The sequence below is a fragment of the Lutzomyia longipalpis genome, chromosome 1 (genome assembly GCF_024334085.1).
Source record: "Lutzomyia longipalpis isolate SR_M1_2022 chromosome 1, ASM2433408v1".
Lineage (NCBI taxonomy): Eukaryota > Metazoa > Arthropoda > Insecta > Diptera > Psychodidae > Lutzomyia > Lutzomyia longipalpis.
This window is the reverse complement of record NC_074707.1, coordinates 37,864,423-38,151,519: the sequence shown is the minus strand read 5'-3', so window position 1 is coordinate 38,151,519 and position 287,097 is coordinate 37,864,423. Positions and strand designations below refer to the sequence as shown.

The following is a 287,097-nucleotide window of genomic DNA, read 5'->3' as shown; positions in this document are numbered from 1 at the left end:
CACTTTTAATTATAATCCGACTTACTTCTCTCGCTTATTAGCGCTTAATCAATCTTATATGGATGTATGTTACACACTCTGCACACCCATTATGCAATGTGCGTTCCCACATAAATTTTTCCAAATGGAAAATTCAATTGAGTCGCTTTGTGGTTGAAAGGAAAAAAAAAAACATAACAGTTCAGTGCAAATTTATGCATGTAGAGAGATTCTTTATAGATTCTTGTGGAGGATTATCTGTGAGGGTTCTGTGGAGTTCCCTCTAAATATATTGTACTCAATATAAAGTACAATACTTCAAAAAATAACAAGAAAAAAAATCATGTAAACGGTTTGAATTTATTTTGTTGCTTTTTGTAAAATTTATATTTCTTATTAAATCATCTTAAGTGTGAACCCGCCACCACCAATACATATCTTTATTTATTTTTTCTCTGTTACTTTTTTTTATTCTTTAAGTGGAAACGATATAATATCCATACGCTCTGAGATTTCCCGCTGGGAAATGCCAATAAAAATGATAAAAGACCCCAAATATTTCAAAAAGCCACCCCAAGACGGAAGCTACCCCCTCGCGCTTTAACATGCGGTGTATTTTGCTGTATGTTTGCGATAGCCCAATAATAGCATGAAAAAGAGAGTATAAAACAACCCCCAACCCCGTACCCCCTCTGGAATTTCATTCCATGTAGAAAAAAAAAAACGATCTAAAAATGTGTGGGAGCTTTAGGAATTAAAATTATTCTCACGCACCGAGAGAGATTATTTTTATTGGCCAATCATTTGTGATTTCGCGTGAAAGCTCACGGTGCTTTTGAGCTTTATACATGTACATTGGAAAGAGATACACAAAATGCCAAAGAAAAATTCTTTATTTTTTATGAGAAAAAAATCCATCTGACATAAATGTAATTCATGTGGTGTGGTGTGGATTTAAAGCGGAGGAATTTTCCAACACAAATTGGGTGGCTTTATCAAAGAGACCTCTTGCACACATTTCGTACCATCATACGCCATAAAATTTTTTTCATCTCCAATTCAATTTACTTTCGCACTCACAAAGTGAAATTGAAGTGCTTATACACATCTCTGATGATTGTGTGTGTGGAAAAAGCCCTCAATGTCATTAATGGTTTTGGATATGTATGTATGTGGGAAAGGAAAAGTCACACATTATTGCTATCCCCAAAAAGGGGTGGCAAACTACCCATACAAAGGGATGAGAAATAGACACAAAAATCACCTATTAAATTTAATTAAGGCACACACAACAAGAGAGGGTTGATTGGACTCTTTGGTTTTTGTATCATGCCACCCATTTCCACACGCTTGTTTTTCCTATTTTAGCACACACACACACAAAGTGGAGCTTTTGTGGTTCCCTCCTCATTTCCCAAAGTTGATATTATGATCTTTACGTGCGACTATCACCATGAATTTTACCTAAAATGAGGGGAGAGTGTGGCGGGCGATGAGGGAAACATTAGGACTCTCTGAAATGGCAGGTAGGGCGCCCATTGATTGTTAATTTGCTTGAGTGATTTGGATGCTACGAATATACCTACGTCTAATCATTGAGCTTTTGGGGTGAAATTGAATTTTTGTTTTATTTCTTTATTACTGAAAAAAAAAAACAAAAAAGAATTTTATTTACGAAAAACAACAAAATTCCATTGAAAATTTGCTAAAAAAAAATCTTAAATGACCGTGAAAATGTTAACTGGAAATTCACTCGAAAAATTCGTTTGGAAGAAACAGTGAAAATGCAACATTTTAGCAATCAGCGACGTTTCGAACAATTTTTATTTATCTTGAGGTTTTAGGAATGTTTAAATACAAAGTTGGATTAACGAGATATTTTATTTTACATAAAAAGAAAGAATATTTCTGCAGTTATTACAAAAAAATAACTTGTAAAGAACATCATAGGGCTTAAAACGTCGCTAATTGCAAAAATGTTGCGTCTTTATTGCCCTTTACTGACAGCCATTCAGAGGGATTTTCTATGCAAGACAACATTTTCCATTAAAGAAAATTTACATTAATAATTTTTAATTATTGTTTTACTCAATTTCACATAACCATTTCTTAATCCTTTTATTCCTGCACCATTACACCAGTTTTGATGGAAAATTCAGTATGTAGACAACACTAAATACTCATAGAGGAGAGAAGGATGTAATTTTGTGGGATATCGCCATGAGAGGAAATGATGGAGAATTTTCCAAAAAGCTTATTGTCTGTGGAATCTATAGCGATTGTCGATTGTTGCCAAGTTTAAACAAATACCAGAGAAAGTTAATTCAATTGTATAGTCGAAAACTACCCTTACCACACCCCAAATGGGTTTGCAGTTCAAACCGAACTTTCTCTCAACACGGAATATAGAAGGAAAGTTTTGCGGGTGCAACAAAGTCATTCAGTTTCCCGCTATTTTCTTAACCTATTGTTTGGTTTAAATTCCAAATGAATCGACTTTTGTATATGAGTGTGCAATCAATTGATTAGAGTTGTAGAATTTCTCAAGCATGCTACACATTTTATGAGGTTCTATCGGAGTGAGTTCCATTTGCAATTCAATACCGAAACATGGCAATTTAATTGACTTTGGTTTGGGAGGGAGGTTAAATTGCAAAACTGATATTGGCTAAAGTTTATATCTCCGCTACAACTGGTCACTAAATAAGAATATTTGCGGAGAATTCTAATTGGTAAAGTTCTGTAAATTCTACTCTTGATTTTTTTTTAAATAAAATTAGAAGAATAAAATACCGAAGAAAAAAATTAAGAAACAACATTAATTAGTTTAGAAGTGCCAAAGGCAATTATGTATTTAAGATCTTAAGCACTTGTATTGCTCTCATATATTACTGAGCTTTTTATGTGGAAGCAGAGAAGCTTTCTCCCTTAGGGAGCTTTTTCTCCATTTCCATTAATTTGTCCAAGTCATTCATTACACACTTAACGACCGAATAGGAGAAATACATATAACGTTCCTCCATATGTTTGATTTAAAGTAGATCCATGCAAGGAGGAGGGTGAAAAGCAATGAGAAACTTTGTGTGAAAGTTCCCCCATATCCCCAATTGAATTCAATATACCAAACGTACCCCAAATACAACGAGTAATTATTTCACTCCATGTATTTCATTAGATGGTCTATCTATGAAAACTGAAAACTCTACTTGTGATAATTAACCCGTATTATACATTATCACATTGGCAGTAGTCATAAATTTTCCAACAATCCAACTGTCTGCTGCTATACTTCAATATTTACATTGTGATTTTTATCCTGCTGAACGCTTCCTCCCCCTATTCAACCCCACACCCCACCCGTCTTGTGGATTTCGTGTTATGGTTTTTTGGGGGTAAAAATAAGGAGGTATGGGAATGACAAATGGCACGTTTCGTGTGATGGAGTTGCCTGCTTCTTGATGAACTTTCGCTTAGTCAGACGACAAGTATATGGGGGGTGCAAACCAAGAGAGGGAGAGCATAAATCTCATCAACAAATTATTAACGGAAATATGCTACGATGGGATGAGCCAGAGCATAGAAATTTATTCATCATTCTTCTTGTCCATTTCATATCATCACTCCTCCCTTGTGGGCTATTTATATTCCAATAAAATCGCTGTGAAAAACATGATAAAGTGCTGTGCGAATTGCGGTGGAAAATTCCTCCAAAGTACTTTCTATTGTTGAGTCCCTATGCGATTTGAGCTTGTCGAAGTTATTGGCCTCAGGTTAAAAATAAAATTTCCATATGTATGGTTTATGGAAAACAAGGCGCCAATAACAAAACTGAGCTTTTCAGGATCTCATCTCCGAATTTACAGACAAAATGTGAATGGCAAAAGGTATTAAATCAAATATAAAATCGAAGCATTATTTGATATGATTGATTGATTTAGCATAGCCTTTGTTGTGCCTGCATTCGATAGATGATCATACAAAAAATAATAATTCCCAATAAAGTCTGTTTTATAATGTCATACGATAAACAAGATTATTGGTCTTTAATTTAATAGTATTATTTAATGATTAATATTTAATCCAAGCTAAATATTTTGGGGAATTATCGTTTTATTTATGGGAATTATTTGTGTGATTACTCAAATTCCCCAAAACACCTAATAAATTACAAAATTTCAAAACTAATAATACTAGGAATTATCAAGTATTTATGAAAATGATAAAAGTCGTTTCGAAAAGCTCATTTAATCAATACAAACTTCAGAGCTTTTGGGATGAATTTCAAAGCTTTTCCATCACTTCGTTATGCGCTAAAATTAACGAGTTTTCTTACAAATTTTAGCCTGATACAGATGTCCTGCTATACGATTCGAATCTACTGGCTATGGGCATCGTATTATGTATATTTATAAAAGAGTAACAAGAGGGTCATTACATAGGGGGCAAGGGTTGAATGAAATGGTTCACTTGTCGCATATGCGATATAGGTATTATTTGGAGCCACAGAAACGAAGCTTATTTGCATAGAAATTCCTCCCATGTACGCCAATCTATTTTCTCATACTATACTTCCATAAGAGCTACCGAGCCGGGCGAGTGAACATAATTTCCCCAAAATTTCGCCATTTGAACTCACGTAGAAATGAGAAATCACTTTTGGATGGCACATCCAACTATCATCTGCAAATTGTGTGCCTATGGAAATCACTTCAAATTGCCATCCGGGACTGTGCTGTGTATTGTGTCAAAGACCAACGGAGTGTCCTTCGTCCTCAGTAGGAGAAACTTATCGTGATACATATAGGTATAGTGGCCTAAATATATATAGAGGGAATCTTTCACCCAATTTGACTCCCATTCCCTCATGCAAGGACACCGTGTCAATTTGATTCAGAACAGTGTACATTTCTGCCCATTTTCTGCAAAGCTATTTGACGAGTCCTCATGTCTTCAGCCTGCACCAATCTGGTGGCCACATTCAATGAATCCTATTTGCAAAATTTCAAACCACCACCCGCGTGCATTGAGCCCCTCAGTTCCCAAATGAAGAACACACAAATAGATGAAATGTGTCATCAGCTGCGTATAGTGCATCCTTAACCCCACCGCAAAACACCCAACTCCCTCAAAAGCTTCCTTTAAAGTTCAATATCCCATCCTCTTGTATTCAACCCGTAAAAGCTCAATCCCACACACGCATTGCATTAGGCCAGATGAAAGAGGTTTGTGGTACGATGATCCTTGCTGTGGGAAATGGACTCACATTACATATAGTTCTATATGTATATATGTATGTATATATGCAATATGGTTCCATTCGTCATTCAAGGGAATTGATGCAGAGTGCATAATGAATTTAGCTGGATGGTCATTTAGCTGAAATATGAATTATTCCCAGCTGAAAGTGCAAATACCCATTTGGTTCAACGGCTTTTTGATGGTTTAGCTATGCCAATTTATTTAAATTCAATGCTCACTTCAACTATTGACATCTACAGCATAAAAATCCATTACATTTGCTTTGCCAATTTCAATTTTCTGCGTTTCTTGTTTAATTAATTTAATTAAAAGGGGCACAAGATGAGAAAAAAATTATTCACGAAAAACCTTTGAAAAAATGTTGTTTTTAAATAAATTCACTTTAAGGTCAGTTAATAAAATAAATTAGTATGACTAGCATACTAGAATGAAAAGGATCCACTCATCTATGAGAAAATATATACATTCTGAAGGGCTATGATGAAAATTTGAGGAAAATTGTTAAGTTTAATTAATTTGAATATTCAAACATTATATTCTCAGTGGGATTGCTTTATCACAATTTATGGTTTTCAGAGGATTAACACAACAAAGTTTTTGGCTGAAATGTTAGACCATTTACACACTTGTACGTGGACATTGGGACTCTTGTCCACTTTGATTTATCTAACCATGAAACACACATACGCCAAAAAAGGGTTATCAGAGCCACAGATACACTACATACATGGTGCCCAATTGTGTTTGAGATTTAGTGAGGGGGCGGAGAGCAAACTGGGCAACAGGAGAGATCAGCCATGAGTGATTTCCCAGGTGAGAAGTGGCACTATTCTCCATTAGGGCGTTTATTGATTGATTGACGGGACGACTGGGTAAACAACTCTCGGTCGTGTTGACTCCCACCGGGACCCCGCACCACCTCCCACTGTACCCCGGGACTAGGGGAATATTGTTGAGCAGTCCTTCAATCAATCCGGAGCTGCCATTCTTCGTTCCTGCCCGAGAAATGAGATTACACCATTTCGAGCGTCAGAAATTAATGTTCAATATCAAAATAATCTCACCGTCATCAATTCGCTGTTTTAATTTATTTCTTTATGGCGCGAAGCCTCCCTCCACCTCCAAATGGCCACCCAACGCACTGTTCTACCTCGTTGAGTTCATCAATCATTTGTGCTTTTTTTCTGCTGACTCTTTATTGGAAGATTCCTCAAACATTTGTGCGTCAATGTGCGAGAGGAATAAAATGCGATAAAAGGGGATGCAGAAAATGAATTTAAGAATGGAATTTTCATTTCTATGTGTCTCAAGCATTGAAAAATTGACGCAAGAAAAAAAACTATTTTATTGAATTATTATAAAATGCAAATTCTTTATTGAAAAAACTTTTTGCATTTTTTATGAACACATTAATTTAGGTTAAGAGGAGTTGCTAAACATTAGGAACAGAATATACATTATAATTTCTATTATTTGTACGTACAGTTTTCTCACAAAAAGCATGAAAACACTTTACTTGCTACATTTTTATAAAAGTTCTAAAACACAAAAAAAAGAATTCCTCAGAAGTTATAAAATCTACTTAACCCTTTAACGTTTTTTGGGTCATACCCTGACCCAAAACGGAAATGATTTTTTAAGGATACTTCTAGTTAATATTTTTGGATGCTTTCTTCGCCAGTATAAAGCTAAAGGATCAACCTTTCAAGACATATTTTTTTGATTCGTCCAATAAATTCCTTTATAGTCGATTTTTTGCACCAAACTTGGGAAAAATTGGTCGATTTTCATCACTTTGAAAATCAGTATTTTTTTCTATTTTATAATTTTCCGATAGTCTAAATCGACTTGAATCTTATAGATAGACTAAATAACAAGAAAAAATTGCTTTATGAGAACCTTGAAAGTTGAACCAATTTTCCAAATAGCTTTTCCAAACTTTTTGGGTCAGCATATGACCCAATGGACGGGAAGGGATACAAAACGCGGAATTTTTGACAACTCATTTCCCATACATAAACAGTGCGGTGAAGTGGCTAGATGAGCCACGATTTTCAGTGATTTGAGTGATTTCCTGGCCAGAATCTCTGGCCAGGATGTGTTCTGATGGAGGGATGTGTATCCTCCTTTAGTGTTGTGTTAAGTTTAATGCAATTTTGTGGTAAATAAGTGGTAAAATTAACGCAAAACCGTGACAAGGTACGTGTTTTCAGTGTGGAGAAGCGGCTGGATGAGCCACGAATTTCGGTGATTTGAGCGATTTCCTGGCCAGAATCTCTAGCTGGGATGTGTTCTGATGGAGGAATGTGTATCCCCCTTTAGTGTTCCGTTAAGTTTTATCCAAATATGTGGCAAATAAGTGGTAAATTGACCGTAAAACTTTGGCAAGGTGTGTGTTTAGAGGAACCTTCACCTGGGATGACACTGAAAATCCTGACCAAACCACTTCTGGTCGGTCTGATTCTCATTGTAGTTCATCCCAGGGTGCTTCCGAGGCATCTTGGGGGTAACATTACCGGCCACGGACACAGAGTGCTTCTTAATTGTGAATATCAAAAATCCGTGTTTTGTATCCCTTGCGGTCCATTGGGTCATATGCTGACCCAAAGCTTTTCCGGAAAATCCGTAAGTTGGAAATTTTTTTTTTCGACTGAAATTCATATAATTAGGCCTAAAGAGTTGGAAAATAGCAAAATTTCCAAAATCGGCCCAGCAGTTCTAGGCGCGGACCTTAAAGGGTTAAAATATGGAATTTATTCACAATGCAACTCGTAAAACCATTGAAAATTCAGTGACTTTAATAATGCATAATTTTTAAAAAGAAAAGCTTCACTTTTTTATGCAGCAAAGTCCTCAAGTGAAGGTAAAGTGAATAAATTCTCTCGTACTAAAAGTTCTCATAGCTTTTTTCTGTATATTCACCTCATTCCATGTACGTTAAGGGGGTGGTAGTACATGGATGGACCTCAATATAGGAGTGGCAATGACTTTTACTTTTTGTGCAAATGTGAAGGAATTTTAACCTTTCTGTGAAGCACACTATGTACCTGTGGATGGAATGAGCACTTGAGGAAATTTAAGGGAAGCACCCTCTGCAGCATGAATAAATGAACAGATGTCCCTCCATGGGTAGAGGGACGAAATACAATCACGTGAACGTGCCGTTGATGCGGATGATAATTTCAATTTCAAACTCCGTGGAATAATTCAACAGGTGTAGGATGGAAATTGAAAGACAATCCTGTGTATGCTGCGAGGGTGTGAATGCGTAAAATTTCAAAATTTAACTTTTCTCGCTGTGGTGCTATGCTCTGCGCAAAAGATGCTTTAATTAAATTTCCCCCACATAAGCAGGAAGTCGCGAGAACTTAGAGAGACACAGACTACGCAAGGACGTTGGTTCATTTTATCATGGCTCAAAATATTATTTCATTAGCTTTATGTATCAGTAAATAGATTATGTATGCAACGATGTACATAAGTATGCGAAAATTCCGTCTCTAACCATCAAGTCTATTTGCATTTTCGGCGAAGGCTTCTTTCGGCACTCAAATTTCTCCCAAGAATGAATAATTCATGGCATTTTATTAATTTTTTATGATGTCATCATCAGCAGCGCATTTTATTTACGTAAAATAATCGCAATATATATGGCTATGTGAGGAAGTTGAGGAAAAAGGATTCGCTGCTATACCCCCGCACCGCATCGTTATATATCCTTTTTTTAGAACAAGGAGCAATGTCACATTAGATTCATGAAATCAGCATTTTCTTTTTTTCCGTTGTGTGCTTTTTTCAAGGAAAAAGTTGAAGGAAATAAAAGTTTGACGGTTGATGAGAAAAGGGAGGAAAAATTAACAAAACGTGCCGACATTTCGTCTCTCATTGTTAAATTTCAAATTCACTGAGCATTGTTGAGTCACTTCCACCCCCCTCTGGAGAATTTAATCTGCGCCAGGGGAAATGAATAAAAAATTGAGTAGATAGCGTATAATAAATAATAGAATGGTGTAACACGAATTTTTTTTATTTGCAATCACCCCAAACTTTGTGATTGTTGATAGCAAAATGGAACATGATGGAGCTTTTGAGCTTTTTTTTTCAAGCCCCCCTCTTGGCGGAAGTCAGCGCATAATACAAGTTGTGAAAATTTATCGTAATGCTCGGGTCGGTGGGTAATTTATTCACACAGTTCTGTGTATAATCAAGTTTTTTTCTGCCAAATTACCCAAGCAATGCTGGAGCAAATTACCCAAATTATGTGTATGTGAGCTGCTTGCATTCTTCACTTCCTAAAATGAACCCCAAGTGTGCCAGAGGGGTGGTTAAATTTCTAATTTTATTGCACACATTCTAATGCTATTAAAAAGTTCCAAATTTGCATAAATTGTTCAATTTAATTTTCTCAATAGATGGTGCTTGTTGTCCGTTCAAATGTATTGAAAAAATTAAATTGTAATAGAATGTTAACTTTTTATCATTCCGATAATTAATTTATACCTTAAATAGAAAAAAATTATTTAAATAGATTTCTTAATCAATAAAACCATAAATTTTGTGATTTATCAGCCTCCTGCTAATCCCATCCATTCCACCAAAGGTATAATAACAAGGAGCGAAATGTTATACGCAAATGTAACTCTTCACCGTGATTTTTGCAAGATTAATTCGCTGCTTGCGGAAAATGCTAGTATGTTTAAGCGTCCGGAACTGATTCCATTTCCCCCATCGCGCAATCCCACGAATGCGAATGTCTAGCAGCATCCTCATCACCAGGCGATCCTCTTTCGCATGGACTGACAAGAGTGAAGAGGAAATGTACTTGAGGGGGCACAACAGCAATCCCGGCATCAAATCCCCGCACTCTAGCCGCGATTGTGTCTCTCGATAAAATAATGATAAATGGGGTTGTTCTGCTAGAATGGGGATGAGGGGCCAAAGCTCTCCACGGTGGCTGTAGCACAGTTCATTTACCATCGGCTCTACTCCGCTGTACACCGTTCGATCTGTCACGCTAAAATATTAATCGCCTTCCGTCTTTCGTGCTCTCGTGTACTCCGTGATCCATAAGACTTTCTCTGCACAGGTGAGTTCCAATTTGTTCCGTGGTATATACAACACACACGCTGACATACTTAGGGTATTCTACATAACCGATTTTTATTACATCCACCCACCTTCCAACCTATTTTCCCGAAGAAACTTTCTTCTTGTGCTCTGAACAAGAATCCCGTCACTTTCCACGCTCTAGCTGTACACGCTCTGCTTCAATTAGTCCTTGTGACAGGTACGATTTGAAGATGAAAAATTACACAAGAAAGGAAGTTTGATTTAGCGCAGTCTCCCAGTGTGGTCTGTGTGGTCTGAGAGCGCGAAAAATGAGACAATTTTTCTTACTTTGTACATGAAATGAAATAAAAATTTGGTCGTCTTGGTCTAGGATGGTGCACTCACCTTAATTGAAAGAAATTCTTCAAAAAAAAAAAACTTTAATTAACTTGATGAAAATGAAACATTTATTAAGAGGAAAATTTAGTTTTTCCTTTAGAAATATTCTCTTGAGACTGTCGGTTTAGATATTAAAGAAAAATTAAAAATACATTTCTTGGAAGTGAATATAATGTATATACTGTACGTGTTTCACCAAAGAACATAGCAAAAAATTCTAAAGACTTTACATTCAATCCCATTATTCTCATGTAAATCTACAAGACATCCCAACATTGTAGTAATTGGGCCACCTTGTGCAATTCGTCATTATGCTTTAAACAGACGAGAACATTAGCATATTTTTCCATTATCAACCAATTACATTTGAAATCTCCTTGTTTAAGCGCAGAATATTAAAGTTCAAGGATAGCGAGAAAATGGCCAACGAGACGAATCTTCCGTGTTGGAAGGGAAAAGCTGGATGAATGGCACTCATTAAATTTAATATAATGAAATCAAATTCATGGCAACGGATGTTCATAATTGCTGAAACATTCTTTAGCATTAAACTGTGAGGCGCTATAGCCGGGAGTCTTTCGTATAAAATCAACTTGCACCAGAAATGTTGGCAAACATTTATGGTTAAACTCAATTTAACTAATGCAAGTGAAGGCAAAGATAAGCAAAGAAATAAAAAGTGTTTAACTCAATTATATCAAAATGCAATGAGAGAGTTTTTTTTTAATTAAAGTTTATTTTAGCACAGAGAAGAGAGGCTAAATAAATAAACTTCAAGAAATATAAAAGATAATAAAAAAATCCAAATTAAGATAAAACAGATAAAATACGAATTCTCATATCAGCTTTTCTGCTTCTTTTTTGTGAAAGTATAGAAATGAATAGATAAAAGATTTCTAATGAAATTTAATGACGGTTTTTCCAAAATAAAATCCCCCGATTGCAAAAAAAAGCTTGAAGAAAAACGAAAATTCCAGTTTGAGAAATCTCTCACACACGTACTCACAGCATTGTTATCTCTATTAGACGACTTTTAATTGCTCATGCAGCCTTTAAAAATAGAACGAATAAAAAAGAATGGAGAGACTATCACGAAATGACTACAATTAGCTTCTTAATTGCTAGACTAAATCATCTTTATTGGCATATCTTTTGAAATTCTATTTATAAACTGCATATTTGTAAATTTCATTGTGTTTTGATATAATAATTTCCCACACCCCCTCATTGAACTTCCCAGCATCATTAAAACTTTAACATCTTCCCATTTGGGACTCACAGTTAATGGACTCGCATACCGTATTCAAAGTTTGTCGAAGATGGGTATCTTTTATATATATTGGAACATAATTTCAGCACAACATATGGTTGCCAAAGAAGAGCTTTCATGTAGTATCAGTAAGTGGGGTTATTTATTAGGGGTGAGCAATTTGTCTCTGTAAAGTCTACATCGAGAAAGCTTACAAGAGCTTTTTCGTTAAAAGTTTATTTTACTTCTATCTGCGCAGCTCTTTTCATGAGTTGAATTTTCTGTTTAAAATTAAATAAAATAAAAAAGAAATAGGGGAGAGCGGGGTTAAAAAAGTCACTTAAGGGTTTAGAAAAAGCTCAAAATATCATATTTCCCAAACAGATAAAGCGAAATACATAACTCATTTCTTTAGGATATTTCTTGCTCTACAACTCTTTCTCAGATCAATTTGTTCTATCTAGCTAGGAAATATGATATTTTAAGCTTTTTCCAAACCCTTAAGTGACTTTATTAGCCCCGCCCTCCCCTACTTTGAATTATTTATGATTAATTTAATTTTCATTAAGCTAAATGAAATAATCACTACATAAGGTTAATGATAAATTTTTAAAGTACATTCTGCTGTAGTTTAATCAACGAAACAAATTGTAGAAAAAAAGAAGAAGCTCTACGTTTTAAATGTGAATTAGCAAGAGGGAGCTTTTGCAGTCAAAGCTCAAGGGAGATATATATTTTCAGCATTAGCTTTGTTTGTTCTCAGTTTTCCCTAATTTCTCACCCCTTGGTGTGTAGGACAGGAGCCGATATATTGATGAAGGCATATTTAACACCTGAATTCCGACACGTAATTAAAGTTTCAGGTAGATTTTCAAAGTGTAATTGAGCACTTTGTAAACTCGAGGATCTCTCTGTGTGTGCCTTTTTCGTATATATAGTACATACAACAACTCGAGATTGCTTAATTATCCATTTATCAGCGGTGGATGTTGTATTTGTATGGTGTGGGTCTAGCTGTGGGGTGTTAAGTCGATGTGGTTCGAATGGAGGAAATTAAAAGACAGACGATGGATACCAAACCATATAGTCATTAGTACTCTTCGCCTTATGGTGTGCCATTACTTTATTCAAATAGCGCACAATTTTATTCGCCCCGATAATAGACTTGATGAAAAATTATAATTTAATGGACGTTGGGGGGACTAATTTATAATAATCTTGACGGGAAATTGAATCGTGCTTCATAGAGTTACCGCATGATGGAGAAAAAATAAGTATCGGAGATTGTGGAGCTTCAGCAAAAAATTCACCGCAGTTTTTTTTTCTGAATGCTTATGGCGAGGAAGAAAAAAGTATATGGAGTGACTCAATGTTTACCCGTTCGTCTGGTTGAATGTTTGAAAATATATATTTTTAAGTAACGATCTGTTTGGATGATAATTACCACATTTAACGATTAATTATTCAAGCGGTATAAGCGAAACAAAATCGCACTGCTGGTATATTTTAGTCTTGTGGCTTAACATTGAGATAAAATTTGCAGAGAGATGCTCAACATAGCGTACATTTTATTGTGCCAAGAATTTTCCAGCTAGGGTAATAAATTATTGGTGTGTAAGGATGATGATAAATTAATAAATATGATGTGATGAAACTATATTCAACACAGAATATTCCTAAACTCAGAGCACTACTAGATTATGCAATATTGTGCCATAACGAATTGCAAATTTCAGGATTTTCTCTTTTCTTAAAGTTCTTGGAAAATGTACACATATTTTGCATAAAACAAATATTTCCAATTTGAATAAATATTTAATAGATTTGTCTATTGTTTAATGGCATTTTGATCTCACAACTGCACTTTTTGCGTGGGAAAAAAATCCGCAACAGTAGCTGATTTAATTTCCATCATGTCTGGAAAATACGGTGTGAAAATTGTCAAGCACAGAATCCTTTTATAGTGTGTAAACAATGATAAATAGAAGCTTTCGAGAAACTTTCAATTGTGAGCTCGTTTGCGCTAATTTTGTAGGTTTACTGCAATGTGTGTGCTCTCGAGGAACACCCCAAGTGATGCATTTCAGCCACAAAAGAGGGATTTTCCACTCCAGAGTTTATGAATCAACTCCTCCCTTCCCCACTGTTAAGTGCTGTGAAATTTACTAAAAGTGACAAAATGAATAACATTTCTATGTACTAAAAATGATGGGATTTATACTATGTGAGTAATTTATTTGGATTTAGTGGATTTGGAATTACATTGCATAAAGCGCATCCTCCTGAAGGGATAAACATCCAGTTCCCTTTGAGGGAAGGTTTTTCACTGGAAACCATGGACTAAATAGGTCATCTGCAATGAATAATTAGAAAGAAAAATTTTTCAGAGCTTTTTCTATTACTTTGCGGTGCTTTTGCAGGTATGCTGCTTTTTTCTCATTTAAATAGAATGTAAAAAATAGCAATTATGTATTGCATTATTATGTCTTTCTACGGAATTTCTCGCGAAAAAAAGCTCTGAATATTCAGGATATTTTCTGATGTACTTTTACACCTCCAGCAAAAAGTTCTGCGAGAATGGAATTTTTATAATTTTTCCAAGCAGTTTTTTTGTGTGAGAAACTCTTTAAAATTCTATTGAGTTTATATTTATGAAAGCTCCACCATTTTAAAAGTTAAAGTGGATTTTAACATGAAATTCTTCAGAGTTTTGAAATAGTTTAGCGAAGTAGTTAAAAGAACTGAAACACAGTAAATCTCCGATAAAAAAATATTACTTGATTGGCCAAACTAAAAGGTCTGTAACATTTAGCACCAAGTTTAAATGAAAGTTTTTAAGTGTGAGGGAGTTCTTCCTTTCATTTTCTCACCTTGGGATAAAGTTTCAAATTTTTCTGAAAGCATCTCTTCCATCGAAAAGGACTGAGAAGGAGATTCTTAAATTAATTTCATTTAACAAGAAGCTCCTGAAGAGAGAATTAGAGAAGAAATTTTACAAATCTGTAATTTCTCCAATTGATTGAATCTGATAAGTTAAAGTAGGATTAATGTTGAACTATAAGTTGAATTTATGGAAGCTATAGAAGATTTTTCCACGAGTTTTCATTGAAATATTGTTTTTGATGAATAAATAAACAAAATGAGAAGAAAAAGAAGGTGCCCGAAAGACAATTCATTTTCTCAAAAGAAAAGTTATTTATTAAAATTTGTTAAACTTGAAATTGCTCATTTCCCCCTTTTTTTTGACTTGAGAAGAAAATCAATTTTCTTCTTCAACTGCCAAAGAAATAAGAGGCATTAAAAAAAATGACAAGTAGTGTTTTGTTGTTAAGTCAAGAGAAAAATCAGTTCCTCTGACTTGATTTCTGATGGAAGAAAGTTGCATTGAAATGACAGTATATGTCCATCTAAAGTTGGAAGTTTTCTTTATGTGAAAATGACATGGATAAAATTACTTTATAATTACACAGAGAGACTATTTTAATTTATTGTATTCTGCTATAGGGGCTACTTTTTAGTTCCAGACAGTCTTTGCGGTTTGATTAATGAGTTTCTTTGTTACAGAAAAAAAAATTAACAATAAATTTAATTTTGCCAAAGGACAGTTGAGAGTGGGAGAAAAATTTGTGGGGTGGTATTTTGGCATCAAAAGTTCTCTTAAAAGTTATTTAAGTGACAGTGGCTTTAAGAAAGTAAATAATTTAAGATTCTATTCAGAGATAGTGTCTTCTCAAAAGCTTCTGAACTTTTGCAAATAACGAATTCATGTATGTTTGCTTACGAGCCATCTGTCACTACATGTTAAACCATTTCTTCACAATCTATATGAATATTTTCTTTATATTTTTGCTTTTTAGATGTTTTTTTTTCATCCTACACAAAATGCAAATGAGAAAAAATATTTCCATAGTCTTTTGAGTATTTTTTTCTCTTTCTCTATTTTCTCAGTTCAACATTTTCCAACATATAAGGCAGAAAGTTTCACATCATTCTTCATTAGGGCTTTTCCACTGCACTATGTGTACTGCTATATTTTCTTCACGCGCACCATTTGGAATACAATAAAAAATGCAATTGAGTTCTTCCGTTTTATTTTTCCACACGATTCATGTAGCAAACCATCCCAAACGGCAATTTAGTAGTTTTATGTGGGTATTTATGAAGATTTCAAAATTACATACGATGCACTGCACTTTTGTGCCGCCATTACTTTTTTTTCGCCTATTGCTGGTGCACCAACAACATCGAATTTACTCGCATCATTCGGGTAGTAGGAATGGCATAAATGCTGTGTGCATTTTGATATGTGTTTTTTTTATTTCAGGGTGTGTGGGAAGAATAATTTATTCCGTACGTGTCGACACTATTCAGAGAATTGTACCAGGAACGCTCGTAAAATGATAGATTGCGCACAGGGGTAATGGAATTCTAAGAAATTCAAAATGCTTTTTGAAGTAAATCAAAAGTTCTTTTATTTCTTACTGCTCATTTTCTTTTTTCTCGTACCTTTGCAACGTTGCAATTCAACGAGAACTTTGACATGGAAAAATTATCAGTTCACAAGCACGGAGAAATTAAGGGGTCAACCGATTTCTTTTCATTTTCTCCATGCCTCTTGTGCATGGGTTGTGGCAATTTTTAAGCCGAAGTTTTTAACTATTTAGAGGAATTTATTTAATGGACTTTATTTTTATTATTTAATAGAGATTGGTGGGGGAGAATTTTTCACCTTGTAAAAGAATATTTCTCAGTCTTCTTGGTCTATGAGTATAAGGAAAAATTCTCATGGAAATTATATATTTTTCTTCTACTTTTTCTTTGCTTTTTGAGACAGATAAAAATTGCTATGATTTTAAAATAGCTCTTTTTTATTAATCAAAATTTTATTGATTTTGATTTAATTATAGACTGTTTTTAATAAGATTTTAATATTAGTTCTCTTCATTGAGATCAAGAACATCTAATAATTTTAAAGAGAATTGGTAGTTTTTCTTGTATAAGAAGAAATAACATAATTATTCCAAGATTTTTTTTACGTGAGATTTAAAATTTTCCCAAAAAAGTGAGTCCTTCGAATTTCCCATCCAATACTTCCTCATCACGTTTTTATTTCTCATTATTCCCTTTAAAGACGTACAAGTGTGTGAGTCTTTATATATTTTCCCTCGCATTTTATTCAAAAGTTATTCTCTGCCTTGGTTCTGCGCCACAACATTGAATATTGAGCCCTTTATTGAGCCATCTCCATTGAAAATGGAGCACAGAGTGAGAAATTTACGACTCAATCGTGAAGGAATGAAGAAGAGACGTCGCAATGGGTGGTATCGAGACGTTCTCTGTGTGATCGAAAAAAAAGGCAAAAGCGTAGGGAAAGTGGACAGCCCCTGGAAAAAAATGAATGGATATTGAAAAAAAAAAACAAACTGTGATGAGCTGACCAAAAAGGGATGGAAAGAATCCTCCTCATGGGGGTGCTGCAAAGTGAATTTATCTCTCATGGGTGATGGTATAAAATTATCTCTATTCGCACAGTGTAATGTGCAGGCGATTTGTGATGTTCTTCATTCAATATTTATTGAGCTTTTATTGCTAGCCGTGTCATTTTGCTTTTTGTCCCACCCCCATGGGTGGGGGGAGACTTGCTGATTGCTGGGAGGACATCACGCAAAGGGAATTGATACATAGACAGAAAATCCTAAAGTATATGGAGAAAATCTCATTACTCAAATGTAACCAGCATTTTGACATAAATTTATTTTATTGCCACACATCCAGAACGTGTGTGTGCCCCATCATCAAATAGGAGGGGGTGGGAGGACGGTGGAGATGTGTCTGGCAAGCATCTTCAAAGAACACATCACCCACCGTTGATGGGAGGTTATTGCTTGTGTATGGTGGTTGTTTGGCAATAGAAGAAAATGCATTGCAAGAGGAGATAAACACGACAATGAATATAAATTGATAGCAATACGAGGGAATCACACAAGAAGAAATCATCCATTTTCACCCCTAATTCGCCACATTGAAAGAAATCTATTTAATCGATGCTTTTGTCGAGGGCGAAAAAAAACTGATGTGAGCTTTTTGGTTGATTTGTTTGATGGGAGGGAAAAACGCGTGAAAATCGAATTTATCACATTGAAAAAATTTCAATTGTTCAGCTGCCAGAGTCAGGAAAAAATTGGTGAATGCTTTTCCGGGTGAGGTTTTTGCCGGTATAGAGAACACCCTTTTACAATTTTAAGGGTTGAATTTAATTTTCGGCAAAAACCCCAAATTCAACGGTACCGTAGGGTATGTGTGGTACGGATGGGGCTAGGGAAAGCAGCCACAGGTGTAATTAATCATCGTCAGAACCGTTCAGTGTTCTTCAGAGGCACCTTATCCATCTACACATACACTCAGGCTCTCGTACGCGGCATCTAATTACTTGCGAAGTTGTGGAGTCAAAGTTGAAGATACACATTAACCACGTCTCCCGAAACCCCTTCTTTTCATCCCACCCCCATGTGGCCCCAATTCAAATAAAATTATCTCTCTCAAAAGGAACATTGGGTGAAGAAAATTCTCCTTATTCGGCATGCAAAGAAGGGCACTTTACCCCCGTCAATTTAGGGTGGAAATCTTTCCATTTTCTCCTCAATTGTTCCAAATTATTCTGCATAAGACGTTCATTGATAAGGAATTTTATTAAAATCCCCCTCACTTGAGGATTTTCCACACAAATTAAATTCACAATTCCACCCCACGGAGTATTCGTGATGCATTTAGTTGCAATTGAGAAAATGGCAATGGATAATTCGTACGACTGTCGCAATGTCTTTTTGTAATAATTTAAACCAAATGACGTTAAGAGAAATTCATACTGAATACCAATCCATTCTTCTCTCCACTCTATGAATTTGGTAAAATCTCTTAAGAAGATGGGATGTCTTTGACTTTAAGTTATATAGAACGCTAAAAGAATATTAATTGAATTGTTTTATTTCTGATTTTATGTTAAAAGGGCGTAAATTTGAAGAAAAAATGATTTCGGATCAAAACTCGAGCCATTTTGAACTCGGCGATTCAATAAAATAATAGTTAGCACAAGAATCTCATAAAGATCTTCTTATATACAATTTTCCTTAACATATTTTCCAGTCGTTAAACCTCAAGCTCTTCTGAATATTTCTTGCCTTTAAAAATATTATTTATGTTGATATAAAAGAAAGTTGTGCCAGGAAATCACTTGAAGAAGATATTCCTTGACTTTTATTTATTTAACCCAAAGGCGATTGTTTTCATATAAAAATTAATAAAAGAGGAAATTATTCTTTTGCACTCTGCTTCTCCATAGAGCTTATATGAAAGAATTTAAGATTTTCCACATTTTCCTAAATCTCGAATAAAACTTTTCTTTCTCTTCTTTTAATTTAATTAACTCTAAAGTGTTCAAGTAAGACAGGCACGTTCTCTTTCTCACATAACAGACACATAATTTTCAATTGAATTTTCCGGAATTTGCTTCTGAAAGATTTTCCACGTTTTTTCTCATTAATAATTTTTCCTTTCGAGAAATGCAAAATGAGAAAAGAGGCTATACTTGTCATGAGATTAAAATTCAAAAGCGTTGTGCTTGTCAAAGTGAGGGCGGGGAAAGACTTTTCTTTTATACATTCTAATTAGATTGCAACATGGTGCAGAGAGTTGGTAGCTTTATACCCAGATGTACCATAAATTGTGCGGAAAATGAAAATGCTGAAATAATATTGTTGAAAAAAAAAAAGAAGTGTACAGGCGACCAAATTCGTCTTCGCTTGGCATTTTAGTAAGATAAACATCTCCTGGGGCTCCCTTGCCACCACGTGTATATATATGCCATCAAGTCGAGACAGTGCGACAAGAATTGTGTGTAGAAGGAAAGTCTCTGAATATAAATTTGATTTTCTCAACCTCTCACCCCCTGCCCCGCCCTCCCCCCATCAACAAATACCCACCACCCGCGCAAAGTCCCCCCGAAAGATATACAAAAAAGGGGTTTATGGAAGTTAAATGTCTCGCACATAAAGTTAAATTAAACTCGGATATCACTTTGATTTCCGTAGCAAAGGGATGATTTCATGTGCTCCACATAACTTAAATTCATCCGGGAGCGTCGGTAAGTTCATGCAGGGATGTGTCGTAGGTGGGTTTGAGTGGGTGGTGGTGAAAGATAAACCTCGTTGAAATTTAATTTTTCATTCAATGCGCGCATAGCAATATCGCAGGCATTGTGAATGCTTGGCAATTATGTGTGAGATGGTTCGCGTTCTATATATGTATATACTGTGATAAAAACGAGACTCCCTTTGTGACACACAATCCTTTTCTCATTAAATTTTCCTTCTTTTCCATACACAATGTGCTCCTTTTTCCATCCAAGGTCTCCGCAATCTCTTCCTAATGTTTATCCACCATTTTTATGTCCCTGAAGCTATGCCATTGCGTTTTCTTTTTCTTTTTTTTCTCCTTCCGCCAACACTCAATTGTATTATATGTATTTTATTTCCAAACGACGATATAAATGTACTTTGAGACACATACTAGTGGAAAGCGACCGCATTGGCTTCTTCATAGAGCAAAAGGAAAAAGGAGGTCCCATAGTCCTTACTTAAGAGCTTTTGAAACCAATAAAGCTCCTTCGTCTTTCCACACACAAACCCTCGCCGTTGTATACATACTCACACTCTGCGTGCATGGAAAAGTTGCACTGACTTTACCACATCCTTTGCCATATACACATCCGGGGTAAATTGCATATTCCTTCCCCTTGTAAAAGCACATTTTCGTCATGTCTGCGAGGCAGCTTGAAAATTAGATTTCTACCCAAAGAGAGAGAGCAGAGAGCAAGCTATTCAAAATAATGCGAAAAGGGTTCTCTTGTGTGGGCTTCTCCCAATTCTTGGCTGTTTGTCGATAAAATAAAATGTGACTTGGAAATTTATGTGTGTGGTGAAATATCTCGACTTGATTCTTCTACTCTTTCTTTTTTTTTCTCCCGCATGGAAAATCCCATCCACCGTGTTTGGGGAGGGTGGCTAAGAAAAATTGGTAAAGTGAATATTTACCATGTCGTCACACATTTATTTCGACATTTTTTACTTTTTATCTCACAGCTCGTCGATGAAAAATACCCCAACGAAATCCCTTCGATTCTTCGTATATCCTTAAAAATTATCCCTTTTTTCTTCTCTTTTTTCTTCACTCTGGCTCCCAATATACCCCATTTGGCATGAAAAGTCGCAAAGTCTTAGATGTATGTTCACCACGGAATGGTAAAGCACGAGCGGTGGAGGAAAAAATCCCATGAAGTACGAAGTGTTCGAAAGTGCGACACGGTCGAGAAATTTGTCAAGAAGTTAATCTCAACTGGGGGGATTCATGATCTCAACTTTGTCTGGCTTTTGGTTGGGTAGAAAAAGGAGGTTTGTTTGAGCGCAACTAACCATGCAATGAAAATAAATTTATCTTGTATAATTTTCAAATTGATTTGTTTTAAAGATGAGCTGCACGTTCTATGCTAGAAGGATGCATAAAATAGTTCTTATTTTCAAAGAAAATGTGAAGAATGATAAGTAGTTGGTTAGAGAAAAAGTCAGAAGAGTTCTTTAAACTGTTGGGAAAACTATTCTTCAATTTAATTTCAGCAATTTAAAGGATGAATCTTTATTGTGAATAACATACAAAGATTACTAAACAAAATGAATAAATAATTCATTCATTTATGAGATATTTTAAATTATAAAAATAAAAGGTTTTATCGTAAAAATGTGACCTGATAATTTTTGTTTATTCGAGATATTTTGCATGCATGACTCGTCAAAAATAGGGTATCCGTGTGCAAAAATTCACCAAATAAAAACTCTATATATAATTCAAAAAGCATATATACGTCAATTACTGCCATGCTTGGTGCAATAATTTGAAGCGTAACAGGGAGAATAATTAATTAAATTAGCATAAATCAAAAACAAGTCAAATGTATAAAATGATATTAAAAATGCAAAATTGACTGCCAATTCTCAAATGCAAAAATGACTCACTGGCCCCCATCATGAATCTCACACAGTTCGCCATTGATGGTGTAAGAAATTGCACTAATTGTGAATATTTCTGAATAATGAATACACAGTCTTTTGTGTTTCACACACAGATTGCATTTTCCATGGAAAGTGAGAAGTTGGCACAATTGCAAATTGCGAGGAAGTTTCCCGCTTTCGGTGCGTGACTATAGGTATAAAAATGGCATCACCGAGAGATGTCGATAATGATTTTTTAATGACCTAAATTTCGCTCACGGAGATTGTTTTTTGATTGTTCAATCCCCCTGGAAATCACAACTTTACTTCCATTCTGCTGAATTGATGCAATAATTGCACCTTTTACGCACGTTTCTGTTTGCTATTTTTAGTACTTTACACACAGAGATCTATATTTGTAGTTTCTTAGCACGGAACTTTGAAATAAAGAAAAAAACGTGAAAATTCTGATTGTCTGTTGAGGAGAAAAGTCTTTGAAATTATTGAATTGATAGAAGAACTTTAAGAGAGAAAAATTTATTTAATGATTTATTCTTTTTGGGAATAGAAAGCTTTAAGTTATGGAAGAAAAATTAAAATTATGAAGAAATAAAGTAAAAATTTAATTTTTAAACATTTGAGAAATGTTCTAAAATTCCCTCCTTAATCTTTCTATTGAACTCTTGAGACTGTTTCTGATCTCATCCATTTTTCAGCTAAAGCTCATTTTTGAGAAATCGATCAAAGGGTTCTTTTGGCGTAAGAACAAAGCTAAAAAAGCTACATATCTTCTTCGAGAACGAAAGATACATAAATTCTGCTACACACGCGGTTTTCGGTGTGATGAAGATGGGGGTTTTTTTGGACATTAATGCCGTGGGTGAAACTGGCAAGGATTGGACAGATGATGGTATTACTTTTGACATTTTATGATGATGGAAAGCGATGTCCCGCACATCCTAGGGTGTGTTCATCCCACACCTCCCTCCGCCAGTGAAACACAAGAGCTATCATTTGCTATCTCCAACAGCGTGGAGTTTATGTTTCCCCCATCAAAGACGAAAGCGGAAGTAAAATAACCACGACACACCATCGACATACATTCATCATGTGCAGAGGAGTTTTGATTTCCGCTCCCATTTTCTCTAGGACATCTCTGACACACGAGCAATGATATAGCCTCTTTACCACCATCACGGGGATCCCTTTCGCAATGCTATATGTGCAAAGATAGGGGGGAGGGGGACACGAAGTGTATGAGTGGAATGGAAATCGCTATTGAAGGTATATTTCACCTGCAAACAGGTTGAAAATCGCGTTGTATTGATTTGTGTGCTTTCCCGGCTTTCCCATTCTTTGCTATGTGGCGCCATTCGTTGTACACATAAATCTTCCCCAAGAGCCTCTCTAGACCAATTTTCTCGAGACTTTTTTGATAGCCTTGCGCATTTTCCACTTTCTGGTCTTCCTCACTTCCTTGAGCTTGGCCTCTCGACAATTGCCACCGGGACACTCGTGCTATTTATATCGATATTTTATTTGAATAACACGCGGAGAAGGTCGCGTGGTTTTCTATTGTCACCCCCAATAAATTCTCAACAATAAATATTTTCTATGAAGGATATATTGATTCGCACGCAGTAGGGATGTTCTTAAAGCAATGATGAATGATGATTATTAACCATCTCGAGTGTTTTATGTGAATTTTCTTTCATAATATTACTAAAAAATACGAAAGAAAAATCATAAAAGAAACAATTTTTAAAGCAGAGTGAAAATTTCAAGGAAAATTCTTCTTAATCTGACCACTTTGTTCTAAAACGACATTTTTATCTTTGGATTTCTGGTACAAAAATTTTGTAAAAATAAATACGAAAGTGATTTGTACATTGAGGTTAATCCAGGATTTTACTTTAGAGAGAGAATTGTCCTTGCAGTATAGAGAACCGCCAGAACAAAATAGCAAAATATGAATAAAATCGCAACCACAGGAAGTTTCAGGGGTAGGAAAAAACGGCGGCTAATCCCACATTTCCAAATACAACAGAGTATATCTCACTCTTGTGTGTCATGATGGGATTGTACCGAGTATTTGGATAAACGGGGTGCGAGGTTGCTAGACGCACGTGTTAGAATAAAAAGGGAAAACTTTAAAAGCTCACTGTTTAGTGTGCCTTTAACCTGGTTTGGGGAGAGGGTAGTATTTGGTGGAAAATACAGAGACACCCGTACAGTATGATAGCGCTCTTGTGGATTTTCGGGAGCCATTTGGAATGGCATGACAAAATATGTTCTCCCAAAATCCGTAATCCGGGTTGTGACACACATATCAAGGTGAACGTGTCTAAGTTTAAATCCACCAAACACCTACCCACGAATGTGCTTTATACTGGCGTCGGTATTATTAAATACACATTTTTCTCGGTTCACTTCTTTGTGCGTTCAGGTGTCAAGGATTTCCTGTGGTGGAGAAGCAAGAAGGATGCGAAGGAGCAGTCACAGAACAGTCAGAATCAAAAGCTGATATTTCACAGACGATCCAATCGTGCTTTCTTCTTCCACTTCTCATTTATATTCCTCCATCTCTCTGTGTCTGATGCTCCTCTTTGATTCCCAACTCGTGTACATGATATGTAGCATAATTGAACGTACTTCTTTTCGGGATATATTTATGTACATACGTGGCATTAAGGGCGAAAGATCAACATTTGAGACGCAGAGCCGCACGTATATAAAAAATGTAACGTCTGGAGTGATGAATGGTGGGTGGATGAATGTGGGTGGGTGGGGATTGAAACGTGATCTCTATTTAATAATAAAAAGAAAACGAAAGAGCAATAAAAACTTGAGATTTTTTATCATCCCATAAATGACTTTAAAGCACAACTTTTGGTGCGAGCTTTTTTTTTTTACAGGAGGGTATCCTACCCACCACCGCACCCCAGCATGGTCCCTGTGTTGCATGCACGTCTGCCTCTTTGATTGTGTCGACAGAATAAAATTTATCTTACAATGTGAAATGGAAATTCCCAACACAGCACGCACGATCAGAGAGCAAATGTGGCAGTGAAAAATCACATGCAAAATATATACAAAAGCATTTTGCGAATTTTTGCCATTCTTCTCCCCCCATCACGCGGTGAATGAAGAATTTTTGCGGAAAACGCAATTGAAAGTTTTTTAATTAAAAAAATCATTCTAAAAAATATTCCTCTAAACACGAAAAATGACAAATACAATATACATGCGGGGCATACAGTTCAGAGGCAAAAGCTCATATGAGAAAAAACTTTAAACAAAAGCCCCGCCAGAGCCACATGTGCAAAAATTCAACATATTTCATAACTTCACTCATTTTTTTCCATAGATGTTGTGTTTGGTATTTGTTTCAAAAGATCAATTTGCATTTTCTCGAATGTTCGCGTACCCTGAGGCTCCTTCCTTTTGGGTTCTCACAAGCACACACCCTCGCACATGAAAAAAGGATCATACACAGGAAAGCTTGCGGGAAGGAGTACAAAAAAACTCGGGTACGAAGCTTTTGCACGCAAACGGCGGCGTTACAAAGATAAAAGAACCGGAAGTGAAACAGATTCATCATTTTCATGAAGGAAGTGCAATATACAATTTTTTCTCATCAATCCTTTTTTTTCAATTTAACACAGATTGGAGAGCTTTTGTGGGGTCTGCTCCTGGGGTTCTTGTTAATTTTTTTGCACCATAAAAGCTCTCACCTTTAGGGTGCGTGAAGGAAATTTTTAACAAGGGAAAATCGAGGGGTTTGTTGCGTTTGAATTTATTGAATTCACTTTGATAAATTAGTTATATATTCTGAAGGGAGGAATTGCATAAAAGCTCGTGCTTAGATAAGTAAAAAAGCTTCCAAAGTCTGGAATTTAATATTTAAAAGAAAAGCTACTTTTCTTTCTGCATATAAGTAGCAAAAATCCCTTCAATTACCAACGACCGCATGCATAATATAATTTGATATATCGTGTGACCTACCAACTTGTCCTTCATCCATCAGTCTGTGGTTATTCACCCCCTGGCACTTGAATGTGAAGGAAGCCTCTCATGTACGGAATCATATTCAAACCTATGACTTTTGAAAATCATCGCATGGTGGGTGGCGAAGACGGGGGTGCTTTCAATACTTGAGAGACGAATGATGGGTGTGGGTGGGTGGGAGTTTCGGGAGGTAGACCGCACGGAATGAATACGGGATATGTGTGTAGTATAGACAGAATGATTTATGTCATATTGTTAGCTACACTCCTCGATGACATACATTCCCAAATGAAAAATGATTTATATTTTAGGTGGCAGTAGGGATGTTGTGGAGCACCTCGTGCCGTGCCGGGAGAAGGGATGCCGAATGAACATTTTTAGCACGCCCTATTGATCTGCGTTTGCCACGCGATATGATTGAAGAAAATGTATGTAAATTTAATAATAAATTGGTTTATTTGATCGTAACATTTTGCGATTAGCCGCAAATGGAATTGATTCTTAGATGGTGGTTGCTTCAAAGTGATTGTGGCACATAAAGGGCTACGTGGGGTAAATGGAGGGAAAGAAGGTGAATGAGGAAAAAAATTGCCGTCAATCGATTTCAACGTCAATTGAACACTTTTTTAATTACCGGTCGGATGTGGTTCAAAAGACTGCGGAATGAGAATACTTCTTTGCAAAAGAGTTGATGGGGAGAGGGTGTAGCTTCGAGAACTCTAAGTGAAGGCGATTCACACAGTATTGCTTCATTTGAGCAATGACGTGGAAAAATGATGAGAATTCTCGTCGTTCCGTGAAAAATCTATACCACGTTGGGGGAACTTTGTTGTCCCCGCAGCAACACCCCTTCTTGACAAACAACCCCGGATGTCGGAAGCTGTAACCTGACATTAGGGATCAACGAAAGTGTGGTGAGGGTGGGAGAGTGCTTTCGATTGAATTTCAATGTGCACAAGAAAAAAGCTTCTCAATTTATGTGTTTCAAACAATTCAGAAGCTCATAGAGTTTTTTTGCGCTCTCTTGTAGCATCAAATGTCGTGCTTAGGAATTTGTTTGCTTGTCTCAAAGGAAAAACAAACAAGTCAGTGAGTGGAAAATAAAATGAAAATATTTGTGAGTGCTTCTCCATTTTGGTGCAAGCAGATTCAATGCAACGATGGAGCGATAAAAATTCTATTCAGGAAATGTTGGAAGTTTTAAAATGTAACATTTTGTTGCTTCAAAACAATCTTGATGCAATTTATTGGCATTTCAATTCCACAAAGATTGTATTCACTCACATATTGTATACATTGAGAATATCTTTTTATTTAAATAGGGGCGGAATTGCTGAATTTTTTAGGAAAATCCAAGAACTTTTTAAGCTCTAAGTTTGTGAAGATTCAGGCTAATATTGAGAAAGAGTCTGAAGAACTATTTTTCACCTGAAAATTCAATTAAAAAATCGTCACCAACATCACCCCAAATTGTTTTAAAATAGTGCTGAAATGAAAGAAAATTTGATAATTTCAAGAACTAAATGATGAATATTTTCCAAAATATTTTATTGAAATATTAAAGACAAAGCAGCTTTTATTCAGGTATTTAGGTCAAATTAAATTTTATCTAATTTTCAATTTTATTCTTACACTCCGGAAGATCTTCTTTTACTCCTTAAGATTCCTGTGATGTGATTAAAAAATAATTTCTTCCGCAAGCTCAAGAAAACCTAAAAGTATATCTGTTTACAAACATAAAAAATTGCAAAAACGATCTGAAATGGAGAACTCATCGCACCAAAATGTAATAAAAAATTCGTTATAGGTAACAATATCACGATTTTATGTGGTGAATGAGAAGGAAAATTGAGTTTTGTGTTTCTCCTTTAACCGTATTTTTCTACCCTTTCTACCACCTTCTTTTTTGGGTGGAGTGTGGGGCTATACTTTCTGTTTCCCTTTCGATGCCAAAGGTGAGTTACAAGGAAGAAAAATAAGTGGGCAAAAAACCAAATCTTGCAGAAGCTCAACGAGTGAAAAAAAAATTGAAGAGGTGAAAACTTTCTATCTCCACCATAAGATTTGTCATTCCATTTGGGAGTTTGTGGTTGGTGACTCCTGGGAAGAAAATCAAATAAACTGAATCAAGGAGAATCATATCGTCACACCCACACCGTTACACTTACGCGTGTAATTTCCACATCATAAAGTTTTCAATCAAATTGCAAATAATCCTTAGGAGGCATTGATTGCTATTGTCACCCATCTACCTGGTCAGAATACGTACACACGGTGTACACAGACCCACTACTCTCACAGAATGCAAATCACTTTGCATCATATATATAAAGCTCCACATAGGCCCCACAGGGCAGGAGCTCTGCCTCGTGGAATTATGGAAATGCTCGTACGTCGGAGGAGTTCTCACTAATAGTTTATGATATTAATTGGATTTGAGGACAAATAATTAGTTTGCCTTAATTGGAGCATCACCATTTAAAGCAACGTAACTCAATTATAAATGCCCGAATTTGCTATTAGCACAACCAAAGGGGTGGGGGGGGCATCGAGTCCTCTGTGTACCTATATGTATATTTGATGTAATTTAACAATGCACGAATACTGCTGCTCTTGTTGTTGAATTTCGATCAAATTATCAATTTCATACAGGTTTTGCGAGAGCATTCCACATTTGTACCTATTAAGGATTTATATGTTTCAATCACTCCTCCCATTCCATATTTTCCCAAAAAGAAAATGAATGTAAATTTCCTGGTAGTTCCATTTTGAATATGTATATTGAAAAATTCCGAAGAAAATAATTTGTAAGATGCTTTGTTCTATTTTTCGTGTGTTTAAAAATATTTTCAATGAGTAAATGAAATATTCATATAAAAATTATTTTGGTATTCGGAAAATATTCACATTTTCCACCGGGAGAAAATAATTTAAAATATCCGGAAATGCTCGAGATAAACTTGAACAATTTTTTGGATTATTCGAGGATTTTGTGTGCTGTTTGATATAAAATTTGTAATATTCATTTCGTGTTAATTTTTTGTAGGTCATACATACCACATAGTTACGTAGAATTTTATCGTTTTATATAAAATTGCACCACTCTGGGAATTTTATTGATGAAATTGTTTCATCATAAATGAGTTCAATTGTTCCAACAATGTGAGGTCTTTTTCTGCGGATTCCTCGTAAATTCACTAGAATTCGCTTAATTCGTTATGCAAAATGATGGATTTGGATTAAATCATCACATGATAGATGCTTAAAATAAAATGCGCTTCATGTGCATTTCGGGTTTTGTGGGAAATTCACCTGTGGTCAGTGTAGATGAATCGCATTCAAATTAATTTTGGCCTTTGTGGCATCCAATGTCACAATGTCACAAAGCTCTCTGCATGGTTTGATATTTTTATTCACGATTTGTGATTGAATTTTGTGAAAATTTCCGTTATTTTTCACCTCATTAAATCTCTACAGAAATGACTCGATAGCAATTATCACGTTGACAGGCATTGCTCATTTGTGATTGGAAGTTAAATATCTTAAGTACACACCTTGAAGCACACACCTTCCTGTATTGACCATCAATTATGTATGTGATTAGACTCTATATATGTATTCATCTTCTCCAATCAAATTGTGTGTGGAGACTCATTGAATGATCAACTTCTACCCCGGAAAATCATGAATACTTTATTAGCCTTGTCACTTTGCCTCTTTGTTTTACTTTTCTTCACCTCAGGGTATGTGTATATAAAGAATTTTCCAATAAAGAAGGAATTCAACATAAGGAATTTCAATATAATATACAACTTCAGGTGCATGAATAGTTGGTATTTTTTCTTTGTGGATAAACAGTGTTTTCCACGGAAGAGCAACTTAAGTTCCAGGTCCACTATATTTTAGAGTGCTCGCTTTTGTTAGTATGCGGATAAGGATGAAGATTCCCTGTCACCAGTTCACTTGCAATGTGTGAAGTCGCACAAATGCAGCATTGTCGAGAAGCTTTCTATATAGTTGGCATGGCAGGCTAAAATGTTGGAAAATGCACTAAATGTCAGAAGAAGCGGGGGTGAGGTATGGGGTAGGTTAGATCACGGAGTGTTTGTATGTCAATATTCGAAATGTTTTCCCTCTAGAAATGCCAGAGTGTGGTCTGTTGGGCACGTAGAGGAAGCCATTTGTTGGAGCTCTCTCCACACTCAATTGTTGTCATACGATGATGCTTTCGCCAACATATATAAGTTTTTAATATGAGAAAATGTGAACTTTATTCTTCCACATCACCACCATTTGAAAAATCCCTCCCCCCATCCGCATTTTAACGTTTCCCTCATGATGTGTGGGATATTATATATTTGGAAAGTTGCGGACGATGTCAAACACAATTTTCGCAATAAATTATTCGCACTCGCAATAAAATCTCCAGGAAGTTTTGTGTTAAAATAACATCTCGTAACATGTGTTGAGCATGGCAATAAAATCATGAAATTCCCTTCATTTTGTGCACTTAAGTATGGGGATCTGCCATGTCAGGAGATTTGTGTTTTTCCATCCACATATGAATTGCAGCTTTTATTGTGTGGCCACTACCCAAGAAAAAGCGAAGTTAATAAGGAATGCTCCCAGATAGAAACTGAAGAAGAACTTGGAGTGTTTTTGCTTAAGGTTTTAGTTTCATTTCACGTTTCAAGGAGCTTTTAGGGAAGAGTTTTAATTATCAGGTTCCGTAGGTGGGTTAAGACAAGACATAAATTATAGTTTTAATTACTATTTGTGCAAATAATATAAATTATGGATACATTAAGAAGTTGATTAAGGAGATTAATATATTACATAAATTTCAGGCACCTTTCCCTGTTTTCTTTGTTTTCTTTGAACTATGAAAATTTTCTTACTACAAAGCTTCTTAAAACTTAAAGCTCCATTATAAAATTTATTAGGAAATCAATTTAAGAAGAATACCGACTAATTTTAGTCAAAAATCGTGAAAATCATTTAACAAAATTCAACAAAATTTTGTAATTTGTTAAATGAACATTTAATTGGACATTAGCAGCTGCTCTGTCCATTCAGTTTCATTTACATACAAATATTGTCCAGAAAGTTTACAGAGTATTAACAAGTTTAGCATGTCCCACACAGCAATTAAATCACAATCTGACATTTAGTTTTAGAAGCATGCAATAACAATTCAAATTCCGAGTTGTTTTCCTTGGCAAATTTTAGCGTGTGAATAAATTGTCAGAATGTGCATCAGACGTGCTGCTAAATTACTCCACATGTGGCAAAGCCAAACGATGTTTTGCCAAAAGAGACACCCACCCCGAAAATCCTTGTTTGTATGTTTTCGAGGTTCACTTTAATGTTATTCAAGAGAGGACCACAAACTCGGGATATTTTCTTCTGGTACGCCAAACAGGCAGGGAGGGTGTGGGTGAGTTAGGTGCACAGAGAGTGTGTGATGTGAAGAGGTGCTCTTCAACTTTTGCCCTTGCGGGGGTATTCCAAGGAGTTTGGAAAAATTAAAAAGTTGTCAACCTCTCTGAATCTTGTATTTTTGTATGGGTTAAAAAAGACGATGAAAAAGTCATGTATGAGTGAAAAAGCCGAGAAAAGAGCAACTTATCTCCCCAATGATTTTCTAAGCGCAAAAGTCAACCGAAAGCTCTTGCAGAGGGGTTATTTCAATGAAATGTTTGTTCGGCATCTGTCCTCAAATTTTTCCATTTTTCCATCTCCCTTTTTGCGAATTTCAACAAAGAAAGTGTGGGTTACAAAGGAGGGAAAATGATGGACAAGCCAGAGAAAGTTGATCCATTGTACGGCATGTTATTTGGATTGCGAAAGAACCCTCTGCACACGATATCTCAAAGCTCTCAAAGAGTCCGAAAAAAGCACGATAAAAGTACGTTTTTATTCATGAAATTTGTTGAATTATTGTACAAGTGCCACTTACAATAAAATCAACATTGATCTGCTAAGTCAGCAAGAACCTGGTCCATAAGCCAGCATGGCACATTTTTTCATGCTCTTCCCGAAGGCTTTTCCACACAGGGTGATGCCTAAATCACACAAGGTACGTGACTCAATTGAAAGCTATTTTGTCACGAACTAGCGATATTTTCCTGATTTGATTTTCTTCCGCAATTGAAAATCAATTTCACGGATAAATTACTGCAACTTCTGAAATTTCAAATAGGCTCTCTGTTGGCAAGAAAAAATTCTATAAAATTTAGTACCATCGTGATTCAATAAAATTAAATCTACAGCTTACGTGGGAATCGCAGGGAGGATGCTGGTTATATAGGTTGATTTCGCGAAATAGTCGTTAAAGTAAATTGTGGAAAAGCTCAAGCGATGATGTTTTCCAATCAGCTTTTCCCAGAAAAGCCACGTATATTGGAATGACAGAGAGGTTATGGAATTTACATAAGAGAAATTAATTAAATAATTTACACAAACACATTTACTTTCATTTCGAGGAATTTTCAGAATAATAATATTTGTAAAAGGTTTTGTTTATTTTATTTGTGAACCTTTAAAATGGAAATTTGCATTAAAGCTTTACAAAATGAAGTTAATAAATTATTAATTGAAAATTGCGAATCAAAGTTTTGACGCTTTTTAATTATTTTATTTCCAATAAGAAATTTAAAGTAATTTTAAGAATTTTCGACATAAAAAGATTTGTGAGCTTTTCAGAATATTTGGAATTTTCTTAAAAATTCCTTGTTTTTACCATTTCAAGCTTAACCCAAATTTTCTATTAAAAATCCCAAAAAAACGTACCAAATTCTACAAACAGCAAAAGCTTTTCAATTTAATTTCATGTCGTATAGGGGAGACCGGGGTAAAAAAAGTCAATTTGCATAAATCCTTATCTGCAGGATTCCCCAAGGACAAGAAAATTTCCTCAATAGGTCATTCTTATAGGAAATTTCCTTGCCTACAACTTTGTCTCAGACCACTTTTCTCTATCTCCCCGGGAAATATGAGTTTTCGAGCTTTTCCTAAACCCTTCCGCTTCTGACTTTTTTTAAACGCGGCGGGTAAATATAGTCACCAGTTGGCTAAATAAAGTCGGTCGAATTTTCCGACATTTCCAATGATTTTTCACCTGAGAGATTGATAGTAGTTGATAGCTAAACTTCTCACCTTTTGATCCGCGACAAGGAATTTCACTTTTATACGCACTAAAACAGATAATTTTGCGATTTTCTCAATCACGCCATTTTGCAACAAATGGATAGAAAATATGTCAAAAATTTCGAACTCCCATATGATTTACATGGGTTGACCCGATCTACCCCAAGGGGTATGTTTTGATTCAAATAATTGTTCAGAAAAATCATTAAAAGTTATTGAAAAATACACCTTGGCAACGTTTTCTGTAGTAACCCAGCTAATGAGAAAAATTATCAGATTGGAAAATTGCTGAAGGAAAACTTCGGAAAACTCGTTTTTCTCAATACGCAAAAGTTTGGGAAATGGGCCAAAAATTTATTTTCTTTTTTAACTCCCAAAGTACTGATCGGATAACCTCCAAATTACTGTCAAAAATTGTTGGTGTATAGGGCTTTCCACCCTAATTTTTTCCGATTTTTCCGATTTATAACTTGGGAGAAATTGGCATTTGAAAATTCGAAAATGACTCTTTTTACCCCGGTCTCCCCTACCATTTCCTTTATGTGTTCCAGCAAACTATTCCGTGGGAACCCCGAAGATTCCTCTCGTGGTGGCAGAGAAAAAATTCCATTTTCTATCAACGTCGCTTGAAAACTCCTTGTTAGACATCCTTTATCCACACATTGTGTAGAAAATATAAGAGATAAAAGCAAACTTCATCAGTGTTTGACTATTCGAAATCTCTCAATATTTGTTGCTTCTCACATCGTCAGTTCACAAAACGTATTCCGCATTCACTCAAATAAAAGCTCCAATTTCCTCAACATATCGCACATATTTAATCTCCCCCGAAGAAACTCGAGGGATTAGTGTCTGGCAAAAAGAAATCCCCGCCGTGAGCTGCTCCCTCGAAGGAGTTGCGATATAGGCGAAGAGATGGGCTTAATTGACTGTTTCGTCGAATACCATCGTTGTCTAGCATTGTTAAGCTATTGGAAGAAAATGGGAAAATATTTGCGAATTGTCCCTGTTTAATATGCGCGCAAAGTATGTTCCTCCAGCAGAGCTTAGTGGCATCGGTTTTTGTTATACATATAGAAGCACATATGCGAGGGTATGCTATGCTGTTTGCAAACTCTTCGTCACCCCTTCCTCCGATATATTGTAGCCTCCTTTTTCAATCGTACGTGCTACATGTGGATCATCGGGGAAAAGTTTTGGGTTTTCCCAATGGCACTTTCAAATGACTCGATTTCCGGTATGTTTTCTCTCAAACCGCTTTCTGTAAGCTTCACAGAGCTTTTGGGTTTGGGTGGGGGTGCTTTTTCTACCACAAAGTCCCCTCGGTAGAAAAAATAGCGGATGTAAAAAGAGTTTTATGGGAATTTAAACTGCGAAAGAGCTTAGAGTCCAAGTTTGATAACAAAATAATTCCTAGAGGCCGGAAATGGGGTTTTCAATTTTCCCATCGTTCAGGAACAAAACCTAAAAAAATGTCTGCTAACTGAATAGACGTATACATACCCAGGAAATGCGAATCATGAAACTTTCATTTGACATGGATTTTGCCAGGGACAGTGGTGCCTCTTAATCATGCAATTTTAGCATTGTCACACGTTTATTTATTTACCATCCCCCTTCCTGCCTGATAGCCTGTTCTAATTACAACCACCTCGTGTGCTATTTTAGGACATTCAGACATGGTTGTCCAATTCTTATTTTGGGGTAGAGCAAAGGGCTTTAATAATATAGTCTTTGAAAGAATTCCTTTTTTGAAGGGTCATAGTAAAAATATTATAAGAATAGAATAAATATTTTTTTGATCTCTTATTTAATGGTTTTTATTAGGCTTAATGGTAATGATAGAGTTAGACAAACTACACTGAAAAATACTCCAAAAAATCTTCTCTTTTATTAAGTTGATTTTCCATAAAAAAATTTTTTTTTGAAAAGAAATTGAAAAAAAAATACAGAAAATATTTTTAAATACATAAAATATCAATTGTAGAAACTTAAAGCACAAAAGCTCACCCAAAGCTTTTATTTTATGTAAATATATAACAACGTAATTTCCATCGAAGGCTATTAGTTTTGCATTTTAATTCCAAAAGAAGAAGAAAAAATACCAATCTCTCCCTCCCTTTAAAACCATTTTCTCATTTTGAAATGGTCCTTAAATCTTTGCTAATTAATATGAAAATGAAGTTTCTCGGGATTACTCGAGACGATTGTAATTAAGACGAAGCAAGACAATTTGTTCTCATTCTATGTTCTTAATGAAAAGAGAATCGTCTAATTTTGAAGCTATTTACTTTATTCCCCATCACGGTTTGTGTGCGAGGAACTTTATATAGGGCAAGGAAGGTATGTGGGTGGGTGGAGTAGTTGGATGGTTAGTAATGACTCTTGTCAAAAAAGTGCAGTAAAGTTAATCTAAATATAGATTACAAAAACGTTGCTATATGCAAAAGTTCACAAAAGCTAACAAAGTGGGAGAGGACAAAAAAGTCAAGAAAACTTTTTGGATCCATCCAAGGTCCAGGGCGGAGAGTTTTAGAGTCGAGGGGAATTTCATTAAAATAGAATTAAATATCAGTTTAAGCGCTCTTGTTGACTAAAACATCCCAAGGAGAGCTTTTTGCAATAATCTGAATTTAATAGTGGAGAAAATGTTGAATGTAGGAGGATTTGCATACTAGTGTACAGCTAAAGTGCGAAGTGAATATTTCACACGATGGAAGGCACTTCTGGAATTTCTCCTTTTACCTTTTTCTTTTAATTACAAACAATCAATAAATTGAGTTTTCTTCAAAGAATGCGAATTTGTTTACACACACACACACACATTTTTTGGATTTATAAATATACACATCTTATATCAAATCTCCACCTCCAAAATTTTCTTTTCTCTCTTTCCCATGAAACGCCCAAGTTAGCCCCCCTCTCTTGGTGTCATACTTTTTTTTTTGAAGAGCATGAAAATAATGTCATAAATTGGTTTAAGGAGAATGTAAGGCAGAAAAAAGAGGCAGTTAAGGAATGGCAAACTCCATTGGGGATCATATCGTTCATAATTCTAAATCTATTACTGTGTGTCGGAATAAATTGATTTACGCATAAGCAACCAATCGTTTCCTCGACGATACACAATCTCCTCGAGTACACCCACTTTTGCAACTCAAGGAGCACACAGGAAGTCCTCGAGAGGAGGGGAGGTGATACGTTGGCAGAATGGGCAGGACATGCTCCATTGATTAATGATCGATCCAGCAGGGTGTTTGCTCCTCCGCTGAAGGGCAAGGGAAAATAATGTGCGCATCCGGGGGTAAAAGGGGTGGATGTTTTGTGCCAAAGAATGCGCCACAAGAAGTCACAAAGTGATGAATTGATGTTGTTCTCGTGCCGGAATATATTATGATGATATTGTTAGTTTTTGTCGCCGCGATCCCTCGAGAATACGGCGCTATATGTAGGCCATATCTCAAAATTTTTCTTTTCTTTTTCTGACATAGCAATCGCAATCTCCCAATTGCTGCAGAATAAAAGAAAAGCTCTCTTGGAGGAGGCAATATTACAAAAACAGCAAAGGGGTTTCTCTATACAATTTTAAGGTCACTGAAAAAGTTTCTGATTTATAATTTTAGCTTCATTTTAAACTCACTATAAATTGAGAAAATTTAATTTTCACCAATTTTCATGTGAAAATTAGATTTTCTTTCCGTACGAATGGAAATCACCCCAAAAACTAATTTTTGGTGCGAAATGGAATGAATGTGGTTCTGAAAATAATGGATTGTGGTGGTTGTTTAGTAAATTTATGTCCTTTTAACCTTGCGAAAATTGTTCCCCCTGTGAACAACAATCAGGAAAAACCGGAAAAACCAACGAACGATAGTGTACGATTCCTGTCCACTTTGCATTTCAATCGTTCACAGATTACACCGATATGGGGTTTTTTCTGTGTGAATGCCCTGTGGGTGGAGGTGGAGATTTGTGCAGAGAGATCTACCTGTGTTGGCACCTGGGGGGCAAATAACTCACAGGGAACACGCAGCAGTACCTCTGGAATGCGTAAACGGAGGGAGATAGTTCCGGATGTATACGAACTGTTGCCTCTCGTTACAAATTGCCGCTTTAATTCTTCTGTCAGGTGTGATTTTGGCTAATGAGAGGGGTAAAATGGGCAGTAAATGAACTCCGGTGGAGCGTGAATTTTCCGAAAAGTTAATTAAAAGAGATTACAGAGGTGTCAAATTGTAACAAATTAACCATCACTTTACTCATGCCCCTTTCTTTCGCTACATATAATCCCATGTAGTACATAATGCTTTTGCATTTTTTGGCGCCATCTGTTTTTTATAATTATTCCATGCGAGAAAAAATGAGGCGCCATCTGTTGCGTAAATATACGTCATATGTAAGGCTTTAAATGTAAAACTTTACCCGCAGTGAAAAACTTATTGTGCTCTCACACATTCGCACACATTTTATTTATTGACCCTTCCTTTTGTGTTTTCAAAAGCTATCAATGGAAAAGTAATGTTGATAAAGTTTGAGACGTGGCGTGTCCGACAAAATCCTAATCTGGCGACGATAAGTGAAAAAAAATCTCCAAAACAGTCTCACTGGCGATAACGTATTGAATTCATAGAACGTGATAAATTGGTTGAAAATTAAAACACCTTTTGCACAATGTGTCAGCTAATTCGATTTCTCTGCACGCTCCAAAGTCTCAGGACCCTTTCCCAATAAAATACTTACCAGCATGGGGGCGGGGGTGGAAAGTAAACACGCAGAAGAAAAGGGTTTGCCTCTTGAGGCTGCGTAGCACTCATGGGCCCGCATCTCCAAAGGTCCCTCCACTTGGGACCTTTGCGGGGGGACGCCAATAAGGATGTCTTAGCCAATCAGGATAGTAAATAAATGAAAGGAGAGAGGAAGTCACAGTGCGTGTGGGTTGTATAGGTTTGGTGTTTGAATAAGAGCTACGTGTGCTGAGGGGGCAAGTGGATGACACTTGAGACAATGGAAATAGACTTTCACTCGCCCCCAAACGTTAGGAAAAGCGGATACCACCGACCAGGATGAAATTTCCTCTTTGCTGTTTTTTTTAAAGCTCCCCTCAACATTGCTCAGGTACTGGGCGTTAACGTGTCGGCCTTGGCATTAATTTTAATTTCCTCGATGGTCATTTCGCTTGAAAACTTTTTCACCAACATCATTTCCATGTGTAAACATTTGCCAATGGAAAGATGTTTAATAATACATACATCTCTCCCTATATATAAATGGTATGATGTGAAGCTTTCAGTACCACAATCGAGACTTTCAGAGTCTCACGATCTCTTGGGCATTTAGATAATTCAGCAGCTGAGATATTAATTGGGTAGAATTAGAGATAGTGGAGGAGATAAAAATGAAATGGATCTCTGTCTGTCTGACTAATCCATGGTTAATTATTCGCAATCATTTTCATATATGGCCCAATGGGGGTCCCATACGCCCCATCTACACCCTCTCAAGGATGTGACTTAATCCTTGCGACAAGCACAAATTATTTAGCAAAAGTCGGTGCCTGTGCTTTTTGACGAGGTCATGCTTCATGCCTACGTAATGTATCTTTTTTTATACCCCACTCGTACGTGCTTAACTCCTACTAAATATATATAGTAAGTACTACCACGTGAAGCTTTCAATGAATATAGTTTATTTGTGAATATTTAGTTGCTGCAGTATAATTTTGCGTTAAATATGCAACAAATTTGAATTATAAATCATAAAACTAATTTCAAGAATTTTCACATAAAATCCCCACTTTTAGATAAAATTAATCTAATTTATTAGCCATTCAGAACTTTTGATTAAAATTAAATAGCTGAAGAATAGAACTTTCAAAGCGGTAAAGTTTTAATTATATTTATTATTTATTGGTTAGATTATGATGAAAATTTTCAAAAGTTTGCATCTTCAATTTGCTTTTGATAGCTCCCCACTTTTGCTGCATAAACGATAATTTTCATGTGCATATTCATGTTTTAAGTAGGTATCTATGCATAGAGAAAATGTAGATATAGCTCAAAGAAGAACTTTTGCACATAATTTTACTATTTTCATAATTACAATATTTTTTTCTAAGACTACCTGAGTTAAAATAAATATTTAAAAAACGAAATAAATATTTTTATACACATAGCTACAGAAAAAAAGCTTATTATATGTCAAATTATGCCTCTCTCTCCCCTAGATTTCTTCAACAGGATAAAGTAGATTAAAAATATACCTAATAAAAAAATTCTTAGAATGATGTGTTTGAAAACTTCTGAAAGCTTTAATAACCGCAAAGATGGAATCTATTGTATATTTTATGCCACTCAAAATAGTCAGTGAAACCAAATAAATCTTCAAAATTGATTATCAAATTATTCATCTAAATATCTGTCAATCTTTATTACGTGTTAAACTGACGGATTTATGCAAAATCATGATATTTTTGAACCAATTGAATAGAATAAACCCCATAAACTATTAACGAATTAAATAAAGTATTTTATCTGTGAATCAACAATTCAAAATAAATTCTTTTCTCATAAATAGAGAATTTCAAACATTTTTGCTATCGCAACAAAGTTAGAGGTATAAGAATTGAGAATTTCTAAAGCTTCTAAAGTGTTTAGAATCAATAATAGTGTTTTGTTGTATATTATCGCAAATGCTTTTATGGTTCACATCTTTCCAAGAAAACTCAACACACAATGACACTCCTGCATCCGTGTGAAAGTGCCCTAAATACCCCATTGCAGCACACTCTAAGCTAAAGTTGATTTTCCACATGAATGCAAGTTTGTTGTTTTCCTTCCCAACCCCGCGCGTTATACCCCATATAAAATGTCTAAAGCTATTAAGTACGTAAGTTTATTTATTTAGAATTTCACCAAGTCTCGTTAGCTTTCCCATGGAGAATCCGGAACCGGAATTCTCGGGAGAACATGCTAACGTACATACATATAGTTGGTGTGAGAGCATCCAATCAATTTGACTGCGCGCTAAATAACAGCAAATAGGCGATGCATCGATGAAGGAAAAAAAAAACATATTGGTAATTCCAATTTAATTATTCTATCGCCGTAGCGGGAAGTGCGGGAAATGTGGAGAAGAAAACATTCTAGAGGTTGTGAGAGTTTTCCAACACCACGGTGAAATGATGTGCTGGAACGCGTGTTAACTTATTTGTGAACGTGTTCCACAACACAGCAAAAGGGGAAAAATGAATTTTCCCATAGAGCCGGCCCCGGAGAGCGAGAATTGGCCAAGAGAGTGACTCAGTGGCGCCGGTGAGAAATTCTCTGTGGAGCATGTGGAACATTTTCAGCGCCTGAGCTCCACCAAATCAGTTGCGAATCGCAAGCCGAAGTATTCACAGTGTAATGTGAAGCTCTGTTCGCCACGTCTTGTCCCACACACAAAAGTTGTTTGGCGCCCAAAGAGAGTATAATATTATGTCTCGAAGTAACATTCGCGCCAACATCCCCCATTTTCACTAAAGTATCCAACCAGTTAGTGTCGCATTTCTCGGCAATTTGAAGCGTCTTCGGTGCACTCCTCAGCAGTTTGGTTGAAGGGGCTAAAAAAAGAAGATTAAATGAAAATTCGTCCCCCACTGAACTTGGTGCTGTGCAATCGACAAGAATTTGATAAATGATCCGAAGGTGTTTCGAGAAGTTCGTCCAAATCCCAACTTTTCGGTGTTGTACACCTTCAGCAACAAAGTGACTCAGTGTCTGTGGGAGTGAGATTACGGGTTGATGATAACATTTTCTTTCTCGGGAGGTGCACAACAGTTTGTGTGTCGTCTTCCCCAAGTTTAATTGCATTGTGCAATGCTGTGACGATTTCTGGTGTAACGTCTTACTAAATAAACGAATTTATAAATTAGAAGAAAAAGAAACGCAAAAAAGGTACAAAATCTACACTGTGGCTAGAATTTAGGGTTTTTGAACTTTAAAAGAAAATTCTTATTAAGGATTCTGTTATTTTTATACTTGATTGTATTTACTGTGAAGAGTTGGTCTAGGAAGTAAATCTTAGAAAGTTATCTTTTTCTAAGTCTATGATGGCCTAACTTCAATCCTAAAGCTTAGTGAATGATGATTGAAATGTAATAAAGCTTACCTATTAAATTCTAATGACAAAGTAAGATTAGGCTTAAACTTGAGGTGTAGGCATTCATTTAAGCTCATCTTATTATTCCTAGATTCCTTTCTTTTATTCGGAAAATTCTAATAATTTATTTGGTCTTGATTTTATAAGACTTCGAAAAAAAAACTTCTCGATTTTAATCTGCTTAACGAAAGAAAAAGAAATCAAAAAATATATTTGATTAACTAGTAGCGAATGTCAAAAAATATTTTAAAAGTTTTTGACAGATTTTATTGCAATTTAGCGGATTTAATGAAAACTGATAAATTGTTCATTCTAAAAATTCTATAAAGAACTAACCTTTCAGTTAATAATTTTTTTTTAATTCATAAATTAAAAAAAATATATATCAAAAGTAATGAATAGAGTTCTATTTAATAAAGCAGTTTAAACCCCCTAAATTCTAAAGCAAAATTCTTAAATTCCTTTTAGTGTTCTACAAACTAAACTTCACAATCAGTGACAGTGATTTTGACCATTTCATCCGATTTACGAAGTGTGCCCAAATTCTTGGGAAAATCGCAAGAAATCCCCTGAAAAAAAAATAAGGAAAAAGAGATAAGAAAGCAATTACCAAAGTAAGGTGATAAAAAGGCCTAGCCAGTGTGTTTAGTGTAAAGAAACAGCTCCGTAATCACCTGGAGAGTTGAGCGCATTTACAATTTTTGGCTCTAAACTAAATATTTGTGTCCTACTGAAATACCATCGTATTCAACCATCGAAGGGAATCTTGTAAGTTGATCTTTTCTTCTCTTTCTTATATTATTTCGACACGAAAATCCCATAAAAGAAGTGCCTGAATGGGGTACTTTTTTGCACAAATTCCCACCTGGATTTTGTGGTCCACCAGAGTGTGGATGGAATTCTCTTCGTGAGAAGATCAAATTTGGCAATTTCTATTCACGATTTCCGGCAAAAGAGGACGAAGAAAATATACAACGAACTGAGTCTCTCTCAGCTGGGCATTGTGGCGAAATCGCCTTTTCCAATCGAGGAGACGTGGAGTGGGTTTAATCTTATCATCCAGCCAAATTGTCAGATAAAAGATATATAAGAAATATTATAGACGAGTCTAAATTATTTTCTGGACAATTGCTTTATTGGCACTGATAAGAAAATTGGTGTGCACAGGAATGTCTTCAGGGTACAATTGCTTGTTCAGCAGAAAAAAGAGTTTCTCTGCATGATTCTTTAAATAGAATATAGAAGAATACGCACCCGGACGATGTTTGAAAAAAAAATGCAAAAGCTCAAAATTGTCGTCTCCCAAGAATAATTTTTATCGTTTGAATGATAATCAGAAGCCGGTATATAATAGATAGTTATTAAAATTTGCAAATTAACACTTATTATGTGCTACTGACTCAGTTGTGGCTGGGAATTTAAATATCTAATCACTCTATGGGTTCAGCAGGCTAATAACATAGCTTGTGGGCTCTGATGACAATGTTTGTAATTTGTTTAATTACAAATACAGAGACTCTCTAATGCTATGTAATGAAATATGTATCACCAATTTGTACTAATGATTATTTATTCTGTGTTACTAAAACTACTCTTATTGGGCATTAAACTTACATACAAAATAATTACACAGGATACGAGAGGAGAGGTTTTAATGTGATAAAATTATAAGCCTGTTGACCTAAAATTTAAATCGATTTTGGTAAATGAGCACTGGACTAATTAATCGATGTTGGCTATGGAAAGTTTCGAGGATAATTTATACTTTTCATCAGGCATGAGAAATTAGGAGAAGCAAACAAGAAGTCAACTCAAATCGTTAAAAAAGATTATTAAAAATAAATTCTTCGGAAGCTCATTTTGGCTAAAAGCGATATAATTGATTAACTTCTGAAACATTTTTTTTGTTACAAACGTGAGTTATGTGAAGCTCTAATATGTACTTAGTTACCTATATTTTGTTATTTACAAAAAGTATATACAATAAAGTAATTACCTTTTTTATTGGCCACTCATATTTCTAAAAATGAATGAAGAAGATGAATGAAGTGTCTTTTTTATTATTTATTTTGTTTGATAAGATAATAAGCACAGTAAAACTTGCAGTAAAATTAAATTTATGTAGCGACATAACTCCGTTGGGTAGAACTCTTCAAATTAAAACCCGAATGTTCTTCTGGATTTATGAAGTATTTTTCTGTAGTTATGGTTCATATGAAAGATGAATTTGTTAAATCATGAACGTGGCTAAGTAAGCCTAACAATTTAATAAACTCTAAAGAGGCAGTTCAGGATTCTTGATAACTTTTTTTTACCCTTATTCCATTAAAATGTTTGATTATTTTCCCGAAAACCAACAAAAAATCTGTTGGGTAGAGAGTTTAGAAAGTTTAAACATAAAAAAACTTGGAATTTTAGAATAGAAGCCCCTAGAAGCATAAATTAAATTGGAATTTAGCATCACACCTGTGAAAAAATTGAAGAGCGATCGTTGGAAAAAAAAACATTGACCGTCTTTTGTGCATTGTTATTAACTCGCACCTGCAATATTTAGCATAAAAAGCTCTGTAATTGATTCTTAAATGGAATACATTTCAAGAAATAAATGCATAACACGCCTGAAGTGCATCTCACAACGCACGACTCACGAATGTGCTGCAAATAACCGAGATAAGGTGATTTGTGCGAAAAGTTTGCAAAAGAGGACTTTAAACAGCCAAAGAGGAAATTCGGAATTTCGCTACTTGCAGCAGATGATTGATTTTCCCCAAGAGATGATATCAGCAATTTCAGCACTCAACTGATCAAATTATCTGATGTAAAGAAATACTTAGATTGCTGTAAATACGCGTGCAAATTACACGGTAATCGTGATAAGAGCAAAAAGTTTGAACTTCTGAGTTCCTTCGCGAAGGTTGAATTAACATGGAAGTTTATTTTTTATGCTTCGCTTGAAATGAATACGTTTGTTATGTCATTATATTTACGAAATTACAGTTTATATGAAACTTATAGCTCAAGTATGAAGTTTAAATGTTGAGTTTATTGAGAATTAAAACTTTTATGGGAGTTAAGAAGGCGCAGCGTCATATTTTTAAGTCATATAGTGTTTTGTTAAAAATTCACTAAATAGACTAGAGAAGAAAGCTAATTGTTCTTAGCTAAGTTACCTTTATACACAAACAGATATAGGTATAAACAATTTTTTGGAGAAAGAAAACTAAAACGCGTGCTATATTTTATAAGAAAGTTATTATTTATATTTTTTTTATAAAAACATAATCTCTTTTTGCTTTAATTAGTGAATATCTAATTTTAACACAATTCTGTGACCTCATATTGCTTTGTCTCTTATTTAATAACTTTAAGACAAATTAAACACTAAACATTGTAATCTCCCAAAGCTCTCAAATTTAATTCCTTAACTGCAATATTGACCACGAAGGTAAACAAAGCCAGACTTTATTTCCGACATGATAAAATTGTTGAGCTTTCGAGTGTGGCGAGTGAATTTTTTTTGTGTCTTACAAATTAATATATCGATAAGCGACCCAAGCTTACGCAATTCCCACTGAGAGGATTCGTGGCTGCCGGTGGCTCATTGAGTGGAGGTGCTTCTCAAGAAGGGCCTGTGCGTATGTAAAATAAAAATATTGAATAAGAGACGCCGGTTGGCGTGTATTTCCATTGCGTCCGAAATGTACGTCGTGATTAGAAAGTGATGGTGTCATCGGATGACAAGCCTCGATGATGGGGCTGTGCAAAGAAGAAAAAAAGTCTTCTCGTCTCTTCTAAGGGATGGTCACGTTATTTTGGAAACTCGGGCGAACAAAATCGATCAAAAACTGTTTTTTTCGGTGTTAAATCTTAATTCCGAGTATCAGCAATCGTGGCGCTAGTTGTCAAAAATGTGAACAAAGTGATGTGTCACGTGGTACGGTGACGTCACTGAGTACACAGCAAAATGGTATTTTAGCTCGATAGAGTTTCCAAAATAACGTGACCATCCCTTATGTACCTCCATGTACGCGTCTCTTGAATGACGTCCAGCTGATTTTACACCCATTAATATGGATGCCAGCACTCAGCACGGTGACTTGCTAATCAAAAGCACGTTATTTTTGGACTCGATAATCGAAATTGCCAGCCGCAACAATCGCCTGGGGGGTGATGCGTTGGGCGATGATGTGCGGAAGTCATTCGGTTGGCGGATGGCATAAAAAAGTATCATCAAATATTTAGACAATTTGCTTCGGCAGCATAGCAAAATACGGTGTGGGGTTTAGCACTTTTGTGTGCGCTTGTTTGTATCTTCCCAGAACTTTACTCCTGATCGCTGAGCGATAGCGTCACCCAAACCGGAGCTATATAATCTCTTATCGGTAGCAATGCCGCTTTGGAGTACGCTCACAATGGGGGCCGAGGAGTAGGTTTCTTCAACACTCTCAAATGTGGGTTTTTCTTTACATGATTTTCCGACTTTCTTTTCCTATACATAAAATGAATAAATATCAGTTTTTTTTTTAAATTTATTTTTGAGCTTTTCAGGAAGAAAAAAAGTTAAACAATCTCTTGACAAAAGTTCAAAAAAAAAACTTCTGAGTCACTTTAAAACTTTATTTGTGATTGAGGTTGATCGCAAAATCTTTCTCAGTACATACTCTTTGTGATTGCCAGCAGTGTTTGGTGCGAAGGGGGGAAGTTATATGAACTCTAAAGGTGTACCACAAAGTATAGAGAATGATTTTACACAAAATAAGCGATAATGGGTGTACACTACACCTCCCAATGATTGATCGCAAAATAATTGGATTGGCGCAGTGGAAAAAGCGCGCTTTTTTGTCTCTATATAGCACACCGAGGGCTTTTCTTCACGAAAATTCAACCAACGAAAAAAAAATTCTACCCCGTAGATTAGATCAAGAGATTCTGTCCGATTTGAAATACATTAGAGTCAAAAGTGGATTAAACCCCCTTCTGCGCCATTACCCGCCCACACCTTCGTGACAGTCATGGAAAAATTTATTAATCGCGCGTCTCAAAAATTATCTCTCCTCAAGTATATTTTTTTCATCGGCGTGTGCTGATAGAGGCCAAACCTGAGCCCCGGGTGTGAGCATATATTTTCTGAAATGAACAAAAAAAACACCTCCAGGCCTGCAAAGGTATTTTCCACCTGATTTTCACGCGGTGAGGTGCAAACAAAAAATTGAGATGAAAAGTGGTGAAAAAAACCTTCACGCGTCTAAAATTATCCCATAATTAAACTCATACTGCATAAATAAATCCAAAAGTGATTCAATCGGGTGTAGACAAAAATACACGATGTTGGTGTTAAACAACAACCCACGAAAAACCTCGCGTCCAAAATCTCATTCATCTCTCCATCGACAAGATTTTCTCTTGGGCACTTTACGCATCTCTCTCCCCCAAAAATATATTATCTCAAAATACAATTCTCAAGATAAATAATTACTCGAAATTACATATATACGATGGGTTGTGTCGCGCGGGGAGCTTTTCTTTCGGGTTTTTTTTGGATAGAGAAACGGCGAGCTTTTCCCAGCGACAGCCACTCGGGCAGAAACATCTGTCCACACAGAGAATCATGCAACATGAATTCCGCTGCTGTGTCACTGCCAGTTTATTTACTAAAACGATCTCACCATATTGTCTCACAACGTGGTTAACACTTCTTCCACAAACAATTTCAACCCAACCACTGTGTACGTGCCATTCACGCATACAGCCCAATCAATTGCTCTAGTAGCGTGTGGGTGGCACGTCCTATATAAATGTGGAACTTCTAGGTGAACTTCTTAAGCACCACTCTGAGAGCAATGTTCCTCTTTTTTTTCTTACTTCAATGGAAATTTCCTGTTTATACCTGTGAGAAATCAAAAATTCATAGACTCACCGTCTGCACGGTGTGTGCATGAAAAGAAAACTTGAAGGGCGTGAAAATTTTACAACTTTTCGCACAAGTGATGAGCTCCCCATTTCCACCACTTACAAACACACCCCATGTGAACTCTGTTCTAAAAGAGTGCTGAAGACACGATGTCTTAAATTTAAATTCTTGGAGGTGGCCCAAGTTTTATTCCATAATACTTCTCCAATGAAGTTCCCCAAAACTTCCTTGATATTCAAGGAATTTAACTTTTACTGCACATCAATTCCTCTTTTTTCTTGTTTCCTGAAAAGTTAAGATTATGCTGTGTATTGATCCCACTCCGGCGCAGGTAATAAACAATGTATAATTACAATGGGGTGGATGGTGTTGAATTGCATTAAGCATAATAAAAATAAATAGCAATGCGCATGAAAAAGTTTATTGCATACGTAGCAAAAAATGAGGCTTTTTTCCCCCTAATGATTGAGCTTTTGCATGAAAGCTTCCATAAATTTCCTTGGAGGCGTCTTCCAGTTTTTCTTTTTAATGTAAAATATTGAATTTTTCATTCAATTCCTAGAAGTAATTTATATGATTAGAGCTTCACCGGGATATTTACATCGTGTCCAATCAAGAAGAAATTTCCTGTGTGCGCGAAAAAGAACGTTGAAAAAAAAATTCAATCAAGCATTTAATAATTCGCAAGATTATCGTAAAGGCCTGTCGGCGTAACCTAAATTATTCAAATCAATTCACCTAAACATTCCCTTTTCTCCACGTCATGGGAAATTTTCTGTAAATATTATCATTTCTTCTTACGCATTCCGGGAGTCTTAAGTTGAAATTACAACTTGTCTCATATGGATTGAATTAATATTAAATAATAGTCAGTTGATGGTATGCAAATTATGAGATAAATCATCCACATTGTTATTGCAAAATCATTTAATCGAGAATTGATTTGTATTGAAATTCTGCCACATTCTCGACATTACTCGACATTCTCTCCTGCAAATGATGTGTGTACATTTGCAGCATAAGATTATACATAATGCGACGGTATGAGGAGAAGGACGAGCATTTGATTGCTAAAACAATAAACTCCACCGGAATGTTAATAATACATTTGCGGAGTTGATACATTTTTTTCCCTCTCACTCACATACATATGCTATGTATGTTTATAGCATGTACAAGTGCAATATTTAGTCCGGCCAGAGTACAGTAACACGTACAATAATTGGTGGTGCGAGTATGAAATTAACATGGTTAGCAGAAAGTAATGCTACAATCAGATTCCCTTGACCTTATGCCGATTCACATGTGTTGAATATTTTAATAAGCACCACAATTCAGATGCGAGAACACGAAGGCACTCCGCCACACCGTACCTGTGACAAATTCAATATTTAATCGAAGAATGGGGTGAAATTCACTCGCTATTTCCACCCCTGTGTCCGGGTGTAAAAGCAGCAAATTTATAAGAGCGCGGGGTACCCTTTAGGATTGTATCGACGACACAGACAATCTCCCATGCTTCAAAAATGTGAAACCAGAGAATTCCCCCGGTGAACCGAGAGGATTTTTCCTCTAAATTCCATCTCTGTATATGTCCTCTTATTTTCCACTTCTTCATGAAAGCCGGTGGTTGGTGCACCCTCTCAAAAAAAAAATTATATGCCTCCCCCTGAATTCTTCCACAAACCCCAAAAAAGGGACGAAGAAAAACACAAAAATCACGACAATTCATCAAAAATGAATAATATTTGCTGTATCCTCCTTTCCCGCACCACTGCACTGCTTGAGGCATGCCCAAGTAAAAAAAAAACTTGGGCAGGGAAACAAAAACACAAAATAACTTCCTTGCGGGCGAAAAAGATGTTTGGGAGCTGCGCAAAAAGTGAAAAGCATGTTAGCAATTAATTGGATCCGCGCCCATTGCCAAAAGACGAGGGCGGCTTTCTGCCGAGTTATTGAGATATAGAATTGGCAGTGACAGGATCTCTCCCATGGGCACTACAAACCCCCGCCACAGGCAAAGCTACCCCTATATTTGTAATTTTATGGTTTCACTTCGGGATGGTTGCCAAAAAAGTTCTAAGGACATTTTTCTTGAGATTCTCCAAAGAATTTTTCAATTATAAAATGGTTTGTAGTTTATGTGTATAAATGTTATTATATTGCAAATTCTTTAGAACTCCTTGTTTTTCTTTGTTAGAAGTCCTTATATGGAAGGACGTTTTCTTTTAATATTTCTATAGTTTTTTTTTTTTTTCAATTTACAATTAGGATAACCTAGATAATTAGAATAAATTTATGAGGTTTAAAACAATTTTTTGAATTTGAAGAGAAGCTTTACCTAAAGTGCTAAGCTTTTGGCTATATTTGTTGAATTTTAAATAATATTTTGATAAGATATCATAAATTATACATTTTTGGTTAATTTGTTTTGAATAATTTGAAATAAACCAACTTTTTTAAAAAAAATTTTCAAGAGATAAATTCTTTAAAAAATATCAAAAATAGAGATTTCAATTTAAATAAAATTTCTAATAAAAAAAATACAAATCTGCTCCCTTTAAACTATTCTAAATGGCCCACAGAACTTTATCACAAACCCCACGCACAAAAATGTGGGTTTTCGGATTCAACTACATATATTATGTATATATTACGTATGTAGATATATATACCAAATCCCACCTCATGGAATACAAAAAAAAGAGAAAAAAATACAAACGCCATGAGATATCCTCATACAATGGGATCCGGGGATTTTGGTATAGCTTTCCCCGAGAACTAGCTGTGTGTGCCTTTTGTTTACGAACATTAACCCTTGACTCTATGGAGAATCCCTGGGATTCCTTGTCCCTCTGGGGAGTTTTGTGTTTTGGAGGAAAGAGAGAGAGTTTGGATTGAAGAATGGACTGGAGCCAATTTCATCATTCTTACGGCTTATGCGAAATTTTCGGTTTCAACTTGATTGATCTCTTTTATGGGTTCACCAAAAAAAGAAGGGATGACCGGAGTGGTAAAAAGGGTCGAATCACTTTTTGTCTTAACACCTTTTGGCGGATGAGATGGAAGGAAGATACAAGGTGCTGGAGCTTACACACATATGTAGGATGATCCCACCCGTCGTGACGTGGGGTGCGGTGCGTATATCGATGAGGCAAAGGCATTGTTGCACGAAAGCTCCTTCACTATCAGAGCTTTATTTTGTGGGATGTTTAGTACTCCCCTGGTAGTATTGGTGATTCATCATTTTGTAGAAGAGAAGAGAGACTATGGTGTTGTGATAAGTGGTCATGAAGTGCGTTCCTAAAGCATTATCCCATGAGTACCCGATGTGGATGGAAAATGCTCAGCAGGGCATCCCATTTTGGGGTAGGTTTGATGGTCATCCCTTTTTCAAGAGGCAACACACATCATAATTTTGCGATTCAATGACTTCCTGGCCTCTCGCATAAGGTGACAACAGTATGCTCGTTCCTCTCTTCCAGGAAACGTGACTCCCCCCAACTTAACCAACATCGATTAACTATTTATCGCCTCTTATCGACACTGCCCCCGTTCTACGTTTCCGCAAAATACGTAAACACAACCATATAGGAAGGTCGCCTTTAAAATGCGATGAAATAATTGAGATGAAGACGATGAAGTGTCGATATACTCACACCAAAGAAATTGCGTACCGCTCGCATTCCATGCGAGGAAAGTCATGCTCGACATTTCGGGAGTTTTTGCGCGTTTCTCTGTATTGTCGATATGTAGGACAAAGAGCGATACTTTATCATCAACTTGATCGAATGTTTGGTGTATAGAAAAAAACATTTCAATTGCCACACAGAGGCAGAATGATATGGGTGTGAAATTACTCGGAAAGAATCAAAGAATTTTCCTCAAAGAACGGATTTCATTGATGTGCTTTAAGTGTTTGGTAGAATCCAATTTCAAAGGCTCATCATCGTGTACAGTCGAAAGCATATCGAGTTGCTGGAAGAACGAAAAAAATAAAACAAGAAAGCTTACTCCCTGATTGAATTGCCCCTGTTAATTACATTGATTTTTTTCTGCTCAATAATGCTTCAATTTTCCTCTCTTTGACGGATTTATCTCTCGAACTTTCAAAGATTCCTTCTCAAAAGGAACTTTTCCACAAAGTCAGTAAAAGATTTTAATTTTAAAACTCACGGAAGTTTTATCCTAGATCAACGTGAACTTTCCTTCGGGATGGGGCGTTGTGGGATTTCTCTTTCTTCAGCAAGAAAACTCTCACACAGCATAAATTGCATTTTCTCCAGAAGATTTAGAAAATGTTCCGTAATACTTGAAAATTATGCAATTTCTTTGGAGTTTTGCAGTGTTTTGCAAGAAATCTTCCCCACGAGCTAAGAGGGAGAACATTCGAAGAAATATTTCCTCGTGAAAGTCAACGCAGTGATAATCTGCCTCTAAGCTAAAGCTCTAAGCGAGACAAATAAAATCTTTCTCAGAAAGTTCTGAGTTAGGAGTTTTTAATGCATGTTTACTTTATGCTCAAGAGAATTCTTGTGTTTAAGGATAAACTTTCATAAATGCATTATGTTAACCATTGTTATTCAATTTCAAAGATTTCAAAGCAATTTTAGCTTTCTTCATTCTGTGCTCTTAAATTTAATTAATTTTGTATACAATTTGCACAATTTGAATTAATTAAATTTGTAGAAATTTCAGCTCTTGCTAAGGAATAAAAAAAAACAATATCGTTCTAGAAAATTTTAACTAAAGATTCAATTTATTTGACAAAGATTGCAAAAAGCTTCCTGGAATTTTCACACAGCCTTCAATGTAGAACAGTCCGGAAATGCAACAAATAACCGAGGCTGGAAGTTTGTTCTATTTTTAAAATCAACCCAGACATTGCATAGAATTGCTTCTTTTATTAATAAATAATTTGTTCACCAGGGTCCCAATGCAATGAGGAATTAATGAAAAAAAAAAACTAATGCATCATGCAAACTGTTCATCAGTGAAAAATGTCAACATTTGAGCAGCACGAATGCGCTAATTTAATCAATGTGCTAAATAATGCCATTATGGGATTTTTTCTTCCATCACTGATCGCGTGAAATATTCCAATATATCAATTTTGTATATATATATATGACGCTAGCATGGAAAATATCAGTAAATTTTCCTCATCTGCGGAGGTGGGCAAACGAAAAACAACGTGTATTGAATTGCAAAGTGTCGTTATTTTAATTTATTTGTACAAACACTCACACACACGTTCAACATTGGGAAAAGCACTACGTATAGGTAAACACGGTGTGTATACGATAATTTCCGTAACAAAAAAAAATAGTATAACTTTTTTCAAACACACCAAACATCCAATGTTGGAAACCACAAATGATGTAGCCAAATGGTATCGAATACGGCTAATAAAATTGAATTAATGATGATAACCTCAGAATTGTGTTTATTAATAGTTCACTACACAATGATCTCGCCACGCTTTGATGGGATCTTTTTTCCTCACCAAATGGCATTCACAAAAGCCACAGAAGACACACAAAAGCACCAATTTGCACTTAAAATCAATACTGGAGCATAATATTGGTCAGCGTGTGCCACAGAAAATTGATTTATTATGCACGAAGAAAATCGAATGTTAGTCAAGTGGTTGACTTGGGTGGACCGTAAAATTAATTACAATGTGATGCAATAAATTTGCCAGCCACCAGTGGGAAATGCAATTGGTTAAAATCTCACAGAAGACAGCTTTAATTGTTAGCAATTAATATCGGGACACCTGACAAAATCCTCCACCCACTACTTCAAAAGCTGCTCCAAAGTTCTTGGAAAGTCTCTACACTCCCAAATTCAATTACACTGGGTTCATTTTAATGGGTTATCTGCAATTGCGAATTCTCTCTGTAAGCTTCTATGTACCTACATGTGTCGAGCCCCTTAAGCTAAATCTTGCCAATTTGTGTTTGAACCATCACATATCTATGTTTTGATTCAGTTATCAGAACCTAAATTATATTATGTAGTAACTGCAACAATTTACTGGAAATATATAAAGGAAATTTAATTTATTGATATTTTTAGTATGGCTGAGCTTTTTTATAGAACTTCAGGAGATAAGCTGTGCCATCTTGCATGTAGAATAAATTAGATTTCTATAATTTTTAGATATTAGACTATTTTTAAGTAATTCTTAAATTGCAGTAAAAAATAATATTTTTTTATCTTAAAAATTAATTACAAAAATCTTGAGTTACTAAAAACGAAAATTAATAACTTTCTAACATTGAAATTGAAGTCATTTTCAGCATAATATTTTTTCGACACCAGATGACCCGTTCTATATTAATTTCTACGTGAACTACTACTGCCATCTTTTGTGAAAAATTACCTTTTACTTCAGTACCTAATGATTTACAATTTATCATTCCTAGGAATCAGAAAACATTTTTTTTTCAAGTTTAACCAAAGTTTCCAAAGATCTTCCGGGTAATCCGGGTAATCTTCCACATAGATTGATTTTCCAATGCGATAAGATCACTGTTATGTTTAGCGTTGACCCTGACGCAAAACGATAGTCATCTCCATTTAAATTGCGCAAAGCGCGCGTGTGGGATGTTCTCGGGGCAGGTTGATCAATGAATATTTTCCAATTTACCCAGGTCCACGTTTTTCGGTTATGTGTAGTATTTGAGTTTTGTCACCTCTCAAACATGAGAAGTGGTGCTGCAAATGACATTATAATTCTTCATCACTCAATGAAACACTCAGCGCGATTAATCATCACGCGGAGAAAATAAACATACGTGTACTCGCATCAATTTGGTCACCCAGACTTGCAATTACACTGCGAGAAAAATTAAAATGAAAAGGTCGAAGGTTTTTTTTTTCGTCTCCTGTCTCTCTATTGGCACCACAGAGACATGAAATGTGATACTAATTGAACATGTCATTAGAGAATTGTAGCACTGAGAAAGCACTCAAAGTGTCTTTCTGACTTTCACGTTGCACACGCAATGCTAAATAAATGCAGCACAGCATATAGCGCTTAACATGAGGGGTTGGTGAAATGTGCATAATATTTATGATATATTCATGCAAACACATGCAGCATATATAGATTACTGACAATCTTCTATTTAAGCCTCATCTAATTGCAAATAGTCACCATGTGGAGATTGCACTTGATAGACATAAATTTCATTGCCTTTCTATTTATCTTCTAAAATTGTATACAGGTAGTAAAAGTTATATATAGATTTGTACTATTTTGAATGCTTAAGGTTAAAGTGTTCCTATTAATAGCTTTGAATTACGTAGATGGTAAGAGTTTAATGGTACATGTCAGTATGTCTCATACAAATTTTACCAAAGGTTCGTAATTTTGACATTATAATAACTTTATTATTTTATCAACTTTTCACTATAAGATCGTTGGTAAAAATTTACCATGTTAGTGTGGAAAATTTTACCAACTAGCTCAATACATTACAGCATAATTATTAAAATAGATAATATATTTTTTCAATTTTACCAACACTATCAAAAATTACCAATAGTTTACCAACACAATAACTTATTTTTTAATAAATACCAATATTTCGTCTAGAAAATATCAATATTAAAGTAATGATAGATTCTCTACTAACTTTTTAAGAAAATTTAGTACCCACTAACTAATTTTTTTTCTGTGTAGCAAAAGATTTACCTTTACTAAAGAATATAAAAATCACTCTATCTCACTCAAAAATAAGGAATTTTCTGGATATTTGAGTAATTTTCTGCGAGAATTCTAGGAAAATCTTTTGTGTAGCAAACCGTGGATAAACCACATCAACAGTTGCATCAGCAATTGACGTATCTTAATAAAATTTATATATAGCACGAAAGGAAAATGAATGATGCAGCTGACGGTATTATGTACGTGAATGTGATAAATTTTGTACATAATCTGCAAAACAAATATTATTTTTTTACGTTAATCTTTTTAACGACCCACACTGTGCGTAAATTTAATGCCATCAATATCGGAGCAATAAAAGCAAAAATATTTCTCTCAATTTCCTCAAAAACAATTTCATTTAAATATGGAAATATCGCAATGAAGCATCTCCACCATGTGCCATTGAAAAGCTTTCAAAATTCCTCCGTATATGCCCACACACAATGGGGGGATGAAGGACAGTGCGATGAATGGAATTTGAATATTGGGAAAGCAAACTTCATTGCTTTTAGGTATAATATTGAAAATCCGTGGGTAATCATTTTGCAAAAAAAAAAAAGAATATCGTGAATCTCGTCTCTTGTAAAAGCGCGCCAACGAAAAAAAATGAGAAATCCAACCAAATACCCCAACCAGCTTCAGCCGGTTGAATTTAGCGCAGGAGTTTGTTGTTTGTTCACTTTGTGATGATTTCAGGGCAATACACCGCGCCTTCTGCATGGCATATAATACCTTTTTCGAGAAAGAGGCGGAGTGATAAAAATAGAAAAAAATTCGCATGCCGACTGATAGTATATGGACGAGGCTATTAAGGCGCCCACCACCCCCCGCCGCCCGCACAGGCCCACCATGTGGTGGAAGTATGAATGAAATATTATACCCTAGAAACCTCCAACAATGGCTTAAGGATGAAAGAATAAAAGGCATTTATCGATCTATCAACGTTCATAAATTCTTCTAAGACACTACATCGTTTAAATCACCTTATTGATTTTTCCTGGCGACAGACAGTCCCATCTCGGTTGCTCAAATAAATTTTTATATATATGTACATATCTATTTTTGATTCCGCATTTTTTTCCCCAACTAGTTTTCCCGCAAATCATCCCCTTCCGCCACGGGGGCCTCCGGGAAAAATGGGCACGAAACATGGAAAGCTCCACTCTTCCGCGTGGAAAATGTCTTCATGCGAGGAATGCTCGGAGCGAAATGATGCTCAATCGAGCCCACAGTGAGGCATGCAATTCAATATGCCATCATGCAAACGATTGACTTGGAAATCGGGTTACAAGTCAATTACCATTATTAGGAATTATTTGAATATAATTGCAATTCAAACCAATAAAATCGGAGGAATGTCATTCACATCAAAGAGAAATTGGAATTTTTCATCACACTGTGGTTAAACTTTGCAAATTTTCTTCGTCTTCCGCCCCCAGAGAAGAAAATGTGCCGAGAGGGTATGAATAATTGCCATGGATGAATTTGTTGAAAAGGAAAATTTACAATCATTTATAAATATATTACATGGTGAAGGATAAAATTGTAGGGGCTGAAATTTATTCTTGAGTTTTTTTTTTTTTTGGATAAAGTTACAACCTCGAGCAGAAAATAGAAAGAAAAAACCTTGGAAAATTTTGTAATTTATTCCTGGTGTAAAGATATATAATAATGTGATTCAGTGAATTCATTGTGAATTTATGAAGGATGAAATTCAGTTTTCCACGAAAAATCACAAATAGCTCGGAGAACGAATATTTCCGTCAACTACTGTCCACCGCCCCTAAATTTAAATTATTATGTACATAATTTTAAAATTATTCAATGCTGAAATGCAAATATAGATGCACGAAATCGTGGCTAATGAAAATCCATTGAATTCAGCACAGATCAATTTTCATTTTACACAATATTAATTTTTATTGCAAATTAAACAGAATTTATTTAATGTCAGTGCGGAGGAGTATTTACAGTATTCTATGTTTGGTATTTTTTATTATTTCATTCCTCGAAAAGGGATAATTTAATTTAATGGGGATATTTTTATATGTTATTTTGGTATTTTGGTATTACTGTTAAAAAGATTTAAAAGATCTAAAAATATGTAACTTTTAGACCACTAGTCAAGACACATTTTGCCCTGCAGAAATTAAATGAATGGACCAAAGAAAATTATAAGAAATTATTAAGATTTTGGTTCGAGAATTTATATAGCAACCAAAATAAAAATTTTACAAATCAAACACGTTTAGTACAACTTCTGTACTAAATAAACGTGCTCTGGCTAAAGGAAATAAAAGATTTTTTACTAAAATATAAAATATACAAAAAACCTAAGCAAGAATAGTTTTTTCTAAGAATCAACACGTCTTTTAGCAAGTTTCCTAACATTTCTTGTAATTCTAGACTTACAATATTTTCCCGATCAAACTCGAATATATCTGACGAAAATAAATAATTTTCTGATCAAGAGTTATTTCCCAAAAATATGGGGAATGAAACTTACCATTACCTCATGCTATATGCTAATTATTCATCCGCTAAATAGTCTTTGAAAATGATATTGTGGTTTTTGAAGCGAGTGATTTAGCTTTTCATTTTGGATGCTCGAGATAGAGTGAAAATCAAGTAAATAGGTGATTTGGCTGACATTAATTAGATGGAAAATACCAAACACTGTGGTTTCTGCAAATTAGCTAAAAAGTCCGATGAAGTATTTCGCATGTTTGAAAATAAACATGGCGCACAGAGTACTCTCTCACAGTCATAGAAACTTCTCTGGGGGGGGGCAGTTGAATCATCCACCCATGAGATTTTGGGTTTTTGTTGCCCGGCAAAATTTGGGGGGGGGGGGTATTATTCTGAAGATGCTCGCACTAATCATGGATGTTTACTCACAGAGAGAAATATTTATTTAGAGATTCTTGTGTACCTATTTGAATGGTCCTTATCGGGTGTTAAAGTGGATTATTGTCTTTCGCAAGCACACTCACACAGCCACCTTCCCCCATACCACACCGCAGCATCCCGAGACTCTCAGAGATTTATGTACCTGATGGGTATTTCGTCGACAGGTTCTGTTTTCTGCCACGCAGAAGCTATGGCATAGTGCCAGTAAAATTAATATCCCACCCTCATCGTTGAAAAAGAAATTCCTTTTACACCGCAGCCAGCGCGGGATGAAATTTTTGTGGAGGACACACTGTTATGGGAAATTTCAACTTTGAGGGAACCCGCATGGAAACTTTCCGGGTACATTCCCTCAAAGTGGCTTCCGGTTCTTTTTATCCTCTACACTGTGAATGCCTTTTTGCATTGCGTCTCCACTTCCACGTGCCATGAAATACCCCAAAAACAGAGGATCGGGGGAGTCTCTGTTTAAATTTGTACATAAAATTATATTTGCACTTGTGCCGCGGCACATAAATTTCAACATGGTACAGGGTACACCATACGTAGACCATTTGGAAAATGGGCACAGAAATAGACCAAAAGTGTGCAGAAAAATGTTTGAGCCAAAAATACAAAAGTGCTGCGAGAAGGTGGAAAGGTAAAATAGCTAAACAAAGCACCGTCTGCACATGATATTCTCCTATGCTTGCATCTCCCACGTAAATTATGATTGTAGCTTAATCACCAAACATAATAAGCACTATGATAAATTAATTATCAACAATGTGTGTACCACATCACCGTGGTACGTTGATCTGCTGTATGTTACCAAACAAGAAGGTTAAATCCCACCCAGAAGATAATGCCCCGAAATCAATATAACATAACGTATGCATAACTTTACCTTGGAATAATTAATTATTATGTATCCCCCATCATACCGCCATCGTTCCAGCTCCAAGTGAAAGTGACTTAAGTGGTGTAGTGGTGGCATCTGTTTTGGCAAATTCACTCCCAAAATGGGCGCTCTGCAAAATCTCATTGATGATTTTGCAGAAATTGATTCCCGGGCGCTTTTCCCCCTTTGATGACGAGGGGGTGTGTTTGCGTCCCCCGTGTAGAGTGTGAAAATTTTATGAAAACATCTGAGTCATCCCAAAAGCTCGCAGCGTCTTTCCTCCACATCACACACCACAATTAATCACTACTGATATGCCGCCATCCATTGTCGGAGCATTTAAATAAATATTTTAATTTTAATATTACTCAAATATCAGAAGTTGAATTACACAGATATAGACTACAATGGATATGCCATCTTAACTTTGAATTTGATACTTTCCAAGGCCAACTGCATGGAAAATATACCTTATTTGTTAAGTAAATAGTAAAATTATAAAAGTTTAAACAGGTGCATTGCGGAGACAGTTTGATAACAAATTGAAATGCTACTTACAGAAAGAGATGTAGAGAGAGAATTATAAAAGGATTTTTTTTGCAAAAAAAGCATGAAAATATTACTTTGAACTTAGCGCAAATTCGTTTGTTAAATTTTTTTGGGTACCTAATTTATAAATTTTTTATGAACTTTTACTTGACACCTATTCCACCTATTTACTCCAAATGACTTATCAACTCTGAACTAACCTAACCTTTTTAAAGAATGGAAAAATAATTTTAAAAAAAAAACTGCAGATAGAATATTAAAATATCTGCCCCTATAAAGTTGAAACAGGAAATAAGAAAAAACACTAAAAAGCTTCTTTTAAATTGTGAAATGTGTCTCAGCTGAAAGATATAAAGTTTATAACTTTAATGAATACCTAAAATGTTTCATTTAATTAATTCTTTTTAATTTATACAATTTTTTTTTAAGAATTCACAGATTTGTTTTCAGCATTAAGTTGATAACTTTACAGATCTATCTTTTACAATTCTTTTTCATAGAATGTTTTATATAAAAAAAAATCAGTTTTAAAAATGAAAACATCTTTAGTAGATCAGCTTCATTTATTAAAAAAAAACTTCCTAATTCTTATAAAAAATACTTCTCCAAATTTTAATAAGCAAATCAGTCACAAAGTATCCAAAAATGTTGCAAAGCACAAAATTGAGACTCAATTTAGAAGTTTGTGCTACTTACCATATTTATTGAGAGCACTATATGTGAGTGAAACGAGTGAAACCTATAATAAAATGCAGTTTCTATAGATACCTACTCCATAAATTTGTTGATCAATGGCTTTAAATATATAAAATGGTGCTTTACAGTGATGCTCTGTAAATAAACACACGAAAACCCTGAATAAATGTACATAGTAGCACACAAATGTTTATAAATTTTGTACACTAAATATTCCACATTTCTAGATACATAATTTGCACCATCATTGATGTACAAAATGGCTCTGAACAGACGGCGGCAACTTTTGGTTGACGTCTTCGCGAGGTAACTTTTTTGTTACCTCAAAGTAACAAAAAGTTTTCTCAAAAAAGTTACCTCGAAAAAGTTGCCTCACAAAAGTTACCTCCAAGTGCCAAAAAAGTTGCCTCGAAAGATTTTTGTGACAAAAAAAAAGAATTGTGCGAATTTTCACCTGAAAAATGCATCAAGAGCATACGGGAAGCCCTCCGGGGGCACTGCAATGCGTTTTTCCCCGTATTTCTCACTTTTTTGCACACACAAAAAAAGTTGCTTTGCGCAAAAAAGTTACCTCCATAGTAGTGTCAAAAAAGTTACCTCGGGAAGACGTCAACCAAAAGTTACCGCCGTCTGTTCAGAGCCAATGTATTTACAATTACTTTGCAAATCTGAAAAGGAATCTAATTTTATTTTATTTCTGGCCCTAATGTGGACAATGCGTGTAGAAAAAATTCCTTTAGTCGCTACTTAAATCAACAAAGCTTTTTACACGCCAATACATTACAAACTTTTACATCGCTAAGTTGGTTCTTTATTTATTCTTTACTTTCAAAATCTCTTTAATACACTCATCAGAGAAACTTTTGTACTTACACGAAAAAAGGCAATAGAGACGTAAAATTATCGTAAAAAGCTCTTAATTGGAAAAGCACAGACATATCGATAAATACAATAATTCGAATGAAGTAAATTGCTATTACGAACTTTTCCTTTATCCATACCCATAAAAGCGAGAGTGTGCGAGGAGTGAAAATCCATTAGCGGGCGCTTGTATGAACGGCGAGAAATATATACACATTTTCTTCCATTATAAATTTTCCACCCTAATTACCCCCCTGTTTATATTAGTTGTACATTTTATGTGTTGGCATTTCACTTCATATGTGTGCCACCGAACCAACCCTGAAACTTACCATTTGCTGAGGCTTTTGGCGAAAGGAGGAAGAAACGGCGAGTGTTGGAGAATTTACAGTATACAATATAAATTCATGTACTTGCGCACCCGAAGAGGATTGTGGGTTAGGTGTTTTTGGGGAACTAATAGACATACCACAATGGGTATGAATTGGGCGGGTGAAGGAAGGTCTTCAACATCGAGGGGGTTGGTTATTTATTGCATCCCCTCGCGGTAAAATTGCGCGTACACGGTCGATGGTTAAATTGTGCGGAGCTAAAGACTCATATGCGGTATATAGGGGGGAACGCAAAAAAAGAAGGAAAAACGGAGCTCCACAGGTTACTTTCTGTCAGACCCGAGACAGGCCGTGTGGAGCTTTTTTTCCCCCTCAATTCTGTTGCGAACATATCGGAGGGAAAATTTTACATTTGGTCGCATAAATAATAAAAATTTTAATTCGGAAAGGAGTTTGTTTTTGTACTTTGTGGGCGTCGCTTTTCATCTCTCTCTCTGTGAAGAAGCCCCACGACTTGCGCCAAATGTGTGTATCTGTGCGGGGCGCCCCCCCTTTGGAAATTGCGATGATGGCATAAAATATTGGGATCGAAAAAATTATTCACACCTGGGTACACACCAACTAAAAGGTAGATATATCTTCTTTTTGTACCTCCCGATCAGTCAAGAATGTATTGCGATTCCCACCGTATTTCTTTTGTGGAATTTTTATTCGTTTCCCCCCACCGATGTGGTATAAAAAAATTCAGCTACAAGAGGATTTTGCCAAGGATTTTTGCCCGAGAAGTTTCCCAAGACAAAGAAATGTGAAAGCGACACATCATATTTCTAACCACTTTTTGCTGGTAAAAGAAAAACATTGTCTATTCTTCAACACACAAAAAAAAGAACATGAACAAGGGGATGGTTGTTGTGGTGAAAAATCCACTTCTATAATCCTCCCACAGGACTCCCTTTAACTTTACTCCCACACCTTGGAAAAGTTTGGAAAAAAATAGCGCACTAAAGCGGTGAAACATCTCGACGTTTGCCTTCTTCAAGAAGCTACAAAACGCGTCATGAACAACATGAGCAAAAGAACGTAAATCAAGAAAAATTGAAAAGTTTATTATTTCTGTTACAAAATTTATCGCAGATAGTTTACCAAACAGATGAGAGTTCATTTCAGATTTTCATATAATTTTGTAGCAACTTTTTACACTATGTTTTTGAAGGTAGTTTTTACTTATAAAATGCATGAGAAAGAGGTTCAAAAGAAGAAAATTTTTAGACATCCAGTAAAACGTAAATATTCAAATATTTTGACAATTTATTTTAACATTTTAAGGCTGTTTTTAAAATACTTATCCGTTGCTAAAATCTTCTTTTATGTTTAATATTTTTTATGTTATGAAAATTATAAATTAATATTAAAATAAATTAAAAACATCAACTCATAAAAAATTAATCACAATTTTATAATAAAGAAAACACAGCAAAAAAAAACCTTAAAATCACTTTTAATATGCAAATCAGGACATCATTGAAATATCAATACTCTTTAGCATAAAAAATTGAAAATAAATCAACATAAAATTGAAAAATATAATAGGCCATCGCTTGCCAATTTCCTGTCCATTTAGTTATTGATCAATGGTAATGGTAGTATCGACAAGTGCATTGATGTATTTGATGAGGTTATGGGGATAATCTATGTGGGGCCTTGATAAATTGGAGAATGGGAAAATTGAAATATCCCAAATAACAGCAATGCTTCAAGTTATTTAGCCAGAGATTGAAATTCCATTTTTTGTCACATCATGCAAATTCCACATAACGCTGAATCTCACTAATTACATAGCACAAAGCATATTTTAATGAAATTAAGTGGGTATTAATTGTTTAATTAAGTTTTTAATTAAATAAATTGTATAAGTTCCAAAATAGCTCAGAAATGCCAGAGGTTACACTTCATCAATTGATATCCCCTTTGTCCGAATTCAAATACTTCCCAAATTGTTCCAATTTTGTAAAGGGTTTTGTGGTTCTATTTTCTATTACATAATATTCATGCGAGGAAGTGAAAGGATTAACAAGTACATAAAACACTGACATGGATGTAAATAATTAAAATTAATTTAAAATTCTTTTTGGGTTTTCCTCCCCATTATCCATGGACTATATATCCTTATTGCTACATACACGTGCACTTGAGCTCGCAAAGACATTGTAAATGGGAGCCAGAGAGATCCCCTCAAAGCACACTCAAGGAGCTTTTAGAGGACTCGTGAGGAGAAAATCCACTTTAAGATTCCCAAATGGACAAACTTTTCACATTTCCCTCCTTATCCAGACTTTTCACTTTTAATTATCTCACCATGGTGTGTTATCAGTGTTTGTGGCACGATGCTCATCCTCATTGAAATATTACTGCACACATACACACCCATTTCGGGGAAAATTCTTCAGCAGAGTCGCGCGAAAGTAAATCCACCGGAATAAGTGATACAAGTGGAATGACTTTCTGCACAGAGTCTGTAAATTAAACTGTCATTTCGTACACTGTAGAGAGTCTTAAGGTGTTGTTGGATGAAAATGTTTTCACGGTCTCCCCGCCTCCCATTCAGGCATGGGGTGGACGTGAAGGTTCGCATTGAATTTATTTCGTTGAAAAAGGTACTTTGTCTGGAGTTTTCGATTCTTTGAAATAAATTACAGTGATGATTCGCAGTAGAATTTCCTTTTATTTTTATTTTTATTTGATTTAGGGTTTTCCAATACGATATAAACAGTAGATTCGGTTTGTATTTAGCTTAACCAAGACGATATTGATTAGAAACTTTCATAAACGTTCACATTTATTCAAAATAAAATATACATAATTAAAGATCATGATGGAGGCGCCGGGTGAATGCTCACTACATAGTTAAACACCTCCATTCCTCAAACAAAAGTACATGGAAAATTTATTTAAATGAAAATGAAAGAAAAATTTAAAAAGAAAATCAAAACCTAAAATGAAGCCTAAGAAAATTATCCTTGCTCTATAGACAAACTTTCCCTTTAGAGAACCAATTTTAGGGACAAACGAACTTTATGCTTAACCTAATTTGAAGCTTCCTTTATTTTCTCGCTCATCACACACTTGTGGTTCCTTGTGGAATTACCATCATTTAGCATCACATGCCAAATGATGATGGTGACAGGGTAGGCAATATCAGTTGAAATTCCTCTTCCATGTGGAGAAATTGGAAATTTATACAACATACACATTTTCTTAGTAAAGTACTCTAATCCCCGCCCCTCACTCTCATATACTTACTTGCTCATATACACTATGAAAGTAATTTGATAAACTTTTCCCTTCTTATTGTGCCTCTCAACACCCAAAGCGCACAAAGATGCTGATAATGAAGAGGAAGGAAAATGTAAATTACGTTTATTGTGAATTTTATTGACTCGTGCTCTAAATTAAGATTTATTGCGCTGAGTGTAGTGCATTCATTAATTCAATTCCAACGGCTGGGCAATTGTTAAAGTTGTATGCAAATGCATTTCCCCAATGGGGTCCCCAACTGTGAGCTATTTGCACCGTATATGTGCTCTTCATTTTGACTTGAATTGTGGGCATATTCTGGGCAAGTGGATAGAGTATACATTTATGATATATTAAGTACCTTACCTACATAATATAGCCTTTGGTCTTGTGGTTGGACAAAATCTCCTTTACAATTGGGTTTCATCAACCTCTCCATCTACAACTACAACCACTATTAGCATGTTATGTACCCCCCTGACAGTATACCAAAATGGGTCCCTGTGGTCCCTGTGTGGCATGGGTCATGTCTTTGAAGCATGAGAAAGGAACGACAAAGAGGTATTTAAGTTGAACAAATTGATAACATCTTCAAGTTCGAGCTTCCTGGCTCTCAGCAGTGTGGTGCTCTGTGAAAGTCAATAAATTACCACCCGAGACGGAGGTTTTCTTTGAATTCCAATGGGATGTATTATTCACAGCTGAGGGATGTTCTCGTATAGTATCAAAGATACACCACGTTTTGTATCAAATCAAAAGGAAAGGGTTTTTTTAAGAAATTACATGCTTTTGTAATTTGATGAATAATTTCATTCAATTCAATGTTGGTGCTTTAGTTTTGATCCATTGTCTTCAAAGAAAAATATCCTTTATTAATCTAATTTCAATCTATAAATGATTGAAAAATACAAAATCTAAATACAAGATCTAAAGGGCTGATTAGATCATTTCTTCGAACAAATAAATAAGAATAAAAATACTAAAAGAAATTTTAAGAATCAAATAGAATATTTCTGGTTCTTTAAAGCATTGACACTGATAAAGCCAAATATAGGAGCCAATTGTAAGTGAATAAATATAAAAGTTTCCAAATCTCCTTAATCCTAGTTACATTTAATTAATTTATTTCAAAAGCCCAGAATAGGTTTATTAAGTAAAAGTCATTTTGGTTGAGTTTATTTGAAATTGAGGTTTCCATGCTGTGTAACCGACAAGAGACAAAATGCCTCATTTGTGCCATCAGAGAAACTCATAACAATAAATAAAATTACCAACCAAGATTCTCTCATCGCTCTCACATTGTCGTATTTATTTAACACACATTCAGTGAGACATTCTCTTTTTTTTTATTCTCATTCGCTCAACACGTCATCTCCGGAGATACCCAAATAGCATGTTCTACGCGACACTTTATGTTTCATTTTATTTATTTTATTAGACGATATTTTTACGAATTGTAATAAAAAAAGGACAAGTCGGTGTGAATAATTCCAAAGAATTGGTGCAGCACATGGCAAAGTCGATGAATTTTATACATTCAGTGCAAGAAGCCTGGATAACAATCATATGAAATGGCGGAAGTAGTCAAATTTGATTTCATATCCCCACAGAAGCATAGAAACGAGAGCAATTTTACTTGATTGCCTCTCATCCAGGACGATTGGAGAGCACGTTGCTGAAGAGATGCACAGCGGGTAAATTATGCATCACAGGACCTCCGTTCTACACGGCGCCGTCTTCACCCATTGCATTGTTTCATGCAATAGGTGACTTATATGGGGTACGCGAGGTGGTATTTAGGTCACGAATATTAGATGAGATGCCTTGTGGAATTATTTTTCTCCAAAGGTATTTATTGATTCACTTTAATTTACCCGCCGATTGTGGATTCCATTTAATCATTCAATCAAGGATTGTTAGCTTAATCGACTTACACAGCGGTGGTATTGCTGAAATTTCCTTGAAAACGAGAGAAGTTTAAAACTAAGTTTTAAGTTAATTACAAGTCTGGGGAAATCCATTAAGATTGGGAAGATTTAGACCAACATTTGGGGTACTTTTTTCATCTGAAAGTTAAGACAGAAAATCGTTTAAATTCAAATTGGCGTACAATGGAAGCTCAGCAAAACTAGCCCAGTTTTTCATATTCAAGAATATTGATCTTGAAGCCTAATTAAAAGATTTCTTTATCCTTTTCTTTCTTTCTGTATTTGTAAAGTTTCAAATTCAGCTTTTGCAATGTCTATTGAAAAGTAAACTCCACATATATATTTTCCAGGAAATTCTTTCAAAAGATATATTTCACTGTTTTTCCAATTTTTCCTTTAAGAGTATAGAATTGTAAAGAAATCTCATAAAAAGATAAAACTCGACTGAGCGATGAGAAAGAAATTTTTACAATCTCAGGGGGAAACTTGAGCTTGGAAGCTCCCTTCTGTCTAGCCTATACTATATTCAAAGCAATTTAATCTTCAATTTCCTTCTGGGTGACATACAACCCCTCGTGCTGTAATATGTACATAGTGTATGACAAAGAATATGCATTAAGTGGTGTATGTAATTTGAGGCAAACAGCAAATTGGGTAAAGTGCACTCTCTTTTTCGCCTTGATAGGTACAATTTCTCAAGTTGCGGGTAATTGCAAACTTATGCTTTTGAAGTTTAAACACGATTATCTACCGCAAATCTTGGGACATCCCGGGGGCTGTGCCAGGTTTCCCGTGCAAAGCTTTAAATGCCAACGAATAAAACTTTTACCCCCGGGACACTGAAGAATCCCTCAGCGTAGTACACTTTCAATTGTAGAACAATGCTAGGTGCCCCGGTAGAGAAACCCTTCTACCGTATATAATGTTGAGCTATGGCACTATGTGTGTCTAGGGTTGGACAGCTCTGGGTGAAAGAGTGAGATGAGTCGTTAGCTCTATGCCGCTCATCAGGCACTCATAGGTTCAGTAGCCCACTGTTGCTCGTCCGATTCAGTTCGGGACCCGTTAGCTCTTCAAATAAGGGTAGTTATTAGCCCATGTAGGAATATCGTCCTACATATCAGAAGTGGGATAGGGTCCGCGTGTGCCACTGCGTGTGGAAAACCGTGAAAATCACGGCGCGAGTGAAAAGAAAAGTGAAAATTTCGGAGACGACGACGCAAAAGGCAGCGAGACAACATGGCCGCCACCGTGTGGAGAAAAATGCGGCGTAGAAGCAGCGAAATGCGACAAGATAGGACTGCGAAGACCATCGAGAAGCGCCCCAGCAACTGTGTGGTGGAGCACCCGGCGATGGAAGTAGCGCAAGTACCCCTGAATGCCCCAGGAAAGGGAAATAAAAAGAGAAAAATTGAAAGGGGAATATGTTTCTTTGAATTGAAAAAAGTCATGATAAATTTCTGAGAAATTTTTGGCAATTCCAGAAATTTCTATGTGTTAACCCTTTTGTGTATGCTATGTGTGAATGGTGGCCACCCGCACAAAATAATTGTCTTGTCTTGTCTTGCAATAACATGTCGTAACAGGAATTCCTTTTCAGGTTATTCATGATAATTTTTGAAAATATTTCATGTGAAACTGCATAGGAAAATTCATAAGAAAAAAATGAAAAATGTTTTAAAAGTGTTTCATATGTTCGTGAAATTAGCCGAGTTTCATGAAACAAGATTCGGCGAGATTGATGAAACATGAAATGTTTTTGCTGGAATTTGACCATATCGTGACATTTCGGTCGTGCCGATTGAATACTCGGGTATTGCGTCATATTAAATGTCATTTTATATGCGTGTTTGATTGTTTTGAATATTCAAGGTATTTTGTGAGGAAATGCAAGAAAAATTCCATTAAATATCATAAAGAAATTGCTGCAGAGTAAGTAAGAAGATAAAGAAGTGAGACAGGAGAAGCTTATGAAGATAAAAAGTTAAAAATGCTATGTGTAATTTAACTCTTTTAACTACAGGAAACACAAGTCGAGAAGGCAAAACAACACGGTTGCCATGCCCATGGGAACAAAGAAGCTAAGCGCAATAATACAGCGATTTGATTCAGATTGACCGACTGCATTGACACTGAAGATTGGCTTGTAGAAGTTGAAAAGGCGCGTTGATGTATCATTGGGAAGAGAGAGTGATAATTCTTTATGCATCTATGTGATTGAGGAGACCAGCAAAAAAAAATGGTTCATTGAGCCAAAGCGAGGCTGGATTCGTGGCAAAAATTTCGCGATGAATTGTTGCAATTCTTTCCTACCGTTGTGGATTTAAGGGCATCATTGTTGACACAAACTTTGAATCTCTCACGCAACTTCTCCGCGTGCTAATTGATGCGGAACAAAACATTGAAACATAGACGATTCCAAGCAAGACAGGCGCTATTCCAAGCGCAACTCTGGGTAAAATTCAGGGCGATACCATCCGTACCGCCATGGCAAGAAGAATGACATTGGGAAGCACACAAGGAAGCCAAAAAAGGAGAATGAGTAGAAAAGCACCGAAGATCGACGAAGCTCTGAGAACTTTGTTACAGATGCAAGAAGACCGGACATTTAATTGCTCAGTGCCCAAAAATCAGCGAATCTTAAGTAAATAATTCCAATGAATTCCGAGGAGAGATGAAGATGATTAAATTAAATTTCTTGGAGATACGAAACAAAGTAGATGAAATCAATAAAAGAATCTTAAGCCTACTGAGTGTAGATCAATGTGAGATAGAATAAAGAAATTACAGAAAAGTATTATTATTTATTCGAGGTTTAATTAGATGTTTTTTCAAAACAAATTTAAAAAGATAACCTTAAGTTTACAGGAAAAAAGTGAAATACAGATCGCAAGGTAAGCCTGCTAAATAGATTGGAGAATAATTTCTTTGTCATTTTAGAGAATGGCCATACAACGAGGAAGCAACAAAGAAATGTGAAGGATTTAAAAAATATCAAATATTATATGCTCCGCTCAGACACAAGCTAGAAGTAATGAAGGAAGGGAATCTCAAGCGTAGGACAGGAATTGAGGACTGGATAGATATTAAGGAAGGCTATGTGCCAAAGTCAAGCAATGGCTGTGTGCCGCTTGAAAGCTGAGTGCGCTAAACCAAGGATTCAATATCAAGTAGATGCAATGAAGAAAAGCAACCTGAAGTGTATAAAAGGAATTAAGAACTGGATAGAAGGAAGAAAATCACTGGCCAAGTCGAGAGCCGAAGCAAGAAGACTTCGTCTTCACCTGCTGAGCCCCAGGCTTAGTTGCTTCACAGAGTTCATAGTACTATGTGTACTCGATCATGGAAAAAGGCAAAAGATTAAAGAACACAAGATGACAATGATGAAATATAACGAAAGAATAAGGACACTGGATTGACCATTCACTTCATCAATGAGGACATTGATCATATCAGGAAGGCCGAGATGTAGAACAATGCTAGGTGCCCCGGTAGAGAAACCCTTCTACCGTATATAATGTTGAGCTATGGCACTATGTGTGTCTAGGGTTGGACAGCTCTGGGTGAAAGAGTGAGATGAGTCGTTAGCTCTATGCCGCTCATCAGGCACTCATAGGTTCAGTAGCCCACTGTTGCTCGTCCGATTCAGTTCGGGACCCGTTAGCTCTTCAAATAAGGGTAGTTATTAGCCCATGTAGGAATATCGTCCTACACAATCAAACTTTTAGTCTTTGAATCCCTGACAAGGCATAAGATTAGGGTTGCGTTGGTGCGGAGTAAAAGGATGGTGAAAGGAGAGCGGGTGGGAAGCCCATTTGCAAGATAAAGAATCTTCTTTGTTGGGAAATGTAATTCTTTTTTGTTATGGAGAATATCTACCTCCATCGACAGAACTCAAGGAAATTTCATTTTGAATAATCAAAAGTTCTCCTTTTCTCGCAGCAAAAAGGCATGTAATTAATCAAACCACCCGCACACTGCTCTTCCCCTTTCCACCCGGTGAATTTTCTCTTTGTTCTCAACTATTCAATCACGTTCCAAACTAAAATGGCAAAAGGAAAATTCTGCAAAAGTCTTCTTCTCCGCTCTGGACTTGAAGATAAATGCATATTTCACGTCGTGAACTGTGTGAGATTTTATATAATTACAATGCCACCGTGCCAAGATGAATGTTCGACTCATGAAAAAGGAGTTGAAGGAAAATTCACATGAATCGTCTTGGGTGCCAAAAGTCAAATGATATCGCATTGCAGAAATTTGGCCCTGCCATGATGACCTCTGCGCCATTTGATACCCCATAATTAATTATTAGTATTTTAGTCCATTTGCTATGTGTACATATGGGACTTATGCTCTTTGAAATTCAACCTCCGGGGTCATAAGATATACTTTGTTTTTATTGAGTTTTGCCATCTCATTATCTTTGCGCGGGGTAAAGGTATTTCAGCCACGATGCGAAGCTTCTATTTCGTTGGTGGATTCACCTTTCATCGCCATCTCTGAATAATTGAAGAGGATCCTGAGAGAATTAAATTAAGGATATTTCAAGCTCTTCTGTTTTATTTCATTAACAACTCGAAGGTTTTTCTAATAATAACAACGTTGATTTTGTCAATTAACAAAAAGGGAGACATTTCTCATCTTTCTCATCTTGCGGGTTACGGAAAAAGGAAGAGAGCTTTAATTGGCACATTGTCCATTTTCCAACTATTTTATTTATGGAATTTGCTTCTGGTTTTTTGATTTATTTGCTATTCTTAGCTATCCGAATGTTGGTAATAAATTATTATTCAAGAACTCAATGCTTTGGTAGTTTTTGCTTTGATTCCATCCCATTTGATTTATTTTTATTGAATTTCCATTTATTCTTTCCCCTATCAGTATTTCTCATTTAGTTTTATTCATTATGCATTAAGATAAATCGATTTAGTTTCATGCTTATTTGCATAGAATAATATGCTTCGTTTCGCCCCAAAGAGAGCATTAAGATGGAATTGAAAGATATATAATTTTGTTGATGAAACTAAATTCTCGGGAAGGGGATCCCTGTAGATCCGGAAGTCATTGCAAGAATATTGAGTAGATTCAATTGCGGTGACCAAAATCATATCCTCCATTGTTCCCCATTGAAGACGTACAATGAAGACAGGGAGGTTTTGTCTCTCTAAAACTCACCGCAAGTACATATCTACAACAACCCCTATATGCGAGAAGTTGGGTTCCACTATGTGGTTAGAGATTGATGGCAGATTAGGACTCTCTAGGCTAAATGTTAAATGATTACGCAAGAGTCGCACCGCACATAAATGGATGAATTCGTGATGAGATTTGTCTCTCTCTTTTTGCCATCCGGCTCATCCTACCACCCATCCTGCTAAGGCCTCACCCAGAAATTCAATTCAAGCCAGTTTGTTTGACAAGAGCTGCGTCCGAGATTGATTTTGTGATCCTAGGTGGGACCAAAAGTCCTCCTGAGGGTCTAGAGAATGTTTAGGAGGAGTATGAGACCCCGAGATGTGTCATGTTGGACTACAAGTGAAATTCCCGTCAGAGTTCCTCTATGAAACATTCACTTCTCTGTTGCGAGCTTTCCGGCTCACAAGATTTTCCTAACATATGTATGTAGCATATAAATTCTGTACCACATAGTATGGGTTTGTCACTCAATCCAACTTGACTCTAAATGTTTGCAGCGTATGTGTGTGCAAATTGTTCTCACTTTGGAGCATTCCTCATCCGGCATTAGCGTCTGTTTCTGACCATATTCCCATTTTTCGTCCCCAACGTGATGAAACATTTTCTCACTCTGCTTATATATAGCGAATGTGGCTGAATAAATTTTCTATTTTCATATGCAAAATTTTCATTTCCACATAAACTATGCAAATGGTGCCCGAATGATTTAGGGGAGAAAATTGAGTCCACAATAATAGAATATACAATTTTGTATACAATAGTAAATGGTTTTCATTGCAAAAAAACCACCCACACCACAATAAATTGCGTTCACTTGGTGTTGTGGATGGTAATTTAATTTTATCAGCATGCAAAAGTGGAAATAAACACTGTTTTGCTGCTCTTTGAGTGTAAATGACAAATTATTGTTTATGGAATTTCAAAAATTCTCATAAATGTGACTCTGAAATTTAAATATAAAATTCCGTGCAGAAAATGTCTCACACCGGGAGAAATTTATTTTCCATCATTTCCCCTAAAAGTAATTTTCCACTTGAGAATTTATGTCAATTCCTGAATTTCGATATCATGTAAATCATTTAATTTAAGCACCGGGGGGTCGTCGGAACACATTCCAATACGATGATTGAGTATATTATATTAGTAAGAAGGAATCATTTTGATGACAAGTTAAACCTGCTCCCTGCTCACCATTAGTTGTCTCCATTTCATTGCAAATTTAATAACTATTGATGTAGGTAATATATTTTAATGGGAAATAAATATTTAGGCATATTTTCTCATAGTGGGGGCGCCTGATTGTTTATATCTACTATTCGTTTTTATTTTATCGATGAATTGTCTTTATAATTAGTCACAGATGGAGACGCCTGGTGGTTCTCGGGAAAAATTTAATAGAGAGCTTTATCAAACTCAATGATTCTATTTCAAACACTTTCAAAGCTCAGCAACAGTGATTTTGAGATTCTTTAGTGTTTAAAAAGAAATTATATTCCAGTGTTGTTCCACAATTCTTCCAGGTTTATTGGGAACATCCGAAATGCATTCAAGGGTAGTTCCCACAGAATTTATCGACCTTTCGGGATTTCTCTATCATAGGCTTCAATCGCTTCAGTGTATGTACTGTACACATCCTTGTCCCAAATTGACCGCACAATCTCTCTGGGTAAATCGAAGGATATTCATGGAATTTGAGTGGATCTACTCAAAATGTGGGTTGATTCAAAATGAATTTGCCACTATATGCACGACGAATGCCCTCCAATTGTCAATTCACTTTAACATCACCCCAACTGGGGACCATTCAGAGCCCTTGCTTCACATGAGTGGAGATTCCTAATGTTCAAATAAGCAGAAAATACGACTGATTTGCTTTGCACCTCATGCCTGGAGAGGACCCCAATGGCATAGATTTCATAGCTCTCTGGGTGAATTCTTGTGGTGTGCGTAGCATCACTGTGGTCTTCTTCCTTTGAAGATTTGACTTACTGGTGGCTCTGTTGATACAACACTCATTGCCAAATGTAACTCAATAAGTTCCTCCCGCGGGAGTTTGTTTATTTACATTTAGTAAATTAAGTAATTTGTGTTCAATTGCAAGTGATTAAATGCTAATGTATGGTTCAATTCCATTTGGTTTACACCAATTCGCAATTCAAGCATAATGTACGCATTGAGGGAGCAATTTCAATAAAGTTGCGAAAAGAAGAGAGCCAACACCATCAAAATTTAATGAAAATATAGATGGGAAGTGCCAGAAAAAATTCCATTAAACCATTAAATTTGTTTTTGCTATCCAATGAATTTAAGGGATTTTTTAAAAGCTGATTTTAGCTTTTGTTTCCCCCAATAAAAAAAAACAGCGTAAATCTGTTGGAAACAGCATGGATACCCCGTAGAAAGCGTTAGAGAGGGAAAAGTTTTAGCTGTGTGTTACCATAAAGGGCAAATTTAACTATTTCGCAATAAATTCTCTTTTATTGCTCCTCTGGGGGTTGGTTGGGAAAGTCCACCAACATTTAGTTTTAGAGCTTCCCTCCATCCGCCCCTTGCAAACTCCTCATCAATTTACTGCTCATGTTAATCAAAATTGTATTCCACAAATGTTATCACCGATGTTGTGCATGTTAATCGAGAGAGACATTGCCCATGTCAATCCATTTGTAGACATAAATCTTTAATTAAATGACTTTCCCGCCGAACATGCATTGTAACCCACCTATACACAACACAAAGGGGCTGCCCTATGTTTCCCATGTGTGCACTGAACAAGCAAATAAAAGAGCCAACAAGCAGGTGCTACCGCAAGATTTATCAATCAATCCCACAGCACGTTCCCCCCCCCCACCCCGAAAAAGCTCACCATTAGCCGTGGTAGAATATTAAATTGCCCTTTTGCATTTTACTGCCTAAGCCCACGATAAACCCCACGAGGTGCAAACCTATTTCACTTTATCGGGGGATTTATTGACTAACATATCTATGTGGCGCGGCTACTCTTGAGTAAATATTATCAATTATTCATTCAGCAATTGCGGCAAACATTTCCATTTCACGCTCTCTTTATTCAACCATTCCTTCCTTCAACATATAAATTCTACAAATATTTTTTGGTTTAACAAAATAAAGAACTTTGAGGAAATATTTATAGTATGTAGCTGCATTTACCTTATGCCAAGAACATTTAATTTTTTTGATAGTTTTTGGGTGATCAACTGGGCTCCGAGGTGGCGACACAGCTTTTAGCTCTGCCACTTTGATCCCGAGTTCCTTCTACATTCTGTTTGTAAAAAATTGAAATATTTTGTAATCAAATTTATGTACACTGTAATTCATTTTTTTAGTAAACTGCTACTAAAGTCTGTAGTAATGCAACATTTACTAAAATTTTTAGTAATTATAACATAAAATTTTAGTTATGTTGCCTGGAATAAATTTTAGTAAAAATTTCTTTACTAAAATTCTCTACTAAAGTCCAGTCAGTGCCAGTTTTAGTAATGATAACTAAAATCTGAATTACAGTGTATGTATGAGGAATAAGGTGAATAAATATACTCTCTCTATACTATTATCATAAAGCAACTAAAAGTTCTTAATTTCTTAAAAGCTCCCATATATTCTAAAATGAACATGATTCCATTCAAGCGCAAAGTTTATGAAAATTCATTTATCCATTTATTCAATCTTAATATATAAAGCTGAAATCTTAATATATAAAGCTGAAATGTTTGTCTGTGGCACATGAACTCCTCCGAAACGGCTGGGCCGATCTTGATGAAATTTGGTATGGGGGTAGAGGGGGTCAATACGAGTTGCAAGCGTTATATGGGATTCCGCCCCAACCCCCCTTTATAGCGCCCCCACAGAAAAATTGATTTTTTCCATTTTCTACCTGCTGAAGGGTCAGATAATGGGATTTTTTTATTTAAAAAATTTTTCGGGGTACCGTATTATTCAATTCATCCCCCTTACTAATATACGCCCCCCTTTTATAGCTTAAAATGGAGTTTGCTCACACGTGATTGGGGGCTCGGGTTGACTAGTGCTTTATAATAGAGAACTGGTGGTATGTGTGCTATTTATTAATTGGCAAAGTGTTCAATGAAGATAATGCGAAATCAATAATCACATTTGCACGAATTTAGGTATAATTGTTCCTAAAATAATGATACATCGTTCAAACATTTAATCAAATAAAATTTAAGTGTTTCAGAAATTTAAATTTTATCTTTTTTTTTTATAAAATCAGTCCTTAAAACTTTTGTTTTATTCAAGATTTATAAATTTCAAGGAAAGAATTTGAATAATGATAAATTATAAAATGCAAGAATGGAAAAGTTATTTTAAGAATTCTCCAACAAGGCGTGAGATTAAATTCAACTGTTCCAGAAATATCCTTTCTAAACTCTCATTAAAACTCCCATAAGAAATTAGGTGGAAATTTTATTTGACAGGCTCTGGAAAAGTAATTCAAATTACCAAAGACAAGAACAGAAAACTCTTTCAAAACTCTTCAAAGATATCTGAGAAAATTCCAAGGAAAATTCTTCGAAAGTTTTCTCAAATAAAAACCGAAAGCTCTATAGTTTGGGGAATAAAAGTTCAGAAATATTGAGGAAGAATTGAATGGAGGAAGGAGATATTGATTGAAATCGAAGGTTGTAAATTCAAAACTTAATCTTCATGCTAAAAATTGATTCAGAACTGCATCACTTTTTCATAAATAAGAATTTCAAAACCATTCATACAATCGTAAGAGAAGTCAATGCTGCAATTTATTGAGGTTTGGCTCCGTGGAAGTTTTTCCCATTCAAGTGGAAAAATACCGCAAAATCTCATAAAGTTTGAGTGATGTCTCATAAAAATTGTGACAATCACGAAAACCCGCATAAGAAAATGAATCATTTTTTGCGATTTCCACGTTGAGAAAATTCATGAAAAAGTGTCAAAAAAATGGTGAAGAGGATGGATTTGCATGAGAGGAATAAATTCAGTTTCTTTATGTGGACTTCAAAAAAAAACTGATGAGTGGTTTTTGAAGTGTGAAGGTGTTGTGCAGAAATTCCAATTTAAGCTGCAATCCACCAACATTATTCGAAATGTTTATGTCGATATTGTGCTATATATCGCAAATTTCCAGAGCAATTTCCACATATCATCCATGCGCTAATAGAACCTTGATTTATATTGAAAAGTTCTATATATATACATAGGCGAAATGGATGTATTTCAATTGTAAATCCAATTGGATTTTTTTTTTACATATTTCCATGTGAGCCGCTATTTCTGGTTCTTCTCATTAAATTATTTATCCAACAGAATCTATTTTGAAAAACCATTGGCACCTTTTTACCTTTGTCACGTGCTCTCTTTCTCTCTCCCCAGCTCTGTACGAGAGGTCAGGGCCATAAAATGCATTTTATCAATCGAAATAAAAATTATTTTATTAATGACGTACATGAATGAAATATTTCTCTGGGCGAAAATGAAAATAATAATGCTCTATTGATGAAAAATCCCATTGTCCCCAATATTGGTGGAACAATAAAAGCACTTAATGTTGTAATTTAATGTGACAACAATCCAATAAAATAGTCAATTGGTATAGTGTGACTGTTTTGATTTTTTTTAACAATATGGGAATTCATATGCAAACGGCGTGTAGTATCATATAGTCAAGCACTTTACCATTTAAATGAAATGGAAATGTACAAAATAATACCCACTTGGGAGGCAATAAGTAAGCACTCTACACACGGCAAATGCAAAAGGCCATTGTTGATGCAAAAGATCGTCTCGCAATATCGCCCAAAAATCAATTAGCAGAATCAACAATGTGATGATCATTTATATTCCCCGATGATTCACACTTTTTCCCGGATGACCCACCCAAAAGAAATTCCAACGCCTCGTCTCAATAAATCAACAAATCATAATATAATACAAATTGCGCTAAATTATCTCGCATAGCGCCATTTGTGCTTCCGTTTTTTTTAGCCATTTTTGACCATAATCCATCCGTATGGATTCAAATGGCTGCAATTTGAATTGATTTACAATAAAAATTTATCATGAGAATGTACAGCCATTTGTGTTTTCCGCACAGGAAGGAAGATTTTAAGACAAATATGTTGCTTTTATGCAAAATTTTTGAATGCATGCATAAGAATCAATTTACATCATACGTCGCACGGAAAGTTTTGCAAAGTTTTTGAATTGTTAAGGAAAATCTGATTTCTCTTAAACATTTTCTAAGGTTAATAAAAATTAATTTTTGTTGAGAATCGACGATTTAATTAATGAAAATGGATAAAAATTCAGAAAACGTGGATAAGGCTTTTGTTGATTTCTTATAGGTACATTAATTTTATAATGAAAAATCTTGAAAGTCCTGTTGAATTAATTTAAGCATCTCAGTATTATTCTTCACATTTTTCTTGAGCTTTTTAGTTGATTTTTCTTTGAAAAGTTCATTTGTTTTTGTGAAAATTGCATACACTCAACCCTTGAGCTTTCTTTGTCTAATAAAGAATTGAAAGCTCAAAAGCTCTTACTGATAAACTTTCTAATAAATTTTTAAACGAAGAAAACTCGAAAGATTTCCAATATTTTCAGTAAAACCACCCCTATGTGAAATAGTATACATAATACTCTGTCTGTCTGGCAACGAATTATACGGCACGAGATACAGGAAGTACAATGCTGTCGGCAACAATATTGTTCTCTCAATTTTGAATTTAAATCAAATAAATATGAATGCGTGTACGATTTTTCTTTTATGTATATAACGATACAAAATGCTCCTGAATTTGTCTGTAAGCTTTTATATATTTTCCATGTATACATACATTTCTCTATTCATTCGAATTACCTTCCACCCTCCATTATACATTTTATTTCACATATATAAATTCTTTCAATATTTATTCCTTTCAATTTGCAAGTGTCAATGCTGATACATGATAAAAAAAATGTTGATTTGATAATCCTATATATGGAACTTTTTCTCCCCCAAAATATGTTGCAGTTTTAAATGGAGCTTGGATGTTTTATTTTGATATAAATCGCATTATTAATTCCATTTTAAACCACTTCACTATATGCAAAATTTTCCACGAATCTCTCATGTGCCATTGAAGTCTGTCAGGGCGCGCGGGGGCTATTTTTGGATGCAATGTGAAAACTAAATGAAAAAGCATGAGATAACATTTCCGACAGAAATATATTGGATGGTGTGAATGTGAAAGCAAACACTGAAATTGGCAGTTTATTTTAGAATATAGAACAATATTTTTTGCTACTTTTTTTTGTTCTATAAATGAATTTCAAAAAATGAACCAACGTGGAGTTTAACGAGTTTTTATTTGTACAACACCCTCAGGAGTAATTTTAAATTAAATAATATTGTACATGAATATTCAGGTTTAAAAAGAATTATTTTTGAATAATCTCAAATTATTTAGATTATTCAGATTCAGAAAAAATCCAAATATTCTTATTTTATGTTATTTTTCATGTATTATGACCACTAAGTTTTGATATTTTTTATTCATTTAATATTTTTTAAATCATTCCTTCCTCGTTCTTAAAAGTATATTGAAGAGAATTGAATCCTGAACATTCTTTATTTACAAAAATTCTAAAAACTCAAATAAATTTTTATGTAAAGATCATACATAAATCTTTAAAGATTGACAATTTTCTTTATGTTTATAAGGATCATGGATCCCAATTAAACCCTATAATGCGTAGGATTGAATTGGTCAGATAAAATTGCTCCAAAATGTGTGGGTATTGCAACAAAATTTAATGCTATTGGAAATGGTGGTGGAATAAAAATTTCCCCGAAAGATAAAATTAAGGAGCACTTTGTATGTATACCCATCCATAATTTATATCGTGTCTATCAAATTTGACAGTAAATTACGAATAAAAAGCACCGCTCTGCCCACTTTTATGACAGTCATTCTGGGCGAAATTGTGTCAAAATATTTGCGAAACAGTAATGAGGGGGCGGTAAATTTTGGGTGCACATCAAAAAGATGGATTTCCATTATGCGGCGATGCGGGGGAGAGGGAGAAAATTTGTGGGTGTGCATGGGAGATTGATAATTAATTAGTGTTGCGGATGTAAGTTGAGTGGATAGGCCGATGCCATATTAATCTAATAGGTGTTTCTTCTCGTTTTTTTGCCTTTTCAGATGCCGCACTTTTGGTAGCAACATCACTCTCGAGTGGTCTGTACAAGTGTTCCCATCGCTCAGCACCTCCACAAATTTACGGTTCATCGCCAATAGTCCCAGAGCGTGGAGGGAAAGGTGAGATATACTCCATTTCCAATATTTCTTCCCATCGCATTTCCCGTTTGCATAGCAATGTGCCGAAAATAGGGAAAGGGGCAACGTAAAAAATGGACGTAGTGTGAATAAATATAAAACTTTACCCATTTCACATGGGAAAGAATGTATGTATATCAAAGTGAAAAGTCTTGTGGGCAAAGTTTCTCTCAATCTCCATTCAATATATACAAAGTTTTCGCCATAAGCAAAAATAGTCCTCACAGATATGGAAACTTGTGATAGAATTACATTATTCCTGTGAGAGGAATTCTTATTATTTTTTACCCCTTTGGGCCTTCAAATTCACTCAATTTGCACCTTATATTGCTCTTCACCTATTCCATACATAAATTTAATATATATTATATGCAAACTGGACAAACTATCGCATTTTCTGCATGGGGAAAATACAAAATTTCCCACTTGAAATTCAAATATAGAGCATTTTCCAATATAGAACTTTTTTTGGAATCCATCGATTCATTCCAAAATTTAATTGAATTTTCCCAGTAAACATTTTTCCATGAATGCATATAGACTTTTATTCTACATCAATGCTATTACAGGTAGTGTCCATCAAATATGGAAAAACTTGATTGGGGTAAATTAGGTCAATATGAAAAATTAAAAAAAACGAAAAACATATGTGTATAGTACTGAAGGTAGAATTGCATTCATTTCGTTAGCTCACTTGTTAGAATTGATAATAAGAGCAATTTTCCCGAAAATAGGAAAAAAAAATTATCTAAAAATCAAATATTTTCCTCTCATATCAATTGACTTCTGTATTGACTAAAAAACGTTGAAACTTAGATTCTAAATAAAAGTCTTTAAATTAACAATATTCTTTCACTTTTCCGGATACCTGCAGCTTTTCCGGCTCTCCTTACACACAATATTTGGCAAATGAAATTTGTGAATGCACAACGAAGAAAAATAAAAATCGGGGATTTTCTCAAACCTGCCAAATTTTGATGAATTACCTACATTAAATTATTCGAATTTTCCCATCATCCTCTTCCGCTTTATTTGAAAAATTGAATTTTTTTCAGTGACTAAACATTTTTTCTTCTCCTTAAACATACAAATAGAATATTTTTCAGCCCCAAATCCATTTGGCAATACCTACAAGCATACATATGTATATACCTATTTCATTTCGATAAATTTACAAATGAACCCGATGAATTGCAAAAAAGGTTCGGAAATATGAATTTTTCAAGAAGGTCTCGTAAATGCTTGAAATGAGCAAACTGAAATTTAGGCGAGGGTAAAAGGTATATAATTTGTATTCAATGTGCCATGGCTTTTAAGCTAAATCTCTCAAAGAAATCCTTTGAGTTAATCCATTATCCTTTTTTCGTCATAACTTCTTAATTCGTGGATGAAAAAAAAAAAAAAAACGAAAAATTGTCCATGGCATTTGAGTGTGAAATCAGTGTTATTTTTGTAGAAAAAGAAGCAGCATGAATATGCAAGAGGAAGTAATTTATTTAGTAATTTTCGTCTTTCGGACGCTCCATAGCTGAGGGAATCTCTGCTTAAATTGAAGAGCCACCAACACCATTGAAATGCAAATATGCAAATTATTATTTATGGCTTTTACAAATCGACTTTCCTCGCGGGAAAACATGCACTATGTGTGTGGGATTTATTACACTCTGCCGAGGGAGTCAAAGTCAATTTCTCTTTTGGGAGCACACAAGAGCTTTCGCCCTACAGCCCACACGTACACCATTCTGATACGTGTTGCTGAGGTCAGTCATAAAATCATTAAATTTTCGTGAGAAACCCCTATAAAGCAGAGAGAATTCTTTTTTTTTTTTGTTTCATCCGCACACGATAAATTTCACAGACAGAATTTTTGCCACAAGTATCCTCGAGCCATACCAGGCACTCTGAAAGAGCTTTCATCGTGCTGAAATAGCTCCTCCTCTTGGTTGGCGTTTGATAAATTGAAATATGTAAAAATCGCCTGTGAAGAACCAAACCCATGCTTGTCTGTGAGTAAAACATGAGCCTTGCAGTGATTTCTTGAGTACAAAAAAACTTCAACCTAGGTGAGATTATTAAATTGTAAAATGGGTGGAAAAAGTAAGAAAAGATGAAAAGGTTTAATTACTTAATTCCCACCCCGGGACACGGTTGGTTGTATTAACTACATTTCGAGTGCGGGGAAGACAGTAAGAGGATATCATTAGTGATTAATCTCATTTTCCCCCAAGGCAAATAATATAATTTTGAAGCACCCTCCTCGTTCTCCCCTTCCCTTCGCCCTTCTGCGCTCAATCTCACTGCATAATTATGAAGAATCAGCTAAGAAAAAAACAAGTTGATTTTATAAAGTTTTCCCTTCCGCACACAACTTTTTCTTCGTCACAGGAAAGCTCTTTCATCCATGGACACAAAAAATCCTTTTTATTAACCCTTCTGTGACGCGCGGTGCCTTCATTAACTTTCATTGTGTATATTCGTTCAACTATCGGGCGACATTGTAATGAATATTATAATTAGAGTTTTTTCAGCGATAAGGCATTCTTCGGGAACTTTTTACAGCAGCTTATTGTGATAAAATTTAATTTGAATTTTTCTTGTTGGTAGAAAAGTAAAAGTTTGAGTCAAGATTTGACTGCCCAATGTTTCTCAACAATGAAAGTGTAATGAGGGTGTAGTTTATGCAGTTCTGAATATATGTTTTCCAAGTTTTTTCAACAAATTCCAGTAGAAAATAAAAACTTTTCTTCTCTTGTATTGCACAATTTGCTATGACTTGAACTTTTTTCGCGAAGTTATAGAAATTTTGGTAGAAAATTCTGTTTTCAAAACAATTTTGAAATTATCAGGTTTTGCAAAAATATCAAAAAACTTTCTAAGCATAAATGGGTTAAATATTATTGAATAAAAAATCATTGGTTGATTAAAAAATATTTTTCTTTTTTTCAAATTTTCACGAGTTTCCGATAAGGGTAGCATTAAAATAATGAAAACAGGAAGTCCCCTAGTTATTAAGCGTATCAATTTTCCTGAAACTGAGATTAAAATGTCATGATAAAATAAATCAAATAGGGTTATTTATTAAATGCAAAACCTGAATGCAAAAATGAATGCAACAACGTATAATCGGGTATTTCATTAATTTAATCAATCAGATTTTGTTTCATTTATTCTGCCAATATACGTTGCAATAATTAAATTCCTCTTAGTAATTACATAAAATATTATATATAGGTAGATACACTACATAGTATTTAATATGTCCGAGTAATTACATTTTGTCAAATATCTATTCACAAAAACCCAAAACCGCTGCAATTAAGGTTCCTTCTCTGTCGTTTTGGAGGTAATTGAGTTGTCGGAAGTGAAATTCTTCATATTACACTTTATCCATGAAGTGAGCGTTACACCAGTAGTATACCAACTGAATTATAATTTTCAATTTGTAGATTCAACACACATACACACTATTCTCCAACATCGTGACACTGTAATATAATACCTGCCATTTATCTAATAAAATTTTCCTGGAATACTGGGGGTGACCCATCACTATAATGCTGGGGAAAATGACAAAGCAAGAGCCATGCGGGGGCTGTGGGGGAGGAGAGCAGTGTGTCAAAATTAATAATTCTCCAACTACGGATGGGTGCTATAACTTGGTGGTGTTTGCAGCTGTCATTTACTCAATTAAAATAGCAAACTTCCATACACACACCTCTATTATTATTAATATTACCTAATTTGATTTGCACGCATCATTGCATGGTCTACCCCCACATTGTCGTTCCGAAATTAATCCGACACCTATAGCTGCGATATTTGATTACAACTGCCAATTTTGCATTAAAAGCCCGCCGGAATTCTAAAGTGCCTAATTGAACGATAACAGCATTCACTATGGTATGCAATCCATAATGGATGGCGGAGATTGAAATTTCTGCAGTAGCAATACGACACTTGTGTTCAATTTATCACCCATTCTTCCCCCAATACCTTATGCCATGAGCGCGAGTGCAAAATTTTTATGAGTCGCACACGAGTTGGGAAGTGAGCTTGGAAACAATAAAATCAGTCCCTGGTGAGAAAATACAAATTTGGAAATCTCTGTCGATTTTATGGGTTTCTCTCTATGTACGAAATGGAAAATTCCCGGGGCTGCATAGTCAATGCTAGACTTTTTCAATAATTCCATCGAAGGGTTGGGAATTTCCTGCAAAAAAGCTTTTTATTTGATGAAAATTGAAAATGAGTTTAGTCCATTAAATTCTTGATTAAATTGATTTTAGTATCAGATTTTTTAATCAAAAACTTACCTAAAATGGGGAAAAAATTTTCTGGAAAGAAAATTAGTTGGTATACCACAATCGTGGCATACCAAGTATTTTCCAATTGTTGTTAAGGGGTTAGATTAAAATCCTTATAGGGTACCCTTTTAAAAATTCAATTAAAAGAAAAACAAATAGTTTTTCCATGATTTACCAACAAAAAGCTTCGAAATTCGTCGTATTTGAAGCAATTTTAATATGAAAAGTTTATTATATTTCTATACATTAACACCCACTGCGCACATTAGAACTTATCGACACCTAATTCAGCAACATCCCCTCCCCCTTGGCAGCTTCTGCAGAGTGGAAAATTATAAATGCTGTAATTGTATAACTTCCACGACAGTGCAAAGTTTTAAATGAATTAAAAAATTGCCATGAAATTTTACTACTATTCAAAAGAAATTAAGCACAAAAAGCTCAAAATTCCAACACCCCCCAAAGTTACAATGAACACAAAAAAAACGAGCATCCTGGTCGAAAGATCACAAGTAGAACTTTGTTGGGGGTTGCTTTTGTGCAACCCCAAATGAGGAGAGAAAGAAAGTCCCAAAAGTTTCTCATGGCGAGAATAAATGAATAATGGAAAAGTTAATGTGCATAAAAAGTTCCATGAAGATTTTTAGCACAAAGTCCTTCATATATCATCTCAAACTAATATTTACAATAAAAAAAGAAGAAATTCTGCCACTGAGAGGAAAGAAATTTTGCATTAAAGTTATGTGTCTCATAAATAAAAGGCAAAAGTCCCGGGGATGACTTTTTGAGGACCTTTTTCCTTGCTGAATGACACACTGTGTAGCATACTTTCCAGAGAGCAAACTTTTATTATACACAGCACATACAGACGGAATACAAAATACAAAATTCACCATGAGTGATCTTCCATTTAGGTGCTCCCTTCTCTGTCTCCTACATAGAGAATGAAAGGTATGTGCTGAAAAATCCCTAAACATGAAGCATATGGCAGAGGTTTTTTTTTTCTTGTTATTCTTCCTGCCAATATTGTTGAGGAGTGTTGGTATATATAAATTTTAAAGCACCAACACGACCAAAGCACTTACAATTAGAGAAGCGGAAAATCGGGAAGGAAAAACTAATTTGGTTCAGTTCAATGTGAACGCGGGAGAAAGGGTCGTAAAATGAACATTATGACTATTTTATTTTCTCGTCAATATTCTCGTCTTTCTTTACTTCACTCTCTGTTTTATTTTTAACCAAAAACACCGCCTATCAAATGTATTCAAACACAGCTCACAAATTAATTAGGGAAATTGATGGAATTAGAGTTCAGTTAGAATTTTCTTTTAATTTTATTTAAGAACGAGAGCTGAATGTTGAAATTATTCTAACTTATCCCATATTCTGATTTTTAAATTATTTTCTCGTCTCCTGCATATGTATGAGCTTTCAACGGTTTGAAAGCTCCTTAATTTACATTTCTAATTTTTCCAATTTTTCAATCTTATTCTGAATTAATTTTATTACGAAAGCTTTTTACTAATTAAATTTAAAAAAATAATAGTAGGGGTACTGCGTGGCAATAATTCTTAATGTTTCTAAGAACATTGTTCTTCCTTAAAGCTCAAAAAATATATAACCGAATTACAGATTAATTTACAAAATAATGGAAAATTAAAATTAAATTCGATTTTTTTAGGTTTCCTGGTTCAAAATTAAATGCATATGATTCTAATCTAACTTTCAGTACTGTAAGGAAATACAAATTTATTTGGAATTTAATTTTGCAATTGAACCGAAACCAAAAGACCAAGATTAGAGAAAGAATTCTTTGACTGAATTATGATTTGCCTAATAATCAATCTTAATTTAAAACAGAACGTTGAATTTACTACTGAAAAAAAATTAACAAAAAGCGTCTTCTAGAGCCTCAATGTACTTTCTTATATTTTTTTATACTCCCCTACCCAGCAACGTTGAAACTTTTCAACCTCGAGGTGGCAAAAGCACAAAGCTTTGTACAAAATCGTGAACAAATTTAATAAGGCCTAATTTACAATTTTCCCACACTTCTAGATTCTTGGCAATCTGTTGAATTTCCTGTGCTTGCTCTTTTGTACCCAAAAGTGAAAGCATTCTCAAAAGCGCCCTTTTTCGGTTGAACCAAACCACCCCTGAGGATGTCTCCCCCAATAATCCTTCACTCTTTCTGCATTACAAAGATTCTCTGTGGGGAAGTTTAAATTAATCATGCTAATTTTTCCCACAGACCCCTCCATCCCCTTTTGTGGCTATGCAGGGCACATTGCACGGAGGGTTGGGAGGAATTTTTAAATGAATACTCAATGATGTAGAATAAATTCCTTATAGAGATATTTTTCCTCTTTTTCCTTTTGCAGGCCGTGTGACCGTTGATGGTATCGTGAGGAAGTACTCCTTCACCCCATAGAACCCCGTGTAAATATTTGCAGAGGACGTGGTTGTACACGCAAGTGGTTGCTGGTCCACCCCAGTGTGATGTCATACTCATTAAAGTATTGCGTCAGTTCCGCCGAAAAAGCACCACCAGCTACATTTCTCATCACGGAAGCTCTCTCGGAAAGGGTAGGAGGTGAAAGTTCGAGGAACTCCGGTGGACGTGCGTAGAGATCTGCACGTGAGATTGTGTGTGTGCGGGGTTATCTGCGGTGCCTTCCCGCCAAAAGGAAGCCCACCAGAGATGTGAATCCACCCCGTTACTGGGGGCGGATTGGGCAGAGGGCGGAAGGCGCCTTGTGAGAGAAATGTGTCGGTGGACGTGGAATAAAAGTGTGAATAGCACCACAAGGGTGGTGAAGACTTAGGTGTGCAAATCCACAGACAGATCACAGTGTATTCCTTCTGGCACGGACGCGCCACTCTCTCTCGGTGAGTGTAATCCGTCGACGTGTGACGTGTGCAAAAGTACCGTGGGAATGGGGGCTTAATTTGGGCACCCATTGATCCCCATCCTTGTAAATTCACCTGCATGGATTCCACATCGTCTCCCGCACTCTTAGATGGTATACTGACCACAACTGCACCCCTACTGGCCCCAAACGCAACCTCATCCGCAACGATCGCCAGTCTCGAAGCACCCCTGCTGCCCGGAAGCACCAACACCCTCGACGCAGTCACGACCATCGCCAGCGCAGCAAACGGGACGTCCGTCACACCGAACGACGGCTCCCCAATCGCCTCCATCTTCGTCAGCGTTGTCCTGCTGATTGTTATCCTGGGCACCATCATTGGCAACATCTTGGTATGCATTGCCGTGGTGAAGGTGCGCAAGCTGCGCCGTCCAAGCAACTACCTCATCGTATCGCTGGCAGTGTCGGATCTGTGCGTCGCCGTCCTGGTCATGCCAACTGCCCTCATCTACGAAGTGGTAGACGACTGGCCATTCGGCACCTTCTTCTGCGACATGTGGGTGTCCTTCGACGTGCTCTCCTGCGCCGCATCCATTCTCAATCTATGCGCCATCTCCGTCGATCGCTACTGGGCCATCACGAAACCCTTAGAGTACGGGGTGAAGCGAACACCCCGACGAATGCTACTCTGTGTGGCACTCGTGTGGCTCGGAGCTGCTTGCATCTCGCTGCCACCGCTCCTTATTCTCGGAAACGAGCACGAAACGGAAACGGGGCAACCCCTGTGTGCCGTTTGCCAAAATTTTGGCTACCAAATATACGCAACTCTTGGCTCCTTCTACATCCCGCTCACGGTGATGTTGTTTGTCTACTACCGCATCTTCCGGGCGGCACGGCGAATAGTGCTGGACGAGAAGCGGGCGCAGACGCATCTCGAGAAAGCCCTCAACGGGGGTACGCAGCAGGAGAAGCCCAAGGAACCCGTGGGGGTGACGGCACTCATTGGGTCACCGCATCAGAAGAAGCTACGCTTCCAATTGGCCAAGGAACGCAAAGCTTCCACAACGCTGGGAATCATCATGTCAGCATTCACGATATGTTGGCTACCATTCTTCATTCTCGCCCTTGTACGGCCCTTCCTCGACGACAATCACCCCGTACCAAAGACCCTCTCGTCGGTCTTCCTCTGGCTCGGCTATGCGAACTCCTTGCTGAACCCCATCATCTATGCCACCCTCAACAAGGACTTCCGGAAACCCTTCCAGGAGATCCTCTACTTCCGCTGTTCCAGCCTCAATGTCATGATGCGCGAGGAGTACTACCACAGCCAATACGGGGAGCCAGCATCACAGCGTGTCGTCCTCGGCGGCGAAGGGCAGAATGCACGCGAGAGTTTTCTCTGAAATCAGGAGCCATGGTCCTGCCTTTTGCAGCAGGATCACACCTTCTAGGTTCGCAGTGCTATATACGTGTGTGAGAACGTGTGTGCTGTAAATAGGTTGATAAAATTGATTTTATAGACAAGAGAGATATTGCAAGCAGGAGCGCATGGATCATGAGATTTAGAAGCGCCAAAGATCGAATAAGAATCCTTTGGATTTAACATTGTGAGCTCCCACTACCGCCAATTTGTATTGGCAAATGTATACCTCTTGTGAATCCAGTATGCTTCAGTTTGCAAAATCAATCGTTCGGGCAAAACATGGAGGCATGTTGCCTCAAAAAAAGGTAACGCTCTTTTTGTATAAATTATGTTTTAAACAAACCAATATTCATTTTAAATAAAAAGACTTGTGATTTTCGTAAAATTTTTTACAAAGTGTCTAAGGGTATATTTTTACGCAAGATCGTGCAAATGAGACCAAATATGTTTCTATATAGGGATGATGAGGTAAACAACATAAAAAAATTGAATTTATTTGGATGTGTACATAAATAGTAAAGAAAGAAGGAGATAGATTAATATGCTAATCTTAATAAATAATGTGGATTTGATGTTGTGCAGACGTGTGATGAGATTCTGTGAGTAAAAAAAAATACCTAGATCCATGGAAAAACTACAATTTTTCTTTATTTTATTGGAGGAAAAAAAAACAAAAAGAAAAAAACTATGGTCAAGTATTGTAATTAAATAAATCCATTATGTGTGTACATAAGAATATAGTGAGAATGAAAAATCAATTTAATGTAATGTCATAGTGGAAAGAAAAAAAAGAATTATATTACCATAAAAATATTCCTCTCTTGGTAGCAATTTAATGGACACATCGTTTCATATTTAAATAATAAAATAAATAGGAGGAATTATATTACGGAAAGAAAAAGCAGAGCAAATGTTATATGAATCATCATAGCGAAAAAGGTCGGGGGAAAGGATCATTAGATAAATTATGAATGCTGTCCAAGCATTTTGCTATTAATTCTTCATTTTAATTATTAATTCACCGACCAAATTTTCATTTGTAGCATTTTGTAATGCATGAGAGAATGTAATGAGGTGCTCATATTAATTACATCGCTTAATTTCTATGAGCGCGTCCATCTTCCCGACATTAGTGAGTTTACAAACTTTTGTGCCAATTCAAATTATTTTGAATTGTTTCGTGCACAGATTTTACTTTTTAATTAGACATCTAATTATTTATTAATGATGGACATGGAATATGGCCTATAGATTTGAATATTTATCATTAAAGTTCAATAATTTTATTCGCACACGGTTACTTTCACAACACAAACGAGCAAAAGTGTTCACTAAAAAAGCGTCTAGGAAGAAGAGTCAAAGCTACACATTTTCTTCCTATTTTTCTTCTTAAATTAACCTAAACGTTAGATTTTTTTCAACTAATTCCATTCATTACTATTCTTTTCTAAAACTTACTAAAATAAATATTTTTCTTTAATACTTTTCTTAAATCAAATTATTTTTTAGAGGTTGATTTAGAAAGTCCTTTCTTTTCCTTCTAAATTTACAAAGAACTAATTAAGTTAGTCTTCCTTCCTCTTTTCTTTTCTAAATTCTTTACTATTTCGTTTTTCTTAATCTTGAAAATCTTCTCTTTTCATCCTAAGCACGAGCTTTCTAAAGCCTAACAATGTTTAGTCATTTTAATATTATTTACTTTTGGGATTTTAATACATTGATTGGTATAACAATTCTTTAAAAAAATGTTTAAAAAAAACTTTTATAATTCCTTTTGGATTTTATTAAGATTTTTTAAGATTTTCTTAAACTGTTCTTCTGTTTCTTTATCACGAAATTTTAGCTAAAATATAACAATTTTTTATAGCACAATAATGCGTCTTAGCTAAAATATTATCTAATTTTCAGACCTATTGAATTTTTTCAATAATTTTTCTCAGAACACAAAAAAATGTTATAAAAGTCAAATTATAAAAAAAATTAGAACACTTTTGCTCCTTCCTGTGGTCACGTTGTAGTATCACATAGAAGAAAATTATAATTATTGATGAAGCCATAATGAATGAACAATTACGACATTTTCCCTCCAGCAAACCATTATACATGTAGTAAATAGCCGTGCACCCACTGTGGCGTATAAAAGTGAATTTTAGGGAGTGAAAGAGACGAGAGAGAGAGAGAGCTTTTGTGATATTTAAAATGGCCAAATTTTTTGGCAAACACCCAAAAATATATAATTTCTATGCGAGAAGGAATTAAATAATAACTTCAACCTTCACTTAATGGGGTACTTTATTGCTAAAGTATTCCTATGCACGCCTTTTTGAGCATACCAAGAAAAAAGAAAAGAGAAGCAAAAACATAATGTAAAGATATTCCAAACACCACACATTCTTCATTATTATTCTGCGAGAAAATATAACTCTGGGAGGAAATTTGAATTCCATTGCGAGGATATGCTAAAATTTTTCCACAACACAGAACATTAATCACTTTACAAAAAATGCATATAAATCACCAAAAAAAACTATATAAGAAAACGAAACCACCAAAGAAGGCGCTCTAAGGAAGAAGAAACCTAAAAAAAAAAGATATCATGACTCTGGTGCTGATGATTATAATGATATAGTCAAAATGGATAAAAAAAAAGGAAGATGTTGAAGAGGAATTGTTGCATATATGTTAGAGAAAATATCTTTATCTTAGCAAAAGAAAATGTCTTTCCACCCAAGAATCGAACTATTTTCTGCGAATTTATTCCCAACTTTGTTGCTGATTTTCATGATTTCCCTCTGCTAATGGTTTTGTTTTTCCCCCAAAATGTAAGATAGACTTTTTCCATGGATGGGAAAAGGAAAAACAATCCAAATGCAAATATATATTTTACTTGGGGATTTAACAATCCAACTTTCACCCGAGCAGAATATAAGTTTAAGTTGAGCATGAATTTGTCTGTTTCCGCAAACTTTGGGATTTATTTATGGGCAAAAACACATTATAATTAACACTCACATTGAAAAAGTTCGTGAGAGGTAAAGCTGTTTTGTAGAGAATTATTTGATAAGTTGAGGAAAATGACGGGGCGGTGAGGCTTTAATGTCAGACTAAATTATATATATTTAATGGATCACTTTGCATTCTTTTTCGTGGTTAAAAAAAATCTTTTAATTAACGTTTTTAAACTCTTTTTTTTTTCAAATAAAAATTTTTAATTTTATTCAGTAAAATTTACTACGTTCATTTTAAAATTGATGTTTTTTTTTAAAAAAAAGATCATAAATTCAACGAAATCTTGTTAAAAATTATAAATAATATTATTCTTAATCCATCAAAAGACTATTTATCTGATATTTCAGTCTTATTGTCCCCCAAAAAGTTCTACTGAAGAATGTATTATCCGTGACACGAAAAGTTATATACCTAGCATATTATTATGTATAATAAATTTCTCGAAAGAAAGAAAAAATGCAAATAATTTTGCGAAAACACAGGGGATGAATAAAATAAGAAGAAAAAAAACTAAATATAGCAAAATGAAATGCAATAGTAGAATTAACAAATGCCATAGTAAAAAAATCGTTAAAGAAGCCAGTAAAAAAAATCTTAAATTTGTCACCAGTTTGATATATAAATGAGATACGAAATGAGAAAAAAAAATAATAGTAGGTAGACAAGAGAAAATTTCTATTTATTCATGAATGTTCCTTTAAATTCTGACGTTCTTAACTCTGAAATGACAGATTTTTATTGTAATACGTTTAGAAAATAAAGCAAAAAATAGTAAAAGAAAAAAAATCATAAGAATTTTAACTGCTGCAAAAGTTCCAGAGAAAGCGAAAGAAAATAAAATGTTGCGGCGTGTGGGGCTAATGAAGATGCATAAAGGTAATAAAACAAAAATATACATATATTAATAATGAATCGTGTAATGTGAAATTTTGATTAATGAGAGACAATCTGAGAGGGTGGGAAAAAATTGTAAAGAGGAAAAAAAATAATAATTAGACGTTAATAGTCATGTAAAGTAATTTATTTAGTAAGAATTGAGGGTAAAAGAACTCCACACACACACACACTATAAGAAGTAAATCACAATGATAAGGAAAGAAAATGAGAAAGGAGAATAAATTAACTACGAAAGTGGGGAAATCAAATAAAAAAGTAAAAAATTCTATGATTACCAAGTAAAAAAAAGAATAAAGTATAAGTCTTGTTGAAAACCGAAAGAAAAAAAAAACCACACACGAGTAAATTTATTTCCTCCCTGCGGGTGGTTCTTCACTTTTGCACCCCTTTTCAGCACGTGCGTGCCCGGCCAGCAGACGAATGGTAACAAATTGCAACGGAAGTGCTGGGAAACTGATTCAGATAAATTATGAAGCATGCAATTCTGCTATACCGTCCGCAGGGTTTTCTCATAGCTCATCCCCATACCTTAAACCTCGTGCATACATACCTCGCTTTGAGCCTCCCCCACAGACAAGCCCCCTTTTTTTCACAGCGTGGCGGTTTCAGGTTGAAACTCCAGCAGTATACTAGGCAGAAAGTTAATGGATGTAAATGCTCGGATTATGCAGAGAGTTGGCAAAACTCTCAGAGATTTTTCCTTTGAAGGATTTCTCCTCCCGATATTATGTAGTCTCGAACAATCCCACAGGAGCTTCAGTGGCATATAGAGAGGATTATCCCATTTTCACTAATAAGCAACAATATACATCCACTATCTTTTCCCATTATTATTTTTCCTCCCCATTTTTTCAGACACTCATTAAAATCCTAATGAGCACCTTTCTCTCCACTGACCGCAAAACTTTTCCAACACACACCTCCCTCGTATCAAAGTTTTAAAAGAAAGTGCAGCACAGAAAGTATCCGAGTGTTGCTATACAGAAACTTCCGACGCCTCTAGGTATAGAAAATTGCATGAAGGTAGCGAAGCTCGTACTAATTTAATTGCAATCTGTTTCCTAGTTTAAGATGTTCACTCAAAACTTTAACCACAAATGCTCTGCTTAAAATTTTGTTTAATCAAACATTTACGAAACTATTTCCAACATCAAAATTTAAAACATATTGTGGGAATTCTTGCCACAAGTTTTGCGGGAAAATTTAATTTCCCAACAGGGAAATGTCTTGTTAAATTAAGGAAATGTTTTAAAGTTTATGTATCGTTTAAAATTTGATTTGAAAACCGTGGGAGAAATCATAATGATTTGTTTAAAGCACCGCAAGGATCTAATGTGATTGAGAACGAGTGTTCAAAAGTTAGTTGTTGGTAAGAGGTCGATTCTGTCAGAAATATTCTGTATTTATATTCTTGAAATTTTGAAATTTGAAGATTTTTGTATATTTTGGGAGATTTTTTGCTTACTACTGGAATTTCTGCAAATTGCAAAAATCCCTCCAGTTTGCTTGGAAAACTCTCTCATAAAATCCTTAAATTTTATTATTCGTGTTTACCTGGGAAGGTACATTTACTTTCCTGAGGTGCAATATGCAATCTGAAGTAGCACCTGTGTGCACTGTTCAATCATTCAGAATTACTTTCCTCCTCCACTAAGGAGTTCATCCCCATCGATTCATGTAAGCTCTTTCATGAAATTCTTATAGTATCCATTCATGCCAGGAGTGTAGGTATGTGAATGCCAGGAAATCAAAATTCCAATTGAATATTGAATGAAATATTTCAGCAAACCATCGTACACGATAAGAATAAATTTTATTGAATCACTGGAAGGAGTATTATTACTTTTCTTTCTACCCTTATTCCTTTATGGTTAACAAAAATATAGACCTTAAGTTAGTAAATTTAACTTTTGACCTTTCATGAAGAGCTTTATGAGAAAAAGCTCAGAGAGCAATAGAAGTTAGTAATATGTATTATTCTGGAGTGGTTAGGAATTTTTATTTAACTGTGTAGGATCACAAGCCCTGAAGAAGAATATTTTCTCCTGAGGTAGAAAGGTGAAACTCAGGGCAGAGATAGGTCGGCTTCAGTTGTTACTTCCCACCCTCAACGCTGCAAGGAAGGAGCCCTTGTGAATGGCATACATATAAGGAAAAGGGAACATCATCCCCCGAGCGACTTCATATCGTGGTGAGTTCCTCATCAAGCTCCACATGCCTCCGGAGAGGAGACATGCCATGAGCTTGAGCATGTGTAGCACTAAATAGGTGTATTATTTATGACTTGCCACATCCTCACCCAGTCCTACTTTAAACTACCTATACGTATTATACACACTTCCACCCTCAACTCCGCACCTGCAGGTGGGGGGATGGAAGACAATCAGGGCAAGAAATTTCATTCTAGCACAATGAATTATGAAATTTTAATGGGAATTATTCATGCCGAGCTGCCCATCATGTTGCAAGTTGTCCTGTTTTCCGCACAATGTGTGTATATACCCCGTATTCTTGTGAATAATTGCCCAAATCAATTTCATTATAATTATAATAAATTGATCACGTAAAATAATACGGTAAGCACAGCCTGTGGCATTCTGTGTACTCACGTACCCAGTACATGGAGGGAGACTCTTTTGCGAGAGAGACGAAAAAAAGGAGCATCATATTCTATTTATTTGTTATGCCACGCAAGCAGGATGTTCCCCCAAAACGAAGGGAGGTGGAAAAGCAAAGAAAAAAAATGCTGAGGCTCACTTAGCATGACATGAAGAACATCTTCAGAGAGATCCCTCAGGACATCATTTCAATTTAATGCGAAATGTGGCAGAGATTCCTTCACATAGGATGGCCAAATATGTATATTCCCCATGAACGGAATTTTGAACTTTTCATCTTCCAATCAAATTGAATACACACAGAGAGCTCCTTATACAAGAAAAGAGAGAGAGAACAAAAATATTTACAAGAAAAATAACATCATCCTGTGAGCTCCATATATAGAGGGATTGTGTATGAATATAAATTTTTATTTATAGGGCTCTTTCGGTTCCTATTTCGCATATCTGCAAATAGGAAAACTTTCTCGCACTTGAATAGTCTATGATTTATGAATATCCAATCGCATAGACAAATTTTGCATATTTTATTAAGCAATACAAACTTCAGTTTCTCATTTACCATAAATTCATCCATTCGCACAAGGATCGTATGCACAAGGGAATTCATTAAAATTGAGATACATAATATTGTACCTACCGAAAAGCTCTCTCATAAAAATCAAAGGTGTTGAATTTAAATTGATTTTCTTCATTTTCTTAATTTATAAAATAGATTTAATGTAATTGGATCTTCAGAGAAGGCGAAATGCATTGCTAAAAGAGAAATAGTCAAAGAAAATCTTTTCTACAAAGTGAATCCTGGAAAAGATGCGAGGTTGGATTTTTTAATTCATTAATTTAATTACATTAGATATTGTACTTAAATCTAAAAATATTTAAAATTCTCTTTTAATTTCTTTGAGCGATTTCAAGACATTTAAAGTTCGAGAGCTTTCCTTTTGCTTTCTCCACAAAAAAAAAGAAAGTAAATAAAGGTAATTTCTAAAACAAAAAAAAATCATGCATCATATAACTTTTGTACCCCTAATATTTTAAGGACATTGAAGAGGTTATAAAAAGCCACTTTACCTTATAATTTTTTTCAAGAATTTCAGTCTTTCATGTCACTTTTGATTACGATAAAAAACAATGTTGTACATCAAATAAAAAGCATCCCCGTTGAAATTATTACGTCCCTTCAGCCGGGTTCAGGGGGTGCGGCTAAAAAAATAGATATAAAAAACCGTCATTGTTCATAGGTGAGCGCTTATCAGTGTAATAAAGTGTCAGCATTTTAATGTATATTTCGGAGTTGTGAGAATATTGCTCGACCTCAGCAGAGCCCTGGCGACTCCTGCGTGGACGTAATCCAAAAAGATGAAAGCATCGACCTCAACTCACCCCTTCTGCATCATCAGCGTAATGAATAACCCTCACCAGCATTGGGGTTCAGCGCAGATCCCGGTGTACACGCGTATAATAGAGATGTGTACGGGGGTAGTTGACGAGGGAAGAAATATTGTTTTTCATCTTTCATATCCGGTGGAAAAACACTGACCCAAAGCTCTGTTGGAAGCACACTAGGAGCAAAAAATCACGGTATGCCGTGTTCATTGTTGTAATGCCTGGGTATACCCAACGAGAGCTCAACATTTTGCACCATTACCACCAATTAATGGTACCTACGCTAGAAAAATAAAATGAAATGAAATTAGGGAAATATTTACTTTTTATTACGCCACGTCGAATGGCGCGCGATGGGGGATGATGTGCCCTCAAAGAATGAAGAAAAAATGTACCATATATAAGTAGAAGAAGGCAGATATAAAAGAAAAGTTATCCATCAGGCAAAGTGGATCACAAATTTAATTAAAAGTTTCCTATTTTTATTAAATTTCTACCGCAGCGTTTTTCTTTTTGCTTAGTCGTGTTGCCATCATTACTTTAACCTCATAGTTAAACATTGTGAGCCACAGAAGAGGGGAAAAAGGAAAATCCACAAGAGCACAATAAACACGGGAATATTGCAATTACGTAAAGGAATGGAAAATTATGCTCACTCAAAGATTTCTGAATTTATTTGTAGGTAATTGAATTTAAGCATAAAAGCTCTCATATACGCTAAAGGTTTGATTTTTTTTTGAAAAAAAAACTAGAATTCATATTTTTTTCAGAGCCAATTTCTTAATAATAAAAGAATACCAATTTAAAAAAAAAACTAGAAATTGGAGAACTAAATTAATTTTTTTTTCATTTAAAAATTTTATTTAAAAAAAAATTTGATATCGCTAATACTTTATCAGGAGCACTCAAAAACCTTTAAAAAATTTTTAAAAATTCTTGAAAGCTTTTCATAAAAAAGAGATCTTTGTTTTTTTAAATATATTGTTTTGAAATGAAAAATAAATTATATTCTTAGCTTTTCCGCGAAAAACCAACAATTTTATTCTAGAGCATTAATTTTCAAAAATTAAAATATTCTTTCCTAGGAACGTCACAAACATTTAATTTTCCCTAATATTCTTTGCGATTCAGCGTTTGTAAAGCCACCACCACCACCACAGAGAAAGCAAATTGGAGGAGAACAATATATTTTTAATTCTCAGGACAGGATTCTCTCACAATATAATATTCCCATCCTCCTGCACGCCCTCATCTAATCACATTTCCAGACAAACAACGAAAGGACAACTTTTCTTCTTTTTTTTTCCTTCTCAACCCTCCTTCCGCATTTTCACATCTCCATCCCAGAAGGGACTTTTCTTCCTTTTTTTCCATTTTCATTTGTAAAGTCCACTCTTAATTTTTATTACGTTCTATGTTGTCCCTCTGGTTCCGTGCGTTCTCACAGTGGCTTTTCGTGGTGTTTTTTTTTGTTTGTGGGTGTCTCTATAAGTGGATCCGTCTGTGGGGTATGGGGGAGTCACACGCATTTAATAACGAAATTAAACAGTTTGGGAAATTGCGACGAAATGACGCGTGAAAATTAACGCTTTCGTATTGGGCTGGCTGTGGCGGGAAATGCGGGAGAAGGCACTTTGCTAAAAACAAACAATTCGTGAAATTGGATTTTCATCATTGTACAATTTCCTCACTTGCTTTTCCATCTTCATCGTGAGAAAGGAGTGTCGTTGATGGAAAGTTTTTTTTTTTTGTTGGGAGAGTTTTTCTATTTCTTTTCTTCTTCAAAAGATTTTCTTCTTTCTGAATGAAGAAGTTGAATTTTGACTGGAAGAAGCTAGGCTGAGTTGAGGGATTTAATCCCTCTTGATGGGATTTTCATCATCAAAAGTCCATGTTTATTGACCTTCTCCTCCTCTGGGTCGGCTTTCTCTATCATTCTCGGACTGTTAGTAAAATTCCCAGATTAAATGCCTAATACACACCAGGTTGGAAGTTGTGACAAACATACAGTGAAAATGGCGTGGTGGTGCTTGTTATTCGATTGCTGTGGGTACATTAAGTTGTGTGTGCGGTGTTGGTTAGTGCACAATCATAATCGCAGGGTAGTGGAACTATATGACCTGAATTGTAGAATAATTGAATAGGGTAACAAGTGCACATGCTGATCTAATATTATATAACGTAGCAATGAGTGGCGACCAATAAAAGTCCATTTGTGGCTTTTAGATTGTGCAGGCATGCCGAAGGAAGGGCTTCTATGTCCAACATCAAGCCCATCATGTCTCATCACTTGGCCGCATTAATATCGATTTCCCCGTCATGTTATTACTACGACGAAGCTGGGATTTTCCTCACATCATATCGCCCACACCACTCTGTCCCCTCCCACCCCACACCCCCTAAAAATGGCAGGGTACATATGATGGATATCTAATGTGCTTTATTTAATATCTTCTTTTGTACCAGTCAAAAGCTCTGCCAAGCTTTCCTCTTGTGTATATCGCATTTTCATGCCCCACCAAGAGCACCCATCAACAATGTGTGTATATGGTGCGTTGTGAATAGAAAGTATGAAATTTGACCTCACTGAGAGGCAAGAAGAAGAGAAAAAAATGTATGAAAATCCATAGAATTTTCGTGGTTAGCCCCATATCCTTGAAGGAGATGACAAAAGGATCCATGGGAGATATGGGGCGAGGATGTGACAAATCTTTGTCATCTACAAACACACTCACGCGAATAAGCTTTTCGTTGGTTGGAGAACCTCCTTTCCACTCATTTTCTATACAACTATTCACTCCTTAAGCACATTCAATGCTTTTTGCCTGCTCACGGATGTTTGTGAAGCTTTTAGCACATCGAACTAAGAATAGCTCACCGGGTGAGGGTGGAGGCAACTTCAGAAATATTTTCTTCCATTCACTATTTAACTTCCGCACTGACCGTTGACAATACCGTGTGGGGAGAGCTATGTATGCCGAGAAATTATCATCCAGGTGGGGAGCCCACATATATATACGGAAAACTCATTCAGAGGGTGACATGGAAGCAATTATTAGTTGTCTGTTGACCGAGTCAATCATGGATAAATTTACACATGACAGTGGAAATACAGACATTCATGAATATTTTCGTAGCACAATCAATAAATCCTCTCTGCGTCACCTTTAGCTGGAGGACACACAGTCGAGGCGTGAGGAATTAGGTGCCAAAAAACAAGGGGGACCTTCCTCTTTAATCAACGTAATTTACGAGGTGAGTTGAGGAGAAAGTTCTTACACACTGTCTTTACTTCGAGAGATGACCTCTTGGGAGAATTTATTAATTAGCCATTTTTTTGCAAAATGTTTTACGAGTTTTTTTTACAGGTAAATAGGTAATATGAGATCATGAAAATTGAAAGCTTACAATACACAGTCAAATAATAAAAAATTAAAATTTATTATTAATAATGTTATTATGGCAAATTTTAGTTTATTAAAAATTAAAAATTAATTTTTCTAAAAGAAAAATCTGTCTTTAATGTCAGTTTATTAATTCACAACGTTTAAAAATAAAACAATCCATCCAAGTTCATGGCATTTCAATGCCCTTTTAGACATTATTCTCCAGGTTATTCTCCCAAAAAGCTCTGTATGTACTTCTAAGAGAGCCCTAAGAGGTAGCTTTTCTGCTTCAATAGACATTGCTAAATTTCCGAAATCATGAATAGAAAACATATCCTGCCTCATCTGACCAGGCCTAAAGGTATGAATATTTCATAAATTTCCTGCCGCTGCTTACGTACATTCTCATAAATTTTCACCTTAGCAAACGATTATGTTTTATGAAATTTCACACAATGTTTTGCTTCCGTTTTTTTTTTTAATTAACCACCCCTTCCTTTGCATTTATATACACAGGAGAATGAGCTCATTTTTGAGGTTGTTGTCCTGTGTTGTGGATAAGCATTTGGAAGTCATTTGCACACAGGAAATGAGGAAATTAACGATGTTCTTTTTTTGCGCCCATAGATGTTTTTGGCATTAGACAGCATTGTTAGTGTTTAAAAGTTCATTTTAGCCAAATGGATAAAGTTGTTGTGGTGTTGTGTGACTTTCTGTGCTACCCCCTAAAAATGTGCTCGTTCATTCACCCATTAATATTTAGCATAAATTACACGATTTACAATTAAAGTGGAACTTTTAATTAAATTGAATTTGCAGCCTCGATGGTTGCATGAAAAGTTTAAGCAAATGTTTCATCTCTATGCAGTGAGTGAACGCGAAAACGGTGAAAACATTTCAAAGTTTTCCTTCGTAGAATAAATATCTATTATTTTCATTAAAAGATAAATACATGTATGTCAGTTAGGGGGTAGTGGTGGTAAGGAAGTTGAATACAATTAAAATTTTTATTCAATACTCATTGCACTGTGTATAATATGTATCTACCTACATTACATAAATATATCTGAAAGATAATTTAGAATATTTACAATGCTTCTGTCATGATGAAACCCTTCTATCACTCAAATTTCCCGAAAGTTCTTTTAAATCGTATCGAATGAAAGTTTTTGGATGGAGTTAAATAGCATTAAGAAGCTGCATAGATGCATGTGAAACGTGCATGTGTTCTCGTTTATTTTGTAACTTACAATTAAGCTTGTATATAAAACAATAACAGAGTTTCGGCACGAACATTCCAAAGTTAGGATGTCAAAAGAGACTAATAAAACGAAAAGTTTAGTCTCTTGAGCACATTTTGCATATAAGAAATTTCTTCCCTAAGACTCAAAGAAAATCCACCCGCGGGCGTTACCTTCCCTCTCCCTCCTGCATGCGTCTCTTTGCATTGTGCATGCGAATTTAAAATTCCGATGAATATTCTATTGGGTCGCCCTAGTGGGAAACACAAGGGGGGAACACATGAAAATTCCTCAACGGGAAGCGGAAGTGACATGGAAAACGATTTTCCATTTTAAGATCTCACACTCAACACAAGCCCAGTATAAGCCAATTTACTCAGATGGAGCGGAAATGTCGATATATGAATATTATATGAATCCATTTATGGGGCTACAAAAGGAAAAAAATGTGCCTAGAAAATCCGGCTTTTAGCGTATTCATTGATTATCCTCAGTCCCTTCATTTTCTTTTTCAACCCTCTGGTCCCCCGCTCCCCTAAACACCTACACCTCATCCCCATCATATCCAGAGACCTACATTATTTTGTGTTTTTTTTTTTATCACAAGAGTGTAACGAGTTGGGAGAGCTTTTTTAAAACCCAACCTCCCCTTTTTGGTATGAAAGAGTAACATTTAGGGAAATAAAATATTTAGCAGCAGTGTGAATAAAATTGAATACCCACCCATTTGCCGAAAAAGAGCTTTAGCAGGGTGAAAAAGGGTCATGAAGAGACATCAAAGCAATGTGGGTAAATAATTTTGTCCCATCAGCAGGTGAGTATATAGAAATTTTCAATTTAACCAAACGACAAAAGCATCATATCCATATATTTGGCAAAAACTTTCCATTTAGCCCTGAGCTTATACCTATATATCTCTATGCTGAAGGAGACACTATATATTTCTATAGTACGTGACTCCTCCTAAGGTATTTACAGTGAATATTTCATAGAGTGCAACCAATCTCTTATATATTAGGGCGGGTATACCTACATACATACTTGAAAATAAAAGCTCACTGTCAGAGCGATAAAAATGAAAAATTCAAAAGCATTCTAACACTTCCATCATGAGAGCTTTGATCAAAAAGTTTCATCTCTAGTGCAATCTTTTACATTTTTTATTTCTTTCTACTTATTTATGTTATTTATGCTTCAGGAGCAAACTTATGAGGAAATCTCAAGATTTTTAAAAATCCAGAGAAGAAGCTTTGAACATAATTTTTAGTTTAAAGCCTGATCATTAAAAAAGGGATCAGTTCTGACTAATATTTAGTTGAAAAAATTAGGAAAATTTACATTTCGTTGAACTGAAAGGCCAAAAATAACTAAATGGTTAATAAAATGGTTCTTCGTCACAATTTCGATCAAAACAGATAAATTTGTGAACAACCCGGACAAGGGTGAACAATGTGAATGATATTGGAATAGTTTTGAAAACCTTCACAGCAATTTTTTATTATTCCTGATAGTGAAAATATTTCATAATTCAGTTGTGCGCTCTGCTTACAAAATAGATCCCTTTTTATAGCACTTGTTTGTCACTAAAAATTACTCTGCTAAATGACCTCAAGGGCCTGAATGACCTTATCGTTTTGCAATGAAAATAGCTGGCATTTATTCTATTAAATTTAGCATCTCATGGACTTTCAAAAAATAATTTAATTAAATTATGGAAAAAAGCTCATCCTCCATTTTATCATTAAAATGTAATATTTAGGAATTTTCTCGCTTTAGATTGTATATAGAAATTGTACACAATGAAAGAAATAAAATTAAGTTAATTTTCCACTTACGAAAATGAAACAGGAACCTACACCTTGGTGTGCGGAGGAAGAAAATAATTTGTAAGGAAATGCAATTGAATTTTTTAAGGAAAAAAAAGAGGAGCAGAAGAAAAGCCACTTTTCCTTTTTACCATAAATTCAATGAGAATCTTGCTTGGTACTTAAGTCCATTACCAGGAGCTTTTCCTTCAATTCCTCATTCACCTCCCCAGCACCAAGACTCTTCCACATCCATGCAATCCCAATGAATTCGTCAGGGAACGTGACACTGAAATATTCTGGCTTGAGCACGTTTTTCAACTAAATCACTCCCTCCGTTTAAGGGTATATACATTTTTATTCTCAACCACCCCCCTGTCTCGCTTCAGACTTTGGGGTAATTTCTCTCTCGATGCAGGAAATTTAAAGCCCAGAGGGTGGTTTTTTTAAGGGCGCACTCTAAAGTCCATCGTGCAAGTACTTCACATAAAATATTCTCATTGACCGACCCCGCATATCGAGGGTTTTTAAATTGAAAAAAAAAAGTTTTGTGCTCCAAACACGGATGTTATGAAGGGATTGGGAAATTGGCTGGATTTTGCAAAATGTTTTAGGAGTGATACGGAATTCCTCTTTTCCCTCCACAGTGTGGTGCAATGTCTGCATTTTGCATCGTATATAAATGACACAATCTAATATCTCGTGCCATGAAGTGGAAAACTGCGTGTTTAGCGATGTTTTATTCAAAACTCAATGGTGGCACTTGCCAAAGGTTCACCCATCTGAAGTGCATTTCCGTCTATCCTGAGCCCAGCCGGACACTATCTCATTCATATCGTGACATTTATCGTGCGCAACGTGGCAGAATGGAGTGATGTAAATGAAAAATTTTAGAACTATTTTTAGAGTTAGCTTTAAATTTATAGAATTTTTATTTTTTTAAGAAAAGAAAATGTGTCAAAATAGATTAATTGCTTTTAAATTAATTGCTAAGGGAAATATTTTTAAAGAAAATTCACAACTTTGCTTAAAGATCCCCTCAAGCAAATTATTTTACGACTTTTCATTTGGCACACGTCTGTGGTTAGCTTGGGGTTAGCCTGACGTGTTAGTGATAAAAAAGAGAATAAGATAAAAATTTTAATGAAGCTTTTGTGGTCTGGCGACATGGAAAAAAATCAGTGGTGCGACAAATGAATAAATTGATCATAGTGCGATTTTTCCACTAGTACGGCGCTCACAAACATAATTGCAGACATGACTGAAATATCATTTCCGGTCTGCATTCAACCACCAACACCTACCCCACCCCATTGTGACCTATTCCCCCTTATACCAGAGAATGTATGTATATAGTTGGGGTGGAAAATAAACTTTCATGTCTGCTTTTGATGTTTTTTTATTTGCCATGTGATACATGTGATATGTATGTTAATCTGCATCGATTTTTATTAACCTTTCCATCAGTGTGCTCTTTGCCCTCATTGCCACTTCACCATAATATTGGCGCATCTAGCTGTCATCGCCTGTGGATAATGATATAGTTTATGTACATATGTATGTATATAGTTCTACATTATTCTGTGTTTTATATATATTTCTGTCCATTCTTAATTTTTAGCACATAGAAAAAATCATAAAATTGAATGGATCATCCATGAAAATTGGAACGATAAATGTGCACTGAAGGGTATATTCTCTTCTCACTTCCTGGACGAGGATTTCCTTATATAAATTTGTGCATGTTGATTTCAAGGATATCACGGGGATATATTGCTTGACCCACTGCATTGCTGCTGCAGGATGTGCATTATGTCCAATCCTTTAAGGTTTTATTCTTTCCCTTAAATTCTTATCGATGCGCAAAAGTTGTAAAACGGACGTGCAATTTAAAGCTTTTCCTGATTACACGGAAGCACTATTCTGATATAAAAATCAAATGGATTTTTCACAAAGGAACTACTGTTCTATCTCATAAATTTAAAGGACCACACCTAGGGAGAATTTAGTAGGAATCGTCTTTATATAGAAGTTTAATCCTAATCATTACAGTAATGGCCAGATTGGCTTGTATGGGCCTGATATGGCTCATTGAATTTGGCCAGTAGCTTCTTTTGGAAGCCTTTTCCGTAAGGAGGGTCAGTAAGTTTCGCGTCATAAGTTTTAATCGAAGTTCCTTTCTGTTTAATATCGGATATGTTGATTTTATTTACTTTTTAATTTAGGATAGATATTTAAAATAAATCCATATATTAGATATATTTAATTCAATCTAAAATCTAAATAATCGATGCCAACAAGCTTCGGATAATTTAAAATTTAATTATCTTCTTGTAAAAAAAAAATACATTGCAATCCAGCTAATACGGTAGTATAGAGTTCCATTGCATTCGTATAAAACGAAAAAGGATTCAATAAGAAAAGCAATTTATTGAAGTTCTATACTATAGTTTGTTTCTCTATATACATTGCACATTGTAGAAGTCATTTATTTGAATCAAGAACAACAAACTGGTTTACGTATAACAAAGAGAAAAAAGCTCCTTCAAACCAATTGAAGAGCTTTTTATTAAAAAGAAAATTCATTTTTGAAATGTTTATTTGCTAGAGTTTTGTCTGAACTTTCCAAAGCTCCATTCTTATGCTAAGAGCTCCCACTGCTGAAATATCTCGTTTGTACGCAGAAATCCTTCGCAATTTCAATAATAATTTATAAATTGACTGCATCTTGAGATTTTTTTCTTTTCTTTTTCTTTCATCATCATAAGATAACGAAGAACTTTTCTTTCACACAATTACCCACAACTTCTTCTTGGGTCAGTCGCTCTCGCAGGCGTAACATCAAAAACAGAAATTAGAGAATTAGTGTTTTCTGTATTTATCAGATTAACTCTCTTCTCACACAAGACCCATTTAGCTCCTTCAAGTTCGTTCCTTCTCCCTTAATTGCTGGTCTTTGACATTGGCATTGGGGCTAATTATTCACTTTTTTCCGCACTTCACTTAATCTCTATGCGTGGCCGTAATTAATCGGATAATTGAATGAAATGAATCGGCACCCCGACGATGCTAAAATAGATGGTGTAGAAGCCATAACGATGCTTAATAGCATACATATTTTTTCCGAATCACAACCATGTTAATTTCAAGTGCCAAAACAATTGCCATATTTCATTAATTTATCTCCCAAAGACTTAAAAAACGAATTTACGAGCCCCGAGTGATGATGAGGCGAAAAAGTCGAATGGCAAAAATTTTAAATATATATTTTTCTTCCTACTAATTAGAGTTAATAAAATCAACGATGCTCTTAAAATGATTAATGATCATTCCTCGGTATTTCCTGTGAATCGCTGATCTTCCACATATTCATATTTTCTGAATTTCTAGCATTAATTTCTAAATTTAAAACCACCCAATGTTGTTATAAATAACCTCAGGCGATCGATTTGTTTCCCATGAATATTTCGAGACAGCGCCAGACAGCTATTTGGGAGTTATTTCGAAAAGAAATGAATGGGCTATTTGCTGAAAATGAGGAAAACGTACTCAAATGCGAACTTGAAAATCCAATGGGTAATGAACTCTATAAGTATGTATGTAAGGGAAAGCGGGGTTAAAAAAGTCACTTAAGGGTTTATAAAAAGCTCAAAATATCATATTTCCCAAATAGATAAAGCGAAATGTATAGCTCATTTCTTTAGGAAATTTACTGCTCTATAACTCTTTCTCAGATCATTTTGTTCTATCTACCTAGGAAATATGATATTTTAAGCTTTTTCCAAACCCTTAAGTGACTTTATTAGCCCCGCCCTCCCCTATTATTAATATAAATATATGGGTGAAAAATTATGTAGAATTTGAGCAATTCTATGATTTTTTATTAATAAAAAAAATATATTAAATTTTCAATTTTAAATTTTTCACACAATAATATTCCCAACGAAATAGTAACATAAAAAAGGGGATGAAAAATATAGGAAAATGTGACTTATTTTGCAATTTCCTCTTCTTTTTTTCCCAAATGTATCAAATTTCCGGGAAACTATCTATAAAAGGCACCACAAAAACCATATAATTTCGCTCAAAGTGCTTTTGAATTCAATTCCAGACGGTGATTTCGAGTAAATAAAACACTTGAACTCAACCCATAACTTTTTGAAATTAAAATAGACCTCTAAAACCACATCAAACTTTAAAGTATGTAGAGACAACACTCTATATGCCATGGGATGAACATGCCCTGTGCGGGTAGAAGTTGTTCAAAACAATTAACAGCACTATATTGTGGGGGTGGTTTCTTCACCCTCTTGTAGTTTCCTCATCATATGCTCATATACACGCCTTTCCTTTAGCTGCCTCTGACCGGGGGGAAACAGGACACCCCTTCCCCCAATCCAGGGAAGGCTCCAACAGCTCCAGCACATTCCGGGGGTGGCGATGAGTTGAGAATGCAACAATTCAAACTATTTAACTTATGGTAGGACCTTCCGACCCCTTGCGGTAAGTTGTACGGCAGAAAGTGCGAGAGCAGACATGAAGGAATGTATGTGTTTGTGTAGTGGAGCTTTTCACAAATCGGGAAATAGCGAAAGGAAGGGGCTTTGCTAGACGTTGTACGGCATCGAGTGTGATTCCTCCTCGGGAAAATAGAATGGTGTTGTGATATAAATTGAAAATGGAACTTTGGGATGGGGAAAATGCTTTTAAGTGGAGAAACTTATAGGATGTAGCTCTTGTCGCTCTTCTTGCATAATTTTCCCTCCATGTATCTGCATACAACTTCATACATTCTGTTGTAACTTTTAGTATCACTCTGTACAATTTCTCACCTCTGTAAAGCTCCATCTGCACTACATGTAGTAATACGTATTTAAAATTATATACAATCACTGCGTATGTGTATTCTACACCACGAACACCTCAAAGCTGATTTGAGCTTCCGCAATTTGAAATTTGGAATTCCTTGCTAAAATACGCAACTAATGCAAAACATTAAATTTGTAATTTTAGAGAAAATACCGGAAATGGAATGATATTATGTGGAAGATTATGTGCCATTAAATGTTTACTATTGTCCCAAAATAAATTAGAATGCATATTTGAGCATGTGTTAGCTTAAAATAATATGTACAAAATAAGTCATCTAACTAAACATATAGATTTAGGGTTAAAATGTTACAAAATCAAATACAAAATAAATTATTTATAAATTATCTAAAATAAATTTAGTTAATTTTGTATATATTAATTCTATTCAAAGAACATACCTCATATAATGTATGCATGCAGTTGTAATGAGTTTGAACATTTTCATTAAAAATTTATACAGTTAATGTTGTATGGTTTAGACATATTAGCATACATTTAATCAAAAAATAATAATTTTGAATGGACACAGCATTTTCAATTAATAACTAAAGCAATTGAAGCTTTGAAATAATTTAAATTGGTAAACTCAGAGCAAAGTATTGGGTCGCCCACAGGAAATAATATAATTATATTATTAGAATTCTGTTTAGAAATAGTTTGTATAAAATTTATTTGAATCTCCACGAAATTGAATAATTTATATTCAAATTACTGATTAACTTAATAAATAATTAAATTATTTACCTAATAATTTCATTACTTATTTGACTCTACTCCGGAATAATTCAAACAGATTATTAAAGGGAAATACGTAATGAATTAAAAACAATTAATTCTCTGTTAAAGCTCCATTTAAAATAATTAAATTTTATCCGGCACATCATAAAAATTTCGAATTATGTAATTAGCATTTAATTTTCATTCAAATTGAACCTAAAATTAAATTAAATATATCTACTCGTTTAATTATTTAACCACTCAAAAATTATTTTTGCAATTAAATCAAAATAGTCCATGTTAATCAAATTAAAAACACAAATTAATTTTCTATCTATGTGCCTTTGTATTCTATCATATTTTGATAAATTTGTTTAATCTAAATTCAAATGTGTACAACGATATTAAAATCATCACAAAGGGGGTACTACGACAAATTACATAGAGATTGATAATCAAATTTACATAGAATTATCGGGAATAGTATCGAGAATATTGAACTTTAACTCTACTTTACATAATATAGATTTAAATGGCAAAGGTCTTGAAATTGTTCCTGATAGGATTTAACAATAATGATCAATAGAACTCAATAATAATAAATTGCAATCGTGCTTAAAAATAATTCAAAGAAAAATCGCGAAAAAAATATTATTAGTGTTGGCGGAAAATAAATTGAAGCTCTTGAAAGCACTCTTTCATAATAAACTTCTTAACAACAATAAGTAGCTTTTAGACAGATGCTTGCTGTTCGAAATGAAAAATTAAATTGAGAAATTCATGAGAAACTTTTGATGTACCTATATTTAATTTTCTCTAAGTGCTGCCTTAGGGTAAAGAAAAGATAAATAAATTGTGGCAAAATGAAACTCCTTGTTTGGGGCGTATTTTTTGCAGCAGATTGAGGCTTAGCTCTGGCTAACAATTAAAGTAATTAATTTGATCCCTTGAATCTTTTGGTAAATTCAATTTCAAATTAACCCCGCACTTTTACGATGTGCCACGCACCATAAATGAAAGCCAGGGGTGAAAAAAAACTAAATGAAGCGCGAAAATGAATTTTTAATTCAATTTCCACCTTTTTAGCCCACGTCGGTCAGTTTGATAATACGGGGTTGAAGCCATAGGGAAGTGTACAGCATGATAGGGACGATCCTGTGCAAATAAGGGAGCAGCATAATAACCCCATTGCCCCATAGAGTTTCTTTTTTTTACGGAGGGGTAAAGGGAGGGTGAAGCCTCGAAAAAAAAATCACTCAATACCAACCATCATCATCATCATCTATATTATTACCCCAAACCTTTGCCAGGGGCTTCCGAAGAAGTCCTGTGGAGTATAGGAGAGAGATATGAAATGGAGATTACGCCTGAATCGCACATTATATGCCATGTACATAAAATGGAGTAATTTGTTGTGTACATTGCCCCTAAAACCTCCCCCAGGGTGAGGCTCCTATTGATTTACATGATCGGCATCTCCCGCCCCTTTTTTCCCCACAGCACCGTGTCACCCCATTTTGGGGCTCACCAAGAGTCATCTGTATCAAATCAAGGTGATTAAATCTATTTACACACTCATGAGACACAACCCCAATTATCTCACCCAAAAAGGGGTTGCTCCCACCACCAACACCCCCTCGAAATCCCCAAGAAAGAAAGAATGCGGCGTGCGGGAGCTTGAGAGCGATGAGATTGTCTCCGGGGGTGTTTATCGCTGTGCTCATGGGTAAACGTGCGCGCAGCAAAAGGGAGGAATTTTAAATTAAATTTCCATTAGGTTCGGTACGCGAGGTGGTGGCAAAGTGAGTGAAGAAAAAATACACCTGGATGTTTTTATTCAATTTTTAATGCTATTTTGTGTAGCTTAGCATTTTGGCCCTAATTTGAGTCTCGTGTTACACTTTTCCCAGCATTTTCCACGCGAGTTTATCAAATAAAATCCCATGGATTATAATGGTTGATTGTTTAAACGATTTTTGGTCTATTCGCATCGTTTACCAATACCACCAATACACAACAAAACATATTTATACAATTTATGTGATTAAATTGTTTGAGAAGAAATTTTAAAAAGCTTTGCATTGATCCATTTTCTAACGATTTTTCCAAGGAGATTGATTATGAAAACATTGGTGAATGTAGTACAATCGAGATGTCATCGAGTTCGGATGTACAATGTGGCATGTGCACCCGCCCAGTGCGGGAACGTGAAAAATCAATGAACTCAATAAAGTGCAAAATATGTAAAAAGGTTTTCCACGTCAAGTGTTCAGGTGTTGATCCCAAGAAAGTTAATGAGGTTGTCTCAAAAAAGCTCTCGTGGACATGTGCATCTTGTAAAAGGCTTAGCGGTGCTGTTAAGAAAACGATTTCTCGCACTAAATCTTTGAGTGAGGAGTTGTTGTCTGAAGACAATGGGTCATCTTCCGATGATGGTGAATCTATGGTTGCGGAAGAACTCGCGAGCATTGGTGAAAGATTAGAAAAAGTAAAAAAAGTCGCTACGGAGAAGATTGCAGCTAATGCCCACGATGTCCAAAAGCAGTCGGAAAAATCCAACATATGGTCGGAAATCAGCAGGAAGATCGAGCATCTTGAGAAGGAGGTTCAATGCATCAAGGATATTCTCCAGGATCATAGTGAAAAACTCGTCCAGCTCTCAGAAGTAGTTATGGAGCAAGCAAGTGAAAATGAAAAGTTAAAATCTGAGTTGGTTGCCACAAAAATCTCATTGGAGATGGATAAGCAAAAAAAGAGAACGGGTGATTTGATTATCTGTGGATTACCACCGTCCAAAGAATTTCCTGTGGAGCAAGTTCTCCCTGCTCTCTGCAAAAAACTCGAAGTGGAACTACCCAGTGGGGATGTCGCCAAAGCGTCATTGAAACTGATAACAGTAAAAAACAATGCAACTGAGGAGAGAAGACTGGAGATGACGAATCTGGACGGGAATCTCTCACGTGAGATAATGAAAAAATACAGAGAGAATCAAAGAGCTAAAAAATGGATGACGAGTGCTGATGTGGTCAAGGGAGGAGACGAAAAGCCCATCTACATAAATGAGTGCCTGACCGGCTATTTCCAACTGCTGCACAAAAAGGCGCGAGATTTAAGGAGGAAGGGGGTAGTGGAGTTTGTTTGGATCAAAGAGGGTAGGCTTTTTATGAGGAAAAAAGAAGGCAGTAAAGTAATTCAAGTTAAACACGAGAACGACTTTCAAAAAGTTATGAAAAATTGATAATATTGTTATATTTAACAAAATTTTCTAAAAATATTGTATAAGGCATGCTCTAACGGTCATATTCTGCTCTGTACCTTGCTCTTGGTTATGAATCTAAGAATTGGAAAATTAATGCACAAAATTGATAAAAAAAAAATAATAATAATAATTGATAAAAAAAAATTGTCAAATCATTAAAAAAATCTTTAGTCACAAATTTCACCACAATTGTAATTTAATAGCTTCAATGCATCTTGAAGATAAAAAAAAAAACTGTATAGTCCTATCTTATGAAAATGTAATTTTTCTTTGGACATTAATAAATGTAATCTAATCTAATCTAAAAAAGAAGAATTAATATTTAAATAGCTTTGCAAAGTCTGAAGATTCGATTTTCACAGTCTCTCAAAGTTTGTCATACAAAGAGCTTTAAAAATTAAAAATGAATGTAGGTTTTATACTTTAATAGAAAATTTACTTTTACATAAAATTATTGAATTCAAAATGCTCTAGAGAAGCAAAATCTTGTATGAGCAGCCTACAAGTTTATTTTAGAGCTGAAGAGCAAACAAAACTTTATCATACACACCACAAAGTCATTTTGTAAGATAACTTGATAAGATAGTTTTGCATATTGATCGTCTATACGAGCTTTGTGTCTTGTTCCACTATAAGTAGCAATTTGCAATAAAAACCGCATCATGCTCTTCGTGTCACCCTGTATTTGCTGATACAAACTTACAAGTAAAATGTGATAAAATCAATCTCAATCAATGAAAAAATGATAAAAATTACTGACCTTCCTGACTTTCATTTTGGTTTGATCAAAAATCATTCTTTCATTTTGATTCATGTTTCATTCATGGTAAGCTTTCATTTCATAACATTTTATCCTCTCGTTTTTTTTTCCATAAATAACCAGCAGTCACATGAACTTTTCCAATATTTAATAATGTTGTGAATTCATATCAAACAGCATTGCTGAATTTTTCATGAGAGCGCTTAATTACTAACAGCACAGCACCCACAGTGGTGGACATGAAAGAGTATAGAAGAGAATTTTTGGGATTGGATCATTTGCAAAAATCTTCATGATAAAAAGGATAATTTTCTTTAATAATTCTATGCATGCACAACGTTTCTTCGTCTTCTATGAAAGGTCAAATATTTCCCTCAACTAATTTTCGTGCGCCTACACTTTAGTTCCTTTCGTGGGCCTTAATTTTTTTATTACTATTCTTATCGTGTATACGAAGGAATTGCTATTAACGAAAATTTATATTTAATCTAGCGGAATGTCTGTTAACATTTCCACATGCACTGGCACTTCTGTTTTTACTTTCCTATAGACTCGCTGTATGGGTTTGAACGGCACAAAAGTATATGTAGGTAGTTGATTTCGAGTGGTATATGGCTACGATTCCATAGAGATGGCGAAGTCCATTGAGAAAACTCGAAGATTGGAGAAATTCAGCGTTATATATCTAAAGCTTGTGGAGTTTACTCATTCATCCAACCAATTCTATATCCTTTCTGCTATATATGTGCGTATATACATATAGCTTTTCTGCGCCCCTATGCGAATGGGAGTTTTCTGCAGCAACAGAGTGAAAGCACACGGGGTGAAGGGGGAGGAAAAATATAATAGAAAGAATATGTGTGTGGCTGATGTAAAGGACGACGTGAACAGCTTGGATAAAAAGCTCCGCACTTTCCTCCATCGCCAGGAGTATACACTCCTGTTTTGGATGATTCAGCCCCCAATTCAACTCTCAAGTGGATTTATCATTTATACCCCATAGCTCTCGAAAATGCAAAAAATTCCCCCACGTAAGAATCAATTGAGAAATTCATGTATGTAAGATAATAGCTGCGCTATGTCTCAACAATCATCTCCACTCCGGGCAATTTGAAACATCCAATTGGTATGTGTTCTATATGTAATAGAAACCTCCACGTATGGTAATTTCAACGTTAAATTGAGGATATAGTTTCCCAGGGATGCGGTTGTGCTCATCCACCCCATCTCTCAGACGTCTCCTAATTGAGGGTAATTTGTTTTAATTGTCCCACAAGATAAGCCCCCTCACCGAAAGCAGTTGCGGTGGGATATTGAAAAAGGCAAAATCTCCGTGTGTGCTTGGCAAACTTTTAGCATCTCTACACGTGACTCAACAGATCCATTTATCACGGGGGTGGCACGATGGACGATGCGGAGGACCCTGAAGCATCGTGATGAATGGATGTGGGTGAAGTTTTTACTCACTGCTGGTTCCCGTCATTCACTTGCAAATCGATCTGACTTTGCGGAGCTTTTCTCGTCGTCATCTTCACATCTCACCCCACCCCCGTCTTTGTGATAGGAAAGCACCGCACTGACCCCAACTCCTGAGTGTAACCTCCTGCTGAGAGTTGCATTGCCAGTAGATTGCAGAAATCCCATAGATCATTGCTTTTTTGTCATGAAATTGAAGTTTTTACCATCCCTCCCCGGGAAGAAATTCTTATATAAATTCTCCAGGTAAGAGCTTCTTGAGGATATGCTTTTTCTTCTTAGTTTTTTTTTTATGTGGAAATGAATACGTGAGGAAAGCTTGTGAGAGCTTCTCTTTCTCAGTATTCTATTTTGAGGAATTCTTTTAGGAAATCTTTAAATAAAATTGCTAGAAAGCCTCTTTTTTCTTGAAGCTTTTAAGCTTTTAGATGTGTTTTTTATAGTATTTTTTTACCATATTTGACACATGTCATCTTTTTCATTAAAAAAATAAGAAGATTAGAACTTTAGGTGGGCAGTGATGCTTCTATTCGTCTTTAAAACACTTAAAACAGGTTCAGGAATATTTTATGAATTTTTCACAACAACGAAAATTTCGATTTTCCACTTATCAAAGGCTAGAGCAAATAACTTATCAATTTAATTAATTTTCTCCATTTTTTGGCTTTGAGAAAAATTTCTAATATCGTCAAAAACTGAACCAGGCAAGTATATTTTACGCAATTTCATCTCACATATAAGATTGATTTCTTCTTATCTCCTTCCCTTAAAGTCTTATAAGACATCCTTCCGACCCTTTCAGTATTTTCTGTTCTAAATACTTCCTGAAGGTTCTTTAATCTCACACTACATACATACATGTATGTATGTAGGTACTACTGTAAATTAAGGCTTTGCAAGTTCAACTCTGGTGCAACTTTTACATAGAGATGTGCACTTTAGTGGATGCCGCTTTCAGAGTGTTAGATTAGATAGCAAAGTGTCGAAAGTGTCTACACTACTTTCAGTTACAACCTCCGCACACAAACTCAGCCCTTGGCAAAAAGGGGGATGATTGGATGAGATTTTCTCCTCTCTGACAATGAGAGCAATTTCTCCGGGAACGACAACTTCATGACTAGAAAATTCATTCTTTAATTAAAAACTTGTTGAGGTGTAATGAAATTTCCACCACTAGCTCGGAAATATCCAGTCTTAATCCACAATTCTCACGCCACAACTGGGAAATTGTGTTGAAAATCATGATTCTTCCTTCACGTGTATTACATTGATGTGTTGTCGTGAAAGATTGTATCTCAAAAGGAAGTCATTCCTCGAGGTGACAAATTCAAACCAATAAAACTTGCTTACACATCCAGAACAAGCAACAGAGAATGCAAAATAAGTGAGATTTCGTGTCTTTCATATGAAGAAATTGTGGTTGATGAGAAAACTAAAGGAACATACATATTGTGAGCTTATTGCGGAAAATTGGGTTTTCCATCGCGAAATATTAACTCGACACTGAGCTAAAAGTACGCTTTGTTGAACACATCGTATGATCTTCCATTTCCGCAGACGAATTGAGAATTGTCGAAGCATAGAGACGTAAATTTCCCTCAAGAATGCATTTTCAATTTTATTATAAAATCCCCCACAGATATATAGACTCCTTCTCTACCTTTTGGTGTACATAGATCTCGTTTGCGTGTAGAAGAGATTCCAATTTTATTAAATCTCTATGCACATCAATGCAAGGGGGCAAACATCTGAGTCTTGATTTGATATTTTGTATTATTTTAAATTTTTCAAAAATTCATTTTTATAAAATGAAAGAAGTTTTGTAATAAAAATTTACAATATTCCAGCTATTTGCAATAATTAGTTGGTATACCACAGTCGTGGCATACCAAGTATTTGTTTTATTGACTCATTTTCAGAATATTCTGTAATATTCGATTTTATTTTCTTATTTCATTAAAATATAAAAAGAAATAAAAAATAAATTAATGTAGAAAATTATACCTCAAAAGATTCGCTATGTTACCCCTTGATATAAGATGAATAAAGCTCTTTTATGTGTAGAATATAATCTTTCGGTTATCAAAGCCAAAGACGACTGTCACAGAATCTTATTAAAATTCAATTTTTCACGAAGGTGAAAATAATTGAAATGTTAAGAGATTTTCATTTTCATTTTAATCCAACCACTGTGTTGCATTTACATTTATTTTCTTTACAATTAAACATTTTACTGCTGAATGATCGTTTGCAAAGCTGAATTTTACGAGCTTCTCAGACAATTGACCTGATGGCACAATCTGCCCAACAAATAAATCAGACTTTGTTGCGAAATGGTGCAGAATGTTTGTGCCAAAAAAAAAGGAAAGAACTCTTAATATCGTTGTGAAGCAGTTAAACAGCAATGAATGAGATCTCTCCCTCATGAGCCAATGAAATGAAATTTGCTCTAACTACAAAGTACATAGTAAAACAAAAGAAAGAGTGCCAGTTGCAAAAGTTTTCCCCGGAAAATTTTTATGTATGTTGTTCAATGAAAGAGATTTTTCCTTGATGCCCCATCGAAATTCACCTCTGTGGAGCATCGCTGAGTCGACGGCACTCTCACAGATGAAAATGGAAAAGTTTGCAGAATCTTCACAACCATTATGTATTGTCTGCGGTATGGAAGGGGTGAAGCAAGCTCTTCTTCGCATACCAACCAGAGAAAAATTGAACAACACTGTTGCTATATACGCTACAATCTGCCAACACAATTCGACTTTACTGAAATGCATCTTACAGAAAAATTTGGCATACAGATACTACCCAAAAATAGCAGAACTTATTAAAAAAATTATTTTATCTCCTTAAATAAAGATTTTTTATGAGAATCCTTTAGATAATATTTTGTATTGAATTAATTGACTTTCTTTGAAAAGTAAAACAATTTTGAAAAAGATAAAAAAAAACTAATGAAAATTTAGACAACGTTTTTTTTCTAAAATGATTTTCCAAGCAAATTTTTCATTTTTCTCATTTACAAATTTTATTTCTGAGTCAGAGCTTTCAAAAACCCAAAAACTAATCAAATCTAACATCTGAAAATATTCAGAAATTATCAGAATTTTTTTTATACAAAATTTTCATTATTTTAGGTAAGAATCTGTTGAGAACAATTGGGAATAGTATGAACATCTGTTGGGATTCCACATGAAATATTTCGACAGAATAATTCCTAGCCGATAGAAGAAATTGGCAATAAATAAAAGAAATCCAATCGAATTATGTTCTGACTCACAATCACGTCAAAATACTTTTATAGAAAAAAATCTGTGCTTTTGGTACCTATTAAAATTTATATGCCAGTAACGAATACTAATAATCATTACTTTGAAATCTTTGAAATCAGTTTCAATTCTGCTTGAATATTCACAGTAATTTTTATTTTAGGGCATACCCATTTCGTTTTTTTAATCAAATCATTTTAATATTTAACTCAAAATTGATCAATGAATGTGTCCAAGTTACTTCTGAAAACTGAATAAATAATTTAATCGATTTTGAAACTGACATTGGAATTTGTTCAACTAAATTCTAACTCAATTTTAAAGCAATTCAAGATATTTTTCAGCAGCAAAGCAACTTTCATCCATTCAGCAGAATTTTGCTTAAGAAATTTTTGATCTGGATCAATTTTTTTTTTCATTTGCAGGAAGAACATAAAATCATCCTCTCAGCCCATTTCCTTTTTTTTGAGTTTTTTTTTACTTTCTCTAAAATCCACTCGGAAAGTTCACTTCCATGTGAGATGTTTGGTATAAAAAGCTCCACTAACCATCATACACAGGAAGAAAATTTCGTACTCTCGATAAGGTTTGCAACCCATGAGGATGAGGTCGAATTTTCCACATAGTATCTGGTGCTCTATACTTCCAACCTCCCCCCACCCAATCCCCAGAGGGCATATGGTTTTTGTGGATGATGGTGTGGTGGTGGAATGGAAAAATCACTGTCATCACCGTACATATTGTTCCCTTCGCATACACCAAATACACTTTGAGGGATAAAATGCTCAACAATAAGAGGGAGAAATTTGAGCTTATACTCTCTGGTTGGGTAATGTGGGCCCCCAAAAAATTCCGGTGGCGGACCGGAAATCTACGGAGCGCGGTCAGAGTGTGTGAAAAATGGACAAAACCATCAATTTGGCGAGTGAAGCGTTCCCCAGAGCCCATCAATCATCCCCCAAAATACGTGTGTGGCACCCTGTGGCTCACATTACATGCACACAATGGTGGGTTGTCGGCTTTCTGGGGTGGGCGATTCCGTGGGTGGCTACAGGGCGGTTCGTGTTTTTCATTAATATCCCCAATTTCGCCCACACCATGCACTCCCCTCCTTTGCTGCCGCCGCCACATTATTTGGTTACCCAAATCTCATCCTCATTCCCCATCAAAAGCTCCCCTCTTCAATGTATATTATTTACCCCTTCGAACCGTGGAGTGGGCGGCCCTCAGAAATCAGGATCCTTGGAGTAATATAATTTGTAGGGATTGAATTTGATGTCTAACAAATAAAAATGTTAAAGGGAAATGATGAGAAGAGGATTTTTATTTACGGAGCATTATTTCACCCTGAATACTCAAGATTTCGATGAGTTGTTTACGGAAGATTTTTTTTGCGGAGCTTCGTTGGAAATGTTCGAAAATAAATTTCTAAAGTTTTACTTGCTTTATAAATAAAAATAAAAATGTAAAATAAGTTTTACATCTTTCAATTAAAACCTGTTAAACAAATAAAGTTGAAAAAGCTCAAAAAGCTCAATTTTAACAAACAATAACTTAAAATATGTAAACACTAGCAAACAACTAATATAAAAATGTTAATAAAATAAAATTTATGTTTTTAATTTAATCCGACATAACTTTTCTATTTCGCACATAACAGACTGTAAGGACGTGGCGGTCATTTGGAAAACCTAAAATAATTTCATCCATTATTGCGTTTTCCTTTTTGCCACAATTTGGCCTATTTGGAGGGGTGAGAAAAAAGAAGAAGATAATAAAAATGAGCAATAAAAAATTAATGTAGTGTCTCATGATAAATTAATTTAGATAAAACATTGTTTCAGTTTGATAAATTTATTACCCAGAAAGCCCAGAAACACTCACCTATTCATAAATCTGCTTCAATAAATATGCTATTCATGGAATTCAATTCGAAATTTGAGGTATTCCAAATAGCATTAAATGGATGTGAATTTAATACTATATCCAGATGAAAAGCTCCTCTAAAATGATTTAGCAAAAGCTCCCCATATATTTCCTTGGTTACAAATAGTTTTCACTTGAGATGGTGCGAAAACTCAAAATTTGATATATTTTCACCGTGAAAAGCAAACAAAACTAAATATTTTGGTGCCTTTAGCGCGTTTGTTGGTATCTCTAAAATCAAGTGCTTGTGTGGATATTTCTTTGGGTGGTTGGGGAGAGGAAAGGGTTTGAAGAAAAGCTCCCACAGTATGGGAAATTCTCACACACAAAGTTGTTATGAGAGAATTCAAGAAGCAGATCATAAATGTATACACAAAAGATTCCATTGTTGGAGAAGAAGTAAAGTGGATTTTCAAACTGAAACTTCTTCTCGCCTTTTTTCCTTCTTTATCACTTCAACAATAAATAAAATGCTGTAAAATTGTTGCGAAGGAAGTACCCAGAAGAAAACACACTTCACCCAGGTAAAACATTTAGTATGCTCCACACATACGCGGTGGGAATTTTCTCAAGTGGATAACCGGATGTACCAATTGCAATTATTTTGAAAAATAATCATGGGATATTTTTATTGATTTTTAAACTAGAAAATAAAAAGAGTTTCTTTGTTGGTTTTGTATTGCAAAAGTCGATGATTTGTGAGAAAAGCCTAAAAATCCGTGAACCGTTTAAAAAAATGATTTATGTTACCTACCTCATTTCTGATTTAGATTATCATCACAATCAGGAAAAATCCGAAGAAAGTTTATACAGAAAACTTTAAAAAAAATTACAAAAGAATTAGCAATTAGCACAAAAATTTAAAACAAACTACATAGTATGGCATTACCTACATAACAAAAAAGCTCCAGAAAAAAAATAGAGAAGTGATTTTCAAACTGATGGCGAGATAAACCCGGTTTAAAAAACAGGCTGATATATTTTACAAGAAAAAATTTAAATAATAATATTAAAGTTCTGAATTTTTAATAAATAACTAAAAATGAATTTAAATAGAGTTTTAAAAATAATTAAAATTAAATACTACTGGGAACAATCAGATCAATCACCCCACATTGTGAAATGTGAATAAAGAGGCGGTTTATCGTCAAGAAAATGCGGTTTAATTGTATTTTTGCTAAGGCGTATTTTTTATGCTAAAGTGACACACACCAGGCAATAAAGTGCAATAAAATTAAATATCCATAATATTGCCACACCGAGAGCTTTTGAGTTTTTTTTTTTTTTTCACGGACGAGGATTGTATGATAATTGTGATTTTGGGGATGGTACGTTGAATGTCAGAGAGAGAGAAAGAGGATCCCTTGTCAGTTAATGGCATCTCCGGGCATATTACACCTGGGCATAATATAAACGCTCATGAAATTCACATTAAAACGTAGCACAATGCTCACTCTATATACCTCATGTACCAACCAACCACACTGTGTGGATATTATAGATTCTTCTTGTGAGTCTATTCTTCCGCCAATGCCGCAATGTCAGAAAGGTATTAAATTAATTACTTTTGTGGTTTTCGGCAAGATTCTCTCTTTTTGGGGTACAAACCAGCAGACACTCGGTGGTGTTCACAATCACCCTCTCCCCACCGAAAGAACTCACCCACACGGCAGAAACCCTCCTTGTACAAAACCACCCCCCAAACACCCATTGTTACACACTCCGCCTTGCCTGGTGGATAATGATGGATTTTCTCATTTTATACGACTAGAGATAATATACTTTATGAGGAAAATACCATCCCTCCCGCCAGCTGGGTCGAGACAATTGCAGACATCCCCGGAGAACAGAGGGATTTTCATGGGGATGAAAAGCGGGTTTTACCCAGGAAAAAGCAAAGTATATAAACACAAAACTCAGATGATGAGGAGATTCCTCATCGTTACAGCTTTCGCAACCTTATAATGGCATCTTTTTTTTTAAGGTTTTTCCTTATAATTAAAGACCACACAGAGTGAATAAAAGAGGTTTCTCTGGTGTACGCTGAAGCTTTCTCGTGGGCAATAGCGTTCCATTGCAGATGCCCATTCTCTCTGGCAAAAATTTTGCATTCACTTTGGCAAGATAAAAAAGTTCTATCTCATTAAAATGGACCTCTCAGTGGTTTCCTTGTGAATGCAATTTCAATGCTTTTTTATGCTTTTCAACATCTGTCGCAAAAAAAATTGTTTCAATATTGCTACATTTGATACAGAAATGGTTCGTAGAAATGCAACCAAATGCAGAAGTCACAAAGTTAAGTAATTTTCTTCAGTTTCCCTTTAGTCGTTTGATAAAGCTTCTTAAACTCCTTAGGCTCCTCTTGGCATGAAGATAGAGTATTTCTTTTATTTCCTAAATTTGCAACATTTTTGCAGTACATTCTGCATCTGTTGCTTTAAGTCAGTAAGGAGCATAAATAAATTTATGATCAGAGTTTTGGAAAAAATTTCCACTTCACGCGGTGTAATGCCATTTTCACATAAAGAAAAAGAAGCTTTGAAAAAAAAATCCACTTAAAGTCATCCAATTTGCGATGCTTTCAAAAGCAAACGAAAGACTCTCGTGGGATGCACACAAAGCTCCTGGCACAAAGCTAAGTATCTCGCAAGTGTTGGGAAACTTCACGTGGCGCACTGATAAGAATATTTATAGCAGAACATAAAATTATAATTGTATATTTAAAAGTTAATGAACATAATTAAATACTTTATGCCCCATGGGCTCTGTAAATCCGCAATGATGCAGCTCGGCGAAGGCAAATTCGGCAGAAAGCCATATGGAGGTGCTAGAAGCTTTCACCAGGGAGCTCTTTCTTTTGGCAGGGAGAGTTCTAATGTTGGATATCCTGGTGGTAATACCTTAGACTTATGCCATCATCTCCTTTCAGGTCGAAAGCACTAATTATCACGTTTATGGCCACTGTGACAATGATGATGGCCACACAGATATTGTTGCAGATGTCCGCAGCTTTCTGCTCATTCACATTGTTGATATTCAGCACCATAGCCAACACAACGCATACCACAGCCTGAATTACCTGCGGGTTCGAATTACATTAATGCCACATGTGATTGGGCAATTAACCACCCCCATTTTCCACCCCCCCCCCCCTTCCCATCCAATGGGGAGAGATTTATCTGCAATCCGTCACGCTTCGAATCAATCACTCACCTGGAGGCAGATTGATGACACAATGAGGACCAGCAGAAGTGTATAGAACTCGTGGGTGTCCCCAATACGCAGGAGATACTTCAGCTGGGCCGCATTGGAAGCCAAAAGAGCCAAATCCAGAATACCCTGAGCAAGGGTTTTCTTCGTGGCATACCTGTTGGCATTGAAGAGACGCCGCAGTGTCTTCGGCGGGAGGGGAGAAACGGAAACCAAATCAAATTAAAATCTAATCGAGAATTCTCATTCGCATGTTTGGCCATTATCAGTACGAGAGCGTATACAGCAGTCGATAAATTAGGTGGTTGAATGTTTGTCCAATCGCCAGATCAACAAGCAAACATGGGTGATTCACGGTGGTTCAATACCCAAATGTCGTAAGAAATAATTGTATTTTAACCTAGATATAATATGCGATAGACAAGTAGGGTAATGAAATTTTTACAAATTACCAAGACTATAGCTTGTTGTTTCATTATCAGGAAAGATATTTTTTTTATTCAAAAGAAATTTCTTCAGAATATGCTGTAATGTTACAACTTCGAAAAGGAGATTATTCATTTTTGTAAGCTTCACATGACAATATTTGAATTTACTCACCAACTCATCAAAGTTTTATTGAGATTGAAAAAACAATCGAAAGACGTTTAACTGATCTTTAATTTACCTGTGCATGATTTGGTGGAAAAAAGCAAAAACCACGCCCCCATTTTTCGTTTTTTACATAAGGCATATGCGTCACTGCTTGATTAATCATTATATTTGATTAGAAAAGAAAGTCAAAAAAAACAAAAGCTAAAGCTCTAAATTAGCGATAACTCCGTTCAAAAAAATTCTCAAAAACTTTGTTTTTGTTAGAGTTTTGACTTTCTTATGGGACATATGTTACTTTTCTTCGGAATATTATTTAAATAAAGTAAATTTAATTTAAATCAGACTTTTTTTCTGAAAATAAGAATTATTTTCAGATTAATAAATTAATAGTATTCAACTCTGATTTTTAAAATATGTACAACGTGTACGACACTTGCTAACTAAAATACCACGCCCTCGAGATGCTTTGCTTAGTGTTTCAATAAAGAGGCCGTATGTATGTCATATATCCATGCCATCCCCTTTGTATCCTTATTATATTTTGTGAGGCAAATGATGTGTAATAAAGAATAATGACGAGCATTCCAGCAAATCCCATTTTCATTGCATCCAATGATGGGGACATCGTGCGGAGTGCAATTGAATGTAATTTAATTTTTCACCAGGAATCAAGCTCCGCAATTGCAGCCATCATCCTGCCGTTTTATTGATGCTTTTCCGCCTTGGTGTCTTCGTATATAGGCGGATGGGTCACGGCGCTACGGGAAGCGGGGGGGGGGGGGTGGATGCATGCGCAGGATGTGGAGAATATTAAATTTTATGAACAAACCTCTCTATCCCCTTAGTTGGTAACATAGCAATTTTCAGCGATAATAATTGCACTTAGAGAGACTGTTTATGGCGGGAAGCTTTTACGATGGCCAGCGTGGGTAGGGCGCGGACGGGGTGAGGCGTACACCCCCCAAAAATACGATGATGCGACGCAATAAGAGAGCCAAAAGATTAACAATTGCACACACACTGGCCACATTTGAGATGTCCCAATGTTCTCACCACCCCCTCACATCAACTTCATCATCATCAACTTTTAATGGGGCACCAATATTAATATTTTTATTACCGGAATATGATCTCCCGTATCACGATCAGCGCTATTTTCGGCGTCAGATTTCACCCGACCCTGGGTGGCTGCTGACCCCTCATCCCCAGCGCCTGTGGCCACGGGGTTATCGTATCCTCGCAATTTTGGCATGAGCACCAACAATACACCAGCATCAAATGGAAAAGAGCAAAATTTAATACAATAAATTCCTACGCAGCACCGAATGCTCCACTGAACTTCACAGACTGCCGTGCACTTGGAGTGTTCACAATTATTTTATCATGAAGAGCACTGCGTGAAGTCGCTCATGGCATTTTATTGTTGTCACTCCTCAAGTATTTTCACAGAGCAGCGAGCAATATGTATTTATCAATTTGATAACCAATCGACAGCCCGTGGGAGCACACATTTCAATTGATAACTGGCGCAGACCCCACTCAAAAGTGTCTTTTTGTGTTCATTTTCTTGAGAAATGCGACAAAGGAGTTTCCTCCCTTACTGATAATTTTTTTGTGTTCATTGTATTATATGCTTCTGATACAAAACTCGATAACCCCAATTGGACAGTTGTCCTATTTATAGTTTTCTCACTTTTCCCATTGCACCCCCTCATCCCCCGTGTCCTACAATCGCGTTCCCTCCCCATCCTCCAACAGCCACCCCTGCCAATGAGCGTGTCTGAAAGTTTGCAGCAACACCCCCGCATTCAATCTCACTGTAGGTAGCTATACCCAAGTTGTGCTGAAGTGATTCAAAAGGAGGATAACAAAAGGGGTCGAAAGAGAGTCCTCTGTAGTTGTTATCAGGCGACGAATGCCACTGAACCTTGACTCCCTCTGCACCTGCCGCATCAATGGTCAATAAATGTACGATACAGCACCTCTCCAATCAACTTGAGAAAGATCCCCCATAAAAAGCGCACTTCAAAATGTCGAAAGCTATTCATTGCCAACGTTCATTCACTTTTCAAATGCGATTTCTCTGTGATGTTGTTTGGCAAAGTGCAAATTGTAGGTGGAATAATGCTTTTTTAATTTGGTACATTGATTGGGTGAAAGTGAATGGGGTTGACGAACTGTAGGGTAGCAAAGCAACGAGAGTTCAACCTCTTGATTTATTCTTTTGATCAAACTCTGGTATGTGTGTGGCTTTATCTCAAAAGTGGCTCTCAACCGCATTCCATTTATTTTCTTCAATCACACTGGCCCTCAATTTAAGTTTCTTCAATTGGAAAATTTGGCTATATTGAGAGGAACATTTAATAAATTCACAAGAAAACTCCGGTAAAGTGGAATGATTCGATGGCTCTAATAGAATTCATGAATTATTTTCAAAGACGTTTGAATTGGAATTCTAAAAGGTGCAAATTAATCATAAAAGTTTCAAAATGTTGAACTTTGTCGTAAAAGACTGAAGAATTACAAAGTTAGTCTCTCACGTCTCTCAAGAAGTTCCAAGAAAATCATGTGCAGAATTGTTTGTACATAATATAGATCTATGTCCTATATCGCGAATTATTAAGTCTTAGAAAACTTTAAGTTCAAACATCTAATGCTGAATATTTTAATAGGAAAAATGAATAAATAAGAAGAGAAAACTCCTTTGAAAGCTCGCTTGAAACTTAGGTTCCTCATGATAAATCCTTGAAATGAAAGAAACCAAAGTTTGCCAAGAAGCTAAATACGGATAAAACGTTAAAATCATAACGGAAAATTCTCAGAATATTTTAAGAATGTTCTTTGTCAAATTTCTAAGCTCTTATTGAAAATATATCAAGAATTGACTTAAAAAGCTTCATAAATTTATAATTTTGCCACTCTGCATAACACCGTAATTTCTACCTTTGTTTGATTAATCTTCCCATTAAATCCATTAATCTAATATTAGGTAGGTACATAAAATATAGGTAATATATTGACATCCTTAAGGATACCTAACTTTTGCTTCAATATCCCAATACGCACATAAATACACAGCATATAAATATAAAATATAGCAATATCATAAATTCCATATATGTAGTTTTGGAAATTTCAATTAGTCCTAAATTAATCCCCAACTTATACAGCATAGAATTATTATGTTTCCTCTTACACAGCTAAAAGGGGTTTTAGTTGACATTAAAGGGAAAACCTATGCGAGGAAAGGGAGCGTAAATGAATTCCTTTACATTTTGCACGAGAATTACAAATTACACATGACAAACTCACAGGTCGGGTTGAATTTACTTTCGCCCCCCCACCCACCAACTGTTTGATTTTGATGTGCGGCGCTCCCCTTCATTTTGGGGACGAAGCTGTGTATTAGAGGGTTGGAGGGTTAATTCCCGATTATTGCAATATATACTGCTTCGTCCTGGCGAGCACCACGATAGCGACCGGCCGTAAATCTGCCGTCAAGCGCGCGCGGGGGGTGAATACGGCAACACTGCAAAGCTCGCTTGGAAGCTTGGTAAAAAGCCACGGTGGCTGCTGGTGGAAATTGAATGAGATATATACGGCATCTAAGTCGAGCGCAATTAGAAATGGGTCTTGGTCGTGAAATTTACTACTTCAAAGGAGTATACTCCACAAGACAAAGTTTTCCTCCCTTCAATAAATATTATATACAAACATATACAACATACATACATAGTATAGGAGCGACATGGGAAAAGCCAAAAAGCCCCATTTCTCATTTGGTGTTTAATATTGCAAATGGAGAGGTACTCTAGAGATAGATTGACAATAAATTTCTATATATTGAGAGTAAAGATAGTTTCTATGAAACAATCCCTAAAGGACTTTCTCTGACCGTATAGAGCTTTTGTTCTTCCTATATATTGTTTCTCGGAAGGAAGAGGATGTAATTGGAAGTGAAATTACCATTTAGAGAATCAATTGCATCGCCTCTTCTGTATCACTTGCCCCCATACCAGAGTATCCAAATTGCTCCTTAATGGGGAAAATGTTCAATGAAAATCTTCCCTCACCCAAATGAATTGGAAAAGCCTTTTGAAATGGATAAATTTGTGGTCTTCCTCACTGCGAAATGTGCTGCAATTTGATTCATGTGGATTTAGAAATCAATTGGATTGATTCAAAAGGATAATTTATCCATATTCTTTGTGTTAAAATGTAGGAATGAATCCTCTTTCGAATGATTATGTGGATTTCTTTCTCTTACAATTAATTAATGTGAATCTCAAAGCTTTTAAAAGCTCACTCTCTTATAATCCATGAAAATTCATTATCTTCTCTCTCAATTGGGTAAATTAAATCATTTTTCCTCTCAAAATGTGTTTTAATAAATCACACACACACACACACAAATTGCAATGCTCATTTATTCTTTTTATGCTAGGTTCACAGGCAAAAGGTCAGTTAAAAGACATCAAACTCCTACGAATCCTGTGCAAATTTAATTCGGTAGTGCTAAGTAAATGTTTTATTATAAAATTGTTACAATTTTAAATCCTCTGGTCTCTCCCACCCCCAACGAACACCCTTAAAAATTTTCCATAAACCAACTGTAATATGAAAGCATTTAATTATTCATTTGAAGTATGTTTATTTACCTCTCATTTTGCTCTGCAAATAATTCCAAAAATAAAGTTTCAAAATGTGTGTAGTGTGATTTTCTGGGGAGCCACACCCCGCCCTCAAGGTCCATAGAAAATGTGAAACAACATTTCCCCGGCGTAGGGGGCTTATTCTCTCTCCTGGAAAATGTTTTCAACGTAGAAAACACTCCCCACACCCGCCTAAGTTTGAATTTCCACCTGCCTCATCTTGAGCAGGTTCCCTTGATTGAAGATTTCTTTCGGAAGAAGGAAGTTTTTGGAACACACAGACCCATTTGCCGAAAATGCCCTTTATTCGCTTACGGGCATTAAGTTATTCCACACCGCATTGCCGCACGCACCCTCCACCCTGCAAGAGAAAGCTTTTGAATTAAAGATCAATCGGAGCGATAACGCACACAAAAGTAAATTAAAGTTTATGGTGAACAAGTAAATATGAAAGCGAAAAGTCTGCTTTTGATAACAACTCTTCTCTCCTAACAATAGTTTAATTTTTTTCCTTTGCTTTCCCTTCTCAAGAGAGCCCCTCAAAAGTTCATCTCAACTGAATCTCAACAGACCAGCAAACAATACCACCAAGAGGGAATATAGGAGACGGGTCATGTATATAAATTTGAGACTCAACCACAAAGGGAGATCTTTTGGTTTTCACCGCAAAACACACTCCTCAAAAGAAATGGAAGGACGGGGGAGGGAGAAAAAAGGCCAAGAAAGTGGGTGGGAAATGAACGAGGGGGTGGTAGCTACTCTGCCATGGGGAATCCATAGGGAGAAGACCATCCAGTAATGTATAGGTATGTATTTTCATCTACGCTAGTAATTTACGATATATTATTTCTTGCGATAAAGTCACAAAAATCCCAGAGAATCAACTTGCACGACACAACATCTACATTACCGCCGGGTTCGTCCCTTTCTTCATAAACAACACCCTGTGGTGGGACAAAAAATTCGCCACCAAGCTGAAAATCACTTTTCACCGAGGGGGTGGGAAATTTATCTGTGTATGTAGGAGAGATGAGATTGCAAGGTGCCTGAGAAATTGATGAGGTACAAATACAGAGTTGATTTTTTGTTGTACTTTTTTGCTAATTAATTATTCGTTAAAATATTTTTACAAAATGAATCCCTAATTTTCATTTTACGGATTTTTCTTTGAATTCTTTAAAAGATTAATAAGAGTTATAGACCAAGAAAATTAACATGTTTTCTAACCTCAACCTCAAAATAATTAATTGGATACATGTAGTCTCAATTTTTTCAGGAAAGCCCCAAAATTTGATTCTGATTGATTTCCCGTTGAAATTGGGGTCATACAGGTTGAGCTAACTGAGCATTCCCATTTTCATTTTCCGATATATTTTTCCAAGAATTTGAATAAAATTGAACAGGTAGCGCCACGAGTGGCCACAAAAATAATTTCAAGTTGACGAAATTTATGTTTTTTGTGACTTTATTTTCAAAGAATTTATGCTGTAGTGTTATGTTTTTAGTGCATTTTATGCTTTTATATTAAAGAAATATGTGTAATAAGTGCATAAAAATCAGCCGAAGGGCAGTGCGATGTGAAAAAAGTGCATTTTTTGTGGTCCAAAAAGGTGAAAAACATCACTTTTTCCAAGTGAGTTTTCCGCATGAAAAACACCTCAGAATGCAATGCGTCTACCTCACAACGATTCTAGAACGCATGCAGAATCTGAGGAAATCATATTTGGTCAGGGAAACCCCCCCAATTTTCCGGAACAGAGCTCCAAAATTTTCCCGCGAAATTGCCTAGGGTCGTGGTGGAGACATCATATCGCGTGAATTTTCCAATTTATTTGTATTTAAAATGCTATGAAACCCTTCACTTAAAGCCTACAATGCATTTAGAATGTAAGGAAAATCAATTTAGGCCTGGAAAACATCTCAATTTTTAGGAAAACGCCCCAAAAAAATTCAAATCAGCTCACATAAAAAATGTAAACAAAGGGTTGACAATATTGTCAATGATTTCGCGGGAAAACTTTGGAGCTATGTTCCGGAAAATTGGGGGGGTTTCTCTGACCAAATATGATTTCCTCAGATTCTGCATGCGTTCTAGAATCGTTGTGAGGTAGTCGCATTGCATTCTGAGGTGTTTTTCATGCGGAAAACTCACCTGGAAAAAGTGATGTTTTTCACCTTTTTGGACCACAAAAAATGCACTTTTTTCACATCGCACTGCCCTTCGGCTGATTTTTATGCACTTATTACACATATTTCTTTAATATAAAAGCATAAAATGCACTAAAAACATAACACTACAGCATAAATTCTTTGAAAATAAAGTCACAAAAAACATAAATTTCGTCAACCTAAATTTAATTTTATGACCACCAGTTGGCGCCACTTGTACAATTTCATTCAAATTCTTGGAAATCATATGGGAAAATTAATCGGGGAAAGTGCTCATTTTCCTCAACCTGTATGACCCCAATTTCAACGGGAAATTGATCAGGATCAAATTTTAAGCCGATCCCGAGAAAAATTGGATCTACATATATCCTAGTTTAATTATTTCGAGGTAAATTTTTAAATCTGCTGTACTATTAAGAAACACGATAAAAAGAAAAGTCTGATCCTGAAATGAAATTTTAAAACTGATTTTTTATTTCAAGTTCTAAAATTTTAAATTGAGAAAAAATATCATTTTAGAATTTTTTTCTATACAAAGAATTTAAAAAAAACATTTTTTGTATTAAATATTTAAAATCTTTTAATAAGAAATAAATTATTTCTTTCAAATAATATTCAAACATCAATCATTAGAATTTATCTGTAAGCTCATTAACTCTGTGCGCACCACAAAGATGGAAAAAATTGAGAGTATAAATTTATTTACGATTCTCAACCACCAGAGATGCCATTTGTCCTCCACATGGAGCTCCCATCTTCCTCATAGGGTGACATGATCGTAAATTCGACCAAAATGGGAAGTAATATTGCGACAAAATAATCTTTTCCGCTTGAAAAAAATTATCTTAAAGCGCCACACGCTGAAGTAAAAAGAATGTTGGTAGTACGTAAGTAAAATTCGTTTTTCTTTCTCGAATTCAAGAAAAGCTTGATGTAACTAAGGGCTAGTTCAATGATTTGTTATACTTTAAGTAAATTGAAAGGCCTTTTAATTATTTTTTTAATTTTTAAGAACATCGAATTGCAAATTACATGATGCAAAATATCTTTATTGGATTGCATAGCATAAATATCACAAGACATAATATCTATACATTAATAGTAGGAATATCAGCTATTTTAATCACATTATTGATAAAATAAATAGAATTAAAATAAGAAAAGCTTCCGATGCGTAAAACTTCTTTGCTCGATTTACTTTTACTTTATGTACGTTACATCCTCGTCCTTCACAGAGGATGCACGATTGATCGTCATCATCGTAACATCTCGGATCTGGTTCCATTGAATATTTACATCCACGTCGAACAAAAGAAATATTTTTTCCATCAACAACTTTTTCTGAAAATTAAGAATTTTTCTACGAAATATTTTAAAATTTAAAGAGGAAAGGCTACCCACGAAGTCGAATACTGTAGCATCCTGAATCATGGTTTGTGTAGTATTCGTCGAAACGACAACGCCGTGGATCTATCCTGAATAGATCATTCTCACATTTCTCCTTGTAGTTTTCATCATCCAGATTAGAGCTGCATTGAATACACTCCACTTGTTCATCTTTGACCATATTGTGATAGTTACAGTGACGATAATTGCATACAAGGCAATCATATTTCTTGCAAAATTCATCTCCTGTACATCCACGAATGACTTTTCTATTGTATGAATCAATGACAACGTAGCATTGCTCCCATTCGCCAACTTTCAACTTTTCAGTACATTCTGTTGATTTAGTGCCAGGTTGGTAGTACGCGCAGTCCGATGTAAAATTTCCTTCGCACTGATGACACCAAAGCCTTTCATTTGACCCCTCAAAATCAACTGAAAGGAAAATTTAAATTGGAAAATCTAGAATTTGTATAATGAAAGACTTTCTTAAACCTTCTGTATTGCAGCTCTGTCCTCGACATATTTCACATTTCTCCCCTGTACGACAGTTGTTGATGAAGTCTGATGCTCCAGCGACCATGCAACCCCTCTGAATACCCCCATCACTTCTCATGTGGAAGTAGCATCCACCAGCTTCGTATTCATGAACAAACGGACACATTTGTACGAAAAGAGATGGTGATTTTGTACATCTGAGATCAGTTTCTGTATCACAAATGGCGCAATTCCCCCTCAACGTTTGATTGATATTGCAGGTGCTGCAATTTTCACCCTCATCCTTGCAGACTTCTACTAAATGCGGATTCTCCGATAAGCACCCACGGATCGTCACAAGTCCAACCTCACTGTATTGAATAAAACATCGATCTTCAACTCCTTCAGGGAGTCTTCCTACGCATTTCTCGGCAGCATTGCGGGATTGCAAGTAGTGGCAACTCTCATGTTGCGATGAATCGCATTTAATGCAAAATAATGCATAACTGATTTGAAGGAGTTTGAGAAAGATTATAGCTGTTGCGAATTTTTTTATGCTGCTCTTTCCATAATTTTTGGCATTAAGAAGAAAGCTCAGAAAAAGCATCAAAGCGTTCGGAGAGATCTTTCCACTTGAACCAAGGTAAATGTCATGAAGGTGATGTATATTGCATCCATCGGCCGCACATGGCATACAGGATAAATCACCCATGGGGCATTCAGAAAATGTTACAAATTCAGTAAAGCATCCACGATAAATATAAAATGATTCTTTCCCATCAATGGTTTCATCTAAAATTAGAAACATTTACTAATTTACATGATCATTGCATAATTTTAGTAAAACTTACTAATCCTTCTAGTATAGCATCCTTTTTCGATTTTTAAAAAATGTGAGGTAACAAAGCAGGGGGTAGGTCTAATTTCTTCTGCCTTATCAAGACATTTTGGATGATACCGATCAAACCTCTGATCACTAGTACATTGAATGCATTCGAGTGTTGCTACAGCACCGTAATTGCATGTTTTGTAGGGGTTGTAGCATAATTTGCACGTGTGATTGTAGCAAAAGTTATCTGATCTACATCCTCGATAGACAGTCCCATTGATTAAGCTAGTATAGCAGTGCCTGAAACTATCTGGAGGACATCGCCTGGTTGGGGTGTTTTGGGAGTTCCCCATTTGAAAGAAAGCGCATTCACTATTCATATCTCCAATACAATGGAAGCAAGTGTGATCTCGGTCATCATTTGAAGCTTCTGTGGGAACAAGATTCTGCAGAATTAACTGCAGGAAGATGATCGAGATGATCAAAGCCAAAATTCTTTCCATCGTTAAGTTCTTGGAGATTTACTGCTCTTCTGAAAATAATGAGAAGAAATCTTGTTTAAAAACCACGTAACGGATAAAAATAATTTCTACCTTAGATCCTTTGCCAAGGATTTTACAGAAGAGTAAATATTGTGTCTGAACTTATTTTTTACACCATTTTCGAAAGAATTAATCACATTTTCCCTTGTTAATTGGGAGTTTTACGCATTATGAAAATTTTGGGGTATTTTCCTACTAGAAAATCGATAAATGCGAAGAATGAAGGACATGGCGTTTTTTATTACGTCTCTATTTGTTATCCTACTGTTTTCATATAACTCTTTTTAAATTGAGTCTTAAAATTACTATAAAAGATGAAAAACTTTGGTAATACACTTAAAATCTTTCGTCTTCAGCACTAACGGCACAGGCAAATCCTTAAAAACTTTAAGAAAAATCACAATTTAACGGTGGAAAATTTAAATATTTTGATCCTAAAAGCTTCACTTTTCCTGATTCTTAAACATTAAGAAATACAAGACACTTCTTTTAGCTGAATTTTAACTTCAGGATTGAATGAAAAGGAAGAATAACTGAGAACTTTACTTCTTGTGAGGAAATTGCGAGCGATTCAACAGTGTATCGAGGCGCCACTAATTCGGCGGGCAGGCTTTTAATATGACGCCTCTCTACGCATCATCAATTGAGCCGAATTTTCCCTCGTTATGTATTTTTATCTTCGTGTTAGTTTTCCACGAAGGCTGATTGGGTCAAGTTCAACGTTTTTTGTTTACTCAAGAATTGTGTCTTAATAGGGTTACTCAAAAAGCTTCCAGAAATCTTTATTAAAAAGCTCTCTTAATCATATTGTATGAAATAAAAGCCATATTATTACAGTTAAAAAAAAGTCTTATCAACATCTTTAAGGAAAGTCAATCATAACGCGTCCAGTTATAAGAGTTGGTGTCCCACAACGTGTAGAAGTTTGTTAATGCGTTGTACTTTAATTTGTGAGCAGTATTAGTTAAGGCGAAATTGATTTTTTTGTAAAATTCAGTAATTTGATGGATAAAAATGGTCATATCTCTGGTTCTATAACACATAGAGAAATTTCTTGACCAGTTTTGGAAAGGTCTTGAAACAAGTTATAATTTGATATATATCTCAATGATTTTCAAGGTCACCTCTAGAACACAAAATTGGCGGCTTTTTGTTTGACCAAAACAGTTTTCGGCGTTTTTTGTACTCATGAAATGGTTCTAGAGATTTCTGATGTTTTAGAAAGTTGTAGAGAATTGCAAAATCTTTATTTTGATATCAAGATGAGCAAAATCGGTCAAGCAGTTCAGGAGATATGGCTCTTAGAACTTTTCAAATTCAAGAATTTTTCAAATGGCCATATCTTCTAAACGGCGACATAGATTTTCTTCATTTTCGGATTGGTGAAAGATATTGAGTCAGGCTACAACATATCAAAAATTCAAGGAAATCTATGATCGGGATTCGGAGATATTGCCCCTTAAAGTTAGGCAATTTTTGTTTTTGTTTTTAGCGCCTTTTGCGGATGTTTTTGAAACTTGAAATGTTCTAAACAGTTGTAGGGCTTCTCAATACCTTTTATTTGATACCAAGATGGTCAAAATCGGTCAAGCCGTTCGCGAGATATATCGAAAAAACACTTTTTGCCTTAGGCGGCCATATTTGCTAAACGGCTTGACCGATTTTCAAGTATGAATTATCGATGTAAACGTCTCACTGAGCTTTACAACATACTAAAATTTCAGACCTCTAGTTATAAGGAAAGTGGTTGACGGTATTTCAAAATGGCGGACGGCGGCCATCTTGGATTTTGAAAATGCGAAAAAATGAAATTTTACACCCACATTTCTATAGAAAACTTCAAACCCGAAGTCTCTATCTGTTGCCGTTCTCGAGCTATAAGGCAAAGTTTGGACCACCGGCCGGAAGGCCGGCAGGCCGGCCGGATCAAAATTTTTCCACCACCATTTTCGTAATGTGGGATGTCCAAAACGTGCTCATACCAAGTTTGAGGCCGATCTGAGGTGGTCGGTTTTTCCGACGATTACAATACTTGGTGTTGGCCACGAAGTGGAACACCAACTAATTACGTTTAAAATGTACTGGTAAGCTGACCAAGCTTACGAGAGCTGTGTTTCTTTCAGTGTACCAATTTTGTGAGTGCAAACTGTAACGCAAATTCATTTAAAAACGCACAAAGTCCGAAAAAGTTGAAAAGTCATCCCTCAAGAAATCTTTAAAACGCCATATCTCGGGAACGGCTCCATAGATTTTCGAGTTTGAGCTATCGTTGAAAAGGTCTTAACCTCAACTATAACATATTAAAATATGAAGTAAATCGATAATGGCATTTTCGAAAAATTCGAGTTCGAAATTTTTGAAAATTTTGATTTTAACTTTAGCGTCTCTCGCGGTCATTTCTCGAAGTTGCAATGTTCTAGACATTTGTAGGGTTTCACAAAACCTTTCATTTGCGCTTGAGTTGACTAAAATCGGACTAGTAGAACCCGAGATATGACATGTCAAAGTTAGAACTCAATATTTTCAAAATGGCGACATAAATTTTTTTTTAATATATAGATGTTATAGTAGGCTATAATATATCAAAAAATGAAGCAAATTGATAATGGCGTTTTCGAGATATTCATCGAAAACTCATCGAAAATTGTGTTTTTGACTTTTGGCCCCCCAGCGGTCACTTCTGAAACTTCGGATTTTCTAGAGAGTTGTAGGGTTTGTTGAAAGCTTTCATTTGAGCCCGATTTGATCAAAATCGGTCAGGCAGTTTTCGAATTATAGTCTTTTTTCGATGAAAAATTGTGGTGGCCATATTGACTAAACGGCTTGACCGATTTTCGAAAATGAGGTATCGTTGGACAGGTATTGATGTCCCCTATAACATATCAAAATTTCAGATTTTTAGCTATTACAGGGGCTGAGATATAGGCAAAACAAAATTTTGAGATTATTCAAAATGGCGGACGGAGGGGTGGGGGGTAAAATTTGACATCATAATCGTATGTCTTCCAGTCGGTATTTAAACTTTGCCATTTACCGCAAGTCTCTATCTATCACCGTTCTCTCGCAATTTAGCGTTAGGTTTTTTTTTGGCGCATACGTTTTTTGGAATGTAGGGACCCTAATTCGTGCTCATCCCAAGTTTGAGCCCGATCTGACGACTTTCGATTTTGCTCGGTACACAAAAGCTGTGTCTGAAAGAAACACAGCTAAAAATTCGTATTGCATTGTCCAAAGTTAATTTAGTGAAAGAAAATTCGGCTAAATGTGGACAATTTGAAATCCCACCCACACCATGAAATTAATTCTTTGAAGAAAGAATAGCAGTTAAAAAGAAAAACTCACAAATCCGTTAATTTTTTTCTCTTTTTTGTAGCTTTCAGATTTTCTCTCATACATCTTCATTACAATGCGAATTTCCGTTCCAATCTTCAGGTGGAAATCCTCAATTGACACTCACAGGGTGCCTCTGACTCTTCCTCGAACGCACCTTGGTCGGTGCTTGTGAGCTGCTACTGCTGCTACTGGGTGTTACCTTCCAATTCTCCATGGCGCTCTCAATGATGGCCACACTCTCGGTCATCATCTCCTTGGCCATGCTGTAGGCGCTACTGTCGCGTTTATTGAACATCATGACATTCTGGCACATTAGCAGGACATCCCGTTGGAATTCCGACGTCGTTCTCAGTGCGCCCGTTTCGAGGTTCCGTTTGATCGTGTTGAGATCCATCGGTCTGAGGATCACCTGACGATATCGCGCCTGCTGATCCTCAGCCACAGGACGAAGGAAGATGGAAGCGTACTTGTGAGTACTTAGACGATTGTAGGCTGGCATTATGGCCTTCTTCCATGCCTTGTATTCACGATCCTCACTGGAAGCTGGGGAACTTGGAACGGAATCAGCGGCGTGTGTTGACGAATAGCGCCTCCTGGTGCGTGGAATGACATCCCCGGCATCATCATCCGTCACGAGGGGACTTTCAGACCTCTCTCGCTCCTTCAGGCGCATTCTCAGACTGAGGCTGGATTTGCTATCTTCATTGCTATCCTCGCTCTTCTTGCTGTCCACACTGAGTGTTTCGGGCTTCTTCCTCGAGTAATCTCTCTTCGTACGTCCCACCTTATCCTCCTTGATCACCTCAATGGGATAATCATCGTCTGTGTCAACATTTACAGCTTGATGCCCCCCATGCTCCTGGCCAGTCGGCTGTTCATCCTCATCATCTATTGTCTCCTTTGCATCTTCAAAAATATCCTCATCAACTGAAGACTTCCTTTCGGGTTTTTCCACCTCCTCCTCTTCCTTCATCCCTTCCCCACTGGCTCCTTTTGTATCCTCATCTCCTGCCTCATCAGTTTCCATCCTACTACATTCCTCCTGCGCCTCAGCCTTCCCATCATCCAAGTCAATCGTCACAATGTCCTTCTCCCCACCTTCCTTAGCGCACAGCTCACTCAGCTTCATATTTGAATCCTCATCATCCGTTGAAATCTCAATCTTTATCGGCTCTTCGGTTCCCTTCAGCTCAACCCCAGCTGAATTACTCGAATCACTACTATCCTTCTTAACCTCATCACTCCTATTCTCCCCATCTGTGCCACTTTTTGTCCCATCAGCTGACTTGGAGTCATCCAACGCTGTGGCCATATTCACTGCATCCACTTCCTGTGGCGGCCGGGAATTCTCATCGCTTCGAATTTCACAATCAGACGACGATTCGGGTTCACTTTTAATCTCAATTGTCTCCGCTTCAGCCGCCTGGGTACTCTTCTCAGTCTCTTTCGATTCATTTGAGCTTGAATTCTCATTGTCCAGTGTCTTCACATCCTGCTGCTGCTGCTGCTCCTCCTGCGAGATCACTGCGGGAACTTCTTCAGCCTTTGGAGGCTCCTCAGCCGGAGGTTTCTCCTCCCCTGGGCTAATGACAATAACATCTTGCTCTGTTTTAACCTCAACAGCTGCTTCAGGGACTTCCTCCTTGACCTTTGGCTTCACCTCAGTGGCAGCCCCAATGAGGGAATCCACATTCTCAAGAATAGATTCCTCCTCGAGAAGTTCAGGGCTGAGAATGATGGCATTATTGTCAGTGAGAATATCCGCTAATTCATCAATATTGTCCGGAATGAGTCCATTAAAATCGTCCATGAGCTGCTGATCCTCATCTTTGACTTCCGGAATATTCTCAGCAGCTGCCTGGACGTTTGGGGGATTCTGCGGTACAATTTCCATTGGTTCAGGCTTTGGTTCAATGGCCATTGGGACAATTTGGGGCTGGGCACTGGGGCAATTGGCCATTGAATCGGTGGTCTTTGTGATGGTTTTATTGTCCAGGAGCATTGATAGCGTTGGCGCTGCCTGGGATGGAGTTGCCTGCGTGTTTACGATTGAATCCATCAATTGGAATTGAATTGTGGTTAGTTCTGGAGTGTTGAGTGACGTAGAAGTAACACTCTGATGAATCTGATGTCCAGTGAGAAGATTTGTAATTGTGGGAGCAGCCCTGGAGCTCGTTGGGGAGCTAGAGACGAGAACCTGCTGTGGATTGGGTGCAGGAGAAGGGGACTTTAGCAGCGACGTGAGGAGAGGGGAAGTACCCTGCTTCGATGCTGAATCATCCACTTCCATCTCTTCCTGCTTAATTTTGAGATTAGTCAGTGGGATTAGGGGTTGCAGCGGGGATCCCCGTGGAGATGAGCTGGGTGATGATGTGGCATACAGCTGCCCAGGACGCCATGCCTTCTCCATTTCTTGCTTCCTCTCTTCGCGCTCCTTCAGCCACTGCTGATGCTGCAGCTGCTCGCGTTCTTTCTGCTTCTTCTCCTGCTCAATCTGTGCCCACATCTCCCGGATCCGTCCCTCATCCGTCGAGGCGCTGTGTAGGAAGAGAATATCATCCTTCAAACGACTAAATTCCTTCTGATCCTCCTGAATTTGACGCTTCAGCTCCTGGATGCGTTCCTGCGTCAATTTCCGGTAGATTGACTCCCCGGGTGTGTCCACAGAAGTTGGGGTATCCCTCTCCGAGGCAGTTCGCTTCTTCCTCTTGGGCATCTCCACATTCTCCAGCAATTTCCCGTACTGGGCTGCACAGGATTTCTGTGAGAACCAATCACTCGGCCTATTTGACCCGCAATACATCTTCAGGGAGCGGCTCACACTCATCCAATTCTCCCCACTGCACGCCACAGCTGCGGCCAAGAAGAGCTGCTCCCGCACTGACCATTTGTCCAGGGGAATCCGCTTCATTTGTAGCCTCTCCTCGAGGTTCATCGCCCTGCAAAAAATGTTTGGTTATGAAAATCTTTTTGTGTTTTCTCTCAATTTTCCGCTTTATTTTCACTAAATTACAATAAAATCAACTTTTTGGAAAAGAGTTATTTAGAAATTTTTTTTCTTTTCTTGAAAATTGTAAAAATAAAATGAAATTTTCGGAAAAATAAACAAAAACATTTTCCTCACATTTTGTAGCTTTTTTAGCACTTTTCCGTGAGTTTTCTTTCACTTCCTCGATAAAATTGGATTGAATACTGATTTGTAGTACACGATAATGTAATTAAAAAGTATTTTTAACTAATTAAAAGCTATTTTTTGGGAATAATAAAAAATAATAAATTCTCGTGTTTGTAAACAGACCATCTGTCAAAATTACAATAAAGTAAACAAAACACTTCAAATGCACATTTTATCGTCGAGAAAATCAACTAACTTCCTAATCTTTTAGCATACATACGACTCATGCTGAATAAACTGACGATGTGTGATCGAGAGAAACGAAGATTTTGCAGCAATGCGTCTCACTCACACAGAAAAATTAACAGTGTGGGAGCGAGACGTCACACAGTCTCAAAAAGTTCTTTCTCTTTTTTTTTCTTTGAAAAATAAAATTATATTTTTGATTTTTCCTCAATTTTCAATCCATTCGACGCAGCGCGCCCCCGCGAGCCCAAAAAACCTCACCCGGACGGGAAAAACCGCTGAAATTGGGAGAAAATTGCAAAAATTATTGACATGCAACATCGACGCACTAACTCGACGATTTTGTTGAGTGTTGTAAAAACTTCAGCGTAGTAAACATCTTGTGCGGACGCGGAAAATTCACATTTTTTCCACTTTTTCAGTTGAAATTTTCGCTTCGTTCGCGTCGCAGGCGTCACCAGAAGCGTCCGGAAGGTCGTGGGCATCGGCAGCAATTGTGTGTGAGTGCAGAGAAAGAGTAGCGATAAGATTTGGGCGCGGTTCTTTCCCGGGGGGACTCCAACGCCGCCCCATTTTACATGCAAAAAAAGGAAAAAGGTGTTTGTGCCGTGAAGAGTTTTGTTTTTTAGAGGAGAAAATCCCGTGATTTGCGTGGAAAGGAAGTGCGAAAATGCTGAAGTTTATACGTGGGAAGGGTCAGCAGGTGTCTGTGGAGCGGCAGAAGCTGCAGAAGGAGCTGTTTGCGTACCGGAAGACCGTCCAGCATGGCTTTCCGCACAAACCATCGGCCGTGGCATTTGATGAGCGGAGTCGCCTAATGGCCATTGGGACGCATTCGGGTTCAATTAAGGTTTTCGGTCGCCCCGGGGTGGAGTTCTACGGGCAGCACACGTCCGCCTCGTCACCAGGATCTTCAGGAAGTTCAGGTGGGCAGGAATGTGCTGTTCAGCTGCTGGAATGGGTACCCGGAACAGGGAGGCTGCTGTCACTGACAACGGCCAATCAGTTGGTGTTTTGGGAACCAGCTGGAGCAATTCTGGTTCCCTTGAAAACCTTCTCACTGGATGGGAAACTGAAGAAGGTATCCTCACTCTGCTGCTCCCTGCAGAAGGATATCGTGTGGATCGGGACAGAGGGCGGGAATGTGTACCAGTTTGATTTGCAATCCTTCAGCATCCGTGAACCCATCATCTACCACGATGTTGTGCTGGAACAAGTGCCTTCGACGTACAAACTCAATCCCGGTGCCATTGAGTGCATCCGGCAGTTGTCTAATGATCCAACAAAGCTCCTCATTACCTACAATCGTGGCCTCTGTGTCCTCTGGGACCTGGAATCCACCACTGTTGTGCGATCCTACGTTGCCCCCGGCCATGGGCAGAGTGTCGGCATTAACGTTTCCCGTTCCGGGGATTACTTTACGTGGTACCATGCTGATGGATCCTACGCCAAGTGGCGCATTGCCGACTCCACAATACCCAACAACGAGAACTACGTGCCTTACGGACCTGATCCGTGCAAATCCATCAATCGTCTCATCGCCGGGAAGCGCTCCACCCACGACATTGTCATCTTCTCCGGCGGGATGCCCCGTTCAGCGTATGGGGATCATCAGTGCGTCTCCGTGCACTGCGCGGATGGGTCAAAGGTCGCCCTGGACTTTACGTCCAAAGTTGTGGATTTCTTCGTGACCTTCGGGGAGGAGAATGAGCAGGCCCAGGTACTTGTTGTGCTGCTCGAGGAGGAACTTGCGGCGTACGACCTGACCGATCCCAAGGTGCCCGTCATCAAGACACCCTACCTGCATTCCATTCATGCCTCCGCCGTGACATGCAATCACCTTGTCTCCCAGGTGAGTAACTTCACTTCACTTTCTCCATTCACGCGGAACAACCCAAACTCGCGCCCACCTGTTGCTTCCCCCAATCTCTCTCTTAGCTTGCATGTCTTTCCTACGGGGTTTGTGTTTTGATTTTTCGGCAATTGGGGAAGAGATTCTCTGACCCAGAAGGACACAGAGGGCATTGACTGAGCCTAAGGGGTTAATTTTCAGTCATGCAATGATGGTATTTAATGCGTGTTCTTTTGAACATGAAACGCCCAAAAGTGTTCGATATTTAGGGGACATTTGGGTGAGTTTTAGGATTGTTTTTTAAATATTCTAATTTTTATTTTATATTATTTTCTTATTATTTGTTGAATTTAATGAAAATTTTGTTGATCTTTCAATCTTTGAAGGTTTAATTAAAAAAAAAGAAACAGAAAAAAAACGAATTTTTAAGTTTTTTCACAATTTTGGTTTTATCATTATTGTGACGTTTCGAGGGCTATCATTTTCCTCATCATCAGACCTTTATACCCCATATTTATGAATTTTTATTTAGGGGAACGTGGCCCAATTGCGACCCCCTAAATTCTGTTTCAGGAGGATTGAAAAAAGTCATATTAAAATGAATTAAATCTATCCAAGTTTGGTACCATTGGAAAGGTCATTTAATAGGCTAACTTTGTTCTATAGATGCAAACATTCTAACTCTTACCTGTTCTGAGTAATAATCGAATTAAAAAAAGTTGCTAAAATTGCACTTTTTCACCACGGTGTTCTAATTGCGACCCCCCGAGTGTTCCAATTGCGACCCCCTTTTTTTGCCGTAATTTGTGGGTTTTTCACTAGTAGATCACTTTTATCACTACTATAAATAGGAAAAACGCCATGAATTACACGGAAAAGCCGGAAAATCAAGAATTTATTTTCAATTTTCCCCACATTTGTTTTGACATTTCGCCCTCGAGGTGACTACACACACTTTCACACACACCGACAATTGCGCACTCACTGACGTAATTCGCAGAAAATCCACGAAAATTCTTCTAAGGAATGCGTAAATTACACTTTCTACTTTCCCTTTTGGTTGTAGGAACATTTTCACTGCGAAAAAACTTTCAAGAAACGTAAAAAATAATGATTTTCCTGGAATCAAAACACAGGGCGATCTGTGTGAGAAAGAAACTTCCACACCACTACACGCATGCGCGACTGCTTTACCGTGGTGAATGGTGGAAATAGACGGTCCGAATTGGAACATTTTGAGGGTCGCAATTAGACCATTCTGCATGTATTACATTTTCACTTAATTACTTAAAATACCTAAAATCTTTCAAAAAATTGTAAATCAAGTAATAAACTAGACCCTCTAAGGTACAGAAACGCGGCATAATATGAGACATAATAATGGGAAAAAAACTCATATCAACTTAGTTTCTAAAATCAGAAAATGTCGGCCAAGTGCTGAAAATGAATTTTGATTTTTTATTAGTCCTGTTGTGTACCAAATTAATTTATTTTAGGCGCTAACATTACCTTACTATAATATCTTCATAATGTAGTGAAACTAATTTTATAATATTTCGTCATTTACGAGAAAAAGGGGAGGTCGCAATTGGGCGGTGGTCCGAATTGAGCCACGTTCCCCTACTAATTTTTTATCTTTTTGTTCAATTTTTTATGATAATGTAATTGGAGAAGACCTAAAGCAGATTGTTTAATGCCTCCATCGATTAACTTTTACGTTCAAAATAATAAAAGTTAATCAACTGAAGCATTAAAGCATATGCTTTATGCAATTAACAAATGTTTCTAAATAGAGGGCGTGGTTTATTAGTAAATCGTGTTTTTTTAAATGATTTTTTAGTTAATTCAAGTGAAAATGAAAATTTGATTTATTTTTTAATTCAATATTTTTTCAATAATTTATTTATTTTAAGTGTCTTCTTATGGATAAATCTCATATTTTTGAATTTTTTTTACTGATTTTTTTTTAAATCTTTTTATATTTATTTTTTTTAATGCTAATTGCTAATGTAATTGGAGAAGACCTTAAACATACTTGAATGCCTCCATCGATTAACTTTTACGTTCAAAATAATAAAAGTTAATCAATCGAAGCATTAAGGCATATGCTTTATACATTAAACAAACGATTTAAAATAGAGGGCGTGGTTTCTTAGTACATAAATCGTTCTTTTATGATATTTTAGCTAATTCAAGTAAAAAATCCATAAATCTAATTCGGTTTTTAATTTAATAATTTTTCAATACTTAATTTAGTGTCTCATGACATGGATATAAATGAATAGACTCCTTTTAATAATTCCTAATCAATTTTTCATCCCTAAAATTACATTTTCGCTATTAAAACTTTAAAAACACATTTCTTCAATATCACATAAACTGAAAGAGTTTTAATCATCTCACCCATTTCTACTCTATTTCATTCCAACCCTTTTTAAGCTTTATTAATTTACTCAAAACACTTTTATCTTGAACTATATTTTCCCTACGCCCAGCAGCTTATTTTTTCTTGATTTTCGAAATAATAAAAAAAAAACCTTCAAGAAATTAGTAAAATTTTATTACATCCAATTAGCGTGGTTTTTGGGGGATTCTCTCTCTCTCTCACAGTAAATATTTCGAGTTCCACTTTTAGGTGAATTATGTTGAAAGAATAAAACAAATATTGCCCTAAGACGAGCCCAGTATACTACACCTACTACTGCTGGAATCTTAACCTCCTTTTGCGATAAGAACGCAAATTTCATTAAAGAAAAATTAAGTTTTGAATGAATTTGAAATCCTTTTAGAGGCAAGAATTTGGTAGAATGAAAATGGAAAATTCCTCCATTAATCTCCCAATTTTCCTTGTTACCCCGAAACTTCACGAATGTGCCAAAAAAAGAAGTATAAATTTTATGTGGCAAAAAGGTATTAATTACAACATAACGTCTCTGTGTATTTACGTTTCTGCGTGTTGAGAATGAAGAAGGAAAAAAAATGTTACGACTGTGATAACAACACTCCTGTGGTGGATTTTCGAACACAGGGGGAAAAGTAATATATAAATATATTCTGATAAGATTACACGCCAATTGGGTGGGCACTGCAAAGTGCTTTGCTGGAAGACTGCAAGTGTGGGTTTTCTTTTTTTGCCCAAAAAGGTATTTTTTAAAAATTCTTGTTCAACAGGAAGTTTAATTGGTTCTCTCTTTCACCTGCGCGCACCCCAATTTGCGTTGCCACATTCAGAAGAAGAGAAAACCTGATAATTTAGCAATCAAATGCTTGTTCTCTCTCACATTGGGAGACACAGTTTTGGCGAATTTGCATTTTGAATTTAACCAACAAATTTTAATTAAAAGAAACTTCTGAATCATTCTTTGTGGATTTTTTTCTTTTTTTTCTGATGATTCTAAAGGTGAACTAGAAGAAAAAAGTAGTTGTCAAGTTTATTTTTCAAAGCACTTTACTAAATCAATACAACAAGGCGCTATCAGTTGCCGATAATGAGGTAAATCCCAGGAAATTCAAAGCACCATCGAAGGAGAATTGTTGACTTTCTAAACTTTCATCATAAATACGGGCTTGAACGAAGGTGTAAAGCTGCTTTATCGAATTATCGTCTCAATATTTAATCAAACATGTTATTTACAATATTTTGATTTCCCCAATGAAACCAGATAGATGAAGAAAAATTCCTTCTTATGCTCTGAAAATTCAATTTTTTCAATAAAAAATTCCTCCAGAATTTTTGAGGGACTATTTGAACCTTTGAGAGATAAGAAATTTGTTCAAATAACTCTGAAAATACAAAGTTTCTTTATCCAAAAATCACTCAATCAAGGAACCACCCAACATTTCTGGGCGATTGATTGAAGAGGTGGTTGTGGTGCTGCCTCGAAGGCACCTTATCAACCAATATTTGTGGTCATTGATTCCCTCAATTGATTCTCTCATAGTATTTCCATAAATTCTCAATATTTATTCTTTATACGATGTGTGTTCTATCATTGAGTCTATAATGTTGGGCTACAAAATGTGCAGCATATAAAGGAAGAAGGTGAATTGCGAGATTTTTGACCTCTCGCGCCTACACTTCTCGATAAAGTTGAAAAAAAAATGAATCTTGCACGAAAAAAAAGCACTGACGCACCCATAGAATTATCTTCAATCTTATCGTGAATTTCTACTTACGGAACAAGTCACCAAAATGGAGACACAGCCGATATTTTCATCAATATCAATTTGGCTGGGTGTTCATGTTTAGTGATAAAAAGAATGCTTCTACAGGTACTAACTGAAAATAGTGGAGGTTATTTTATTTTGGGAGGGATTTACGGCAAAATTGAGTCACTTTTCTTGTTAAATATTTATTAAAAAATAGTTTTAAGAGCTTTTGTAGTAAACTTTTGAAGATTCCAGGCACTCGTACTTCAGAAATATTTAATAAATAAATTTATTTTCATGAAAATTTTTAATTCTCAAATAAAAATTTGTTCAAAAAAGGAAAAATGAATGTTAAATCGATCATCGACATACGCAGAAACACTGAAACATTTAGCAAAGAGGCTAGTGTACTCGTCTTTCATCTAAAATACCTTGAGTTCGAATCACGCCTTGAACATTTTTTTCCAAGTCAAATATTTAATATTTTGACATGTTTTTACTTTTTTTTAAATCTGGGGATTTTAAAAACGTTGAAAAAATTAGATATTCCAAATGGAAAAAATGTGTAAAAAGCATCACATCATTATTTTTAGCTAACGCCTGTGCGTAACAACAACAAAATATTCACGGCTGTGGTCATCCGGCCTTCGCTATGGTTGAAGAAAAAAATCAAATTCGATTCACGATCAATATTACTCATCGTTTGGACGAGAACATGGCAAATATACAACAAAAAAGAAAAAAATGACTACACACACGAGAGGAAAAGCATTGAGATAATCATTTCTCTTTCATTGCGTCTCATGTTTTATGGATATTTTCTCACAGATTATTGCACCTAAAACACTGTTTTATTCAATTTCGAAGCAGAGTTTTATTTTTTTAATATGACTCATGTCATATTTGATGCACAATTTCACATGATCTGCTGTAAAAATGTTTATTTTATGCAGAGGAAAATTAATTTGTTATTGACGCGCGGGAGGAAAATGATTTTTATCATGTTGGAGGGATGATTTATCGTAATAAAATTAATTATTTTTTCAATGAAAAAACATTGTTAATTAAAGCTAAGACAGAAGGGTGTTTAAATCACGAGAAAAAAGATGAAAGAATGGGGCAGATTCTGATAAAAATCTTTTCTTTTTTTTTTACAATTCGTCAGTTAAAGGATTTTTGGTATTTCGGGAAAAATCTAATAGGATTTTTTTTAGATTTTGTTTCTATCTTGAATCGTATTTTTGAAGGAAAATTACATTTCTTGGCCTTTTCAGAGATCTTTATGACAATTTTACTGAACGAATTCTTTGTTTTTCTTTTCTAGAACGACAATATAACAATTTAAAAACACCCATCTGTCAAAATCTTACAATTTAAAAGAAAAGGAAAGATTTTATCCGAATCTACCTTAATATTTTAAGTTAAATCGTTTTCTCATCAAGTTCTTCTTAAAATTAATGAAAAATTAAAGGCTTCAATTTGTTTTCCGTTACATTTTTACAAATTCTTTGATTTTTTGAAACCAGAGTTAGTTTGACAGGCAGACATCTTGGAAATAATGACGTATCTAATCTTCCCACCATTTTATGCCTCATGTGTTGTCTTGGCTATTTTCTCTCAATGAGAACTTCATCATTCCTATAAATATTTATTAAAATTCATCAAGAACTTTACAATCCATTACAGTTTTGTCTGTTTAAATTCCAACTAATGCTTCTTTATTGTATAAAACAGCATAATCCATTTACAAAATGAACTCCCGAAATCTCTTAAAATCTCAAGAAATTAACATGCAAAAGATCTTCAAGTGGTATCTCTTCAATTTAAGCTTATATGGAAGGCACATAAAATAAGAATTTAGTTGCTCCACACACACACACACGACCAGAGAAAGAGAGAGAAAAGGAGATTAAAGTGCTGCAACATTCGCATTCTTTTTATGCTTAATTTTATTCACATAAAAATAAATAACATTTTATTGCTATTAAACTGGAAAATCTAAAAAAGAGAAGAGATTTTTTTTTTAATTCAAAAAGTCTTCATCCACATGCTCTGATGGGAAAGAGAGAGAGAATAAAATAGCAAAATTCACACATGATGTTGAGATTTGTTGCTTTGGCGGGTCAAAATGAAACTCCACAACACAAGTTTCAACACTATGTGAAGTTAATTAATCACATTGTCTTGTGCCGCTCGCTCGTTCACTCTCTCTCCCGTAGCATAATTCTATAATTTCCAGTTGTTGTACAGTATACAACTAAATACTGTCTCGTGCCCAGCATGGTTACATTATTTATGACAATCCAACACAATGGTTGCAATTCAGTGAGGGAGAGCTTTTCAAGTATTGCTCCAGAGGGAATTTTGTTGCTCAATTATGTGATTTTATGCTCGTCCATCGAACTTTTATGTGTGGATTGAGCATGTCTTTGTCACTCTTCGATGTACGTAGTTTTTTCATTCCGGGAATGACCTGGCAAAGCTGGTGCGCGAGCGGTATGACTAAGCCTGGCTTTTGCATTGATTTGATTGTGTCATCGTCTCAAATTCACCTCGCGGAAACCCATGTAGTGTAGAAGAGAGAAATCACTTCTTTCTCCGCCTCTTCGTCGCATTCAATTCGATCATTTTTTTGTCGTTTCAAATCATACAGAAGGAGCTTCAATTGATGAACGAAAAGTTAACTCTTTGTTTGATTATTTTGGGGAAAAATCTGGAGAAAAAGGCTCTCGGGTTGTTCTGCAACGTAAGGGCGTTTTACGAATAAGAGAATATAAATAAAAAGATCTCAATTCATTGTCCAATTCAGTACTCGAACCGACGTTCATTTGAATGTGAAACAAGTACTCTAACGATTGCACCAATAGCTTTCTTAAATTGTTAGTTTTCTGCAATAATTCTTAAAGAATTTCTTTGAAAAAAGACAAATTAATTCAACTAAAATTACTCAATATTGAGCAAATAATTAAACCACTAGTTGAAGTTCATTAAATGAAGCCCTAGAGTTAAATGAAAAGCATCCACACACCGCAAGAGTATAGAAGAGTACAACGAACCACAAGAAAACAGTTCCAATCCGTACAATTTTAACTCTCCCGCCCGAAATCTCGATTACTCTCCGTGATGGAAGGTATATATAATACCGACAAGAAGTAAAAAAAAAGAAGAAATTGTAAAAATTCTTTTTTTTTCTGCTCTCTTCGCAAAAAGTCACGTTTCACGGGAGGAGAAGCAACAAATACAGAGATACAGAAAAACAAAAAAAATCAAGACAAAGAGCAAAAAAAGACTTTGTCGTGGTCGTAGATGTTAATATAATAATAATACTGTATAAAGAGTTTATTTCCCACAATTACAAAACTATTCTGCGTACAATTTCAATATCATAATCAATTTCTATTGTTATATTTTTTTCAGAATTTATTTTTTTCATTATTGTATTCAGTGATTTTTTTTCAACTTCATTCTTTGCCTCTCAATGGAGACGATTGTGTAGGAAAAGCTCCTCCACTCAATGAGTGTTAAGTTGCAGAATAAATATTTTTATTTATTTGACAATAGGAAGTTGATATTGCTCGTAATTTTCACTTTATTCACTCAGTTTTTTTAGAGTTCATTTCTTTGCTTCTCTCTATTTTCTTCAATGGACACAAGGGGGTTCATTTAAATGTCTCTCTCTAATGAGTTTGAAGCAAGCTGATGGATAGTTTTGTGGGAATTTATAGAAGGAAATTGTTTGATGTTTTATTTTTTAAATAGAAATATGATGAAATGGGGTGTGATGAGTTGAAAGATTGATTCTTAAGCAGAAATAGAGAGCTTGAAGACTTTTTTCTTTAAGGAAAAAAAGAAATTTTAAAGGAAAAAAAGTTTTTTTAACGAGATTCGAACTTAGGGTATTTGGATCAAGAGGAGACGTCGCTATTCATTATGCTATTTAATTGATATATTTCTGCATAAGGTTTATTAACTTGTAATTCATTTCTTGATTTTAAGTCACTAAAAAAAATTAAGATATTTTTAAAATTTAAACAAGAATCAAATACTTTTTCATTCAAGACTTAAATAAACTCTTTATGCTCTCAATAAAACCCGCAATTAGGCAATGAAGACAACAATATTTTTCAGCAAGTTTCCTTTAACATTTTATAGTATTTTTGGCCAACATTTTCGAGCATATCTCTGAAGGTAAATGGAAAATTTGTTGGCAGATAAAAAGAGCAAAGTAAAAAAAAACAGACATATTATTTACAAGTAGGGCTTCATCTTATCTTCCCACCTCATGTTATCAGTGAACGTTACACATCATTCTTGATTGCAATGCATACACAGAGAGTCCGCGAATGAAAATAGCAACGAAAAAAAAGAGATAGGAAAAAATATTATGGAATACCTCAATGTACTTCAAAAAATATATAATATTTTGTTAGTTAAATGGGTAACATTGCAGTGAGTCAGAAAGTATTGCGTTTTTATCAAAGAGTGTATATTTTTTTCTTTTATTAATGTGTACTTTGAGGAACAAGTGAAAATGAGACCCACACCCATTTACACCTGAATATCGTGACGACAATCTTCAATATTGAGGCGTTTTATTTTTTGTTCTGCAATATTAATAATTCTGAATTAACCGTTATTTTGAATTATCTCAGCATTTGACAGAAAATTTGACACATTTAACAGCCGAACACACGCCGAAGGTTTCCGAAAGGATTCGGTTACAAAATTTAAATAAAATATCCGTTGGAAAAATGTTATTTTATTGCTTTTCTGGCTTTTTATATGACAAAATTGCCCTAAAAACAATAAGCCGCTATAAAATCATATTTTATTGGCTTATTAATGTTAATATCCACGAAAGATGCTCTCTATGTAAATTAATATTAGAGGAGACATATAAAAAACACCCCCACAAGCTGGGAAAACCCATAAAAAGTGTGTCGACACCTCGAATGTGACACACTGAATGGGATTTTCAGCCGAAATCGATATTCAAACGAATGGCAAAGGTTTTAACAAGTTTTTTTTCCTCACAATCATCACATTCTTTTCAGAATTCCACGTTTCTCTGCAAACATTTAATTTACTTTTTTTTCCTCATCTTGATGCCTTTTCTTCGTGTCTCTGTATATATAATTTCGATTTTTTGTATCAATTTATTTTTTTCTTCCATCCCACAAAATTGCCATGGCCACACAACATACATTTTATCACCTTCTTTTTCGCGTTGTGGCTTATGTGATAATTTTCCGTGTTCTCTGGAGCATAGCGAAAGTATGAGTTGACAAATGAATGTTTCTTTTATCAGGGAAAAAAAGAACAAAATGAAAATATCTTCAAGAAAAATTTTCAACATTTTAAGAAAAAAAAAAGAAAATTTATTAAACCAACTTTGTGGTACATTTATTACAACGTGAATTAAGGAGGATCTTTTTATATCACATTTTATGTTTATATGTGGGTTTTGTGATTAAAGCAAAAATACACGCTGCGAGATCATATTTTGATCGACAAAATGAGATCGCAAATTTGTCGATCACGATCGTTTCGTAAAGAAAATGACGATCAATTTTACGAGAATTCCTACACGTTACGAAATGCATGGAATTCTAATCAGCACAGTGAATGTAAAGAGAAAATTGAGAGAAAGAGTTTCTTTCTTACTACATACGATCAGAGGAGATCACTCTGAGAGATTGGGGCACAGGGTGATGATGAGGAATAATATTCAGAAGGTTTTTTTTTAAATCTATTATGCGGGTAAAGTAATTTTTGTTCAAATTAAATTCTCTTTAATGGTGGAGATAAATTTTGTAATTACTTTTACTTGATTTTAAATATGTTTTTTGTTTACAAAATATTTAAAATTGTAACCCTGACTTTAAAAGAAATAAACTTGACCGATTTTGATAAACGATTTGTGTCAGTACTTAGCAAGGACACAAACTTTGTTAATTAAAATTTTGGTAATTTAGCTGAGAAAATTTTATAAAAAAAAATTCTTGAGCATTGTGTCTTAATATTTCTTTGAATTAAAAGTTTTGTTATTGTTATGTTATTGTAAAACAAACAGATTAATTTCAAAAAAGCCTTTTCCTGTATCAGGGACACTTAGCTAAAGCACAAGCAATCTGCAATAATAATCAACATCGGTTTCAGAATTTTTTTTTGGATTGTTTAATTTACGATTTAATTCAAATCAGTCAATTCTTAATTAATTAATTAAATAGAATTGAAATGACGAAAAGGAACTCTTAAAATTCATTTTCTTACGTTATAAATACTTAGCAAAGTCAACAACTTGTTTCAATCTACAATAATGTCAGTCATTTATCTTTTTTTTATTTTTTTTAAATTTTCAATATTATAAGTTTATTTATTGGTAAAGATACGACCGATTAGAATAAGTTCTTAAAAGTTCTTTTCTTGTATCAAAGACACTCAGCAAAAGCACAAAATGTCTGCAATAATAGTTAAAATCTTTCTCAAAAGTCTTCTAGAGCTTCTAGAATGGAGATTTTTTTAACTCAATTAATTCACAATAAATGATTCATTGAAAAAAATATTTAAATGTTGAGAAGAAGCTCTTGGAATTCATTTTCTTGTATCATAGACACATAGCGAAGACACCAGATTCTTTCAATCTGCTACAATAATATCAAAATCGCTTTCAAAAGTGATTTTCATTTTAATATCTTCTAGACTTAAGATTTTTGTTAAATCTTTTAATTAAATAATTATAAATAGATAAAAAATTCATTAAAATCATTTTTCCATATCAGAGACACTTAGCAAATGCAAGAACCTCCCATACACTGCTAGAATAATTAAAATCGGTTTCAAATCACTTTTTTTTAGCAAATTTATTAAAATAATTGTAATTTATCGATCTCAATAAGCAATAATAGCTCAATAGCATCCCCAGAAAGCAACAGAATATTCTTTTCTACCTTAAATTGTAATAAAATTCTTTTCCTTCAATTTGAAGGTGTCTGCGGAGGTATACGAGAAGATAATCATTGCTGGGCAACACCAGCAGCAAGCAAATAGTTTGATTGAGTGGCCCGTCAATGGGGGTAACCTTCCGGAGAAGTTCCGTGACCCAGAAGACCCCACAGAGTACGATATCCTCCTCACAGGGCATGAGGATGGTTCGGTGAAATTTTGGAATTGCAGCGATGTAATTCTCACGCCAATTTTGAACTTCAAAACATCCCCATTATTTGGGAATAGTGACCCAGAGGCGGATCATGGGCATGAGAGCTCAGAGCCGCTGGACGATTCGGAGCCACCATTCCGGAAGGCGGGGAATTTCGATCCCTACTCCGACGATCCGCGTTTGGCGGTGAAGAAGGTGGCGCTGTGCCCCAAAACGGGGACATTGGCAGTGGCTGGGACAGCTGGACACGTTGTGGTGGCGAGCTTTGACATTCTCCACGCTGAGGTACCACTGAAGGTGACCACGATGAATTTGGTGAGTGATCGCGATGGGTTTGTGTGGAAGGGACACGATCAGCTGAATGTGCGGCAGCAACTACTCGATGATACGTACACAACGGATGAGGGGATTCAGGTTGTGAGTGTGCTGCAGGTACTTCCACCAGCGGGAATAACAGCTGTGACGCTGGAGAGTGCGTGGAATCTCGTGGCAGCTGGCACGGGGCATGGGCTTGTGTTGTTTGATTACTTCAATCAGCATCCGGTATTCCACAAATGCACACTCAATCCGAATGATTTGAGTGGGGCCGGTGAGACTTTGTCGCGCAAGAAGTCCTTCAAGAAGACCCTCCGGGAGTCCTTTAGGCGTCTCCGTCGTGGACGTTCCACGAGGAATAACCCGTCAGCAGCTGCGGGGCAAACAACAACAAGCCCCATCCTTGAGACACGCCCCATTGAGAGGCAGGTAGAAGCACGTCCTGTGGATGATGGGATGGGATCAATGGTGCGCTGCCTTGCCTTTGCCCAGACTTACATCACAAATATGCATTCCACCGTGCCGACCTTGTGGTCAGCCACCAATTCCAGCTGCGTGTCTGTCTTTGTGCTGCACTTGCCACCGAAATCCGATGAGGAACTTCCGCTGGAGCAGAGGAAGATGGTTACGGGGCAGCTGGCGAAGGAGATTCAGCTGAAACATCGAGCCCCAGTGGTGGGGATTGCTGTTGTTGATCACAATGGTGTCCCATTGGATTTCCCAGGAGCCGGGATGGCCCCACATAGGGTGCTCATTGCATCTGAGGAGCAATTCAAGGTGTTCTCCCTGCCGCAGCTGAAGCCAGTGACAAAGTACAAGTTGACCGCTCATGAGGGAGCTCGTGTCCGGAGGATGGCTTTTGGGCTATTCTCGTGTCCTGCCCCAGCAGAAACAGCCAGTCCAGGTAGAGGACGCAACGCCCAGGCAGCAGCAGAAGATCAGACGGATGAGCAGAAGAAGAAGTAAATCCTCTGCCATGGATTGAAATCTTTATTCAATTTCTTTAATTTTTCTTTCAAATCTTTTCCCTCCAAACAGGTACACGGAAGTTGGGCTTCTGTGCTTGACCAACCTGGGTGATTGCCTTGTCCTGTCAGTTCCGGAACTGAAGAGGCAACTCAATGCTGCAGCTGTTCGTCGTGAGGATATAAATGGCATCTCTTCCCTTTGCTTCACCAATCACGGCGAAGCTCTCTACATGATGTCTTCGTCGGAGATTCAGCGTGTCACCCTGTCGGCAGCAAAGATGGTCTGTCCAGAGGGAACAATTGAGCTCGAACCGTACGTGGCGAGTGAGGAATTGAACACAACGCCAATTGTCATTGAGGACGAAGAGGTGAAGAGTGACATGAATACATCGCTGGGAACAAGCAGTGACAATGCAATTCATCAGAATGCCAGCGATGGGGGCCTCACCAATGGCTCCCTCGAGGGGAATAATCGCGCCAATGAGACAATCAGCAGCTCAATGGGTGACATCACAGTGGATTCAGTGAGGGATCATCTAAATTCCACCACAACAACCCTCTGCTCAACAACAACGGAGGAAATTGTGGGACGTGTGAGTGTCCTGACGACGCGCACAAGTGACAAAGTCACATCGGCAACTATTAAGGATTTGGACAATTTCAATTCGCTAAATCTCAAGGATCTCTCACCGATTGGGGATACAACAGAATCTAACACTACCTCCGTTGTTGTGAAGTCTGTTATCACATCAATTTCCCATGGGGGTACAAATGGGGAGCCAGAAACCGTAACAACCACCTCATCTTCGACAACAAGGAAGGAGAGCCAATTTTAAGAGGAAGGGGAGAGTTTAGTAAGGAGGAGTATACGCAGCAAAAGAAGGTTAGTTCTTATTTTCTATTTATTCTTGATGAATTTTGAAGATTTTTAATGATTTTCCTTTAATTTGTGACAGTTGATTGACGTTTTGGAAGTTCTGTCAAATTAAAGTCATTTAAAGTGCTGTCAATTAAGTGTCAAAGAGATCTGTCATTTATTTTATTGACTTGGACTCGTTTTCTAATGTTACAGAAGCTCTCATTTAATTAAATTGAAGTTTCCTTGACTAAACGTTAAAAACTGTCAATTATTAAATGTCAATGGAAGTTTTTGTCAATTTAATATTAATTAAAGGGCTGTCAATTAAATGTCAAAGAGGTCTGTCACGTCTTTTGACTCAGACTCCATTGACTTGTTTTCTAATGTTACAGAAGATCTCATTTAATTTAATTGAAGTTTTCTTGATTAAACGTTAAATACTGTCAATGAGAGTTCTGTCAATTTAATATTAATTGTAGCGCTGTCAATTAAAAGTCAGAGGGAACTGTCATTTAAATTTTACAAACATGTCCTCATTTAATTGAAGTTTTCTCAATTAAATGATAAATCAGTCTCCGTGAATATATCAAGAAAACTGCTGGCAATTAAATGCCAATATAAGTTCTGTCAATTAAACGTCAAACCAGTCAAACCAGTCATGTCAATAAAATGTCAAACAAGTTCTGTCATTCAAATTTCAATGGAAGTTCTGTCAATTAAAACAAGTGTCAATGAGATCTTTCATTGGCATTAAATGTCAATTGATTGCTTCAGTGATTAATTTAAAGTCAAAGAGTCTGGCTGTCAATTACTAAATGTCATTGAAAGTTTTGTCAATCAAATGTAAAACTGGTTCTGTCAACTTAATATCAATTAAAACGCTTTTTAATAAATATTAATAAGATCTATCATTTAAATTTTTAAAAACATGTTCCCATTTAATTATTTTAGGTTTTTTTATCAATTATATTAAATCAGTTTTTAAATAAATATGTCAAGGAAACTGCTTTCAATTTGTTATCAAATTGTTTATTATTTATAGAAATGTCAATGGAACTTCTATCAATGAAATGTCAAACCAGTTATGTCAATGAAATGTCAAATTAGTTCTGTCAATCAAATGTCAAAAAATAACAAAAACTATAAAGAAAATTCTTAGTTTATCAATAAAAATTAATTTTTTTTCCAGTGCAAAAATGGCTTCCCAAGTATTAAATTTAAAAAAAAAGATAAGCAGAAAACTAAAAGGATAAGGAGTGTGCAGATGAAGTGCGAACAATCCCCAGGAATATATGGCCTCATTGTTTTTGGCAATTTAACTATCATTCAAATGTGTCGTATTTTTTCACATTTTATAACAATTTACTTATTATTAAATTTAATTTTATTGTCTAGGGACAGAGATGTTAATGTTTAAAATTTATGGAGAGTAAAAAAAAAACAAAACATTGCCTTAATATTTTTCCTTGTCTAAATGTTAGATAAAAAAGAAACAAAATGTACTGGTAAGCTGACCAAGCTTACGGGAGCTGTGTTTCTTTCAGTGTACCAATTTTGTGAGAGCAAACTAGAACGCGAATTTATTTAATTACGCGCAAAGTCGGGAAAAGTAGAAAAGTAATGTCCTAAGAAACGTTTAGATGGCCATATCTCGAGAACGGATCCATAGATTTTCATAAATTTTTTTTTGTTTGAAAGGTCTTGAAGTCAGCTATAACATATCGAAAAATGAAAAAAAAATATGTCGCCATTTTCGAAAAATTCGAGTTCGAAATTTTCGAAAACTTTGTTTTTGACTTTAGCGCCTCTTGCGGTCATTTCTCGAAGTTGTAATGTTCTAGACATTTGTAGGGTTTTTCGAAACCTTTCATTTGCGCTTGAGTTGATCAAGATCGAACTTGTAGAACCCGAGATATGACATGCCAACTTTGGAAGGCTATATCTCGAGAACGGATCCATAGATTTTCTTCATTTTTGGCATGAAGCTAGATAATATGGTCAGCTACAACATATCAAAAAATGAAAAAAATTTATGTCGTCGTTTTCGAGATATTCATCGAAAACTCATCGAAAATTTTGTTTTTGATTTTTGGCCCCCTAGCGGTCACTTTTTAAACTTCGGATGTTCCAGAGAGTTGTAGGGTTTGTTGAGAGCTTTCATTTGAGCCCGGGTTGATCAAAATCGGTCAAGCCGTTTTCGAGTTATGGTCGATTTTCGATGAAAAATTGTGGTGGCCATATTGGCTAAACGGCTTGACCGATTTTCGAAAATGAGGCATCGTTGGAAAGGTCTTGATGGCCCCTACACCATATTAAAATTTCAGATTTTTAGCTATTACAGGGGCTGAGATATAGCGAAAACAAAATTTTGAGGTTATTCAAAATGGCGGACGGGGGGGTGGGGGGTAAAATTTGACGTCATAATCGGACGTCTTCCGGTCGATATTTAAACTTTGCCGTTTACCGCAAGTCTCTATCTATCACCGTTCTCTCGCAATTTAGCGTTATACTCCGGCCGGCCGGAAAAAATTTTTTTTGGCGCATACGTTTTTTGGAATGTGGGGACCCTAATTCGTGCTCATCCCAAGTTTGAGCCCGATCTGACGACTTTCGATTTTGCTCGGTACACAAAAGCTGTGTCTGAAAGAAACACAGCTAAAATGATGGAAATATCACTAAAATAGAAGTTAGTTTTTGAAGTAAAAAAAAATGAAGAGAAAATATCAATTTAATGCTTAAGGATTCATATGGACCTAAATGTAGTTTTTGATGAATTTATAAATAAATAAATCCATGAATTTTTTGGAAATAAAATACATTTTTTATGTAATGTTAGCTATTTACTGCGAAAGTAAGATTCCATCAATGTATTTGCATTTTTTCGTTTTTTAAATATAGGGAGCAATTTTGGACAAAATAAAAGACAAAATATTTTGAAAATACAAAATATTTTGACATTAAATGTAATTTTGCACAAAATATTTCTCTAAAACTTTTGTCAATCTCTCCACAAAAGAAATTTTTGCAATTTTAGGTACAATAAAAGGTGAAATATTTTGAAAATCTGAAAAATTTTGACGTTTAATGCAATTTTAGACAAAAGACAAAAGATTTTTTTGTGTCAATCTTTTGACAATCTTGTGAGAACGTCTCCAAAAAAGATTTTTACAGGAGAATTGTAATTTTGCACAAAATAATTTATACATTACACAAGAAATATTTTGTGTTTTACAAGCATCTCGTCGAGGTGCTTTTATAAAATCAAAATCTTTTGTCAAACTGGTGTTTACGCGTTGCATTTTTTAGAAGTTTTCTATCATGTTTCTCGAAATAGCAATGGATAATAATGCAATTTCGGTTAATTGTGAAGCTTTGTGCAAAGGGAATTTGTGGAATGATATGAAATTCAGCCAATTTAGCTGTGTCCATTTTCCCTTTTAGCGGTGTTGGGCAAAAATGTTATGGAGAATTTCTCTGTCTTTCCGGCAAAGATTTGGTAGATCGCTGACAAGTTCTAACCCTATATAATCAGGATTTTGGGTCAGAGATCCCTTCCCTATGTTCCTGATGCGACTTCTTATGTGCAAAAACGAAATATGTAGGGCTAATTAATGCAATAAAATATGAGTCAATCAATTCATGTAAAAGAGAATCATATCAGAGTGACTCATTAACATTTTCTTGGTGTAATGAAAATCGAACTGATGAGCTAAAAGCCAGATGGTTTTTTGGTCTTCCCAACATCCTTGGGGTACCTAATAGACTACACGCATGCTTGACTTGAATTTCCCTAAAAATTGATTCAGTTCAGATTGTTCAATTGCCCCAATCGTAAACATAACCTAATAGGAATGTTATCTTCTTCTTATTTTTTCCATCTGTAAACTCTCCACTCGAAAGAAAAACACGTCACAAAAGGCGACAAAATATAACAAAAGTCTCCCAAAAGATATTTTATTCAAAATTGCTCTTCATAAAATGTCTTTTGTAGACTTCACAAAAGACAAAATATATTTTATTTTGTCCAAAATTGCTCCCATATTTTCTTGAAATATTGTAATGAAAATGTGTTTTATTTTTTTTTTCTTTTTTAGGTGGGGGATTTGGCTTTAATCTTTATCCGCTGTTAATCCCAAAAAACGAGGTTTTGCGTGAAAGAGAAGTAAATTAAACTCTTTCTTTAAATCTCCTAACGTTGTCTTAAGTTGGGATTTAATCCTTGGATTTAAAGGATTTTCTTAAGAAAGAAAAACTTGTTATTTATTAATTTCAATTTATTAGAAAAATTACTTTATTTAAACTTTATTTTTCATTCTTAAAAAATTCATTTGTAACAGCCTTAATTTCCTTATAACTCCAGAAAATCAAAATTAATTGGAAGTTTCTTCTGCGTATTTCCCATAATCTCCTTTTGCTGCTGATTTTCCGGAAGATTCTGATTTTGCTCATTTTTCAAAAAGCTTTTCTCCTTCCTCACAAGTACCGGAAGCGTCTCCTTCGGCTCAATTTGCAAAAGTTCCTTTTTCTTCGTATTTTGCTTTTTTCTCGAGCTGTGCGTGGAAGCTCTGTGACTCCGTAGACCAGCCCTTGCCATGAAGATCATCCCGCAGATTTGGCAAGGATATCCTTTTTTGTTCTTATGCGTACGGCGTATATGCTGCATGAGGTAGTCCTTGGAAGAGTACATGTTCCCACAGATTGAGCACATTTTGTCCTTTTTGTCATTATGAAGATTCCTTTTATGAAACATGAAGCTTTCTTTATTATCAAAAATCCTTCCACATTTTTCGCACACGTGGTTTTCTTGTTGTCTGCAATAAAAAATTATTTCTTTTATTGCGAAGATTTCTTTTAAATCAATATTTAAATGTTTAATTGTTAGCATAAAATAAGAGAAATATTTGCCTCGATTTTTAGAGAAGACCTATTTTTTTACATTAAAAAAATTAAGGAAAAAATTAATAGTTCCAAAGAAATATTTTTTTTTAGCAAAGACGCATTTTATGCTATAAAAATTAGTATTTTTTTATTTTAGATGAAAAGAGAAATATTCTCACTCTAATGATATTTAAAGTTTATTTTTCAACTTTAAAACAAACAGAAGGGATATTTATCTGCTGAATATTTTTGATTGTTTTGGGGAATAATCACAATATTTCCGAAGATCTGAATATTCTCATTCTTAGCTAGAATTTCTAGTACTTCTTCAGCTTGAATTTACTACTTTCTCGGTCAGAATTTACTTTTTTAAAGTACTTTTCAGGCGTAAATTTAGTACTTTTCAGGCTTTAGTACTTTTTCCTGTTGAATTCAGAACTTTTTCGGTTAGAACTTAGTCCTTTTCTTAATTATTAAATTTATTTCTTAAGATTGAATTTTCAAAAAATACTAATTTTAGCCAAAGCAATTATAAATTTAAGCCGTAAAAGTACTAAATTTTATCCAAAAACATAGTAAATTCTACCTGAAAAAGTATACTGAATACAATGAGAAAAGATCTAAATTTAAGCCCTTAAAGTGCTAAATTGAATTTTACTTCTTCGACTAGAATTTAGTACGTTTTAGACTTTTGCTCCTCAATCTACCAATTTAAGACTAAAAATAAAGAAATGTTCGTCTGCTTAATATTTTGATTTCCTTGGCGAAGCATCCGAATAATCCGAATATTTTCAGTCAGATAAACACCTCTTGAAAAAAAGATCTTTCCCTAATTGCTATAAAATTTACCAATGGAATTAAAGTAATTAGATAGAGCTGTAAAACCCTGTAGGTCTAGTAAAAGGAAAAGTAAGCAATTTATAGTTTTTTAGCTCTTAAAGAACTGCGAAAGAAAGGCTTTAACACAGGTCTTTGCCTCTTCTTGTCGCCCTTTGAGGAGTTTCCCATTCAAGAACGATCTTAACCATTGTTTTATTGTTTTCATGGTATGTGTCTATAGGATACCATAAAAAGATCTGAAGTTAAATCTTTGAATACTTTTTTAAGACAAAAAGGAGCAAAAGAAAAGATCAACAGGATCAACAAGTAAATGGATGACCGTGGGCGATGAATGGGTTTCCCTAAAAGTCGGATTTTCGGTCTGAGGCTCGATCAATTAAATTTTATTAAAAGCCAACGTTTCGGACTAATTAAGTCTAGGAAAATTGTTCGGAATTCGGTCAGCGGGGGATGATTAAAAATGCAATTGTTTGCATTCAGCGACGTTTCGGAAATGTTTATTTCCTTCTTCAGGCTTCTGCAGTTATCACATTTTTCGTCAAAAAGGGAGGGGAAAGTCTCCATAACAATCTACACATCATTAAAATTAAATAAATTAATTTTAAACTACACAACAACACGCACGGTCGTAAATCTTGTCTATAATTAAGTCTATCTCCTCTCATTGATGGCCAATCTGTACAGAGCAAATCGTGTTGTAAAAGTAATGATTTGTGATTGTTTCTTGACGTGGTTAATTTTGTCTATTAAATGCCCTGAGGAAGAACTTAAATAGTCCGAAACGTTGGCTTTTAATAAAATTTAATTGATCGAGCTTGAGACCGGAAATCTGACTTTACAGAAAACCAAAAGAAAAGATCTTCTACAGAATTAAAGCCAAGCTTTTGCTGATGTTTTCAGGGGGATTATAATAGGTTTTACTGATTTTACTCTAAAAAGTTTATAATTGAAATTTTAATTACTTAACCTGCTGGCCGCCAAGACCTTGGAGCTTCCTTAGAGCGCCAAGGTGGGGTCGTTGAACGACCCCAAGAAGGAAGTCGATTTTCTCATAAACTATAAAACCGGGAACTGTCGGGTCACTACCTTTAGACTCCTTATATAGTCCTCTTGCCCCTTGCATCACAAATTCGCCACCCGGAAACACGCAGAAGAAGATATTAGGGAAAAACATTTTTCACTCCTTTTTCACACTTTCTTCGTGAGAAATTTGCCACGAAGTTGACCGCAACTGCTATTTTTTTTCACTACTTCCCCACATTCCCCTCACTTCCCGCACCGTGATAAATGGCAATATTTCTCGAATATTCTTTATTGTTTTGCACATTTATATGCTTCTAATTATGTTTTATGTTGTTTATGTTACTTATTCGCGATAATTCTGACACTGAGATGGTAAAGTGAGAAAGTAAACACAACCCTTCAACCCCCTTCAACCATATGATTTATGATGTGACTAACTTCATTCTAAGAAATTTTCCGCAGCATGGCCGTTACACCAATTTTTGAATTCCCTTCTTCTACATTTTCCTTAATAACTTTTCTTGTGGTGGACGGATTGAGCTGAAATTTTTACACAACCTCCTCAGATAACCAAAGAACTTATTTCCAAAAGATGGGAACGCTAACTTTTATATTTATTAAGTTATAGCACGAAATATAGGGCTGGGGTCGTTCAACGACCCCGCTTGGCGGCCTAGAGGTTAAAAAGTATGTGAATGGAACATGTACATACCTACACATATTTTTTAATTTTTTTAATTTTTTTATCAAGATTTTTTTTTAAATAAACAATGAATTTTTGCATATTCAGGATTAATTTTATAAATTATTAAATCTAAAGGATCATAAAGAAATAAATTACCTGAAATGCTTCTTCAGCAGATGCGCCTTAATTTGGCCCTTTTTAGCAAATTCTTTACCACAAATGGCACAATCGAATTTAGTAGGAACTCCCTTCTTCTCCTCCTTCTTCACATTTTCCGGATTATGATTGGCAGCCACGTGATTCCGTAGAGATCTAGGTAACGTAAAGCCCTTCCCGCAGATTTGGCAGAGATGTGCTTTGTAATTTGTATGCACAATCCTCACATGGTGGGATAGATAGGATTTGCAGGAGAACATTTTCCCACACAAAGAACACTTGAAGTCCTTCGTTTCAATGTGAACGTGCTTCTCATGCCATTTAAAGGTCACTTCAGCTGTGAAAACTTTTCCACACTTTTCGCAGCTTTTACAGAAAGGCTTTGAGGACTTGGCGGGTTTGGGCTTCTGGATTTTTTCTTTGTGCTTCCTCAGGATACTACTTTTCGTATTGTAGGATTTACTACAGATCTGAGAAGTAGATCTTTCCGTTTTCAAATGTCTCCTCTGTATGTGTCGTTTGAGGTAGCACTCTCGGCGGAAGCTTTTCCCACAAATGAGACAAGATACTGGCGGATCATCTGAAGTGTGTACATGCTGATGAAGTTTGTAGCCAAGCTTTGTATCGAATATCTTGTCACATTTCTCACAAGGATGCTTTTGCATTAATCCCCTAAAATGCTTCAGGAGGAGATGTGCCTTGAGATGACCCTTCAGCACGAATATCATCCCACACTCTGCACATTCTCTGGTTTTTCCAGCAAGTTGGATGCCCTCACTGACATCCTTGCTATTGAGATGTTTAACTTTATGATAGGCCAGGCTTGTTCGGTTTGACAAGATCTTCTCGCATATGGGGCAAGGATACAATCTTCTTGGACGATGTTTCCTTAAATGTTTCCTGGACAAGGATACACAAGGAGAGATCTCCCCACACGTAGGGCATTTGCAAGGCTCCTGATGGCGCTCTAGTGTTTTCTTTATGCCGAACATTTTACCGCATGACTCACATTTGAGGTTCTTTCTCTTGGGCTTCGTCGTCCCTTTGGACTTGATCTCCAAATGGAATGTTTGGATATGTTGCTGCAGTTCAGACTTTTCGGGAAATTCCTTCTCACATATTTCGCATTTGTTAATATTTAAATTTTTCTCATGATTATTTAGGGGATCTTTTGTGAAGATTTTGTTGCTTTTTTCTTCTTCGGAGGGGTCATCCTTGGCAGGAAGTTCCTTCCTTTTTGAGCCCTTTCTGTTCTTTTTTGGAGACTTTGATTGTAGCTTTGCAGGAGAAGTTTTTTCTTGCGAATCCTGCAAGTTCTTCATGGAATTCTTGAGGAGATCAGCATCTTGGCAATCATTTTCATACTCTTCTTTGGCTGTTTCAACCAAAAACTTTTCTTCAATTTCAAAATATCTTTGAAAATAAAATAAAAATAAGAAAAATTAATTATAAAATTGAAAGAAAATGCGAAGAAAACTTACTTTGAGTTTATTGCCGGGGAATACTTAACAGGATATCCATCAAGGGAATATTCTTCCTTCACAATGCTTAGATCCAATTTTTCCGGCGTTTCCGTTTTAATTTCCATTTTTTGTCAGTTTTTCCTAAATTTTCTTTTTCTTTGCAAAGAAATTTAAATGACCAGTTTGTTGTTTGTTTACCTTTTTTGACATTTATTTGACGTTTATCAGCTGTTCCAAAAGTTTCAAATTTAAAATATTTCCTCACAAAATTGTGATTTCTGTGCATAATTTAAGGATCAAAAAGGATAAGAAAAAGTAATTCAAACAGCCCAGTGATGGAAGATTTGGATCTCAGCATTGTCAAGGAAGAATACTCCGTCAATAACTTCCTTGCTGGTGATTTTATTCTTCCAGACATTTGAGAAAACTCAAAGGACTCAAAGTAAGATTTTTCATCAAATTCTCCTTTCAATTCAGGACTAATTTTTTATTCTATTAATTTTAATACAGAAATTCAACGGAAAAAGCAGAAAGAAAGCCCAAAACAAAGGACAAACAGAAAAGAAAAATTCCTACTCTTGAGAAAATAGGAGACGGGAATGGCAAGAGAATCCTTCTCTCGATAGGGACTAAAAAGGACGTAATTGCAAAATGGGAGGTGGGATTGGGTGTTGCTGAACTTTCTGATGAATACGGTGTGCCCAAGACGACAATTTATGGAATATTGAAGCAGAAAGATGCAATTTCGCATTGCAAATCCTCTAATTGGGCTACAAAAGTCTCCTACGGAGAGCAGAGATTACACATTGTGGATGAGGTGGAAGAAATTGTGGAAGCATGGATTGAGGAACGTGACAAGACAGGAGAAGAGACGACGCAATATTTAATTCGCAAAAAAGCCCTCGAAGTCTATAAAAAACTCAAAATCTCTTCAGGACTACCTTCTAGTAAACCCAATCCCAATGAGTTCAGTGCTAGCGCCAGCTGGATTTATAGATTCAAGAAAAGACTCGAAAAGAAGAAGAAAGCAACAACGGCGGTGCAGGTTAAGGAAGAAGCAGAAGAGGACAACACTGAAGACTTTATGAATTCCTCAGTTTCCTCCAATGATTCAATAACTGAAACTGATTTTGAAGAGAAAAATTCCCAAAACAAGGAAACTTTCCAATCAGTTGATCCTTTAAGGACGAGATCATCGTATGAGAGGATCAGAGAAATGATTGAGACATGGGACAAAGTGAGGACTTTTATAAAGGAATCTAATCATCTGCATCCAAATCCGGAAGGTTTGAACCGAACTGCTCAAGATTTGGATTCTCAAATGAAGTATTTTCGAGATATCCTTTAACATTAAGTCCCTTAATTAAGCCTAAGCTGTGTTTTCTGTAAAGAACTAGAAGGAAACTTAAAGATTTTTTTAAAAAAACATAATTTTGAAGAGTTTTTAAACAGCGTCAACTGTCCAGATCTTTGTAACCTCTGATTGAATCTCGTTCTCACACTCAGCTATTCAGAATTGCGGCTAAAATGCTCGATCGGTCAAGCCGTTTTGCAGAACTACGATCAGTAAAACAGACAATTTTTTTTTAAAGATCAATCGAGATAATTTTTAGCTTTATTTTTGTTCAATATTTTCACACTTGACTTCAACTTCAGCAGCCAGTTCATGTTCAGCTGTTTCAACGAGTTGCTGCTCACTTTCAACGGTTTGAGCAGACTTAGCCTTTGAAGCCCTGATCTTCCGCGTTCTTTTGCGTTTCTTCCCCTTTTCTCCTTCAGCGGGAATTTCAGTGTGATGACTCTTTATGTGATTCCTCAAGCTGCCTTTGGACGTGAGAGTCTTTTCACAGAATGGACAGGAGAATCCAATACCGCTGTGAACGGATCTCTTGTGATGCAGTAGGCCTCCTCGGGAGTTGTAGGCCTTATTGCACGTTTCGCACACATAGCCGCCTCGTTTGGTGTGCATCAGCATGTGCGTGCTCAGGTATTGTTTGCAGGAAAACATTTTTCCGCAGTACGGACACATTATGCTCTTTATATCGGTGTGAACAAATTGATGCCTGTCGTAGCCGCCCTTTGTGTTGAAGCTCTTACCACATGTTGCACAGATGTGAACAAATTCGGGGCTTCTGTTAAGGGAGCAGAGTCTTAAATTAACTACTAAGGTTCGGATTAGTTTTTTTTAATCTCTGGCTATAGTTTTTAAAGGAAACTAAAGTCAGAGCTAAAGTTTTTTAAAGGTCAGGATCTTAAGTTTTAAGCTTAGATTAGGCTGAATAAATTTTTGGATGTACCATTTAGACCTGATTCAGCCATACTTAACTTTAGAAGTCTGACCTTAAAATATTAAATCCTGATTTAAAGGACTAAGGCTTAGTTTAAAAATTAGGCTTGTTTTAATATAAAGCTTAAGCCTCCAATAAAATCCTTTAGCTTACCTTAAAAAAATTAGATCTATCCCATAAAACTTAGACCTGATTTCAATAAAAATTCTGGTTTAAGAAAGCTTAGGCTTAGCCTAAAAAACTTAGGCTTAAATTATTCATTTAAAGCCTAGTTTAAAGCCCTCCTGATTCAAATAAATTTTGGCCTTGTTTAAAAAAGTCAAAACTGATCTATGAATCTAAGACCTATCTTGGAAATTAGATCTAGTTTAAGAAAACTTAAGTCTTCGATTAAAAATTTAAGCCTACTTTTTAAAATTTAAGCAAAGCCCTTCTTGCCTGAAAAAGTAATGTCTAACTCAAAAATTTAGGCTTGGTTTAATAGGAAGCTTAAGACAACTTTAGTTTAACTTGAAAAATTAAGTCTGACCTAAAAATTAGGATCTAGCCCTAAAATTTAACCAACCCTTATAAAAAAAACTAAGTCCTAAAAACTTTAATCCGAAAACCTAACTCCTAAACATTAAGCTTAAACTAAGGAAGTCAAGGAATATTAAGCCTACATTTAAAAGTTTTAGTCTGTCTTAAAAATTTAGACCACCTAGATTTTAAAGCATATTTGTAGTAACTGCAGAGAAAACTTAGGCCTATCCTAAAAAGCTTAGACCTGGTTTTAAAAACCTTAAGCCTAGCTTTAAAAGTTAGTCATGATTTAAGAAAGCTTAAGCTTAGATTATAAAACTAAAGCCTGGTTTAGGGAACTAAAGCCGGTCTTTAAAATAAATTACACCCAAATGTTCCACTTCTAGTTAGAATTTAAAGAAATGATTAAGGATGTCAAGACTTACTTGAAATGTTGTCTGAGGAGATGATTCTTGAGTTTTTGCTTCTTTGGGAAGATCATTTTACATTTTGCACATTGGAAGTTATCAATCAGCTTCTTGTTCTTCTCCTTGTGTGCATGTTTCCGGTGATACCGGAAGCCAGTTCTGGAGAAAGCCTTCTTGCACACTTCACAAGTGTAGGAATTTTTATCTCTGTGATTCAGCATGTGAACCCCGAGGTATTCTTTGCAGGAGAACATTTTCCCACAAACAGGACACATGATGTCCTTTGTAGTGCTATGAACGTACTGATGCCTCTCATAACTGGCCTTAGTTTTGAGGACTTTACCGCACTGTTCGCACACAAAGCTATCACTTCCTTTGCTAATACTGCAGAAAGGATTCTTACTTTTAATGAAGCTCCTTGATTGAAGGAACGAAATGAAGGAGTTCTACTTACCCTAAATGGACCTCCAGGAAATGCTTCTCAACTTGAGATTTCCGTACAAACTTCATTCCACACTTTTCACATTCATTCTTCTTCCTTTTTGGCTTGCAGACAATCTGACCATTCTCCCCAACTTCCTGTACTCCCACAGCTTCTACGCTATGAGCGTATTTCTTGTGGTACAACAGCCCTCCTCTGGAGTTGTAGGCTTTGTTGCAGAGCGTGCAGATGTAGCCTCCGCGTTTGGTGTGCATGAGCATGTGTGTGCCCAGATACTGTTTGCAGGCAAACATCTTCCCACAGAGAGGACATTGGACGTCTTTAACGTCAGTGTGGACAAAGAGGTGCCTTTCGTAGGAGGCTTTAGTCTTAAGGGATGCCCCACATGTTTCACACATATACGGACCTGGATGATTGGGTATGTCGGGATTCTTAGGCTTCCTCCCGCGCTTCCCTTTCACCTGTTGTACCTTCCTCAAGTGAACTGTTACAATGTGATTCTTCAGGAAGGATTTCTCCAAGTACTTCTTATTACATTCAGCACACTCATACTTCTCTTCTGCCCTACTGATTGCCTTCAGATGATACCTCAGTCCTGATGGGGAGGAGTAGCTCCTGGGGCAATGAGAGCAGGAAAACTTCTTAATCTTTGGTTTCATTGGGAGTTTCTTCCTTGGACTAAGCTTTTTTCTGGAGGATTTTGAATCCTTCAAACAGGAAGCTGATCCTTCTGGATCATGCCAATCCCTATGCCGCTCAAGTGCAGAAGCATTGTTGAAATTCTTACCACAAATCCTACAATCGTGGTGATTTTTACTACTTTCCTCGTTATCAGAATCTTCAGATTCTTTCTTAATAGCTCTGTTGGAAGAATTAAGATTTTATTAGTTAATTAACGAAATTAAAAAAAAAATAATTAAATTACTTTGTCTCAATCTCCAGGAACAGTGTTGGGTATTCCTGGGATTTCTCCTCTACCACAGAAAATTCTTCCTTCACAATACCAAGGTCCACTTTATCGTCAATTTCCGTTTTTATTTCCATTTTATTTATTATTTTGTTTATTTAGAAATTAATTAATTTTAGAATTTTTGAAAAATTATTTGCTCACTGACATTTCATATTGATCCCAAATATTGGGTTGTCTCATAAAGTTCAGGATTTTTCCAATATATTTTCAATTTTTTTCTTATGGGTTTTAATCTGGATAAATATTGAACAGCCCAATATCTCTGCATGTGGGAAATTTTGCATGAAACTTAACCCTTTCACGCACATGGGTCCAAAAGCAAAACATTGAATTTTTATGAATATAACTTTATTTTTAAATAAAAGTATTAAATTTTTATGTAAAATTACGCGAAGGAAGACGTTTTGATCGAGAAAAATATTCTTTGAGAATAAGGGGCGATTCTGATAAAAATCTTTTCTTTTCTTAAAATTCGTCCAGTTATAAGATTTTTGGCATTCCGGGAAAAATCTTATAGGATTTTGACATTTTGTTTCTACCTTTAATCGTATTTTTGAAGGAAAATTACTTTTCCAGGCCTCTTGAGAAATCTCTTTGACTTCTCCTGAACAACAAATTTTTTGTTTTTCTTTTCTAGAACGACAATAGAACGATTTTAGAACACCTATCTATCAAAATCTTACAGAAACTTTTCAGTCATTGTTAGCAAAAAAAGAAAACATTTTATGAGAATCTACCCCTAAAAATTATGTTTTGAATTTAACAATTTAACTTTTCATTCTATTTTCTGTTGCAGTAAAAATGCTTTTTTACCACTTGAAGGACAAAACTGGCAATCGCTGCCCAATTGACTTTTAAATAATTATACAAAATTAATTTAATTTATTTTTATAAATTCTACATTTATGTATAAGCGACGTTAAGTTTGTCAAAAGAAAGCTTGGAAAAACATTTTCCTTGCCTGAAATAATTGAGGGCAAAGAGGACAAAGTTTCAGTTTAGAATTTTTGGTCATTTAGTGTTAACGGTTCAATTCAATTTGTAATTTACAACCTTTTATTGTACAGTCGTGCTCTCGTGGTAGGACCGTCGTCAAAATGACTTCTCCGCGGTAAAACGGCTTCAGAATGAGGAATTTTGCCTTCGCAGTGGGACAATTAGTATCCTACCTTTCCAATAGTACTAATTGTCCCACTGCGAAGGCAAAATACTTCATTCTGAAGCCGTTTTACCGCGGAGAAGTCATTTTGACGACGGTCCTACCACGAGAGCACGACTGTATTTTGATACTTTATTTACAAAAAAAAAAACAAAAAAGAGAAGAAGTAAAAGAATGAATGCTCTACTAAACGCCTTAACCTCTAGGCCGCCAAGCGGGGTCGTTGAACGACCCCAGCGCTATATTTCGTGCTATAACTCAATAAATATAAAAAATACCATTCCCATCTTTTGGAAATAAGTTCCTTGGTTATCTGAGGAGGTCGTGTAAAAATTTCAGCTCAATCCGTCCACCACAAGAAAAGTTATTAAGGAAAATGTAGAAGAAGGGAATTCAAAAATTGATGTAACGGTCATGCTGCGGAAAATTTCTTAGAATGAAGTTAGTCACATCATAAATCATATGGTTGAAGGGGGTTGAAGGGTTTGTTTTTATTTCTCACTTTACCTTCTCAGTGTCAGAATTATCGCGAATAAGTAACATAAACAACATAAAACATAATTAGAAGCATATAAATGTGCAAAACAATAAAGAATATTCGAGAAATATTGCCATTTATCACGGTGCGGGAAGTGAGGGGAATGTGGGGAAGTAGTGAAAAAAAATAGCAGTTGCGGTCAACTTCGTGGCAAATTTCTCACGAAGAAAGTGTGAAAAAGGAGTGAAAAATGTTTTTCCCTAATATCTTCTTCTGCGTGTTTCCGGGTGGCGAATTTGTGATGCAAGGGGCAAGAGGACTATATAAGGAGTCTAAAGGTAGTGACCCGACAGTTCCCGGTTTTATAGTTTATGAGAAAATCGACTTCCTTCTTGGGGTCGTTCAACGAACCCACATTGGCGCTCTAAGGAAGCTCCAAGGTCTTGGCGGCCAGCAGGTTAATCGATCTGACCGATTGAAATAAAAAATAAATAAAAAAATAATATAAATCCCATAAATCCTAATCAAAACAATCAATTTTATTCAAGTTTTACCTAAAAATATTATTTAAAAAAAATTAATTTTAGATATTTTTCAACAAACTTATAATTCGCATAATACAACCCTGACTTCCCCCTTTGTTCAGCCCTGCTTGTCTGACAGCGAGCAAAATTTTAACTCCGCGACGAAATAAGGAAAAAAACGCAGCTGGGGACGACCCAGAAGTAGCTTTGAAAATCTCTGTGATTCCGTACTGGGGGATGCTCACTTGGGGGTGATTGTGAAGCCCTACTCCCTGGAAAGTCTGGACACAGTGAAAAGTTAACCAAATAATCCCTGGAAAGGCGTGAAAAGTGTGTGAAAAGTTGCAAAAAGGGGTGGAGGGTGTCTTCCTGGTTTTTCTTCGGGGGGTTTTCTGTCTGTGTGCCTCCCCGGGGGGATTTCTGGCGTCCCCAGGAGTGGCTTCTAGTAGCTCTGGGGCTCCACAAAATGGACTAAAAGTCTGTCTGAGTGGGTGAGTGAGATTTTTCGCGCTTTATCGCTAAATTTTTGGGACAAGTGAGTGATGGTGGTGTGGAGTAATTCGAGACTTGTGCGGATTCTCCTTGTGGGGGATCCCGGGGTGGGGAAAACATCGTTGATTCTGTCGCTTGTGAGTGAGGAGTTCCCAGAGGATGTGCCCCCAAAGGCGGAGGAGATCACAATTCCGGCGGATGTCACTCCCGAACAGGTGCCCACGAATATCGTCGATTTCTCAGGTAATTGAACTTTTGAGTGGCTCCCACCACGTGCTCCCGGGGCAACTGAACATCATCCCTCTCACGCGTGCCTTTTACAGCTGCCGAACAAACGGAAGATGCGCTGGCGGATGAAATTGCAAGAGCCTCTGTGGTTTGTGTGGTTTACTCCGTCGAGGACGACACAACCATTGACCGCATCTCCTCCCACTGGCTCCCCTTGATCCGGGAGAGTATGCCCATTGATCAGAAGAAGCCCGTTGTCCTTGTGGGCAACAAAGTGGACCTCGTGGATTTCTCCACAATCGACGTGAGTCTCACAACGGATTTCTCGTGCTTATTATGTAATCAACCCCCATTGATAACAAAACAAATCTTCTCCCACCCACACAGCAAGTATTGTCCATCATGGAAGAATACCCGGAAGTGGAGAGTTGCGTTGAGTGCTCCGCCAAGACGCTGCAGAACATCTCTGAAATGTTCTATTACGCACAAAAGGCTGTTTTGCATCCAACGGCACCACTCTACAGCATAGAAGATCATGATGTAAGTGTTTGTTGGCATCTTTTAAGCGTCCTTTTTGCGTCTTTTGCAACAGAAGAAGTTTATTCTTCTGTCAGGAATTATATTTCACAACAAGCCCATAATCTTGCAAATCTTTACTGTTTTGCGTCGTAGAGAAATAATTTTTAATGAATTTACGGAATTTACATCACAATTTAGAGTTTTTTCATCAGTTTTTCCACTGAATTAATTTCCCAGATAGAAGATTAATGATAGGGGAACCTGGGGTAAAACGGTGAATTTTTGGGAGATAATTTTTCCAGAGTTCCGTGGAAATATTTGAGATTTCCCATGACAACGATCTTATAGGAAATTTTCCGGGCTACAACTTTGTTTCAGACGGATTTTCTCTATCTCAACGGAAAAATGCTTTTTCAGGTCATTTTCCAAACCCTTGCACTTTCACCATTTTGCCCCAACCCTGGGGTAAAACGGTTAATTGCGTTTTTTGTTCGCTAATCTTAATTTAATGAAACTATTTTAGCAAGACACTATAATATCTATTGAGAATGAGAGATTTGTGTACCAATTAAAACTTTTTTTTAATAAAAAAAAATACAAAAAAATAAAAATAACGTTAAATTTAAGAAATTGTCTTTTTTATTTTTTTTAGTTAATAAAAATTGGTAATAGTGAGTGTTCAATCATCCTAAATTAGTTATAGGGGAGAGCGGGGCTATTTGTGACAGTTCGGAATTTTCAAATGGCAATTTCTCCCAAGTTATTAATCGGAAGCATCTGAAAAAATTAGGATAAGAAGTCCTATCTACCCTCAATAGTTGACTGTAGTTTGGTGATTATCTGATGAATAGTTTAGGAATAAAAAAATAAACAAATTTTGAGGCCTCCAAAAATACGCTTTGCGTGTTGAGAAAAACTCATTTTCCGACACTTTTCTTTTAGCGATTTTCCAATCTCACCGTCTTATCCACAAGCTAGGTCAATGCAGAAAACGTTGCTAAGGTGTATTTTGCACTAACTTTTAATGATTTTTCTACACATTTATGCAAATCAACACAAATGTAAAGTGGGGCTAATATTGTCACTAATGTAAATCATATGCAACGTCAAAATATTGACATGTTTTCTAACCTTATTGTTGCAAAATGTAGGAGTTGAGAAAATTCCGAAATTCTGTGTTTTAGTGGATAGAAAAGTGAAATTCCTTGCCGTGGATGAACAAGTGAGGAGTTCGGTTAGTAGCTACAACTAATCTCTCAGGTGGAAAATCTTTGGAAATGTCGGAAAATTCCACCGACTTAATTACCCCCGCCGGTGACAATATTCGTCGACGGATTCTTAAAAAAGTCAGAAGCGGAAGGGTTCAGGAAAAGCTCGAAAACTCATATTTTCCGTGGAGATAGAGAAAAGCGGTCTGAGACAAAGTTGTAGGCAAGGAAATTTCCCATGAGAATGGCCTATCGAGGAAAATTTCTTGCCCCGTGGAAGTCCTGCAGACAGGGATTTATCCAAATTGACACAAATAGCCCCGCCCTCCCCTACTAATTAAGGGATTTTTTCTCAAAAAAAAGTTATTTAAAAAAAAACCAAATTCACCATTTTGCCCCAAGCGGTACTTTTTACTATCAGTGTTCTACGGGAAATTCGGAAGATTTTTTCGGAAAATTCAAATTAGATTCGTGTTTAGCAATAATTACTCTGTCTAAAAATGCATTTGGATCAAAAAAAATTGCAGAGAATTTCCCCAAAACTTAATTTGTAGTTGAGTGGTCAGAGTAACTTTGAGGTTCGAAAAATTTGTTTTTCAAATAAAAGCCAAAATATTGGATCAATTATTATGAAACTTTCTAGGCTTAGGCAGGGGTATGAAGTGCAACTACTGACAAAATTAGACAGATTAGCTCCCACTGCTTTTTGAGATATTAATTTTTATTTTTTTCCCATTCACCATTTTACCCCAGTTACCCCTAAATGGTGGAAAAGAAGAGATTTTCCTGCATTTTTCACTGCAGATGAAATTCTTGGATACTTTCCAAGGAAATCTTATTCAAAAAAAAAATGATTAGTCCCTTTTCCCTTAGAGATTGTTCCTCTCTCCCCATTGCAGCTCACAAATGATTGCAAGAAAGCCCTCGTGAGGATCTTCAAGGTGTGCGACATCGATGGGGATGGCCTATTGAATGACTACGAGCTCAATCACTTCCAGCGACGTTGCTTCAATGCGCCGCTGCAGCCTCAGGTGCTGGATGAGGTGAAGGCTGTGTTGATCAAGAACATCCCCGATGGTATTCGTCATGACGCCGTAACGCTCAAGGGGTTCCTCTACCTGCACTGCTTGTTCATTCAGCGTGGACGGAATGAGACAACGTGGGCTGTTCTTCGGCGGTTCGGCTACAACGAACACCTCGAAATGTCCAAGGAGTACTTGCATCCGGCTGTGAAGGTCCCTCCCGGCAGCAGTACGGAGCTCTCCCATCGTGGTCAGCAATTCCTCACGGCTCTCTTTGAGCGGAGTGATCGCGATGGGGATGGAGCCTTGTCGCCGGAGGAGTTTAAGAATTTGTTTAGCGCCTGCCCCAATGTGCCGTGGATGTCGGACGTTAAGTGGACGGTATCGACGAATGACAATGGCTTCCTCACGTTGCACGGATGGATCTCCCGGTGGGCTCTAATGACGCTCGTTGATCTCCCCAAGACGCTGGAATATCTCGCCTATTTGGGCTTCAATGTGCACGAGAATGAGTCCCAATTGGCGGCCATTCATGTCACGCGCGAGCGAAGGTTGGACTTTGCCAAGAAGCAGAGTAGTCGCTCTGTCTACGTATGCCACGTGATTGGGCAGAAGGGGTCCGGGAAGACAGCCCTCTGCCGTGCCTTCATCTACGACGACATGAAGGTACAAATTCTCATTAAATAAAATGTACTGGTAAGCTGACCAAGCTTACGAGAGCTGTGTTTCTTTCAGTGTACCAATTTTGTGAGAGCAAAATAGAACGCAAATTAGTTTAAATACGCGCAAAGTCGGGAAAAGTAGAAAAGTCATACCCCAAGAAATGTTTGGAAGGCCATATCTCGAGAACGGATCCATAGATTTTCATAAATTTTTTTTTGTTTGAAAGGTCTCGAAGTCAGCTATAACATATCGAAAAATGAAAAAAAATTATGTCCCCATTTTCGAAAAATTCGAGTTCGAAATTTTTGAAAACTTTGTTTTTGATTTCAGCGCCTCTTGCGGTCATTTCTCGAAGTTGCAATGTTTTCGACATTTGTAGGGTTTCTCGAAACCTTTCATTTGCGCTTGAGTTGATCAAGATCGGACTTGTAGAACCCGAGATATGACATGCCAACTTTGGAAGGCTATATCTCGAGAACGGATCCATAGATTTTCTTCATTTTTGGCATGAAGCTAGATAATATGGTCAGCTACAACATATCAAAAAATGAAAAAAATTTATGTCGCCGTTTTCGAGATATTCATCGAAAACTCATCGAAAATTTTGTTTTCGATTTTTGGCCCCCTAGCGGTCACTTTTGAAACTTCGGATGTTCTAGAGAGTTGTAGGGTTTGTTGAGATCTTTCATTTGACCCCGGGTTGATCAAAATCGGTCAAGCCGTTTTCGAGTTATGGTCGATTTTCGATGAAAAATTGTGGCGGCCATATTGACTAAACGGCTTAATCGATTTTCAAAAATAAAGCATCGTTGGAAAGCTCTTGATGGCCCCTACAACATATCCAAATTTCAGATTTTTAGCTATAATAGAGGCTGAGATATGGGCAAAACAAAATTTTGAGGTTATTCAAAATGGCGGACGGGAAAAACTTATTTTTGGCGCATACGTTTTTTGGAATGTGAGGACCCTAATTCGTGCTCATCCCAAGTTTGTGCCCGATCTGACGACTTTCGATTTTGCTCGGTACACAAAAGCTGTGTCTGAAAGAAACACAGCTAAAAAATATTTTTATTTCAATAAAATTCAAACAAAAAATTTAATTTCCGTGCAGAAAATCACAGAAAAGGACCTCCGGAGTGGTGTCCAGCACTGCATAAACGTCGTTCAGGTGTACGGGCAGGAGAAGCATCTCGTTCTCCGGGACATTGACGTGCGGCAGGTGCTGGATCCCCTACAACCGAATGAGGTGCACTGTGATGTTTCCTGTCTAGTCTACGACGTGAGCAATCCCAATTCCTTTGAGTACATCGCCCGGATCTACATTAAGTACTTTGCTGAGAGCAAAATACCCGTTTTGATTGTTGGCACAAAGGGGGATTTGCTGGAAGTCCCGCAGAATTATCTCCTCCAACCAACGGAGTTCTGCAGCAAGTACAAAATACTGCCACCGCAAATTTTCAGCGTCAGGGATAACAAGAAGGACCTCTTCACGAAACTTGCCACAATGGCGGCATTCCCGTGAGTAAAGAAATTTATTTTTCAAGAATTTATTTTTTGAAGGGTTTTTGGGCTCAAAAAATTGGTGAAAGAATCTATTAGTCCAAAAAAAAAAAAAGAATTAAAGGGATTTATTTAGAGGACTAAACTGAAAAAAAATCCTCTTTTGAGCACCTTTGCTAACAATTTCTTCTTCTATATATGACAACATGCACACACACCTGACCACTCTTGATCGGCAATAAAAAATTGTAAAAAAAACGTAATTTAGTCGCTTCCAAGCGGCTTGGATCCTCTTTTACAAGCACAGGTTGGTACAGCTGTGGGAGACCACGTAAGTTCCGCTTCAGAATTAACTCTTCTAATACTTTAAAAAAAATGCCAAAGCTCGCATTTTGGTTGTTTTTTATTTTTTTTTTTGGTATAAAAAAGTTTTTTTTTCTTTAATAAAATTCGCACGCGAAACACTAAAATAAATTTTTTAAAAAATATTAACAAAAAAGTGCTTGTCAGGACGTTTTGCTTACTAAAATGCAATTAACACTGAAAAAAAAATGTATAAAAATGTGATATTGGTGATAAGTGGTTCGATAAATTCATGTGGGGCTAAGTGAATCAGAGACGTGAATAACAAAAAAAAAAAACATTTTTATTAAATTATTTTAAAAGAGGAGTTTTTTCTAAACTTTGAAATGATTTTTTAAGGTGATATAGTACGAGAAATAATATTTTTTCAATATTTTTGTTTGAAAATAAAAATGAAATAATAATGGGGCTAAATAAGTCAGTTCGGGAAAGTCAAAACGGCGCTAGATAGCATTAAAGTGATGCTTCGTCAATCTGAAAATAGTCTTAAATCTCTTTATTTACTTTCGTGTAGCATTTTACCCCATCGTTTTGACCCAGATAGCCCCATTCATTTAAAATCTTTTACAAATTATAATGAAAATGAAAATGAGAGTACTTTTACGTTTTCAACGTAAATTAAGGCACTTAAAATACTTAATACTTTTCTCGTAACACTTTTTTAGTTGTTAAATTAATTATAAATTGTTTTATTTCATATTTTTTTTGTATAAAAAAAATTTCAAAAATATTTTTTTTTAAGATTAAATTGATAAAATTGCCATAATTTAAAGTCTAGAAAGAATAATAGAAAGAAAAGGGTTACAAAACATAGAATTTTGTCTCATTTTTCAAGTGAAAAATACAAGATTTAATAAAAATTTTTAATATTATCGAACCACTTATTAATTAAAAATGTACAGCAAAAGACGAAAAAAAACCTCATTGATGTTCTCTTTTACGTCTTTTATTAAAAACTTCGCTAAATATTTACAAGATTGACAAAAATACTTAAAAAAATGTTGTCAAAACTTGTACTTCGTGTATCATTCGACAAGTGATCGGCAATAATCGTTTGTCAAATTCAAATTCAAATTGACATAACGGAAGCATAAAACTGTTGAACATCTCTGAATGTAGAACGTCTTCTTTGCTTCATTAGCATTCGCGCGTGATCATCTCCAATTTAGCTTCACAACGCGCAAAGTAAATTTAGTGAGATGAAGCATTAATAAACCAGTGAACGGTAGAAATTGAAATTTTACGATTTAGCCGCAGATTTCCACAGAAAATCACGTAGATTTTCACACTGAATCATTTTATTGAGATGATTTTTTCCATTTGAAGTGAATTTCTATTTAATTAATTCGTTTCTGTGACTTTTTTGTTCTATAAAATTAATTATTTTCCTTCTTTTTTTTAATCTCTGCTTGATCGCAAAAAGAATGAAAGAAAAATCCCCAAAGAAATGTTCCAAATCAATTTAACAATTTCTTCTTTCAGTCCCCTCCGGCGTGTCGTGAATTTCCTTTTTATGAGTCCCAACACATCGATGACTTGGCCCCAACCTTTTAACGTCAACAGGTGCAAACAAAAATCATTAAATCTTCCTCTCTTTTTTCCATTTCTCTTCAATTCTTATTTTATTTAAATCATTTTTCGGCGCACGATTTAGAAAGCTTCTTTCCCCCCACAAAGGCACGATGCACTTTTGCACCAAAAAACAAACTCTTTCTCTTGTTTCGTAGGCAAAAGGAAAATGTAAAAACAAAATATATATCCGCATTAGAATGATTAGAATTAATTAATTTTATTATTAGTTTATGTGTAAATAAATGGGTAAGGTAATTAATTTTGTAGAAAAGTATTAAACGTTGGTAGTTAGTAGTGCTTTGTAAAGAATGCGATAAAAAAAATTTTCACGCATGAAAAGAATTCCATTAGAGGTGTTAGAACAATTGGAAAAGAATGCTTTGTAATAATCAAGCTGGGAATCTCAAAATGGTGCTAATTCAAGTAGAACAACTTGCTTGCCTAACATAATTTATTGAGTGTTTTTACAGATTACATTATTTCTTTTTTTTTACAGTGCATGGTGGTAAGTTTGGTACAATTGTGGTTATTTTATTTCATTTTTTTTAAATCCCAAAAATTAAAAATTAAATAGTTAAGAAATCATAAAAAACATGAATAAACATTAGTAGTTTTATATTTTAAAAAATCCTGCTATAAAATTTGGAGTATCCTTTCAACAAGGACACACTTGCTATAAAATTCTTTTTTATATCTAATTGTTTTATTATTAAATAAGCAAAGCTCTTTAAAATATCTTAAAGGAAACAAATCAATTATCCATAAAATCCTGTTGCCTTCATTTGCTATAAAATTGACAAATTTTATCCTCATCTTCCGCAAACGTCTGTTATTTTGTGACTTTCAAAAATTCATCATTTTATAGCTATTCGTGGTTAACCTTAATGATTTTTTTTACTTTCTCAGAGCTTAAATTATACCACAAAATGTAATAAAATTATCAAATATCATCTCCTATTTGCTATAAAATGCTATTGGTCAGCCCCAAGTACTTTTAAAATGCTGAACTTTCGAAATTCTTCATTATACACGTTTGCGGAAGATTATGGTGTTACTTGTCAATTTTATAGCATTTAAAGAAAAGACAGATCTTTAAAAACTTAAATATTGTTTTAGACCTGCAATTTCATAATTTACCTAGTCAATTCAACTATGAAAAACAAATTATCAAAGACTCCCATAATTGCTATAAACTTCAAAGCTTTCAAAATTTACCACCGTAGGTGTATGGAGAAAATGAGGGCGCGTTGTTTATTGATTTTATAGCAATTCATAGCTTATCTCAACTTAAATAAATCTTATCCATCATAAAAAATCTCATATTGAAAATTTTATTGTCCAAAATCTAATTCTTTCACAATTTTCATGAGAAATCATATTTACAGAACAGTTTTTCCTTGATTAAAAATTTGTTGTTTAAAGAATTTATCCATAAAAAAATATTTAATTCAATTTTTATCACTAGAAAATGCATGAGAAAATAATTTATAAGTCAAAGCATGGCTTAATTTGTTCCTTAAAATCTTTTAAAATATTTTCATCATATATGTGTAAGAGAATGTACCAAATTTTCCCCCATGTACTGTACGTAGAACAAGGAATGAACGCAAAATGAATTTAATTAATAATTTTTCTTCAATTTTCCTCCCCCCGCAAAATTAGACACTTGAAGCACTTTGGCCTCACCCCGGAAGATCCTTTGGTGTGGTGGAAGGCCGGTCTGGGTATTGCTGCCATCACCGTTGTGGGTTGGTACGTTGTTCGGGCTTTTCAGCGGAACCCCTCGAGCACCTACAGCAGCCGGTGAATTGCGTGACTGGAGAGAGAGAGAGAGTTTGTAAATAAGAAGAAAATTTTTTGAATTTTGAGCACGAGGATTTCCCAGCGTGCAATCCAGGATGTGGAAAATATTTCTCAATAATCGACGCCACGTAGTCATTAGTCAGTAATTTTTAGATTAAATAAATTCATTGGAATCAAGAGAGGATGAGCTTGACCTCTGGAGCAGCGCATAAAAATGATAATCTTGTAAATATTTTACTTTCAATCCGTAGTCTTCAAGCTTCTCCATTCTCAAGTTTTTTTTTTTGTTTTATCGCCACAAGTTTTTTTCTTTTGTTTTTATTAAAAAAAAAAAGAAGAGTCAATGAAGTTCTTGTAATAGTCGTCATGAGTAGATGATGGTGTAGTTCAGAAGATAAGAGCGGGAGATGATAAATAAAGGAAGAAAAATAAATTGAAGTAAATTGAAAATTTCAAGAAAAAAAAACGAGTTTTATTGGATTCCAAGTTGTATTCTGTGAATTTCCCGGATTTCCTGATGATCAGGTTCTTCCTCTTCGTTTGTTATGGAGGAATCACTGTCGTAGTAGTAGTCGGATGATGAACCACTCTCATCATCCTCGAGATCATCCACTGAGCCGTCATTCTGGAACTACAAAGTTTCTTGAGAATTATTCTCTGTTTTTCAAGGAAAAGGATAAACTCACATCCTGATTCTCCATGTGAAGATCCAATTCTACCTGCATCCGGAAATCCATGGCCAGGAAGACGGCTGTTATGAGGAGAGGGAGTGTTGTCCGGCTATTCCATGCGAGCTTTGTGAGGAACATAAAAGTCTGACCGAAGGTGGAATCCATCATATTGCTGTAAAATAAAGAGGAGAAAGGAAGTTCTTCTTCAGTTTTTTTGAGCAGGAAAAAGCTCGTATATTGCAACAATAAAAAAATCTCTACAAAGTGGGAATGTGCCGAAAAAAAAAAAGCTTTAATCGTAGTAATCCACATGAGCTCCGGAAGCGAAGGCTCCCTCCTGGAGGACTTGAATGAATTTCTTCGTGGTCTGTTCGCGTGTGACGAGATTCCCGGATGTGAAGAGTCCCGTCATGGTTGTCTTGAGCTCGGGATCGATGGAATTTGTGCGAATATCCGCTGCCATGTCCGTATCCACGGGTCCTGGGGAGTAGTTGAGTACGCAAATGGTGGGATTCTCAGCTGCCAAGCAGCGGAAGTACATCTCCCGGGCAGCGCGAGAAGAGCAGTAGAGAGACATGCTGGGAAAGGGCTCAATGGCAGCCTTGGATGTGACATTAACGATGAATTTCTTCGTTTCCGGGAAAGTGGCCATGAAGACTGCATTGAGGATGGCCACGGAGAAGACATTCATGGCAAAATGTTCCCTCCAGATGGCCTGATTATCCATGTCTACAGCCCACTTGCCCACATCCCCCAAAGTGCCGACATTGTGAATCATCAGGGCGTATTGAAAGGATTCCTTGGAACTATTGGCCAGCGCTTTGGTCACAATCCCCTCGAGAGCTTCCTTAGAAGGCTCACTGAGATCCACGGAGGCCGTAACAATGGTCACACGATCATTGGCACGCAAAATCTCCCCTTTAGTACTCTCCAGGCCAGCAGCTGAACGTGCCAGGAGGAGAATAAGTGATCCGGGCTTCATCACTTTGGCACATTCCACAGCCATTGTCTGCCCAATCCCACGGGATGCTCCCGTAACTAAAAGAAACCCAACTTCATTGAGATTTAGCCCACCCATTATTTACCCCGCAATGTTGTCTTCTCAGCGACTTCCGTCAGATTCCCCTTCGGCCTCCTTAGCCTGCTGCTGCTGTTGCTCCTCCTCTTCACTCTCAATCTGCAGATGATCGTGCTTCACAAGGTGCACTACTTCCCCCACCGATAGTGCCTGTTCAGGACGCAGGAATCGAGCAATCTCCTGCGCTGCTCGAAAATCCGGATTCCCCACTGGAGCGTCGAGATTCAGATCAATATCGCGATTTGCCTGAACTTCCTCACTGCAATCCACAAGGAGACTCTGGAGGCAAGCTTCACGCTTCTCAGCTAACTGACGAAGGACGTCCGGGTTGTTCTTAATACGCCTCAATTTGGATTCTGTGCAAAAACAAAGAGATTTTCATGAAAGATTAATTTCCAGTATTCCAGGAGATTGAGCGGGATTCTGGACAAACCTAATCTGTCGAGATATTCCTTGGAATCCGGAAGACGTTCACTTGTTGCTCGTGCTGGTTGGAAGTTGTCTTCAAAGCCTATTTCAGTTCTGAGATTGCTTCTGTCGTCATTTTCCAGCCACGGATTCATTATAACTTTGAGGTTAGGAACGTCAGAGTGAGATAAAATGATAAACTACGTGTTTTGCATGCTCCTCTGCGAGAGTGAGACAAATATACCTGAAAACATCAAAGCGAGATGACAAATACATTGTAAACACGAGAAAGAAAGAGAGAAAAACATACAGTCCATTGATTGAGAAAATATCTCATTTGCACATGAAACATTCGCACGCGAAACAGACGTGCAGTTTGACAGTTTTTGTGTTTGTGTGCGTGTTTTGTGTGGAATTTTCCGCGGAGTTTTTCGAGCTGTTGGTGAAAAATAAAAACAATCAGCGGAAATTGCTTCGTTGCAGTGCAATTAGGTAGAATATGTGAAAATTCAGACCCCCGCAGAGGCATTGTGTGCTAAATAGGAAAAAGAACCGAAGCAGGGGTTGGTGTGAAAGAAAGAAAAGTTTCGGAAGGAAATGGATGGGAATTCCAATATGAAGAATGAAAAAGCATTCATTTGTGGGGTTGTCGAAGGTAATCCCGGGCGGGGGTGGGGCCCTGTGGGTGCTCTGGGGACTAATAGTGCCTTCTTGCAGGTTTCTACGGACGCCCATGGACGACGGAGCAGCGGAAGGACTTATTTGCCAAGTAAGACGCATTTTTTACAAACTTCCGGACGTCGGCGGTGTCTCATTTGTCTCCTTTTTCTCCCTTTCGGTAGGCTCAAGAAGTGGGGAATGAATTCGTACGTGTACGCCCCGAAGGATGACTACAAGCATCGAGCGTATTGGCGTGAATTGTACACGGTGGAGGAGGCAGATCATCTCACGAGCCTCATTGCAGCCGCTAAGGAGCACGAAATCAACTTCTACTACGCCCTCTCGCCGGGCTTGGATATGACCTATAGCAATGCCAAGGAGACGGCGACGCTGAAGCGGAAACTGGAGCAAGTTTCGCAATTCGGATGCGAAGCCTTTGCCCTCCTCTTTGACGACATTGAGCCGGAAATGACAAAGGCCGACAAGGAGGTGTTCCAGAGCTTCGCACACGCCCAAGTTTCCGTGACGAATGAAATCTTCAATCATCTCAATTGTCCGCGTTTCCTCTTCTGCCCAACGCAGTACTGCAGCTCCAGGGCGGTGCCCTCAGTTCCACGGAGCGAGTACTTAAACACCATCGGCAGCAAACTTGCCCAGGACATTGAGATTCTCTGGACGGGACCACGTGTAGTGTCCAAATTCCTCACCGTGGAGGGTATTCAGGAGATAACTGAGGTCCTTCGACGACCCCCCGTGATCTGGGATAATCTCCACGCCAATGATTACTGCAGCGTAAGTTCCTGACCAACTTCCTGCTTCTCTGGAAGCTTCCTGAACTTTTCAAATTTTTAGAATTTCTCTCCTTTTCTTTGCCCACAGAAACGCCTCTTCTTGGGACCCTACTCCGGGCGATCGCCCAAGCTCATCCCTCTGCTCAAGGGAGTCCTCACGAATCCCAATTGCGAGTTCCACGCCAATTCCGTGGCCATCCACACCCTCGCCCACTGGTCTAAATGCACCACGGAAGCTAACATTGACAGTAAGTCCCGCAATTTCCTACTTTTCATTTAAATTTTGAGGATTTGAATGCATATTACATAATCCTTGTAAAGGAGAAAAAATATTAGAAAAGGCATCACAGTGGTGGTCGTTAAAATGAAGCCATGTGAATAAATAAATTGAATTATTTTTTTAAATTTCATTTTCAATCTTTATTAGTAAAATTTAACATAAAAAATTATTTAAAAAAAAAAAACAAATAAAAATGAAAGGACAATGAGTTAACCCTTTGAGGTCCAGGGCGATTTCGGACACTTTGATATTTTCCAACTTATTGGGTTTTATAAAACGAATTAAACACATTTAAGTCGAAAAAAACATCCAATTCGCGGATTTTCCAGAGAAACTTTCCCACAAGAATGGACATCCTGGGAGACAAAACACTGATATTAATCGAATTTCGGAAGGATTCTGTCTGTATTTTAGATAGATATTTTTTTTTAATCAAAATGCCTTGGAAGCATTAAAGAACTATTATAAAGAGATTTAGAGATCGTCCAGAAGTGGTTTGACCAGAAATTTTACAATTTTTAAGCTGATTGTTGACGTTTCGGCACTGATTTTTGGCCAATTTATCACTCTTTTTCTTCAAAATTGAATAAAACTTACCTGACAAATGAAGTAGAATGCCTTATCCTCCATCAGAATACATCCTGTTCAAAGATTCTGGTCAGAAAAACACTCAAAACACTGGAATTTGTGGTTCCTCCATCCACTTTGTCATGTTTTTTACGTTTTTCATGAGAGAAGAGCTGTTTCGGCTGTTTCTAATCTTGCATCTCTTTTTCACTCAATGAAATTTCAATTGAGCTATCGCATAAAGAGCGCAAGAAAATGTTTTTCTCTCCCAAAGAGATTTATGGAGAATCAGTGTTTTGTATTACTTCCTGTTCATTTGGATGTTCAACTCTGCCTTTAGTGTTAGGAAAAGCGGGAAAAGCCTTTTACTTAGAAAATTGATTCGACGTTCTAGGTTTCCACAAAGCAAAATTTTCTTATTATTCAGATTATTTGTAAGATTCATGCTAATTGGCGCTTCCAGAAAACAGAAAAATGTTGATTTTCATACGTACGATAATCAATCAATTTCTTTTTCAAGATTGAGTCTAAAAATCACCTAAAAAGAAAAGAGTTAAAGAATAAAATAATTGTGTGGAAAGACTGATCATTTAGCTTTAACACTGGAGGACAAAACTGGTAATCGCTGCCAATGTGAATTTTTTAAATCGTTACAGAACAAAAATCTATTAAATTTATTATGATAATTCTACATCTATGTATGGGAAACTTTAATTACTTCATGTTTATCTAAAGAAAATTTGAAAAATCATTTTCTTTTTTTTTTTTTTTTAATTTTAATATTTTACGGCCGCGAACTTCATGTCCATAGGGCCGAAAAATCATTTTCTTTTTGGGAGAAAATTATGAGTAAAGTTTGAGGTTAGAATTTTTGGTCCTACAGCAGTGTTAAAATTGTGAAGGAATAATCCAAAAAAAAATTAACTAGAAGTATTCCTAAAAAATTATATCTTTAACGTCAAAAGTGCGACGTTTTGATTCAATTCTATAACCTTCATCAGGCCCAAAGAAACAGATTTTGATAAAACAACTAAAAATGCTTAAAAAATGAATTCAGGGAGTAAGAATATTTCTTTTTAACCCTTCCCAATATTAGATGCAATATCAGCGGACATAAAATTAGAGACTGAGGGCGATCAGGGTGGTTTTGGCGATGACATGGCGCCCAATTGCATGGCAAAGAACATCTACCACCCCCGGGAGGCACTGAAGAATGCCATTCAAGACTGGTTGCCGGAATTCACGATAGAAAAGGAAGCCTGGGGCCCCATTACGAAGCCCCATCCACCTGTGACGATGGTCATGCCAATTATCCCCATTATACCCTCTGTCAATACGTGCATGAGTCTCACGACGCCCACAACGGCCACGGTGACGTGCACGCAGACGATGAAGGTGCCGGAAGTCAATACGACGCAACTTCAGGCACTCGCGGAGGTTTGTAGCACTGTTACGGGGGCCGAGACCATCCAGCCGCTGCCGAATGTCGTTATGAATTCCCTCGTGTCAGCCAAGAAGATTGTCACGAATGACACCATCCCCAATCCCATTGTGTCGAATCTGACGATCCCCGATAAGATTCCCGTGCCGTGTATTCAAGCACCAATTATGAGTATCAAGGATAGTAGTTCAGGTAGGATGATGATGGTTAAAGGGGGCGCTGTTTGCATGGCCGTCAGTGTAGTTTTGGTTTTTTCAGGAGATTCCGGAGGTGAGGGAAAAGATGGGGAAGGGGCAAAAGTGGAAATTATTGAGCCAATTGAGGAAGATATTACGGAAAAGGATGAAATGGTGGAGAAGGAAGTGGAATCAGTGGTTGTTGCGGAAGATGGGAAGAATGCAGCGCCTGGTGCGCCCGAGACTGAGGCCGGAACAGAAGTGATGGCCATTGCGGATGAGAATCCATCGCCGCATAGCACAACGGAGCCAATGGAATGCGGAAGTAGCGTCTTGTCGTCATCGCCGAAGCAGAAGAGCTCCTCCGAGGATGTTGTGATGTCTGAGAGTGTTTCCGTGAGTTTTTTTTTATTAAGTCTTCCGGAAGGCATTTTAGGGAGGATTTTCTTGTAAATTCATTTGCAGACAAGCTCCGGGAGTATGCACGTGGAGACTTCCGATGGTTCCCTGAATTCCAACGTGGAATTGGGGGAGGATGTCTCGAAGGAGTTATCAAATGAGGATCTAAGCTTCCTCTGTGACCTCTTCTATTTGCCCTTTGAGCACGGCAGCAAGGGTCTCGTGATACTCAATGAGTTTCATTGGCTCAAGAGCAATGCCAGCGTGCTGCTGGGTGCCCCCAAGAAGCCACAACAGGATGGAGCCGTGAAGCCGGAAGTGCAGGAATGGCTGCAGCGCAGTGAAAAATTCAGCACACTCTGTCAGTCAATCCACATCCTGGCCAAGAAGTTCAGTGTGTGCGTCAACAAGGAGCTGGTTTATGATCTTTTCTCCTACGTCTGGGACATTGCGGGTATTGTGTCGCTCCTTAATGCCTTCGTGAAATGGCTGGCACTCGCACACTTTCCGTCCAACATCAATTCCTACACCCAAGGGTCGTATACGTGTAAGAAAAAACTGCCCCAAAGGGTTAAAATAAACTATTTTTGGGGGTTTGTGGGCTAAAGAGGGGTGTTTTGATGCATTTTCAGGGTTTAGCAAAGGATGGAAGGACACCTTCATGTCAGGCGAGCAGGAGCCATGGGTATTCCGGGGAGGACTAACAGCTGATCTTCAGGTAAAGAGGATAGAAAATGCAAAAACAGGGGGGGGGGATACTGACCACTATACTACCGAGGAAAAAAAACGAATAGCAATTTGAAGTTTGTACACTCCCGGAAAGTGCCATAAGTGCCTGGAAGTTGTGCAGGATGTCTGCCAATTGCATCAGGAAGTTTCTAAGAGATCTTAGAAACTTCTTTTTCAGCACCCGGCTGATCCTAGGTATCATCATTTGGCCAAAATCTGAGTCTATAAAAATGCTTTACGCAATTGCAAAGGGTACTTCCTAAATGGGCAGATTTGGACCCAAAGATGAAATCAAGGATCAACCGGGTATTGAAATGGAAGTTCATAAGATCCCTTAGAAACTTCCTGTTGCAATGGGCAAGATGAATACTCAACCTCCAGGTACTTACGGCACTTTCCGGGAACATATCAAACCGTTGCGGGAATAAAAGTTTATTCAAAAAGTGTACAAACTTCACGTTGCTAAAACGAATGGAAAATGAATAAATTAATTTTTCCACGATCTTGCAGAGACTCCTTCCGGTGGATTCTGGGAATGATTTGTTCCTGTACAAGCTCCCGGATACACCATCGTCGAATTTCTACACAGTCCGTCCGTACGTTTTTACGGACGAGGAGGCAGTGTACAGCATTTGCCACAAAACCTGCCGCGACGGGTCAGATTGTTCGGAACTCTTCCCGGAGAATTTGCAGGGAATCCCTGCTGATCGTCTCGTGGGTCCTTTCATAACGATTAATCCGGAATTCTGCATGGTGATGGAATGCGGCACCCTGGGGATTATTGGCTACATCTGTGGGGCTCTCGATGCGAAGGTCTTCTACAAGAATCAGCAAATGTGCTGGCTTCCGGCCATGTGTCTCAAGTACCCCATTGAACTGCTCGAATCGCCGGATTTGACACCAACGGCCAAGGATTCCATCAATCACTTCCACAACTTCAAGTATGACTGCCCACAGGATGTTCTCAACACGTACCCATCGATGATGACGTGTTGCGTCCTCAAGGAGCAACTAACGCACGATCCGTCGGTGGCCAAGAGACTCGTTATTGTCCTCCTGGCTGCCTTCCGGTCAAATGGCTCCTTTGGCGTGCACGTCTGCATCAATCGCACCGATCGCTACATGCATCAATTCTACACAAAGCTGGGCTTTACGGAAATTCTCCAGGATAACATGCGCATCTACCTGGGCAGGAACTTTTAACATTTCACTGCTCTTCTCACATTTTTTTTTATAAAGAAAAAAACATTTTATCTCACTCTCAGCTCCCTTTATTTGTAAAACGCGGCATTTATTGCATTTTTCTCATCTTTTGGGTCGTTTATTTGCTGAAGAATTGGCCCAACTTCCGGAAGAGCCATAATTGGAACAAATTGAACAAAATTGTGGGGAAAATTTAATTAAAATTTCTTCGTTTTTTAAGGAATTTTTTCGATGGGAAAAGTTAACAAAAAAATTGTAAAAATAATGCAAAATTAACTAAAATATCAATCATAGAGAATAAATGACCCAAAAATGCATTTTTCTCCTCAAAAAATATCTTTCATTCTCCTAACAATTTGCATTGTGATCTTACAGAACTATTTAACATGAAATTAATTAAAATCAACTACAGAGAATTATCTTGTTGTGTGTTGATCATCTTTGTGGATGTTCCTCAGTCAATTTCTTCTCTATCGTGTACGTCCAGACGCTGTCAACTCCAGCATCAATGGTGTGGCAGGGTTGGAGCGTTGGGAAAGGGAATCTACAGGCTACAATGGTGCAGTTGTCTGTAATTTCAGCCTGGAGTTTCTTTTCCAGATCCTCCATCATGCAGTCCACGCCGAAGATGACAATGTGACTGTAGGGGGAGAGATTGAAGCGCCACAGATCCTTCCGGAAGAATTTCACGTTGCCCCAGACGCCTGCTTGGAGGGCAGAGATGCGGGAGTAGTGTACCAGCCATCTGTTTAACTCCACCCCGTGGGATTTATAGCCATTCCTAGCAGCAGCTGGATGAGGGAAAGATTTTTTTTTACTCCAGAAAATCTTCAAGAAAACTTTTCTTACCAATAACAATCCTTCCGTCTCCGGATCCAATGTCCAGGAGGAGATTCTTTGACCCCTTTGGCACATTCCCAGCTCTCTGTAAAGCTGATAAGACATTCTCAACCTGAGCAGTTGTGGCAGGAACGTAAGGAAGACAGATCCTCCGGAAGGCAGGTGAAACGAAGGGAATAGCCACGCAAGTTATTGCAATTCCCAGTCCTCCTGCAAAATGATTCTTCATGCAATTAATTCAGAAAAGTAGCCCATCTCCCCTGCGTACCTGTTATGCCCAGGAGAACCTTCCCTGATAGTGAATTTCCCGGTTTTTGAAGCTTTTCCTGAACTTCTCCCGCTCTCATGGTGGGTTTGTTTTGCAATAAAATATTTCAATTGATCATTTTTCCCCGCAAGAATGAGATGCAAAATCCCACATTCAATGTGTGGGAGTGAGAAAGAAAATTCCACAGAAACACGTGTTTCTGCCATGTTTCAATTGATCAGTGAAACACGTGTACAGATGGGGGATTTAGCACAGTGTGTGTGTTTTGTTGTGAAGAAGTGTGCGTGTGTGATTTTTTGACAGTTCTGTGGGTGAAAATTTTTGAGAGCTCGTACGTGAAAAATTGCATAAAGTTGGTGAAAAATCGAGGAAAGTTGCATTTTCGCAGGGGGAAAATACACAGTGTGGCGAACGGGGTGTCCTGACCGTCGATTGGCATTGTCCAGGAGCGGGATGGTGTAGCTGGTGGCGGTGAAAAGTGCAAAAATCTTACGAGGTGACGCAAATGGAGGTTTTGACACTTTTTTTTTCACTCAACTGGCCTGCAAAAAATGGGGGGTCCCCATGGCAAAATTGTCTTTTTGCACCCCTCAAGGACACATTGTGGTCATTTTTGGGCACAAACCCATCCCAGGGGGAATGTGAGGGGAGGCCAGTGGGGGGAAAGTGTGGCAATGATGGTTAAAAATGGGGGAAAATTGTCTGTGAAATTCCATTGCTCCACTTTCCACCCTCATTTCGCAATTTTTCAGGGAGAAAAAGACCTTTGAGGGGCGCTCCATTAACTGTTTGCTTCCGTTTTTCTTTGCAGATTGTTCCGGGGGGTTATGGTGTGAAAATTGTGGGTGGGAAAATGCAGGAAAATTCTTCAGAGAAGCGTCACTAGTCCGAATATTTTGCCAAGAGAACGAGAGAGAGAGAGCAGCAAAAAGAGGTAAAAGAGAGCTAAACGCGAGAGAGCTTCACAACACACCTGAGAAAGAAAAAGAAGTTCGCGCGAGACACAAAGAAGGTATAAAAGGTAGAAAATATACAACACACAGTGAAAGTCGAACGAGGTGCGAAGACCCGGAAGAGATTCGCCAGCAGGGGGGCCCCCGAAGGCAGCGAGATGTGCGAGATGGAGAAATGGGTTTGCGAGTATTGCACGTATGCCAACTACCCATCCGCCATCAAGTGCACCATGTGCAAGGGTCAGAAGCCGCTCCTCAACGAAGACATCTTCCGGCTGAACCCGTCCCCACCACCCGGACACCTGGGCACCCTCATTGAGTCCTCCACCCTCAGCTTGTCCAATTCTAATCTCACCAATGCCGCCAGTGGGCCCTCGAGTGCTCATGAGGCGCGGAACAAGTGGCACTGCGCCATGTGCACGTACCAGAACTGGCCACGTGCCCAGCGGTGCACTCAGTGTCACACAAAGAGGGATGCCGACGTGCACAATATGCAGGAGCACCTCAAGACACTCAGCATCCGTCGCTCAGATCCCGATCTGATGGCCAGCAATCGCTCCAGTCCCTTCGGCTCAGCCACCAACCTTTCCGGATCACGGGCCAATCTTTCCGGGAATGCAGCTGCTGCTCGGGTGAGTCACTACTTTATTTTATTTTCTTATTTTTTATCAAAAGAAGGAAAACAAAAATTGAGTTAAAAAGTTCATCGTGAAAGCTGTAATCAGAAGCTTTTTGAAGTTTTCTTGGAATTGTTTATTCTCTTCTGAGAATCCTCTTGATATCTCTCATTTAGTAGATACCTAATTATTCTATACTGAAGATAAGTTGAAAAGCTTTTTAAGGAGATTTTGATTTATTGATTTGAATTCTGAGAAGGAAAATATGCAGAGAGGAGTTTTAAGGAAGAATTCATGAAATTCTTTAATCTTTAAAATTGGTTTTCAATCATTTAACTTTGTGGGTAAAAATAAGGAGATTTTGGGGATTTTCTGACCAAGAAAACACATTTTTTCCTTAAATTTTTGATTTATTTAAGCGCAATGTTTTTGCTGATGGATTCTTTAGCATAAAAATATCCCTGATTTTGTGGAAAATCTTTATTTCTTTTGATGTAACTTCGTGGGAAAAAGATTAAGCATTTTATTTGTTGTTTTAGTAGGTATTCTGTGAAGAAGAATTTAAAGATTTAATAGATTTGGAATATTTAGTACACTTTTAGACCTCATAGACAAGACACATTTAATGCCATAAAAAAATGTAATATGGCCTCTCATTTGATTATTTTCTTTGAAAATTCAAAGAAATTTTTATAAATCTGTCCTAATTTGAGGAATTTTTAAAAAAAAATATGTAAAAAGGAACCTGAAAATCACAAAATAAAATTCCAGGAATAATTTTCTTGCTACGTGTCTTGACTAAAGTACCATAAAACTTTGACAAGGGTTATAAGAAACGTTTGTTTTAGTATTCCATAAAAAATTATTAAAGACTTGACAGGTCTAAAAAATTTGTAGGGGAATGTGGCCTAATTCGGACCTCCAAAGGTCCACGCAGAATGAGAAAAAATGCTATAAAATAAAAAGCAATAATTCTTAAATTTGGTACCATTTAAAACCCATTTAATGCTCTTTTAACTCCCATAACTTTCTACATTTAAAGTTTCATTACTTTTAAGTAATAGCCCCTATTTTCCCCTACTTTTATTCAAGACACATTTCGTGCTATAAAAGAAATCTTTATATGGCCATGCACTTGTTTAATAATTCTCAGAAAACAGCCCTTAATGGTTGATTTTATCTGTGATTCTATCGTTCTTATTGCTTATTTTATCAGAACAATGTTCACCCTAAAATAGCTATAAAAATTTGACCTTTGAGGTCGTTGTTTGTCGTCAATTTAATAGCAACTTTTTTAAGCTAATATAAGGAGATCCTCTACATAGTTTTTCATTTAGAGTTTAAGATTATAAAACAAATTGCTTGCTCAAAGATTTGTTTGGTTACCTAATTCTTAAATTAATTATAAAACCAGAATGGTTAGAAGAAGTACAAAATTTTCTTTTATAGCAAAAACAGTGTCTTGGCTATAAAGTCAATAAAGTACTAAATTTTTAGAACTATCACATCTATTAATTATTTTTCAAAGAATACGTGAAAATAACTAAAAAATCATTAAATTGTATGAACAGAAAGTAATTTTAGTACACAAAGGAAACGATAAAGAATCTTTAGATTCTAGTTAGAGCATTTTAAAAAAAAAAAAATATTTATCAGGTGAGTCCCAGTGAGGGTCGCCAAGCTCAGGCCCTGGCGGCGGCCAAATGGCAATGTGCGTGGTGTACGTTTGAGAATTGGCCCAAGAGTCTCAAGTGCTCAATGTGTGCCCGTTCGCGGGACAGCCAAGCAGCCACCCCACCGCCGGAGCATGCACAGGCAACGCTGGTGTCTCCGCAGAGCCCCCTGGGTGCCCTCCCAGCGTCCCCGGATCGAGATCTCAGTGCCGACGAGAGCGCCGCGACGAATGTGGTGGGAAAGAGGAGTCAGCAGCGCTCCATGGAAGCCTCGAATAATTGCGACGCGCACCAGGAGCGACGTCTGCGGCAGCTGCGACGTCAGGCCGATTGGAATTGGCTCAATGCCTGCATGGGTGTGGTGGAGAATAACATTGGCGCCGTTGAGACGTACCTGGCGTGCGGTGGGAATCCCGGGAGATCGCTGACGATCAACGAAGTAAGCCTCCTCAATAGGAATTCCGCCTTCGATGTGGGCCACACGCTAATTCATCTCGCCATACGCTTCCATCGCGAAGAGATGCTCCCCATGCTGCTGGCACAGATCTCCGGATCGGGGCCGGGAATAAAGCGTGTTCCGTCGTATGTGGCACCGGATTTGGCGGCGGATATTCGGCGGCATTTTGCAGCATTCCTGCGGATACGCAAGGGTGCCTTCAGCTGCCACTATGTGAATGAACATGCGACCTTTGCACTGCCAGCAGAGATTGAGGAGCTGCCACTGGCCATACAGGAGCAACTGTTCGATGAGCTCCTCGATCGGGATGCCCAGAAGCAATTGGAGAATCCACCGCCAGCGCTAAATTGGTCTCTGGAGATTACAGCACGTCTCGGATCGCGGCTAATGGTGCTGTGGAATCGTAGTGCTGGTGATTGCTTGCTCGATTCCGCCATGCAAGCCACCTGGGGTGTCTTTGATCGCGATAACGTCCTCAGGAGGGCCCTCGCCGACAGTCTACACCAGTGTGGGCACCTGTGAGTACCTCTTCGCCTTTTTTTTTTTTGATTTTTGAAGTCAGACTAAAGGAGGATTCTCTTTCCTCGTAGATTCTATCCCCGCTGGAAGGAGTATGAGATGATTCAGGCGTCCCTGCTGCACTTTACACTCGCAGAGGCACAATGGGAGGAAGATTGGAATACCCTGCTGTCGCTGGCGAGTCAGCCGGGTTCTTCCCTTGAGCAGCTGCATATCTTTGCTCTGGCACACATCCTCCGACGTCCCATCATTGTTTACGGTGTGAAGTATGTTAAGAGCTTCCGTGGCGAGGATATTGGGTATGCGCGATTCGAAGGTGAGTTTGTCTTTTCAGGTCAAAAGTCTCTCTCCCCTCACGGGCAAAGACCTTGGGCAAGAATCCAATATATTGGGAACATTTCATAACCATTTGAATGATTTTTTTTTCTCTCAGGGCTCTATTTGCCATTCTTGTGGGAACAAAGCTTCTGCATTCGATCCCCAATCTCATTGGGCTACACACGGGGTCATTTTAGTGCACTCGTCCCAACGGAGGCGTATTCCAGAATTGAGGGGGCGCGTGACGATGCGGAGGACGTGACATTTCTGCCGCTTATGGATTGCGAAATGAAGCTCCTACCAATTCATTTCCTCACGGAAGCTGAGGTAAGCACACGTGCCATTTTCCCATCTTTGTCCCTTCCGCGGCGTTTTCATTTTCACGGCGTTGCCACGTGAACGAAATCGTGACGCGCGCTTTCGCGGAAACGCCAGGAAACGCAAATGGTGACCTTTTTTGTCTCCATTTGTGCGCGCTGATTGAATGAGGGGAATGGGTGGTTGTTGAGGGTAGGGAGCAGAGTTGATAAAAAGGATTGAAATCTTTTTTTCTAGATTGAAGATTTTTTTTTTACAAAGTTTTTGAAATTTGGTTTAAATTTCTTTTTGTGGAAGATTACTGAAAATATCGCGAATATTAATGAAATAATTAATAAAATTAAATAGATTTTGATCTGCTCTTGAAATCTTTCATTAAAAATAAATTAATTGATAAATTAAGGAATATTTTTTCAAAAGATCTGATTTTTTAATGAATCTTTAAAAAAAATATTTTTTTAATTGAGAATTCAAAGAACGTTAAAGAAGAGTTCGAGAAAAATAATGAAATTGAAGTAAGTTTGCAAATTTCATGAGTACCTGATGAAGTGCTGACAGGCAGCCAAAAACTCGGAAGAAAATAAAGTTTACAAGCTTATTTTACAAAGAAAAAGTTTCTACCTGTGTCGTAGGTAAAAATAATCTATTTAGAGATTGATTTGTGATTTTTTATTATTATTTTTAACACTGCAGGACAAAACTGGTTAATAGCTGCCAATTCGACTTTCTTAAACCGCCGTAGATTAAAATTCATACAATTTATCATGATAAATTCTACATCTATGTGTAGGCGACTACAAATACTAGAAGCTCGACAAAAGAAAATCTAGAAAAACGTTTTCTTTATAATAGAAAATTAAGCTGAAAGTTTGAGGATAGAAATTCGAGTCCTAAAAGTGTTAAAAATGTTGAAAATTCGTTAAAAGATGATTTGACATAACTTTGCGAACGTTTGACATTTATTTTTGATTGAAGAATTTAACGACTGTTTTTTGAGTTATGTTGTTTTTTGATCGGAGACAGTCAATAAAAACGCACGTCTTCACGCTTTCAACGACGTTTCGGTTTATTTTTTAAACCATCATCAGGCTCTACAACAAAATATGTACATCTTAGTACCAACATAGTGGCATAAATTTGACATTTAATTGGAATTTCCAATGTCAATTTTTGACATTTCACGATTTTTTTAACGTTTGGCGATTTTTTCCAAGTTTAAACCAATAAAATAGAATTAATTTATTTATTTTCATTTAGTTTAAATTTATGAAAGAATTTTCAAGTGTTTAAAAATTCAAGAAATTTCAAAAAATTGGCATTAAACATTTGAAAAAAAAATATCAAAGACATTTTTTAATCCAATTTTGACAATTTCTCTCAATTTTTGACGTTTCTTTTAAATACATGTTGCTTATTTTCTTACTAACAATTGAATCTTGGCGCTTTTGTATTTATTGCATCCCGGCACAGTGGTGAGCGTTGTGAATTTATACGCAGCCACTTCGGAGTACACCCCCGCCAAATTGGATAGGAGTGGTAACTTTCCGATCGAAGGGAAGCCCACAAAGGCAACACGCGAATCTCCCGTCTTGGCAACTTCGAAGCCCTGCTCGCTGGCAAAGCCACCGCCCTTTGGGGTGATCAATTCACGTCTCAGCTTAGCCAAGCGTGTCTTTATAAGCCCCAAATGTCTTGAAAAATACTTACCTATAAAGTAGTCCAGAAGATGGGAGAATCCCATCTCTTGAAGGGCACACTCAATTTTTTGCCTGTCCGGCTCCATTTTTTTTTACTACAATGGAAAAAAACAGCACAATACATACAATGAAAAATACCACTAACGCCATCTAACAAATGCACGAACTACTAGAACTACTAGAATTCTTCTCAATTTTGACGATCAGTTCTAGTGACTCGCGTGTTTCCACATTGGGGAATCAGGTCTACTACTTTAGCGACGAGCCCCGGTAAACAACGATTCTCTAAACCTCTAGCATTTTTTTTTCGGTGAAGTAAATTTTTTTTTCTATATTGTAATGTAATTTTTGTTATGAAAATAATTTTCTTTAATCTCAAAGGAAAAGCTTGAAATTCCTGAAATTTTGCGCCTTATTCAGCGATCTCTTGAAATCTTGAAATTTCAGTACAAAATTTAAAGGGTTTCTTGGTCGCTGAATAATGCCCTTTACTGGGTGTTCTGACTGAGAGCTAAATTTTCTCTTTCTAATTTTCAAAGCTTTCCTAAATAAATTAAAAATAAATATCTAAAATTAGAAGCTAAATCCGTAGAAAATATTCTCTTTTCTTCCTGAAAAGTATCAAATGTCAAAGCTTTTTTATAGTACAAAATGTGCCTCGACTGTTAAGTCAAATTAGACATGTCAAATCTTCTTTTTTTTTGTCTACAATATCGAAAAATCGAAGACAGAATAGGCCCCTAAAACTTAATTCAAAGTTGAAAAATAATTTAAAAAAAAAATGCGTTTATCTTAAATCTTTAATCTATAATCCTTAAAATTCAGCAACTCTGATAAATAAATAAACGCTTTGTGCGTCCTTGTTGCAGATGGGCCGAGAGGAGGCGATAATGCGACAATGGTTGGATGTCTGCATAACCGAAGGGGGCCTCATGGTGGCACAGCAGAGGCTCCACAAACGTCCTTTGCTCGTCGCGCAAATGCTCGAGGAGTGGCTCAACCACTACCGCCGAATTGCGTGAGTATTTCAACAATTTTTTTTGGGGGATTTTCTTTCACAACTCTCCCCCACTCCCCATAAATTCCCACGGAGAACAAACAAAAGATTTATCCTCATCTCCTTTTTTAATCTCTCCACCACATAGGCAAGTTATTTCCGCACCATTTGCACGCCGACCGCAGCTTACCGGATATCTCAGCGATGGCGATACGGATGAGGAGTAGTAAGTAGCAGCAGCAAAAAAAAAAAAGATTCACTTCACAAACACTCTTTTTCCTTTCTTTGCGATTTAAATAAATAAAAAAAAATGAATATTTACGAGAGGCGCTATTAAAATGCAGAAAATAAGAAGAAAAAAAATTAATAAATGTAGTCACACGAGAGGTTTAAACAAACAAAAAAATGTAAAATGTTGCAAATCAATTTATTTGAAAAAAAATGAAGACACACACACTTAAGAGTTTTAACCAAATATTTAACAAATAATCAACTTTAAAGAAAAAAAAATGAAAATAAACGAAAGTATATATATATTTAGGATGATCAATTTAAAATGAATGAAAAGGAAAAAAATATATAAAGAATGTAGTATTTTTAAAAAAGAAAATTACAAAAAATAGAAAGTCTCGAAAAGAAAAAAATCTTTACTTAATTCTCTGCAATTTATTATTAAATTAAATTTAAACAAAAAATAAAGAAATTATTTACTTTTCAACAACAAAAAAAAGGGTGGATGAAAATCTTTGAAAAAAAAAACTACAAATTTGTGTGATAAATCATACCTTATTATGAATTATTATATTATTATTTTTAGGTGAAGAAAAAACCAACACTTTATTATGGAAAAAAAAATTAAAATAAATTTAAAATTATTGTGGAGAAGAGGCAAACGCAAAATCCAAGATTTAACAACACACTTATTAATATAGATAGATAGACGTTTTGTTTCTGAGTTTCTCGCTTTTGAAAAATTTTATGAAAATTTAAATTAAAATAAAAAATGAAAAACTGCAAAACAGTACAAAACGTGGTAAAAAAAATTGAGGAATAAAAAATAAATTATTGAGGGTGGAAAGATCGTGGCGAAAAAAAAAACAAAAAAAAATGTTACGGGCTGTTAAATCACAATTTGGAAAAACGAATGGGGAGGTGCGCAGTGAAAAAAAAAATGTAATAAAAAAAAAATAAAGTAACTATGGAAGAATAAATGAGATGTTTTTCTTTTAAAATAAAGGATAAAAGGTTTTTTCTTGATTTTTTCAAGGAATTTCTTCCAAAGTAATTTCAAAAGTTTTTGTTGTCCTGAAGAAATTGCTTTTGGAACCGAAATGTCGCTGGAAATTAACCCATTTTCCATACATCTAGAAGAGTTTTTTAGGTTATTTCATTTCTGAAAGGTATTGTTTATTTACGTTTTGAAAAATGGCGATCTTAACAGATATTTGGATTTATTGTAAAAAATCTACTGGACCTATATTGATAAAAAATTGTAGAAATAGTCTTAAAATAGTAAAGAGCATTTAGGAATTCAATGTGTTCGAATTGAATTAATTTTCTTCGATTTTCGAGCAATTTAAAAAAAATTTAACTTCGTTTGGTTTTAATTACAGTCGAAACGTGAAACATTAGATTTTCCTAAATTTTAATCCTTCGCCCCCACATGAAACATAGAAACGTTGAAACATTCGTTCTTTGTATCGTGTATTTATTTATGTACATATATGCTTGCAAAGGATACTTATCAATTAAAAAGTTTTTTTTAGCATTTTAGCTCTGATTTTTTACGTAAATTTAATACATTTCTAATATAATAAAATTTAAATTAATTTGAACATTTAGGCAAAAATTCATGTTTCACGTTTTGGTGTCCTGAAGAAGACACTTTTTAGAGTCTAAAAGCCAATATGAAGAAAACTGAATTTGGCTTCTTTTGCTGATTTCTCTTTCACAGTTAGAAATTTTACGTAATTCAACGCAATTTGAATAAAAATATTCAAAACTAATTAAAATGAACCCTTTCGCGTTTTTTGGGTCAATTTATTTTTTCAATTGTTTATGAATTTAATTTGTTTTTCCAGGTTACAAATGCATCAAATTAACGCAAAACACTGAGAAAAGTCTTCTGAAAGTGTCTAGAAAAAGAATATCCTGATAAAAAGAGCTCATGTGTCAATGTTTCACGTAGACGCGAGAGGTTAAATTCAATTCATTCTAAAAAATTGATCTCTAAGTTTTTTTTTAACCTGCTGGCCGCCAAGACCTTGGAGCTTCCTTAGAGCGCCAAGGTGGGGTCGTTGAACGACCCCAAGAAGGAAGTCGATTTTCTCATAAACTATAAAACCGGGAACTGTCGGGTCACTACCTTTAGACTCCTTATATAGTCCTCTTGCCCCTTGCATCACAAATTCGCCACCCGGAAACACGCAGAAGAAGATATTAGGGAAAAACATTTTTCACTCATTTTTCACACTTTCTTCGTGAGAAATTTGCCACGAAGTTGACCGCAACTGGTATTTTTTTTCACTACTTCCCCACATTCCCCTCACTTCCCGCACCGTGATAAATGGCAATATTTCTCGAATATTCTTTATTGTTTTGCACATTTATATGCTTCTAATTATGTTTTATGTTGTTTATGTTACTTATTCGCGATAATTCTGACACTGAGATGGTAAAGTGAGAAAGTAAACACAACCCTTCAACCCCCTTCAACCATATGATTTATGATGTGACTAACTTCATTCTAAGAAATTTTCCGCAGCATGGCCGTTACACAAATTTTTGAATTCCCTTCTTCTACATTTTCCTTAATAACTTTTCTTGTGGTGGACGGATTGAGCTGAAATTTTTACACAACCTCCTCAGATAACCAAAGAACTTATTTCCAAAAGATGGGAACGCTAACTTTTATATTTATTAAGTTATAGCACGAAATATAGGGCTGGGGTCGTTCAACGACCCCGCTTGGCGGCCTAGAGGTTAAATTCAGCAAAATTCTAAAATGTACATACTTGTTTCTTCCAATAAAAACAATTAATATATTAAATATTTGATTTAGCTTCCCAAAAATTAACGTTTTACGTACAAAAACAGTCAGAAAACTAAGAAAAACCAAAGAAAATCATAAAAACATGATTAAACTATGGAGTATCGATGCAATTGTCGTTGGAATTTCCCACGGAATTCTCCCACTGTGCTCTTTCGATAGGGTATGAATACTTGGCGGATTGCTTGCGAGACGTCGCTTCGGGCGCCCCGCAAAAAATCAGTCATTCAGTTTTAGTGAGACGATCGCGGTGTGTCTGCCGAAAAAGTTCTTTTCCCCCGGGAAATGTGTCTTTTTGCCTGAAAATTCACAAAGAAAAGTCCTGTGCGTCAACGAGTTGTGTTGCTGAGTGTGAAAAAGTGAAAATTAGTGTTCTACAGCACGGTGAAAAGTCGCAGCGAATTTTCCGCAATGGGTGAGTTCCGCCCAACTTTTGTGCCATCTTCGGAAAAGCTGAACAATGCCGGGCCCCGGGACTTTTCTCACACACAAAATTACCACTAAAGAATTGTGGGAAAAACATCGGGGAAATCAAATGGAAAACTTAGAAAGCTGTGGGAGTTTTTAGGGGAATTATTTTCGAGGGAATTTCCCGAAAAAGCCCAAACACCCCCGAAAAAAATCTCCATTGATTTTTCCCGGACATTTTGTGGATTCTTTCGTAATTTGATGGCACAAGAGGCGTATTTTGTGCCACAAACTAGCCCAGGGAGGTGTTTATTTGGTGAATTTGCGCCTAAATGCTAATTAATTGGAAAAGAAAATGCAATATTGGAGAATTTTCTCGCACACACACATACACGGACTCCGTGACATTGGACACCTCTGTGAATTTCATTTTATTACATAATTTTCCACTAAACAGTGCCCCACTTGGGCCTTTTAACAATTCCCCCGGGGGCCCGCGGGTATCGCCCCCCGGGGAGCGCGAACAAACACACAATGAAAGTTGCTGTGTGTGAGAAAGTGAAATGGGGCCCATTTGTGGCGGAGCGAGAGAGAAAATTTGCTTGATTTTGATGATGTGAAAATGGGTGTGTTTGTCAGCCACCAGAAAGTTATTTCGTGGCATCCGCTGAGCACCATGCACAAGATTCCTGACCAAGAATTCCATGCCAAAAAGTTGCCCAGAACTCCTCCTAGATTCGTTGCAACTGCAGGATGTCTCTGGCAGGAATTGCCTGTGATGCATTGCATGCAACCTGTCAAGAGAGATGGGCAATCATGCGCAAAAGGAACCTCCTGAGGACCTTGAAGAAAGGAGACTCACAATCCCTGTGCGATAATGAGTCATCCGGTCGAGTAAATTGCACGGAAAGTCGGCATTTTCACCTTTTTCTCTTTTTAAGGTGAAGTGAAAATTGTGCAGTCGTGCCAGTTGAAGCACCTCGAAAGTGAAAAAGTGGAGGGAAAAGAAGTCTGATAAGGAATTGCGGTGGAATGATAAAGACCCCGCAGAGGTTTTTTTTCCAATTCTTTTTCTTTAAAAGTGAATTGAAAAAGCTGACTGTGAGGAAAGACGTTTAATTTTAGATGCCGATAGTGAGTCAATTTTCACATTGATAAGAAATGGGAAAGGAGGGCAGGAAGACGAATTGTCTCGAGATTTTAGAGGGAGGAGTGGATGAAAATCAATTTAATGGCAGGACGACAATGTCTGTGAGATAATTCAATTTAGGGAAAAGCTTTTAAGGTCGCTTTGGGAAATTTATCAGTTGGATTAGTTTGATTGGGTGAAAGAGATATGTGGTAGTAGGATGTTGGAACTAAAAATGGAGGATTTAGCATTGATCTGACCTTTAAATTGTCAACAGATGGCTGCATAATGTAGTTTAGCCCTCTGGCGGAGTTTTCATTTGGATTGATTTGACTCATTTGACCAAATTTTTGAATGATTATTTCAATTTTGCAAATTAATATGATGTTTCAAGATTTTGTAACTTTTTTTTTTAATGTTATTTTACCAAATTTTGTAGTTCATTTATGTATGTGTTTAAAGAACCATCTGTAGAGTAAATAAAATACTTTAAAATATCAGTTTTTAGTGTTTGAATTACAACCAGAATAGATTTATTTAACAGATTTCTATTAAAAAAAAAACATATTTCTATTTAAATATCTAGAAACAAAACTTTTGATTAAAAATACTTTTAAAGCGCCATCTATTGTTAAAAATCAAATGTTTTATTGCTGAAAAAGTAGTTTGGAAGACGTAATAAATCGCTTCTTCCTTTTATTTAGAATTTTCAATTATCTGGAGCGTTTTTGAGCTTCCTACATGAAGATAAATTCTATTTCGTGTAGAAAAATCAATATTTGAATAAAATATCATAAATGTCTTTAAAACAACTTCTTAATTTAAACAGACGTTTAGCACAAGATTTACAAAAATTTTTGTGTTTTTTTTTGTAGTTAATTTAATTATCATTTCAGCATAAATTTGTTTGTTTTGACAACGGTCGTGTTTTATTTGTTCTTTTTCAATTTATAGAACATTTAATGGCGCCATCTAGTGTCAAATTCAAATTACGATCATTGACAAAATGTGATTAAACATTAGATTTAATCGTACTGATCGTATATGCGTTTTATTTGTCAACAAAACTCTCTACATAAATTGATTTAAAAACATACAGCTTGGTGATCTGGCGACAAAATACGATGTTTATCTTCCTCCTACGTGCCCTGCGCGTTAAACTTTTGAGCATTTTTGTCTTTCTCTTTAATGAAAACCCGTGGAGTAATATTTAAATAAACAAACAGGGTCAAAGCACTTGAATTCCCAAAGAAGGTTTGCGTGATGGTTTCCATGACAGGCTCTCACATCTTCTGCTCATTTCTTCAAAAATTTTCCCCGAAGCTTTTGCTATAAATTAAAATGACAATTAAAAGAGATTTTTTTTTTAGTTTTAGGAGGAGACGTGATTTGAATTGCATACCGCGCGCGAGAGGTTAACTAGTTTGGGGTCAAAAGCGCATGGATTATGCTTTAATATTAATTAAAAATTAAATGCAATTGAGCTGCTTTGTAGGAGAGAAAATAACTCAAAGTGTGAACATGATGAAAATTGCATATTTCTAAAGAGATTGAGAGAAGAAAAAAAAATAGGAGCATAGCAATTACAATTAAATGCTTCCACAGTGGCTTTTTCTTAACACCAACACTGCCACTCACAATTTCTTACACTCGCCATGGGACAGAGATTGTGAGAATGTCGCTTTTTTTTCTTTATTTTTTCTCTCTTCACAGCCAGTTCCAAACATTTTTTGACCCACAATCTCTTGGCCCAGTGGAGGCAAAAGTAAGAGTTTTTGACTCACCATATTATGCAAATGTCTTATAATCTTGGTCAATACACAACGATGATATGATTCCCCCTTCTTCGTTTCATCTGCTGCCCCCTCTGTTATAAAATCACTTTGCATGAGATCATCGTGAGCTTGAATATCTCGTTCTGTTTTTTTTATGAGGTAGTATGTGCCTTTTATTTCCATTTTGCTTGGTTGGTGTGTATTATGTCTCGGAGTTAATTAATTGGAAACCACACTGTGTCAAGATGATTCTTTTTAATTTATTCTCCATGACATTAACGCCATTCAAGAAGTGTCTCTCATGTCTCTCTGTACTATCCAACGGATCATGCCACAGTAATGCACCTTTCCGCAATAAAGACGTCTCAATACTGTTGGGAAAAAAACCACAAAACTCAACGGCTTTTAGTATTCATTTAAGGAAAGATTTAAGCTTGGCAGAGAAAAGGTAATTTACTCGGAGAGAAAAGAGATCTTCCGCAAGGCATAACTGGAGAAAAAATTAATCTGACATCCTCAAGACAAATTGTCCAACAATTCAGCATAAAGCTCATTAGATCATCCACACACAGCCTGACCCAGAGAGTGACGAATTTCAATAATAAAAAAACGTTTCAAAAAAAGAACGTTCTCCAGTCAGTCACGGGGGCCCAAAAATAAATTTCTACCAGTGTGGAGCTCACTCAACAACCTCCTCGTACATGCGGAGTCCATCAATTGAGAGGAGGGAATACAGTATATGTTGGTTTTTTTTGTGAATTGAGAACGTGAGGTACTTTTTTCTAACCCATTATTTCCCATTTTATTCATTTGCTCTCACATCATCCATTCAAAATAAATCCAAACGGCAACGAGATGAAAAATATTGTGGCATGGATTTTTTTTTCGTGTATTACCTATTGCAAAGCACAGGAGAACCTCGAAGGAACGTCACACGCGCGCCTCTACAACCCCCCACCCACACGCGCCAATTAGCACATGGCAACAAAATTTTATAGCCACCCCGAAAAATATTCACAAAAAGAAACCAAATAAGTGCCCGCACGAAAGTCTTTTCACCTTCTCGCTTTGAACTGAGCACCAATGTTTGCTAAATTAATTCCATTTGCGATTTATTTTGCGTGAAAGTGATTTCCCTGCCCAAAATAGGCATTACGTAAAGGAATTCGCACAGAGTTTTGCAAAATGAATGGTCGTAAACTATTCAATTGATTTGATTTTTTTCTTCTTCTAACATGTGCTAAAAGTATGTTAAATGGAATTTATGAAATGTCAGAGATATAAAAAATGCAGTCTAATAAAAAAATTAAACATGTGGCGCCATCGCTTTTGTGAAAAATGCAAAGAGAACGACCTCTATTGGGAAATTTCATTGGGAGTGGGTGACATTTATTTTTTTCTAAGCGAATATTAACAAATTTCATAAAATTCATTAAATAAATGATACTAAAATGGGTTGAAAATATTGATAAAGTTACTATATAACTGCAGTTTATCGTATAGAAAATACAAAATAAAAAAAAAATGAGAAAAGTTTGATAAAGCAATTGACCGATATAGCTTGTGAGAAAAGTGAATGAGTTCAATTTTAAGTGATTACGCGTTCTATGAAACTATTATCAATCTCTTTTGGTTCTTCGGGTAATAATTTATTTTTGATATCAAATCATGTGCCTATAACGTGGAGTAGTCGGTTAAATATGAGTCATATTTATTTTATTTTATTAAATTCATTACATAATGTGCATTGAAATGATTGAAATGCATTATTTACTCCATAATGAGATGATTGTTTGTTTTAAAAATTGATAATTATTGTTTTAATAAGATTCATGAACGTTTAATAAAAAAATGAATAATTAAAAAAAAATTGATGTACTGACTAACTTCTTCGTTAATTTGCGTATTTGTAAGACAGTTGACTTATCACTCAAAAGGAAGTAGGTTCGAATCTAGTAGTTTGGTTTAGTTTTTTTTCTTTTTCTTTTTACTGCAGTAGAGAATTTTCCTCTAATCTTACACTAGAAGTTCAATAAAAATACATCGAATTTGAGAACTCAAAATCTTAGGAACAAAAATATATTTCTAAAATCATCAAAATTAATTATTATTTTTTTTAAATCTATATATCTGAAAATTTGATTTATTACTTATTATTTTTTTTTCCTCTATAATTGATCTGCTTATCGTACTTTTCTAAAATTTCTTATGAATGTTAACCTGCTTATGAGTGATATTTTTAATCTTGTCTGACAACAAAATTACTGAAGACTGATGCCAAATCTTTTGAAATTAGTCTGATCATATAAGACGTTCAATAAGGTTACGAACAGATAAAATTATTATCTTTAATTGATTTCTTACAATTTTAAATCCTCAGGAATGGCCCTAAAAATATTTTTACCATTTTAATTCAACACAAATAAATTGATTAGAAAGCAAGAAAACCCCTTGAAGCAACATTCTTCGTATTAATTTCCACTAAACAAACAACCCGAAATTTCCCCTTTTTTCGGGGGCACACTGTACCAGTGTAACGTAGCTGAATGGGATAGAAATCACTCACTAAAATGCACATTACCATGCTTATAATTTTGTTGTAACGTGAAAGAGAGTGGCTCCGTCAAACAATAATAAATTCTCATATGGGCACCACAAAAAAGTGCCACGGAGGGAAAACGCACCGTGTTTTTCACAAGCAAAAAAAAAATGAAGAGAAGTTCCCCGGTAATCACGAGATGCTGAAAGAGGTGGGAATGTTGTGTACAAAAATAGAATATTCTCCGTTGTATATGAATCTCCTTTACAAGCTTCTCTATAAATCTCTTCATGTTTTCTTCTATTCTCAATCTTTTTTTTTGTTATTTTCTTTTGCCTCCTTCATCTCCCGGAATTAATTGATTATGCGACACACACTGGCACATACAGAGGGAAAATAAAAAGACTAAAAGTTTGCGAGAGATTTTATGTACAAGTAGGTATGTAATCTTTTTTTAGGACTGACATCGCGCCGTTCCCCTCTCGATCACGGTGGGAATTTTAAGTTGGTTTTGAATTGAGTGGCATAAACGCGTCATATTTTCTATGCGATTCTTTCCTTCCTCGCACATCTATACATTTGCCACCCACATGACCTCCGGATTGTACGCATAACATAGAAATTTTGTCGACATGTTGGCGATTTTGGTGGCAACATTCGCGTGGCGTACACACTTTCAGAGCTCGCGGGGTTTATCTTTTACTTAACAAAATGTGAAGAGAAAAAAAAAACACTCAAACATGAGGGAGTGATGTAATAGCTTAAACATCTCCATCGCGTCACGGTCAGGCATCGTCACGGCGTGAATTGTGTGTTTGTGTGGAAAAAAAGCAGGGAGGAACATGATTTAATTGAAAATCCAAATTTACAGACGAATCTGTAAAAAAATTAAATTTATGGACCTGATGAAGGGACTACATATCCTGCGGAATTTTATATTTCCCCACAAATCTCACAGCTATTTTATGGCGTAGATTTTTCACATCACTATGTTGGTCACACAACACGGCAATATATTATTAAAAATAGTAAAAATAAAAGTCAGTGAACTTCCTGCAGAGCAAATACTCGGTGTTGTCTCGATTGAATAAATTTCCCTGCATTTGCCGCTAAATCCGCATATTTTAAGGGTTATAATTTCATTATGTTGGTTTTGTATATTGAAAAGGTACTTGTGCAGAAAGAATGATGATTAAAAAGCCATTTATCACGGGGTAAACATGAAAATTCATGGTGTTAATTTTAATTAAGACTTTATACACACCGTTTGGAAAGCAAATTCATCTCTCGTGTTTCGTCTAAAATTAAACTTTCATGAGTGATTAATTTATTAATAAAAAAAAACGTATGGTATCTCACATTTCCTTCTCAGTGTAATCAACCAGATGAGCTCAAAATTAATTTGCAAATTTTACTCGCAAAAATTTAACTAGAGAATGTTTTGTTGTGTGTTCCAAAATTCATCAAGGCCAATATGTGTCATCAAAAATATCTAAAATTAAATTTATTACAGTAGTGTACCGCAGTAGGGCGGAATTAATTTTAATACTTTTTTTTAAAGAATTATTTATTAGTGTCTGTAAAGGAAATCATATCATTCGAGGAAATATTTGGAATACACGTAAACTTTAAACAGAATTAAAAAAAAGAATAAGAAATTATCAAACTGACTTTTGCATTGAGATAAATTTACTTAAAAATGTGAACAATGACGTCATATTTATCTTTTTTAGTACATAGAGTATTAAATTACTTTATCGAAAGTCATCAACGAATAAATTACATTAAAGTTTCTTATTCGTTAAAAGAGACAAAAAAGCTCAATGATGACGTCACTATTTACATTTTTGAATAAAATAGTTTAGTCATTTTCTATATAGAAAAAGCCTCATTCCAGGAACGATTGGGACTATAAACTACCTGTTTATCTATTATAGATTAACTATCTTTTAGAGAATTGAATAAAAAACAATAAGTATAATAGCCAAAGAAACTTCCCAGTTTTCGCTATATAATCTACTAGAGAATACTGGGAAATATCAGGCAAAAAATTGCGTAGTTTTTTTGGCGTATTTTGACGATTTTGACAAATCTTTTATGGCTTTTCTTAACTGATTAAAGTGAAAAACTAGAGCTTTCTTCGGGGATTTTTTTTTATTTTTGACTTTCTAAAACTTAAACCTTATCCCAATCGTTCCACGAATGAAAGAGTTTTTCATATATCAATGCATAAACTCCTTTTGGCGATTTTTCTCAATATATTTCAATAGAAAATGGAAAGTCTTTTTGCAGATTTTTGATTATTTTCAACGATAAAAATAAAATTTAAAAAAAATCAAAGATAACTTTTAATCTCATTTTTCAATGGTTCTTCTGCGGGACATCACTGTAATAAAAAAATCTATTTTTCATCTGATTGTTGATTAAATTAAAAAAAAAATCCTTCAGCCGTAGTTTTAAATGCAAATTAAGTTTTTATTGGGGGCGAAGAGAGAGAAAATTGTAGTTGTATCATTTTGCATAAACATGTCAAAAATTCAATTGTTGTAGCATAGAACATCAAATTAATTTGTCAGTGAATTAAAATCAATTATCAATCCTGCCAATTGCAATTAAGTAATCGTACATGTGAGAATATTCTAGAACACTCGTGAGTTTTGCATGAAGCTGATAAAATTCTCACAATCACCAAGGTTTTATTTTAGTGTGGAAAAATATGCTATCGCTATGCTACATATGTTGTTGTCTATACGTGAAAAAATTCTCGAAAAGTTCATCAAAAAAAAAAACTCTTTATTCTCTTTCTTTTCTTTGGTTTTAATTTTAATCAATGCTAATAAAGAAAGATTGATATAAAGTTCCATTTTCTTTTCATTTAAACATCTTGTCGTACAAGAAGTAAAACAAGGGGAGAATTATTAAATTGAAACATGAGTGTAGAACATTATTTTACAACAGTAGCTAAATGTCCATTTGGAGTTGAATTAATATTTTCTTCCCGCAGCAGCAAAGGCAGTAATTTGAGCTTTCTGTTGCGGCTTTATCGCAATCCGCGACTTGCGGGAACATATCTTAATGAGCGACGAATTTTGTAATTTTTTTTCGCGGTCTATGATAAATTAAATACACATTTATTATCTTGTATTCCGTGGGTAATTTCTTATCAAAGAGCCCAAATTGTTAACTAAACACTCACACATACACGTGTAGCGTCAAGTGGGTGCTTTTTTTGATCCCACACCACAATCTTCTAACCTTGCTGATTATGCTGGGAGTTTTTTTTCGAAGTTTTTCCTTAAAATGTCTTCCTGGCAATTTTTGTTGTCCATGAATGGGAAATCAAAGAGAAGCATCGACCATTCAGAGAGTCTGTTTGTGAACGCATTTCTCTGTGGGTTGGTTTGTTCTCTTTTAGAGAGATGATGATCTCTAAACATACACAGGATGTTCATAATTGACCTCGGGAGTCGTCAGTTCAAATTAGCTCGAGCAGTCCATGAGTTGTGGATGATGGAGGAATTTCATTGGGCTTTGCTGTGGATCTCTGTCGATGGAAAAAAGAAGGCAAAAGGGGGGAGTGTGAACGGGGTATGTGGTGCTGCTCTTTTTTTATTGGGCAAACTGCAACATAGAGCAGCATAGCTGTGAGTGTAATAGAATTCAACAATCTCTCATTGTTTCAATGAGATGATCATCATGCCTCCAATTCTCTTATATGGTGTGTGGGGTCTTCTAAGGGCAATTTAAGCAATGTCTCTGACTTTTTCTCTTTCTGTGTGGTTTCAGTTGAGAGAACTTGTTAAACCATGTGATGCACTGTTTCCAATTCAATTGTCTTCAATTTCTGATTCTTCTTATACCTAATACATGTACCTACCTATACCTTAAGTCTTCATCCTCTTGCAAGAATTGTAAAATACTTTCTTCCAATGGGAGGTTCGTTTTATGTAATTTTCAAGCAAAATGATTTCGATACTCGCGGCGATATGGACAAGTCGTGAATGTATAAAAGAAATGATTGCTACGAAGGAACTAATTTTGATTCAAAAATGTTGGACAATTTTATCGATCCCTTGAATCGGGGAAAATAATTAGAATTGCAATTTAACGATCAGATTTCTAAAACAAAAAAAAAACTTTCCTCATAAAATATTCGCTTATAAAATGAAAGTATAATCCAATTAATTCCGCTTCGCAGAATTGAAGGAGAAAAGATGAAACAACAAGAACATCTTCATCATAAATTGCAAAATTCAATTTTCATTGATTAGTTTAACTTGAAATCGATTAAAAAGGCCAACATTGTTGCACGAAGATTCTATCTCAAAGCAAAAGCCCATAAATTTCTTTCATCTCACAGCAACGCACACGGATCTTCTTTTAGCATCTAAAAGAACTTTAAAGAATTTTCTTCGGGAGGTGTTTCTCAATCTACCTTTAGCCTAGCTGTAATTGCGGAAACTTTTTGTGCACACACACAGTGCGGTTCAATTGTGCATAGAGAAGTTCCTCTCACTTGTGCCCCTCGCTAAAAAAAAACCACAGCAGCGGTGTCTCTCGTCGAAAAGTGTTTGACACAGAACAATTAAGGTCGTAGAATATATGGGGGGAGTTTCAGCACAATTGTTTACGATTTTACTGTTTGCGAAAAAATATATACCCACATATGGAAGCTAAGAAATTTGCGTGTTTTTTTGTGTGTGGAAAGTCATAATTTTTCTTATACTTTGAATAGAATTTTTGCGAAAAATGAATAGATGATTCTTTTTCTTCAATAGCACTATGTGGATTTTCTTTCCGAAAGCTTTGTTCTTTCTTTATACCAGGAGAGAATTTTAACATTGTCTCGCTGCCCTTCACACGTTGGTGGATTTGTTGCATGATATTGGTAACAGGGTGTTCTTATGAAAGTGTTAAAAATGTTGTTAGATATTCTGAATTTTTTGAATTTATTCTGAAACGACGTTTGAAGAATTAGGATTCAGTAAGATTCTTTGGAAAATTCTTTTTGATGCTCTTTTCCTAACAAAGTAAGTTCAGAGATTCTATTTTATAAACATTCTAGATTTTCTTTTTGTAAAATCTAACCAGCTGAACTTACTAAAATTTTAAATTTTTTAACTTTAAAACTTTGGTTAAAAGTCTTTAGTAACCAGTATGCACTAAGAATTAATTTATCTGTAAAATACATTCACAAATTTCAAGATTTCAACCTGTTCTCTAGTCAGAAAAGTAAAAAATTGCTAGCGCTAGTCAAAATTTCTGGAACTCAAATATTTGATTTCTAATTTTAATGCTCAAAAATTTAGTGAATTTGAAAGTTGTTCGACAATACAAACCAGAAATTCTAGATTTCAGAACTGGGTTTCTAGTTTAGTTATTCAGGGGAGTTTCTGGTTATTTATTAGGAATGATTTTGAACTATCTGGCAAATTATTTAGCGACATAAATCTAGAATTTGAGAAACTCTTCTTAGAATAGAATTTCTAGTAATTTAAGTCAGGATTTCTAGATTTTTACATTGATTTTCTGGACCTACAGCTTAGTTAGAAGAATCTAGCAAAAAATCCAGTTAATTTGAAAGTAATGACTCAAAATGAGCTGATGCATGTTCTAGGATCCACAAACTAAAATCTTGAAGATCATAACTCTAATTTTCTAGCTTTACATCTTAGGAATCTAATGAATTCATGGAAGTTTTGGGAGCTTAAGGAATTGAAACAAACTGACTGTTTTCTAGTCGGAAAAGCTAAAAATTTTAATTAATCTATCCATTTTCTAGCTACATAAGCTGGAAAAATTTTATAGGACGAGCCTGGCTAATAGGAATTTAACCAATAGCCAGGTCTAATCATTTCGATCTGATTCTGCTAATCTCTACAATAACATCTTTACAACGACTCTTGGATTTGGTACTTAACTTGCGGCAAATCCTCAAAATTAATTCGATCAATGAGTTTGTGGTCACCCTGTTGATTTCGTGTTACAGGAGGGGTTGAGGTGTGGCGAGGGAAAATGGCTGGAATGTGTGAATATTGGACATTGGGTGTGAGTTTTGAAGGGAGAGAAAACAAGTAAAGTAGGTGGTTGTTGGTGGAAAAGAGAGAGAACGAGGGCAAGCTTGGATGGATCGATTCCTAGTCAGACATTGAGGCGTCTTGGTGTTCATTTCCGCATTCAGCAACATGAGCGTACTTTATTTTCTTCTCTTGGTTACAATCATTTGGTAAATAGAGGAGACTGTATGGCATGACTGAGGTCACCAAATGGATCAAAGATCCGATGAGAAATGTGGGTTTTATGCAGAAAACTTGTATGCAAGATGTAATGCAGATATATCCTGGAGGAAATGGGGGAATTAAGTGCGCTCATTTTAGACAGTTTGAGTTTTGCCTCACGGACTTTTCACAGCCTGAGTGAGGCAAGCAAAGTTATTAATTATTGTGATCGAGATATTGGATATAATTTGTTTATTTTGTCTTTTCATGTGAGACATGATTCGTGGTTAATAGTTGTTGGTAATTCTTAAAGCTCACGAGTAAATATTTCTCCGGGAAGATTTGTTTATTTTTTCTCTGGAATTGCTTGAGCATTCTTCATGAGCAGGAGGCCAAAGAAATGTGATTTGAGAGGAACATTTAAATGTTAATGGGATCATGAGTTGAAATTGGATAATTTTCTTTGGTTTTTTTTTGTTGTTATTTATTCTTCCACCCGCGCAAAGTTTTGCTTCTTTGTAAATCACACACCCAAAAGTAGGAGCAATTTCTTTGTCCAAATGTACCTCAATCAGAGACTCAATAAATGGGCTGTGTGAAAGTTTGTCGTCAAGAAAAGTCATCAATTGAATGCAAATTGGAAATTTCAAATCAAATTTCATTATCTCTCCAAACGTTCTCTTTGAATATTATTGAATTAAATGAATGAAGAGAGGGAAAAGATAAAAAGTGAAATAGTTTTATTGACTCTTGACCTTCTTATTTAGCATAATAAACAACATGACGATGCGCAGAGGAAATTCAACGGCATGAGACAAAGAAGCAGGACCGTTGAAATGTCAAGGAATTTGACCGAATTTTCTTCTTGTACATTGTTCTGAATTTTTGCCTCCAGCACTTTGAGCTTTTTTATTGGTCCACAAACAAATTAGGCTTGTTTTTGTGCTAAGGGGAATTCTTAAAGGGTGTTTCTTTGTACAAGAAAATTGCTCGACTTTACAAATCACTTCCTAATTTATCTCGCAAAGGCACTTTTTTGCATTTTCTCACGGAGTCTGTGTGAAAATTTTATTTGAAACATAAAACAATTAGTTGGTGTTCCACTTCGTGGCCAACACCAAGTATTGTAATCGTCGGATTTTCCGACCACCTCAGATCGGGCTCAAACTTAGTATGAGCACGTTTCAGACAACCCACATTCCAAAAATGGTGGTGGAAAATTTTTGATCCGGCCGGCCTGCCGGCCGGTCGCCTAAACTTTGCCTTATAACTTTCGAACGGCAAGAGATAGAGACTTCCGGTTTGAAGTTTTCTATAGAAATGTGGGTGTAAAATTTCATTTTTTCGCATTTTCAAAATCCAAGATGGCTGCCGTCCGCCATTTTGAAATACCGTCAACCACTTCCCTTATAGCTAGAGGTCTGAAATTTTATTATGTTGTAGAGCTCAGTGAGATGTTTTCATCAACAATTCATACTTGACAATCGGTCAAGCGGTTAAGCAAATATGGCGGCCTAAAGCAAAAAGTGTTTTTTCGATATAACTCGAGAACGGCTTGACCGATTTTGACCATCTTGGTATCAAATGAAAGGTATTGAGAAGCCCTACAACTCTTTAGAACATTTCAAGTTTCAAAAACATCCGCAAGAGGCACTAAAATCAAAAACAAAAATTGTCTAACTTTAAGGGGCAATATCTCCGAATCCCCATTAGGCAAATCTTTTAAATTTTGATATGTTGTAGCCGGACTCAATATCTTTCTTCAGTCCGAAAATGAAGAAATTCTATGTCGCCGTTTAGAAGATATGGCCATTTAAAAAAATCATGAATTTAAAAAGTTGTAAGAGCCATATCTCCTGAACTGCTTGACCGATTTTGCTCATCTTGGTATCAAATTAAAGGTTTTGCGATTCTCTACAACTTTCTAGAACAATAAAATTCTCTAGAACCATTCCTTCAGGACAAAAAATGCGAAATACTGTTTTGGTAAAACAAAAAGCCGCCATTTTGTGTTCTGGATATGACCTTGAAAAGTATCAAAATTTATCCCATATTCTAGCTTATTTTAAGACCTTTCCATAACTAGTCAAGAAATGTCTGTAGGTGTTATAGAACCAGAGATATAACGATTTTTTGCATAAAATTACTGAAGTTCACAAAAAAAATGACCTTTGCCTACTAATACTGCTCACAAATAGTATTATAACGCATAAACTAACTTCTACACGTTGTGGGACACCAACTCTTATAACTGGACGCGTTATGATTGACTTTTATGGTTGTTGTCTTTTTTTGGTTTATTGTGAGGAAAAGCAAAATTTGGAAGTTTAATTTTTTTTGCAGAAATTAATTAATTCTCTCTCGTCTTTTAGCCATAAACGCTCGAGTTATAAAGATATTAAGTCTAGTTATGTAACATTTTTTTAATTTTATTGAGGCTTCTGAGAGAATTATAATTTTTCAGGGACTTTAAAATGATTCTTTTTTTGGTTCTAAAGATGTTTTCTCATCAATTCTAACTCAAATGGGCTGGCAAATACTCAAGAATATTTCCCAGATAATCTCCCTTTGCTAATTATCTTTTCATTTATTTAATTCAAATCAATTTTTCAAATAAAGCTTTTCATAGAAAAATCCTTTATTGAATTTTTCTTGTACTAAATCCTTTTTTTTAGGGAAGACAAAAATCTACTGCGCCAAATGCCAAAAGAAGTGCTCGGGTGAGGTTCTACGGGTGACTGACAAATATTTCCACAAGACATGCTTCCAGTGCACAACGTGCCACAAGAGTCTCGCCACGGGCGGCTTCTTCTCTAAGGATGGCGCATATTTCTGCACTCTAGACTACCAAAAGCTCTATGGGACAAAATGTGCAGCGTGCAATTTGTACGTTGAGGGTGAGGTGGTGTCCACAATGGGCAAAACATATCATCAGAAGTGCTTCGTGTGCAGTGGATGCAAAAAATCCTTCCAGTCTGGCAGCAAGGTGACTACCCCCCAGCTAATGTTGCGCATTTTTCAAAATTTTTAAATTTTTTTGTTGCTTAAATTTGGCATAATGTTTGGCGCAAAAAATATTGTTTATGGGAAATTTATGTTTCTTTTCTGCCAAAAATCCTCAATCGCGGCTGATTGTACGAAAGGTAACGAATACGGGGAAGGAGGTACTCTGTGAGGTGTGTGTGACAAATCCGGCGTCCAATAAAGTCGTCACGGCAACACATCAGTCGCGCGCGGACACGCAAAAGGCGCAGTCGCCACAACCAACTGCCAGGGAGATCACAATGAGCCCCACAAGAGCCACTGCCATGGCTAGCCAGCAGCAGGAAGTCCCGCGGAGGGTGAATAATTCCACGGAATACGATCCCAATGAGTGTGCTGGGTGCGGGGATCAGTTGAAGGAGGGGCAAGCACTCATTGCTCTCGATCGGCAATGGCACGTTTGGTGCTTCAGGTAAGAAATACATCATAAATCAAACATTCTAAAAAATTCAATTCGTGAGAACTTGAAGGGGAATCAAAAGTGATCATGTTGCAGTGATTGCAAGTTTTTGATCTTCTCTGTGAGATTCTGTGAAGGTTTTGTGGAAGAAAATTTGTTAAAATTAATTCATTTAGTCAGTGAAATGTTTAGAAAAAATCATTTAAATTGTGATAAATAAAAATGTCTTCAAGAAGTAACCAAAGGGCCGAGGTCAAAAATCTTAAAAAAGGTGTTAAAAAAATTAATCGAAAATTTTAGGAGTCAAAAATTATGAAGATTGAGATTATAAAAGCTCTTTAACGTCGTTTTTATGAAATAAGAAATTTTTGACAATTTGTTTGTGAAGTTTTAACGTTTGACGTTAACAAATCTCGTTTCTTTAACGTTTGATGTTTTATTCAATTTTTTTTCATTAATTGAACTTTTTAGCTTGTTTGACGTTCTCCTTTTTTTTAAAGATTAACATTTGACATTCCTTTTCTAGCTTTTGACATTTCTTCTCTAACGTTTGACTTATTCAATATTTAAAAGTATCAGAGTTTGGAGAGATATTTAGCGTGTTTTTTTCACAATTCTTTATCGAACTTTGACGCTATTTTCTTAATTTTATCATTTCTTTACTAACGTTTGACTTATCCAATATTTAAAAGCCTTTTAAAATTTATTTTGTGAGATTTTTAACTTTTTTTGACATTCCTTCTGCTGACTTTGACGTTTCCTCACGAACATTTGATGTCTTTTTTTTCTAACGTTTGACGTTTGTTTTCAAATATTTGACGTTTGTTTTTCAAATATTTGACGTTTGTTCTTCAAATATTTGACGATTATTCTAAAGTTTGGCATTTTAAAACATTTAAAAATCTTCATTTCAGTTTTTTCACCTATTTTAATTTTATGGCAAAAATAGTCTCTTTTGAACCTCCGGAGAAAACCTTAAATGGTATGAATATTTAGGATGTTCGGTCAGTCCAGAGATCAAAAAATCCTCCTTTACTACGCCACTAGAAATTACTAAAAATTATATTTTGCCAAAAATTTAAAAAGGAATTGATAAATTAAGAAAATAAATTTTAAAAAATATTTGAAAATTGTCTTTAAATTTTACATAATGGGCCTTACTCAGCGACCAAGAAACCCTTGAAATTCGCTTGAAATTTCAATACAAAATTCAAAGATTTCAAGTGTTTATTGATCGCTGAATAAGACCCAATATTCCTGATTTTTTAAATATTTTCCGGATACTTTAAATACTTAACATAATCAAGATTTTTTCTCCTTGAATTTCCCTCAATTAAAATTCGCAAAGAGACTTTCTTTGCACACCGAAAAGAGAGGCTTCCTCAATTTTATCTTTATTTAAGAGACCCAGAAAATCTCTGAATCATTATTTAGTGTGAAATAATCGAGAGTTTCTTTATCAGCTGTGTATTCTCTCTGTGTGTGTACAAGATGTTCCTTCTGCAAACTTTTCCACACAGAGTTTTAAAGCAATCGCTCTCTATTGACTTTGCTAACATAATTTAATTAAATTTATTGCGATGGAATTTTAATAAAATAGAGGTCGTCGGGGGTTGCTCTGAACATCTCTGTTTGTTCTAATGGGGAGCCAACAAATGATTCAATTAGAGCAAAGAGTTTTCTTCCAACCGCCTGACCTAGAAATCTCCGATGGATGTTCTTCTCAAGCTCTAAATGAGTTTTTCATGTTTCTCTCACATTGGGCAGGTGCAAAAATTGCAGTGCTGTGCTAAATGGGGAGTACATGGGGAAGGACTCAATTCCGTACTGCGAGAAGTGCTACCAGAAGTCTTTTGGCGTCAAGTGTGCCTATTGCAATCGCTACATTAGCGGCAAAGTTCTCCAAGCGGGGGATAATCATCATTTCCACCCAACGTGTGCCAGGTGCACAAAATGCGGTGATCCCTTCGGTGATGGGGAGGAAATGTATTTGCAAGGTAGCGCCATTTGGCACCCACGCTGCGGCCCAGGGCCAGGAGCAGACCTCGGGACGGTCATCAATGGCACAAATGGTCACTTCACCGATACCGAATGTGATCGCATGAGCACAAGTGCAATGAGCGAACTACAGGTGAGTTTAGTCAAAATGCTTTTCTTCTTTTTTCTTCTTCTCACTTATCGTGTAATTGCTTATTTTTAATCTCCTTCTGTCTGTGAGAGAGAAAAAGAAATTAATTAAACTAATGCACACACTGCAAGAAAGCGCGATGATGAAGGAATGTGGATTGAATTAAAAAGGAGTGTTCGGTATAGTTGAGTTTGTTTTGTTCGGAAAAATAACAGAAATTGTGGTTGTTTGTAAAAGTATTGTGAATAAGTTTTTTAATTGATTGAAATTCATTAATATGATAAACTTAAGTTTCCTTAAGAAAGACTTAAGTTTTCTGAAGAAATTTTAAGTGTCCTTAAAAAAGACTTAAGTTTTCTGAAGAAATTTTAAGTATCCTTAAAAAAGACTTAAGTTTTCTGAAGAAATTTTAAGTTTCCTTAAGAAAGACTTAAGTTTTCTGAAGAAATTTTAAGTTTCCTTAAGAAAGACTTAAGTTTTCTGAAGAAATTTTAAGTTTCCTTAAGAAAGACTTAAGTTTTCTGAAGAAATTTTAAGTTTCCTTAAAAAAGACTTAAGTTCTCTTAAGAATGTCTTAAGTTTTTATAAAATCCTTAAATTTCTTAAGTAAATCGAACAAAATGCATATTTTTTATGATTTTCACAGCCTGATTCAGCCTGACTGAAGAAATCTAAAGTTTCGCTTAAGAAAACTTAATAATCTTAAATTTTTCTTAGGAAATTTTAAGTTTTTCTTAAAGAGTCTTAAGAAATTTTATGAAAACTTAAGTCATTATTAAGAATCTTTTATCCAATGGGTAAAAAACACTATTCAGACAGACTTAAGATCCCTTAAGAAAAACTTAAGGTTTCCTAATATTCTTAATGTTTTGTTAAGATTTTTAATGTTTTCTTAAGAATGCCTTATGTTTTTGTAATATTTCTTAAGATTCTTTTAGAAAAAACTTAAGATTTTCTAAGAAACATTTAAGATTTTTAAGTTTTCCTCAGAGAAACTTAAAATATCTTCAGTCAGACTGAATCGGGCTAAATGCACATTTTTCGATGATTTTTTTTAATCCCTTTTGGACAAATCATCAAAAATTTGCATTGTGCTCGACTTACTTAAAAAATCTTTAGTGTCCCTTAAAAAAAACTTAAGACTCTTTTTTTCCTGAGAAATTTTAAGTTTTTTTCTTAAAGAAACTTAAGAAAATTTAATACATTCTTAAAAAAACATAAGACATTCTTAAGAAAACTTAAAGAATCTTCAGAAAAGTTTAAGAAAATTTAAGACTGTCAGATCAGTGAATTCTTCCCAATGTGTCGCTTAACAAGTTAATTAATTGTAAAGAAATTTGATTAAAAAGCATAAAATCTTTCAATTGATCATCAAAAAAAATCAACGAAAAGAATAATTAAAAAATGAGGAGTTGTTGCTATTTTTCCGAACACAACAATATTATTTATTTTCTCAAATAGTTTCTTACAGAGTGCAGCGATTATCCGTAATTTTATCAACACTATTTTGCTGTAGTGTGACGCATTGAGATGCTTTTCTCTCTCATTATTTTGCCAGATTTTTCAAATATTTTTCTTTATCATTTTCTCTTTTAATTATAATTTTTGCTTATCAGCATGTTTTGCATTTTTGTGTGTTGTGTTTTTTTTTTCTTTATTTTATTTTCAGTACTCCATTGGTACACGCACCCCAAGTGGTTCACTGTATAACACTCCGTACACGAGTAGGAAGGTTAGTTGATGTCTTTTTCTTTTCTTTTCTTTTTCATTAATAAAAAAATTTCTCTCATAATTTATGGGAAAACACACAGAGAGAAAAAATTTCTTAAATTGCATCTTAATAAAACAGAAAATTCCCCAAAGAGATGCCCATCGTGTTGACCTGTGAGAGTTTGTTTTGAAATATGTTTTCTGGACGTTTTTTATTCTCTTTTCTCGTTGCGATAAGTGTTTGATGTTTGAGAAAGCTTAAATGTTGATTTCTTTTGGGAATTTTTTGATTTTTCTAATAGGAGGAGTATTTTTTTTTTTGCTTTGATTTGCAGTATCATCGCACAATAAGCCCGGGATTGATGCTGCGCGAATATGGACGTCATGGGTATGGGTATGAGGACATCTCACGGATTTATACGTATAGCTATTTAACGGATGAGCCGCACTATCTCAAGAAACCCATTGATCCGTACGATAAGGCGCCCGTTTCGCCGCACTTCCATCGTCCGCACTCGGCTACAGGTGGCACAGTGAGTATGCCATCGTCGCGGCCACATTCACGCAATAGGAGTGCTATGAAGGTGCTCGTGGATTCCATACGGTCCGAAACGCCACGTCCCAAAAGTCCCGCGATGAACAATGAGGAGCCCATTGAGATGTCCCACTATCCGGGTGCCAAGAAGCCACCGCCGGGTGAGAAGCCCAAAATTGAGAGGGATGATTTCCCAGCACCGCCGTATCCGTACACAGACCCGGAAAGGAGGAGGCGCTACTCGGACTCCTACAAAGGGGTTCCAGTGTCCGATGATGAGGATGAACCAGACGCTGCGGCAGCTGCAAAGAATAAAATTGAGTGAGTAGAATTTGCTTCTTAATTCCCACAAAAATCCATTCTTCAGCCCCATTCTCAACTCCAATTCCATCAAGGCTAATAACGAAGGAATTTCAGCTGAAAAAGAAAAAGTAAAAGAACCTCTCACATTTATTGCTCATTTGATGAACATATTGCTCGATTTTCATGAGCTATTTATGGTTTATCACGTTCAAAGTGGATGCAATTCTTTCAATATATTCACATTTAATGTGTGAGTGGGCGCTACATTGGACGTTTTGTGAAATTTATTAATATGCTACAATTTGAATTTTGCGTGAGATAAATTGTGTGGAATTCACTCGAATTTATCGAGAGACAAATATAATTCACTTAAACTGATCAAATTGGTCAGAGGATTATTCGGAAGAATTGAGGGAAGGAGTTTTCAGTTTATTTTTAAAATAAATAAGTTGGTTTTGTTGAAAATCTTCATAAAATTCGTGAGTTGGAATGATTTTTGGTATTCTGCAAAGAATGATTTGAAAGATTTGATAGATCTAAGAAATTAGTACATTTTTAGAACTTCTTAGCCAAGACGCATTTAGTTCTCTAATAAAAAGATTTTAATACTTTTAAGCATTTTTTTTTATTTAAGAAATTCTAACAACTTTTCCTTGACTAGGGGAACTGTTAAAGTTTTTCTGATTTATAATAATTATTTTAACCAAAATATGAAAGGATTAAATCTTCTTGTTGGGTGTCTTGACTGAATTACTATTAGGGATTTTTCTTAGAATTCTCAATTGCACAAGAATTCACAGAAAATGAAAAATAAGGAAAGAAAAGATTATCTGCAGAACCGTGTGAAAATTTTTATTAAGGGGGTTCTCTTTTGAGAGCTGATGAAATTAAATATTTTTATTTTTCTTGGGGTTTTTCTTAAATTCAGTTTTCAAGTGTTGATCACATTTAAAGACTTATTGTTGAAGATTAAAGAAATCACTTTCCGCCATCTTAGGTGCGACGCCATCTTGTGATTTTCCTCAAAACACAAAAGTAGGTTTTTCTCAGGATCTACTGGATGGATTTTGATGGGGTAAAATGCAAATGAAAGAGGAAATACTAATACAGACTTTGTGTTACCAAAATTTTGAATTTCCATTCTGGGGCTAAGAAAAGTGGAAAAACGTCAAAAATATTTGAAAAAGTCAAGACATGAATTTCTAACCTCAAACTTTGACCTTAAAATTCAACCTTAAAGAGAACGTTTTTCAAATTTTCTGTTGATAAACTTGAATTAATTGAACTTAATAATTGAAGTCAACTACACATAGATGTAGAATTTATTAAGATAAGTAGAATAAATTTTATTCAGTGACGGTTCAAAACAGACAAATTGGCAGCAATTAGCAGTTTCGTTCTCCAAGTTTTAATCAATATGTTAGCCAAGACATATACCATAAAATATCAAGTTCATCTAATAATCTTTAGGAATTATAAAGCTATTTTATATATTCAGAAATTTTTCTATAACTGTCGTCGTTTTGATATAGTTGAAATTTATTCTTGGTCTAAAGTATAAAATTTCCTTTAAAAGAAACGAAATGTGTCTTGGATGAAAGTTCTAAAAGTACTAAATTTTTAGGAATGTAAAATTTCTTTAAAATCTTAATCAAAATAAATTTATATATTGCACGAATAGAAAAAGAAACGATTTTTCTTTAGGGGAGACCGGGGTAAAAATAGTCAATTTGCATAAATCCTTATCTGCAGGATTCCCCAAGGGCAAGAAAATTTCCTCGATAGGTCATTCTTATAGGAAATTTCCTGGCCTACAACTTTGTCTCAGATCACTTTTCTCTATCTCCACGGGAAATATGAGTTTTCGAGCTTTTCCTGAACCCTTCCGCTTCTGACTTTTTTTAAACGCGGCGGGTAAATATAGTCACCAGTTGGCTAAATAAAGTCGGTCGAATTTTCCGACATTTCCAATGATTTTCCACCTGAGAGATTGATAGTAGTTGATAGCTAAACTTCTCACCTTTTGATTCGCGACAAGGAATTTCACTTTTATACGCACTAAACCAGAGAATTTTGCGATTTTCTCAAACACGCCATTTTGCAACAAATGAATAGAAAATATGCCAAAAATTTCGAACTCCCATATGATTTACATGGGTTGACTCAATCTACCCCAAGGGGTATGTTTTGATTCAAAAAATTGTAGAGAAAAATCATTAAAAGTTATTGAAGAATACACCTTGGCAACATTTTCTGCACTAACCCAGCTAGTGAGAAAAATTATCAGATTGGAAAATTGCTGAAGGAAAACTTCGGAAAACGCGTTTTTCTCAATACGCAAAAGTTTGGGAAATGGGCCAAAAATCTATTTTCATTTTTAACTCCTAAAGTACTGATCGCATAACCTCCAAATTACTATCAAAAATTATAGGTTGGTAGGGCTTTCCACCAGAATTTTTTCCGATTTTTCCGATTTATATTTTGGGAGAAATTGGCATTTGAAAATTCCAAAATGACTATTTTTACCCCGGTTTCCCCTACCCAGAATCGCCCCCTAAATTTTTATAAAATAAAAAAAAATCATCTTACAGCAAATTTAGCGAATAATCCTGTGAATAATAACTCTGTGTTTTTCTGCTTTTGGATGTTTCAAATTAAAGTTTTTTTTGACCAATTTAGGCTTTTCAATGGCAACGTCTCATATCTTCTTTGCCCATTTGTTAGGCGTGATAAGATTTCCAGCATTTTTATCGCAATATGTGTGTTGAAAATTGTGCTGACTTTGGTCAGTTTGGCCATCTTACGCAATGTGGATTAGACAACAACTAGCCAAAAAAAAAACACATTCAAAGCACTTTATCTTTTTATTGCTAGAAGTAGTAAAATACTTTGGGATTAGCGGTGTTGAATTGCATAATAATTTGCACATGAAGAGTTTTGCATACAAAAGGATTGTTCTTTTGGGGGGAAAAGTAGGTCAGTTGGCGGCGATGAAGATGGAATACAGTGTTTCAAATGGATGTCTTGTCTTTTGCCAACGGAGCGTGGATTTTTTGTCTATTGCGATGTTTGTTTGTTTGTTGTTGAAGGCGCCTGAAGAAGGAGGAAGAGGAGTTGGCAAAGATGAAATCCGGGATGGGGGCTGTGATTCTCAAGGACCTAAAGGAACATGCTAGATATACAAAGTGGAAGCAACAGAATTTGGATCCGAGGAATGCCTCGAGGACTCCATCGGCTTCCAAGGAGCCTCTCTACAAATTGAGGTAAAAAACGAAGCTGAAGATTGATTTTTTTTTGGAAGTTTTGATTCAAATTTATTTTATTTAAAGGTATGAATCCCCAGTGGGTGCTTCACCATCGAGAAATTTGGACCACCCTCGACCGTTTTACGATGATGAAACGACCTTTGACCGAAGCACAAGTTACCGCGGTTCAGTTGGACGTGCAATTGGTAGTGCACCAAGCTACAATGGTAAGTTTTCTGAAAAAATTTCTTTTTTTTTTCATTCTTTATTCTCCTTAAAAATCCAAAGTAGAAATTTTATTTATTTTTTTCAAAAATTGAAAAAAAAAATTAATTTCATTGCAAAATACCAAAGAAATTCTCCCAAAAATTCTCTTGAAAAAATTGAGAGAAGAAAATAGATAAAAAGAAATTGATTTAATTATTTAAAAAAATAAACTTTAGCGATACATTCGTATCGATCACCGCCAAAGCCAGGATATGGTTTCAAAACATCAACCCTCCCGGCATCCATGAGAAATGGTTACAGTTCTGTAAGTTTCAAAACAAAAAGCAAACAAATCTCTTATGAAAAGAAAAGCAAGTGTGAAGCATAAAATGATGGAAATGCTGATTGATTGATTGAATTTCACATTCTCTATCACTTCTTGATTCTGGCTTTTGAGAACTAACAACAACAACACCAAAAACCCACCACTAATAAAAAGAAAAATCAGTGAGAGAGAAAAATTCATTAGATTCATTTTGGCTAGTGGTGTGTCGATAGTTTGTACATTTCTTAAAAATATTTTTTCTTCTCATTTTCATATAAAATAATTTTACCTGCATTCTCTTGTAGAATAATTTTTATTTGCCAAAGAGAAAATTCTTTCAAAAAGAATTTCTTGCTAATCGCATCTTCGACGTAGCCTTCTACTAAAAGAAACATTTATAATTAATTAATCATTCATAGAAAAAAAATAACGAAGAAACAACTAATATTAATTAATATTTCTTCACGATGCTTCCTCACACTCTTGCCCTCCACTTCAACAATTGGTCATTTTGTGGCACGATGAATTAACAAAGTGGTGAGTTCTTTGAGACAAATTCCAAAACCTGGGTACGGCTTGGCTGCCCGTTCGCATACATTCAGTTCTGCTACAACGACTGGTTCCGCCCAGGGTGCCCCTGTAAGCTTTCACTGTGTATAAATTCTTTTTATTATTTTTCAGTTTATTTTACTTTCTTATTATTTCTCTTATTTATTTCCCTTTAAAAGTAAAAAAAAATGTCTTGGATGTTCGTTTATTTTCCCCATGAAAGCGCTTCTGTTGCACCCTCAGCTTTTGGCTTCTATTTCAAATTTTATTGTGCACAATTTTTCATGAATTCTAGTTTAGATGTGTTGTAGGTTTAGTAGGTAGAACTGTAGGATTCTAGGGGGAAAAGGAAAATTTAATTAAAAGGTTAAAAGGAATTTTTTAAAAATAATTTAGAAAATATTTCTTTAAAAATTTGTATTCAAAAATGAAATAAGGCAGAAAGTAAAACAGCTAAAATTTAGTTCTTCGGAACATGAGAAACCAGAAACAATTTCACGGAACGTCACAAACCTGAAACAAGTTTTGTAAATCATGTAAACTATAAAACAAACTTTAAGATGTCTAGAATCTCAAAAATTGTTTAATGGTGCTATGCAGGAAAAGAATGTCAAGAAAAAATGATCATGACATTTTTTCCTGACATTTTTTTGTCATTCTATCTCACTCCCACTAATGTATTTTCCTATCTTTCGTCTTTCTCTGACGCATGCTTCCGACATTTTCATCATTCTTTTTTGTGCACTCAACATGTTTTTCATTTCGTATTATTTTCTCAGTATTTGGGGATATTTTTCCATGAAAAAGTGAAAATGGGCTTTCCTGAAGTGGGAAAATGAAGTGTTCCTGAAGTGTTCTCAGTGCCAGGAAAGCCGTGAAAAGTGGAAATTTATGGTCATTTAGCGGCCAAATATGTGCAAATGCGCGAAGTGAAAAATCAAAACATTCTTTCCCTGACCAATTTTTACGGGATACTTTTCTGGATTTTCACCACACAAATCACTTCTTGCGGGCTTTTTGTACCTTCCTACAGGTCATCTGCAGAGGGAAGGTCTGCTTGGGGTCAGGGAAATGCTTTCTGGGTGGTGGAATCCCACCTAACGCGAAAAACTGGTCCGGGAGTGAATGTTTTGCTGTCGAACTTCACTGTTTTCACTTATTTGACCGATAAATACCCACGATTTTCCACTTTTCACACTTTCACAGGCACTAAGAACACTTCCACAAGCAGCTTTTCACTTTTTCCGAGATAAAATATCACAATTCACAGAGAAAATTGACGAAAAATAAGAAACGTGTTGACTACGCAAAAGCTTGAAAAACAATGTCGCAAGAACATGTTTTTTTCTGTCATTCTTTTTCCAGCTCTTGTGAAGTCAACGTATTTGTAAGTTTTCTGCAATTTTCTCTGTAAATTGTGATATTTTAGCTCGGGAAAAGTGAAAAGCGGCTTGTGGAAGTGTTCTAAGTGCCTGTGAAAGTGTGAAAAGTGGAAAATCGGGGGTATTTATTGGCCAAATAAGTAAAAACTGTGCAGTTTCTATAGCAAAACATTCACTCCCGGACCAGTTTTTCCGTGTTCAGGTGGAATTCCACCACCCAGGAAGCATTTTCCTGCCCCCCACACAGACCTTCCTTGTTGCAGATGACCTGTGGGAAAGCCCAAAAAACCTGCAGGAAGTGATTTGTGTCGTGAAAATACAGAAAAATTGGTCAGGGAAAGAATGTTTTGATTTTTCACTTCGCGCATTTGCACATATTTGGCCGCTAAATGACCATAAATTTCCACTTTTCACGGCTTTCCTGGCACTGAGAACACTTCAGGAAAGCCCATTTTCACTTTTTCATGGAAAAATATCCCCAAATACTGAGAAAATAATACGAAATGAAAAACATGTTGAGTGCACAAAAAAGAATGATGAAAATGTCGGAAGCATGCGTCAGAGAAAGACGAAAGATAGGAAAATACATTAGTGGGAGTGAGATAGAATGACAAAAAAATGTCAGGAAAAAATGTCATGATCATTTTTTCTTGACATTCTTTTCCTGCATAGCACCATAAAACATGAAAAAACCCGAAAAACCAAAAAAATCTAAAGCAATTTCTGCGAAACACGAGAACCTAGAAAAAAATTCTAGGGCGTTAAGTATAAAAATAAAAATTTCTCACACATAAGAAATTAAAAAAATATATATATTGCAGAAAGTCAAAAACCAGATTCAAGTTCATTGGAAGATGATAAACTCATTAAAAAGGACAGAAAGTAAAAAAAACGCTTTTCCGATCACTGAAGGTTTTCTTTCAGTAAAAATTGTTTAAAAAAAAAATGGCTTTCTGGAACATGAGAAACCGCAAAACAGACAACAAAAGAATATAAGAAACCAAAAAATGGTACTGAACCTCAAAAAACCGTTTCAGATTCTTTGAAAAGAGAAATTAGAATAAATCCACAGAAAGTGAAATATCAAAAAGTAGTTCTCCAGTACACAGGAAACTAGAAATCGTTTCATCCAATAGAAAATCTGAAACTTACTCTACAATGGATCGTATTGTAAAAATCGAAAAAGGCTTTAAAATTACTTTAAGGAAAACAAGGAAATTAATAAAAAATATAAATCTTTAAAAAAAAATGAAAAATATATTCATGAAACAGGAAAACATTAAAAAATAATTGCCTGGAGAACCATAAACTAGGAAAGATTCTCTCAAATGATTTTCAAAATTTCTTTTTATAGACTTGTGAGAAAAAGAATATTTTTTCCATTCTGCGAAACTTTATATATTTTTGGATATTTTATCTTATTCCTTAACTTCTTAGTTTTCTAAACTCGAATGAATTCGGTTAAGGGAAAAGTTTTAGAACTTCTTACATGAAGTTTAAAGAATTTAGGTAAGGAACTGGCTTTTCTAGATAATTTTGAAGTCAGACTTTGCAAAACTTAAAAAATCTGGCAAACTGAGTTTAGGGAATCAGTTTTACCAGTATCAGTATTACTAGTTCCTCTTGGTTCTACTTCTCCGTAACCAGTAAGAAATTCCTTTGAGTTGTAGCTTCTCCAAAGACCATCCACTCCATATTGTAGGTTTTTCTATAAACTTTCCTTTTCAAAATCATGCTTAAAACTAAAAAAAAGTGTTTTAATTGTATTTCACTTTAGAGAACATTCTTCATGACTGCACTTGTAGTAGATTAGTAACCCCACATACACGCTTATTTCTAATCACTTTGCATGTCTTTACTAATTTTATTTCTTTGCTTTTCATTTGATTATGTGTGTGAGAAATTAGATATTTTTTTCATTCATCCGTGGTCAAGATTTTAATACAATTTTTCTGCTTTGCTGCACCTTCGCCAGTTGCGGACTCTTTAACAGAGTTTAAATGGTTTAAATTGAAAGAAGAAATGAAAAAAAACTTCTTTCCCACTGCGAATGGCGCGCATTCATTTAATTATATTGTACTGATTTGTGTGCAGAAATAATTAGTGTGCTTCTGTTAAATTGCTAATGAAAAACTCAATTATGTGAGAGAGAAAGAGAGAGACTAAGGTGTGTTGGTTAATGCTTAAAGTAGTAGAAAAGTTCTTTTTTAGATGGAAAATATTTTGCTTTTAGTGTGAAGATATGAATGGCAAACAAATATTTTGCTGGAAAAAAAGAAAACAACAAAATATTACTGACCTCTCCCACAGGATTTCTCCTTTGGCGGTCTTGGCGACAAGACACACAGCACGGAGTTTAGTTGTGGCAAATCAGATGGTAAGTTTGATGATTTTTTTCTTTGCTAAAAGAAAAGTAGTTTAGTTTTTTTTTGCATTTGCGTGATCGTGCAGTTTCCGTGGATTCGATAACGGAAGGCGATCGGCGTGCATTGATGGCAGCTGAATTGCCCGTTTCGAGCACATATTCCGGTGGCATTGCGTACCACTACCCACAGCCAGGGCTCATCCGTCGCAGTTTACCCAATATGGCGCACTCAATGCTAGTCCATGAACCGGCCAAAATCTACCCCTATCACCTACTACTTATCACCAACTACCGTCTGCCTGCAGATGTGGATCGATGCAATTTGGAGGTGACCCTCTTTGCTAATTTCTCCCGTCTATGTCTAACTTTTGTCTCAGTTTTTACCCCGCCTTACTCCCAAACTCGTAATAAGTAGCATGCAGTATTTGGCGTAATGCTAATTAAATTATCAATTCCTCTTCTAGCGTCACCTCTCTGACGTTGAATTTGAAGCAATACTACAGTGTACTAGGGCAGAATTCTATCGACTACCTCAGTGGCGTAGGAATGAATTGAAGAGGCGGTGTCGTCTATTCTAAGAAATAAGACAGAGAGAGAGAGTAATTGAAAAAAAAAATGAAAGCTTTCAACTCACAACACAAAATACTTCACACGTTTAAGCTATATTTGGGATGAGCTTTTTTATTATTTTATATTAATAACAAATAGAATTCAGAGGAAGGGACTACAGACGTTTTATATTAAATGGACAAAACCTTTGCAGAAGGATCTAGAGTTGGTCATTTCGAAATAAAAAAAAAATAAATCTTTTACTTACAAATATATAAAAAAGATCCTTCAAGGATATTTTTAAGATTTTGATTATATTATAGGTTAAAAGTTTTGGAAGATTCGGAAATGTTTCAGATTTAACGTTTCTAAAACCGTTAGATTAAAAATCGTTTAGGCTAAACAAGAAAAGGTCGTAAATAAAGAGCTCATGAAAATTTTGAAATTAAGTTTTTTATATTAAATTTTGAGAATATTTTTTTAAAAGAAGAAAAATATTTGAAAACCTTAAATTCGGAGATATTCTAAAACGGTTTAGATATTCCGGATAAACCAATTTGGAGACATAATAAATATTTAAATATATTCAGTAAAACGAAAATGTTTAATTTTAGATCAAATTTAAAATTTTTCAAATTTGAAGATTTTGAAATTTTCCAAGTAAATGTCAGATATTTGAAATGATTTGAAATATTCAGAAATTATTCAAAATGTTCGATTTATTTCCAGAACATTCAAATACATTTTATTTTAAAAATTAAAAAAAAATGTTTTGATTCTTTAACATTGAGGCTCTCATTGGGTCTTCATCAGTTCCTTAAACTCTGTAAATTTTGTTTTTATCCTTTAAATAGCCAACTCTTAATTCCTTTTGCAAAAACGTTAATCTGTAAAATCTCTAATCTCTGATAAAGGCAGTAAAAATTTGACAGAAATGCATTTAAAAAAATAAAAGTTATGCAAAATAAAATCCAATTGCGAGCTGTTAGAAAAGAAAAATTAAGAAAAAAAGAGAAAAATAAAATGTCTTTATAGGCTTCTCTGTATACTAAATGTTGGCATTAATTGTTGCAGCATTTTGTGAAATAAATTTCGCAGTGGGTGATGTGAATAATATATTTATAGGAACAATTCAAAAATTAAAAAGTAAAAAAAAAAAACAAAACAAAATTCACTTCATTAGCTTACGAAAATCATCCATTTTTTACAAGATGAAAAAAAACAAGTTACAACCTCTTCAGAAAATAAATAAAGCATTAAGGAAGTAAATAATAATAAAATTCACACAACTTTGCTATAAATAAAAATTAATGAAGTAAAAAAAATTGATAGCATCTTAAATCGTGTTAAATTGATATATAGATGAAGCTATATATTCTATTTGAATTATTATATTGATGATAGGAGAAAAAAAGTGAAAAAAGAGGTGAAAAGAAGAAACTATATATTTCTATATTGGAGAAGCGATTGCGGGGGTAAAAAAAAAAGAAAACTTTTACTTATAGCGAGTAATTTAAAAATATCTATAGCGTAGGTTTGGAATTTTCAAGGGAGAGTGCCGAAAGGATAATGACGTGAAAAATACTAATTAAAAAAAAAAGCTACAAACTACCAAAGGATTTATTCAAAATTTTTCTATTATTAAAGAAATAAAAGAAAAGAAAAAACAACAACAGAGAAGCATCCCAAGTGTTAATCAAATTATTATAAAATATATCCGCTTCATTGTATACAAAGAAATCTGCAGCGCGTCTTTTTTTACGTGGAAATTTTTTATCCATTTGTAAGCGAGGCATTAACATTTCTACACAAACTTTATTGTTTTGTAAATTATTTATAAACCTTTACCATTTTCTTCCTCCCCCCTTTAAATTATTCAAGCAGAATATTTTTTCGTATTTTTATAGTGCTTTTTATTTTATTTTTTTGCGAATATTGCAAAAAATCTTTGATGCATCACTTGTCCATCACAAAGCAAAAGAAAAGAAGAATATTATGGCTAGAGTGGTAAAGAATGAAATTCTTTTGAGATTGAGAATCGCAGCTAAAAAATATTTATATTTAATTTTCATTAGAAAGTAATTTAATTTTTTTGTTCTTATTTTTCTTTAAAAAAAATTATCACGTATTTTCAATGTGACCAATTTTTCAATCACGAAGCTCATTGGATCATTTTTTACATTTTTAATAATAATTCAAATTAAGGAATTAAAAAAAAATAAAATAAAATCCAAAATATTACATCACAGAAAGCCTAAAAATAGAGTAATGGTGACACAGTCTGTTCAATGAGCGTGAATTTTAAATGAAAGGTTAATTTTTTTGAATCAGTTACAGATTTTTATTTTAAATGGTTTTTAGATGTTTGAAAGATTTTCATAGAGATTCTGGGACATTGAAGTTGGGAAATTAACTTTCAGAACTATCAAGCTTTGTAATTTTTTTGACAACTATATTCAGGAAATTTGACAGATAATTTTTCCGGAAGTCTTGAAAAATCATAATTTTGAAATGTTAATTTTCATTTTTTTTAAATAAAATTTGACAGTTCAAATCTTTTAAAAGTTTCGGAAAGATGAGAAGCAATTTTCATTTTCCTGAAAATGAAACTTCAAACGTAACTACCTATTCGGAAGAATATTTTGTGAGCTTTTGAAAATAAAGCCGAAATCCTAATAAAAACAGCAGCTAATAATTTACATTTAAAAACTTTGACAGCTAATCTTATGTCAAACAATGACAGTACGTTAAAATTTCCGAAAAAAAAACAACTTGAAGATTCCGGAAAAAGATCACGTCATTCGACCTTTTCCCTCTGGAATAACTATGAAATTCATTTAAATAAAAGCCATTGAGAAAATTGAATCCCATTGAAATGCAAATTTTCTTAATTTTATAAATTCAATTTATTGTCTCCTATTTTTCGATCGATAAATTATATATAATTTTAAGTGAAAAAAAAAATGAAAAAGATGCGAAGGAGAAATTTTAATTATATATTTACTATTTACTGTAACTAGAGAGATGATAATAAAAATGCCAGATAAATGATTCAGCCAGACTTGAATGGGAATCTTTGGTGTATTGCTGACATGTTGTCCAGCGTCAAAGGGGCCTTCTACGGGGGTGGTGTCCATCCACCGAAAGCCTCTTCAAGATGTTTGGCCATTGCAAGGCAGAGACGATCTTGATGCGGTGCTGCAACCACTTGAACGCCCATGGGGAGGCCATCTGGGGAGAGTCCCGTAGGAACGTGCGTTGATGGCAAACCGAGGGCATTGAAGATGATCACATAGGCCAGAGAACTGAGATTCACGGCGTACTCGTAGTGCCGCCAAGCAGTTGTTGAGCATGTAGGGATCACGAGAACCCCATCAGTACCCAAAACATCAATCAGATGACTCTTAATTTGATCTCCTAGCATTCTGTAGCGAAGGTTGTCTCGTTCCCCGATAAATCCCTTCTGGTCGACAATTAGATTGAACACCAATGCGGCGAAGGTGAATTGAGATTTTCCAATCATAGACAATAGAAGTTCCCAGTAAATGCTCTTGCAGAAGTCAGGATTCAGTGGGTCTGATGTAACGTAAACAGCCGGAACATTTGTCAAGTGGGACAGGGAGATTTCAATTGCTTTCGTCAGGTCTAAGTTTAACTGAAAGGTGAAAAAAATTAATTTATTAAACATTAATTTATAAAGCGCGAAGGATTTCTAGGTGGACTTAAAAATTCAAATTCAGATTAATGTCTGGCCAGGAATTTAACAGAAAAATTATTTTCTGGCCAGAATCTTCAGGAACTTCAGAGAAAAGAATAATTCTCTTGCAAGAAATAGGAGTTTCAAAGAAAAAAATGATTTTCTGGCCAGATATTTCAGGAAATTGAAAAGAAAAATTGATTTTCTGGGCAGAAATTTCAAGAATTTAAGAAATAAAAAAAATCTGACAATAAATTCAAAGAATTTGAAAAATCAAATGATTTTCTAATCAAAACTTTCAAAAAAAATCGAGGCCTAAAACTTCAGGAATTTTCATTAAAAATTGTTTTTCAGGTCATAAATTTCAGAAATTTAAAAGAAAAATTAATTTTCGAGGCCTGAAACTTCGGGAATTGTCAATAAGAATGGTTTTTCAGGTCAAAAATTTCAGGAGTTTGAAAGAAAAACTGAATTATCTGGCCAGAATTTTCAAGAATTTCAAAGAAAAATTAATTTTCTCGCAAAAAATTATCGGGGTTTTAAAGAAAATTCAATTTTCCTCAGAAATTATAAGAAATTAAAAACAAAAAAAATGATTTTCAGAGGCCAGAAAACTCCAGGAGTTTGAATGAAAAAATGGAAAAAATTGATTTCCTATTTAGGAATCTCAAGAATTCTATATATAGGCATTTATCTTAATTTCTCTTTGGAAACCTTGACAAAGAATTTTGCGCTTATTCGCAAAATTTACGATATTTTTTATGTGATAATTTTATGATAATTTGTTGTCTGGCAGGCAATTTATACCTCATTTACGTGCTATTAAGTCACAATTAGAGGCTCCTTCTATTTTATTGATGCACTAAATATCGCGAGTTTTTCTTCAAATCTATGCAGTAATGTGGGTTTCAATGGGATTTTCCATATATTGCAAATTTGAACTTACAGGTGTTGTTCGACTTCCAATTTCCTCAAAATGATGCACAACTCTGCGGAAGTTGGTGCGTGTGTCCTCTGTTAGGGGTACAATGAGGGGTCCTTTGATTTCTTCAAAGTGAAAGACTTTGATGTCCTTCCATGAGATTGGTTCTAGGAGATTCAATTGGGCGGCATTTGGTCCAGCCATGATGTGCAGAAGAAGTGGGAGATCCTTGGCGTAGCGACACATGGGTCCAATGACTAGGTAGTCAGCTCCAATGGGATCTCGAGGGAAGGGTGCATGGCCGGCAATTGAAACCACGCGACGTGTGGGTTTGTGCCCGAAGACACCATTAAAGAGCGATGGTATCCTTATGGATCCTGCAATGTCTGATCCCACACCAAAAAGGGAAGCTCCCGATCCGAGAAGAGCTCCCTAAATTAATTGGAAAAAAAAATTAAATACTTTTTGTATTAGGCGCAGGATTAAGGGGTAGGGACTCACCTCTCCCCCAGATGATCCTCCTGAGCTCCTCTGTGCATTGTAGGGATTAAGGGTGCGTCCAGTGACATAGTTAAAAGATTCCCAGTTGAAGCAGAATTCCGGTGTGTTGGAGACGAGAAGTGGAATAGCTCCAGCATCCAGGAGACGTCCCACAACTTCTCCATTCTCCGTACTCCGATACTTTGCTCTTAGCAGGCTTCCCTGTGTGCAGAGGAAGTTCCTCAGGCGACAACTTTCCTTAACTGTAAATGGAACACCGAGGAGGGGATAGGTGAGCTTGAGCTCTTCCGCGGGAGTTTCTTGGCACATCTTGTCCGCCTTTTTTGCGAGGGTCAGTGCCTGCGGGAAGCCACTCTCGACGATGGCATTGATGAAGGGATTCACAGCACCTATTCGCTCAATATACGCCGCAACTGCATCCTCCGACTTGATCTAAAAGCATAGAAAATACCTTAATGAAGCCTTATTTGCCTAATCACTTTGAAGCTTTTACTAAAAAGCGCATCTCAGCGTGAATGCATCAATAATCTCTTATTTGCTTAAGCAATTCTCACACAAGTTATAAAAGTGGACTAGCAAAGTGAGTAAAGTTGTTTGCCTCGCGTGGACAAGCAAAAGCGCGGGGAATTTATGCAATTTCTCACTTTACAAGCGCCTCATACATCTGGCACAGCATCTCTTGTGGTGCGAGAGGCTGTGAGCAACATATGTGATGCGATCATGTCGACGATCACAAAAAAATCTCCATTGAATTACTTTTTTTTGCTTATTGAAAAATTCAAAACATTTTTTCCCTGCGATAACCCGGAACACTCAGGTTCACGTATGATTGTTCTGTGTGCTTATATAGCAATTAAATTGCGTTTCAACATTAACTATATATACGTAGGGAAGGTTGGGGCTAATTTATTCAAGTTGGGTAAAAAAATATTAAGATGGTTCTGAAGAAGAAGAATAAATTGAAGAAATAAAGCTTTTTTCGGAAAATTCACTGAGCTTTTCCGAGCTTTTTTCATAAATGTCCTAAATCTGTGTATAGTAAAAGTGGGGCTGAAGCAATCATTAATTTTTTGGTAAAGGAAATTTATTATTTCTCTTATTTATTTGAACATAAAATTTTGATTACAGTCATTACAGTCCAATTAAAATAATTTTCTTGCTTTTTTATTGCTTTTAAATAACTTTAGAATTTATTCAGAGAAAAAATGCTTCGTCTCAAAGTAAAACAAAAAAGTTTTGTCTATAAAAACATATAAGAATCCACCTGAATGATACACACACTTAAAAAAGAACTCCATGAATTTTTATTTATTTTTATTAAGCAAAAATATATTTTCAAAGTGTATTTTGTTAAGAAATGTAAAACGAAAACTCTTTTGTAAAAAACGGCTTTTAATTTCACTATTAATTACGTCTTACGTGTGAGACGTAAAATAACAAATTTTATGTATTCTATTGGTTTTTAACGTATTAAGTTTATGATTCTTTAATATTTTAATAAATTATATTTTTAGTTAATGATTCATTAAGTCTTTTCTTAATTTTTTGGAATAAAAATCATTCAAAACTCTAACAGCTCTAACATGATTAAGCGGTCAGGCTTCATAATTTTAACAGGCAAAGCAAGTTCTTAAAAGAATCAATTTTAGAAGGCTAATAATGACATTGATAAATTTGGAATAAATTTGCAAAATTTAAATAATCACGAATGTTCCAAGAAACCCCACCTCCCCTACACATAGAAAGATAGTGTATGATTTAATTCAGTTGCTTAGATAAGCTCTATATCGTTAGATCACATTGAATTTCAAGTGGAATTACGTAAAAATGTAGATAAATGGAAGTTGTAGATAATTCTCACGATTGGGTAGAAAAACACAAATAAATTCACTGACCGATCGAGAAGAGATCAATTTAGTTCAGGAAGGTGTTTGAATATATATTGGTTCATTATTCAAATATTGCGTCGTTGCCAAATATATGTTCAAAAGTGAAAGCCCCCAAAGAACTTTATGTGGGTGGGTATGCTCACCTCTTGCGATCGAATTTTATCCGCAAGATCAATTGCAGGGATTTCGAGTAATTTATTTGAAAACTTTGGGAGCCTGTTTTTGGCATTGCGCGAATAGAATAGCCCAACATAGATTCGGTAGAATGGATCACTGATATAGTAGCAGGTTTTTAGGATGATGAGAAGTAATTTAAGAATATATTCCTTCATGATTTCCACGAAAACTATTTGTTGGTTTTCAGAGGAACTTTTCACAACACTTTTCCCATTTGCCGAGAGAGAAGAAATTAAACACTGATTTGCTGTTTTCTCTTCACTCTAAAATCACAGAGATGTTGTATCAGGAAAAAAACCACTCCGGACAATTAGCTGATAGAGCACCGATTGTAGCGGCTGCTGATGATCAACTGTCTGCCTCCACAGGCATTCTCCGACTATTTGCATTGTGGAATGTGAACAAGGCAGTAGTATTGAGTCTCACACTTGGGCATTATTTTTTTCTTCTCTTGCGCATTGCGATTAATTATCGGCTTTTTTCACTTTATTGTGGTTGGTTTTTCGGGTGACAACTTCACACAATTATGCGTTTTTGTGAAGATTCACAAAAGGAGACAAATTGCGCTTCTTTTAGATGATCACACAAAACACTTTAGCACATCATTAAGTTTTGGAGATGATAAATCGAGATTTTATTGCAGTTTCTGTGAAGAAAAATTTTAAAAAGGGTTACTTTAAAATAAACTTTTTTCTTAAACTTCATTATCTGGTTTTCATCTGAGATTGTTCAATTTAATTTAATTTTTTTTGTAAATTAAATTTTCTTCAATTAAATTACTCAATTAATGTTCTTTTTTGTTAATCGATTCAAGAGTCAAAAACCCAATAAACCTCCTCGAGACTTAAGTCCCCTAATCTGCTAAATGCTTTTCAAATTAAGCACAAAGATCTTTGCAAAATGCATTTTGTTTTATTCATGTAGCCTCTATTTTTTTTATTATGGGAAAACTGATTAGATTTTCACAGAAACACCTTCACATAATGCTCACAGAATCACATCAATCACATAAAACGTTCATTGTGGTTTTGCTTACGTCTAATTCCAGGTTTTAATATCAAAACATCAAAGAAAAACCTCATCTTAATCGTTTTTTTTTAGTATATCGATAAGAAAAATTTAAAGTGGCAAACCAAATAGCTAATTAATGTTGATGTGTGAGGAAAACCATTAGATCATAATGCTGAAAAATCAGCAAATAATGCTAACAAATATTTTTTTACGATGAGCTTTTATTGCGGAGTGAAAAAACTACAGAGAATAAATATTTGGCAAAAGCTCATTCATCCAAAGAATCTTCCACATAATCATTAAAGGTAATGTCAAATACTACATAAGGAGGAAATTTTAATTACCTGCTCATTTATCTACAAAAGCACGTGGTTATTTTTCAAGCAAATTAATTTAAAGGGGTGTTTAAATGCACTTTTTTGTGCTCCAACACTGAATTGTTCCATAAATTAATCAGAATATATTCATAAGTTTATGATCAATAAGAAATAACCTTATTATGCTCTGATTGAAGGCAATCTCTCGGTAATTCAATGCAAATCGCGATATATTTCCGCAAGCCCTGAAGTTGAAGTAATAAAATCAAAATTAATTGCCATTCTGCTTCTACTGTAGTAAACCGCAAGAAGCAAGAAATAGTTAATAATGCAAAATAAGCATGTTGGCATAAATATAATTTGCTGATAAATATCTGTTGGAGTCATCCAATTAACCTAAAATTCTTTACCCAATAAATAAGTTCTAATATACAATGTTCTTAAGCTGTTTTCTAATATTTATTGATTTTGTGTCAGATTATATAGTTTTATAGAACCAAATTTACTTCAATTAATTCAATATTGGAATGTAATTTCTGAATAAAAATGAATAATTTCTCCTTGAGATGGAGCTAAAAAGGATTTAAGAAAACCTTTAAGAGCTTTTTTACTTAAAAAGTTTCAAACGGTCTACCTTAGTCATTCAACCAGGCGTCTCCATCTCATCACGAAATGAATATAAAGCTTACAGTGGAGGCGCCGAGTAATTTAAAGTATTGTTACTGAATTAAAAATCAATTATTCTTTTTCAAAATCATAAACTATTTCACCCTAGACTTCCCTACAAAATTTTATTCTAAATAGAATCTTGTGCTATCAGTTGCGGCTTTGAAGATATTTTAATTTAACTTTATATCTATTTTAAACAATTCTTTCATTTTATTATATTTTCTTTAAAGCGAAAAGAAGTAAATTTGCATTTGATATGGAAATTTTATAAATTGATTGGAAATCAGAAAAAAAAGAATCAGAGCTAAAAATATCTCTTCAATAGCAATATATAATACTTCACAGAAGACTGCGAGAAGAATTATATATACATACGTAAATTACATAAAATAGCATTGCAATTGTACGTATATTTACTTTATAAAATGCAGATTTTTCTTCATTACTACCGCTTTATAATTCCTTTAATAGAGATCACGATGCCACACACAATGCTGACGTTTTTAATAAACATGCGTGCTAATGTTGGCAGAAATTAATCACAGTGCTTGGTAATTGTGTAATTAATATAGATAATTTAACTTGCAATTCGTGTGAAATTTTCTCACGTCACTGCACGCCCTTTTTCGCACTCGGAGGTTTTATTTTCTTTGCTCTCAGGAAAAATGGGTGGAAGTGTATGTTGACAAGCTCCAATCATGAACTGTTGTCTTAGACATGCAACGCTCTGACCTTGTCCACAACGCTTTATTCTCATTTACATAATCATTTCTACACATCTTTGTACAACAAGCAAGAGACTTTGCAGCATACTTGATCACTTTGCTGATCATTGATCACTTTCACCTTCACTCTAATTTACACACTTTGATCACTTCGGTGGTTTCCATCCACCAAAAGCTCGCTCTAAATGATGCGCAACAGAGAAGCAGAGGCGATCTTGGTACGGTCCTGCTACCACCTGAATCCCAACCGGAAGTCCATCAGCTGTAAAGGCAATAGGGATGCTCGTTGCTGGGAACCCTAGCATATTTATGAGGAATGTGTAGGACATTCCATACCACATGGTGTAGTACTCATGATGCCTCAATGCGGGTTTCGGTGTGACGGGAAAGATGAAGACTCCATTGGTGCTTAACTTGCTGACCAAATCAGTTCTTAGTTGTTCGAATTTCTTCAAATATTTCGGATTGTTGCGCCTAAAGATGAAGCTCGTGGCCATTCTTACGAGAAACATCAAGTACATTGAGGCAAATGTAAACCTCGAACAACCAAAAGGTGCTTTAAGCATCTCCCAGATTAAGTAGGGAGTTTTCTGGATTCCCGTGGGATCTTCCATTAAGTTGGGAATATCCCTGAGACCGGCACTCCCGGCTATTACATACTCAGGAGCATCACTCATGTCCACATCGAGCTGAAAAATAAAAAAAAAATTAGATCGCATTCAAACTTGATCTAGGATAGATCTCTAGTTCTTACAGGCATTGGTTTCATCCCAAAATCACTAAAATGTTGGATTACTTCATCAAAAGTTCGACTAAAGTCCCTCGTGGGAGGTATTGTGAAGAATGAGCTCCCCACGGCCTTCTTGTAGAATATCTTTATCTGTTCAATAGGCACCGGATCGTCTAACTTCAGGTGAATAGCTTTCGATCCTGCCATGATTTTCATCAGCAGCGGAAGATCCTTTGCATATCGGCACATAGGGCCGACTGATGTATATTCATTCCCACTGGTTTTGCTTAAATCTGGAAGTGTTCCTTCGAGAGGGATCACTCCTGGTGTTGGTTTGTGTCCGAATACTCCGTTGTACATGGCTGGGCAGCGTATGGAGCCAGCTGTGTCGGCTGCAATACCAAATAGTGAGGCTCCTGCTCCTAAAAGAGCTCCCTGTGTTGTTGAAAAAAATTAAATTATAAAACTCATTGAAAGATTATAGAATCAGTTTAGCGAACTAGTTTAGTAGATTTCCGCCATGTTGGTTAGTTAGCGGTGGACGCTGCATAAAATCTGTCTGTTAAAGCAAATAATCTGACCTAATTCTAATTGAATAACTGTTTTTGTGACATATTTTACATAAGTTCTCTTTTACAATGAGAAAAATTGAAGAAAATTCACAGAAGATCTTTTCAAGATGGCCGACAGACGCCCTATCGTTTTAGTGGGATTATAATTCTTCAGAAATGCTTTTTTAGTCCAATTATGATTTAACTTGACAATAATTTAATCATCTAACAAAACCAATTTTTTCTATAAAGTAAAACTTACTCATAATACAAATATCCGCCATTTTGAAATAACACTGTGACAGTCATTTTGAATATTTTCACATTTCTTTTAATGATGAAGAATTTCATGCAAAATTAAATTTTATAATTTGTTTTTACGTAAAAAAAGGCTTTAAAAAAAACTAAAAATATTCCCCATAAGAAACCTTTGAGAAAGCTTTCAATCTTGAGAATTGTGGAGAACAATATTTATGGCATGGCTCTGTCAAGTGTGTTGAACGCAGTTTCATTGGGAAAACCTCAACGAACCTTTCGGTAAACCGCCACCAATTTAGTTAAATTAATCTCTCACTTCTCCGCCTGAAGATCCCCCAGGAGTCCTTCGCTGATCGTAAGGATTCAGCGTGCGTCCAGTTATGAAATTATTAGTTTCCCAACTGTAGCAAAATTCAGGAGCATTCGAAACCAAGAGTGGGATTGCTCCTGCATTGAGGATCACCTGAACTGCTTCACTGTTCTCTTCAGATCGAAAATCTTTCCTCCAAAAATTTCCCATTGTCAGAGGAAAACCTAAAAGGATTATTCATTAAAAAAGGTTTTTTTGGGAGGATTTTTTTGTTGAATCTACCAGCTGCTTTGAGGCATTCTTTGATGGTTACTGGAACTCCCAGGAGTGGGTACTTCTCAGCTAAGACTGCTTCATCCATTTCTGAACATCTCTTGTCCGCGATCTTGGCCATTTCCACGGCACGATCAAATCCATTTTCCACAATTGCATTGATTAGGGGATTAACGGCCTCAAGTCGATTGATGTAGGCTTTAACCACTGCTTCGGATTTCACCTGAAAGAATTTCCCGAGTTAGTTCACATGTAAGCTTCTCTAAAGAAAACTCTCTCACTTCGCCACGTCGAATTTTCCCCGCAAGATCAGTCACAGGAATTGTGAGAAGATCACTATTTGCAAATGATGGTAGAGATTTTTTTGGAGTGAAAATTGCTCCATAAATCACGAGGAAAGGGTAGACGAGGATTCCCGTGAACTTCATCCACAGGATGCAGAATCGCAGGAAAATATTCATTTTAAGAGTGAAAACACCTCAGAGATCGTATGCAAACTGAGATACGGAGAAAACTCCAAGTTCTAGCGAGATTATGGAAATTTTCTGTCGGCGCGAGATCGGCTGTAATGATTGTGTGACGTTCTGAACACCACTTGGTTTGAGAGTCAAGTGCAGCTTTTTCCCTCACTCTCTCACAGTTTTTCTGTACTACTTTTCCCAAAGCGTGTGTGTGGGGAGAAGAAAAGTGTCTCGTGTCTTACCGATCATTTAGTTCTTCACCTTGGGAGTTGGAAAAGCGTAAAAAGCTCATGGAGTGTAGCTTGACCAAAACAGAGCTTCACCATGAACTCTCTGCGGGTGCTGTTAAAAGCTTCGACAGAACTATAAAACTTCCTCGCATTTGTCTACATACTTAAAGATGTTTTAAAAGAAAATAAAAACTAATTAAAGCTTATGATCTTGAGATCGAGATAAAAAACATCTTCAAGTGTCCGGTTATAAACTTATGTAACTATCTAAATAATTAACCAGCAAACTAACTAACTAAATCGCAATTTTAGTAGAGTTCTAGAGTTGAAAATGAATAGAAAATTAATGTATTATTAAATTCTGTGGAATAGTTTTGAATTTTTCATGTTTTGAGGATCGTTTTTCTATTTTCTTGTGATCAGCAAAAAGGTTTAAAGTTCTGTAGAATTTTTTCTAGTTTCTCCACATAAGTATAAGTACATTAGCTTTTATTTAATTTATTATTTATTTTCTCCAATTTTATACAATTTTCTTTATTTTTCTTAGGTATTTACAAAACAAAATGGCGGACTAACATGGCTGCTAAAAGAAGAACTTTAGCGTTGATTTTGGTTTTAGGAATTCTTGGAATTCTTTTGCAAACTTTCTCCTTTTAAGGATCTTATGATTAGATCCTTAAGCATTCAGATCCTTGACTATTGTTGATCCGTCTTTTCTAGACTTTCCTTAGATTTTTTATTAGTCTAGTCAGTCGTTCGAATCAAATTCTACGCTAAGCTTCATTTGCCTAGAGAATCCGTAGTTGTTGCGCTTGGTTTCTTTATCTTAGCAGCTGCATTCTCAATCGGATGTTGAGCTCTCTGATGAGCTTGTTTCGTAGAACATGCATAGAACTTCATGTCGCAGTAGGAGCACTGATACGGTGGGATGTTGGAATGTTTTGCTGAATGATCAACAAGTTGGCTTTTTCTCAGGAAGGATTTCTCACAAAGCCCACAGGGATAAGTTTTCTTCTCTGTGTCCTCATGGATGTTCTTGATGTGCCTCTTTAGGGCTGGTTCGTTGCTCAGTTCCTTCCCACACTGCCCACACGTGACGGGATCCATCTGGCACCGTTTTAGGTGATGGTAGATGTTCTTCTTTGAGTAGGAATTCCCACAACGATCACAACTGACTTTGGGGATTTTTTTGAGATGGGTTGTCTTTACGTGCCACTCAACGTCGGATTTGGTGCCGAAGCCCTTTCCGCAGATATCACAGATGCTGCTCTTGGCCTTCTCATGCAACCGAATACGATGATACTTCAGCTCAGACGGCGTTAGGAATCTCCTTGAACATTCCGTGCATCTGTGGAGCTTCTCTTCATCAGGAGCGTGCTTCCGACGATGCACGTAGAGTGCCCTAGAGCTGGGGAATGCCTGAGAGCATACTTCACAGATGTAGGAAAATGTTTTGGGATCCTTTGAGCAGGTTCTCATGTGCCGGCGCATTGCTTTGAGATTGCTCAGGATTCTTGAGCATTTTGAGCATTTGAAGGCTTCCGGATCAGCGTGGAGCTTTAGATGACTCGCCAGGCGACCGAGGGATGTGAATTTCTTAAAGCAGCAAATCATGTAGCCCTTAACACCGTGGCTGATTAGAAAATGATTCCTCAGTCTGCGGTAGCTCTTGGCGTCGTGTGAGCAAATGTCGCATTTGAAGCCCAAGCAATTCCTGACCAGCTCATCTCGCACCATTGCTATTGTCATCTCTGAAAAGACAGAAATCTGTTAGATTTTGCAATTTTTGGAGCTTTAAAGCTTTACTTTTTGCTTCCTCTTTGTGTTCTCTTCTCGTCCAGGATCTCTTCGGATGAGTTTTTTCCCTCCGGGAAGATCTCTCTGATTTCACAGCCTTTCTTGATGCTTCGGTAGCTTCTTTGGTTGTAGGATTTATTAATTCTTCTCCCATAGAACAGACCACATTGTCATTATTTGGTATTTCAGGCTCATCTTCGAAAACTTCCTGTTTTATCTCAATCGGAAGTTCCTCCGTGTAGATGACTTCCTTCTTGACATCCTGAAACTTTTCTCCAAATATTTCAAGAAGTTTCTCCTCTCCTTCCTTTATCTTCCGGAAGAAGTTGATGCATTCCTCGGATTTTTCTCTACAGTAGGCACAGATTCCCTTTGGCCAGGAATCCTCATCGCAGATCTGCAAGGAGTTCGAAAAAAATTAAAGATTGAGAACTTAATTTTTATTCTTTAAAAATTACCTCGAGATTAAAGATTGTGTTGAGATTCTTGAGAACTTCTGGATAAATCTCAGATTTTTGTGGAATATCCTTCACGCACAATCTGCAACAGGAATCCTTCTGGATTTCCTGGACACTCATTCTTGCCTCTCAAAGTAATTTTTGAAACTTCTCAGACACTATATGATGAACCTTTCGACCGTTTGAGTAATTTTTTGTGCTCTGATATGCGCTGCAAGTTGATTTATAAGTTTTTTTTATTCTATTTTTAAATTAATTTAAAAAGAAATAAATCTTAAAACTTTAGGAATTAAGTTTTTGACTTATTGTTTTCCGTTGATTTCATTTGTAACTGCTTCTACACATTTAAATTGCTATACGCCGCCATTTTGATTTTTTTTTTAAAATTCTTATATTTATTTTTGTTTTAGATTTTTTTTTATAAAGATTTATTACAAGATCTGACGATTTGATTTAAATATTTAAAATGTTTTATTATTTTTATTAAATTGGGGCTCTAAATATAGCTCATATAAAGTTTGAATCAAATCTGTTTTCCATTGTATTTTATTGGTATACCAGCTCAACAAAACAGAGGCGTATTTAGGGAAAAAAAATTTTATTCAATTTCAACGTCTTTTTATAAAAATAATTTTATTAAACAATTTTTTTTATATAAAAATTGAAAAGAAAATTCATAGAAAATGAAGGAAAATCAAATCCATCAAATCATTCCGTGTTGAGGACTGGTAGCCAAATGTAGTAGATGCTGCTCTTCTTCCGGACATCCTGGAGGATTTTGATGTGTCTCAGCATCTGAATGCGACTGCTGGTACGCTTATCGAGCATTGAACCCAGGTAGCGTGAGATGTCACCCTGTGTGATGAACTTCCTATTGGGGAAATCCTTTTCCTGCTCGTAGAAGAGATCAAAGAGATTTCTCTCACGTATTGGGATGCTGTTGCGATCTCTGCACATCATTGAGTACTTTTCGCAGAAGCATGGACCTATGACGCCATCCAGGAAATTCTGAAGATCCTCCTTTGTATCCCGGCCCCGCATGTATTTTGGGATGGAATCAAAGTGCCTAGGGGCGAGACAGAAGTCAAATTCTTGTGGATTTATGGAGGATCGTGTGACAAAGGGAGATTTTGCTCTCATTCCGGAACGCATAACAGATGAGGGAGTTTTAGAAACACTCGATGGCAGCCGGCGAATTTGATACGATCCGGGAGTTTCGAAGTTCCTCTCCCGTAGCACTGACGTAGGAGTTACCATGCCCGGAGCTGTGGGTTGAGCTGGTTGATCTTTTGGAAGTTCCTCAATTAGCTCCAAAGCCCTCAGCATAAATTGCTTGTAGCGTCGGATATTCTCCTCTTCCTGCTGTATCTTTGCCTTCAATTCTGGCCACTCATTGAGGTGCTGTTGGCATTCCTGGAGCTGTTCTTGGACATTCTTCAGCGTTTCCTGGAGCGTCTTGCAATCCTGCGTGTGATCTCCCTTACTTATGCAGATGCTGTAGTGAATCTTGATGTTCTCAATCTTCTCAAAGAGAGTCTTCAGTTGCTTCCCGAAGTCCATGGTTTTTTGGATGTTCTCAAATGTTACAAAAAACAAACCTCAATAGTTTGTGGCGCGGAAATCTCAAAAACTGGAGGAATGCTTTCAAAAGTCAGCTGTTAGGAATGGATGTCATACGAGTAATGAATTCGTGCGGGCTTTGGTATTGAATTTTTGTCCAGCTGGGCTTCTTTGCTTCCAATCTCTTGGCTTTCCAATGAATTTTTAAATTCAAACGCTATTGTAACGAACATTTTCCAACGTCCTCCAATATAATGTTTTTAAAAAAAAATTCTTTATTCTAAAAATTTCTTGAATTTCCCCATTCTCTCAGTTTTTCTCTCAACATTTTGTTAATTTAATTTAATTTTGTAGTTATAAATTCATTTATTCAAGGTACTGAAGTGAGAAGAAATTCCTCAATTAGATCACAGGTTATGGGATGACGAGATTCGATGCCCAATCCTTAAGCCACTGGGCACTGACGCTCTGTGTCATGGTGGTCAGGAGCGCCAGAAGGGATCTCTTGGGAGGTCTGCAGTGTTTCCTCCCTTTTTCCTGGCAGCAAACATTGGGGAAGCAATCTAGGGTGTTGTTGCACGGCTTGGGGTAGAGATCGTAGAGGGGTGATGGTGGTGGTGTGCACTGAATGTACCCAGACATGGCTTCCAAGGCTGAAAAGAGGAAGATTTCTCAGAAATTCGATTACTTTTAGCGGAGCTTTCAAGAGCTTACGATTGGCTAGGGAACGTGCAAAGGGAATATTGGATTTCTGAAGCTCCACAGCGGCATTCCTGCAGTACTTCTTCTGACCATCAGGGCAGCAAACTCTGGGCCAGCAATCGGCATCTGTATCGCATGTCTGGACGTTCCAGAAGAGTTCAGCAAGTGGTGTTGTTGGGCACTTTTGCTGAATAATGCCCAGAATAGCTGAAAAGGATTCAATTTAATTATTTTTTCAATTCTCTTTGGTTCTCTCTGAGGATCTTGGAAAGTTGAGTAAAATGGGGGCAAACTCACGCTCATGTGGGGGCTCAACAATGGGTTTTGGGACTCCTTGAATGCATCGCCGGTACGTGTTGACTTTGCAGCAAACATGCTTCTTTCCCATGATGAGGCAGGATTTGTTGTTGGTGCACGGCAAAGCGAACCATCCCACGTGCTTCTCAGGATTCTTCGGACAGATCAGTTCAGCCTTTTCCGCTGCTTTCCGAATTTGCTCCTTCTTTGTGACTTTTTTAGGCTTCGGCGTGGGAGGAGCTTTCGTGGCCACTGTGCTCACTGCAAGGACACTCGCGCTGGATTTTGTGTCCTTCTTCGTATTCTTCACCGCTCTTCTACCTCCTAAATGAGGAACGAGGTCAGAAATCAATGTGGTGGTGTGCAAGAAAAATGCCACCAATCTGTGGGTCAATCTCGCATGGACTAAAAAGCACGCGGCGCGGCTTTTGCAATCCATCCAAAACACCTGAGAGAGCGACGATTAGATAATAATGCCGAAAAGCCGAGTCCATTGATGGGTGATTGATTGGCGGGGTAATCTGGGCATTTTTTGGGAAAGAGTCAGAGGTTTGCTGGAGAAATCTTTCGCGCGCGAAATGTGAGACGCTGAGCATTTCATGCCAATTGCAAGATCTAACTTTCTGTAACTCTCATTACATATTCGCAGCTGTATTAGCGATAGAATAGCGCGGAATGGCGCCTATTTTGGGTTGAGATTAAATCATGCGGTGGCATTTAAATCTTTCGTTTGCAGAGATTGAATTATTTGGATTAGAAAATGGAAATTTTGGGGGGAGATTAGCATGAAAAAAAAATCAGAGAGATTGATTTTCTCAACAGTTCCAAGATCCTCGTGAGAATATTTTCAAGAGGATGATTTCTAATGTTAAAATTTATAATTATTCACAGTTTTATTTTATAATAGTTGTAGGATTTATTTCAAGCCCTTGTAGCTGAGCTTTCTTTTTCTTTTTTTTTTTAATTCGAATTCTAAACTAAGGAGACCTAAAACATGTTTAGTAGACGTTTATTTTTTAACGTATGACGTTCTTTTTTTTCATATATTTTGACATTTCTTCTAAATGTTTGACGACTCTTTTTTAACATTTTGACATTTCTCTTCTAACGTTTAATGTTTCTTTTCAAACGTTTGATATTTTTTTCAATAGTTTAAGGGTTTTTTTTTAACGTTTAACATTTTAATTGTTTGAAAATCCACTCTAGTTTGTAAATATGTTCAAATTTCACTAAAATAGGACGCAGAGATGGAACCCGTAATAAAAAAAAAAGAACGCAGAGAGTCTCATGTTCTTGTAAAGCAAATGTGAGTAGACTCCTCTTAATTATGAATATTTATTTTAACATTTTAAATATTTATTAAATCAAACAAAATGCTCTAAATTGATTAATTGGATTGATTCTATTCACTCCCAATTTTATTCTTCATAAAATTTGTTATAATTTCCTTATTATAATTACTGTATCCTCAAACCTTGAAAGATACGATGGGGAAATTATTAACTTACGTCCGGCGCGCAAGGATCAAAAATTTGACGGGATCTTGCGGGCCGGGTATCTTTCCCTGTCCTCTGGGGGCTGGAAATTGGCGCTGTCCTCACTCACGCAGCAATATTCCGCCTCTCACGGCAATAGAAACGCACTTTTACTTTGCACGAACAATTTAATAAATAATTTTGAACATAAAAGCTCCACAATTGACTTCACTGGAGCAAAGGACGAGGAAGAGTGAAAATTATTAATACAAATTGCATTCTCTAGCCCTAATTTTTTTGACATAAATTGAATGGTGGGGGTTTGTTTACAAATTTTATGGCATGCTAGAGTTGAATAAAAATAGATTAAAGATAATTTCGAAAATGTTTTTGATTTTGATATTTTTCACAAAATAATTTAATTAATCTTCACGCTCACACGTGAACATTCTCCTCGGGCTGAACTGCATTCACATGAGTTCAGGGGACAAAAGAAACAACTAGAATTCATTTAACATTGGCAAACATAATAATATAAAGATTCAACACTTGTATGGAGCATCGCTCCCCGGGATGCGAAATACAACAAAGAAACCCTGACATAATATTCTAGCCTATCAATCTATGTACTTAAGATAATCTTCGAGTTTTGGTGGGTCAGGGGGTCGTGAGGGATTTCTATTGAGAGAAGAAACAATGGAAGTCGGAGGAGAATAAAGCTGCATCAATCCTACGTTGGCTGTAGCCTTGCTGGGTTCACGAGAGATTGCCTGAGAGTTCACTGACGACTTCCCTTGAGATGACATCCCGCGTTGCATGCCTTGGCGATCACGCTCTATATCCCACACCTCCTTCACCTGTATCTGATTCCTCCCATAGCGCTTGGGACTTTCCATTGGAATGAAGTTTCCCATCTCAATGGGATCAAATAATTCGGACTCACCGAGTTCCATGGGATTTGTTGTTGGATGATTCCCTCCGAAATGCATTGAATTTTGCCACGACTTCTGGTTGGGATAGGCTGCCGTGTGTTGATCCTCTTTCTTTCGCGACTGGCCACCGAAAGAAGGGACAACAATGTGGTGATTGGCTTGTAGAGTTGGTGGAGGAGCGTCGTGTTCTCCCACAACGACGTATCCGTAGATAGTTTCTTGGAGCTGAGGTAGGCCTGGTCCTAAGATAATCTTTCCTGACAGAAAGCTGTCCCAGAAGGCTTTCCCACCAACTAATAAATCCACTGGCCTTTGAATATCCCATTGGGGATCTGCAAGTTGGACATCCGGAGGAATTGGGATAAAGTTTGAGTCCACAACCCAATTTGGAACATTTTGAGAGATTTCAGGCATCACAAAGCAATCCAGGCTGAGTGCTTGTCCGGTGGTCCTGGAATATATGGTGGACGTCACCCGGAAACTCACTCGATTCTTCTGACTACCAATTCCGAGCACTGTGATGTCTGTCGGGATCTTGGGTATCTTCAATTTCTGGCAAAGACTTACAGTCATAACATTCAACTGGGCTCCCGAATCCAGCATTATCCTGCACGGGACTCTTGTTCCATCCACCGTGAGAATATCAACTACCGCTGTCGGCAAGAAAACCTTCGGTGTGGACTGTAATGACATCGAATTTGCGGCAGCGGTACAAGCAATAGGCGGTTGAGGGCCAGTAGCATTGGTGGAGTTTTCCTGAACTGTGGATGTGGGCGTAGAATTGGTCGGAGACGATGTAGAAGGAGCCGTCGGGTTGGCAGATAACTCGTTCGCGAACCATTCATGGAGGAGGATGTTGTGTCGCGCCTGGCATCGTCTGCACTTGTGGAAGGTACAGGTAATGGTGAGGTGGGGAGATAGGCAATTTCGACACAAATTCAATTTCTTCACAGTTTCGAATCTCTCCGAGGGAGGCATGGCCAGAAAAGTGGGACATTTATAGAGCGGGTGAAAGGATTCATTGCAACATAGGCACTTGGAGGCATCCGCTGTGTTGTGGAAAGCAGTGGGAGAAAATTTATTCTTTGGGCTTGAGTTGCTATAATTTGGTTTCGAAGACTGCTGCCGTGGCGCATTTGGGACATCCGAAGGCAATGCAGAAGCATTTGCAGCATCGACGCATCGTTGGTTGAGAAAAGTCTTGAATCTTTCCAGTGTGGGTGCACCCTTTCCACATTCTCTACCCCAGAGAACCCTTGACTCAGAATCTAACTTGTCCAGTGTATATTGCACGAGCCAGGGATCGCGCCCAGAAATTTGCATCGCATCCAGAGCAAAAACAGATTCCGAGAATATGTTGCATATGCGCTGGATTGAGGATGGGTCTGATGAAGTGGCAGGGGGCATAGCATAGAAAGACCGAATATGCTCCGCAACTATCTCATTCTTTCTCTCAAAACGATCAACAAGCAGCGCCCAAGCTACTCTAAAGTTTGTTTCGGTGGTGGGCAAATGCTTTATTGTGGACGCGGCGTCTTCAGTAAGGGATGATTTTAAGTACTCAAGCTTTTGCACAGCGGAGAGAGTGGGATGGTTTATTACACTTGACTTAAACCGATCTTTGAACGAGAGCCATTCCGAATATTTGCCGGAAAATGTGGGCAAATTAATGTGAGGGAGTGATACATTGGTACTTGCGGTTGGTTTGAAAGCAGCCATCAATTCCTTATTCTGCTGGATGAGCGCCCTCACAAGTTCGCTGAGATCTGTGGCATTCGTGGGAGCTGGAGGAAGGGTGGTCATCATCTGCTTGATCTTCTTCGTGAGTGATTGACATCCCTGAAGAAATGCATCTTTGTCTTGGATCTCCAATTGCCTGTCATTCTCACGAGTTGCGCCGATGATCTTATCCTGAACCACCACATATTGCCCGGCCAAGGTCTCCACCAAATCCAATTGAGTTTTCAGCGATTGTTGGTTCAGGAAAGTGAGATCAGTGTCCGTTAGCGTAGTCACATACGCCTCAACTTTGTTCAGGGCAGCGACGATATTTGACCTCAATGTGGTGCTCATCTTGTTGGGGTTACAAGTACCGCAAGTCCTCTAAGTGGCTGATCCAAGGGCAGTCCAATAGCGGATCGAAGTTGACCAAAAATGTATCCTCAAACCTTGAAAGATACGATGGGGAAATTATTAACTTACGTCCGGCGCGCAAGGATCAAAAATGTATCCTCAAACCTTGAAAGATACGATGGGGAAATTATTAACTTACGTCCGGCGCGCAAGGATCAAAAATTTGACGGGATCTTGCGGGCCGGGTATCTTTCCCTGTCCTCTGGGGGCTGGAAATTGGCGCTGTCCTCACTCACGCAGCAATATTCCGCCTCTCACGGCAATAGAAACGCACTTTTACTTTGCACGAACAATTTAATAAATAATTTTGAACATAAAAGCTCCACAATTGACTTCACTGGAGCAAAGGACGAGGAAGAGTGAAAATTATTAATACAAATTGCATTCTCTAGCCCTAATTTTTTTGACATAAATTGAATGGTGGGGGTTTGTTTACAAATTTTATGGCATGCTAGAGTTGAATAAAAATAGATTAAAGATAATTTCGAAAATGTTTTTGATTTTGATATTTTTCACAAAATAATTTAATTAATCTTCACGCTCACACGTGAACAATTACAAAATCATAATAATTTGAATTTTATTGAGAAATTCGAGAAATCGTCTTATCAAATATTTAATTTACCTAATTAAATATCAATGTTTTCTCATGCACTCCATTACCCCCTATGTAGGCTCTATGTTTACACACAGACCTTTACTAATCAAACATTGCTTTCGATGTCTTTTTGCTCCACAATCTTTCACTAAAATTAAATTAAGATAATTGAACTGTCTCATTAATCACTCAATTTATAAAATTACTCTTCCCACGGCAAAAAAAGTAGTTTTAAACTCATTTGCGAAATGCACACGCGTGAAGAAACCACACCGACGTATTGCCTCAAAGATCGCCTTTTGAATCTTTCGTTTTTTGCAGAAAGAAGTTTGGGAAAGACTTTTTTATTGCAATTTCGAAAAGATAATAAATTTTCGGGCATTTTTGGGGCATTCTCATTGCCAGAGAATTTTTTGGGAGCGTGTGGGAGTTATAAATTATTGGGAAATTTTATAATTCTCGCCGCTTAAGCAATTTCCTTCATTTTCTGACTTCCTCTGGAATAGAATTCTTTACTTTTCATTGTGGAATTTTTATGATTTTCTGGAATTTTCCAGAGAATTTTCTAATAATGCTGAGAAAGGTTTTTTGGTATTATTTTTAGTGGAAGAATTTCGTCAAAAAAATTGCGCTATAATCCTCAAAAATGTGGTTGGAATGAAAAGAAAGGAAAAATATTGTAAAGCAACTCAATTAGTCTTAATTAGCGCGATTAAAGGTCTTTAATTCTGTCACAATAGGTGTGGTGTAGCCCCCACGTTTTTCTTCACAGAGATGCAGTCGTAGCCAAAGAGCAATGCAAAGTAGCTTGAAGGCGCGTTTTTTGGGTCAAGAAGGGTCATTGTCGCGCAACAGGTGGGAAAATGTCTAAGAAGTCAATTCACATTAAATGCAATTTTCTTCATTTTCGCCGCATGAGGAATTTTAATGATCAATCTTGGTGTGGTATACAGACGTGGTTGTGGGGAGCACCGGTGGTCCACATTTGTGCACGATTACTTTTCACACAGCTGGGAGGAGGTCAAATGAGAGTGAGAGTCCACCCACGCGGTTGAAAGTGAAATTTCACGTGGATTTTGCGCGGGAAAATTCACTGATCGACTGCACGCGGAAAGTGGATCAAGATCATTGTGAATTTCTTGAATAAATCTCCATTTACAATGTGGCGCCTTTAATTCACGCGCCTCCCACCTTGGGTGGCAAAAGTGAGGCACTGAAACACCGCAACGAGGTGCTTGTGCAGAAGACAAAACGCCAATTTAATTTTGAAGCACTTTCCCGTGCGCACACACCTAAGCACCGCGATTGCGCAAGCGGCCTGATCTCTAATCTTCTCATAGCGGCTTCCCCGCCAAGCAGATCACCTCGCGTCTTATAAGTGCGCGGAACAGCAATATACTTCCGGGAAATTTTGCTTCATTGAACATTTTCCCCGCCCATTTGGTGCACCCCTTAAAAACTCACCCTGATGATCCTTTTCAGGCGCCACTGTGGCCTTTGCGGGGATTTTTGAGGCATTCCCAGGGATGTCGATGATCTCTTTTGGCTCAGCTGTGGCATTTGTACTTGCACCGTATGTTATGCAAGCCATTCCAATGGCTGAAGCACTCACAAAAAGCACCCAAGAAACTTTCATATTTGCCAAGGAGAGGGTCTCACTCAATTACCCAGCAGCGATCTCCGCGTGCTACTTTTGATCCTTTTGTTCGCGCGCGCAAAAAAAAGAGAATCTTTCTCAATACACACCGAGCTAAAAGTATCCTCCACCAGCGTGCTGGCGCGGGAAAGGCCAGAGATTGACTAGTACAAGAGTGGTGCCAGAGTCACAGCTGGTATGTCTTTTTATTAAAGTGAATGGATTTGGCAAAGGGGAGGGGGAACCTAAAGTTGCATTTCCAAGACGTTCCTCATGTGAGTTATGCGATGAACGATAAAAGAGGTAATTAGAAGTGATGCTGAGTGCACGAAGATCATTTCACGAGAGCAATAAGTCATACATAACACTTCAAAGATAGCAGTCTTTATCACCATCCAATGGGGCAGGAGAGTTAGAGTTATTAAAAAGAGATCATAAAGATTGATCTTTGCTAATCACCATGATCAAGTGCATCGTGACGGATTTGATTGAGTAAAACGAGCAAAACTTTTAATTAAGTCACATAAATATATTTTTTTTTACATTGAAGGTCTTTATGATTGAGAGATTTTGAGAAAATTATTTGAAATAAAATATAGTTTATTGATGAAAATAAAATTTATTTTTAATACAAAATTGCAAAGAGTTAAATGGTAGACGATACAACGTAACATAGTCAAGATGTTCCATTGAAAGAGGAAGCTTTTAATTTGTTTAAAGAAAATGTTAAACAACGACCATATCCATTAGAAAAAATTCTAACTGCCAGAAAATGCGATATTAAAAGACAAATAGAAGTAAAAAGATATAAGAAAAATATTTTAAAGTACATACCTACAGTACTAGGTCCATTCATTATGAACCTAACTCGACTTAAGCTAGTATTGCACTATTCCTTCCGTTTTCAATGTTTGGCTATGCCTTCATTATGCTTGAAAATTTTAATCAAATATTTTATGTAATTAGTATATTCTGAAAAATAATCAAACATTTGATTTTCTGAAGAACCTAAATCTGATTTTAGAAAATTTTAAGACATTTTAGCTGTGATTCTTTCTTCAAAGAAGCACAGCTTCTGTGTACACTCAAAAATGCAAAGTCGTCAGATCGGGCTCAAACTTGGGATGAGCACGAATTATGGTCCCTACATTCCAAAAAACGTTGGCGCCAAAAATTGTTCCGGCCGGCCGGCCGTCCGTCCGTCCGGAACCTTTCGCTTAATTACAAGAGAACGGTGATAGATAGAGACTTGCGGTCAACGGCAAAGTTCATATATCGGGTGGAAGACATCCGATTATGAGGTTAAATCCAACCCCCCACCCCCGCGTCCGCCATTTTGAATAACTGTCAAATTTTGTTTTCGCTATATCTCAGCCCCTGTAATAGCTAAAAATCTGAAATTTTTATATGTTGTAGGGGCCATCAAGACCTTTCAAACGATACCTCATTTTCGAAAATCGGCCAAGCCGTTTAGCCAATATGGCCGTCACAATTTTTCATCGAAAATCGGGCATAACTCGAGAACGGCTTGGCCGATTTTGATCAACTCGGGCTCAAATGAAAGATATTAACGAGCCCTACAACTGCTCGGAACATTTCAAGTTCAAAAAATGACCGCAAGTGGCGCTAAAATCGAAAACAAAATTTTCGATGAGTTTTCGATGAATATCTCGAACATCGCTTTATAGAATTGCTTCATATTTTGATATGTTATAGTTGGCTATAATATCTTTCATCATGCCAAAAATGAAGAAAATCTATGTAGCCGTTCCGGAGATATCGCGTTTTAAAGTTAACATGTCATATCTTGAGTTGCATAAGACCAACGCCCCGCGAAGCGGGGCGTTTTATATATACATATATAAAAGTAAAGTAAAATATATATAAATGCATAGATATACACATTATATATACATATAAAAATGCAAAGATAAATATTAAATAAAAATATAGCATGGATGGAACAGTATAAAGCGAAAGAACGGTAAGTAAAACTTACAGGCTGTGATTCTTTCTTTGTCAGTGAAATGTGAAGATGGCTGAAAATTGAGGATGAGCAAATTTTGAGGAGAGACTTACTCGTGAGCCGAATCACAGCCAACGCCCGCCACGATTAAGGCTTTCTTCAAAACTGCGCGTTGGCTGTGATTCGGCTCGCGAGTAAGTCTCTCCTCAAAATTTGCTCATCCTCAATTTTCAGCCATCTTCACATTTCACTGACAAAGAAAGAATCACAGCCTGTAAGTTTTACTTACCGTTCTTTCGCTTTATACTGTTCCATCCATGCTATATTTTTATTTAATATTTTTGTAGTTCTTAAGGAAATATTTAAGTTTCCACGTTAGAATATGAATTTTTCTCGATTAAGGGAATTAAAAAAAAACTTATTTTAATAAATAAATCAAAATGAAAGGCTTTGGTTGGTTTGTAAGTTAATTTTTTTTTGAAACAAGCTTTTCTTGGATTTTTTTAAACTATTCTTATTTGTTGAGAAAAAAAGTCGGGAAAGCTTTCGAAACAATAACTTCTATGCTATAATAGCGACGTTTCGGTTTTTTTTATCATCTTCAGGCTCTTTTAATTTTATGAAAATTACTGAAGATTTTAATTTTTTTTCTGACTGCTTTCTAGTTTCTTCCTTCAACTTAAAGCTTGACGCAGTGCTTCAACCTACAATGAACATTAGGATGCATATGCTTTATGCACGGAAAACCAAGAGAAAGCGATAATTTTTTTTAGTTCGAGTAAAAAAAAATTCAAAATTTCATCTAAAACAAAGTAAAATCTTTAAGTTTTGGATTTCTTTATTAAGAAATCTCCTACAAATATTTTGCATAAAAATATCTAATTGTGTTTAGACTGTTTAGAACATCTTAACTCATACACCTTGTGGAGATTTCTTGCTGTTTGTAATTGTAGCACATTGTGCTGTATTTTATGCACAACCGAAATTAAAGATGCGAGAAATCACTTAAATTTCGTAACATCATCGCAAGTAAACACAGTCTCGGAATATGCCGCTGTTTTGAGGTGAATTACCTGAATTAATATACCTCGTGATTACCTTCAACGGTTTTTCATCATTCGAATTTGTTCTTTGAGGTGAATTTCTCACTTTGTCCGCTCGCCATCTGAACAAAATACCTCAACTACATTTTAGCCAAAGATTCAAACACAAACGCGTGTTGCTTGAGCACCTGTCCAATAGATTGGAGTAAAAGGCGGGAAAGTGACTCAATGAGCGCTCGTCTTCCCACGAGCTCTTGGCGCGCGTAAAAGGAGGCAGAAAAGGGGAAGAAAAAAACAATCTCTGCGAGCATGTTCTAGGCAGAAAACAATTTTTTGCTTGTCTTGCGAATTGCAAAAGGAAGAGTTCTTCTCAACTACCAGCTTTTGCGATCGCGAATGCAAACAGCAAGATAGTTGGTTGTACTGGCAGTGTTAAGAGGCAAATATTTGAACCCCTGCTTTCGCTGCTGGAGCCCCCTTTTTTGCCACCAAAACACAACAAATCACAAATGAGAATTACCGAGTTTAATTCTTCGCAGATGTAACTGAGAAGGTGACAATTTTTGCCATTCCACAAACACCTTAACCACGTTGCACTGAGGTTCGTGTTAATTTCCTTGTGGTATATAGTCAGCCGTCCAGATGGATTAAATTGCATGCCATACACCATGTGGGGAGGGGACACATTGAGGGGACATCCACTAAGCACAAGAAGATTGGCGTTAGAAGAAAAAAATATGAAATACCTTCGTGGCGGAGAAATAAATCGTCAAAATGGCAAATTATCTCCTTAGTGTGATATAGAGATCCGTGCCCATCTCTAACTATCAATTTTCCCATCAATCAAACGATAAATATTGCAATTATGCAATTTGAGATGAATAAATCCACTTTAGCACCATAAATTTAATCAATTTACACACAGATCTGTCCATGCAAAAAAATCCTCCACAAGATGAGGTCCCCCATGTCAAGATTTTTTTGCTTATAAGCCGCACCACGAAAGATCAGAAGATTTTTTTTTATTCTGTGTGTACAAAAGTCCAGTCGATTAATCCGGAATGCATTTATGGAAATGCGAACCAAATTGAGTCTTTTGCGTCTCCCACAGATTTGTTCTTGGCGAGCGCATATTTTCTTACTCATGGTCTTTTTTTTTGGCTTAAAAAAAAAGCTGATCTGCATCTTTTGGATCTCGCGTGGACTCCCACAAAAAACTACAACCAAGCAAGAGCAAGAAAGAATTTTTCTGATCATTTCCAGGTATTTCAAGTGCGATAAAATCTCGATATTTTAAGATGGAGAGGTTTGAAGAGAAGTAAAAATTAAATCTCGTTTTGTGGAGGGAGTTCCTCAGCGTCCTGTTTTGGGATGTGATTGTCAAAATGGGCAAGATCGCAGCAGATTGATCTCCATCAGAAGTTATTTCTCTCCTCAGAATGTTTTGTTTTTAATCGCATCAACTTCCAAGAATTGAGAGTGATTTGAAATTTGCAAAGAAGCTGCGAAATTCAGAAAATTTATCTTGAAGATTAATTTAAAATAAATCTTTTTTTATTAAGGTCTTAAAAAAGGAGTCTATTCACTTTTATTCCTGTGAAGGTATAATTCGAAGATATGCTCACATATAAAATAAAATGAAAAATGTACTGGTAAGCTGACCAAGCTTACGAGAGCTGTGTTTCTTTCAGTGTACCTACCAATTTTGTGAGAGCAAACTGGATTGCGAATTAATTTAAATACCTACGCGCAAAGTCGGGAAAAGTTGGAAAGTCATTCCCTAAGAAATCTTTAGAAGGCTATATCTCGAGAACGGATCCATAGATTTTCATAAATTTTTTTTTGTTTGAAAGATCTTGAAGTCAGCTATAACATATCGAAAAATGAAAAAAATTTATGTCGCCATTTTCGAAAAATTCGAGTTCGAAATTTTCGAAAACTTTGTTTTTGATTTTAGCGCCTCTTGCGGTCATTTCTCGAAGTTGCAATGTTCTAGACATTTGTAGGGTTTCTCGAAACCTTTCATTTGCGCTTGAGTTGATCAAGATCGGACTTGTAGAACCCGAGATATGTCATGCCAACTTTGGAAGGCTATATCTCGAGAACGAATCCATAGATTTTCTTCATTTTTGGCATGGAGTTAGATAATATAGTCAGCTACAACATATCAAAAAATGAAAAAAATTTATGTCGCCGTTTTCGAGATATTCATCGAAAACTAATCGAAAATTTTGTTTTTGATTTTTGGCCCCCTAGCGGTCACTTTTGAAACTTCGGATGTTCTAGAGAGTTGTAGGGTTTGTTGAGAGCTTTCATTTGAGCCCGGGTTGATCAAAATCGGTCGAGCCGTTTTCGAGTTATGGTCGATTTTCGATGAAAAATTGTGGCGGCCATATTGACTAAACGGCTTAACCGATTTTCGAAAATGAGGCATCATTGGAAAGCTCTTGATGGCCCCTACAACATATCAAAATTTCAGACCTCTACCTATAATAGCGGCTGAGATATAGCGAAAACAAAATTTTGAGGTTATTCAAAATGGCGGACGGGAGGGTGGGGGGTAAAATTTGACGTCATAATCGGACGTCTTCCAGTCGACTTTTAAACTTTGCCGTTTACCGCAAGTCTCTATCTATTACCGTTCTCTTGCAATTTATGGTTGAACCACGGCGGACGGACGGCCGGAAAAAAAAATTTTTGGCGCATACGTTTTTTGGAATGTGGGGACCCTAATTCGTGCTCATCCCAAGTTTGAGGCCGATCTGACGACTTTCGATTTTGCTCGGTACACAAAAGCTGTGTCTGAAAGAAACACAGCTAATATTGAAGAAAAGTAAAATAGACAACATATCTTCCTCTAGATTCAAACGGAAATGTACTGGTAAGCTGACCAAGCTTACGGGAGCTGTGTTTCTTTCAGTGTACCAATTTTGTGAGAGCAAACTAGAACGCGAATTAATTTAAATACGCGCAAAGTCGGGAAAAGTTGAAAAGTCATACCCTAAGAAATGTTTGGAAGGCCATATCTCGAGAACGGATCCATAGATTTTCATAAATTTTTTTTTGTTTGAAAGGTCTTGAAGTCAGCTATAACATATCGAAAAATGAAAAAAATTTATGTCGCCATTTTCGAAAAATTCGAGTTCGAAATTTTCGAAAACTTTGTTTTTGACTTTAGCGCCTCTTGCGCTCATTTCTCGAAGTTGCAATGTTCTAGACATTTGTAGGGTTTCTCGAAACCTTTCATTTGCGCTTGAGTTGATCAAGATCGGACTTGTAGAACCCGAGATATGACATGCCAACTTTGGAAGGCTATATCTCGAGAACGGATCCATAGATTTTCTTCATTTTTGGCATGGAGCTAGATAATATGGTCAGCTACAACATATCAAAAAATGAAAAAAATTTATGTCGTCGTTTTCGAGATATTCATCGAAAACTCATCGAAAATTTTGTTTTTGATTTTTGGCCCCCTAGCGGTCACTTTTGAAACTTCGTATGTTCTAGAGAGTTGTAGGGTTTGTTGAGATCTTTCATTTGACCCCGGGTTGATCAAAATCGGTCAAGCCGTTTTCGAGTTAAGGTCGATTTTCGATGAAAAATTGTGGCGGCCATATTGACTAAACGGCTTGACCGATTTTCGAAAATGAGGTATCGTTGGAAAGCTCTCGATGGCCCCTACAACATATCTAAATTTCAGCCCTCTAGCTATAATAGCGGTTGAGATATAGCGAAAACAAAATTTTGAGGTTATTCAAAATGGCGAACGGGGGGGTGGGGGGGTGGATTTGACCTCATAATCGGATTTCTTCAGGTCGATATTTAAACTTTGCCGTTTACCGCAAGTCTCTATCTATCACCGTTCTCTTGCAATTTAAGTTTATAATCCGGCCGGACGGCCGGACGGCCGGACGGCCGGACGGACGGCCGGCCGGAAAAAAAAATTTTTGGCGCATACGTTTTTTGGAATGTGGGGACCCTAATTCGTGCTCATCCCAAGTTTGAGCCCGATCTGACGACTTTCGATTTTGCTCGGTACACAAAAGCTGTGTCTGAAAGAAACACAGCTAAAACTCTAAAAGAATTTTCCTAAAAACTCAGAAGATACGCCTCTATTCTACCTAATTTTATAAAATGAATAAAACATAATGCTTCAACGAATATTAAAAAATAATTCAAAGAATCACTGTTTCATATCTTTTAAGAAAAAAATTACTTTTAAATCAGACATTTTTATACGATTTTGGGAAAATGTTTCTGGACTTTGCACTATCAATTTATAGAAAAAAATTCTTCCTGCAATGATGCTAAAATTTCTTAAAACAATAAAATTATTTGAAATTTTCCCGGAAAAACAATCTAATGGCCGGAAAAGTTTTATTGTTACTTTTGAAGATTTTTTTTAAACTGTGTAAACGGTAAAACGTTGATTTCTGTTTCCGTTATTCATGCTTTAATCACTATGATAGTTAAAAAATCGGTGACGTGAAATATCAATGATGTGGGAGGACACGCTTTGCGGCTACCAAAGGGTTCTACCCTTTGATTAATAAATTAATATTTTATGACAAAGTTTCCTTCACCTGCTTTACTTGAAAAATGACTTTAAAACTCCTAAATCAAATTCATAACTTTTTCAAAAATTTAAACAAAAAAAAAACGAAAAAGAAAATTAATTTTAATTTAAATAAATAAGGCAGAATTATTTTACACTTTGTAGACCTGATGAAGAGGAAATAAAATCTTCGTAAAGTCGTGCCCTCCCACATCAATAACAATGGTATCCGAAATTCAAATTAACCGTTAATTAACGAATCTTCAGCCAATATCAAAGTAGACTTTTTTCACATTATTTATTAGCCTTTCGATCGCGAAAAAAATGCGCAAAATAAACCAATTGGATGGAGAACAAAACTGTCGCATCTTCGGAAGTTCCCATAAAATTGTGGGAAGAACCTGCGATGCCAGATGGACAATAAAATGGACAGCTCTCAGAAAAGCAGTCGATTGGATCGTTTGGCTTTTCGGTTGTTTTGACTAATTTATTGGTAAGTCAATGACCAGGAGGGATGAGGTATTCCCTTGTTGATGAAAAAAAAACGCAGATCGATTCCCATAAATTTGTAAGCAAGAGAGAGAATTAAATTGCTCTCTAATGGTTATCTGGGCGTTGCTGGGACATGGTTAGAGCCCATATAGAGAAAGATCCCATCAATCATGTTAATTTCTCCCAATCTTCCACCTCAATTTGTTCTATTGGGGAATCACACGAGATTCCTTTGATACCTTTTAATTGTATAAATCTTCGCGGCTCGAAATTGCTGTTTGGACCAAAATCAAGATATCGATGATGATGATTCTCTGTGAGATTGGAGCTTGTTTTTTTGTCAACACCTGAAATCGAGCGGACAAGGTATTGGGAGGGACGCGTATGAATTTTTGATAACTCTATTTCTCTAACATTTAATAATACGAAGGAGGTACTTGGAGAACGATCTCTCGGGCAGAACACACCGTTGATTGTTTTCCGGTCTGTGAAGCACAGAGAGATCGTGGATCGATGGACTGTAAAATTGATTGATTTCCCAATGTTGTTGTGTGCATCTTAAACCAGTTTCCGGACATACGGAATGTTCCATCCGTTGATGCGCCATCGCGAGAAAAATGAGAATGAAAAGAACTCAATTCGTTTTCTTGGGTTGGGTTTCTTTTTTTTCGTTTTTGGGTTGTTCATTAAGACGTGGATGGCCATCGTAATTTCCATATGAAAATTAATATTAAAAAAGTTTCTTCATCACTTTTTTTCTCTCTTAAACTCTCGCATAATATCCTCGCGATGAAGGTGCGCGCATCATGATTGTCTGAGGGCGGAGGAGATGCGATTCGGTGTATTAAGAAAGAGTTTATACATATTGAGAGGATTCCAAGTGATGGTATATTATGAAAAAAATAATGTTAAAAAAATGTGAATCCCCCCAAAAGGCTATGCGGCATATTTTATTTGATGTCGATTGCTAAAGAGAGAAATGAATCTTTTCAAAGTTAAATTTCTTGGCGGCCTCGCACCCTCATGCGACGGTGGATCATGTCGAATAAATCCCGAGCCACTTTATCAGCACCGACAGCGATTTCTTATCGCATTTACATGACAATAATTGCCATTTGCACAATCATCTGGAATTGAAGATGCAATCAACACGATGGCGAGCATGGCGCACAAAGGGGGAGGAGACCGCACCAATATGCACAATAAAACGGCCATTAAACCCAATTATTAACATAAGCACCACTTGAGCGACTCACAAATTGCCAATTGAATGGTGTCAGTGCGCCATATGCAGACACTTTTCTTCATTTCTGACTGCACGGCACCAAAAAAAGAAATGCTGAGAGATGAAACCCCAAAAAAAAATCACCAAAGGTCTCGCGATAAGATTGTGAGCCGATGGGGCGGAAAATTTCTTGAGTTTTTGTTGTAAATAAATATTTGATATTCTTTAAAAAAAAATATTTTCTGTTTTAATATTTCAATTTTTCATTTCATATTCTAATTTTTTTCTAAAAGAAAAATGAGAAGCATAGATAGAGAAAAAATTAACTAAAGATATTTCTTTAGCCGAGTTAGAAAATATTTCTAGCTGAATTAGAGAGAATTCCTTACTAAAAAATTAAAAATCCATTTCAATTTTTTTTATTTTGATTAATTAAATTATTTTAATTTGATAAAAAGAATATTTCCCCAAAAAATTACTGAGAATGAAGAATAATTCCAAGAGAGGTATTCTGTCAAAATTCATTTCATGCAAGATTTTTCTTAATCCGTAAAAAAATCTAGACATCTTCAAAAACTGTTCTGAAAAATATCTGCATAGAATTGCAAAAATCTCAAAATAACTTTAAATTTTTAAGAATAGAAAAGAAAAGATTTTTGACAGAATGGACTCATAATTTGATAAAATTTCTTTTTTATGACAACCAGTGTCCTCTGTTTCCAAATATTTCGTTCGTTGCGATTGATAGCAAAGTTCGTTGAGACAGTAAAAATTTCTCTCTGGGATTACAATAATTTTCTTTAAACCATTCTAAACCGATACCTGAAGTTTTCTGATGCTCTGCGGGATGAATATAATTTATTATGCTCATTATATCTCTGTGTTCGTTTTATCGAAACAAGGAAAACACGTAGGAATTTTAATTGTTAACGCATACGTTTTCTTTTAGAATTTAAAATGGCATTTTTAAATGGATTAAATTCCTTTACGCTGCTGTACAAATTACCGGAAAGTTTGCGTTTTTGAATATTGATTTATTACTATTTTTTAATTTTAAAAATTTACATTACATACAACGATAAATGTATCAAATTCCAGCGACGTTTCATTTAATTTATTTTCTCTTAAAAAAAATATGTTTCATAATAAATTAATATTATTCCAAATAATTTATCAAAGTTATTCTTTAACGTAAAATTAATTATTAAATTTTCCGCCATCTTCTCTATAATTTAACCTTCATACCTTTCAGCATGGCAACATAAAGGTCTCTGCATACGTCTACATTATAGGATGCAACCATTTGCATTTTTTAAACATTGTTGAAAAGAAGAAAAAAACGCAATTATTTAATAAAACGCACATCAGTGAATCAATAAATTATTTATATTTCCACCAGATAAAATCATCACCGTCGTAAATTAATTAAAATGTGCTTCATCTCAAGTTGCCCTATGCCAATTATATACGCAAGTTTGTGGGGAAAAGAAATTTGATATGTTCAAAATGGGAATTCTCTGCAATTTTTTTTCGCGTGACTTTTGCTAACGAGAATAATTTTATTTTGTGTGTGAATTGTTGAGCAAAAAGTGCTAAACAATCGCATTATTTTAGTGTTTTAAATTTATGTAATAAAATGTAAAGTCAATTGCTGACAAAATGAACATACGGAGGGCGTCTCCGCGATGGGGGCCACAGCCGCCGCTTCGACTCGCACCGCAGCACGGCGCAGAGACAAATTTATTGGGCAGAATGGAAGGAGGATGAGTAAATGAGGCGATTGCCCAAAAAATAAGAGAAACTTTATCAATGCTTTATGCAAATTGCACACCTCGTGCATTTTGGGTGTAAATATTTTTCATCCTTTTGCGAGGGAAAACTCTCACACAGAGTTGGAGCGGGTTGGAGCCTCGCTGAGCAATAATCAACATAATTTAAGTGCCTTTATTACCTTGTCAATTAAAGGGGGGAGATTCTTTTTTTTTCCTTTGCAAACGATCGCCTTTTTCGCGCTCAACGAAGAAAATATAATAAATAAATTCTTCGTTAATTTATTCAATTATCTGCTCCATTATTTCCTCTCTTATTTCTTATTTTTAACCATCCAATTTGAGGATTGTTCATCGCTAGATTATTATTAAAATGTTCCCCAATAATTCGCTCCGCATTCTTTTTGCCCCACATGGGAGATTTAATTGAATAGAGATTTTTTGGGACGAGAGGAGATTCGAGAGATTGGCGCACTGGGGTCGCCAATTGAAAGGATTTTCGATTAAAATTCCCGGATTTATTGCAATGGCAATAAAGTATGTATGTTGGGGAAATGATTATTCAGAATTATCATGCAAAGATGCAATTATTGAACTATATTTTATCGCTTTTGGTGTAGCGAAGATCGCTCCGAGAATTCTTCATAATACATAAGAAAAAATGCAAAATGAAATTCACCTCTTGCAGGTAAATTCGTTGATGCATTCGCGGTCTTTTTTCCTGCCTGTCGTGGTCATATTTAAGAGCTTTTAATGAATCCATAACTTTAGTCATGCTCTCACCAAAGGACCGACAGCCGCTTCGACAGCCAAGTGATCCTCGTGCAATCACCCAGAGATCCTCTCGCGGGGAGTTATGATGGTTGGTGTTGAATGGGAAAAATTTGTTCGCTCAATGGCCAATTTGCCCTCAATTCACTCCGGTGTTTGCACAAATGAACGGATAAATTTACAATTAAAGAGCAATCCTCTCCCCACTTCATTCCATTTACTCCTTTGTACGCCAATCTTTCGCGATCATCCCGCAATTTTCATTCATTTAATTGCACGTGAATTAAACATAAAACGCGCCGGATATTTATATAAATGGAATATTTATCGTGAATTTTCCCGAGTATTCACAATTTCTTTTCAAGACATGAGGCCTTGAAAGATGATCTTTAAATCGTCTTGATCTTCGTTATTTATGAGAAATTTTTGATAGACTCTTAATGGTTCTGAATTGTTGTATTCTTATCTTAAAAAACTCTAGTACAAAAAAAAACATTTCCTAATGAGACATCCACTTTGTTACTTCTTCACCCCTTCCTATTGACGAAGAGCCCATCATGGGAAGGACAATGTTCATTCCCCTTCATTAGAATTTCATTAAAACCGCCTCTGAATCTCTCTTCTCTCGAGTTCCCAACTCACCCAGCAGCAGAGTGGTTGCATCAAAAGGAGAAGAGATATTCATCTTGCGGATGGTGCATCCAGCACTTGATGATGTTCCCCCCAAAAAATCCCTGTGCTGCCGATACACACAATGTCTCCGCGCGGCAAGAAGTCTCGGCGGAATATAAATCACCCGGCGACATCCTATTGTCATATTGTCAGCCTTGTAAGGTGCTCTTCTTTTCTCGTGGACCGAACGGAGAAGTTTGTTTGTTGTTAAAGGCATTTCCCTTCGATGGGATGCAAATCTTCCCGCCATGCCGAAAGGTTCACTCATGGATAGATTCCTCACTTGAATTTTGTTGTGTGCATTCGCAAATTTCAGGCGAGTTTTGAACGTTTTTCAATACCCACAGAGAGATTGTTTTTCGTCTTGAGAAACTTTAAAAGCCAGATGAATGGGGTAATTTATTTGGGAGTGCAAGAGAGGAGCGTAAAATGAAAAGCGTACCGCATCATTATTTGGGAAAACATGCAAAAGAAGATATTCTCATTGTGCGTTTACTTTCATCCTCTTGAGGTTCATTAATTTTTAATTTATTTTTCTTTTGATTGTATGGGTTCTTTTGGCGGGATAAGTTCTGTCAAAAAGGTTCTGGATGGAATTCGTAATAATAAATCTGTCAGAATACAACTGTCAAGAGTTCTGTCAATAAAGAATTGTCAAAAGAATTCTGTCAGAGAAGAACTCTCAAAAGAGTTCTGTTAGGAAAGAATTGTCAAGAGTTTTTCAGAGAAGAACTCTCAAAGGAGTTCTGACAGTGAAGAATTGTCAAAAGAGTTCTGTCAGAGAAGATTTATCAAAAGAGTTCTGTCAGAGAAGAACTGTCAAAAGAAATTTAATAATCGTGCAGATAATGTCAAAAAAATAGAATTCATCTAAAAATTCAAATTAAATGCTAACAATGAATAAAATTCTTCTATGAAAATCCTTTAAAATTCAATAAGTCCCCTCGAGACGTGGAGCATATTTTGCAAATTAGTACCCATCAAAAAATTTTGGTCCAAAGAGGATGATGGGAAAAATGAGTGAATCTCACGCCTAATTCATGCCACAGTTTATTCCCATCAATTGATCGCATAATCATCGGCAATGTCGTAAAATTATAATAAACAGATTGTCTCCACGCAGAAGCATGAAATTTTGATTGACGGACGATTGACAAAGTGCCGTCAATCAGGCGGTGTCAGGAATCATGTGGCCCTCAATGGATCAAGCGAGCCAAATATTTGGATGTCTTCCTCGGGCAAGTTTCTCCATGCCATCCAACTGAGGGTTGACATAAATCGATGTGGACTTGCTTCTTGTCCCCTTTGCTTTATGGGATTCACCTCAGCCCATCAATATTTTGGCGACTCCTCTCGGTGCGTTTTATTTAGATTACCTATGCGCCCGCAATTTGGTCGCCCCCCACCTCAACCTCCTGCCTATACTTCTGTCGCAGATGATAGCCGTCAGGAAGATTGACGACATTGTTTTATGGCTTCTCGGTCTCTCTCCACTTCTGCCCCATTCCGTGCTAAATTCAATTGCCATTGGAAGGGCACTTCTTTTTCCTTTCGCCGGTTACCGCGAACAATTTCGCATCAGAGGAGAAAAGCGGAGATAATTGAAAATTTACGCGTCACTTATGCCAATTAGAATGTCTCCTTGTTCCATGTTCTTGATTTTCCCCGCAAACGGAAGGAGCCGTCGCTGTGCTTTGATTTAAAATGTTGCATTATATTGAAGGGAAATTGTATTAGCAACGAGTGGTTAGAAAAAAAACAATAAAGTGGAGTTTTTCTTGTCTTTTAAAATGTAAATTAAATAAATTCAATGATTGAGTACAAGGATTGAGGAATACCTATTTAGATAAAATTTTAAATAAAAATTGTTTTAAGAATAAAATAATTACTCTTAATAGGAAAATGGATAAGATGGGCATGACTAGTTTTCAAGGAATTTCCTTAATTCTTCCTCTTTTATGAAATACATTTTTTGAAAACTACAACATTTTAAATTTAAGATAAAATACTCAAAGAATCATTTCTGTTCTGGCCTACTAGTTATTCTTTCTGACGTGAAATTTCAATTTTCCTATTTTCCTGTCGTCGCCAGGTAAGGGATGCTTCTTTCAATAAAGCTCACCAAATTTCCAAAAGCTTTAAACCTCTGTCAAAGCCTTCCTCAGAGTGGGTGGAAGTGGGTGATTTTTTTCTCGTTTCCGGGATAAATTAAAAATTAATTACTTACAAATATGTGTGAAGATGGAGACGCCTGGTAGTCTGCTCCATGCTTCGTTCTACGCAACAGTTAAGATTTAGCACACCTTTTCCTTAAATTTATGACTAAAATTGAGCATCATTAGCCGCTTTATTTGCCATGATTTTCTGATTGCGGGGGATCGTGATCATTGAACTTTCTTCAATCCAGAAAATGTTTATTGTGCCTAGATTTTGGTAAAAATTATTCGTATTTTTGTTTGATTTCCTGTTTATTTCTTCCCAATTTAGTTTATTTGTACACATTGTAATGAAAACGAAATGTTTGAGAGCAATATTTGGAGAAAAGCGTATGGAAAATCACCTAACAAAATTTAGCCAAACAATGGACTATGGTGGAGTCTGTTAACTTGTCTTGGATACATTTACTTTTGGCCAAGGGGACTGTGAGATAAAATTGTGTCAGAGGGGTTGTTTAGTGGATTTTCTCACAAAATTTCCTCAAAAAGTTCCTCCTTCACATTTTGCGCGAATCGCTTTTCCTGAGGGGAGAATTATTTAGCATTTTGTGTGGGGTATGAGTGGGTTGTGGTGGAAATATGTTTGCTATTTTCTGTCAGTTTGGCGGCTTATTGTAAATACAACAACACGCTCTCTCTGCAGAGTCCCTCGATGGGGCAGTGCCTCCATTGTTGGGATGTTTTGCAAAATGTTTGCATGGTAAATGCCAAAAAAGAGGGGGAGTGGGCAGATGCTGAGCAGAATCCGCAGCAGACAAGCAGGAAATTAGAATAATGTCCGGTGAATCTCTATCCTTCATCACGGAGCGAGAGACAGGATTTTATTCACCAAGCAAAACTGGCAAAAGCGCCCATCAATGGAGCACCCCCCTGGGGACTCATACTTTTCTATCCTCGGAGTTGTATAACAATTGCCCACAAGATATACTATGCAGTCCAGCTCTTGTCAATACACACAACACAGTGAATTCTCTAAATTTAATAATGTTGCAGAATACATATATACATAATTCTATCGCCTCAATTGAATGGCAAAGGAAGATGAATTCTTCCCACCCCCGCCCATCCTTTGGGGACGCGACCATCCGGGGAAAATTCAATCTCCACTCCGGCAAAATGTTTGACGTGGAAATGGAGAAAAATATCAAAATTCAATTTACATGGGAATCAAGTTTGAAATGTGAAATAATTTAATTTCTGCTTTCTGTCACCACAAACTTCTTCACTCATTTTCATTTGCATTTTTCATTAATGAAATATCTCTTCCTCAATGGGTTTTCTTTGCATTTTTCCCCGCTCTCGTGGGAAAAAATTCATGAGAATACATCGCAAAGTATTTCCAATATTGCTCGTAAAATATTTTATTTATTTTTCCGACAAGCGTTTATAAACTCATTAATCCCAACTTGGAAAAAAATTCTTCCATATTGGTTTGGAAAATTAACCAAGAAATCAACTAATTTGCCTCTAAAAGTTATGGGTTAATTTTATAGTCGGTTCGTTTTGATCTATTTGGGATGAATCTATCGTTAGAATTAATTGAAAAGTCATAATAAAAGAAAATCATGAATTTCCACGTTTTTAATTGATTAAAGAAATTTCCTTTTTTTTTTTAGGAAATCGAAAAAATATATTAAAGCCTTCGAATTTTCTTATTTTTAATTTTTATTGTTTTCTACAAAAAATCAATTGAATTCTTCTCTAGAATAAAAGGAAATGTTCCTGAGATTCAAAAGAACTATTTCAATGATAGTAAGAATTTTTTTTTTAACATACAAAAAGAAGAGGCTCAAGAGAATAACAATTTTTTTTAATTCTCAATTAAAGAAAACATCAACATTTTGCCAAAAGAAGATGCTGAGAAAATGTCTTTTCTCTTCTTCCTCATCTCAGTACAACTTCAACAAAATTTTGAAGTATTTCAGTGCATTGAAACCGCGTCAGCATTGAGCAATGGCCAGCAAGACATTCCGCAAGAGAGGGGCATTTGAAATGTCGCGACATATTCCCAAGATGACTTTTAGTTCAGAAACATGTACACCAAATGCGCGAGAAGTTGTTTCGCAAAATCCCCCAGCCAGGAGTGCGAGTGATGGTCATGATGGTTGGGATGCTGTGTACGCCGGGGAAGGTATAAGAGTGCTGCTGGTGCCTCACGAATTTCATGTAGAACGTCTGTGTAATTAGTACAAGAACTCCGGCGAGTAGAACGAGTGTTGACCGACCTCCTCATTAGTTTTGGGCTTGCTTTTCTCTTTCCTGGGATTGTGGAGGGCATGGGGGGCGCGCGGTGGCTGATCATCCAGCCATACGGGAAGAGTGAGAGAGGCGCGAGGGCCACCAGGACCAGCGGTTGTTAATAATCAATCAATTGCTAATTAACGATAACGATTTGGGATAATTAGTGAGGCGAGTCGTTTGCCGCTTAATTAGCCATTCAGTGCCGCTCACGCGGGCTCAGGAAGCGGATAGATCACGATCTCTCATAGGCGAATGTTATAGAAAATCCCCGCAGAAAGATCAAAGATTCTGCCATGGCGAAAGATGATGATCAAATGGAATTTTCAATGAGCTTTATAGAATCAAAATTGATTTGAAGCGAGATGAGGGGAGCCAACATCCCAAGGTAAAATGATTGTTTTCGCGCCAAACTTTCGCGAGGTTCTTGATTAGGTGCCAGGTGCCGTGCATTCGGTATTTAAATGCAATGGCGCCGCGGAATAAATATTCAAAAGTCTCGACATCCACTGTTTTCCCATAGCAGATTTATTTACATATCATGCCGAAGATTGTGGCATTTTTTTGTTGCACTGCAAATCCGGTGAATCAATAAATCTCCATCTCGTATAGCGTCTTCCTCGCTCACTCTGCAATGTGTCTTTCAGCATTCGCATCACCACATCATTGCAGAGTTCCCTTTGTTTCCGAAATGTTTTCCATTGAAAATTTGCCATTTTCATCGGTGAGAGCATCAGTAATAAATTAAATTTGAGAAATCCCAGAAAACTTTCAATTTACCAAAAGAAATGTTTTGATTGGTCTCTTAAATTGAAATTTGATTTAAATGCTTTTAAATACTGTATGAACTGCAGTAGGATCTCTTCACATAGAACTTTTCCTTTTATTTTTCTTAATTTTGTAAAGTTTTGGAATTTTTTTGTACACTAAATGAAACATGAAACTTAATTGATCGTTGTACAGAGGAGCCACTGTAAAATAATTTTAAAATTATTCGCTTTTTATTAAAGTATTTTTCAGCATTTTTTGGAAAATGTTTAATCAAAATTCATAGAAAAAGAAAATTTGATTCGACAGCGAATTTTTCATGGATGGGGTGCAATGAATCACATAAAGAATATAGCAAGAGAACCCCTCATAAAATAGAATTCAAGTGATTTCAGTGTGAAATCAATTTAATCCACTCCGGAGCTTCTTCCCGGAATTTTTACCATGAAGAAATTCAAGCAAAGTCCCAAAAGGGAACGAGGGGGGATCCTACTTTTGCATACGCTTCTCAATTCTTGCATTGTTCCCATGATTTTCGGGCAGAGCGTCTGGGTATGTGATTTAGGGTATCATCGCCAAATCACTCTCCAGCTCTCTCGAATTTTGGGCAAACAATGAGTACGATGTGATATGCAGATTTTTGCCATTTTCTGCAAAGCCTTTCGCGGGTCAAATGCATCGCAAGGGTGGGGGGGGGAGGTGGCGGCAAAATGGGGTGGCGGAGGGTTATGTTGGGAATGTGGCACGCCATTTGGCAAAAAGCAAAATGAATTTAGATTAGCTGCCATTGTTTAGACAGGCGTAGTGTTTATTTGTAGCGTTGGGAAGGATGTTCTGCAGATATCATTAATCGTTTATTTGCTCTTTTCCCCAGCACGGAAAATTCTTCTCACCCGCACTCTGTCTCTCTCCCACCAACAGGGTGTTTTTCCTGCCATTTCCCTACGTCGTCGTGGGAACCGCCGTTTTGGTTTTACTTTATGGCAATTTCTGCAGAAAGTGAAGAAATTACTCAATCGACTTGAGGTGTACTTCTCGCGAAGGGGGGGGGGGTGAGAGAGCAAAAGGGTTGAGAAAATTCTTCCATATAAAAGTTTTTCCGTTACACGATATTCCGACAAAATAAATTTCCCATCAATATTCACTTCATTTTTCCCTCCAATATTTGTTGGAAATTGTTTGTAGTTCAATTGATGCGGAAGCTCTCTCGAGGGTGGGGTGAAGGGAAATTTTCCACGAAGGGCAGTTGCATAACGTCTTTTATTTTCACAAAATTTAAATTATTTCCCTCGATTTGCTGCTTTTTAATGCAACTCTGCGCAATTCTTGAAAATCAATTGATTTCCCCTCTTTTGGCCATAAATTTGAGACCTTTAATAAATTCTCTTCCACACTGGTGGGCTTTGCTTTTTAGCTCTTTAATAAAAAACTTTCACTTCTTGCGACTTTTCTCAATGCAAAAAGGGATGTCAAGGAGGATTTATTAACCCTTTTGGGGTAATTAAATATTGACCACGCGGGGAGTTTATCTTCTCCTCTCAGCCCCCCAACCGCAAGTATGGGTCGATTGATTGCCCGACCACACGGATGGGGGTTCTGGGGCGAGGATCAGAAAAACTACACAAGCGTACCGAGTAAATCTTAGGTACACTTTTTGCCCTCTCGCTGACTTTCGTCAAAAAGGGACACACACAATCCTATTTGCATGCACATTGTATGCAAATGGCAAACCATAAAATATCTCTCAATGCTGTGAGGACTTGCATTGCTCACTCTATGTTCTTCCATGGAAGGGTTTTTGCCATGGAGCTCCAGGAAAGCTCTTTCTTTCTCCTTCTTCCTGTGCTAATTTCAATTTTCGCAGAAATCAAGAAGTTTTTGCGCGGCTCGTTTGGTGGGCAGATCGATGGGGAATCGCCTCTCGAGGGTACCAGAGGACGAGTCCGCATATTGTCCAGTCAATTCACAATATTCGACATGAGTGACAACGATGCACTCTTTGGGGCCCTTTCCTCGGGACAATTGCAAGGCGGCTGCAAGAAGTGCGCAATGTGAAGAATGGGAGGACTTGTGTGGATTGATTTGTGAGGCATTTGTTGGAAATTCATTGGACGGACCAAATGGTCAGATTAGATGGATGATGTTCATGGAACAATTGGATATTACTCGGGCATTTGCATATGCGGACTGCACAGAGATGGATGGATCAATGGATCAGTGATTCCCCGGGAGATCGCCAATCCAACTCCATTGGGTCGAATCATTGTAGAAGGATTTTATATAGTAATACAATCTCGGAAGGGATGAAAAAATCCAAGAGTTCCGTACCTTCCTCTTTTGAGGGGAACGTAGATGGCGCGCGGACTGGTGCAAATTCGGGGGTAAGCGAAATGCAAGGAGGACCTTCCTCCCTTTCATAAGATCATTTGCTCTCGAGCGCTCATGGTGATCACTTGAAGGGTCGCATGAGCTGAGCGTTTTTTCTATATGGACTTTTTTCTGTATGGACTTTTTTCTGTATGAACTTTTTTTGTACCTACGTTGAGTGGGTTGCAGAAGAGGTGCACAAAAAAGGGCTGAAGGAAGAAAAATGTACACGGAGTTGAGTTCAGATCTTGCAACAGTTTTGGTTGTACATGAGTGGGAATGAACAGAAATACATTTTCTTTCCCTTTTGCACAATGAGATCTTCCAAAGTCTCGAAGAGCACAAATTTTGTCTTTTCGAGCAAAATTCTGCCTCAAACACGCTGGCTCATTCGACACGAGCTGATATTGTTACTAATGAATTCAAAATTTGCAATAGAAAACTTTTATTTATATAAAAAAATTTTAAAGGTTTTTTTCAATCACTTTTTGGGTCAACTTTAAATCAAAAATCTTGTAAAGGTTAGGTAGTAAATTAATAATTTAGGCACTCTGTGAAAATATATGTAAGTTTTGAAAAAAAAAATTTTTTTTAATAATTATTCAAAAAATGAAATTGAATTGATTAAAATAAGATAATTAATCAATATTGCATAAGAAATTGTAGGACAGAAAATATCGTACAAGATTGACCTATCGAGGAAAATATCTTGCCTTTCGGTAATCCTGCAGAGAAACATATATACAAATTGACTTAATTTGCCCCAGCCCCAGACGTCAGATTGTGAGCCCAATTTTTTTCTAATTATTTATTATATAAAGTTTTCTGTCCCATGATCCATACGATTTCACACTAATAAATCTTAAAGATGGGATAAAAATTATGCCGAAACATCACTGAAAAGTATAAAAGTTGTGTTCACTTTCTTCTTTAAACTGACCAATTGAATTTTTATATTATTCTGGTCTAGCCAAATATTCATTATGTTTTTTTTTAATCAATTCAATTTTTTAATTTAATTTTTTTTCTACAAAGTTTTCAAAATTATTAATTTACTAACCTTTAGAAGAAAATTAGCTGTGTTTCTTTCAGACACAGCTTTTGTGTACCGAGCAAAATCGAAAGTCGTCAGATCGGGCTCAAACTTGGGATGAGCACGAATTAGAGTCCCCACATTCCAAAAAACGTATGCGCCAAAAAATTTTTTTTTCCGGCCGGCCGTCCGTAGTACAACGTTAAATTGCAAGAGAACGGTAATAGATAGAGACTTGCGGTCAACGGCAAAGTTTAAATATCGACTGGAAGACATCCGATTATGATGTCAAATTTTACCCCCCACCCCCCCGTCCGCCATTTTGGATAACCTCAAAATTTTGTTTTCGCTATATCTCAGCCCCTGTAATAGCTAGAGGGCTGAAATTTTTATATGTTGTAGGGGCCATCAAGACCTTTCCAACGATACCTCATTTTCGAAAATCGGTCAAGCCGTTTAGTCAATATGGCCGCCACAATTTTTCATCGAAAATCGACCATAACTCGAAAACGGCTTGACCGATTTCGATCAACCCGGGCTCAAATTAAAGATCTCAACAAACCCTACAACTCTCTAGAACATCGAAAGTTTCAAAAGTGACCGCTAGGGGGCCAAAAATCAAAAACAAAATTTTCGATGAGTTTTCGATGAATATCTCGAAAACGCCATTATCGATTTGCTTCATTTTTTGATATGTTATAGCTGACTATATTATCTAGCTCCATGCCAAAAATGAAGAAAATCTATGTCGCCGTTCTCGAGATATAGCCTTCCAAAGTTAGCATGTCATATCTCGGGTTCTACAAGTCCGATTTCGATCAACTCAAGCGCAAATGAAAGGTTTCGTGAAACCTTACAAATGTGTAGAACATTGCAACTTCGAGAAATGACCGCGAGAGGCGCTAAAATCAAAAACAAAGTTTTCGAAAATTTCGAACTCGAATATTTCGAAAATTCCATTATCGATTTACTTCATATTTTAATATATTATAGTTGAGGTTAAGACCTTTCCAACGATAGCTCAAACTCGAAAATCTATGGAGCCGTTCCTGAGATATGGCGTTTCAAAGATTTCTTAGGGTATGACTTTTCAACTTTTCCCGACTTTGCGCGTATTTAAATTAATTTGCGTTCTAGTTTGCTCTCACAAAATTGGTACACTGAAAGAAACACAGCTCTCGTAAGCTTGGTCAGCTTACCAGTACATTTTTGATTTAAAGTTGACCCAAAAAGTGATTGAAAAAAACCTTTAAAATTTTTTTATATAAATAAAAGTTTTCTATTGCAAATTTTGAATTCATTAGTAACAATATCAGCTCGTGTTGAATGAGCCAGCGTGTTTGAGGCAGAATTTTGCTCGAAAAGACAAAATTTGTGCTCTTCAAGACTTTGGAAGATCTCATTGTGCAAAAGGGAAAGAAAATGTATTTCTGTTCATTCCCACTCATGTACAACCAAAACTGTTGCAAGATCTGAACTCAACTCCGTGTACATTTTTCTTCCTTCAGCCCTTTTTTGTGCACCTCTTCTGCAACCCACTCAACGTAGGTACAAAAAAAAGTTAATACAGAAAAAAGTCCATACAGAAAAAAGTCCATATAGAAAAAACGCTCAGCTCATGCGACCCTTCAAGTGATCACCATGAGCGCTCGAGAGCAAATGATCTTGTGAATGGGAGGAAGGTCCTCCTTGCATTTCGCTTACCCCCAAATTTCCTTAAAAAGACCTCATGCGCCATCTACCTTCCCCTCAAATGAGGAAGGGCCGAAACGATTTGGGCACTTTCGCCCTTCTTTGTAATACTATGTCTTAGATAGCAAAGGTCGAATGAAGAGGTCGTGCGATCATTCTTCCACCCCAATACTCCCATCTTCACTGCTTGCCTCCGTGAGTAGCAAAAAAACCATCCCACAATGCAAACATGCCCACTTGTAAAAGACAAAATATAGATCAAAAGACTTTCTCCCAACACTCTGGTCCTCTCTGTTGTCCCTCTGTGTGTGGCGGGAATTGTTTTTGTGTTAAGAAAAAAAAAATAAGGAGACAAAACAGGATAAGACTCAGCTTGAGATCACTCCTAGACCGCCTGTTTGACTGCCCAAAAGATAAATGTCCCATCATAAAATTATCTCCACTCTGGAGGGCGGTTTGTTTGTGCGGAGACACACTGTCCTTATCGTGGGTCCTCTCCTAAAGCGGACTCACTGAAAACCAAATCGAAATTACTAGTTCAACCCATAAATTATCCCAACAACGACTCCTATGTGGTCAGACAAATTGAGAATTACCCACAGAAATGCCGAAAATCGCCCAGAGATTGGGAATTGATCTTTCGGCGCGGAAGAATGAAAGATTTTGTGAGAGTTCTTGACGCCAATTGGTAGAGGAGTCGTTAAAAATCACCAAAGAGTAAAATTTCTATTAATGGGTGCCTCGGTGTGTAGGTATAAGTTGGCGCCAATACAAAATCTCTGTGATCCGCCTATAAACTGAAAGATTCTTTTAATAAGCATTGCTTTACAAAGGGACCCGTGGAGAGCAGATTAATAATAACGAATATTTGCAATAATGAAAATTATTCCAAAGTCAATTTTGAATATGAATTTTGAAATTTTATTTAGAACCTTTAGAACATTAAAAAAAATGTGTTTTCAAAATTCCAAGATTTTGAAGAATTAACTTCACAATACGATCTAATTTCGTAAAATGTGAGAATATTCGAAATACAAAAATATGTTTTGAACTTTTAGCATGAAAATAATTCTTTTAACAACTAAAGAAACGCGCCTGAGCTAATTACAAAAAACTTAAATATTCAACTTTTATCAGTTATATAACAATTAAAAGAGATTTTTTAAATTTTATTTTTACTTTTCAAAATTATATATTTTTTAGAAAATCTTTTTTTTATTAATTCAACGAGATAAAATAAAATCTTTCTTGCCTTCTTGAAAAAAATCTATTTTTTTCGTAATGGAATATTATTCTATAATTTTTACAGTCTAAAAGTGAACAAACTTCTTTCCTGTAGGTATAAGAAAAAAAAAACTACTTATACCTATAACTTTATGGACATAAAACACATAAAAGCATGCAAATAAGTAAAAATATATGCAAATGAGCATAATTGCAAAGTTGAACAAATTCACTGGAAATTAATTAATAATTTCCATACTAATTTTATTAATTTTCTTGTGAAGTGGAGTGCAGCTTGCCAGATCTTATAAATTAATTCATTTTACGAATTTAAAAATTGTCTACAAAAAAGGTAAAAGAAAGTCATCTACGGTGGTCTGTAAAGGGCGTCAAAATCATTTTTCTTCTTAAGAAAATAGTGGGAGTCTCAATAAATTGCCCCGTAGAAATTCTGTACGATCGATCATTCTTTTTATTGTTAAAAAAAAGTCAAATTCCGCAATCTCAATGCATCTTGCGCGATCTCATCGATCATGAGGAATTCTTTGTAGCCCAGTGACACCACAATATGCTTGTGGAGGTCTATGATCGAGTGGCCAGCGATCACTGATCTTCCGCACAGACTGCACCTCCGCATGGTTCATAGCCCGTTGATCTGGTGGAAAGTGAGAGTGATCTACACTTCCATGATCATGTGGAGCATTACTGTTGTAAAAAAAACTGCGTCTATGCTCGTGTGTGCAGAATATATAGCAAGAAAAAAAATATGTGCACTTTTTTCTCTCCCCCAAAAGATTTGTTGCTTTAAAGCATGACATGCGTGATGAAGAGAAAAAAAGCGATCTCTTGCGGATCGTTGAACTCGCGCGCGGTGAGAAGAAAATTGAAATTTCGATGTATGGCGACCAAGATCGCAGAAGCTAAAAGAGACCAAAAGGTATCAACCAAACAATCTCTTTCACATCTGGCTGGGTGAGGAAGCAAAAAGTTAATTTGGGATTTAAGTGAGAGTGACGGATTTGTTTCTTTTTTTTTGCGGGAATTCACAGAATTTTCACCACCACAAGACACTTTTTTTTCAGGTGATCGGTGATCTGTGTGAATTTATTTTGCGTAATTCTTCTGAGTCAATTCTACACAAATACACCTCAAGTTGTGGTGCTGTGGGGAAAAAAAGAGAAAAGAAATGCAAGTGGCTCGAAAGGAGAGTTTATAATTGAGCGATGGTTTTCAAGATTTAAAGTAAACAATCTCCACAATGCATGATCTGTGATCTCTATTTTTTCTTCTTCTCTTTTTTTGTGTTGTATTTGTGAGGTAGAAAAAATATAAAGAATAAATTGTATAAAATTTAAAATAAATACCCCCATTTGATGCTGTGCGGGTTCTTGAAGATCACTTTTACTACGCTGTGGAACCCAGTCATTGCTTCTTAATATATCTTGTAATATACGAGGTTGAGATCGTGATCGCGATCTTGATCTTGTGATGTAACAACACACTCAAGATCATTAATTTACTCTCAATATCATCTCATGTTGTGCCTCTTTGGTTCAATTGAAATCCCAACCTCTTCCAACTTATCTCTGTGCTTTTGGCTTCTCCTTAATTGTATGTCTTTCGCCCGTGTACACACTCTCCGCCACATACCCCGTCGTTTATGCGATCAATGAGGAAGGAAAAGAGGTAAATAACAAAAGAGATTTTTTATTCATCATAAAGACACTCACTATTAGTCAATAAGATCAAACATACACAATTACATATTCTTTCACTCAAACTAATCGCCATATGGCGGATCATGGTGAGAGAAATGCTCTCTTACAATTAAAGCCAACGCGTATAAAAGGCAATCGTGACGGAGAAAGGTGCATCATTCGCGCTGTACCAGCAACGAGCACAAGTGTCTACTGATTCGTGACTTACCTGTAAGTGCATTTAGCTCAATAATTTCAGTTTGTAAGCAAAGTGCAAAGGAACACAATGTACTCCGTGGTAAGTGCATAATTTTCTCATCTGCATACACCCTTTGATCCTCCTACGCGAGTGAGACCTTAAACACGCGCATTTTTTTTTTCTTGTTGTGTAGCAGAAAGTTCTCGCTGTGTTGTCTGTGATCGCCTTCGCGTCTGCTTCCATTGACGAAGGGAGCCACAGTCATCATCACGATGTTCACACGACGCACTCTGAAGTTGAGAAGCACGTACCGGTTCCGGTGTATGAAAAAGTTGGAGTTCCTATTCCGCATCCAGTTCCCGTAGCTGTTCCCAACTACGTTAAGGTAGGAAGACGACTTAGTTGTTAATGCTTTTAAGTCTGTTAAGTTTGCTCATGTTTATCTGATCAAACTTTCTTGCTTTGGCTTTCTAAGTTTGTTCGCTTAAGCCTAGAAGCCTGCTAAGTTAGTTTGGTAAATCTGCTTGCGTTTCAATCTTTAGGTCTTTTCACTCAAGCCTGCTTGTTCTAGCTTGCTAAATCTGTTAATCTGAAGCCTACTAAGGCAGTTAACTTATACCTGATCTTTAATGCCCTACGTTATAAGAAACATAAACTAACAGCTTTCTTTCACTTCCAGGTTGCCATTCCTCAGCCCTACCCAGTCCATGTCACCGTTCAGCAACCCATCCAAGTCCCAATTTATAAGGTTGTCCCACAGATCATTGAAAAGGCCGTCCCAGTTCCCGTTGAGAAGCCCTATCCAGTTGAAATTCACAAACCTTATCCCGTTGAGGTGATCAAGAAAATTGAAATTCCCGTCCCAAAGCCCTACCCTGTCCCATTCACAGTCTACAAGCATGTCCTGCAGAAGGAGAAGGCTGACCACAAGGGCTGGCACTAAATGATCTCATAGTGTGGAGGTGATAAAAGGGTTTTGCACGCCGAAACCACTTGATGTTCCTGTTGCCACAGATTTTGTTACAAAACTGTCTTGTTGACTAATTTTATATGAGAACCAAGAATAAAAAAATGAAAGTTAAATAAAGGATAATTTTATTTTGTCTATGATCTTATTAGATTTTTTTTAAAGTTTTAACAAATGGTTAAAATTTGTCGAAGCGTCGCTGGAAAATAACAGAAAGTTTTCAATTGAATACAGACTTGAATTTGAATTTAAACTGCTTTAACGTCTGTCAGCGACAGAGCTTATACCTAACATCTGTTTTACTTGAATGTAACGTTTTATCTTCCGTTTTATTAACTTGAAGACTTTATCAGTCAAAGAACAACACATAAATATTTTAATGAAGATGTTCGGCATTAAAAAAGAGTGCATTTAATTAGCATTACGCCAGCTATCGCGACTTAAGCAATCAATCTCTCTTACTCACAATTTGTCATTCACTTCTCTGCGTGCTTTGCGTCATAAAATTGAGAGATTTCGAGGGACACACACTTCGCAGAGGCTACGTGTACTCAACAATTGAGTATCTTAATTGCCCAGGATTGTTGTTGGTGCTTCCCCTCCACAGAGTGGCATCTCCACATCATACAAGAGCGTTTTGGGAAAATTACAAACATCGCCGTCTTCCCATTGTTGTTCACCAACCTGAACGATGAATGTGGCTGACAGTCCTGAATATTCTGGGCAATGAAAAGTTCCAAATTCACGAGGCTTTGTTTGGGGCGTCTGAGGCCAATAGTGTGGTGTGAATGTGTTGTCATTGTGTCCCTTCAGGAGGATTAAATTTCCATTATTGGGGTGCGAGAATTCGGCGAAAGGGTTAAATCACACACACATACCCTCCAAAATTTAACAATCAATTTAATTTACTATTCATCGAGCCTTTTTGACTCTCAACCGATTGGGTTTCATCGTCCTCAAAAATTACAATTTTCTGGAGCAAGAAAAAAAATCTTCGCCTTTCCTCACGTTTCTGTGATGGAAAAATAAAATAGGAAAAACTTGGAGTCGCAATATTTTCCATGGAAATTTATCGCCAAATTTCAGGCGATATTCTCAACGCTAAAACCGCCGTGATAAATTACGTGTCGTTAGTGATTTTAGCGTGACTCTGGTTCAATATGATTTAATATCTCAATGGTGGTGCTTTTTTGTGTGAGCAAAACAGAGCTCAATGTATGCGCTAAATGTGAGTGGCAGGTGTAAAAACATTTCTCTTTTGCTTTTTTTTTTTCACCAGAAAATGTTTGGCTATAAAGAAATTTTCTCCATTTTTCTCGCTTTTTTTTGCTCGATGTGGTTTTGATCTTTATCGCTCTCTGTGGTAAATTTTTACCACAATTAGTACCTACGCAATGTATATTAAATCTGCTTTGTTTGTGAATAAATCGATTGTTTTGATTCAAATTTAATTGATTAAAAAAGAATTGAAATAAAAACAATCTTCAGCGTCAGGGCATTAAATTTTTAATTTATCTTGAAGCAGAAAACAAGCAACTTAGGAGGACCTGGCGCCTCCACTGCATGTTGTAATTGTGCATAAAATTGATATACAGACATTATAAAATTAACACATTGTGTTAAAATCCAATCTTTTATGTCAGATAAATTATTGTTTCACGCAGAAAATTTTGCAAAAACTTTGCCTTCCATCAATCAACGTTTAACGGAAAAACTCGTCGAGTTTGAAGTTGTGATGAGAACTTCAAACAAAATAATTATTCCTTATCATTTTGCCTTTCAATCTTAATCAATGTAAATGCTTTTCTGGATTAACGATGCGTCTAATCTGTTTGCATAAATTGAGTAATTTAGTTAATCTATGAAACAAAACAACGTGCAATTACCTCTCACAATGTATTATATGATTGTTTGCTTTTGCGAATTATCTTATATATAAACTTGCGTCAGTGTGGAGATCTCTCATCATCTCAGGGACAGAGATTAGAATTAATATTTTTCTATTACTTAATGTTTTAAAAGATTTTGCAATATATTTTCTGGGAGTCTTTTCTTTGTTTTTTTGGTAAATACAGAAGTTGCAGAGGCACACGAGCTTGACCATTGCATTAACATCGCGGGTGCGAGATGGAATTGATGAATGTGACTTCCGTTGGTGCGCGCGGAGTTTATAATAGCCGTTAGAATAGTTTGTGTAATGCAATAGAAGAACAACCTGTTGGATTGAGCCATAAAGTAATTGAGAAGCACTGAAAATGTCGAATACTCTCTATAATGACTTTATTGCCCCGCAATGGTGCTGAGGGAGTGAAGAAGCGGTGCAAGAATCTGAAAAGGTGTGCGCGGAAAACGCGTAGAGTGGCAGGAAGGTTATTTATTGCACTTTTTTGTCATAATTGAGCGCATTCGGGAATTATGTTAACACTAATAGATGTTAATTTTTTTCGTCGTTCTTTATTTTCAGCTTTTGCTTCCATTTTCAAAGCGCGCTCATTATCATATGAATCCACAATGAATTTTTTTTGGTCACTCATTGACACTGAATTTGCCTTAAAACGATTCCACGATAATGCGCGCTTAATAAATAATTCAGGAATAAATAATTTAGGATATAATAGGGGAAGTGTTTGAGTGAGAGTGAGTGGCGGTTATTTTTGAATTTGACAATTGCATAAAAATGTCAAATATGCGTAAAAAGATTTTTAAATGTTCTAGAAATTTAAATATTATATAGAATATGCGTATTCTAAGTTAAAATTATACAGGGAGACAGGGTAAAAATTTTGACAGATGCCTAAATGTCATATTTGAATTTCTTTTGCTCGAATCTAAAATCAGTTTTAGAACTCACAGCATCGTTTCTAAAATAAATATATTTATAATTTTCCCCACAAATTTGAATTATTAAAAATCTGTCAGTTTGACGTTTGATAGTTCTGTACTGTCAAATGTATTTAACTGTCAAATTATCAAAGGAAAACTATGTATTTTAAGATAAAGAGAAAGTTCTTCTTAATTATTTCATTATATTATAATGTTATTATTATTATCTATTATAATTTAGATATCATAATTAGTAGAATTTATAGAATAGCAGAAATGTCAACAAAACGTCAAATTTAAACATCCGTCACATTTTTAAATTTCAAAACTAAACCACGGTTATTTGTCAACACGTTTATTTAGCTGTTCCTCCTGTATTCTACACCGTGTGCCTTGGCTCTGTGCTCTCTATTAACATTTTATCACGATGTTCCATCCAAGGGAGGTCAAAGTGAAGAAGACACACTGTTGCATCCCCCCTCCCACCATCTATAATGAATTGTTCTTGTGTGCGAGTCCGTTAAGGATAATAAATTTTCTTGTTGCCAGCAAGAGTATATCTTTGTGGCTCGCGCGAAGAGGAGGTGCACACATGGGTTTTACACACAGCCTGATGAGGAATGTGAGGGCAAAAATTTGTCGAAATGATAAACGATGCCATCCATATTTTATACATTTTGGGGCCAGAAAGAGGGAATCCATTGGCGGTGCATCTTTTATATATTGTGGGGGCCACAGACACCGGGGTACGTATATATGTACATTCGGGAGGGCAACAGGTAGTTCGGTTGGTACGGATTCGCGAGCGCCAACCGCAGATGAGATGAATTATGATTCGATGATGGCGCACTCTGGACTGCTCCAGTGATGCCATTAATCCCTCTCGCTATCGCGAACAAGTGTTCCTGTCCTCTAATTAGCTTCTGCTGGATGGTGTGGGAAAAATTAATGCTGCAACTTTGTGTCTTCCTCAATTTTTTGGTACGTTTGCTCATTGACTTCTGCCTCATCTCACTTTGCACCTCGGCGTCATTTAACTCGTGCACCACGGCGCCAATTTGTGAAGGGCTATGGGGGGATTTTTTTTTTCAAATGAGAATACAATAATGGAGCCACACTCCTAGACGCCAAATCGCGTCGCCGATCTAATGATCCACTTAGCGATCGTTATTATAAACAACCCATAAGAGATTTCTTCATCAATGACGCCCAACCATTTGCCAGAATTTTTTTCTTTATTATTGTAAGAGAAAATGTTCATCGAGAGATTTTTTATTTGTCTATAATATGGTTTTTGATTAAATTGATTGGAAAATTCTTTTGAATTTAATGAGTCGATTTTGTGAGAATTTTTTTTACAATGCATGAGCCATTAAGTTTTTTTTGGGTATTCTATGTAAAAGATTGAAAGAATTGACTGGTCTAAAAATTGTATTTTTAGAACTGATAGCAAAGACACATTTTTAGACCTTGTAAGACACAAAAGAAAAATAATTTTTTAAACAGAAATTCGATTTTTAAAAATATAAGAATTTAAATCAAAATTCTTGTTCTAAATTATATTATAATTTAACCTTTAATTTCTATTTCTTATTCTAAAATTAAAAGAATTGTAGGATTTAGAAAAACAATTTTGATAAAAAAAATTCTACAAAAAATAACTAAAGGGATTCAGTGAAAAATCTTTTCAATTGTCCAATTGTCATGTTTTCAAGGAATAATAAAAGATTTTATGTCTCAGAAGTCCTTCAAAAAATTCTTTAAAGATTAATCAGATTCAGATTAAAAATATTTTTCTTTCAGTAGCATGATTAAAGCAAAAAACAAAATTTTATTTTTTTTAAAAATATTTTCCACAAAATACCGGAAATCTTAGAACTGCAAAATTGTGAAAAGAACAGAAAAGATTTTTAAAAGACTCTATCCAGTATTTTTATTTAAAAATCCTTCCACATTTCTTAAATAATTGTATTTCACAGAAATTCGTTGGCTTGCCCTTTAAAAAATTCTTTTATACCAAAAATTAATTATTTTAAATCAAAATCTTGCAAAATAATTGAGCCACCCTGTAACTAACTTTCGCAGAATGAAGAAACAATTTAAGATTAATAATCAGAAAATGCAAAACAGCCACCAAGAAGCTCTATTTCGTAAATATATTCTCGAGATTTTCAAGATAACTCACTGGTGGTGTGCATATAGCAATTGAAGGAGCGATTCTCGAAAATAACGATTGAAGATAGATTAATCCCAGAATGGAAATAAACAATTCGCATAGCCAAGGCGACGTACTCGTGGGCTGTGGTGGAAACAAAGACATGGGAAAAATGGGGCAGTCGTCTGGTATGGATTGTTTGAATTATAAACATGCAATTTACCGCGCAATTGGCTGCGTTAATGCGTCTCGATTGAATTTTAATAATAAAACATAAAATAATTTTCACCATGTGAAATTTAAGAATCTCCTTGTTTGGGATTTCGCAAAAAATATATACATACCTTGGAGGGAAAATCTAAAGGCAAAAAAAAAAGTGTATAAACAATGTGTGCGAGATAACATGGGGCCATCGAGTTGTTTATTATTTTTCTTGGCGTTAAAGTGTTGGCGCCAGTTATTTGGAAAATTTGTGGCATAATTTACAGCGTGGCACAGTCGTGTTCCTTGGGCTGCTTCCCTCATTTTGATATTAATAGATGGGGCACAACATAATCACCTCATGTTGCGGAGACTTGCCTAAATGGTGTTCTGAGCCGGAGCCAAATAAACATCTTTGGGGAGTTATTGAAACATAAGAATGTCGTTTAAATTTTGAAAAAAAAAAATCAACCTCAGCCCCTCATCAGGAATGTTTTCTTTGGATTTCTTCAGTTGAAAGACATCACATACTTTGCATTCCTGAATATTTTTCAAGAAAATCTTTGGAAAATTTATGTTTTTTTTTAGAATAGAATCAAACACTCAAAGAATATTCAAAAAACTATTCTATAGTTCATTTATTTAGCTCTGAATTTCAGTCAGAAAGGATTAATTCTTAGCTTTATTTCCTCTCATTTAGATAAGAATATATTTTGGGCAAAACAACATTTTCATTGCCTCAAAAGTTTACATACAAAAGTAAATGTTTGGCAGGAAGTCTCAAAGCAAATTACTTCTATACTTTTGAGCCTTTTTTGCATGTAAAACTCCATGCAGAGAATCTTCCTGGCATGTTTCTCATTTGCAAATTTTATGCAAATTCCCAACTTTTCTTTCAATCTTGCACTCTGCGAGTAATTTATGCAAATTCTGACCACCGCGAAAATGAAGAATATAATTTATTGAAGCGTGTCGGGTGAATTTGAATAAATCTCAAATGGGAAGATTCATGGTTTTCTGCATTAAAATATCTATCACACCACCCCAGAAATTTCCATGAAAAATAATTTTAATGATTTGGTGCCAAAATGATGTGAGGAAATTTTGTCAAATTATGGAGAAATTTTCATCAAAACTAGAAAATTAATTTGATTTATTTCCATTCGTTGTCATACTCCACGATTGACTTTCATTACCAATTTACTGTGATTTTACTGCTTTTTATGTTTTGTGACTGTGATGTGAATGTTGCATAAAATGGCATATATTGAGTTAATTATGATGAAAATTATTTTGCAGTGATTCATATGAGATATTCTGAGCGTGACGGATATTTTTTACGTCATTTTCAATTGATTGATTGATGTTTTGAATGAAATTGTCATGATTGTCGCTAATTAGGCTTTTTATTGAGCACAGCTGTGTTTTGCCGTTGATGAAAACACACCGGAAGTGTTGGCGAAATAGCGGAAAATTTTTAAAATTATTTCCTTGAATTAAAAATAACTTTTTTTTCGAAGTCAAAGAATATCAATTTTTTAAAGTTTCTTAATGAATTAAGTTTTTTTATTTGCTAAGCAAGATTTAAAGGATTATTTTTGAATAAGAGTTTATTTTAAATTATAAAGTTCTTTA

The 287,097-nt window shown here is 36.1% G+C and overlaps 21 protein-coding genes and 1 long non-coding RNA gene across 38 annotated transcripts; 8 read left to right on the top strand and 14 right to left on the bottom strand.

Annotated features, from left to right (window-relative positions):
- The first annotated feature begins 40,493 nt into the window (after positions 1-40,493).
- On the top strand, positions 40,494-92,381 carry LOC129787200 (5-hydroxytryptamine receptor 1). The gene is made up of 4 exons (XM_055822579.1): positions 40,494-41,066; positions 41,740-42,039; positions 79,750-79,866; positions 86,570-92,381. Exon 4 carries the CDS (start codon positions 87,178-87,180, stop codon positions 88,459-88,461), a length of 1,284 nt encoding a protein of 427 aa, XP_055678554.1. The 5' UTR covers positions 40,494-41,066; positions 41,740-42,039; positions 79,750-79,866; positions 86,570-87,177; the 3' UTR covers positions 88,462-92,381.
- A 29,422-nt stretch (positions 92,382-121,803) lies between these two features.
- On the bottom strand, positions 121,804-124,374 carry LOC129787206 (ninjurin-2-like). Its single transcript, XM_055822593.1, has 3 exons — positions 124,027-124,374; positions 122,316-122,498; positions 121,804-122,181 (listed from the first exon to the last, which is right to left on the bottom strand). Exons 1-3 carry the CDS (start codon positions 124,156-124,158, stop codon positions 121,975-121,977), a joined length of 522 nt encoding a protein of 173 aa, XP_055678568.1. The 5' UTR covers positions 124,159-124,374; the 3' UTR covers positions 121,804-121,974.
- Positions 124,375-124,811: 437 nt separating this feature from the next.
- LOC129787209 (uncharacterized) lies at positions 124,812-128,998 on the top strand. Of its 3 annotated transcripts, none has more exons than XR_008750199.1 (3): positions 124,812-127,974; positions 128,090-128,364; positions 128,420-128,998. It is a non-coding gene; the product is annotated as an uncharacterized LOC129787209 (long non-coding RNA). The 3 variants fall into 3 exon arrangements; XR_008750198.1 differs by having other exon boundaries at positions 124,812-127,999; positions 128,435-128,998; XR_008750197.1 differs by having other exon boundaries at positions 124,812-127,999.
- A 1,701-nt stretch (positions 128,999-130,699) lies between these two features.
- On the bottom strand, positions 130,700-133,557 carry LOC129787194 (uncharacterized). Of its 2 annotated transcripts, none has more exons than XM_055822571.1 (5): positions 133,013-133,557; positions 132,442-132,951; positions 131,609-132,382; positions 131,129-131,548; positions 130,700-131,068 (listed from the first exon to the last, which is right to left on the bottom strand). In XM_055822571.1, exons 2-5 carry the CDS (start codon positions 132,920-132,922, stop codon positions 130,851-130,853), a joined length of 1,893 nt encoding a protein of 630 aa, XP_055678546.1. In that variant the 5' UTR covers positions 132,923-132,951; positions 133,013-133,557; the 3' UTR covers positions 130,700-130,850. The 2 variants fall into 2 exon arrangements, with proteins under 2 accessions (XP_055678546.1, XP_055678548.1); XM_055822573.1 differs by having other exon boundaries at positions 131,125-131,548; positions 133,013-133,556.
- A 2,749-nt stretch (positions 133,558-136,306) lies between these two features.
- LOC129787186 (bromodomain-containing protein 8) lies at positions 136,307-139,613 on the bottom strand. The gene is made up of 2 exons (XM_055822550.1): positions 139,419-139,613; positions 136,307-139,233 (listed from the first exon to the last, which is right to left on the bottom strand). Coding segments are annotated over exons 1-2 (2,832 nt in total). The 5' UTR covers positions 139,421-139,613; the 3' UTR covers positions 136,307-136,403.
- A 391-nt stretch (positions 139,614-140,004) lies between these two features.
- Positions 140,005-156,455, top strand: LOC129787184 (lethal(2) giant larvae protein). The gene is made up of 4 exons (XM_055822546.1): positions 140,005-141,507; positions 152,645-154,092; positions 154,169-154,981; positions 156,147-156,455. The coding sequence occupies exons 1-3, from the start codon at positions 140,326-140,328 to the stop codon at positions 154,932-154,934; spliced, it is 3,396 nt and encodes a 1,131-aa protein (XP_055678521.1). The 5' UTR covers positions 140,005-140,325; the 3' UTR covers positions 154,935-154,981; positions 156,147-156,455.
- Positions 156,456-159,216: 2,761 nt separating this feature from the next.
- Positions 159,217-164,207, bottom strand: LOC129787193 (oocyte zinc finger protein XlCOF22-like). The gene is made up of 3 exons (XM_055822570.1): positions 164,021-164,207; positions 162,540-163,952; positions 159,217-159,768 (listed from the first exon to the last, which is right to left on the bottom strand). Exons 1-3 carry the CDS (start codon positions 164,125-164,127, stop codon positions 159,306-159,308), a joined length of 1,983 nt encoding a protein of 660 aa, XP_055678545.1. The 5' UTR covers positions 164,128-164,207; the 3' UTR covers positions 159,217-159,305.
- Positions 164,208-165,581: 1,374 nt separating this feature from the next.
- Positions 165,582-168,808, bottom strand: LOC129787195 (gastrula zinc finger protein XlCGF26.1-like). Its single transcript, XM_055822574.1, has 4 exons — positions 168,587-168,808; positions 167,674-168,522; positions 167,238-167,603; positions 165,582-166,134 (listed from the first exon to the last, which is right to left on the bottom strand). Exons 1-4 carry the CDS (start codon positions 168,703-168,705, stop codon positions 165,618-165,620), a joined length of 1,851 nt encoding a protein of 616 aa, XP_055678549.1. The 5' UTR covers positions 168,706-168,808; the 3' UTR covers positions 165,582-165,617.
- Positions 168,809-170,908: 2,100 nt separating this feature from the next.
- LOC129787191 (mitochondrial Rho GTPase) lies at positions 170,909-180,628 on the top strand. 5 transcript variants are annotated; one of them, XM_055822565.1, is made up of 8 exons: positions 170,909-171,527; positions 171,608-171,816; positions 171,900-172,052; positions 174,139-174,927; positions 176,036-176,442; positions 176,693-176,755; positions 178,270-178,350; positions 180,022-180,628. In XM_055822565.1, exons 1-8 carry the CDS (start codon positions 171,335-171,337, stop codon positions 180,164-180,166), a joined length of 2,040 nt encoding a protein of 679 aa, XP_055678540.1. In that variant the 5' UTR covers positions 170,909-171,334; the 3' UTR covers positions 180,167-180,628. The 5 variants fall into 5 exon arrangements, with proteins under 5 accessions (XP_055678540.1, XP_055678543.1, XP_055678542.1 ...); XM_055822566.1 differs by having other exon boundaries at positions 170,916-171,527; positions 176,693-176,731; XM_055822568.1 differs by lacking the exon at positions 178,270-178,350 and having other exon boundaries at positions 176,693-176,731.
- A 6-nt stretch (positions 180,629-180,634) lies between these two features.
- On the bottom strand, positions 180,635-181,001 carry LOC129790764 (uncharacterized). The gene is made up of 2 exons (XM_055828499.1): positions 180,849-181,001; positions 180,635-180,793 (listed from the first exon to the last, which is right to left on the bottom strand). The coding sequence occupies exons 1-2, from the start codon at positions 180,999-181,001 to the stop codon at positions 180,635-180,637; spliced, it is 312 nt and encodes a 103-aa protein (XP_055684474.1).
- On the bottom strand, positions 180,890-182,495 carry LOC129787208 (uncharacterized). The gene is made up of 3 exons (XM_055822595.1): positions 182,345-182,495; positions 181,919-182,267; positions 180,890-181,005 (listed from the first exon to the last, which is right to left on the bottom strand). Exons 1-2 carry the CDS (start codon positions 182,472-182,474, stop codon positions 181,936-181,938), a joined length of 462 nt encoding a protein of 153 aa, XP_055678570.1. The 5' UTR covers positions 182,475-182,495; the 3' UTR covers positions 180,890-181,005; positions 181,919-181,935.
- LOC129787204 (sepiapterin reductase-like) lies at positions 181,041-181,925 on the bottom strand. Its single transcript, XM_055822591.1, has one exon. The coding sequence runs from the start codon at positions 181,909-181,911 to the stop codon at positions 181,126-181,128; it is 786 nt and encodes a 261-aa protein (XP_055678566.1). The 5' UTR covers positions 181,912-181,925; the 3' UTR covers positions 181,041-181,125.
- Positions 182,496-182,674: 179 nt separating the features above from the next.
- On the top strand, positions 182,675-188,981 carry LOC129787185 (protein O-GlcNAcase). Of its 3 annotated transcripts, none has more exons than XM_055822548.1 (9): positions 182,675-182,974; positions 183,037-183,088; positions 183,162-183,771; positions 183,859-184,018; positions 185,714-186,250; positions 186,317-186,630; positions 186,700-187,180; positions 187,266-187,351; positions 187,873-188,981. In XM_055822548.1, exons 1-9 carry the CDS (start codon positions 182,917-182,919, stop codon positions 188,563-188,565), a joined length of 2,991 nt encoding a protein of 996 aa, XP_055678523.1. In that variant the 5' UTR covers positions 182,675-182,916; the 3' UTR covers positions 188,566-188,981. The 3 variants fall into 3 exon arrangements, with proteins under 3 accessions (XP_055678523.1, XP_055678522.1, XP_055678524.1); XM_055822547.1 differs by having other exon boundaries at positions 182,694-182,974; positions 186,302-186,630; XM_055822549.1 differs by having other exon boundaries at positions 182,701-182,974; positions 186,320-186,630.
- On the bottom strand, positions 188,726-189,788 carry LOC129787205 (ATP synthase subunit C lysine N-methyltransferase). The gene is made up of 3 exons (XM_055822592.1): positions 189,674-189,788; positions 189,415-189,615; positions 188,726-189,356 (listed from the first exon to the last, which is right to left on the bottom strand). The coding sequence occupies exons 1-3, from the start codon at positions 189,750-189,752 to the stop codon at positions 189,001-189,003; spliced, it is 636 nt and encodes a 211-aa protein (XP_055678567.1). The 5' UTR covers positions 189,753-189,788; the 3' UTR covers positions 188,726-189,000.
- A 141-nt stretch (positions 189,789-189,929) lies between these two features.
- Positions 189,930-198,433, top strand: LOC129787189 (ubiquitin thioesterase trabid). The gene is made up of 7 exons (XM_055822560.1): positions 189,930-190,169; positions 190,485-191,258; positions 192,900-193,891; positions 193,964-194,208; positions 194,326-194,537; positions 197,095-197,243; positions 197,371-198,433. Exons 2-7 carry the CDS (start codon positions 190,785-190,787, stop codon positions 197,447-197,449), a joined length of 2,151 nt encoding a protein of 716 aa, XP_055678535.1. The 5' UTR covers positions 189,930-190,169; positions 190,485-190,784; the 3' UTR covers positions 197,450-198,433.
- Positions 198,434-200,454: 2,021 nt separating this feature from the next.
- Positions 200,455-232,131, top strand: LOC129787188 (actin-binding LIM protein 1). Of its 7 annotated transcripts, none has more exons than XM_055822555.1 (12): positions 200,455-200,686; positions 215,016-215,326; positions 215,484-215,794; positions 217,550-217,913; positions 219,580-219,642; positions 219,956-220,476; positions 223,548-223,721; positions 223,788-223,930; positions 224,147-224,235; positions 228,477-228,543; positions 228,618-228,859; positions 228,996-232,131. In XM_055822555.1, the coding sequence occupies exons 1-12, from the start codon at positions 200,683-200,685 to the stop codon at positions 229,107-229,109; spliced, it is 2,403 nt and encodes an 800-aa protein (XP_055678530.1). In that variant the 5' UTR covers positions 200,455-200,682; the 3' UTR covers positions 229,110-232,131. The 7 variants fall into 7 exon arrangements, with proteins under 7 accessions (XP_055678530.1, XP_055678529.1, XP_055678528.1 ...); XM_055822554.1 differs by lacking the exon at positions 224,147-224,235 and adding an exon at positions 224,771-224,874 and having other exon boundaries at positions 200,483-200,686; XM_055822553.1 differs by lacking the exon at positions 224,147-224,235 and adding an exon at positions 224,771-224,889 and having other exon boundaries at positions 200,483-200,686.
- On the bottom strand, positions 231,963-236,665 carry LOC129787196 (fatty-acid amide hydrolase 2-B-like). The gene is made up of 4 exons (XM_055822575.1): positions 236,233-236,665; positions 234,201-234,632; positions 233,724-234,131; positions 231,963-232,735 (listed from the first exon to the last, which is right to left on the bottom strand). Exons 1-4 carry the CDS (start codon positions 236,419-236,421, stop codon positions 232,199-232,201), a joined length of 1,566 nt encoding a protein of 521 aa, XP_055678550.1. The 5' UTR covers positions 236,422-236,665; the 3' UTR covers positions 231,963-232,198.
- Positions 236,666-238,991: 2,326 nt separating this feature from the next.
- Positions 238,992-242,060, bottom strand: LOC129787197 (fatty-acid amide hydrolase 2-like). Its single transcript, XM_055822576.1, has 5 exons — positions 241,392-242,060; positions 241,120-241,333; positions 240,844-241,061; positions 239,743-240,153; positions 238,992-239,677 (listed from the first exon to the last, which is right to left on the bottom strand). The coding sequence occupies exons 1-5, from the start codon at positions 241,569-241,571 to the stop codon at positions 239,135-239,137; spliced, it is 1,566 nt and encodes a 521-aa protein (XP_055678551.1). The 5' UTR covers positions 241,572-242,060; the 3' UTR covers positions 238,992-239,134.
- Positions 242,061-242,288: 228 nt separating this feature from the next.
- On the bottom strand, positions 242,289-244,216 carry LOC129787199 (zinc finger protein 567-like). Its single transcript, XM_055822578.1, has 3 exons — positions 244,057-244,216; positions 243,608-243,995; positions 242,289-243,552 (listed from the first exon to the last, which is right to left on the bottom strand). The coding sequence occupies exons 1-3, from the start codon at positions 244,174-244,176 to the stop codon at positions 242,582-242,584; spliced, it is 1,479 nt and encodes a 492-aa protein (XP_055678553.1). The 5' UTR covers positions 244,177-244,216; the 3' UTR covers positions 242,289-242,581.
- Positions 244,217-244,640: 424 nt separating this feature from the next.
- LOC129787183 (spindle and kinetochore-associated protein 1-like) lies at positions 244,641-245,715 on the bottom strand. Its single transcript, XM_055822545.1, has one exon. It carries the CDS (start codon positions 245,614-245,616, stop codon positions 244,765-244,767), a length of 852 nt encoding a protein of 283 aa, XP_055678520.1. The 5' UTR covers positions 245,617-245,715; the 3' UTR covers positions 244,641-244,764.
- A 155-nt stretch (positions 245,716-245,870) lies between these two features.
- Positions 245,871-253,569, bottom strand: LOC129787182 (uncharacterized). Its single transcript, XM_055822543.1, has 4 exons — positions 253,218-253,569; positions 246,616-246,939; positions 246,331-246,525; positions 245,871-246,269 (listed from the first exon to the last, which is right to left on the bottom strand). The coding sequence occupies exons 1-4, from the start codon at positions 253,387-253,389 to the stop codon at positions 246,031-246,033; spliced, it is 930 nt and encodes a 309-aa protein (XP_055678518.1). The 5' UTR covers positions 253,390-253,569; the 3' UTR covers positions 245,871-246,030.
- A 25,704-nt stretch (positions 253,570-279,273) lies between these two features.
- Positions 279,274-280,403, top strand: LOC129787181 (uncharacterized). Of its 2 annotated transcripts, none has more exons than XM_055822541.1 (3): positions 279,274-279,415; positions 279,510-279,701; positions 279,996-280,403. In XM_055822541.1, exons 1-3 carry the CDS (start codon positions 279,404-279,406, stop codon positions 280,257-280,259), a joined length of 468 nt encoding a protein of 155 aa, XP_055678516.1. In that variant the 5' UTR covers positions 279,274-279,403; the 3' UTR covers positions 280,260-280,403. The 2 variants fall into 2 exon arrangements, with proteins under 2 accessions (XP_055678516.1, XP_055678517.1); XM_055822542.1 differs by having other exon boundaries at positions 279,284-279,415; positions 279,513-279,701.
- Positions 280,404-287,097: the final 6,694 nt, after the last annotated feature.

Bases quoted from the DNA above. Each gene is read 5' to 3' on its own strand.
- LOC129787200 (XM_055822579.1), top strand. From the start codon at position 87,178: ATGGATTCCACATCGTCTCCCGCACTCTTAGATGGTATACTGACCACA.
- LOC129787206 (XM_055822593.1), bottom strand. From the start codon at position 124,158: ATGCCAAAATTGCGAGGATACGATAACCCCGTGGCCACAGGCGCTGGG. The intron at 122,499-124,026 runs GTAATAAAAATA...CTCCCGCCGAAG, and splicing joins ATACGGGAGATCATATTCCG to ACACTGCGGCGTCTCTTCAA. The intron at 122,182-122,315 runs GTGAGTGATTGA...TCGAACCCGCAG, and splicing joins TGTCATCAATCTGCCTCCAG to GTAATTCAGGCTGTGGTATG.
- LOC129787194 (XM_055822571.1), bottom strand. From the start codon at position 132,922: ATGGAAAGAATTTTGGCTTTGATCATCTCGATCATCTTCCTGCAGTTA. The intron at 132,383-132,441 runs GTAAGTTTTACT...TTCTAATTTTAG, and splicing joins ATGCTATACTAGAAGGATTA to ATGAAACCATTGATGGGAAA. The intron at 131,549-131,608 runs GTTTAAGAAAGT...TTTTCCTTTCAG, and splicing joins ACAGAGCTGCAATACAGAAG to TTGATTTTGAGGGGTCAAAT.
- LOC129787184 (XM_055822546.1), top strand. From the start codon at position 140,326: ATGCTGAAGTTTATACGTGGGAAGGGTCAGCAGGTGTCTGTGGAGCGG. The intron at 141,508-152,644 runs GTGAGTAACTTC...TTCAATTTGAAG, and splicing joins GCAATCACCTTGTCTCCCAG to GTGTCTGCGGAGGTATACGA. The intron at 154,093-154,168 runs GTAAATCCTCTG...CCCTCCAAACAG, and splicing joins ACGGATGAGCAGAAGAAGAA to GTACACGGAAGTTGGGCTTC.
- LOC129787193 (XM_055822570.1), bottom strand. From the start codon at position 164,127: ATGGAAATTAAAACGGAAACGCCGGAAAAATTGGATCTAAGCATTGTG. The intron at 163,953-164,020 runs GTAAGTTTTCTT...TTATTTTCAAAG, and splicing joins TCCCCGGCAATAAACTCAAA to ATATTTTGAAATTGAAGAAA. The intron at 159,769-162,539 runs GTAATTTATTTC...TTTTTATTGCAG, and splicing joins CTGCTGAAGAAGCATTTCAG to ACAACAAGAAAACCACGTGT.
- LOC129787195 (XM_055822574.1), bottom strand. From the start codon at position 168,705: ATGGAAATAAAAACGGAAATTGACGATAAAGTGGACCTTGGTATTGTG. The intron at 167,604-167,673 runs GTAAGTAGAACT...TCCTTTCTGCAG, and splicing joins TTCCTGGAGGTCCATTTAGG to TATTAGCAAAGGAAGTGATA. The intron at 166,135-167,237 runs GTAAGTCTTGAC...CTCCCTTAACAG, and splicing joins CTCCTCAGACAACATTTCAA to AAGCCCCGAATTTGTTCACA.
- LOC129787191 (XM_055822565.1), top strand. From the start codon at position 171,335: ATGGTGGTGTGGAGTAATTCGAGACTTGTGCGGATTCTCCTTGTGGGG. The intron at 171,528-171,607 runs GTAATTGAACTT...TGCCTTTTACAG, and splicing joins GAATATCGTCGATTTCTCAG to CTGCCGAACAAACGGAAGAT. The intron at 176,756-178,269 runs GTAAGTTCCGCT...TTCTTCTTTCAG, and splicing joins GTACAGCTGTGGGAGACCAC to TCCCCTCCGGCGTGTCGTGA.
- LOC129790764 (XM_055828499.1), bottom strand. From the start codon at position 181,001: ATGATGGATTCCACCTTCGGTCAGACTTTTATGTTCCTCACAAAGCTC. The intron at 180,794-180,848 runs GTGAGTTTATCC...GAAACTTTGTAG, and splicing joins TTCACATGGAGAATCAGGAT to TTCCAGAATGACGGCTCAGT.
- LOC129787204 (XM_055822591.1), bottom strand. From the start codon at position 181,911: ATGGGTGGGCTAAATCTCAATGAAGTTGGGTTTCTTTTAGTTACGGGA.
- LOC129787208 (XM_055822595.1), bottom strand. From the start codon at position 182,474: ATGAATCCGTGGCTGGAAAATGACGACAGAAGCAATCTCAGAACTGAA. The intron at 182,268-182,344 runs GTTTGTCCAGAA...GTTTTTGCACAG, and splicing joins GGAATATCTCGACAGATTAG to AATCCAAATTGAGGCGTATT.
- LOC129787185 (XM_055822547.1), top strand. From the start codon at position 182,917: ATGGATGGGAATTCCAATATGAAGAATGAAAAAGCATTCATTTGTGGG. The intron at 182,975-183,036 runs GTAATCCCGGGC...GCCTTCTTGCAG, and splicing joins CATTTGTGGGGTTGTCGAAG to GTTTCTACGGACGCCCATGG. The intron at 183,089-183,161 runs GTAAGACGCATT...CCCTTTCGGTAG, and splicing joins CGGAAGGACTTATTTGCCAA to GCTCAAGAAGTGGGGAATGA.
- LOC129787205 (XM_055822592.1), bottom strand. From the start codon at position 189,752: ATGAGAGCGGGAGAAGTTCAGGAAAAGCTTCAAAAACCGGGAAATTCA. The intron at 189,616-189,673 runs GTACGCAGGGGA...ATCATTTTGCAG, and splicing joins GGTTCTCCTGGGCATAACAG to GAGGACTGGGAATTGCAATA. The intron at 189,357-189,414 runs GTAAGAAAAGTT...TCCCTCATCCAG, and splicing joins AGACGGAAGGATTGTTATTG to CTGCTGCTAGGAATGGCTAT.
- LOC129787189 (XM_055822560.1), top strand. From the start codon at position 190,785: ATGTGCGAGATGGAGAAATGGGTTTGCGAGTATTGCACGTATGCCAAC. The intron at 193,892-193,963 runs GTGAGTACCTCT...CTTTCCTCGTAG, and splicing joins CTACACCAGTGTGGGCACCT to ATTCTATCCCCGCTGGAAGG. The intron at 194,538-197,094 runs GTAAGCACACGT...TCCTTGTTGCAG, and splicing joins ATTTCCTCACGGAAGCTGAG to ATGGGCCGAGAGGAGGCGAT.
- LOC129787188 (XM_055822553.1), top strand. The intron at 219,643-219,955 runs GTTAGTTGATGT...TTTGATTTGCAG, and splicing joins CTCCGTACACGAGTAGGAAG to TATCATCGCACAATAAGCCC. The intron at 224,890-228,476 runs GTATAAATTCTT...CCTCTCCCACAG, and splicing joins CCCCTGTAAGCTTTCACTGT to GATTTCTCCTTTGGCGGTCT.
- LOC129787196 (XM_055822575.1), bottom strand. From the start codon at position 236,421: ATGAAGGAATATATTCTTAAATTACTTCTCATCATCCTAAAAACCTGC. The intron at 234,633-236,232 runs GTGAGCATACCC...CTATGCTTTTAG, and splicing joins ATAAAATTCGATCGCAAGAG to ATCAAGTCGGAGGATGCAGT. The intron at 234,132-234,200 runs GTGAGTCCCTAC...CAATTAATTTAG, and splicing joins GAGGATCATCTGGGGGAGAG to GGAGCTCTTCTCGGATCGGG.
- LOC129787197 (XM_055822576.1), bottom strand. From the start codon at position 241,571: ATGAATATTTTCCTGCGATTCTGCATCCTGTGGATGAAGTTCACGGGA. The intron at 241,334-241,391 runs GTGAGAGAGTTT...AAATTCTTTCAG, and splicing joins GGAAAATTCGACGTGGCGAA to GTGAAATCCGAAGCAGTGGT. The intron at 239,678-239,742 runs GTAAGAACTAGA...TTTATTTTTCAG, and splicing joins TTGGGATGAAACCAATGCCT to CTCGATGTGGACATGAGTGA.
- LOC129787199 (XM_055822578.1), bottom strand. From the start codon at position 244,176: ATGAGTGTCCAGGAAATCCAGAAGGATTCCTGTTGCAGATTGTGCGTG. The intron at 243,996-244,056 runs GTAATTTTTAAA...AACTCCTTGCAG, and splicing joins ACACAATCTTTAATCTCGAG to ATCTGCGATGAGGATTCCTG. The intron at 243,553-243,607 runs GTAAAGCTTTAA...CTGTCTTTTCAG, and splicing joins ACACAAAGAGGAAGCAAAAA to AGATGACAATAGCAATGGTG.
- LOC129787183 (XM_055822545.1), bottom strand. From the start codon at position 245,616: ATGGACTTCGGGAAGCAACTGAAGACTCTCTTTGAGAAGATTGAGAAC.
- LOC129787182 (XM_055822543.1), bottom strand. From the start codon at position 253,389: ATGAAAGTTTCTTGGGTGCTTTTTGTGAGTGCTTCAGCCATTGGAATG. The intron at 246,940-253,217 runs GTGAGTTTTTAA...TTCCTCATTTAG, and splicing joins GCCTGAAAAGGATCATCAGG to GAGGTAGAAGAGCGGTGAAG. The intron at 246,270-246,330 runs GTAAGCTCTTGA...TCCTCTTTTCAG, and splicing joins TGCACGTTCCCTAGCCAATC to CCTTGGAAGCCATGTCTGGG.
- LOC129787181 (XM_055822541.1), top strand. The intron at 279,702-279,995 runs GTAGGAAGACGA...TTTCACTTCCAG, and splicing joins CTGTTCCCAACTACGTTAAG to GTTGCCATTCCTCAGCCCTA.